The 251,075-nt window shown below is 41.3% G+C and overlaps 1 protein-coding gene, 3 long non-coding RNA genes and 4 gene segments (V, D, J or C); 2 read left to right on the top strand and 6 right to left on the bottom strand.

Moving 5' to 3' along the window:
• Window positions 1-15,233: 15,233 nt before the first annotated feature.
• On the top strand, window positions 15,234-16,973 carry LOC131516910 (T cell receptor delta variable 3-like). The segment is given in 2 exon segments: window positions 15,234-15,685; window positions 15,927-16,973. Coding segments are annotated over 2 exon segments (489 nt in total).
• Window positions 16,974-18,502: 1,529 nt separating this feature from the next.
• On the bottom strand, window positions 18,503-212,212 carry LOC131517958 (T cell receptor delta constant-like). The segment is given in 6 exon segments: window positions 18,503-19,450; window positions 20,840-20,977; window positions 21,336-21,407; window positions 22,224-22,502; window positions 211,815-211,850; window positions 212,029-212,212. Coding segments are annotated over 5 exon segments (708 nt in total).
• LOC131516932 (uncharacterized) lies at window positions 37,490-42,820 on the bottom strand. Its single transcript, XR_009264295.1, has 2 exons — window positions 42,590-42,820; window positions 37,490-38,744 (listed from the first exon to the last, which is right to left on the bottom strand). It is a non-coding gene; the product is annotated as an uncharacterized LOC131516932 (long non-coding RNA).
• LOC131516929 (uncharacterized) lies at window positions 83,499-86,227 on the bottom strand. Its single transcript, XR_009264292.1, has 2 exons — window positions 86,001-86,227; window positions 83,499-84,503 (listed from the first exon to the last, which is right to left on the bottom strand). It is a non-coding gene; the product is annotated as an uncharacterized LOC131516929 (long non-coding RNA).
• Window positions 92,197-93,939, bottom strand: LOC131516914 (T cell receptor delta variable 2-like). The segment is given in 2 exon segments: window positions 92,197-92,836; window positions 93,017-93,939. Coding segments are annotated over 2 exon segments (435 nt in total).
• On the bottom strand, window positions 103,815-105,991 carry LOC131516931 (uncharacterized). Its single transcript, XR_009264294.1, has 2 exons — window positions 104,974-105,991; window positions 103,815-104,348 (listed from the first exon to the last, which is right to left on the bottom strand). It is a non-coding gene; the product is annotated as an uncharacterized LOC131516931 (long non-coding RNA).
• On the top strand, window positions 171,730-174,111 carry LOC131515847 (large ribosomal subunit protein uL15-like). The gene is made up of 2 exons (XM_058736263.1): window positions 171,730-172,162; window positions 174,005-174,111. The coding sequence occupies exons 1-2, from the start codon at window positions 171,745-171,747 to the stop codon at window positions 174,109-174,111; spliced, it is 525 nt and encodes a 174-aa protein (XP_058592246.1). The 5' UTR covers window positions 171,730-171,744.
• Window positions 183,468-184,164, bottom strand: LOC131516909 (T cell receptor delta variable 1-like). The segment is given in 2 exon segments: window positions 183,468-183,789; window positions 183,966-184,164. Coding segments are annotated over 2 exon segments (492 nt in total).
• Window positions 212,213-251,075: the final 38,863 nt, after the last annotated feature.

The following is a 251,075-nucleotide window of genomic DNA, read 5'->3' as shown; positions in this document are numbered from 1 at the left end:
GTCAGAAGGAGACTGGGGCCCTTCAACAGGCTTCCCCCATTTCCATTTTGCCCCATTTTTATAATAAGTCAGTTTTCCCAGCAGTAAGGGCATAAGGATCACTCCTCTCAGAAGCCTACCAGAAACATAGATTTTCAAGAAGTGACAGTTCCTTACTTTCATATATAGGATTTCAAACTTTTCCAAGTACTCTCACACACATTACTACCATTATGGAAAGCTGGGTGTGTATTTGAGGGAGCGAACGTATTGCTCTATTCTCATGACTCAGAGGACAAATGAATTTTTTCCCTTCTCCTCAGCTGAACCAAGTAAAGTGGCAGCTTAATCAGTGATAGTGGTAATGGAGGGAAAAGTGGGGTTAAATGCTCTGAGTTAACCAGACAGTTCTACCCACCAAGACCTCACTTACTGGACTGGGGATTGAGAACAGCTCCTTTAAGAGAGGTAAAGTAGAGGTAAAAGAAGAAAAGAAATCTGTCTGTAGAATTTCCTGCATTTGTTAATAAAATCGCAGGGTCCCATTATTTCAGGAGATAAATTTCAGGGTTTTAGTATCTACGTCAGGAAGATTTATATTTGGTCTACTGAATTTGCATAGTCTCAATATGCCAATTTCCTCTCTGTTTTTTTGGCAAACATTTCCTGGCTTTAGCGGAATCCCTCAGGATCCTGTATTCAATTTTTCTCCCTGTACCGATAGTTTCGTTTAAGATGGATGATAGGAATGTTTTTTGGCTGAAGGTAATTTAGTCTTTGTACAATGGAGTTCTAATCTCTCTGATGGGGACTCTATCTTCCCAACACAACATGAGATGTGGAAGCTAATCTGGAATGTTTTGGTGGGGGAGGGGAGTGGTTGGGGACAAGTAATTTAAATCAGAACAAGGAAGTATTTTGAACTCCCCACCGCACCTCCTTGCTCTACCAGTCCCTTCAAACTTACTTGGATTCACAGTTAAGAGAGTTCCTTTTCCAAATATGAGTTTGTAGTTGCTGCTACCTTCTCACAGTCAGGGGAGGCTTTACAAAAACAGGAACAGGAACAGCTCTTTTGCAGAAGGGCCCTGGGGCTCAATATGGTCTTGATCCTTCAACCCTGCACTGACTATAAGCCCAGAAGTTGGCTGCTGCAGGCAGAAGCCAGGCTTCCACAGGGCAACGAGGCCCGATAAATATATGCATCGCTTATTTTTAAATTTTTTTTATTGCTTTTCTTTTTCTGTCCAAGCCACCGCCTTAGTTTGGATAATCCATTTCCTTTCCTTCTTCCTTCATTGTCTACCCCCTGGCTGGTACACTCACATAGTTTCTACTTTATTGCACTTTGGGGCTGTTTCTCTGCTTTTTATTGCAATTGCTCACATCGACTCATTAGATTCTGGTTTACTAGAAACTAATTGCCAAAGGGAAGGAGAGTCAGGGAGTTTTTATGGGGACATGTTCAAAGGTAGATATTTCAGGGCTTTTTGGTCATTCCTGGTCTGATTCCCAATGATGGGCTAAGCCAAGTGTGTGGGGCTCCCCTGTCCAGGAGAGCTCATGAGCTGTGGCCTAGGAAGGAGAGGGCCCCATGTAGCCTCATCTTTCATACTCACCGGGGTGGATGGTCAGCCTGGTTCCCTGCCCGAATACCACCTTTTGGCCGCTACTCCCCATGTCACACCACAGCAAATGGCTTTACACAAACTGCACGGAGGCCCCCCCCCCCCCCCCCCCCCCCCCCTTGAGGAGGATGCCTGATCTGCTTTCCTAGCACCCCGGCTGCTGTGGACAGTTGCCCAAATCTCACAAACTAGACAAGTTCAAGGCAGTGTCTTTTTTTTGGGCTACCTATTTGCTCCTTGACAAAGTCTCCTTCAGGCTCCTTTGTAGACATGTACCAGATTTTTAATCTCTTTGCCAGACAAATATTTAACATCTTTATTTGTGCTTCATAGACTTTTAACTTTTTTCTTTTTAACCTTTCCTTCTGCCTTTACAGAGCTCCCTGCGAAAAAACAGGTGGATTAAAAGAATTTTTAAATATACTAGGTCTCCTGAGTGAAGCTAAACTGGCTTCCTCCTTAAAATTTCTGGTTTGCATCCTAGGGCCTGCTTGCCTGGGACCTAATCCATTGGGCTGAGACGGGAAAGGTCAGGAGGCAAGACAGGAAATCCAGGGGAAATCCTGCCCGGTGAGTCCTTCTTGTCCCCCGCACACTTATTTGGACTTATTTCTCTGCTCATTCCCTTCCTCCTGACCAGGACATTGCTGGTACTTGTCATGAGCAGGGATCCCTTCTCAAGATCGGTTTTAGCAGAAACCCACCCACATGCCCTTTAATCTGACAACAGATAGGGTTTCTTTCCTCTGCTCGGGGAAGTTTGATTGAAAAACAATTTCCAATTTTGCAAAGTGAAGAGGATTAGGAGAATATCTGTTTGCCTCTGTTCTCCTCCTCCTCCTCCTCACTCCTCTTCAATGGTTTTAGGTAAACTATTTATAGAAACATCCCCTCTGGGGTTAGAGAAATGTGACAAGTTTCTAATCTCTTCATCTTTTTTTCTTGCTGTCTATTTACTGCAGTCATATATTTACAATCTAAATTTACATTTCATTTCCATTTGCAGGAGCTTCTAATGCACTTTTCCATTACTTCCAGAACACTGTGTGTAATGATAAACTCTATTGAAATAAACCAATTCACAAGGAGTTTTTAGGGCTGGAGGTTGACATTTCTCTCTCCCCAAGACAGTTATTACGACTTTTCCAAGCAAGCCTAGGAAAGGGGCAGTCCAGCCAAGCTGGGAGCAGGGAGGCTTGCAGGGTTGATGTTCTTATGACTAACATATCTACTGAGCATTGCTCTTCAGGATTAATTTGGATTTTCTTTTTAATCTAGTTCCAAAATGTCAATTTCCAATCTTTTTAGCTTTGAGAATCTCTCTGACAGGCAAAGCTTAAGGTAAATCTCATGGATGTTTTTGGAATCTCAACCAATATTTCATCTCTGTGCATGTCACAAATAAAGGAACCAAGAGTAGGATGAATATCACACCTTTGGGAGAAAATTTATAACAGTTCTCTGAGAGAGATGAGAATTATAAATAAAAATGGAATTGCATATGCTTTTTTCTGATGATCATTTCTAATATCTGGGGGGTTCTAAATATCCAAACGAGTTTGGAGATATAGCTGCTGAAACACCTGATATTTGGACTTTAGTTAGCAGCTGGACACATGGGTCAGCATGGAAATGCTTTTTTGACTTTTTTTATTTTTTTAAATCTCGTTTGTTTGATGCATAGTGGACTTCAGGAAAGTCATCTGGAGCTGACACAATGCTCACTAGGACATCCTGATTCTAGTTTTTCTAAGGTGGGTGATGATTTGGCCATGAAAGTGGAGGTTTTGTTTTACATTACTCATTGGGTAGCTGGTATCTCTTAGGAATCATAAGCAAAAGTTAAACCAATTGTCTGGAATGAGTTTCTGTTGCAAACAGAGACTCTCTCATGAAGCAAAATTTCAGCTACATTCAAGTTAATTGAAATTAGGTTTGTTTGGAGAATGGTGGGCAACACCCAAAATATCCCTGTGGGTATTGCAGGGTGGAGAGAAGGGCCATTATTACATTTGGATTAGGGAAGCCCTTCTCTCAGACTTCCAAGCGTAGCGGCCACTTTTTCCCCGAGGGGCCACAGAGATGAGTGGGTATCAAAAGGGGCTTCTCTGATGCTGAGCTCAGCCAAGGCAAGGATGAAAATGTCCCAGTCAGAAACACAGTGCTTGACAACGCCCTGAGATGTGTTTTCAGAAGTTCACGATCTTTCTGACTAATTTGAATATTGCTTTCAATCTTACCCTTTCCCTAAATATCAGCTTGTCATCAGTGTCAACACCAGGTAATCTTACATGGCTTTACCCAAATGGCTTGGCTCCAAAATTTTGAGAATTACAGGGACTATATGATTTTTTCCCCTAGTTGCATAGACAAAGAGGCCTTGGGAAGACCAGGCAGATAACATGAGAGAGGTCGTTCCTTTCGTTGTATCAGTGGGGTTTATATCAGTAGGGCTACATCTCACTGTGTCCTTTGGATCAAGTTGTGTTGTACACCCCCTGCCATTGCTAGGTATTTTAGTTTAATCTGTATCTTTCTGTCCCCTGCTCCTTTCTTTCTAGATGCTTTCTGCCCCTACACACTAAAACTTTAAGTCTCATTCCATCTGTCGGACACGCATCTCCAACAATAACAAAAACAAGCTCAACATTTCCAAGTGTTTCAAGGTATTGAAAAAATGGTCCTAAAGGGGCTCCATCAGCAGCTGTCCTCATTATCTTTTTTGCCAGAAAGACACATGTCACCAAAGCCCCCAAAGATGCTAAGAACTGGGTGAGTAATTCAGTGATCGTTCACTGAATTTTTAAGAATAGTGGCTTATGTTTAGATATAAGTCATCTTTAAAACATACCTGGTCTCACATTCAGAGTTGTTCCTTTTCCAAATGTCAACTTCTCATTGCTTTCCATATCACACAATGACGCGAGACTCTACAAAAACTCAGTTGCCCATACACCCCAAGATACCTGCTTAAATGTTTACTTGTCATCCAAGAATTCTCTGATAAAGCCAGCTCTTTAGAATGAGGGTCTCGTGGTAGAGTCCAGAGACCCCCTAGACTTTTCCTCGTGCTGTCGCCATTTTACTGGCAGTGTGTGGACATCCCCTCCCAGAATGCCTGCTTTGGTAAAACAGGAGTAGGGATTACCTCCCCCATTTTACAGAGGAAGAAAATAGAGGCTCCGGGAGTTGACTGACTTTCTCTCTGTTCCTGGAAAATTCCACCAATTCTAATAAGTTAAGCTCTCTAACAGTCTGACTCCTTACTTAGTTCAGTGACCTGCTAGTACCATTATTCTCATCTATTAGATACAACAGCACGTGATGGCAAGCAAGAGAGTCCTGCACAAGGTAGGTACACATCAGCGGTTGCTTGAATTGGAATCCATCAACGGACTGCTGTGGTTTGGACTTAGGTTACAAAACAGAATGGAAAATGTAGGAATCAGAGTTCCAGAGAGAAATTTGGAAGCATTAGTTATTCAAACTTACATGTCTTTGCTGTCAGTTTTATTTCTTTTCCGAAGAAGAGTTTTTCTGATCCGCCCGGAGGAACACCCCCACAGACTGCTTTACAAATACTGCCAAGGCCCTTCCACCAGGCGGTGGGAACCAGCCTCCCAAGGGAGGCACAAAGGCAGAAGCACAATGTGGTGCAATTATACAATTGTATGGTTATTCCTGAAAAGGGAGAGGAACTATGGAAAAATTTAATCACTCTTTACCTAACAGCCAGTTAGATTGTTCATCATTAATTAATTACTGAATCTAGCTGGTGGACAGTTGCAGTTAATTTGAAATAGCTCTGGGTTGGGGGTCAGGGCAAGTTCTTTAGCTTGCTGTGCCTTGGCTTCCCTATCTGCAAAGTGGGGAGAATAATAACCACTGGAAGATGTTGTACAGATTAGGACATGTAAGTGGGTCTGCTGATCAATCCCTGGCTTTACTTGCTGAGAGCACATTTCCTCAGGGATTATTTTAGTAATTTAGGAGACCAGATATCTGTGACTTTTCCCTCCAGACATAGTCCCAGCTGGCAAATATTTAGCTCTGGAATCTGAGTGTCAAGAATGAAATTTTAGGCCCTCTTTCTCACAGAATCAAGTTAAGCAAGCTATTAAACCTTTATGTGTTTCTAGAAAAATTTAAGATATAAAAATATAGGGGCACCTGGGTGGCTCAGTCGGTTAAGTGTCTGACTCTTGATTTCGGCTCAGGTCACGATCCCATGGTTGTGGGGTTGAGTCTTGCGTTGGGCTCTGTGCTGACGGTGTGGAGCCTGCTTGGGATTCTTTCTCTCCTTCTCTGTCTGCCCCTCTGTCTCTCTCTCTCAAAATAAATAAATAAACATCAAGAAAGATATAAAAATATAAAAAGTTCTTTTCTAGAAAGTGAGGGTAATAATAGCACCTAACCCACAGAGCTAGTATCAGGATCGAATGTGCTAATGGGTGGAAAGCATGCCGCACATCGCCTAGCACATAATAAGTAACTAATAAATCATCATTATCTTTCTCCCAAGAAGCCAAACACATGTCAACATCCTCCTTTCACAGTGACCTAAAAATGACCTGTCTTCCTCTAAGTGACAGACCAGCAGGGCTTGGAGGGCAACAATGGAGCCACCAAGCAGTTTGATGAAAGGGTTAAGCGATTTTGTGACAATTTAGTAAAAGCTGTATCCGGCTGCATAGGCGCACCTTCACGGTTGGACCATTCCAGGGGACGTGGAGAGGGCAGCCTCTAGCCAGGCAGGACTTGAATATGAGCAAAAAAGGGCCAATAAGTCACATCCTCATTAGTTGGAGTCAAAAAGATCTCAAAACACATTCAATCAAGAAGAGGATTCAATGCTCTCCTCCACTCACCAAGATTCACTGTGAGCTGGGCTCCCTTCTCAAATGTCATCTTAGAACCACTGGTTTGCTGAACACTGTGCAGAGGGGCTTTGCGAAAACCTGTGGCATCAACTTGATGACTCCAGCTTTGCAGAGTTTCCCCAGAACTAACGTCTAATTAACTTCTTCAACTTCCATGCCTCCAAGACAGGGTTGGGTGATGGTGTCTTTCTTTCTGGTAACTCAGGGCTTCTGGGCTCAGGGATATTACCAGAGATACGATTGCCACTTTAAGACACCAGAAGGTTTAGAAAACCAACTCTGTATACATATTCTGTGGCCCAAAGCAATTGTGTTGCTGGGTGCAATCTATCGTAGAATGTAAACTCCCACTGGGAAAGAAATTAGCTCTGCAGTATTTTTAGGTAGTGTTTGATGGTCATAGTCATTGTCTGAAGACAAGACCAGCATTTTCATTTTGACTTTTTCTATCCCTGCTCTAGTCTGCAGATGGCTGAGCCTTTCTCCAAATGTCAAGTTCAGCTATTGTTCCTACTTCACCTCCAACAGCCATGCAATGATTTTATCTCCCTTTGGAAACTTGGAGTTCTGTTTTATGTCCATTAAGTCTTGGATAAAGAATGTTTGGGGTGCAAACGGAGCTGCTATGGCCAAAGATCATGTTTTTTCTCTGCTGGGTCTGGCCTGGTCAGAGCTTTGAGCTGTCTTGGCTTTGCCCTGGACCAGGCTCAGCTGTGTGACCTTGAGCAAGTTTACAACCTCTCTGAGTTTCACTGTCCTCATTTGCAACATTAAAGAAGTGAGTTAGTGGTCTTTAAGGACTTTCTGAGCTAATAGTTTTTGATTTCATTCTCTGGATTTACCTAAAAATGCTGTGCAATCCCCCACCCCCACCCCAAGAGTGTCCAGTCTTCCTCTCCATTTGCTAAACAAAATAAATAAGCATGATAGGTATCTACTTATTACATAGGGAAATAGAGTTTTCCAAGCCTACCATCTGCCTTAACATTTAATCTTTTCAGAAGTTTGAAGGCAGAAGTTTGGAACCGAATCCTCAGGGGAGAAGTGTTCTTTCTTCGGAGCTTCCAGATAATTCAGAAACCAAACCAAATAAACCGACACCTTTGGTTTAAAGCTAGTACTTACTCAATTTCATGATCACTTGAGTACCTGTTCCAAATGTAAATTTCCTGTATCCTTCCTTCCCACAGGAGCTGATGCCTTTACATAAACTACAGGCTCCTGCTTACCCACAGGAAAGGTGGTTTGATCTTTACAGCCTTTTCCCACAGGATAAGGGAATTCATCATCTGGCCGAGAGTTTCAGCTCCCTGATTACCCGGTGTTGGGGACCGAGGGGTTTGATGCTAATACTGGGTCTGAAATGGAGGTACTTACCCCAGCTGACAATGAACTGAAACCCCTTCCCAAAGTGGGGCTTCTTAGTGTCTTCACACAGTGCCTAGGCCCTTAACAGAAGTTCCTCCTAGTGCTGGGATGCCACTTCCAGTTCTCAGACCCGTCTCCAGTGTAATTAGGGGCACGATACGGGCCAGCATCACTAGTGAGGTCACTGAGGACTGTCCTGTGCTACTAATGCAGCCCAGGACTCAGGCTGTGAGGACAGCAGGGCTGAGCATGTTAGGGTGGCCCAAAGTTCTTCCCTGGTTTCACAGGCAGCTGGGACCCCCCCACCCCCATCCTGAACACCCAGGAGGCTGTTCCTTGCTGCCTGCCCTGTCATCCAGATCTAGAAGAACCATAACTGCCTGGTGGTTCCCGGCTGGTTCTGGCCTGCAGCAGGGAAGGAGATCCCTGTAGGCCTCAAGAATACAAGGGATCCCTTTTTTCATTGTTGGAAAGACAAAAAAGTACCACTTCTCCTATGTTGATTTCTGGGAGCCTGATTTCAGAAATGTGTAATTCTTGAAAAGCTTTCCTCTCATAGACTTTATCGATCAGCTCAAGATAACTTAAACTGGGAAAGTGAACCTGCCTTACAAAATAATGAAATACATGCTAAAACCGATCATTAAATAACATTTTTTATTACCTTGTGTTTTAGATTTCCATGCTGTTGTGAACATTTTTTTTTTTTTTCTTCTGAAGCTCAGCTACTTACTCAGACATTTAACCATGTCTGGGTCTCAAAGGTAAATCTGTTGTTGTTGTTCACCCAGTCTCTGATCCATTGATAAAACCCCGTCCTCCATTAGGGCATTGATCACATCATCTCAGAAACTGGCCCAGATGATCCCCGGGAAAAAGTGTAGGCACTTAATAAATGTTTGTTAAATTGAATTGTATTCAGCATTCATCTTTTGTTTCTATCCCTCGAGGAACACTTGACCATCTCTCTGACAATTTCCAGATGAGAAAAAAAATTAATTCTGCCAGGTATTACTTGCTGAGTTTCACGAATCTTTTAGTCTTGGTTCTAAATGTCAGTTTCCTATTAACCCTGTTCCCACAGGAGTGAGCACCTTTACAAAAACCAAAAGCGTCAGCATAGTTGAAAGGCATGTGGCGTCAACTTTGTTCTGTTTCCCTGCTGGCCTGAGACACTCATCTGTCTCCCCCCTCCCCAGGTGCCCCATCTTCCCCAGGGAAGGTCTGCCCTCCTTCCTTCTTTCAGAGCAGAGACAGGAAGGGGCAGAGGAGATTCCAGGGATGAAGATGATAAATAAGATATCAAAATGCTATCACACAATGCAGAGCTGCCTTCTTCTTCTTCCTTTTTTTTTTTTGCCAAATTGATGTTTCTTCCAAAGGCTGTTTTCAGCACTTTCTCTCTCCCAGATGCAATAATAACTGGATTCCAAGTTGGCAACTGGGTCTGCACCTCCAGGCTCTGATGAGTCACACATATTGAATTCAGAAATTATGCTACCCCCCCCAGTGAAGAAGCATGCTTTGCTTTTTCCCCTTGCTGGGCAGCAAGGGGCTCAAGCAACTTGCACAGGGAAATGAATAATAGCTCTCCTAGGTCAGCTTTGTAGCTTCATACATTAGCATCCTAGAATGTGAGACCCGGATGGGAACTTAGCGACCGCCTGGGCCAACTGCCCTCATTTTAAAGATGAGGAAGCTGAAGCCCAGAGAGGTAAATTTGCTCAAGGTCATGTAAGTAGGTAGAAGCAAATCTAGGCTGAAACTCAGGACTCCTGAGTCCCAGTCCTGCCTCTGCTCCTCCCTTCCTGTGATTCGGGAGAATTAGGGTCTTCCCTAGGTAATCTCTGTCCCTCATGGCTCTATGACCAGCCCAGATATGGTTATCCCTGTTAAACAAGAAGGTGTTTTATTTTGGCACATAGTTTATGATTTCAAAAGAGATAGAGAATATCTTAATTCATTAATTTTTTATATTTTATTTCTTAGGCTGCAGACAACAGCAACTAATAGTGGGAGAAATGGTCCATGAGATCTCAGGGAAGCCAAAGAAAAGACAGATTTAAAAACTTGCCCTTTACCAAAAGGCTAATCCAACAGAAAGTTGGCTCTGATTACTCTTTCTCTGCAGGACTCATTACAGGAATGACATCTAGAGCAGGGTGGCAAATACAGAACCGTGTGGCGTTACCCCCTGCTCCTGTTCCCATGGCAGATATTGCTAATAGACACATCACTCTTTCGCTCTGAGTCTGCATGTGGCCTCACCATCCTGCTTAACAGTGTGCTTCAGAGAGCCACCACCAATGGCCAATGAGATAGAATTTGTCCTCCTCACCCTAGGGAGTAATTGGAGAGAAGACCCTATAGAAGGCTTGAGAATTCGGGTTGTCAAGAGTCAGGTCCCACACAGCCCATCACAAAAGGTGTCACTGACCTGGTTAGACCAAGACTGTTCTTTCCACAGGCTGCTCCAGACATGGCGATAGCAACACTATAGAGTTTCACTTCTTCTTCACACCTGGCTTCAGGCAACAAATGATGATGGGGTTCTTCATACCTGTTCTTGCCCAAAGGGCCTTCAGCAAGATCCTTCCCCAAAAAGAAGTTCTGGGGGGGGGGCTCCCCCTGCCTGGGGGTGAAAGACATCTGTAGGACCTCAGGCTCTGCTTGGCATGCTTCTTATCCATCAGACCTGGGGGTCTTGGAATGGAATGTAGCACAGGAAGAGAATGATGGAAAAACCCCTTTTTAGTCCATTCAACTCACATTACCACACATTCAGATTCTTCTAAGCTTTTCCTTTTTATCACGTTTCTATTCTTTCACAAAAAGGTACATTTGTCCATATCCACCCAAGGAAATTTCCCCATGTCCTCCACAGCTGCATTAGGCTTTTTGTTGACAGGAAAATGTCCACCTACCCTTTTAGGGTGCTAACTTACATCCTTAAAGATAGTCCTCTTTGAGTGACTGGGGAGAATAGGCCAACAGAGAAGCAGCTGCAGGTGTCAGGGTTGAAAGGGGAGTGGGAACAGAAGCGGCAACTTTGACTTAAGTTATGAACAAAGAATATTTTCCTCCCCTGACCTGTTTTCTGTCAACATCCCATATAACCTGTTTATGGAGATGGGCTAATTAGAGCAGCAGAGGGCGCTGCAAGGTCAAAAACAAAGCTGCCCACCTCAGAGGAAACTGGGAGAAAAGTCTTTTCTGAGTGATAGCAGTGACCAAGAGCCAAGCCGTGGGACAAGAATGGCCTTGTTTAGCGACCCCACCAAGTCTGAGGGCCCCTCTTGAGTGGTGGTTTCAGGCTAATGAAAGGCAGTGCAGGGTACTCAGTGCCTTGGGGAGTTACTCTGCAGGTATCAATAAGGTTTAAGGGGGATGCAAAAGAGAAATTCAAGGGCGATAAGTCTGTAATAGCTCATTAGATCTTGAGAGTCTCTTGTATCCTGAAACTTTGAGGGTCACTTGATTGTACCCGGTTGCACACTGTGGTCTCTCATGAATAAGCCTGTTGCAACTTTTGGAAACCATATGAGCAGGGTAAGGAGGCCCATTTCTCATGCTTCCACTGCTCTTAGGGATTTGGGAAGAGCACAGCTGGCTCAGGTGTCAGGAGAGTGCAGCGCTCTATGACAGGCTTGCAAAATTGACAGAAAATTACATATGTGGGTCACTTTTTGACTTTTTTGGGGGGTATTAATTGGTACAACATGTCTTTTGCCAGATTTTGCAACTGTATATTTTTATTTTTTTAAAGTTTATTTAAATATTTTGAGAGAATCAGAGAGAGTGCGAGTGGGAGAGGGGCAGAGAAAGAGAGGAGACAGAGAATCCCAAGCAGGCTCTGTGCTGCCAGTGCAGAGCCTGACCTGGGGATTGAACTCATGAAACTGTGAGATCATGACCTGAGCCAAAACCAAGTGTTGGGTGCTTAACCGACTGACCCACCCAGGTGCCCCACAACTTTATATTTTTAGATCTTTTCTCTAAATATCTGTGATGGGAATAAAACTCTCAGGACTATATTCATTAGTCTATTTAGTAAAAATTCTAAGAGCAACAGCAAACACTAATATTCCCAGATCATTTGCTTGTGTCTTGCGTATGTTATTTCATTTAATTTTCCAGCGGAGCTGTGAAAAAGTTATTATTGTTATCTCTGTTTTACAGATGGAGAAATTGAGGCTTGGGATAGTCAGGTCATGCTTAAGGTCATACAGCAAATAAATGCTAGAGCTGATATGAACCTAGGCATCTGGCTCCAGAGCCCCATTTTTCTTTTTCTCATTAAAAATGAAAAAATTTTGGGGGCTCCTAGGTGGCTCAGTCAGCTAAGTGTCTGACTTTGGCTCAGGTCATAATCTCATGGTTTGTGAGTTCAAGCCCCACATCGGGCTCTCTGCTGTCAGCGGGGAGCCTGTTTGGATTCTCTCTTTCACACACTCTCTCTCTCTCTGCCCCTCTCCTGCTCATACTCTTCCTCTCTCTCAAGAGTAAATAAACACTAATTTTTTTTCCAGCTTTGTTGAGATATAAATGACATAACATTGTGTAAGTTTCAGGTGTGCCACTTTTGATTTGGTGTGCTTATATATTGCAAAATGGTTACTACCATAGCGTTAGCTGGATACCTGTATCAGATGACATAATCACCAATTCTTTTTCTTTCTTTCTTTCTTTCTTTCTTTCTTTCTTTCTTTCTTTCTTTCTTTTTTGTGGTAAGAATATTTAGGATCTACTTCCTTAGCAACTTTGGAGTATATGATACAATATTATCAACTATAATCACTATGCTGAACATTAAATTCTCAGAACTTGTTAGTCTTCTAACTGGTTGTTTGTACCCTTCGGCCAACATCTTTCCTTTTCTGCCACCCCAGCCCCTGGTGACCACCATGCTACTCTGTTCCTATGGCAGAACCTCATTCTTTGTCATGACACTGCACTGCTGTTCTGAGAAGTGCCCTTCCTGAAGGGATGCCTTTCAAGGAATGTTGGAAGGACACCTGGTGGGGAGAGTCATGATTGTGTCACCCTGAGGAGTTCTCAGTGTCTGAACTTTCTGTGTGAAGGGGGAGGGTGTCTCCCTCTGTGTGAGGGTGTCTGAAGCCTTCTTTGTTCTTGGTGTGGTCACATGTAACTGAGGGTGTGCAGTCAGAAGAGAAGGAGCAGTTTAATTTTAAAAAAAAAATTTTTTTTTCAACGTTTTTTATTTATTTTTGGGACAGAGAGAGACAGAGCATGAACGGGGGAGGGGCAGAGAGAGAGGGAGACACAGAATCGGAAACAGGCTCCAGGCTCCAAGCCATCAGCCCAGAGCCTGACGCGGGGCTCGAACTCACGGACTGCGAGATCGTGACCTGGCTGAAGTCGGACGCTTAACCGACTGCGCCACCCAGGCGCCCCAGTTTAATTTCAAAATTACTCCCTAGGGACACCTGGGTGGCTCAATTGGTTAAGCGTCTGACTCTTGATTTTGGCTCAGGTGTTGTGAGACTGAACCCTGTATCCGGCTCAGCATGGAGCACAGAGATTGCTTGGGACTCTCTCCACCCCCCCCCCCCCACCCCTCCCCTACTCGTTCTCTCTCTCTCTGTCTCTCTCAATAAATAAAAAAAAAATTAAAAAAATTGCTACTGCCTAAATTAGGAAGGGAACACTCAGCTCTCTTATAAATATCAAGGCTGCTGACACCTTTAGAGCAGGGACAGACACCAGAAGCTGGGTGGGGACTGGCAGAGCTCCTGGATGTTGAAAATCTGGAAGCTCTGAGACAATCTTTTGCCAGCAGAGGGCTGTGTTCCTGTGAAGGGGACCCCCGCCAGCAGGCGGCAGTGCAGGCCCCCCGTAGCCTGGTCACTGAACCATCCTCTTCCAGGTCCAGGGGCCTGGGGATGCTCATGGGCCGACTTCGACGGCCTGGTGTTCACTTTTGGTATTCTCCATGCCTACAGTCGCCTACGATAAAACACAGGATTCCCAGTGAAATTTGAATTTCAGATAAACAATGTATACTTTTTTTTTTTAGTGTAAATGCACTCCAAATATTACTAAAATTTTTTTGCTGTTCTTTTGAAGTATGAACTTAACTGGGTGTCCTGTATTTTTACTTGCCAAATCCAGCAAACTTAGCCATGTCAATGGTGAGTTTTTGAGTGAAGAAAGTTGCATTCCTTTATTCCACAAATATTTATGGATTGTCAATTATGTAGCAGCCACAACCCTAGGCGCTGGGGGTATATCCATGAACAGATAAACAAGGTCTTTGCCTTCATGGAACTGGCATTATGGTGTGTGTGTGTGTGTGTGTGTGTGTGTGTGTGTGTGTGTGTCAGGGGGCTGAGGTGGGACAGGGGCTGAGGTGGGACAGGAGGCAGCTGCCAGACCATTTGCAGGGTATTACAGGCCCAGGAAAGGAGGTCCAGCTGCCATAATCTGATTTATATTACATAAAGATCTGGGGAAGGGATTGTCCAGGAACAAGAACAGAAGTAAGAAGACAGTTAGGGGGTTACTGCAGTGGTTCTGACAAGAGATAGTAGTGTTTGCAGGAGCTGCTGGTGGTGGAGATGGACAGGGTGGACATTTATTTCATGGCAGAATGAACAGGACTCACCAATGAGTTCGACGTAGGGAAGGGAAAAAAGGAACTCCTACAGACACTCCTGGGTTTGGGGGAGTGAGGTACTCAGTCTCCTCTTTCTCAGGACCATACACCCTGCTGTTGCCATGTTCCTGGCTTACACACAAAATGGTATTTGTCTTGCATGTGACTGGAAGGGCCGGTCCCAGGGACTCCAGCCACGATGGCTCCAGTGGCCACACCGAGCACTAGCCCAGCAAGCTTGTAACCCACTCAACAGCAGTATTCCCCATGGAAAGTTCTGCTGCGGGGGAGAATTTTCCAGCTGGAGCCAAGCGTGTGCTGCAAAGGGCCTACTGAGAGATGGAAAGTCACACTCTATGATATGCAGCAAGCACTCTCAAGGGCAAGGTATGCCCCGAGCATTAGAAATAGAAGATTTCTAGAATTGAAGGCTAGGAGAGATTTTATTTTTTTTCAACGTTTTGTTTTTTTTTGTTTTTTTTTTTTGTTTTGGGACAGAGAGAGACAGAGCATGAACGGGGGAGGGGCAGAGAGAGAGAGGGAGACACAGAATCGGAAACAGGCTCCAGGCTCCGAGCCATCAGCCCAGAGCCTGACGCGGGGCTCGAACTCACGGACCGCGAGATCGTGACCTGGCTGAAGTCGGACGCTTAACCGACTGCGCCACCCAGACGCCCCCAGGAGAGATTTTAGAATCCATCTTGTTCAACCCTCTTCCCTCCCTCTTTACATGGAGGAGTAAGAGACGAGTCAAGGGTACTCATTCCTTTATGCCATTTATTGAGTATGAGTGCAGCTGACCTTGGGCTGGACACCGGTCTGTGTGTGGTCCAAGGATCCGGGAATGGAGAGTAAGCCTCTTGTACAGCAATTGGGTCATTGGGCCTGCAGTTTCTATTTCTCTCTCTCTTTATTTATTTATTTTTTTTAAAGTAATTCATCTTCATTGTGTTTTACAAAAGGATTAGTTCAAGATGGATTGAGGACCAAAGTAACAATAACAACAATAATTTCTTGGCTGGAAGCATTTGCCGCCTAGAGTTACAGCTCATTCAGCCACATGACTGTCAGGGCTGCCTGCCTGCTCCAATTCCCTCCCACTTCCTCCCGTCAGAGGCCCCGAGATAGTCTTAGAGACCTCAGGAACCCCATTTTATTCTCCAGCCCTGATAGGAAGATGACTCTCCTCGTGGGCGTTAGCCTTTTGCTTCTCTGTGGGTACACTCACTCGTGTACATTCCCTTTGTCCTACCACCCCGTTTTCCTTTCTCTGACTTTAAACGCTTGGCCTGTTTCTCTCTGCGCCTGGTTTTCCAGTCATTCTCCACCTTTGACTTTCATCTCTGTGTCCTTCTCCTGCCTCTGCCCATTGAGTTCCCTCTGGGAGGGCCTGTGTGGGACCCAGTGCCTATGGGGTGTAGAACTTGACTGTTTTCTATTTTTATCTCTTCACAGACCGAGGCGTGCTGTGTGACCAAGTGACCCAGAGCCCCCCATACCAGACAGTGGCAAGCGGCAGTAAGGTGACACTGTTCTGCACTTATCACACAACATACTCAAACCCGGATTTATACTGGTACCGAATAAGGCCAGATCGTTCCTTTCAGTTTATCCTCTACAGGGATAACACTCAATCCAAAGATGCAGATTTTACTCAGGGTCGTTTTTGGGTGCGGCACAGTCAGTCCCAGAAAACCTTCCACTTGGTGATCTCGGTGGAGCCTGAAGACAGTGCCACATACTACTGCGCCATCTATCCCCACAGTGTCGCAGGTGCCCAGGAGGTCTGAACATAAACCCCCAGCACAGCCTGGTATAGCTCCCTGGGATCCTTCTTCCCGGCTATTTTGTGTTCCAGCCCGGCCTTTGGAGGTGCCCTGACATGTCTGCTGAATAATACAAGGGAAGCTCACATCCAGGAGAGCACCCTGGCTTCATATGAAGGAGAGCACCTCCCTACCTTCTGACTCAGTGGGCCGTTGCGGTGGGAGAGTGGGAGAGGTATGTCTGGGGAATTCTCATCTTCGTGTCCCCAGTGTCCAGGTCACTCACGCCTGATATGGGGGCCTGTCGCGTATGTACTCTGAGGACTATGAAGATACCAGACTGGCCAAGGTACCATTCGGGAGTGTTTTTATTTTAGTCTCCATCATTTATCCATTATTGTGAATTGGTCTGTTTTCCTTTTAAGATTCAAAGTAGACACAAAGTTACTTACTTCAAAAATTTCCCCCCAGTTCACCTTTTCCCTGCTTCTTCTTGTACAGCCACCTTATTTTTCTTGAATGCTCTTTGACACTGCCATTTCACTTACTTTATTTGGAGAACATTTTTCTTTCACGGAGGAGCATTGAGATACTCCGAAAAAGCTGTTGGTGATCCCTAGAACCCCAGCATCAAGTCCCTGGGTTTGGAGCTCATTGGTGTCTCCAAGGAAGATAATCATCTCAAGGAGAATCCAACTGTGTGATGTCAAAATAGATACACCCTGAGCCCTGGGAACTCGTCCCTCTTTCCTTTTTTTTTTTTTTTCCGTTGAATTCTTTGCCTTAAAACAACTATTCATTATGAGATGTAACCTTGAAGAGAGTAGAAGCCCAGGCTATGATTTTATATGGAAAACACTAGAGCGCAGAGAAGGGAGGGACCTTCATTCCCAAGGTCAGAGAGCTGGGTAATAATAGAGCTCACATGTGCTGCTGCGCTTTTAGGGCTCTCCCTGGCAGCTTTATCAGTAGGTGCTCTGGCAGCAGTTTATCTGGGCTTCAAAACATGTGGGTGAAGAGCAGTCACTAGAGAGAGGAATGTACAGAACACGGGTGAGGGAGCCAAAGGCTTTGGGCAAATGTCTCAGCCTCCTGGGTCTCCGTGCTGCCCACGACTGAGTGTGTGTAGCAGTCTTCTGGAGGACTCCCTCAGGGCTGTTTTGGACTTAAATGAAGTGCTGTATGCAAAAGCTCCAGAGAACTATAATCCACAATATGAGCACCCCCCCCCGCCCCCCCTGCTGAAAACGGCCACAATCCCCACCTGGCTCTTGCCATTAATTTTTTTCTGGAGGCTCCTTTTGGTAGGAGAAATTCAAGATCCTGTGATAAGCTAGGATTTTTTTTTTTTTTTTTTTTGACCACCAAAGTAGATCAGAGGGTGGCTCATTTATATGCTAACTATCGGACAATCCCGAAGTCCAGTCTAGCTGAAATCAAATCACCACCTTGTCCTTGTTTTGGGGATGCTGTATGTTCTAGAAGGAACTTTGGGCTGGTGCTCTTGATAACATGGTTCTGCTCACAGCCACATCCTGCCTCACTGAATGACTTTGAAGAAGGTACATTACCTTTTTGGAAGGGGTATTTTTTCCATCTGAAAAATGAGGATGTGATCTTTTTGTTCTTTGCCACTTATAGAAACATGCTAATGTTACCTAAGGTAACAGATGTGAATGTTTTGGAAATAGGCATTCTTTACACACACAAGGTGCAGTTGTGTGGAATCTTCTAATGGTTCTTCCCTGGATGGACCTCCTTATCCATGTAGATTGTCCTAAACCCATTGACTCAGAGGGCTACTGCCTCCTTTCTTTGCTTTGGGCTGTGAAGACAACATGGGAGTCTGCAGATGGCAATATGAGGGGGAGTTGGTGAGGGTTGCTCTTTCACTTGTGACCCCATAAGCCCCTGCTTGACACACTAGGTAGCACCCTAGGTGCCCAGGAAACCACAATAGTGGGTTGCAAGGGCTCTGCTACCTGAGTGGGTGCACCTGGGAAAATGCTGTGGCCTTGCTGACGTGGGGGTAGCAGAGCTCATCGGCCACAGAGGGGTCATTGCTGCTGTTTTGCTGTAGCAGCAGCAGCAACAGCCGGAAACCCAGGGCAGGGTCCCCGAGGCAGGAGCCTGCAGGCTTGGGGCTCAGGAAGCTGCGGTGTGACCTACAAGTTCAGTTTGGCTTTTGTCTGCCTAACAGTGAGTTCACAGCACCCACTCTCCCCCTCCCGCAGTGGTCTGTTATGAGTAAAGCCAGAGGCAAGGCACACTCGATGCACTTTAATAAATGCAACAGAGACAACACTGAGAATGGCAGAATACCATCAACAACAAGGGGCAAGCAAGAGTCAGCATCCACTGAAATCAAATTCCCTGTGCATATATTGGCAGGCAAAACCCAGTAAAGATACTCTTTTTACAGCCCAAATCCAGGAGTCTCATTCCTCTCCCTCCCTCTAAAAGTGCTTGCACAGTAAGTCGCTTGAAAGCAGGCCCACCTCTCATTCATCTTTACACCCTCAGCTCGGTGCCTGGAACTTAGAAGGAGTCAATTCATGTTTGTGAAGTCAATTGATAAAAGTAATTTTCTCTGTATTTTACCCTGATCTTTGCTAATAGCTTGGAGAGTATTTAGATGACGCTTTAGAAACCCCATTGGCTGCATGAGAAGTCAAATTTAATTTTGTTTGTAAAGTACTAAGGAAAGCAGAAAGTGCTTTTGTGGATGAGAATGCCAGCTTGAGGCAAACCTAGTGCTGGGCTGAAAAGAGCCATTCCTCTTAGGTGAAGGGCATCTTCTCTCCAACCCCCAGGGTCCGTTTTCCTCTGGGAGTATGGAGCTGGGAATCTGTTGGCTCCCACTTTCTACTTTTGAAGGCAAAGAAAGTTAAGGGAACAAAACACTATTTTCAAAGTGTATCTGTTGTAGAAATAATAATAAAAAAAAATGAGTCCTATATCCCTTTATAAAGCAACAGATAGACCAGTTAGGACCATAACACCCTACTCCCTAGGACTTGTGTCTTTCCACAAAGCTGGAAAATGAGCTGGGTTTGTTGCTTTGATGGTTTGGGTAGCAGCCACTTAAGCAAGACTGGGATCGGTCACCTTGAATCACCGAGAAGCCAGAAGTCTAAGAGACAGCTCCTCTGTAGGCTTTTGTGAAGACATAATGTGGGAGTTTCATAAGGCAGCCTTCTGAAGCCAGTCAGCCTGCAAGTGAAGGACAAGGATCAGAGTGTCATAGATCACAGATAGTCAGTGCTGGGAGGAATCGTAGTACTCACGTAGTCTGGGGATGGCCAGTACTTGCTGTGCCTGCATCATTACAGACATCACTAATCTATCATGGTATGGTTCTTTCTGCACCTGACCATAATTCAGCTACTCAGTATTAGCTTATCAATATTGGCATAAGCCATGCAACTCATTTGCTCTCCTTAGTCTTTCTTAACTCCTTTGTTTAATGGGTGAAAAACCTCAGGCCTAAAGCGGTGGACAACTAGGCTAGGGTAGCAGAGCGTTAGTGACAAGGACAGGGTGAAAACCCATGTCTTCTGTCTCCTAGTGTAGTGCTCTTTTTATATAGCCACACTGCTCTTGTCCTTGGGACTCCTGGAAACCAGTCACCCATTTGGAAATGATTGGACATGTCCTCAGGCTGGGTTGGATCAGTCCCACACTTAAAATCTAAAGTTGTCCCTAGATCAGGAGTCGGGACTGGGGAGAATTGGGGGTACTGGAAAAAGGGCAAACCTAGGCCCCGCTTTAAACTTCATGTCTAAGATTACATGAAGAAGGAATGCAAGTAGCAGGCAGATAATTAATGTCTCAACTGCAACTTTGTATGCATCTTGAATAGCTAGCAGTGTGCTGGTTACTACTAATGGGCATGTAGGTTCATCCCAAAGATGGGCTGGTCTATACACTGGGAGTCCTGTGATAAAGAGATGGGAGCTAGCATCTCCTTTGTCTAGGCAAGGCGGTTTCCGGAAATTCTTTGGGTGAAGCTTTACTGATGGCCTTGCAAATAACCATGACCCCTTGGCCAGATAAACAAAATAGCAAATAAAGAAAACTATTTCTCATTATATAGCTCCAAGGTTTTAGCTCCTGGGTTGGAGGTGGGGATTATCGGCCAGTATTACATTATACTACATAACACATTTTGAGTCTGGCTTGAAATAGGAGGATAACAGGAGATGGGGTGTTATGCTGAGTATCTGAGGTGGCCCACCTTTATTAAATCATACTATGTCTCAGGGCACCTGGGTGGCTCAGTCGGTTAAGCGTCTGACTCTTGACCTCGGCTCAGGACACGATCTCATGGTTTGTGGGTTTGAGCCCTGCATCAGGCTCTGCCCTGATATCTCAGAGCCTGCTTGGGATTCTGTCTCTCCTTCTCCCTGCCCTTCCCCCACCCGTGCACATGTGTTCACGTGCTCTCTCTCTCTCAAGATAAATTAAAAAAAAAAAAATCCTATTATGTCTCTGTGTTCTTCCCTTTCCAAGCCTTCTTAGCCCCTTACATTCCTAAACTCCTTTTCTCCATGTGCAGCAGAGTTTGGCTTGAGGTAGGCATAAGAAGCAGCTAATTCTTACCTTAAAAGAAAAATAACTTGGCAGTCAAGAGAAAATTGATGGCAAGACTCTTGGCAAACACCATCCGGAGCCCCAGCACTGTGAGGGACAGCATGTTTACATTCCCGGCTGTGAACTGTGAACTGTGATGAACTGTGGCTGAACAAGAGTAAAGATAGCGGCTTTAGCAAGAAACTAAATTCCCTTCCAGAAATTAGGCCCACAACACACAGACACCAGCCTACCCCAAATCACCATCATTCTGCCTGGGCTGCAAGCCTAGCTTGGTGGCAGATGGCCCTGAGAGACCCAAGACTGCTGCTACTCCCAGCCAGGCAAGCTTTGGAAACCCATGCTTGTAGCCAGGCAAGCTTCGCCGAGAGGCTCAGAAGGAACCAGCTGGGCTCAGGTATGGTTTTTGTTTTCTTTTGAAATCTGCTGACTTTTGGCCCTGTCTGACAATTACAGAGTTTGCTTTAACACTCAGTTCTGAAGTTGACCCTTGATTTCAACTAACCTTTGGGCTCACTGATGCTCTTTGGAGTTAGCTTTATGTTTTCAGTTTCCGTTGGTTTTGGTTTTACAGTACCTGGAACAAACAGCAGTGGTCAGGGATTTACTGGCAACCAAGAGGCTCAAAGGGTTTGAGGTTTGAAAAGTGGAGGAGACTTTAAGTAAGTAAACTGAGGATCAGGGGTATGAGTTGCTTAAGGTCAAACAGGTATTCACACAGCCAACATTCTTCCCATTCTGGAATTTTTTCATTATACTATGAGGCCCACATTCAGGTATGTTTCTAATTTGTAGGATGAACGAGGGTTCTCAATCCCGTGATAGGCTGGGCTGCCCTTTGTTTTGGCATTCACATTGGATTAGACTGTGCACAAATTTTTTTTAAAGATTTTTTTTTAAGTTTTTAAAATTTATTTAGATAGAGTGCAAGAAAGCAGGGGAGAGGCAGAGAGAGGGAGAGAGAGAATTCCACACAGGATCAGCCCTGTAAAGGCAGAGCCCCTCATGGGGTTCGATCCCACAAAATGTGAAATCATGACCTGAGCTGAAGTCAAGAGTCAGACGCTTAACCCACTGAGCCACCCAGGTGCCCCATAGTCTGTGCATGAATTTTTAACCCAGAGTCTAGTAGTAGGACAGTCATTAGTATCAAGGAGACAGTGGCTGGTGAAGAGGAGATAGGAGATGAAATAAGATGGACTTTATCTTAGATTCCAGCTCAGGGATGCAGAGTTAAGTTCAAAGTCAATGATGGGCCATAGTTGGGCTCAGTCTTATTTCTAGCATGATGCCACGTTGAGAATGATCTGTCAAGAGTTTACATCTTCAGCTTCCCTTTCCCTCAATTTTTCTTCCCTACAATTCCAGCCCCTTGAAACTAGATGTGACCTACCTGAAGAATTTGTCCTTGGTTCAAATTTAGTGGAGCTCACAACTTTACTGTTGTGTTCAACCGAACAGGTCACCGAATTTGGATCTTCATACCGACCAAGCTTGACAGCACTGTACTTCCCACTGGGGGAGACGACAATAGCAGGGTCAAATTCTTCTAGTTTTTTGGTTGATTCGAGTTTTATGTCTATATCCTTAGGATAGAAATCCTTCACCAGACAAGCAACCGTCGTCCCATTTCGCATGATGAAAACGGATGGTGTGGCAGGAGGCTGGCTTTCTGCAAATATAATAAATTTATCTTGAAAGATGATTATCCACAAGTGTGGGAGTTAAACGGTGGGGTTTACTTCAATGCCTTTGGGGCCAAATACTGCAATACAGACTTTCCTGCATCCTTTAGTGACCTGGGCTTGTTAACACCCAATGAAAGAGGTGGCTAAGGGAAGCGGAAATGAAAGGCAGTCAGTCTGACTTCTAGTTAGGAGCTGCTAAGAGACATGGCTGGAAGTGGAGATGGAAAATAACAACTACAAACAAGTTTCTGGATCATCTGAGATTCAATTATCTATATTTTGTTAATCAGTCCTCTGGATGATTGCAGTCAGGTTGAATATCTGTCTGCATCGTTGGTTTATTTTAAACGCATAAGCCCTTAGAATGAGAACAGGGTTGGTGCTCAGTTAAAGATTCAGGGTCTGAGAAGGACTACATGACTGGTTCAAATACCCTGAGGATGGCAGTAATGGAGTCACTTTAGGGTGTCTTTCTCATTTTTCGGACTGGAAGGGATAACCACTGAAGTTAAGTGGTACATCTCTCTGCCTTTAGGTAAATACTTATTTTGTTGTAAGGGACTATCCTATAGTTTCTGAGTCTTTTATCAGAGATAACAGCTATTAATCCCAGGAAGTCCTTATAGATATTAATTTTTTTAACATTTATTCATTTTTGAGAGAGAGACAGAGTGTGAGTGGGGGGGAGGGGCAGAGAGAGAGAGGGAGACACAGAATCCGAAGCAGGATCCAGGCTCTGAGCTGTCAGCACAGAGCCCGATGTGGGACTCAAACTCATGAACCATGAGATTCCGACCTGGGCCAAAGTCAAATGCTCAACCAACTGAGCCACCCAGGCGCCCCTAGATATAAAACCAGTTTAAACCCAGTTCTTATTTTATTCTAAGTGAAGCTATGGAGTGTTGGTGCTAATCATTGGATCTCCTCTTGGCCTCCTCTGCATTCATGCCTCACCTTGATCTACCATCTATCTGCTACTCTGTATATGCATCTTTTTCTTTCCTTGAAACTGAAAGTTTTAAAGCTTTGAGGGAGGCAGTATTGATTCTTTCCCATCATGCCTTATTAAGGTTTGTGAATTATGATAAATTTTGTCCATGAAGACTTGGATCCTTAGGCTATCTTCAAATAACTGTTAAAAAAGGAGGGTGCTGTGAAGATGCCTGAAATCAGGAGAGACAACCAATCTGTGGATGGTGACCTAGATATATTTCCAAACAGAAGCTTAACTGTCAATTTTCTGTAGTAATTACTTGTGTGAATGTAGCTCTTCTATTTGAAACTAGGTGATATCAAGTTAAAAATGTTGAATTCCAGCGTACTTTTATTTACTATGATCTATAATCAAGATATAAGGTAATGCTAAATGAAAAGTCTTGGTAATGGGTGAGTAAATGCAATCATTTTTCTAATACTCTGTCCTAATTTGGATTTGGGCGTTAGCTGTTGAAGCTCAGGGTAGTGGAGCTATAAACAAATAAATTGGTTATATCTGCTTGAGAGGGTTCGTTTGCTAGTCTAGAAGTTCTTTCTGATCATCATTTTGTAAATGGACAATGGCCAATCAGGGCTTTCCTAGGGAATCAGCTGTTCAGAGACTGCCCCACCCCCTCCCGCTTAACTAGCCTCCAAATATTTTTTTGAAAAAATTTGTTACCACTTTTTTCTCTGCCTGGAAGCTCAGCTGGAAGACTGGCTTCTGTTTCAGTCACTAAGGGCAGGAAACTCATTCCTAAGAATCTGGTTCCATATATTTTGGCTTCAGTTCTAGACAAGATGGGGATTGGGGATTTTTTCAGGGGGCTCTCCTGGAACCTAATTTCAACCCATGTGAGGAAACCTTCATCGTTTTGCTTTCCGGCATAGCTGAAGCCACTGATAACAGACACTGATAACTCGGCAGCAACGGCTTGAAAAACCACATGTTCATTCACCTGTCTTCAGAATTGCAACATTTCTCATTCACTATACTGACTTTGGTGACATGTACTCTGGTTGATTTTCAAGGGAGTTATGAGATACAGAGAAAGGAAACCAGTAATTAAAAAACAAAACAAACAAAACAACAAAACAAAACAATCCTATTTCCTTGGTTACTTCAGAGTATGACCCAATCCTAGACTGATTTACTTGGATAATTAAGGCTTGCTTGGGATTTTAAAATCTAAATTCAAAGGCAGTTGTCAATGATCACTTGGGGCTAGAGAGATTTGGTTTGAATAATTTGAACAATGGAACATAGCTGACAAGACAAATGTCTGAAGAAGGTCATACACTTATGATATTGAGCTCTTAATCTGTTACTATTTCAGATAAAGCATAATGCATTCATTTGGTAAAACATTTTTCTCAGACCCTTTTCTCAGTGAATACCTATCTACTGAAAACAATTGTTTGAAAATGAAGTGTTTTATCTAATCCATTCTTTGGTATCATGATAACCAAATAAAAGGTTATCTGGCTGAATTGAACCTTTTTTAAAAAAAAACAGAATGCATTTTATATGGTTGCCATATGTAAACTAGTCGATTTTGTTTTCAGTTTAAACCAAAATCCGAGTTAGATAAAATTTGCCCTACTGTAGTCCAAAATTTAAAGATCTAATTGTTCATTTTTTTGAGAATTGCTGGTCTTTCTTCTTGGCCCACAAGTGTAATTACATTTCACTATGGGCTTCAAAGTGCTATTTGTTTGGACAATTGTTATTTTATTTCAGACTTTCTCTTTCTATGAGTAACAGTCCAATGCTAAGGTTATGTGCTGGTAAACAATACCAGAAGAAGTATATACCTTTCCTGAACAGCCTTTCTTAACTTGTATACATAGAAATCATCTATGTTTTAGATTCCCACTGAGTCCTATCAGTTCCCTAAGGATTGTACCATCTGTAATAAATGTCACTCACAAATTCAAGGCTCTCTGACATCATGGGATTTAACTTTAACATTGAAATACACATTTGCTCTACCTGACTACTCTGACCTGGTTAACTGTCTCTGTCTTAAATCTTCCAAGCTACAGGGCATTTGCTTATGGTTGCAATGAGGCATGTGCACTAGTCAGGTTAGCCAAAGAGATGGGTAAGAATGGAAACAACCTTCTGGAGATTTGGGGCCAGAGTGTCCCTGCACATCCCCTCCCCCACCATGTGCCCCAGCAATTAGTATGATTTTTCTAGTTTTCCTGGCGTTTTCTGGGCTGCTCTGAAGATTTCAGAAATAAGTGGGGGATGCAGTTTGAATGTATGTTTTTTTAAAAAACAAAACTAGTTACAGAGCTGCTTCAGGGACTCAGCCCAGTGTCTTTATCTGGCCACCCCCCACATCTGGGCTACTCCATCTCCTAGTTATACTTTCCCAAGTAATGCAAAGTGGATGGCAGCCCCAGTGCCAGGACTCAATTTATCCCCAGAAATATAGTGGAAAAAAATCAACTCACGTGGTTCCACGAGGAGTTTGGTGCCGGCTCCAAAAAACATCTGTCGGGTATCCCAGGAGCACATCGCAGCACTGCCTCACAAGTAACCAGCCTGGGGCTGGCCCTGGGGCCTGGCCTAGAACATCTGTGCCCTGCCTCCCCAGCCTGGGTCCCAGCCTAGAGACCCCACAGCTCAGAGAACTACAAAGCTGCCCTCGATGAGATCAAGGGGCTGAGTGCACAGAGGCTCAGTTCCCTTTGAAGCTAATAATAGTGTATCTGCTGGATAAGGATGTGTGCATGAAATCCCAGCCAGGAAGCACGGAGACAGGGGACAGAGCTGACATAGAGGAAGAGAAGAAGGCGACAGGTGACTGGTAGCTGCCTTCAAGATGGACAATTTAACTCCCAGTTTATTGGAGGCCTTTCCAAGAAGAACACGATAGCTTGGGAATAGGGATGGGGCACGGAATAGTGACATTTCTTAGAGTGAATGTTTGGCTGAAGAGGGTTTAGACACAGGTCTGGTTCTCACATTCTGGTTCCCTTCTCTTGGGTCACAGATACTGCTTTTTGATTAGAAACCTAATTTCTTCCCCATCACTCAGACTGAGCTTCACAATAATAAGGAATCTGTCTCCTAATTCCCCGAGCCCAAGGAAAGGCTTTCTAAGGATCTGAGGCTTGAACAAGAAGTTGGTAGTGGATGGAGAGCCCAGGGTGCTGTGTGTCCATGGATGTGGGTCAGAGAAGCCGCTGCTTGCTTTGGACCGCTTGTTTTTGTTTTATAATTCCTCCCATATCTGGATCCAGATACAAGCTTCAGGAGGATATAATAATCATGTGAAATAGAATTTGAAGGCCTTATGGATTACTCGGTCTCATCACCAGAAATCTAGAGTCTAGGGCTAGAGCCAAAGGAAACGATGGTTGTATAGGGCCATTATTTGCTGTCAAAACTTTAAGGATTGAGGGCTTGACTTGAAATTCTCACTTTCCCTAACTGAGCTTCACATAATCATTTTACACTCCATCACTGCAGGAAGAGAAAACTGAAGAAGTAAATAGAGTATCACCAGAGAGCACAGGTCAGAGTCCTGGCAGAGGGGCTAAGCATCAGTTTCATCTCTTTCCTTTTTCCCTAAGATTCCCAAAGGCACAGCCTCAGAGATTTGATTGTAACACTGCAGATAATTCTGAATTTCAAGTGGAAATGATTTAAAGGGAAAATGAAATACAATACTTTTCGCTCAGATGCAATTTGCCCAACATCGATCAGACTGCAATCAGCTACAACATGATTGTTTCCCTCCTTCTTTCTAGTCTCTCTCTTCTCAAAGATAAGATAACACGCCAAATCCCACTATTGGCCTGGAAGCAACAGGCAACCAAGAACCCCTGTAAGTTTATGTTTCCTTCTGAGAGGCAGACGCCATGTTGACAGTACCAGCTGCTTTCAGGATGTCAACCTTGCCACATTCACGTACATTTCCCCACTTCTTTATTTCCTCTGAAACAAAATTTAACCACGTAAGGGGGCAATGCCTGCCCCATTGGACTTGGCATTTTGGAAAGCTTCTGAAAGACTACTGTTCTCTGGACCAGTCCCAGTGACTGACTGTTGGCAGCTACCCAAACTACCTGAATATCACCCATGGATTTCTGAGCACTGGCATGCCTTACCAGGGGACAGTATCTCTAGGAGAGCACCATGACTTCCCTGTTGTCCTGAAGTTGGTGTCTGTGATTCTACATTGGATGTAGGCTCCTGAACCCTGTGCAGAGTCTTCAGATCTAGGGCTAAACAAAGGGATGCAATTTCTGCTCTTGGAAGACCCCGACAAGGATGGGGCCTGGGGGATCATTTAGTCTGAGCCAGGCACACTGATTTAATGCAAGTTCTCAGCAAAAAGACACAAAGGCAAGATTGGCTTTTGTCATCTGAGGGAGAGAAGACTGTCTTGATCTAACTCTCTCTGCAATAATATTTTTCTTCTTTTTAACCCTTCCTCTTCCTACATTTTGGCTATGAGTCTTTTTCCTCATAAACAGTGGAGCGACTCTCACCTAGAGCTTGCCTTTTCCCTGACTAAGGAGGGGACCAAAAGCCTGACTAAGGGCTTTCTTGAGGCTTTTGTAGAAGGCTTATTGCTACAAATCTTTAGAACAGAGTTTCCATGCATACACAGACTATTTTCGTAAGAGAAACCTAATGAATTCATCCTCAAATTTTACCTTGACTCTTTGCAACAACAAAACAATGCATTTCCAATTTAGAACCTCCTGACCTCCCCCAAAGCTCCAATCCATTCAGGACTCTGCTACAACAAGCCCAAGGGACTATACGCCCTGAAGTAAATTAAAATGCATGACTTACTTGGTTCCACGACGAGTCGAGTCCCTGCTCCAAAGATAAGTGGTGCATCATGACACCACCTCAGGCACCATTACAAAAACCCCACCGCCTATTTGCCCTCCGTTTAGTCCGTCTGTTTGGAAGGGGGGTGGGTGGAGCAGAACGAGAATAGCTGGAGGCATAAAACTCTGCAACGGTTTCTGAGATCTAAGCACTGTATCTTGGCAGCTTGTTTATATGTGTTGTCCTCTGAGTGTTGGCATTTAGGGAAGTCCCTAGGTTTTCTACTATTATTTCCTCAACCTGCCATCACTTACCTGCCGATCTTGCTTCAGGATCAAATTTCACAGGGAGAAAGGAATCATTTTGGGTTGGCTGAGAATTGACAAATGGCTATTGTTAGCAGAAACATAACTATAAGTCTCTAGTCAATCATAAAGGACTATGACTCAGTTAGAGGTGGAAGAATGTGATGGTTGGTGCAAGAGCCATCGATGGAAAAGAAGTGGAGCCTACTCGAAGGGTCATAATAATCATACATGACCACCATTTGTATAAGAACTTGGCTATTTACAAATGTCTTGCGTTTATACTACCTCAGCAAACATTATAGTAACAAACTCCATGAGGTGATATCATTATTAGATCCTTCTTACAGATGAAGTCACTGAAGCTAATAATGGTTAAGATAGTGAGTGTCAGGACTGGGCCTTACTCCCAGGTTCTTCAGACTTCAGTTTCCATGCATTGAACCAGAGTAACGAGTGATAGGACTGTAAGGGGCCACAGCAGTCACTTGTCAAAACCTCTGTGGTGACACAAATGTTAACTAATGGATGCATAGGAACAGTTTTGATCTTTTCTAGTACCCTTTTTAACAATCAAATCACAGAATTCCTACTGGGTCATAAGACACTCAACACCATTGGACTTCCTTGCTTTTCCTACTAAATCATCCCTAAGAATTGGTCTAGAGGATAATTAGAATCCTAGTGTGCTAAAGCTGGAAGACCCCTTCGAAATCACTTTGCTTAGCTAGAGGGAAACTAAAGTTCGGTGAAGGAAAGTCACAGAGCTTGTCAGTCAAAGAGAAGGATTGAAACTTGGTCTGAATTCTTGGTCTGACTTGCTCATCATCACACCTCTCATTTACTAGGTGTATTTGGCGCAGTTCTGGTTATGACCTGGTTATGATCTGTAAATGGTGAGTGCACAGGTGGCAAGCTGGTTCTCTAAAGTTAGTCAGGTAGAGGGAAGACAATGAATACTCTCCAGGAAGGATAGTGGATCAAGAGGACCACTGCAGCACATACCTCATTCTGGAATTTGTCAGAAACTCAGTCCCCGTTCCTCAAACCATCCCTTGCTAAATTACATGCTGGCTAGATTTTTTTCAAGGGTTTCCAAAGCTGGTGACTTGGGAAAATACTTAAAGATAATTGCTAAACATAGTGGTCACAAGAAGGAGAAAGAAGTCACTTACGTGGTTCTACCTCCAGATAGGTTCCTTTGCCAAAGAACATTGGATACTGCACAGCTGATAGACCTAATCTAAAAAGAGCTTTGCTTTCTCTGTATGGTGACCCTGGCACCAGTTGCCAAGTCATGTGATATCTACTGGACCATATTTTCTGTCTCATCTAGAGTAACTTCTTTGCGCCTCTGTCTTGGCGGCTATCCTTCAGGACAAAGCAGGAGGTGATTCCTGAGTGAAATAGAAATCTGAGCCTTTGCCATGTTACAATCTGAATTTGTACTCTGAATGAGAGAGAATGAGTTTGTGCTCTGAATGAGAGAGATTGGAAAGGAGTTTCTTAGTTTGATCAGGAGAGAAGAAAGGTGGTATGTTGGTCATAGGCTGGCGGTTCTCAACCTCTGGGCTACACTTAGGTGGGGCAAAGATCTAGTGAGTCATGTACCCCACTCATTCCTCACTTTAGGGGACTTCCATTTCGTATCCGGTAAGAGCTTTGCATCATTGTCAAGCATTGTGCAACACACTTCTTAGTATAAAATAGAATTAGAATCTTTAGTACATTAAAAAAATTTTTAAAAATGTTTATTTATTTTTGAGAGAGAGAGAGACAGAGACAGAGGGTGAGTGAGGAAGGGGCAGAGATAGAGGGAGACAGAGAATCCCAAGCAGGCTCCAGGCTCCAAGCTGTCAGCACAGAGCCCGATGACGGGCTCGAACTCACAGAACTGTGAGATCATGACATGAGCCGAAGTCGGACGCTTAACCGACTGAGCCGCCCAGGCACCCCTAGTACATTTTAAGAACATGTTCATAAATATAAAACTTTAGCAAGCTTTAATGATACACTCACACTTAAAAATGACTGTGAAATTAGCCTCTGTCATATGTAAAAATGAGAGTCTATAAGATTGTCTGTGTCACTTATACAACCAGGGCGAGAATACATTTTCAGATCTGCTTACAGCCCGTAACGCGTTGCAGATCACTCTTTGAGAATCACTCAAATGGAAAGTGAGTCTCAGTGGTGGTGAGACAGAAAGATGTCAGAAACCCTGAAATCTGGTTCGACTCTGTTCCTCACTAAGTGTGTAATCTTAGCCAATTTCATGGAGCTACATTTGTCTCCTTTATAAAGTGAGGGTGATATCTTCTGTATTGGGGGTTCTAAAGATGAAATGAAAGGGTGTGTATAAGGCACTCTGTAAACTAGAAAGCCTTGGCTGAATGACTGGACTGTTCATTAGGGTTACACTCAGAGAAAACACATTTGACTTGAAGTAAGGGGTGTAATTTCCCTGAGCACAGAGCTTCCCAGGGCCAGGGTGGTAGGAAAAGGTCACTAAGAGGGAACAGAGTCCTATTTCTTTGTTGCAGATGAGAATGCCCACTTCTTAGGGCTGTGGGTGAGGCCTGAAATCCAAATTTCTGTCTCCCTTGGTCTCTTCTCACGGCCAGGTATGACCTCCACTCCGTTCTCCAGCCTCCCCTTCTCTGGTCTCCAAACCGAAGCCCTGACTCCTCCCGAGGCCTATTACCAACCTGACCTCATTTTCAAATTCTCTCCCCGTCACTCACTTTCTTCCAGCCACACAGGCTTCCTTACTATCCTTCACATGCTCCAGGCAGCGCTGCGTTCCCCCTGAGTGCTCTTCCTCTGGATGGATATCTGCGGGTGGCTCACTCTGTCCCACCCTCAGGTCTCTGGTCAAATGTCACCTTTCCAGTGCGGCCTTCCGTGACTCTGTTAGAAACTGCACACTGCTCCCTCCACTAGTCTTCTGCTTTCCCTTTCCTGCTTTATTTTCCCTCACAGGGCTTATTGCCGCCTAAAGTACTATATATTTTATTTATTTAGCTAGTTTACCATCTGTCTTTTGCCATTAGAGCGAAGGCACCAATAAGGCATGGGTTTTTGTCTGCTTTGTTCATGCCGATTCCCTCAGCAGCTAGAGGAGGGCCCAGCCCATGGGGACAGGGACTCGTCACAGGTTGCAGAGCGGGGACCTGGCCTTGGCTCTGAGGGGTTCCCAGTTTGCTTTTATTTCTAATTCCCTTTGCCTGACACCACAACTGACTGTCCATTCATTCATTCATTCATTCAACAGTTATTTAGGCCTTCAGTGTATTTGTGGAAACAGTGAGGAACAAGTCAGCACCCTTGCCCTCAGGGAGCAAGGAAGACACATAGTGAGTTATACGAAGTTTCAGGTGGAGGTGAGAGTATAGAAATCGAGCGGGGTAAGGGGACCGCAGAATGACAGAGGATGGTTGGGAAGGCGTCACTAGAAGTGACATTGAGTAAAGACCTGGAGGAGGAGAGGGAGAGAGCTATGTGAATCCCTGGGAGAATGTGGTTGTGGGCACAAGGAACTGCAGGCCATGGACTCTGCTCTGAAACTGATGGTTGCCAGAGGGAGTGGGTGGGGGAGGAGCAGCATCGGGGGAAGGGGAGCAGGAGACACAGGCTTCCAGTTACAGAATGAATGAAGAGGCCATGAGAGTAAAAGGCACAGCATAGGGAATATAGTCAACGGTATTGTAGTAGTGATGTACAGGGGCAGATGGTAGCTACCCTTGTGGCGAGCACAGCATAATGAATATACTTGTGGAATCACTATGTTGTACGGCTGAAACTAATGTAACATTATGTGTCAACTATACTTCGATTAATAAAAAGAAGGAAGAAAAAGAAGGCTCTGTTCTGGGAGATGCTTATCGGGAATGAGAGGGGAATGCCAGAGACAGGAACAGGAAAGTTATCTCTTGGAATTTTAGAAACACACTGATGAGCCCAGGATTTTCTGGACTCTTTTTCTTGGGGTCAAGATAATCTGTTCATTGCCTGGATCTTTCTGAGTGTAGAGACCTTTGAGTCCAGGGGTGTAGTGTGAAGAATGGGCCTTGCCTGGAGAATACCTCCTTGGGTAGCTGGTTTGGGTATGGGCGCAGGAGCACGTCCTTGGTGAAGGCGGGATGGTGGTGGGGGATGGTGGTTGGAAGGGAAACAGCCTAACTGTGGCTTCAGACCCTTCAGGCAGCTTAGAAAGGAGCCCAGTAGAGGTGGAGGGGGAGGCTGGGCCAGGCAGGAAAAGCCTCTCATGTGCCTCTATCAAACTGCAGTCCCAACAGAAAAGAAAAGTTCTCAAGTGCACAGATGGTGGAATCAGACAGATGATACAAATTTTGACTCTGTGATCTTGGAGAACCCACCTCCCATCTGCAAACAGGTGAGGAATAGTACCTACCTCCACATGACCATTGTGAGAAGTGCATAAAATGGCATTCATTAATAAAGTGCCTTGTCCAGTGGCCTGATACATAATAGACACTCAGAAAGTGGTAGTTAATATAGTGATGGCACATAATAATACATATTATTCTAAGTGTATCTCATGACCCACTTTCCTGAAGATGCTCCTGATGACTATGGCTCTTTTCTAAGCTCCTATCATTGTCATGGTCAGTAGCACATGCTTACATTGTGGTTTTTTATTCCATGCTGTTTTGTCCTGTTTTCTGGTTCTGCTTTATGAAGTTAAGCGGCATGCCCAGGTTTTCTCTATCCAGAGGGCTGAAAGGTTGATGGATTTGGGTCTGTGGGTTTGATGGATTTGGGTCTGTGGGTTTGTGTAGACCTTTTGTTACTTTTGTGCCACCCAGGAGCCCTGCAGATAAGAACACAAAAGGAGCTTCCAAGGAAAAGGAAGCTTCAAAAGGAAGTAGGCTTCTGAGAAGATAAAGTCTCTGGGTTTGCAGTGAGGCCTCCTCAATCCAATATTACTTGGCTAAAAAAGAAGGCATCATTCAAAGATATTCTGGATCCTTCTCTCTCTGGATGCCCCTTATCTTTTCATTTCAAAGGATGAAGGAATGTACCAGCTCAGTATTTCCCAGACTTCAATTAATCACATTTCTGTTTTGTCACATCCGTCATATAATTTGCTTAATAATTTTTTAAAATTTACTCTTTAAAAAATTTTTTAATGTTTATATTCTTGAGAGAGAAAGAGACAGAGTGTGAGTGGGGGAGGGGCAGAGAGAGAGAGGGAGACACAGATTCTGCAGTAGGCTCCAGGCTCTGAGCTGTCAGCACAGAGCCTGATGTGAGGCTTGAACTCACGAACTGTGAGATCATGACCTGAGTCAAAGTTGGATGCTTAACTGACTAAGCCACCCAGGCACCTCTTAAATTTACTTACCTTTTAACTTAAAATATAATTAAAAGGAAACTTTAAGTCATAGAGGTTTGACAACCTAGTTGTACTATTCTGATATCCATTAAAAGATAGCACAATGAAAATGAAAAAGTCTATGTACCATATAAAACCTCAGGCTGTGCATTCCACACTTAGGAAAACACTGGATCATAACTCAGCAAACAGAAGGACTTAATTTATTAGGAAGAGCATGGTGAACAAAGGGTGGTTAGGGAAATCAGTCACCCACTCCACTGGGAATGCGGATAAACTATTATCTTAGTGAGAAATTTTGAAGCCAATGAGGTCTAAAGGCAAGGACTTGAACTAGTTGAATTTTCAAAATGTTGCTATGATTTTTCTCTCTCTTTTTTTAAAATCTGAATTTCTCTGCCCTGGCAGTGCTAGCACAGCTTGGGATCTCTCTCTCTTTCTGGATGCAAAGCCATACCCTGTTTCTCCCCATAGTAGGTAAGCCTGGGAATGGCCAGCCTGCGTTCCTTCTTCCTTCCTTAGCCCCGAATTCTACGGTTCCCTCACATCATACATGTAGGCATTCTCTGAGAGGAGACCACCCCATCAAATTCTCCCACCCCACGTCTCTGGAGCTTTCTTTTACTTTGGAAAACACAAGCTGAATATCAAAGCATCAGGCCAGAGTGTGCTGTTAATTTTCTAGTACCTAGCTCAGCAAATTTGGGACCACTGACCCCACTGTTAGACTTCCCTAGGACCTTTGAAATGGGGTTTTGTATTTTCTTTCTTTCTTTCTTTCTTTCTTTCTTTCTTTCTTTCTTTCTTTCTTTCTTTCTTTTTTACATTAGGTGGCTTAATATTAATATCCACTATTTAACTGGAAGCTTCTGACAAATGGAGACTTTAAAAAAATTTTTTTTAGCAAGACACAGTTGAATTCAAATGTCATTTAAATGACACAAAAAGATGCCTTCTGTGTTGAGTACAATCTTTTGACAACTTCACCGTCGATTCTTTTATAGCAGTTAATTAACGAGTGGCACCATACCCTCTTCGTGAGGAAGATGAACACCATGAGTTGTTAGGGAATTTCTCCTGCCTGTGTCCTATAGACTTTAAAGCATTTCTTATTTGGAGGCATTACACATTCACTTTGTTCTGCTTGGGATCTGGTCTCGCTGGGAACCAGAATGTTCCCGCTTCCTCACTAGTAACCTAGCTTCCATTTGTAGCTCAAACAATTAGAAGCCGATGTCTGGAACTGGGTTTTTGTTTGTTTTTTTCTGAAGAGAAATGTAGCAACCCCAGTGACCACCCTCTGGCTTCACCCTCCAGGGCCAGTGAGCTGTCTCGAGAGCATGTGTTTGGCCTAAGGAAGGTCAGAAGTATTCATATTTACATTTAAAGAACTTTGATAGAATCACTTAGGCTCAGATCAACCTTTTTCCTGATGGGTTCTCTCCTTGGGGAGTTAAGCCAACGACTCTGTGGTCTCTACAGCCTGACCTGAATCCTGCAGATTGGGCAGAATTTTCTCAGTTTCTCTGGACTTGTGTGGGTTCTTCCGCAGCTCCAGAGCCTGTTTTTGTTTTTTACAGACAAACCTCCTCCCAGCTCCCATCGAGGGGACTAACCATAGTTCACATCTTCCCTAAAGTCCTCCTTGACATGGTTTTGGTGCTATTACTACCTGTTTCACATTTCCTGATATTTCCGCCACCTTCAATGGAGGAGCCCCTAAACTCAAAGAGCAGATAAATGCGTTACTTACTTGGTTCGACAGTCAGGCGAGTTCCTTTTCCAAAGACGAGTTTGTGTCAGAGCAGTTGAGGGCATTCCAAAAACCTCAACGGTTGTCCGCGGGAGCTCCTCTTCTTATTAGCTTTAGGACTGGAGGGTCTTCAGGGCTCAGCTCTTAGAAAAATGGCCCTCATTGCTTAGCCAACTGGTTCGTGATGATTTGATCAATCGCAGGTGGGGTGGGCTTGCTTTTGGGAGGCTGCCTGAGGCGTAGGTAGGGGCACTTGTTCCTATGGGGAACATTTCTAGTCTAGTACACCTCGTGATGTCCTCTGAACGATTGCTTTCTCTTGTTTTAGATTGTTCTTACTCCCAGACCCACACCTAACTCTCAGTCTTGGAAAACTGGCAATGTCAAGAAGATGGGTCTCGGGTTTGTGACTATTCTAGAGTCAAGGGCCTTTACATTCACCAGGGCTGCTTTAAGGACAGATAGCGTGTGGCATAACAAGAGGTGACACGGCAGCATGGAGCCCTGATGAGGGCCCGGTGATTTACAGTTCGGTCAGCGTTAGAATGAACAACTGTGGCTGGCGTTCCCCTAAAACCCAATCAATCTCTCTTTGAATTTGTTTTCTCTAAACTGCAAAGCAAAACACTCAGGCAAATCTCTCTAGGGATTTGGATTCAGAAATTCCATCTGAGATGGCTCATATAACCCTTATGACAGAATCAACATGAACAAAGACAGGAATAGTTTTTAAAGAAACACCTTTTGCATTCCCCACATGTGGCTGTGGGGATATGTTGAAATGCCAGTTTCATTCAAGGGAGAACAGCAGTGAGTGAGAGGCCAGCCGTGGGTGTGGGCGGGGGTCACTTTTCCTGGTCCAGTCAATTTTGTGGCGTCCTTTCCGGGTTCCTGAGCCAAGAGGGGTGGCTTCCTGCTGTGTTTGACCCTCGGGGCATGGTAGCCAGGCTGAGGTTTTCCCGGGGAAATGCCACTTTTGCTGCCTGCAGTTTTTGTACAGGTCTCTGTGGGTTTTGTAGCACTGTGAGTATCCCGCCAATCACAGTGCTACAGAGCTTTACAAAAACCTGCCCTGGGTTTCTCTATGTGGCCTCTGATAGTCTTCTCCCAGGCAAGCTCCAGCAAGTTCAAAGGGTTTTGGCAGTTAGCTCAGGGCAGGCTTGCCTAGGTGCTGCTGTCTGAGGCTTTTCTGCCCTGCCGGCTGGATCTGCCCTGGAGTTTGCGACCATGATGGACATTCAGAAGTCATCATGTCCGTTCCCATCTGTGCCTTTGGCCAGTCCACTCTCAGATGGCTTCCACAGAGGAGTCTGTCAGATTTCTGGATGTCTCGAGTGGGTTCTACGCATTGTGGGCTGGGCAGAAAATGTTTGCGGTCAGGATAATTTCCCCTGTGACCTCCTAAGCCTCTGAATCACCTCTGCCTGCCCCACTTTGCACCTCAATAGTGTTGGAGGTTTAGAAAGGGCTGTCATGTAAATTGAAAATTTCATCCTCTTCATGGACTCTCCTGGTTGCCAGTAGCCCATATGGTGCTTTGTGTGATGTTGAAAAGGCAGCCCTGTTGGGCAAATGCTGAGGCAGTCCCTTGGGTCCAAGCCTGGCGAACAGATGGCACCTTTGTGTGCTTTATAAAAGCCACCCCTTTCTCCAGCTGATGCCGCATTGCACCAGGCCTGGGCTCAGCTGGCCGAGCGCACTCTGGATTTTAGCTCCGCTCGTCCCCTCAGCTGAGTGCCCTTGTGCAAGGCATGGCCAATGTGACAAGACACAGTGGCTTTGGCCAAAGTCAATGCATGCTTTTTATTCGTATTCTTGTTTGACCTCTGATTTTGGACAAGTTATTCCCTTTTCGAAAACTCCTCTGGGGCTCTCCACACACTGGTCCTGGTTTGCCTGTGATCTCTGTGTCTGTCACTGTGAAGATAAAGTGATATGCTAGGCTCATCGAAAGTGACATTATTGAATGGTAACCATTTGAAGAGAGTGTGGATTTTGCTGTTGTTGCTATCAATAGGAAGCAAGATTAAAAAAAGGTTTATCTTCACACTCTCTTTGGGAGATCTTATCCAAATCCATGGCTTGATTAAGTACCTCAGTTCTAGTTATAATCTTTGTGACAAGTCCTTCCCACCCTACATACAACTGTGTGACTGTCGCATAAATATTGAGCAACCTCATCCCCATGTACAGAGTCTAACATTCTTTTGCTGGGAGAAAAAAACAACCAAATAAACAAACAAAAAAACAACAACCAAAAAAACAAAAACCGAAACCAAACAAACCAAAGAGTGAACAGGAAAAAAGGAAAAGAAGAAGCGTTATGGTCTCAGTAATCATGTAAAGGGTTGACTTTGGGGCAGAAAGGAAGGAAATGTGGGCCTCGTGGGGAGGGCCAGATGTGAACAAGGAATTATAACCTGGACTCTTGAGTAGAGCTGGTTTTAGGAGCTAGTGTTTGCAACAGCAGGAGGTAGTTACTGCATTTGAAAATGAATTAAGGGACTGGTTAATCTGCGTGAGACTCACTGACTCCTTCCTAGAGCTTTCCCAAGCAGCCATTAGAAATCGGTTTGATTGGAACTAGTTATAGGAAACAAACAGTTGAGGATGAAAAGCAGTGGAACTCTGGAGTAATCCCAAAACCTAAACCATACAAATGTGTGGATCTGGGACAGTGAATCTTACAATCTCATGGCTGTGGCAGAGAGTTCTGGGGTGATGAATCCTGATGAGAATGCTGCTGTTGTGGCTTCCAATTCTTCACCCCTCCCTGCAACAGAAGTATGTGTCCAGGTACTTTGCCTCATGACTTTGCAAGGCCTTCTGTGAGCAGAGTATGTATCCCACTCATTGGCTTTGGGGCTTGGCCATGCTTTGATTAATAGAATATGGGTGGAAGTGACAGTGCGCTAGTCTAGGCTGAGGCTCCAAGAGACATCCCATCATGGATTTTCACAGCACTCTTGAATCTCTTTCTTCTGAGATGAGAGGAGTCTGCTCCAAGGAGTCACTGCTGCTTCAGCCAGGGTCCTAGAATGAAGACATGTAGAACAGAACTGAATCCAACCCACATATTGAAGCCAAGTCCAGCTGGACTGCAGGCCAGTGAGCCAAAGCAATATATGTTTGTTGTTGTAAGCAGCAGACAATTTGGGATTGTTACAGGTCACAATCACAGGAGAAATAGCTAATTAATACAGATGTTAAGCCTCGGGGTGACCTCAAATATGAAATTACATGCTTGAAATTATTGGTAGCTCCCCATTATCTTCAGGATAAAATGATATGTAACATAGGCTTTTGTTTACCTATCCAGACCTACATCTTGTACCTTTTCACTTGCTCCCATAAACTCAGATGCACTGAACTACGTGCTTCCTGAAAGCTCCATGTCCTTTCGGGCCTCTTTGCCTTTGCCATGTGATTGCTTTTGCCTGAAATGCCTTCTTATTCTTTGATTCCCCAATTTGGATCTTAACCCACTTCCTTAGATCCTATTTATTTTCTGGTCTTAGCTTTGCAGTTGAATTACTTGCGGGCGGAGGGGTAAATGCTGGTGAAAGACTGAATTGGGTTAGATACCCACACTTTCCCTAAATTTTCATGAAAACCGTTTCCCCCTCTTTTTCATTAGGTAGAGACCCTTGAGAGAAGGGATTTGTCTTGTTCATCTCTGTATATTCTGTGCCGGCACAGTGCCTGATCAGTGAGTGCTCAGAAAGTGTCTTCTGAATCCGTTTTAAGGATGAGATATCTCAGGCTCAGAGAGGATAAGTTAGGAAGCAATACAGCCATGGCCAGAACGCCCTCTGCTCTCTCTCTCTGGCACCAGGCTGCCTTATGGAATACTACCTGCAGTTGTTTAGTGAAGCAGAGCAACATTACTCGTGAGCAAATTGATTTTTAACATTAGCCTGAGTTAAGCATCATCGGGAAGACAAATTTGTTGTGATTTGCTGCACACCATGAAATATATTCTACAGTCACATAGAAATGAGTTTCCCCTCGTCTATATTCAAATCACATTCTTTACCACTAACATGAGTAATCAAGGATCAGTTGTGCCTCTGGAGAGGAATCCTAGAGTGTCATGGCTGGGGGAGACCTCGAGGATCATGTACTCACTCCCTGGAATGTTCAGATGAAAGAGTCTAGAAAGATCCAGTGAGATTTTACAACTTTGCCAAAGCACCCAGTTTCAAAGAAGCATCCAAGAAATCAAGTATCCCAATTCCTAGTCCAGTGCTAGTTTTTATTTTTATTTATTTATTTAAAAAATTTTTCTAATGTTTATTTTTGAGACAGAGAGAGACAGAGCATGAATGGGGGAGGGGCAGAGAGAGAGGGAGACACAGGATCCAAAGCAGGCTCCAGGCTTTGAGCTGTCAGCACAGAGCCCGACATGGGGTTTGAACTCATGGACCATGAGATCATGACCTGAGCTGAAGTCAGACGCTTAACTGACAGAGCCACCCAGACTCCCCTACTAGTTTTTAGTACACTAGGCAAATACCCAGTCTTCTTTGGCTTTTATTCTGGCATTTATCATTTGAAAGTGTTTCTGGGTATCGTCTCTGCTGACCTCCTTGTCTGAAGTGGCCATAGGCTGGCTTGGGTAACCTGTCCTTTTCTTTCTCTATGTGGTTTTACACTGTTGTATGAGATGCTGTTCTGTGGGAACGCCGTGGAACAGGCATAGGGCAGGTGTATCCTAAAGTTCAGCACTTCCTGGAGGGAGGCTGGGCCATGTTCTCAGTCAGTCAACTTCATTCTGAGGTGGGTACAGAGGGAAGGGAAACTGTGTGAAAACTGGGCTTGCCATGGTATTGTCCATTCCCAGCTAAGACCAGGCCCCAAGCTCAGAGACTCCAAGTACTTTGAGAAAATTCATGGGATACCAAAACAAGAAATGAAGTAAGGGCTGATCAGGGACATCCTCCAGGCTTGAAATATTTGGAATTGTGGACTTTGAACTAGCTGTATTTATCACCACCGCCTGCTTCCAGTATTGACATGTACTCTTTGAGGGTTTATAAACAAACTGCGGTGTATTCAAAGGAGGATACCAGGCTGTTGAAGATACTTCATATCATGTACAGGGAGGAACATGGAGAGCAAAAAACATGGGGGAGTGTAGACACAAGGAAGGGACATAGATACTGGGGGTGTTTGATCATAGTCTTTGGTATCTGTCAGGGCAGAGCTGGCTTATTAATAGGCAGCTGGATTCTCATGTCTACTTATGCATTCCATCTACTGAAATCTGCTGGTTTGGTTTAAAAATATGAGAAAACTCTGGACTTGCACAGATCTGCAGTTTGAAAAAAGATGTTGATTGCAATGTGGAATCTGAAACCATATTAATGAACTTTTCATATTCTTTTATACTCAAATCCATTGGTCTAGCTTGCATTTTGGATGGAACCTTCGCTGGTGCATGGTTTTGTAACACTATCCATTGGTCATTTGGTAAATAATTGGTTCACTGATTTAGGCAACTTCCACATGTTGACACATTTCATTATACAGTGTCAAACTATCACAGTAGTTAATATCACCATCAACATCTTTAAATCAGAAAAGTATTTAAACACTAGAGGGGGGGGGGGAGCATTCAGCTCATGGTGGCAGATACAAGTTTTCCCAAATTCTGCTTTTTGCCTGAAAGCTTAGATTTTTTTTATCATTAGCCACAATTTTCAGTTTTTCTTGACGTGACAGGCTCAGTTCATTCATTTTCAAGGAGATGCCTGCCAAATGCCCAAGTCTGAATACCCATAGTTTATCTGTCAGTTATTCTTTCAAGCAAAAGTGACGTCTCATGAAAAAACTGGCTAGTTCAGCTTGCAATTCAGCCTATTGCACAAATGTTTTCCCTTGAGATAACTATCCTAATTTAGAATGCAGCATAAGTATTTTGTGTGTACTTCCCCTTTTGTCACACAGAACATTAAAAAAAAACATATCCAAGAGTTGAGAGTTTATGAAATTAATACTTTTTACTGCTTCGTCATTGTTATAGACTGAATTGTGTCCTCCCCAAAATTCATATGTTGAAGTCTTCTCTCCCAGTACCCTCAGAATGTGGCTGTATTTAGAGTTAGGGTGTTTTTTAAAAAAATATTTATGTATTTTTGAGAGAGAGAGAGAGAGAGAGCGAGCACACAAGTGAGGGAGGGGCAGAGAGAAAGAGAGAATGAGAGAGACATAGAATCCAAAACAGGCTCCCAACTCTGAGCTGTCAGCACAGAATCCCATGCAGGACCTGAACCCACAAACTGTGAGATGATGACCTCAGCTAAAGTCAGATGCTTAACTGACTGGGCCACCCAGGTGTCCCTAGAGTTAGAGTTTTTAAAGATATGGTTAAAATGAGGCCATCTGGATTGGAATAGCATGGATCCTAATTTAGTCTGACTGGTATCCTTATAAGAAGAGGAAATTTGGACACAAAGAAAGGAGCCCAGGGGTATGCATGCACAGAGGAAAGGCCATGTGAGGACGCAGAGAGAAGGTGGCCATCTATAAGCTAAGGAAAGAGGCCTCAGGAGGAACCAACTCTGCAGGCACCTTGATCTTGGACCATCAGCCTCAGAACTAAGAAAATAGATTCCTGTTGTTTAAACCGTATTGCATGTGGTATTTTATTATGGCAGCCCTGGCAAACTAATACAGTTAATGGTACTTTAAAATGAAACCGGCTTTTTTCCACCTGAAAATAACATGGCAGTAAAGAATACAATGACTCGTAACACAGCATTGATGCCACTGCTTTGATTCATGCTACAGGGCTGGAAATTTGACCATCAGTGTAGAAATCAACAGAATGGAAAAGGCAAGTCGTGTTTTGGTATTATTGTGAAAATAGTTCTTACCTCACGGAGTCCCTGAAAATGTCTTGGGGACCCTACAGGTCCATGGGCTCTACTTTGGGAACTACTGTTCTACATTTGTTCTTCTGCTGCCGAAGCTGCAATGGCAGCTGGCTTTCTCTACTGCTCCAGCATGCTCGACTTGCTTGCTAGTGATTAGCAGATCATTTGCATCATATGCTTTGACTGATCGATGAATAAGTGGTCAGAAGCCACGGTGCACAGCAGCATCCAGTTCTGTAAAAGTGAGAAAATTGACCCAAATACTTTGGTTGAATCTCTAGAGTCAAGGACCATGGATCTGTAAGTCATCTGCCACTGGTTTCTTCTGCGTGATGGTACTCTGGGGGGACAGACACTGGATCCAGGATGGTTGTGCTTTGGTGACAGAGGGAGGGCTCAGTGAAAGCGTAGAGTCTGACTACATTACCTTCAGTACCCATACAACATTTCTGTGGCAGTAGTTCAGACTTTCCATGAAAAATGATGTTTACTTATTTAACGGGCAGCTAGTTGGGACGGTAACTTGAATGTTTGGCAAAACTATAAAGAAGAGGAATAGAGCAAAATGCTTGCAGGTTTAATGGGTCAAATAATACCCTTAGTGACTGGATAGGAATTAAAAGAGGCCAGGCTTTTGAATAGAGCATAATATAAGGTCCCGAGTATGGATAAATCTAGTCAAGTTCCCCTCATTCAGGGGACTCCTGATATACCCCGACTTTTGTCAGAACCTTTTCTTTTCTTTTTCTTTTTAGAGAGAGAGTGGGCATGTGGGGGAGAGGCAGAGGGAGAAGGAGAGAGGGAATCTCAGGCTGGCTTCATGCCCAGCACAGAGCCCAACGTGAGGCTCGACCTCATGACCGTGAAATCATGACCTGAGCTGAAATCAAGAGTCAGATCCTCAGTTGACTGAGCCACCCAGGACCCCCTATCAAAACCTTTTCGAACCTTCTTCTAGGATACTCACCCAACTTAAGGAGACATGAGCTTGACAGTCAGTTGATTGGAGTTCATTGGTACATCTGTAGGAGTCAGGAATACTCCCCTCCCCCAAGAGGAACACTTGATTTTCAGCTATTATCATTATCTCATATCTTGAAAGTCAGTGGTTTTTAAGATACCTCACTTGTGCTTATGTCTTGAATAAGAATAATCCTAAATGTGCAACATCACTATTAGGTGGTTTTCTTATTTATTTTACCTGTGTAGTCAGCAACAGAATTCTCTGTTGTCTTAGAAATATGTCATATGAACATACCATTTTAATTTGTTCAAATGCCTTCACCTTCAGGGAGTTATTTGAGCAGAGCAGTATTCTTTAAGAAGGTATGCTAATTATTAAGAAACATATGGCATTTCACTCTTCCCCTATTTAAACTTACTGCAGACTACTTGGCCACTTAAAAATAAAAACTTTAAAAAACACTTTATTATAAAGTTTTTGAAATATTCCAAAAAAAGAGGTTAATAGAATCAATATCTATAAACTCAATTACCTAGATTTAACACTGGTTAATATTTTCTGTATTTGGTATTTATTTTGGTCAAGTATTTAGTAATAAATTATAAGCATCATGACAATTCTTAAACATTTCAGCATGAATTTTTAAATTTTTTTTTTTTTCAACGTTTTTTTATTTATTTTTGGGACAGAGAGAGACAGAGCATGAACGGGGGAGGGGCAGAGAGAGAGGGAGACACAGAATTGGAAACAGGCTCCAGGCTCCGAGCCATCAGCCCAGAGCCCGACGCGGGGCTCGAACTCACGGACCGCGAGATCGTGACCTGGCTGAAGTCGGACGCTTAACCGACTGCGCCACCCAGGCGCCCCAACATGAATTTTTAAAAAGCAAAGTATTTTCCCGCATAACTATAATACCACTTCCCACCTAATGAAGTTAACAATTCCTGAAAATCATTTAATCGCCAGTCCACAACCAAATTTTCCTAATTCATCCCAAATGTCTTTTATAGATTTTAAAAAATTTATTTATTTATTTTGAGAGAGAGAGAGAGAGAGAGAGAGAGAGAGAATGTCAGTGGGGGAGGGGCAGAAAGAGAGGGAGAGAGAGAATCCCAAGCAGGCCTTGTGTTATCGGTGTGGAGCCTGATGCGGGCCTTGAACCCACAAACAGTGAGATCATGATTTGAGCTGAAACCGAGGGCCAGATTGAGTTACCATGTGCCCCTGTTTTGTTTTGTTTTGTTTTGTTTTAATGTTTATTCATTTTTGAGAGACAGAGAGAGACAGAGCATGAGTGGGGAAGGGGCAGAGAGAAGGAGACACAGAATATGAAGCAGGCTCCAGGCTCTGAGCTGTCAGCACAGAGCCAGACACGGGGCTCGAACTCACGAACTGCGAGACCATGACCTGAGCTGAAGTCGGACACTCAACTGACTGAGCCACCCAGGCACCCCATGCTTTTTTATTTTATTTTAATTTTATTTTTTAAACTTACATCCAAATCAGTTAGCATATAGTGCAACAATGATTTAAGGAGTAGATTCCTTAATACCCCTTACCCATTTAGCCTATCCCCCCTCCCACAACCCCTCCAGTAACCCTCTGTTTGTTCTCCATATTTAAGAGGCTCTTATGTTTTGTCCCACTCCCTGTTTTTATATTATTTTTGCTTCCCTTCCCTTATGTTCATCTGTTCTTTGTCCTAAAGTCCTCATATGAGTGAAGTCATATGATGTTTGTCTTTCTCTGACTAATTTCGCTTAGCATAATACCCTTTAGTTCCATCCACATAGTTGCAAATGGCAAGATTTCATTCTTTTTGATTGCTGAGTAATACTCCGTTGTATATATATACCACATCTTCTTTATCCATTCATTATTGATGGACATTTGGTTTTCCATACTTTGGCTATTGTCGATAGTGCTGGTATAAATATTAGGGTGCATGTATCCTTTTGAAACAGCACCCCTGTATCCCTTGGATAAATACCTAGTAGTGCAATTGCTGGGTCATAGGGTAGCTCTATTTTTAATTTTTGAAGAACCTCCATACTGTTTTCCAGAGTGGCTGCACCAGCTTGCGTTCCCACCAGCAATGCAAAAGAGATCCTCTTTCTCCGCATCCTCGCCAATATCTGTTGTTGCCTGAGTTGTTAATGTTAGCCATTCTGACAGGTGTGAGGTGGTATCTCATTGTGGTTTTGATTTGTATTTCCCCAATGATGAGTGATATTGAGCATTTTTTCATGTGTCGGTTGGCCATCTGGATGTCTTCTTTGGAGAAGTGTCTATTCATGTCTTTTGCCCATTTCTTCACTGGATTATTTGATTTTTTGTGTTGAGTTTGATAAGTTTTTATAGATTTTGGATACTAACGCTTTATCTGATATGTTGTTTGCAAATATCTTCTCCCATTCTGTCAGTTGCCTTTTAGTTTTGCTGATTGTTTCCTTTGCTGTGCAGAAGGTTTTATTTTGATGAGGTCCCAATAGTTCATTTTTGCTTTTGTTTCCTTTGCTTCCGGAGATGTGTTGAGTCAGAATATGCTGTGGCCAAGATCAGAGAGGTTTTTGCCTGCTTTCTCCTCAAGGATTTTGATGGCTTCCCATCTTACATTGAGGTCTTTCATCCATTTTTAGTTTATTTTTGTGTATGGTGTAAGAAAGTGGTGCAGAAGTTTCATTCTTCTGCATGTCGCTGTCCAGTTTTCCCAGCACCACTTGCTGAAGAGACTGTCTTTTTTCCATTGGATATTCTTTCCTGCTTTGTCAAAGATGAGTTGGCCCTACATTTGTGGGTCGATTTCTGGGTTCTCTATTGTGTTCCATTGATCTGAGTGTCTGTTTTTATGCCACTACCATACTGTCTTGATGATTACAGCTTTGTAGTATAGCTTGAAGTCCGGGATTGTGATGCCTCTTGCTTTGGTTTTCTTTTTCAAGATTGCTTTGGTTATTTGGGGTCTTTTCTGGTTCCATACACATTTTAGGATTGTTTGTTCTAGCTCTGTGAAGAATGCTCGTGTTATTTTTATAGGGATTGCATTGAATATGTAGATTGCTTTGGGCAGTATTGACATTTTAACAATATTTGTTCTTCCTATCCAGGAGCATGGAATCTTTTTCCATTTTTTGGTGTCTTCTTCAATTTCTTTCGTAAGCTTTCTATCGTTTTCAGTGTATAGATTTTTCACCTCTTTGGTTAGATTTATTCCTAGGTATTTTATGGTTTTTGGGGCAATTGTAAAACGGATCGATTCCTTGATTTCTGTTTCTGTTGCTTCATTGTTGGTGTATAGGAATGCAACCGATTTCTGTGCATTGATTTTATATCCTGCCACTTTGCTGAATTCATGGATCAGTTCTAGCAGCTTTTTGGTGGAATCTTTAGGGTTTTCCATATACAGTATCATATCATCTGTGAAGATTGAAAGTTTGACCTCCTCCTGGCCGATTTGGATGCCTTTTATTTCTTTGTGTTGTCTGATTGTGGAGGCTAAGACTTCCAATACTATGTTGAATAATAGTGGTGAGAGTGGACATCCCTGTCTTGTTCCTGACCTTAGGGGGAAAACTCTCAGTTTTTCCCCATTGAGGATGATATTAGCATTGGGTCTTTTGTATATGGCTTTTATGATCTTGAGGTATGATCCTTCTATCCCTACTTTCTTGAGGGTTTTTATCAAGAAAGGATGCTGTGTTTTGTCAAATTGTTTTGCTACATCTATTAAGAGAATCATATGGTTCCTGTCCTTTCTTTTACTGATGTGATGAATCACATTGATTGTTTTGCGGATATTGAACGAGGCCTGCATCCCAGGTATAAATCCCACTTGGTCATGGTGAATAATTTTTTTAATGTATTGTTGGATCTGGGTGGCTAATATCTTGTTGAGGATTTTTGCATCCATGTTCATCAGGGAAATTGTTCTATAGTTCTCCTTTTTAGTGGGGTCTCTGTCTGGTCTTGGAATCAAGGTAATGCTGGCTTCATAGAAAGAGTTTGCAAGTTTTCCTTCCATTTCTATTTTTTGGAACAGCTTCAAGAGAATAGGTGTTAACACTTCCTTAAATGTTTGGTAGAATTTCCCTGGAAAGCCATCTGGCCCTGGACTCTTGTTTTTAGGAGATTTTTGATTACTAAGTCGATTTCTTTACTGGTTATGGGTCTGTTCAAATTTTCTATTTCTTCCTGTTTCAGTTTTGGTAGTGTATATGTTTTTGGGAATTTGTCCATTTCTTCTAGATTGCCCATTTTATTGGTGTATAATTTATCATAATATTCTCTTATTATTGTTTTTATTTCTGTTGTGTTGGTTGTGATCTCTCCTCTTTCATTCTTGATTTCATTCATCTGGGTCCCTTCCTTTTTCTTTTTGATCAAACTGGCTACTGGTTTATCAATTTTGTTCATTCTTTTAAAGAACCAGCTTCTGGTTTCATTGATCTGTCCTACTGTTTTGTTTTTGTTTTTGTTTTTGTTTTCCGATAGCATTAATTTCCGCTCTAATCTTTATTATTTCCTGTCTTCTGCTGGTTTGGAGTTTTATTTGCTGTTCTTTTTCCAGCTCTTTAAGGCGTAAGGTTAGGTTGTGTATCTGAGATCTTTCTTCCTTCTTTAGGAAGGCCTGGATTGCTATATACTTTCCTTTTATGACTGCCTTTGCTGTGTCCCAGAGGTTTTGGGTTGTGGTGTTATCATTTTCATTGGCTTCCATGTACTTTTTAATTTCCTCTTTAACTTCTTGGTTAGCCCATTCATTCTTTAGTAGGATGATGTTCTTTAGTCTCCAAGTATTTGTTACCTTTCCAAATTTTTTCTTGTGGTTGATTTTGAGTTTCATAGCATTGTGGTGTGAAAATATGCATGGTATAATCTCGATCTTTTTGTACTTGTTGAGGGCTAATTTGTGTCCCAGTATGTGGTGTATTCTGGAGAACGTTCCATGTGCACTGGAGAAGAAAGTATATTCTGCTGCTTTAGGATGACATGTTCTGAATGTATCTGTTAAGTCCATCTGGTCCAGTGTGTCATTCAGAGCCATGGTTTCCTTGCTGATTTTTTGATTAGATGATCTGTCCATTGCTGTGAGTGGGGTGTTGAAGCCTCCTACTATTATGGTGTTACTATCAATGAGTTTCTTTGTGATTAATTGATTTATATATTTGGGTGCTACCACATTTGGTGCATAAATGTTTACAATTTTTAGGTCTTCTTGGTGGATAGACCCCTTTATTATAATATAATGCCCTTCTTCATCTCTTGATACAGTCTTTATTTTAAAGTCTAGATTGTCTGATGTAAGTATGGCTACTCTGGCTTTCTTTTGTTGACCATTAACATGATAGATGGTTCTCCATCCCCTTATTTTCAATCTGAAGGTGTCTTTAGGTCTAAAGTGGGTCTCTTGTAAACAGCATATAGATAGATCCTGTTTTCTTATCCATTCTGTTACCCTATGTCTTTTGATTGGAGCATTGAGTCCATTGACGTTTAGTGTGAGTACTGAAAGATATGAATTCATTGCCATTATGTTGCTTGTAGAGTTGGAGTTTCTGGTGGTGTTCTCTGGTCCTTTCTAATCTTTGTTGCTTTTGGTATTTATTTATTTATTTATTTATTCATTCATTCATTCATTCATTCATCTTTTCTCCCCTCAGAGAGTCCCCCTCAAAATTTCTTGCAGGGCTGGTTTAGTGGTCATAAACTCCTTTAATTTTTGTTTGTCTGGGAAACTTTTTATCTCTGTTTCTATTTTGAATGACAGCCTTGCTGGATAAAGAATTCTTGGCTGCATATTTTTCTGATTCAGCACATTGTATATATCTTGCCACTCCTTTCTGGGCTGCCAAGTTTCTGTAGATAGGTCTGTTGCAAACGTGATCTGTCTTCCCTTGTAGGTTAAGGACTTTTTTTTCCCCTTGCTGCTTTCATGATTCTCTCCTTGCCTGAATATTTTGTGAATTTGACTATGATATGCCTTTTGATGGTCACTTTTCGTTGAATCTAATGGGAGTCCTCTGTGCTTCCTGAATTTTGAGGTCTGTGTCTTTCCCCAGGTTAGGAAAGTTTTCTGCTATGATTTGCTCCCATAACCCTTCTATACCTATTTCTCTCTCTTCCTCTTCTGGGACCCCCATGATTCTGATGTTGTTCCTTTTTAATGAGTCACTGATTTCTCTAATTCTTAAATTGTGCACTTTTGCCTTAATCTCCCTCTTTTTCTTCTGCTTCATTATTCTCCATAAGTTTTCCTCTGTATCACTGATTCTCTGTTCTGCCTCATCCATCCTTGCTGCTGCGGCCTCCATCTGAGAATGCAGCTCAGTTTAATATTTTTTATTTCATCCTGACTAGCTTTTATTTATTTTATCAACGCAGAAAGGGATTCTAATCTATTTTTGACTCCAGTTAGTATTCTTGTTATCGTGATTCTAAATTCTGATTCAGACATCTTGCTTGTTTCTGTGTTGGTTACATTCTTGGCTGTTGTTTCTTCCTGCTCATTCTTTTGGGGTGAATTCCTTTGTTTCATCATTTTGAAGGGAGAAAAGGAATTAATGAGGTAAAAAAATTAAAATTAAAAACAATTAAAAATTTTAAAATATTAAAATTAAAAAATTAAAAACAAACACACACACACACCAAATCAAATAAATGATGCTAGATCCTAGGTGTGTTTTGGTGTGGGTGTTGAAAGGCGCTTGATAGATTAGAGAAAAACGGGGAAAGAAAAAAAAAAAGGAAATCGTTTGAAAATTTGAAAAAATGAATACACCGAAGTAGACTAAAATGAAATGATGGAAGTAAAATAGAATTTGAAAATATTTACACAAAAGTAAAAAATATAGTGGAAAAAATTAAAGAAAAATATTTTTAATAAAAATTGGAAATAAAAATTAATTTTTTCTCTTTCTGTATTGAAGAAAAAGAAAAGAAATGAAAAAGAGAAATAAAAAGAAAATAAGAAACAAAATTGAATAGATGACCGGCAGACAGACTGAAATACTACTGAAATTACTTCGTTTTCCCCTAGAAGTCAAACTGTGAAACGCTTTATAGTCCATAAACTAAGCAGGCGGACACACTTTTGTTCCTGAAGAGAGAGGTTGGCCTAGTTGGGCGGGCCTTAGTGTAACAACTTTGTTCTCCAGTAGATGGCGCTGCTTAGCTTACTGGGGTAGATTCTTGTCGCGCTTGTAGGTGCGTATGCGCATGCGCAGGAGTGGTGAAAATGGTGTCTCCCAGCTACCCCGGAGCTCTGCTCTCCCCGAGCAGCAATCAGACACCCACCGTTTGTCTTCGGCTTCCATCCACTCTTCGCTTTTACACTGTCCGTGACCAAGCCCCAGGCAATACTTGCCTCCTGAGTTTTGTCTCAGATGCGGCTATTTTCCCCAGCCCCTTACTTCTGAGGGACTGCGGTTTTGACCTGCTCTGCGCTTCTGCGGGAGGGTCTCACCGAGAAATGGTCGGTTGCCGGCCGCACCCAGGAACATTTGCAAGACTGGGCTGCTGCTGATGCATAGAGACTGAGGCCTGGTGCCAGCCCAGCCCAGAAAAAGTTCGTGAGATGGTGTAGCAGCAGCGTTTCAGGGATTATGGAAAACCAACACGCATCTGGCACCAGGCTTCACCCTTAATGACCTTGTTCCAGCACCAGCGAATGTTGTTGTTCTCCCGGGTCCACTGGGGCCTTACCTTTGGGGGACCCACACAGCCTCTACCAGGTGTCCTCCCAGCAAGGCAACCGCCTTTCCACTTGTGGCCTGAAGAACCCTGGACTCCACTCTGCTCCTGGGGATTCACCCTTCCCACCAGAGCACCACCAGGTATTGAGCTGTGGAGTTTCAGGCTCTGCGCTCCCCCTGTTTATAGTCTTAATGGAATTTAAACCCTCTCCTTTCTCCCTTTTTAATTCAGTCCCTGCGGCTGTTTCCACTTTTCCATTTTCTCTCCAACTACTTTGGAGGGGTGCTTTTCCCATATTCCCCCCCATCTCCGTCCTCTCTCAACAAGCAAAACCACCTCCCTGCCCTCCGCGGCTTCTCCCCCAGTTCACCTCTCTGCGCCACGTACTTGCTGAATTCTGTGGTACAGGTTGTGCAGATTATTGTGTTCATCCTCAGATCAGTTTTCTAGGTGTGCAGAATAGTTTAGTGTTGGTCTGGCTGTATTTCATGGATGCAAGACACACAAAAAACTTCCACGCTGTTCCACCATCTTGGCTCCTCCCCCTGTTTTTTTTTTTTTTTGATAGAGTTTTTAAATGTTTATTTATTTAAAATGTTTATTCATTTATTTTGAGACAGAGAGAGTGTGCATGAGTATGAGTGGGGGGGGGAGGGGCAGAGAGAGAGGGAGAGAGACTCTCTCTGTCAGCGCAGAGCCCAATTGTGGGGCTCGAAATCAACCATGAGATCATGATCTGAGCTGAAACCAAGAGTCAGAAACTCAACCGACTGAGCCACCCAGACGCCCCTATAGACAATTTTTAAAAACAGATTTGGCTCAGGTCATGGTCTCATGATTCTTGAGTTCAAGCTCACCTTGGCTCTTTGCTGTCAGTACAGAATCTGCTTCAGATCCTCTGTGCCCCCCTCTCTCTGCCCCTCCTCCGCTTGCTCTCTCTCAAAAATAAATAAACATTAAAAATAAATAAATAAAAACAGCAGATTATGCTGAAAGGTTATGCATTTCATTTGGTGCTAAATTTTTTAAGTTCTTTGAATATGTAGTAGTCCTCCTTTCACTGCTTTCCCTCCACTGTACTTTGTTTTCTTCTCATGATGTTGATTATTGAAGGGATAGGGCCTGTTGTCCTGTTGATTATCTTACCTTCTGGATTTGTTTCATTGTTTCTTTGTGGAATCCTTTAACTTGTTATTCTAGCTCCCTGTCTCCTTTTAGAACTAAAAGTTGGATTAGGTTGAGTTTATTTACTGATTTGGGGCAGACGTCCTGTGTGGGGGATGCTGTGGATACTGTGTCATGTCAAGATGGACATAATGACTGAATGAGGCTAATGTCGATCCCTAGGATCAGACAGTGACAGAAAAATCTATCTTTTGTAAAGTTACATATTCCCATTGCAACCAGCAAGTAAAGTGCTTTAAAACTTTTTTTTTTTTTTTTGGCTTGGAATATTTTTTTCTGCATGATTTCTTGTGTGAAGCAGGAAGCTATTCTGTAACTGTGAATGCCTCCAGTCTGCTATACCAGAGAGAAATGTTAAAAACTCATTGCTATATGCTAAAAAATTAATATCTAAAAGGGTTTGCTCTTTTAGAAACTGAGTAATCCAAGGATGATGTGTTCCGTTTCTGTACTGAAAGTAAGAGTTTCATTTAAGTGATATCTCTGTGAATTGTTTATATTCCCTGAAAATGGGCTCTTCTGATTTTATTTTGATTGAGTTGATGTATTCTATCCTTTAAGCCATAAGCCTAGTTATTTTGCACAACCTGGGAGGAAGCCTGGGTATAGTTTTATTTCCCTATGCATTGCTTTTGCTCTTCTAGACTTAAAAAGAGCAATTTTGGTGTGCTGATGATTGTAATCCCAGGATGAAGAGATTAATCCCTGTGCTCTTGGATCAAACGTATGTAGGGTCAAGAGAAGAGTGAAGGAGAGTTCGAGACTCGTAAGCTCTCAGATCTATGGTATTAACATTGACTGATCATCTGAAGTGAACAGAAATATTGCTTCGTTCCCAGGAAATATCATTCAAAAACACACAGTTTAAGTGGGCAGGGATAAATTGTGCCTTTGCTCTGCAATGAGGAAACCGCTTGGTGGCATTCCGTCACAGAGGAAGATTCCTTGACTCTGAAATAATATTCCTGGTTATGCTAGATCTTACACTATCTTCAAAGACCAGCTCAGGATTTCTCTCCAAGAGCATTTCCCAGATAACTCTACCTGCAAAACTCCCCCTGCCACCCTCTGTTTACTTATTTGTGACTTTCTGATAACTCAGGATTTATTCATGAAGAGTCTATTCTCCATCACATAACTGGGCCATTTGTCCAGGACTGCCTAATGGCAACCTTCTTGCCTCTCTGCTCCCTCATTCCACAGTTTCCTTATTCGAACAAGACACATGAATGGTTTGGATTTGGGAATTTGGTGTCAGAGGTTTATCTTGTGGATGCACTTCTGGTTATTGAAAAAAAAAATTGAACTCTTTAAGCATGTCATATTGCAATGAGATGAAATTCATTTCACAACAACCACTTTCCAAACCCTTGTTTTGTTGTACTAGGCATCGAGCTCTTTGAGGGGAGGAATTATGTAAATTAGGCAGACCTGGGTTCACCTGGATTCATCATCTGCAAGTGTGGGACCCAGTACACAGGCTCAAGGCCATTGTTACTCCCATTCTCTTTATGCCTTCCATGATATTCTCTTTTACACTGCCCCGAGTATATTTAATAAATGCTGTTAAAATGTATGGTTGGGATTATTTATTACTGATGACATTGGTGATAGTTGCCCACATTGTGAAACAATTGCAGTAGATGATATGGAGTATATCCCTAAAGAAAGGAGTTAGGGCATCAGGGAGCAATAAAGTTCACATATTATTTTCCCCTGGACACTCAGAGGACTCCTCCTGATGCAACATACATAGGGGATCACAGCTGAGTGTTTTTGAATAAAGGTTTAATGAACTTCAACCTCTGTGATAACCCCGTCACGGTGAAACACAGCAATACAAAAACTCTCTTTTTTCCTTCTTCCCTTTCCTTGGCATTTTGCCATTACCACTCGCTGCCACCCAGAATACCTCAGAAATTTCCTTTCCCCAACGCTGTTTTTGTGGTTAATTGCTATAAAATTCAGAGGCACAAAATTATTACAGTCACAAAAATCAATAAGTAAAATACTAAGAATCTGGAAAAAATGGGCAAAGGACAAATAAAGAAAGTTAGTCACTGGTTAACAAACTTAGAAAAATGTTTTAACCATCCAGTAATAAAAGATGTAAATAAAGCATTAACAAACCATTTTTCCTCTGGCAGATATTTAAACAGTGCTTTTGTTAGAAAAGGTGATGTTCCCAATGCTGGCAAGATGTTGATAACAATATAAATGGTTGTTTTTTATTGAAAGTCAATTATTTAATATCAAGAGGGTGAAAATATTCATACTAGTTTGAGGAAATACTTCCACTTTGAGGAATTGACTGTGCAAAAATGCTATATGTTTGAATATAGAGTGAGGTTTATTATCCTCAGAGAGGAGAGAGTCCCTTATATTTGGTTCCTTATAAAAATTACAAAAAGCAGTATTACAATGCTTTTACACAGCTATTTTATTTTGTGTGGTTGAGTACAGATTAGTGAAGAGGCATTAACCTGGAATGTTCTCAATTAATGCTAGTTCATGGCTACTTATAAAAATCAGCAGATGAGATCAGTGAAAAAGATGAAGAAATTTAACGAGGATTTAGTAACTATTCTAGAGAGTATGCTTTCGCAATGACAAAAGTTCAATATTGGTTAAATGTCTATTGTTGTAGAGTCTTTTATAATTTGTTATTATTATTTTTAACATTTATTAATTTTTGAGATACAGAGCATGAGCAGGGGAGGGACAGAGAGAGAGGGAGACACAGAATCTGAACCAGGCTCCAGGCTGTGAACTGTTAGCACAGAGCGTGACGCGGGGCTCAAACCCACGGACCATAAGATCATGACCTGAGCTGAAGTCAGATGCCCAACTGACTGAGCCACCCAGGAGCCCCTTTGGGGTCTTTTAAAGTAAATGTTTTGTTGTGGAAATCAGGAATATTTGCTTATAGCGTAATTGGCAAAACAACAGTTCTAACGTTTTATGAGTAGGTATCATGGTTCAAAAATGTTTCCGTGATAGCTTCATATGTGGATTCATAACGTGCTATAATTCAAACAACTTAAACACAAGTGCGCTTGATATGCTTTGGATAAATGTTTAAAGATTAAAAGAAGCAGCTCTACTGAGGACAAATAAATTGATTTGAGATGCTTGTGAAGAATTTGAATAAAGTTTTATGAACTATGATGATGGAAAAAAGCAGTATTTCAAAATGAATATACTATTTCATATAATATGTGATTTTAAATATGTATGTATAACTAAATTAATACATTAAACGTTTTAAAGTAGAATTTGATAATTTCATCTACAACCCTAAAGGTTTATATATTCAAGTTGGCTAAAAACCTTTATTTTGAATCTTCTAAATGAGAGAAATGAGGACTACTTCAGATTTACATATAAATAAACTTTATATATATGTATTTATTCTCATATACATATATGTTAACTTTAAGTAATGAAAAGATCATATACACATATGGTCTTTACAGCAACTTTAAAAAAATGTTTATTTATTTATTTTAAGAGAGAGAGCAAGTGTGCGAGTGGAGTTGGGGCAGACAGAGAGGAACAGAGAGAATCCCAAGTAGGTTCTGTGCTGTCAGTGCAGAGCCCAATGGGGGGCTCTATCCCACGGACCACGAGATCATGACCTGAGCCAAAATCAAGACTCAGATGCTTAACCAACTGAGCCACCCAGCTGTCTCGGTCATTACAGCAATTTTAATAATAGGAAAAATGTAGAAGCCCTCTAAATTCTCAGTCATAAGGAACTGATAAAGTAAACTGTAGTCTGTTCCTAGACATAATATTAATGTAGCTTATTAAAAATGCTGGTTGGAAAAAGTATCTAATAATGTAAAGAATTGATTATGTAATGTGAACAAATATACAAATGTGCATATGGAGTAGGATTACATATACAGAGCGATAATCTATACGTTGAGAAAGAAAACTGGGAAGGAATATACCAAAACAGTTAACTGCAGTTGCTTTTTGGTGGTGGTCCTGATTTTCTTAACACATAGACTTCTGTCAGGAATTCTAGGGAGGAAAAAGAGCTCATATCATCGAGTTCTAGCCTGACCGGTGTAGACAACATTCCCAGTGTAGGCATCCACCTGAACACACTCTGACAAGGATGTTTATTTCACTGCTGAATGTAGTCAAATATCACAAAGCTATTCCTGCTATTGAAATATCTGTTTTTTCCTCTTTGCTCCAATTCTGCCTTCTTTTCTTCTTGGGCAAGATGATGTCCTCTGTGTGCTCCAGCTGGGCCTCTTCTTGGACATACTGGAAGAGAAGTGGCTGCTCTGTAAGAGTCCAGACTCTCTTGTATGATCCACACTAAGCCTCCAGACAAAGAGAGGACAAGCTTCCATCTTTCATTTTGGTCAGTGTTCCTCAAGTTTTGAAAATTTCACCATGGTTGCTTAGTCTTTAGCTTACAGCTATTGTCTCGATTAAAATACAAGGCTTCCTGCCTCTCATTGCAACCTGAGAAAAACCAAAGCCGCCATCTATTTCTGTCATTCACTAAATTAGTGTGAATTGGTTTCAAGTCATTTTTTGATATCGGGTTTTTGTGGGAATAGAATGAAAGCATATGAGGGGTGTGATGGTGAGGAGGGCCCAAGGGAAAGACACATAAAGATAAGAATGGGGAGCCATGGATGACCTGCTTTTCAGTTTGCAGAGGACTTTGGATCACCAAAGACTGGATTATTCCAGTCAGAGCTATGCGCTTTTTTTTTTTTTTTTTTGTGGATTCTTCAGGATTCAAGGAGTCTGCACTTCTCGAATTCTCATATTTTCTTTCTTTTTTAAAATTTTTAATGTTTATTCTTGAGAGAGAGAGAGAGAGAGAGAGAGAGAGAGAGAGCGCAAGCAGGGGAGGGGTAGAGAGAGAGGGAGACACAGACTCCAAAGCAGGCTCCAGGCTCTGAGCTGTCAGCATGGGGCTCGAACCCACGAACCATGAGATCATGACTGAGTCGAAGTCAGACACTTAACTGACTGAGCCACCCAGGAGCCCCATAGTCTCACATTTTCTTTCAGAGACCCTAAGAAAATACCCATCCTAATATTTACCCTTGTGTTTTGGGGAGGGGGAGATCAGGTTAATACCAATTCAAGTGATAAATACTCTGAAGTTCACAATAGTGTTTTTTCTGGTATTAATGTCTTTGTTTCTTTCCTTGGACTTTGTCCTTGTCCTTTCTATTTTTCTTAGCTTTACTAAGTAGACAGTACACAATAGGGACCATTTTACTGGAGTAAAAAAAATAGTAAGGAAATCTACAGACTTAGGGATATCCAGGGTACAATCTCTCACAGACAGAGTACAAAGAAATGACCTTGCAAGGCTTGGCATGAGCAAGTAATGGCATTCTGATCAGCAGAATCCCATTCCTATTGTCCTGCATGTGGAGTAAAGAAAGGTCCTGGTGCAAATGGCTTTGAATGTCTATATGGAAAGTGATCACCATGTGGGATTTGGAGAGTGGGATGAGCAAGGTCAATGATACAGGAAGGCATTTTGTCAGAATTTGGGGTAGATTTGCAGGTTTTCCTTAAGTACATGTAAAGTTGTAATACCTACTTTTCAATGATTCCTTTAACTCTCAGTCTTCTTAAATCTTAGTAAACTCAGTCTTCTTAATTCCCAACAGAAAGCATTAAATCGCTAAGATGCTCAGGAGAAAGTCTCCCAGTCTATCTTTGAGCAGGTGTTAGATGACTGATGGGATCACGAGTATGGGAATTTTTAAGAATCTGATTCTCATGCCCTGCCCTGGGTGGTTGGCGGTTGCGACCCACATCTGTTGCGAACTGGCCCAGAGCCAGCGGCTTTTGTTCTCTGAATTGGAAAGGAACTCAAAAGTGGGGTGTTAGGGGTACAGGGAACCACAGGATGTGGATGTTCTGGGTCTCCTGTGCCTCTTAAGGAGATGCATCTGTTGGATTAAACAGCTGGTAGAAGACTGAGTCAGCAGAGGATGTGAGCAGTTTCCCAGCAGCCAGGTCCCACCCATTCCCTTAGATCATGGGCTTTTCCAGGTTTATTAGCCAATCTGTATAGTAAGTTCTGACTACTGGGATCAGTGTGATGGCGTGGACAATGCTGAACAAAGAAATCCTTCCTCCAGATGTGATGGAGGACAGATGGTGTGGGGTGTGGAAGCCAAAAAGCCATGGCAGAACCATCCTAACCCCTCCTGGCAAACAGTCTATCCAGAGAGAAAGTCATTGTAGGAAGAAAGTTTCTCTATTGTTTTCCTCATGAAAATAGAGGTTAATAAATCTCAGTGCAAAATTGTCTCTCCATCCCCTACAGTCAATCTGCACTGATAGTTGAGTTAATTAGTATATGTCAGATAGATCTTCAATTTTCATCACTGAATTCTCTGTGCAGAAACAATGTATAGGAACTGGGAGAAATATATCCAAATGGAATTTAAGGTGATTAGCACCCTGCTTTATACATAGCCCTTGGAGTCTTTGCATTGGAGAGAGGGGAAGATTTTACTCCTGGAGTCAGATTCATTTACTTTACCTTGAGCCTCCAGACTAATGCAAGAGTATGTTGACTTTTTCCAGGTTTCTTTGGGTAGACTAGATTTGTGGTAAATTCATAGTAGAATGAGGTATGGTATTAGGAGAACCACAGAACTGGTACATTCAAGCCTTTGCCCTCTGGAGCTTCATAGGATCTATATATCCTGTAGAATTTAAGATTTAGTTCTGAGCCTTTATAGGAGTGATATGTAGATAGACCAAACTTTTTCTCTCAATGTGTATGGAAAATTACAGTGATGAAGTAGCTGGTCCTGGAGTTAGCTAGAAACTTTCAAGTCTTTCTGAGTTAGGCACCTGCAAAATTCATAATATCAATGAAGTTCGGTCTCAGTCCCCAAATGCCGCTCCAGGGACAGATCTCTGAGAAAAATGCCCACAAGTGGCGCAAGGTGGAGCTAACTTTCTAGACCTGCATGGGTTGGGGAAGGACTGAGAAACAGGAACAGGAATAGGAAGGGACCTGGTTTGCGTTCCCTATTGAGATGCAAATGATCTGGGAACAATTCTTGTGGGATATGCGGGATCCTGGAAGGAAAAACAGAGGAGTGAAAGTTTGTAGGGTATCAACACCCTGTGAGTAGATTTCAAAGAAGAAAGTATGATATTATAAATAGGAAGTCCAAGGATCAAGATTAGAGAAAGATATTTATAAATTGATGCTGCAGAAAACGTTAAGTGAATGATAGGTATGGAACAATAATACTGAGAGTATTTTTTATTAATGTTGTACTGTCCCAAGGTAGCCCAAGCTTGAACTCATTGCTTCTGATAACTGCCTGGGATAATGAAGAAATGGGAGAGGAAATCTCTCCATAGAGATTTCTGAAGAAATCCAAAATTTTAACTTGTACATTGACCTTGTAATGGAAATAAGAATGCACAGGAAAGCCCTTTGGGAATTAGCTTCACAAGGGAAATACTAGAAAATACAAATAAGCCCAGAGCATTTATAGAAAAAGAAAATTCCATGCCTAGAGAATGGTCGGATTTAACATAGTTTGGAACATAAAATTTTCCATCAGAATATTGGTAACAATATTTCAGTAAACTTGGGGTTGGATGCGTTGTGTTGAATAAAATTGGAAGCTGTTATTTCGTGTGAGTTCAATCAGGGAGACACAGGGGACAATTTGTCTGATCCCTGATTCTTTGTTTAGTAGACCCTCTTGGCCCAGAAACACGTTGAGATGTCTTGTGTTTTTCAGGCCTTTTGTTTGTGAATGCTTTTCAGTGCTGTTATACCTGAGGACCTTGTTTTTTTCATCATGTGTATATATGATGTGAGACACCCTGTATTGGAGACACAGATGATTTATTTGCAAGCCTCGCCTAAGACCAAATTAATATCAGTACCTCAAGTAGCTTGCAAGATTAGATTCTAAGCCTATATTTAGGGAATATAGACTTCTTGGTCTTTTTCTTACTGTCCCAAAATATAATCAGATAATCCTCTGTCTGGGTACTTGGGTGCCAAGTTACTTTCTTGCAGAAACATTCTCAAGAATTCCTTTAGAAAATCTAGGAAAGTGTAAGTCTAAAGACAAGCTATAGCCTGAAGCCCAGGCTGCTGACTTGAGCACAGATGGGAGAATGTTAACAGCCAAGAAATATGAGGTCTTTGGCTCCTTTCCCAGAACTGCCAGGCTAAGACCTTGGCAGAGACTCAACAGGAAACTGAACTCTATTTGCATATCCTTTTATACATGGGAGATTAAAAGCTTCAACCTTGAGTGATCACAGTTTTTGAGAATCATGATGAGGCATTAAAGAGAAGGAGTGTCTCAAGGGAGGTGAGCTGGAGGCAAAGCAAGGTAGGTGTGAGGTTAGCAATGACTTTCAATCCCCTTTGATTAACCATGAGTGTATTTCATTTAGTTCTTTTTAAAAAATTTTATCCTCATTGGGTCACATAAAGGAATCAGCTAGGCCGAAATCTGTGCTTCCCAATCTTGGGAATCTGTCAAATGTGATCTCTCTTGTCCCACGGCTTCTTCCTTGTCTCTCTTCCTGGGCAGAGACCTATAGTTTGTTGGTGGTGGTGCTGAAGGGACTGCAGAGATCATTTAATATAAACTCTTTATTGTACAGATGAGCATCTGAGGCTTGAAGAAGTTCACTGACTTTCTAAAGTTATACAAAAGGAAGTAAGAGTTCTGACTCCCATTTTTTTTTTTTTCAACAGGCTGCTAGCTCTACTTAGGAGGTGGAAGTTTCCCCAGCTCTCAGATAGCTTCTTTCCAGCATATGATTTGGCACAGGTACCCTTCACTGTCTTCTCTCTTCAGAAAATGCATTTCTGGCAAGAGAGCAGCTTCAATTTCCCTAGCTTTTCTTTCCAGTTCCCCTGGATAAGATCCTGATAGTTTTTTAAAGGAAAAGTCCAGGGCACTGAAATGGGGTTAGGGGATATTTATCGCTGGGATTTATTAAGGGGAATTGGGTTTTCTTGGCCAAGTACTATAGTCAGAACTAAACCCATGTAGGCAGCATGGTCAGCATGATGATGGACAAATGTTACCCTTCATAGGTTAGTAGCCCCACTTTATAGGTTTCTTTGGAAGGGTGGAAAAAGATCTCTCAGTTCCTAAAAAGGTGCATTAAATGTACCCTAAGACTGGGGAGGTCCTGCAGGAGAGTATCCTCAAGGCTAGATAGGAGAGAGCTTTCTGAAGATTGAGAATTCAGTGACCGGACCTCTGGAAAAGAGGAGGCACTAATAAGAACTGTAAGACACAGACCTCATACTACCTCAAAAATGGTGACTTGTGCATTACTGAAAAGGACCAGTACGAGGAAGTCCGGCCCAGGCAGGCACCACAGGCTGGACACTGAGGTGGGAAAGTGCCAACAGACATGCCATGGAAGCTGTCAGTCTTGGGTGCATAACATAAGGGTAGAATCATGGGCACCCAATCAGAAATAGTTCTGCCTTCCTTACTTGGCTTCCTCTTACAGAGTAAAGCCCACTGTGGTCAAAAAGGACTCTGGGAAGGTACAAGGCCCACTTTTTTGCCCACAGATATTATTTAAGAAATAGCTTTTAATAAACTCCAGAAAAAGAAGACTCCTGAGTTGTGTGGCAAAGTACGTTTGGAGGCAGGCTTCCTGGGCCTGTGTCCAAGCTCAGCCCTCACCAGCAGTCTGATCTTGAGCAATGCCTTGACCTCTCCTTGCTTCAGTGCCTTCATTAGTAAAATTAGGATAATAATGGCAATGGGTTGTTGTGAAGATTAAACAAATTAAAACATGCAAACTGCTTTGAGCAGTGATTTGTAGATAGAAAAGTATCCCCCATGACTGTAGGCCATCAATTATTCTTACTAGTACCTCTTTACAGTTGTTGATGATTTTCATTTCAAGGAGATTTTCATTTTTAACTTCTTTTTGCTGAAATCTCAATGTTTTCTCTTTTTCTCAGTTCCTAGGAAATGAGGACAACTGATCATAGAGTCATAGAGGGTAAGAACTGGAAAGGACTTCAGGCTGTATCAATTCTGGCCTCTTTACCTTATATAAGTGAGCTTGGGGAAGGGAGGTGAGGAGTTCAAGTTCTCACAGGGTAGAACTAAGTTTCGAACACAGCTTCCAGTCTAGTGGGTTTCTTTCCCAATGTGTAATAACTCTTCACATGCCACAGTTCAACACTTTAATTTCTCTAAGACTTACTTGGGATAACTCAGGAACATGCCAGGACTGTGACCCTGTGGAAGGAGCTGACCAGTGCTGAGTATAACATTGTTGTTCTTACAATCTCATAGCATCTCATTTGTTTTCTCTCTCTCTCTCTTTTTTTATTCTTTTATATATTATTTTCTTTTATTAAAAATTTTTTAAATGTTTTTTTAATGTTTATTTATTTTTGAGAGAGAGACACACACAGCATGAGTGGGGAAAGGGCAGAGAGAGAGGGAGACACAGAATCTGAAGCAGGGTCCAGGCTCTGAGCTGTCAGCACAGAGCCTGCTGCGGGGCTTGAACTCAAGATTGGTGACATCATGACCTGAGCTGAAGTCAGACGCCCAACTGACTGAGCCACCCAGGTGGCCCATATTTTATTAAAATTTTTTTAATGTTTATTTATTTTTGAGAGAGAGACAGAGCACAAGCAGGAAGGGGAGAGAGAGAGAGGGAGACACAGAATCCGAGTCAGGCTCCAGACTGCAGGCCTCGAACTCACAGACTGCTAGATCATGACCTGAGTTGAAGTCAGACGCTTAACTGATTGAGCCACCCAGGCGTCCCTATATTTTTTTATTTGAGAGAGAGAGAGAGAGAGAGAGAGAGAGAGAGAGAGAGAGAGAACGAGCAGAGGAGAGGAGCAGAGGGAGAAAGAGAGAGAATCTTAAGCAGACTCCATGCTCAGTGCAGAGCCTGACCCGGGGCTCGATCCCTCCACCCTGGGATCATGACCTGGGAGGAAATCAAGAGTCATTCGCTCAACCTGTTGAGCCACCCAGGCACCCCTGGTTTTCTGTTTAACAACATTTTCATATTGTTGGCTTCATTTATTTTGGGGGGAAAAAGGAGAGGGGAATTTGTATCTGAATAGAAGGCAGGCTCCAGCCATTACTCCTCAGCAGGGGCTATCAGAGGCACTGCATGGGGACAGAGGGCAGGGAGTGAGGAGCACTCCCTTAAGGGTCCCTAAGGAGTGGGGTTTACTTAGGTAGAGATGGGTGAGAGGAAGCCCAGCCTTTCTTCTTTATGCGGTACACTTGCTGTGCACTCAGTATGATGCTAGGCACCCATAGGAAGGACCCAGGGCAGGGTTTGAGATTTCAAGGAGTTTCTACAGAAAGAGGTAGAAAACAAAGGTAGAACTGTCGTCAAGCCCTTTGGAATTCTTTCAGGGGTCTTTACTCCCACAGCCCCGAAGAGACTTCCTACTCTTCCATCCGCAAGGGCACTATACAGGGCTCACCTTGGCTGGGAGGAGAAAGATATTCCAGGTGACTGGAGGGGAGAATAGCATAGCAGGGATGTGGACTGGAATACAGGAGTGGGAGGGTGCTTTCCTGTGGCAACTAGGTGTCAGAGTGTGGCGGAAAGAGTACTTGACCAGGAGTTGGGATACCGGCACTCTCTATGGCTTTGCCAGCAGCTGGTTGTGTGATGGTGGGAAATTCGGTTAATTTCTCCATTCTTCAGTTTCTAGTTCTTCACCTGAAGAGGTTGAACCAGGAGGTGGTTAAAGTTTCACACTGTTCTAACACTCTTCGTGTGTGTGTGTGTGTGTGTGTGTGTGTGTGTGTGTGTGTATGTTGTGGGGGCAGCAGTAGGGCTCTCAGGCTGAGGAGGATATCCCTCACATTAACACTTGATGGTTTGATTGCTCAGAAAGGGACAGGCTGTGAACTCAGATATTTTTAAGTTGATTTTTACTATGGAGACATGTGATTGTTGTGCCTCTGCTCTGATTTCAACTTACGGTGCCAGTTACACTGGCCTCTTTGAGGTTCTCTGTGTCTTTATTTACAAACTTGGTGCATGGAAAAACCCTCTTTCCCTTCTCTAGACCACGGAGACAGTTAATCCACTATCAATCCCTCATGACTGTAATATGTGCTATGCAAACACAGTTGAAGTCTTTATGCATGAGGAGCCTTTGATGTGACGGAACTTCTGACAACACAGACTTGGGCTGTGTTTCTTGGTGTTGTCCCTGTGGGCACTGATTTTCCTTCTTGCTGCCTCAGTGATGTTACTCACTTTTGTCAGGTGGCAAGTAAAGATGGAAACTAACTCTGGGGCCAACCCTGAGCCTTGTAGTTCTAGCACACCCAGAAGCCCTGGAGGGTAAATCCCTAAAGCTTTGTGGGAAATTGTAAAGACACTCCCGCTTTCTCCACAGTGACTCCAAATCCTCCAGGTTTATCTTGGGCTGGCTTCCTGGAGATGAGGAAAAACCAAGAACTTTGCTGAGGTGAACACATGTTTTATTTAGCTTCCCTGCCTATTGGGACTGTTTTTGGAAGGTGCCTCAATCTGCAAGCATAGATGAGGCTGCACATTCTCTCCTGGGGAAGCTGGTGTAGAGTTCTCTTGGGGACCAGCAAGAGAAATGCATCATCTGATTTGTATACTCTCCTTTCACGGTTGGGAGATACCATAGAATGTGGTCATGTTAAGTAGGAAGAGAAGGCAGACAGCTTGATGGTACATGTCCCATATGCCATTTGTCAGTAATCCAGTTCTGCCATTTTCCCTTTCAAGTTCTAAATTTTGACCTTTTCAGGATTGCTTCCTCCCCGTTTTGTGCTAATTAACGGATTCCATCACTTGGTTTCGAAAAACGAAAAGTCTGAACTATTAGTGAAAGAGCTTTTAGCAAGTAGGAATGAAAGACTGTTGCCTATTCCCCCAGGGCTACAGAAAAGCTGGTGCTATTATGGGTCCCAAACCTGGACGTGAAAATATTACTTCTAACTGAAAAGTCTGGCAAATACTTGGACTCCGAATATCACCCTCCCTGCTCTCCCCCAAGCCTTTGCTGAAATGAGACCTTCTCATTGCAGCCTTCCTTGACCACCTGATTTAAAGTGATTATCTCCCATACCTTGGCTAACAACCCCCTTTGTCTTCCTGAGAGTCTTCTTCATGACAACTGTAATCATCTAACATGTATTATCTTACTTATTTTCCTTTGTGCTTATTTTCACTAAAATAAACTGAAGAGCTTCTGAGTACTGTGCACCCTGTGTATCTAGACAAGTACCTGGTGCATAGTAGGTATTTAACAAATTGTTATTTCATAAAGAGATGAATGTTGTTACATTCTCTGAAAGTAACTTCAGTCTCCAAAGCTCTAGACTTTGAATTGGCCTTTTTTCTTAATAATTTGTTGCCCTAGCAATAAATTTATACTGACATTTCTTTCTCTGAAAGTTATAAATACTCATGAGGCTTTGCCCTTAAGCCAGAGAAAGATAATTTAAACTTCCCTAGTCTCCCACACGGATGCAGGTAAATAAAAAGCTTACGGCTATTAGATTTCTTATTTAAACAGAGTTTGAGAACTTGCCATGTTTAAGTTAGCACAAGCAACTGCATTTTGGCTTGATTCCCTTTGTCCTGTCACCAGATCCTTTTCCTGTTGAGTGCGGCATGCTGGGTGCCCCCCTGCTCCACTGGCTGACTACTGCCTTGGGAGCCCTTGAGCATCCCAGGGAGCCCTTGAACATCCACAGAACTCCTTCAGGAGTTAATACACACTACTGTACACTGTTATCTTTTCACAATGTATGTCTTTGTGTATGTGGGAATTGCTAAAAAAAAAAAAAAAAAGACCCCCAGGGATTCTCCATTCTTGAAGAATACCCAAAGCATGTGGTAGTAGTGATCATGGTGGAGATAAGGGGGATGAGGGGGTTAAGGATTGCTCTTTTGTTTGGGAAAATGTGTTAGTGTGGTTTTTGGTTACAAAATGCCAAGCCCCTGCATGGAGAGAAAGTTTATAAAACTCCTTTGTGAAGTAAAGTAGAAATGTTCAGCTTTTTCCTATTCAAGACTCAAGGCCTGGGGCCTTAGCATTAAAAGGGGGGTGGTGGCAAAAGGTGGCAAAGGAGAAAGCCTGCCATCCTCTCCTTTTATCCCTCTCATGGAGAATGTTCAAGAAACATAGAGGCATTAATGTGTGCTCTCCAAAACTAACTTATTTGGTGTTCTGGCAGACTCTTATTATCAACCCTTTAGAAAATCTTGTTACAGTTTATAGCACTTTGTTAGTGGACAGATGAGGCTTGGAGAAAGCATCTCAGAAGGCAAAGTTAGCATCAGTCCTGTGCACGATTGCATCTCCGAGCATCCAGCCCAGCACAGGGTACATAGCGCTCACTCACTAAAGACTTCACTCATTTACTCATTAATGTGTTTTTTAATTTAAAAAAATTTTTTAAAAATGTTTATTTATTTTTGAGAGAGAGGGATAGAGTGCAAGTTGGGAAGGGACAGAGAAAAAGGGAGACACAGAATCGGAAGCAGCTCCAGACTCTGACCTGTCAGCACAGAGCTCGATGTAGGGCTCGAACTTGCAAACCATGAGATCATGACCTGAGTTGAAGTCTGACACTTAACTGACTGAGCCACCCTGGTGCCCCAAATGCATTTTTTTAAGTTTATTGTCTTTATTTTGAGAGAGAGAGAGAGAGAGAGAGTGTGTGAGTGCGAGCAGGGGAGAGGCAGAGAGAGAGGGAGAATGAGGGAATCCCAAGGAGGCTCTGCACTGTCAGTGCAGAGCCCGATGCGGGGCTTCAACTCATGAACCACGAGATCATGACCTGAGCTGAAATCAAGAGTCAGACGTTCAACTGACTGAGCCATACAGGTGCCCCTCAATGCATTTGTTTAATTCCTGTTTTGTGCCAGTCTTACTCCAAGTGTTGGAGTCGGGGCATTGAGCAAAACAGACAAAATCCCTGCCATCATGGAGCTTACATTCCAGTGGAGAGCTAAAAGAGAAAGAAATAAGCAAGTAACATATACAGCACATCAAATGGTGATAAATGCTATGGAAAAAAATTAAGCAGAGAGGAGAGATGGTTTTTGCTGGAGGAGTGAATCACGTGCTCTGATGAAAAAAGTTACAGGTGTATAATCCTACCATTTCAATTAATATTTGGGGGCAATATGTTGCAATAAAGACTAGGAAAGAAGCCTCGGGTCTGGAGTTTTTCTCTTTTGTTAGCACGGGAAGAGTTATCAGCCAGCACTTCCTGTCTGAGACATCACAGCAGCTAAGACTCTGCCTAAAGCCTTAATTCACTGCAGTGCTCTCTGGTGTCAGTTTGCTCACTTTGAATGCAGAGAACTGGAAATGACAGATCTTGAGCCCTTTTGCTACCTCCGTATAAGGATAATAAGTCAATAAAAATGGAAGAGACAAACTCAGACACTTTGCCGCACAGTAGAGCTATCTATGACTGGTAAAGTTAGCCATCCTGTGGATCTGCCAGAGACCCATAGAATTTCTCACGTTCTCTTCACACTTGCCCCAGACCCCTGTAGCTGCCATTCCAGGTGGGCCCCTGAGAAGGAAAGGAGAATGCAGTGAATACATTAGCACCCCAGAAACTCTTAAGGGAGTCCAACAAGATATTACCTTTGACAAACATCAGAGGGGAGGAATATATAGGTCCGTTTCCTGGGAGAAGAGCTGCTGACCTGGGGGTGGGGCTCAGGAGTCTAAGTGGTAGGGGGTTGGGTAGCAGCTGTCTTCCTTCAGCCAGGGTTGGGGGGGGTGTGGTGGTGGGCATCTCCAGAGAACAGCCTGGAGGCTGAAATTGCAACTGGTGTTTTTAAAAATTTTTGTTTAATGTTTATTTATGAGAGAGAGAGAGAGAGAGAGAGAGAGAGAGAGAGAGAGAGAGAGAGACAGAGCACTAGCAGGGGAGGGGCAGAGAGAGAAGGAGACACAGAATCTGAGGCAGTCTCCAGGCTCTGAGCTGTCAGCACATAGCCCAATGTGGGGCTCAAACTCGTGAACCACGAGATCATGACCTCAGCCCAAGTTGGATGCCCAACCGACTGAGCCACCCAGGTGCCCTGCAACTGGTGTTTTAAAACAAGGGATGGAGAGATGGGAGATGGAAGGAGTTAGGTACCCCCGCCTCCACTCCCTTCTTCTGGGGACTGGACAGGAGTCAAAGAATGCCTGCAGCACCAGATGACTGGATGTCATACACTGGTTCCCAGCCATTCTGTAACTCAGATATTGTTACAGATGATACATCTCTTCAGTATATCCCCCAACCCCTAGCCCAGTGCCAGGACCATCAGCCTTCAACTCAGACCCAGATTCTGACTCTGCCTCTGTAACCTTAGGTTAGCCCCTCAGACTCTCTGAGGCTCAGTATCCCCATCTGTAAAACAGGATTACGTGAGCCCACCCCTGAAAAGTGGCTGCATCTTGTTGGCACTCAGTAATTGAGTTCGCTTTCTCCTTGATTATCCCATTTTATTATTTGCCCTTTTTTATAAGTAACATCTACGAATAGCTACTACGTGTAATGCAGTTTACTTTCTATTGTTACCTTTTTACAACACGGTGAAGTTGGAACTCATTATCCTTATTTCAAAGATGAAGAGATCCAGATGATTTTAGAAGACGATGTGAAGCTTATGCCAGGATCACAAAATCTCAGAAAACATTTGAGAAGTCGTGTGGGACCACTGCTGCATTGTCCTAGTTTCTTGACAGATGGTCACAGATCATCGGTTTGAATAGGTCTAGTGGTGAGAGCACAGCCCCTGCTGTTCCTTATTTCTGACACATCCTGGAGACTGCCTCCTCTATGGTACCTGCCCTGCCCTGAATCCCATTCTGTGTCCTCCAGTGCAGACTCTAGAGCCTGAAACCTGTCACCCTCCCTTACTGGATGTGGTACTTTGGACAAGTGTTTTAGCTCTTCTAAAGTGGAAGTGGACTGAGGATAATAATAGAAAATGCATTATAGGGTTGTTGAGAGGATTAAATCACATAACACATGTCAAGTGCTCAGTAGTACCTGATATATAGTAAGCACTCGACAGATGTTAGTTATTACTACAGCCAACCTGCAGTTTTATGGATTTGTCCACGTAGTTTTCCTCCTCCTTCTCCTCAAAGACATTCTTCCCAGTCTCTGTCAGAAGGACCCCTTGGATCTCTTTCTGGGACTCCATCTTGCAGGCCTTATAAAACCATGGTTCCAAAACTTTGACACCATCTGTGTAACTAGCTTCCAAATGTCATTCTTTTTCCAAAGTCATGATTTCAAACTGAGAGAAGAATCGTACCCTTTTAGTCTTAGAGATGCACTCTACCTTCCCACATATAGTTCATTTAAGCAAGAATAACTGGATACAAGTAGCAGGCTGAGGCCTTGGTGAATTGTGACAGGGCCTCTGTGGTAACCTGGACGCATGCTAGCTAGGAAGGTTGGGTTCAAACTCCTTTCCCAGAATGTGAGGCTCAGGGTGCCTAATCTAGATGGGGATTGGAGAACTTGATTTTTTTTTTTTTTTATTTTTTAAAAAAAATTTTCTTTTTTTTTTAACATTTATTTATTTTTGAGACAGAGAGAGACAGAGCATGAACGGGGGAGGGTCAGAGAGAGGGAGACACAGAATCTGAAACAGGCTCCAGGCTGTGAGCTGTCTGCACAGAGCTGGACGCGGGGCTCGAACTCACGGACGGCGAGATCTTGACCTGAGCCGAAGTCGGCCACTTAACCGACTGAGCCACCCAGGCGCCCCTGGAGAACTTGATTTTATCCAAGGGCAGAGTCAATACCCAGAGCCTTGCTGACAGTTCAGCCAAAGATGCAACCCAACAGGGTGGGCAGAGAGGTAGAAGCCAGGCCCAGGCCTGTGTTGAAATCAGGACACAGTGAGTAGGTGTGATATGGAGAGTAAAAAGTAGAGGTTCCTTGAAAGGTTGGAATGAGCTGTTTGGGGAGATAAATGATGAGAGCTCATGGGGAATCCTGAAATATATACGTATATATTTCAGGCAGGGTCATGAGAGAGAGGGGGATTGGGAAGACCCTCGGTGGAACAGGGAGCAGCCCTGACTGGAGCTGTGTGTCTGGCAAACACTTGCCAGCCTCTTTGTCCTGACACTGTGGAGGGCAGTATCTTTGACTAGTAGCATTAGTTGGAGAAAGTTTTCCCTAGACATTGCCTGAAGTAGTCGAATGAAGCTTTTAAAAAATTGTATTTTGTTTCTATTTAGTTATTTATTTTTAGAGAGAGAAAGAGTGCCAGTGGGGGAGTGGCAGAGAGAGAGGGAGACAGAGGATCTGAAGCAGGCTCTATGCTGACAGCAGAGAGCTCGATGTGGGGCTCAAACCCACAAACCGTGAAATCGTGACCTGAACCAAAGTCAGATGCTTAACCAACTGAGCCACTTAGGCACCCCTAAAGTAGAGTTTAAATTGAGCTGTTCATAGAAGGATGAGGAAGTGTCAGTGGAAGAAATCTGTCCATGTTTTGTCTCTAGCACATATAGCAGAAGTCAAGAGATAGAGATGATAGGATAGGCAAAAGACATATCCGGTGAGTGAGTAATCATGAAAACAATATAGATGCTATATTGTCCTTCATGTTGGCAAGCTGAGCATCGGTGCAAACTGTTCCTGCTGGAGGAAGGGTGGAGTCTTCCCAACCTCGTCCTATAGAGTACCTGAGTTTCTGGTGAATATAGTTAGGGAGAAACTGGACATCATCCATGATTGTACTTTGAGAAGTGTCATGCCCTAAGAACTTTGGGTGTGGGGTCAAATCATTTATTAAACTCAAAAAAACCCCAAAAAACCCCAAAACATTAAGAGTGTATAGTGAATGCCACAATTCCTGCCTTTGGCTTTGTTTCTCCTCTCTCCTGCATGCCGCCCCCCTGGCCACACCCCACTGGGAGTGGTCTGTCTGAACACCTCAGGAGTACATAGGCGGCCTGAAGGAAAGGCAAGGAATGCCAGCCTTCTCTGGCCCGCATTTCTTAAATGATTTGTTTAAGAGAAAATCCCAATCTTGTTGGAAATGCCGTTCTACATAGATCTCCATGGTTTGGAGCTGTTCAGCAGTGGACCTGCAGGAGGGTGGGGTCACTGGCACAGTAGTAAGATCCTTCCTCTCTTCTGATGCCTCAAGGATCTTAAGTAGAGTTTGGCTGTTTGAACCATCAATTTGACTTTGGAATCTGTCCTGAAAACCAGGGCCACATGGGGTCTTTCTCGGTATCTGAAAGTCATTGTGTTACCCTGGGTCTTCCTGTGCCAGTTGATAGGGTAGTCAGTGATTGTTTCTCCCTCCATGGAGCACTGGAGGGTGGCTGATCCCTCTGCGGCGGGACACGCAGAGCCACTACTAGGTCTTGCACCAGTGTAACAGCTGCCGTGACTCCTGAGAGAAAAAATAAGAGAAGACTCCAAGAGGGTGGGGCTGAGATCCCTGAGGAAGGGGCACTGACCATGAGTGTGAGGGCCTGGCAGCTCCATTTCTCATTGTTGTTGAGTCTTGCCCAGTTGAGGTTCCAGGATCTGACTCACCTGTCCAGAAGAGGGTGAGATGGATGAGGGAGCACACCTTTGGCATGGCTCCCCTCAGGGACAGCTCTGCTTCCCCTCTGCCTGGGGAATCTCCCCTTCCCCTCTTCCCCTCTGTTTGCCCTCTGCCCGGTCCTTCCTCTGAGTCCACACTCTGATATGTGTTTGTGCCTGAGGAAACCAGCCACCATGGGCAGCTGCTCTGTTCCCCAGGAGGGACTTTGCCAATCATAGGAAGCACACAGAGCCTGTTGCCTATTAATGGGATGACAAGGCCACCTTCAAGATCAGTGATGTGGTCCACATAAGTGAGAGGAGGTGAAGGGCAGCTTATTTGGTTGATAACAAGGTTTCTTCTTTCCACCCTAGAAGTTTACTATTGTTTCTCCGTTTTCATATTAGATGTACATGTTGTATGCTCTGTGGTGAGGTTAACAGTTAATACCAAGAAGAATTATTAACATCTATAGCCATAATCAAAGGAAAATGAGCAGATCAAGATAGCATGTGCACGAGGATTGCGGATGTTGCAATGACCCCTGTATTTACTGCAAACTCCCTCTCCGCAAAGTTGGGTAAGGGTGATTCACCCAAGTGTAAAAGAGAAATCCAATGAAGCATTGTCTCCAAATTTGAGCCAGAATTTCCTGATCTTTATTGAGCTCATCTATCTTCTTTTCTGAAGGGTTCTTAGGTCAAATACTGAAGCAAAATACTGTTAAAAACCACCACTACATTCCAGTTCATGACAGTCTAAATTTATATGTACTTCAAAAGAGAGGAGTGTTTGAATTGTTGGGACTATACTTTTGAATTGCAAGACCAGTAATCTATGAAATTTTGATTAAAGAGGTAATTTTTTTTAAAGTTTATTTATTTTGAGAGAGAGAGAGTGAGTGAGCAAGCAGGGGTGGGGCAGAGAAAGAGAGGGAGAGAAGGAATCCCAGAGCTTGAACCCATGAACCGTGAGCCAAAATCAAGAATTGGATGCTCAACCAACTGAGCCACCTAGGTGCCCAAAACAGGGAAATTAATAATGGCAGCTGGAGAGTGCAGCAGAAGGTGGGAAGAGGGTCATTTGGTATGTGAAGAGGTAGGAGCAAAGGTGGAATCCAATGTCTGAGGACAGGTGTAGGACATAAATTCTCATGCTAGTAGAGGAGTGACCCACATAAACTTTCTGTTTTCTCCAGTGTGACTGAGACCAGACTGGCCTGGGGAAATTCAGATAGAAGCAAGCTCAAGTTGGTTCAACCTCATGGTGATTGCTCTCCCTACCTTGACATCGTCTTGTTACCCAACTGCTTGTCTCACCCACCATTCCTAGAGGACCATTAACAAGTACTCAAACTGGTCACATTATTTGCAATGACAAATTGCACCATCAGAACCTACCTACCTACCTGTAGGTACTGATTTTCTTTGATTCTTTGAAAGTTGCCAAGGGCAACTTCTCTGAATTTCCATACTTGATTTTTTTTTTTTTAATCAGGTGGCCTCACTCTTGGCACATTCTATAAATCTAGTCATTTTTACCATGCACCAATCTCTGAGGATTCCCTGACAAATGACGAATATGGTTCTTTCTTGGAGCTTGCGTTCTAGCATGGGAGCCGGTCATCACTTCATGATTTGCCAAATGAATTCCTTCACTGCAGCTATGATAAGCACTCTGTAGATGCAGAGGGATTATGAGAGCATGTTACAGGCACCAGGACCTGGTCAGGAGATCACTTCTTCCCTGAAGAAGTGACTTTGCAGCTGAGATTCAGAAGCAGAAGTTACTCAGCCTTGCCAAATAGTGTCTGTCCCTCTGGATCTGCTTTCCTTCATATTTGAGGAGGCTGATCTTAATGGACAGCATCCACCTGGTTCCTTTGGTCTCTGGCACCCCATTTAGTTTGGCCAATGGGAGGCATCATCAGGAGATTGTAGAGAAAGAAAAGAGAGAGAGGTGGAATGGTATTACCCCAGATCCCTTCCTGCCAGGCTGTGGATTGGCAATGCCTGCCTCCCTCTGTGGGAGGCTCCAACTCCTGTTCTACAGCTGCTGGTCATAGTAAAGTCTCCTCCACTCCATGCTTTGGACCTAGGGTGGTAGTGGTTTCTCTCTTGCTAGACTCAAGGGTGTTCCATCATCTTTTTTTGGTTCCCCATAACCCAACTGTATTAGCTTCCTAGATCTGCCTTAACAAAATACCACAAACTGGATGGCTTAAAACAAGAGAAATTTATTGTCTCACAATTTTGGAGCCTCAAGATTTGAAATAAAGGTGTCAGGTGGGCCATGCTCCCTCTGAAATCTGTAGGGCAATCCTTCCTTGACTCTCCCTAGCTTCTGGTGGTTTGCTGGCCATCTCTGGTGTTCCTTGGCTTGGATTGCAGCTGCATGACTCCAGTCTCTGCCTTTGTGGTCGTGTGGTGTTCTCTCTGCGTTTCTGTCTTCTTACAAAGACATCAGTCATATTGGATCAGGGGCCCACCTTACTCCAGTATGACCTTATCTTAACTAATTACATCAATCTTAACTAATTATGTCCATTGCCATGACCCTATTTCCAAAAAAGATCCCTTTCTATGGTGCTAGGTTTAGGAATTCAACTATCTTTTTTTGAGGGATACAATTCAACCCACAACACCTGTCTACATCTTGTAAATGTCTCTTTTATTAGATATTTTTCTAATCACGCCTTCGAGAGTACCCTCTGTCTCCAGCTAGGACGATGCCTGTTACACCAGGGATAATGGCATTTGTAGGGTAAAAAAACATTCAAAATAAGAAATAAGGACATGCAAAAAAAAAAAAAAAAAAAAAGAAAGAAAAAAAAAAGAAAAAAGCCCTGAGGCAGGAGGAAGTGCTGTGGCTTAAAGCTGCACTAATATCAAAAGAACAGTTAGCAGGGCTCAAATAAGCCTGTCTTCCTAGATAATTACTGAAGAACTATCCCAAATCATGCAGGAAGTAATTCTGAAAAATTCCAAGAATGTGCTTGTGTTTATGACTGTGATTTATATCTGCCACAGGTTAGGAGTAATTTTAAGAGTTTATTGTTAGTGGACAACAACAACCCTCCTCTAGGCCTGACTAGGAGAGAGTTATTATGAATGATAAATCAAAGTCAGAGGCAGAAGGCAGCTGGGGAAGGGAACAGGTGATGGTCTGATGGAGGTTTGGGACAGAGTGTGGCTAGAAAGTATGTTGTACCCAGTCCTAAAGAGTGAGGACCTGCTCACTCCAGCATTATCTTGGGGTGCCCTGGTGGAAGGTAGAAAAGTGTGCCAGGGCCCGGCCCATGGACTCCACTTTTTCAGGCTCTGTGCAGGCTGTATTCTTTGTGCTCAGTCATTCATTCTGTGTCAAGGCTGCCAATTAGGCCACAGCTTCGCAGGCCCTGGAGGTTGTCTGTTTCTTTATGAGAGTACACTTATCATGATGGAAAAGAAAAAAGAGAGAGAGAGACAGAAAAGAAATAAAAATAAGTATACCTGAGACTTGAAGAGTTAGTAGGAGAGGCAAGAGTGCTTTGGGGGTTTTATGTATCCTTCCCCATAATCTCCACCAGTCTTTCATTCTTTGATATCTTTCCAGATTTTAGGTGGTGTGAAAATACAGCTTCAAAGCAGGTTCCTGAGGCATCTTCCAACCAGACTGCCACACCTCAGCTTCTCATGTGTAGACATTGAGGTTGTCATTGTATATTATGCTTTATGGTGTATGAGTGCTGCCTCACACTTGTTAATTGGTCTGTCTTTATCACCTGTGGAATCTCCCCAAAGCCCCTGTTGAACGCATACTCGTTCTCAAAAATACTGGTTGAAGTGAAATGATTTCTTCTGCCCACAGGCTGTCTGACATACAAGGAAAGCAAAGGAAGACCAGTGATGACCTGGTCTTCAGTGAAGACCAGCATTCCCAAGATGCTGGCTATGGGAAGGACCCCACATCTTTCAGTTGTGACTCTAAACACTGGCCATATCATTATAGGAACTTCTGCTCCCTTCAGCCTTACAGACAGGGGATGTTTGAGATAAGCACTGCTGAGCCACCATACAAAGTGCCACAGGCTCGTTCTGCCTCTCTAGTAGTGTAAGATGGCTGGAGATGGCTATAAGGCTGAGGTCATTAATATTTCATTTTCAGGGACAGGGTGTTGCTTGGAGGTCCCAGGGGTATCAACCAATGCATTACATAGCAATGGAGGAAGATATGTTTATTGGCCTCCCTGAGAACAGAAGGGTGAAGGGTTTAAGGGTGGTAGAGGCCTTTGCAAGCCTTCAGATCCATGTTTTCAGCCTTCACTCCCCCATAACCTTAAACAGAGAGCTGTTTTTCCTATTCTTCAAGTGAGTTCCATCAACCCATATTCTATTTATTTGAATTTGCAGACTGTTGAAAGCAGGCAGCTGGAGAACCCTACCTCTGTTCAGGCAAGACTCAGACAGAATATGATTTATAACACTGGGCTGGACAGGGTCCCAGAACTTGGGGGTCCTCTTTTTTGCTGCCTGCCCTAGTTCTCAAGAGGCAGCTGTGTTGTCATGGAGAGACCAGTGGATTTAGGCGTGGAAGATCTGGGTTTGTATCTGATACCACAACTTACTTGCAAGTTACTTAACCTCTCCAGGCCTTGGTTTTCTGGACAGTAAAATGGGGATAATATTGCCTCATGTGGCCATGAAATAACAAATGTGAATATGCCTTGTGATTAATCTACAGTTAGACCTGCAGTGGGGGTCAGCTGGTCAGTGTGGAAGGTCAGAGGGGCAAGCTCTGGTTTGTGACTCACCTGGAGGCAGAGGTGGGTGGTGCCGTGGGTAGGGCAGCAAAATAACCAGTCCCCTCTGCTCTTACTGGGGCTTCAAGAATCTCCAGGGAGAACTAGCATCTATTAGTAAAGTTGCTCTGGAGATCAGGGCCACAGAAGTCTCTTTGTTGGTATACAAAGTTCAGGACGCCATCTTGGTTCCTCTTATACAGTATGTAGTATAATTGTTCATTTTTCCCCCTGTGATTTTGCACTCAAAATTTTGCTTCTTCTAAAAGGAAGAAATATCTCTTGTTGCTCCAACAAGGCATCTGGCTTGATTCCTGAAAAACAAAACCAAGGGAAAAGGAAGATCAAGAAATTGAAGAACCATATCCGAATATCAAGCGTGGGATTACGGAGCCACTTTCCAACCTCAGCCTTTCCACAAACTCTCTCAGGAGTAATTTCGTCAGGGAGCCATTTATTTATTTACCCAATTATTGGGCAAATATTCGCTGGATTTTCTGGGATGCTCAGGGCTGGGCTGGGCTGGGCTGTGGGGATGATGATGTTTCAGGCTTCCTGGGGCTCACCTGATTCAGGAAGCTGCAGACCTACTATTCCAAGGCTTCAAGGCTGCTCTTGCACCTGGGCAGCAGGAAGAGAAATGGGCAGATCCACTTTGTGGCTTCCCCTGAAGACTGAAGTCCTCTGGAACCATCTCCTGCTCCCTTCTTCATCATCTCAGCACCAAGTGGCTCAGTGACACTCCTGTGTGCTCTTGGGCTTGCCTGGGGACAATGAGGAAATGAGCCTGAATTAACAGATCTTCTGCCCCCAAAGAACAGCCTCACCAGGTGTACAGACCATCTAGGGATTTCTTTCTGCTGCAAATGGAGGCAACTCCTTCCTAAGGAGAGGCCAATATTCTGGCAGGGGAGATGTTATTGAGCTTTAGACAGCTTTGAATGCTTCTTTCTCCCCTATTTGTGGATGTTCCTATTATTTTTTGTTACAATATATTTGATTTTGGATCTTTTATTTATATAGCAAGGGAGCTGCTTCCTAGGAAGGGAGATAGACTTTGCCACTGTGCCTGTCTTGTATAGGATGACAGCCCATTAACTGTAGCACAGAATTTAACAGAAAATAGTATTGCATTGGATTTAATTTTTAGTAGCAGTTGAGTGTCTTCCACAGTACTCTGCCCATATCAAGCAACCTGTAAATGTTGATACTGGACTAAAGAAAACACAAAACAGACATAATGGGAAGATGAAGTGGAGCAGGCAATGAAAATTAAATGAGAAAGAGCAGAGTTAAATCATGAAAAAAATTTAATGGAGTATTATAGAATTATCTACTGTAAGGGCAAAGTAGAACAGACTAAAACTAAAAGAGAATATAACAGTCGGGTAAGAGGAATGTGGAGGCAGAGAAAAGCTGGAGAAGTAATTAGGACAATTAACCCCCATGTAGTGGTTCTCAGTCTTGGCTGCACATTGGGATCACCAGGGATAGTTTAAAAAATAATGAAGTCTAGGTGCTACCCCCAGAGTCTGATTTAATTGAGCTGGGGTGGGGTCTGGGCATCAGGATTTTAAAAAGCTCCCCAGGCAATTCTGATGTTCATCCAGGGTTGAAAACCATTGTGTAAGAGAATCATTTAGTCAAAGAATAAAACTTGTAGTGCAGTCAAGGCTTATTACGGTGTTGTCTTCAGGAGACAAGGCAAAGCCTATGACCAGCAAGGTCTGCCAGTCCTCTCCTTGTCCCTTCCTCAGGACCAGCATGGACCCTCAAGAGCTCTCTTGCCTGGTGATTGCTTGCCACTGGCCTCTTATGAATCAGAGTCCATGAGGACCTGCTTAGGTCAGCATCAGCCATCTATCTCCCTGTTCCCCTGAGTGCCTCCAACAGTGCTGGGCACTTAATGGGCACTTAGTGAATCTTTGCTTAGCAGCCATGCTCTTTGTCCTTTCCAGGTTCTTATGCTGATTTGAAATGGGTTAAGTCTGTGGTTCTTGTTCCTCCTCTTAATCCTACCTTGACTTTCGAGATTCAAATTTTGCCCTACCCAGTTTCTTTTGAGAGGCAGGATTCAGATTCAGCCAGGGGAGCCCACTTGCTGTGATTCCTTCCATTGGACAACATATCACTCTGTGTGTGTGTGTGTGTGTGTGTGTGTGTGTGTGTGTGTGTGTGTGTGAGAGAGAGAGAGAGAGAGAGAGAGAGAGATGGAATGCATCCTAGAGTATACCAGACCCAGAGAGTAATGGGTTCTTGCTTTATTTGAACTTTGTGTTCTCTTTTTCTTCCCTCCTTCCCTTCCTTCCTTGTTTTTGTCCTGAAATTCCTAGGCTCGTAGCAGACCATAGGCATCAAAGGAGACCTGCCTTTAAGAGTGAAAGTATGTCCAGTGCCCTGAAGTGGCCCCCTGTTTTTGGAGAGGGTGAATTACCTTCTACTTTCCTAGAATTGCTGATTTCACAGTGAAGATTTGCTGCCACACAAAAAGAGCTGTGGGTAGAATGTAAAGTTATTGCTGGCTCTGGAAATCTTTCATTTCCCCTGCTTGCCAGAAGAACTGGGTGGGGGGCGGGGCTGGTTGTCCTCAGGTAGAACGGAGGGGCCAGCCAGAACACAGGTTTTCATGCTGATAAGAGACTAATCTTATGCCTTTGTTGGTAGAAGTATCTTTATAAAAACAAAACAAAAGGAAACAATGGTAATTTTGTCCTTCCATTCAACAGTATCCCCAAAGAGAGGAAAAAGCTGGAAAAACTTGGATTGGGGGCAGATAGGTTATTAGTTTAAAAGGAGCTGAATTTGGGCGCTTGGGTGGCGCAGTCAGTTAAGCGTCCGACTTCAGCCAGGTCACGATCTCGCGGTCCGTGAGTTCGAGCCCCGCGTCAGGCTCTGGGCTGATGGCTTGGAGCCTGGAGCCTGTTTCCGATTCTGTGTCTCCCTCTCTCTCTGCCCCTCCCCCGTTCATGCTCTGTCTCTCTCTGTCCCAAAAAATGAATAAAAAACGTTGAAAAAAAAATTTAAAAGGAGCTGAATTGAAGCCCCTCCTCCTTTTTAGCTTTTGTCTACACATGAGAAAAAAATACTCCCTACTTTTCTCCTGCGAAACGGAGAAAAATATTTTGCTCAAGATTCTTGGTTGGGAGTAGGATTAGGGGACAGGTCAGGGATAGAGAGAAGATAAATGCTTTTTTTCTTCCTTTGGTGATGGAAGCTTACGAAAAAGTAGAATGTAGTATTCCAGTACTTCTAGGGAGCTCAAATTCTGTAGTTCTGGAGCCCTACAGCTGTGGAATTAAGATCTTATATAGATTGAACATCTGCCATCCTGCTAATTGTCCCCTAAAGCAGAGGGTAGTGACATAACTGGGCTCTCCCAGAACCCTAGGGAAATTCCGTGCTTCTCCCAAAGGGAAGAAAATAAAGCCCCTTACCCTTCAAAGAAAGGGAGAGGAGGGGAGTGAGACCATTCCTATTCTACCTTTAAGGGGGAGAGAGTTAGATGACCCCATCCTCTGGGTTGAATCTATGCTTCCAGAGGAGAAGAAATACCAAGATGGAAAACCTTCACTTTCTTTTCCTTGAGAGAGGTGTGTGGTGGGCCCAGCTGCCAGTACAGTTTGGTCCTCCCTGCCAGTGGCTTCCACAGCCGCCACTAGTAACTGGCATCCTCCATGCTTCTTCTGGTTGGACTTCCAGCCCAGATACAGTTCTGTAGGCACCTACCTCCCAGTTCTTGGGCTCTGAGCTAATGCACTTACTACCTTGCTTAGTTTTATCCCAGTTTGGGAGGAAAAAAGAAATGAGGCTGAAAGAATGCCTAAAACATGGCATCAGCTCTAAAGATACAGAACTAACAGAAGAAAAAGGAAGAGAAACATGGTCCCATTCTTGGGTGCTCTGTGGAAGGCAGCTGTGTAGATAAAAAGAAGTGGCCATGAGGTACCTTTGGGGCTAGAAAAAGAGACTTCCCCAAACAATTAAGTGGAAAAGTATTTGGGTGGCTGGATGTTGGTACAGCAGCTTGGGTTGCCATAACCCAGTGCCCTCTTGGTGTCCAGTATCCTCTCCCACTCTGCATCTGCTGCTGCCCCATTGCCACACCCTGAGCATCTCTGACTTTCTGTTTGGTTTGTGGTGAATCGTTGGTGGAAAGTGGGGATGAGTAGAGGGGCAAAGATGGAGATAAATACAATATTACTGATCACATTCACCATGGCTTATCATAGTACAGAGTGGTTGTTCTATGATCACTGTGGTACTGATGTGTTAGAGCTGGTTTGGAATGCAGGGGCTGTTACACACATCATGGATGTGACAAATTAAAACACTGTTAACACTGAGCTACATAATGAATGCTTAGTACGAGTGAAAGAAAAGATTATTGAGTAGAAAAGCTATTCGGTTGGCAGGGCTTTAATTGCCAAGTAGTCTGAGAGTTGGCACATGGGCATGACTGAGTAGCGACTGTGTGAACTTGGGAAGTTACCAAAGGAGGGCAAAGGAAATACTATGTGCAACCTGATGAACAACCTGCATCTATCAAATGGCTATACTATTGCAAGTGAAATCATGGTACCTGACAAAGCACGCAGTATCAATCTAAACTGACGGCAGTGTCCAGGCTGTGGTGAGAAATCAGGGATGTAGGATAACAAAAGGTGCATAGGGAATGGCACATGCCAGGAAGACAGACTAGAAGAGGACAGGGGAAGAAGATTTTTTTTTGCAAGACTCAACTGATAATGATCTCTCTGTCAGAATACTTTATTTTGTAAAAGTACCAGCTCAAGTTCCAGATGGGTGACCCAGAGGCTCAGCCGAGGGTCACAGCTGCAGCATGCTAGGGAGAGAACCGTAGCCTCTATTCACAATCTGCTGTGTTTGTGTTGACTGACAACATGGTTGGGGACCAGGCTGGACAGCATTCCAAACTCTCAGTGGAAATCCTAAAGGCATTCCACCCCTTGTTAATGATAAATATTTGTTTACCTAGGGAAGTGTGATGGAGAGGGGATACCTCCAGAAAAAGAAGACAATTTGAAATGCTACGGAAAAAAAAAAGCTACAGTGATGAAAAAATGCTTATTTTTGCAGAAAAGATGTAATCTGCACAATTTTCCTCTTATTTTGATAGACTAAATCCTAAGTTTCAAGCATGTGAAGGCCAAAGACAAACTCTTATTTAGGGCCGCCAAGATGAGAAATAGCAGCCTCTCCGTACACACACAAAGGAGCTGTGCCATGGGGCCATGGGGCCGTGTCCACATTACGATTGGGGCCTCCCTGTGTGGCCATCGGGGACCCCTGACTCACTTGGGCTGATCATCAAGTCTAAAAGAGTTCTTAGCTTTTCTCTAGAGAATGCTCAGTTTCCATCGGTCTGCTTTTTTCTAATGTGTATAAAACTGGGCTGCCTTTGACTGGTAGAAGGGGCCTGGGAGAGAGAGGCTTGGAAAAAACTGGATCAACATTCAGATGAAGCCCCAGAGGTGCAGGTGCCACATGTTCTCATTAGCGCTGCTGGTGAAACACCTTTCTGCAATGAAGGGGGTCCTCCTCTTTGACCTCCTCTTTGGGTCTGACTCCTAAATTGAGGAGTCAGCGTTACACGGTGGAATCTCTGCTCTGGTTGGGTGGGAGGGTTTCAGGCTAGCCCTTGCTGTTTTCTCTTACCATTTCATGTTAAAGTAGGGAGTAGATTCAAGTGGGGGACTATTGAGAAGAGTTAGTCATCCATGGCTGTAAGATACCAGCAATGCCAGATGGGGTGCGGGAGTGCAAGCAATTTATAAAGCCTTCGCGGCAATTTCTGTGACCACAAGGGATAATACTGGCTCGATTTAGCATTTTTGAATTTAAGTATTCACCTCATGCCAATGTATGTAGCTATGTTCTCTCATCTGAGGTTGTTCATTTGGAAATACAGAAGGGTGAGGCATTATTTCTTGAAATAAAATATTCCCTTTCATTACAACTGTGTCTCAGTGATCCCTAAAGCAGAAATTCAGTTCAAACATTAAATTCAATAATCAGATATTAAACACTTACTATGCAACACACTGTGGAAACTGAAGATGAAACAGACCATGGATCCCTGTCCTCGAGGAGTATATAAATTAGGAGGAGCATAAAGGAAATATCCAAACAGTCTTGGAAAAGAGAGAGAACAATGAAATGACTCCAGACAGGTAAGTGCCAAGGTGGTTCAGCTGGGGGAGACTATGTCCTCAGAGGGGAGGTTCATATCGGAGACATAAATTTGGGAATCATAAATGTGGAATTTAATGCCACAGGCATGAATGAGATCACTGGGGGAGAGATACAGAAGGGAAGAAGGACCCAAACAAGGGCCCTGGGTGCTCTATGTTTAGAAGCTAGTCAGGGGAGAAAGAGTCAGCTAAGGAGACTGGGAAGGAGAGGCCAGTGACCCTAGAGGAAAATCAGCAAAGTGTGGTATTTCAGAAACTAAGTGTGGAAGGCATTGCAAGAAGGAATGGGTGGTACACTGCTGAGAGGTTGTATGATCATCAACTATCTATTCTCATGTGTGTTTTATGTTTGTTTCCTCTTAAACTGGCAAATCCATGAGGACAGGGCCCATGTTTATTTTGTTCACACTGTGCACTCAATGTCTGGCATTGTACTTGGGACAGAGGGGTACTCAAAATATATTTGTTGCATAAAGGAAGGAAGACATAAAAGCCAGTGTAATGTGTTTATACTTAATTCAGTAGGCAAAGAGTAGTATCCATATTAGCATTTTCAGGTTTCTCACACAGAGTTTGATCTTAGCCAAAAACACAAGCCTTCTTTAGGAGTCCTGTACAGATGTGTTGGCTTCATGCATACCTCCTCTTAACATCATTCAGTGTCCTTCAGTCTGGATGCACAGAAATGAAGAAGCAACAAGAATCCATCCGGGTGGTTCTCCTGTAATCCTTTAGGGCAATGTTAGTCACTGGAATCTCATGAGATATTAATGATTCTGCCATTCTGGAAATAAATCTATGATCCCAATCTTGGGTTAAGTAGCTATCTCTACAGCAGGCATCGTCGAGAGCATTTAATCTGATAATACAGAATTGTGAGTATTACGAGAGGGCTATTAACATAGAACATTTTCCAAACTTATCTGACCAGGGAATCCTTTTTAGTTGCTTAACGACTGTTAATATCTCAGGGCACAGTAATATTCTGAAGAATGATTTGGCAAATGTTGCACAGGGCTTAATAACAATCCTAAGAGGGCAAAAAAAAAAATCATATCACATTTCTTTTTAGTTGACATGGGGAGAAAATTCCTATACTGGATATAAGTTACATGGGTGGAGTCTAAAGGAATGGTAAGTTGTATTATTGTTCTGAAATAATTGATTCCCCCTTCTATATGAGAAGATTATCAATTCCTGCCTGTTGCTGTGTGTCTTTCAGTAGCTTCTGTGGGGGATGGGGGGTGAGTCCCTGCCCACTTGATTCTGAGGTTGACCATGGAAGGGCTTTGGGTAATGAATGTGAGTGGACATGGTGTGTGCCATGACTGAGCAGAAGCTTTAAGGAGCATCTGGAGTTTCTGTCAGCAGCTCTCTTGCTCTTTTTCCTCTGTCCTGAAAACAGTGTGTCCCAAATAGTGAATTATCTTTTACTCTGGATTCTGGAATGGGAGGACACAGGGAGCAGAGCTTAGTCGCCATCTCATAGCCACCAATCTGCAGTAAAAGCAGGAGCAAAAAGTAAATGATCGTTGTGTAAGCTACTGAGATATTGGTGCTATTTGTTACCACAGCAGAGTTGACTAATACAGAGAGGAAAGTATGTAAGGCTGTTATGAATGTGACAGCTATTTCTTTTCCAGAGCTTCCAGAAGAGAGACAACTCCAGAGGAGAAGCAGAAAACAGAATAGCTCCATTTGTAGCTGAATTTTTTATATTTTACAGAAAAGTTGAATTCTTGTTCTGCCTAAAAACAACTCCATGAATTGAAAAAACTCAATCAACCTAGATAAAGATTTATAGATTTAGTGTAGGCTCTAATGTGCTGGCATATGCAAGAAGAAATCTCAGTATTTCAAACCAAATGAAATCCATGAACACACAGAAGTGGACATTCATGGCCAGTCCTACTGGTATTATTTGCCTCCTTGTAGAGAATATTATTTTTTTAATAGTCTCCCCAGATTTCCTCACAGTTGTCATCAGTGGGACGAGGAGGAGGCCAGCTGCCCAGTAGCACCAAATTCTGGGACATCCCGGGTTTGGGAGGGCTCTTGAATAAGAACAAAAAGGTAAAGGGAGTGATCATTATCCAAGGAAACAATGTTCCTCTTCCCTGTCCCTTCCTCTTTACTCTTCTTATTTTTTTTTTTATTTAAAAATTTTTTTTATACATACTGTTACCCTTTAGCTGATCTGTTTTGTGGTGTGTACAATAGCAGCATTTTGGAAATCTCTCAGCTTTAGTAGGCAGGGAATTTGGGACATCTGTGGTTTAGGAGCCCCTGTGACATTAGCTTCCTCACACTTACGTCTGGTCCAGGTTCAATATTTTCCCATCAGCTTTCAGTTTGTTTATTTCTTTACTTAAATTGAGATGATAGATGAGGGGCTCTCTCTCTCTCTCTCTCTCTTTCTCTCTCTCTCTCTCTCTCTCTCTCCCTGTGTGTGTGTGTGTGTGTGTGTGTGTGTGTAACTGTTGAGAATGCTCATTTTTCTTCCTGGGTCATCTTAAAAAATCTCCAAGCATATGCTACCTCAGGGAAGCAAGTGTTTTTTTCTGTGATGAGCTCATATCACCTCCTCTGAGAAGCCTTTCCCAGCTTTAGGCCATCACTTTCTTCTTTACCTTCTCACAGATGTTTGCTCCTTCCTCTGTAAATAAGTCTCTATTTTCATGTCTGTTTCTCCCACTGTAAAGAGCACCTTGAGGACAGGAATTGAGCTTTGGTGGTTTTTGTAACTCAGCATGTGGCGTAGAACCAGGAACATTGTGCGTGCTCAGTACATATTTGAGGGATGAGGATATGCATGCCCATAATTATAGACTTGTGTATTTTAATAATATAGCTACTGAAAATATCCATACAAAATCCAAAACACCAGAAGGGCTTATCATAAGCCAAGCCAAGAGTCACTGAGAAAATAATAATCATATCGGCTCCTCTAATTTCCTCCTAGCTGGCCACTCTTTCTGGGTGGGTTTTGCTTACCTGTCCCAAATCCCTTCTTGGTAACTGGCTCAAAAATATGCAGGATCCTCTGACCTCTCACTTTTTCTGTGTGCCCCCAAATGCGTGGAAATCCTTGGTCTCTGAGAACCTCTGGACTCTAGCTCAGAGTAATTCTAGGGTCTCTAAGACCACTGAAAAGTGAAAATATGGTGAGACTTGGGAACTTAGCGATGAGCACCAAACTCTGGAAAATCTTAAGATCTCAGAGTCATTTATTCATACAAACACATTTCTGCAATTTGTCAGATTCAACGATAAGCAAAAGCAGATATAGTCCTTGATCTTTCAGAGCTTACAATCTAGAAAAATAGACATTAATCAAATTAATGAAATAATATTACAAACTGATATATGAAAGCATATTTTAACCCCCCCCCCCCAAATCTGAACTTGTTGGGAGATTTCAAGACATCTCTGAGGAATTGATGTGCAAATTTTGATTCAAAAGATGAATAGGAGTAAAACAGGTGATGAAGAGATAGGAGAAATGTTCCCCAAGGATGGAGTAATATAATGTGCAAAGGTGGGAGGTACCTGTGCGTTTCATCAGCTGAAAGGTCATCTGTTTGATAGGAGCAGGGAAAATGAAGAGCGAGGGTAAGAAGTATTGGAAGTGTAGGTGAGAAGGGGTCAGACTGTGCAGGGTTGTAGAGGCCAGCTTGGGGATTTTGATTGGTCTTTTACCTGTAAGCAATGGGAAGTCATTGAAGAATTTTTTAAAATATTTATTCATTTTTGAGAGAGAGAGAACTCGACTGGGGGAGTGGCAGAGAGAGGGAGGTACAGGGGATCTGAAGCAGGCTCCGCACTGACAGCAGCGAGCCCAATGTGGGGCTCGAATTCATGAACGATGAGATCATGACCTGAGCCAAAGTCAGACGCTCAACTGACTGAGCCACCTAGGTGCCCCTGTCATTGAAGGATTTTTAATCAGAGGTATAACATAATCACATTTGTATGTTGAAGAAATTACTCTGGCTGCTGTGGGGATGACATATTGGAACGTCCGAGAGACCAGCTAGCTCATTCAGACTGAGGAAATAATTCAAAGGAGAAAATGGAAGTTTGGACAAGGAGTTGGTAGTAAAGGATGGAGAGACGTGTCTGGACTGGAGATGGCAGTGTTATTCACTGAGATAGGCAACCTCAGGAAAGGACCATATTTGGAAGGAAGATCTTGATTTTAGTCTTGGAGTTGAGTTAAAGTGAGTTTGAGACTTTTACATGAACATATTGAACAGTCACTGGGCACATCATACGTTCACTCATATTTACTGACTACCCACCACATGAGAGTTACAATATTGAGAATTGTGTGGAACAGAAAAATATACTAAACTTGGAATCTACTCTTGAAGACCTTAAAACTTATGAGACAGTCATGAGGAATGGCTGAGTATTGGGTATAGAGAAATGAGGGCTTGAGAGTTTGGATATGATAGCTGTCTTCAAATATTTGAAAATATAAAGGTAGGACTTAGTCTATGTTGTTTCAGAATGCACAAAAAATACCAACATATAAAGTTATAAGGAAGGATCTCTGTGACTTAATTATTTTATAATTGGAAGTTTGTATCCTTTAATGTCCTTTATCTATTTCTCCCATCTGTCCACTCAGTCCCCTTCTGTGATGATGACTACACTTACCATGGCAAGCACTGAATAATGTATAGAGTTGTCAAATCAATATGTTGTACACCATAAACTAAGATAACATTGTATGTTAATTATATTTTAAAAAAAGTTATAGGGAAGCAGACCTCAATTTGGTATAAGAAGTGATTTTTTTTTTTTTAAAGTAGGCTCCATGCCCAACATGGGACTTGAACTCATCACCCTGAGATAAAGACCTGAGATCAAGAGTCAGACACTCCACTGACTGAGCCACCCAGGTGCCCAAAAAAGTGATTTTTTAAAATAAGAACTGTCACTGAAAATATTTTAATTGAGTTTGGATGATCATTTATTCAATTGATATTTAATGTACATATACATTTAATGGAAGGATTCTTGCTTGGCCTCTAAGATCCCTTTTGGCTTTCAAATTCAATGATTCTAATTTTCTGGTTAAAGCCATAATTATTTAGAATGAAGGTCACGACCTGGATTACCTTAGTCCATTTCCTTACTTGGACCCTACCTGGATGTTCCCTGGGCACTTGCAGGATGCTGTAATGAGTAATTTCTTCCAGGTTGTGACCCCTTCAGAAAATAAAATATATAATGTAGGAATCACATTCTCTTCCTTGGCTGGCTGTGGCCTCCTCTGACACAGAGGAAATTCCCTTGTTTTCTCTTGCCAGTTACTCCATACCATGGTTCCATGATGTTGGATGGCCTGTTTGTAAGTTCAGCCAATTGATAGCACTGTGCTACCGGATGGACACAAGCTACTGCCTTTTTGCTACCTGTGAGCAATTACATCTTCCATTTCTAGGGACAGAGGATGCCTAAGGACTCCTTTGTTTGGGAGCTTGGTGAAAGTGGCATGTCTATTACTGTGCCCTGACAGTTGAACTCAAAGATCTTTTAGAGCCTGGGCAGACACACTCTGAGATATCTCTTCATTGCTCTGAACTCTTTCAAGTGAGCACTTTTTATGATAGATAAGAGTCACAGAAAGCAGGATAATGGGGACAACAATAGTATGACTTTAGTCAACTCTCAATTGCCTTTACCAGTGCAGTAGGGAAGAACATGGACAATATAGAAATATCAATTGACATTCTTGTCACTCATTTGGCTTTGGAATTTTTGCAGAAACACTTGGTTCATGTTTATAGTATGCTAGGGCCTTTGGTGGCCCTATCTCCACCTCAGTCTGGAGCTCCAGGTAATACATAAAAGATTTTCTTTTTTTTAAAGTTTATTTATTTATTTTGAGAGAGAGAGAGAGAGAGAGAGAGAGAGAGAGAGAGAAAGCAAGCACAAGTGGGGAAGGGGCAGAGAGAGAAGAGAGAAAGAATCCGAAGCAGGCTCTGCATTGTCAACACAGATCCCAATGCGGGGCTGGAACTCATGAACCCTGAGATCATGACCTGAGCTGAAGTAGGACACTTAACCAACTGAGCCACCCAGGTGCCCCTATATGAAAGGTTTTCTCAATTACCTTCTGGTAAGCTCAGGGAATTTCTCTAGGTCTCTAATTTTAATTCATGTGGTTTCCTTTTTCCCTGTTTTGTGCCCAGCCTCTCTCAGATCATTGTTGGGCACTCTGCTTGCTTTCTTCTGCCTTGGCTCCAGGCTCTGTTTTTTATGCTCACCCAATGCCCATCTTAGGTTCTGAGTTGCCTCACCCCAACCTGAATCAGAACTTCACATTCTCATCTGTCCTGAAGGAGGAATGGACAATTAGATACACATGCTCTCACTCTTATCCCTTTTCTTCCCAGTCAGACTTAATCAGACACTAATGATTCATGTTCTTTTTTTCTGGCTTGATCTTGAATTGAAGTTATGTGGCACAAGGTTCTGGGTTACAGTGGATAATCTATGAAGGTCACATGGTGTGGTAAAAAGTACATTGACTCAATAAATATTAATTCATTTCCTAATCTGCTTGTGGATGAATGAGAAATGATCATACCTGGAATTTATATAAAGCCTTCTTCCAAGGAACATACAAGGACACGGTAGCACCTCAATGACTCAAAGAGAATATTTATTATATTGGTAACACAAATAATCTGTAACCTGGTTTGGGGATGACTGATTGCTTGTCGTGAGTCCCACACCTGGCTGCACATCAGCCTCCCTCAGGAGCTTTTTACAAATACGGATTTTTTGGGTGGCATTGGGGAAAACCAGATTTATATTTCTCCACCTCTGTGAAATTTTTCAGTGGTGATGGCTTCCCTGGACTTGTGCTTCTCGAACTTTAATATGCATATAATTTACCCAGGGAATTTTGTTAAGATGCAGATTTTGATTCACTAGTTCAAGGGCAGTGCATGAGATTCTTCATTCTGGCAACATTCCAAGTGATGCTGATGCTGTCTAGCCAGAGACCACACTTGAAATAGCAAGGTCTTAGACTGGAGAGGGGGGAGAAGGCAAGGCATGGAGGTTGAATTACCTGGGAAACCAGAGTTCCATGCCCACACCACTTCAATCAAAATCTCTGGAGATGTGTTCCAGATCTTTGTATTTTTAAAGAACTTCCCCCAGGTGATTAAAATATGCAGTTGGAATTGAGACCCATTGTTCAAGAGATGCCTTGACCACATCTAATGTCCATTTCTCTGTAGTGAGGGCAGGAGAACCTGGCCACATCTTCCCTGTACTAAACTAATAGTTTTGTTGCTTACAGCAGAGTTTCTCAAAGCATGCCCTTGAACCACTTGCATCAGAGTCACCTGGGCACTTATTATAAATGCATGTTCCCAAGCCTGCCCCCAGATAGACTGAAACATAATCTTTGTAGCTGGGACTCAAAAGTATAAATAGGAACAATCTCTCCAGGTGCTTTGCATGCACAGTGAAGTTTGAGAAATACTGGCTTATAAAATCAAATCAAATCTCTTTAGCCTTGTAGGTCAGAGGTCTCTAAACAAGTTGGTCTCAACCAGATTTTTGAAGCCCTCTCTTTCTACTGTGTTAATCTCCTGTGGTAGACAGCTTCTAAGATGGCCCCCAATGATCTCTAATCCCTGGTGTTCATATTCTTGTGTAATCACCTCCTCCCCTTGAGTGTGAGCTGCACTTATTGACTCACTTCTACAGAATAAAAAATGGCAGGGGCAATGAGATGTCACTGCTAAGATTAGGTTACAAAAAGATGATGCCTTCAATCTTGGAAGCCTTCTTTCTAAGTCCTTGCTCTAGGGAAGGAAGCTGCTATGTTATGAGGATCTGTACAGAAATGCTCACATAAGGATCACAAACATCCACTTGAGTGAGTTTGGAAGTGAATCCTTTTTCAGTCAATGCTTAATGACTGTTGCCCCAGCTGATCCCTTGACTGATGAGAGACCCTGAGCCAAAGGACCCTGCAAAGCCACACCTGGATTCTTGACTTACAGGAACTATGAGATAATAAATGTTTGAGCCTCTAAATTTTGTGGTAATTGTTATGTAACAATAAATAACTAGTACACCCACCTTGAAATATCCCTCCTCTTCCTTTCCACTTACCCAAGTCCCGCCTCTTTCAAGCCTCAGCTATTCCAAGAAACTTTGCTCATAGTGATTGTCCTTTCATGAGCTCCTAGAGCACTGCATATGAAGCCAGTGCACTCATTGTTAGATAGTATGTGCTTTCTTGTATTTTTGTATTCGTCTGTAATCTTTAATTGTAATTCTAATGCTGTCTTTAAAATAAATTGTAGACACATTAAGGAAACTAGAACTTAGGCTAGAACTTGACTTACAGCTATTTCTATTCCCATGACCTATCCTAATATCATAAGTACAATAATCGCCCTATAAATAAATGTGTGAGGAAGATGATAGTGCATTGGAAGGAATATTGAATAGAAGGTATCAGGAGAGCTGTTGTTCTCACAAACTCAATGTCTACTTTGCATCATAATGCCTGGGTTGTAATTTAATGTAGAGAGAGAATTCCATACTAGTCAGTTGAGCAGAAAAATAAACAGTTGGCTACTAGAGCCAACAGGGTGAAAGCACTCCCTAAACGATTATTAAATGTTTGTATCTGTAAGTCCTCCGGCCTGTTGGTCTACTCAGTAGGTTCCTCCAGGACTTGGCTTCCTGTAGTCTCTGACACTTTTGGCTTATCCATTTCAACTTGGGACTTGGGATTTTTTTTTTTTTTTTATTCACTTGATCCATGACCAACTCACAGATCCCACACTGCCACAAATATTAGTCTCCAAGATCTCGCTCAGCAACTAACATTGTGTTATCCCTCCCTACCCATCCCCATGCCCCCCCTCCCCCGAACTCCTCTGTGACTAAGGGATGATATAAAACATTAAATATCTGAAATAGTTAGGGAGCATTTCAGAATATGACTCTATTCATCCTTCTTCACAGAGTAAGAGTTAAAGCTATCTCTAATAGCTTTGGAAATTTTGATTAGGATGGTAATGGAAAACCATCCTTGCTTTATCTAGTTTATGCACACGAATGCTTTCACAATAAAGACTCTGGAATGAGCTACAACACTCATGATAGTAGAAATTCTGTTCATCTCAGCCTGCCCCCACAATAAGAAAACCTCAGGATTGAAGATTGGTTTTTTTTTTCAACCTTTTCTCAGAAGTCCCTGAGAGTCAGGTGCAGGGCCCCCTTGGTCGCTTTGCATAAACCCTAATGAAATTTTCTGCCCTCTTCGACTGATAACTAAGCCCCCTCTCAACCAACCACAAAGATAAGGCCCTTGCCCCAACTTAGCTCTTGTCTCTCTTATCAGATGTTACTGTTGAGATTATCAGGTGGTCTCACCTCAGTGTGGTGCACATTTTAGCTACAGGTGGTCTTCTCATTGGACCTGCCCCCTTGGTTTGACACAAGGGTTCTGAGGAGACCAGCTTGCAGGGCTGTAGCACCGTGGATATCGGACGCACAGTAGTAGGTCCCAGTGTCTTTTATTGTTGCTCTTTGAATGTCAAGTATACATTGGCCCTTTAAAGCATCGATATTTCCTTTGAAATTACTGCTTATATTGGCATTAGAACTGTTGCTTAGTCTGTATACTAAAGTCAGGGAGTTATCTTCATTCTTCTTATACCAGCTCACTTGATAATTTTTCCAGTCCCCTCCCGTTATGCTGCATCGGAAGGTGGCAGGCTCCCCAACTAGAACAGTCAGGGTTTCGGTGTCTGGTTTCAAAACGATATCCAATGAGACCCCTGAAAGGGAAAGCCCAGGTGGAGAGGCTATGGAGATCTCCCTCTTTTCCAACGGGATGGAGCCAAGCTCAGCAATGGCCCTCCCCGAAGACTGCCCCCCCTACCCCCCACCCCCTGCCCCGCACATCATTCCTGCAGCGCATTTCCCTAAGAGTGAAAGGCCCAGTGGCTTGTCCTTACCTGCACAGAAGAGGGTGAGGTAGAAGAGGGGACAGGTCCACAGCATGGCTTCATGGGGGAGGCTCTTCAGTATGCTGGTGCTCCCTGGCTGTCCCTGATCAGCCACTGCCTGCCTGGGAGAAGCTTTGTCAGTTATAAAGGTATCTGGGTGTTAGTCACTTCCTCACAGAGAGGTGTGACAGCCCTACAAGGTCACAGGTTGGGCTGTTTATCCAACAAACTCGGGTGAATTACCTGTTGCAGGCCAGATGCCATTTGGGAGAAGAGGAGGTGAACAGGACGTGGCTTCTGTCTTCAAAACACTCAGTCTTTGCGGGGAAGCAGACATAGAGCAATTACGAAGGAGTGTTAAGTGCTATGGAAGAGGTCGGCACAAAGTGCTCCAGGAGTGGGGAGGAAGGAACTGTCTCTGCCTGGGACACGAAGAAGATTCCACCCTGAACAAAGCTGCAAGAGTTGAGTAGGGTGTTGTCAGCCTCTGCCTCTGGAGGGCATTCCCAGGGGAGAGGGCATTCTGCAGGGCATGGTTATTCTCCCTCCTTGTCATTCCTTTGCCGGTCCCTTTTCCTTTGGCCTCTGCTGCCTCTGCTTCCGTCTGAGCCTTCTTCACCTGTTGCAGGCTGTTGCTATACTATTCCAAGACGTCTTCTTCCTGCTTCCAGACTCTCCCCATTTTCATCCGTTCTCCAAGCAGCCATCATACAGATTTTTCTTCAGAACAGGGGGGATCAGGTCACACCTCTGCTGAAACTCCTTCAGTAGTTTCCCTTGGCCTTTAGGGAAGTATGAAAATCCTATGTCATGGCCATAATTATCTCCTGATCTGCTTTTTTCCTCCAGTTTCACTTTTGGCCACTTGCACTCAGTATTTCAGCTGCACAAAAATACTTGCAGGTTCAAAGATGTATCATAGTCTTTATAGTACCAGTTTTTGCACTAGCTTCTCCTTCCTGGAAAAACCAGAACTTCCTCTTCCTTCCCCCACCCCAACTCGAGGGAAGCATCCCCTGGGTTCCCCAAGCTTGTTGGGTCATGGCGCTTATCACCTCTATTACAATTATCCGATAATTTGTTTTCTGCACTGGGCTTTAAGATTCATTAGAACAATGACTGTATCTTATTTATATTCGATTTCTCAGTGCCCAGCACAGAGCTTGTCAATATTAGGAGCTTAGCAGAGATTCAACGGTCTAAGTAGGATTTCTGTCTGGAGTTTCCTGACTCTCAAGGAGCATTCTGGGCTGCTCATGAAGGATGGGATTGGGAAAGGATTTGCCAGCAACCCAGGCCAAAACCTGGGGAAGCAGGTCTTCTATATATTATAGGTGTAGGGAGAGGCAGGCCCTCTGCAACAGCAGGATATCTCCCACCTGGCTAGACCTTGTTTGTAATTGTAGAAGCAAACATTCTGATATCACCCCTGGGTGTCTAGGTGGTATCACTACCCGCATCATCTGTGTGCAAAAGGGGCACTGGCTGTGCAGATCTAATGGCTCTGGGTTTTGAATCTTCTTTGCAATTTAGCAGTAGCTGGGCAAGTGTCATCCCTAAGTCTTGATTTCCTCTTTTGCACATAGGGTCATTGTGGTTACCATGCAGGGATGTTGTGAGGTTGAAATGAGAGAACACATGTGAAGTAGCACTTACCCCTGTGCCTGGCACACAGTGGAATGCCCACTAGATGTTGGTTCTTTGCCACATCTCTTTTGCTTTGCCGTGGGTGGGTTAGTGACCTAGTCATAGCTCCCTCCCTGAGCCATCATCACCAAGGGAGATACAGAACTTGCCATTTCGGGTGTGGCACAGAATGTTCTGCTGAGGGAAGGAGGTGTTGGCCCAGCTCTGTTAGGCTGTCTGTAGGACTCTGGGCCGGTGAATGATGACCTGAATGTAGCTGTGTCAGAGATGAATGGGCAATGTCACTAACTTCTACACCCTTTGGCAAAGGAGTCTCTGGCAACTAAAGATGGAGGCCCATAGGGGCTAGAGACACAGTCTTTTTTTGTCCATCTGGGATGAAGAAAGAATAGGAAGACTTGAAGAAGCAAAAAGATCCCAGGGTCAGATCAAATCAACCCACACTGGGTCCTACACACTCCAGCTCAGTGCCCTTCTCTTTGATGGCCGCTGCCACTCTGGGTCTTTAGTATCAAACATCTATCCAGAGGATCACTGGAATATTAGTGGGAGAGAGTGCCAGAATTTCTGATTTTATCTCTAATTGGAAGTTTCAGGAATCTACTTTGCCTTTGATTTGAGAACACATCCACTCTTTCCCCACTCCCTTTGAGTTCTTTGGGAGAAAAAAGAGAGAAATTTAGTGAAGGAAAGCTCTTTGCTTGCTTTATCTCATACTCATTACCCTCAAACTTCCCACATAAAGTTTTAGTGACAACAAAGTCAGACTCTGGTGTGCGCCCACGATTTATCTCTGTTCAGGCACGGCAGTTATCAGCTGTTTGCCCTGTTTCTAGTTGCCGTCTTTGCTCTTTTGTTTCTCTGCCCTGGCACCAGCTGGTTGGACAAGCAACTGAAGAACAAGAATGGAGGTGAGTAAAAAGAGAGGAAATACCATTTCTATGTCCCTTGGCCAGGACCTCAGCTGCCTGGGGTCCCAGGACGGCCTTCAGTAAGTAAGTGGTTCTTGGTCTGGCTGCTTTGGGATCAGAATGCTCAGACGGATGGGATTACTTTGTTTCTCTGATGTGTTTTCACTGAAATGTCTGAGCCCCACTGGTTGTGTTAAAGCAAACATAAGATATTTTTGGAAATTAGTGAGGAATTTCAATGGGTGTCAAGGAAAATCACAGTGTCATTTGTCTCTAAAAAGATTTTGGCTGCCACTATTCCATCTGCGACTCACTTACCCAGCTGTGTGGCACTGAATGAAGCAGCTGCCAAGCATAGCAGCGGAGAGGCAAGCTGGGACTCTTCTAAGTTATAATTCTGCTTCTGTTACTGACTTGGGACTTTGAGATGTAAATAAGTAAACTTTTCCATATTTAGTCTCAGCTCAATTCCTTTAAGAAGTTTGCCTGGCTCCCATCTCCCAACTCATCCTGAAATCTCAAGGTCCTAATCCCAATCCGTGCTTTGATCCTGGAACCCTCCTGTAATCGCTACCACCAAGTACTTCTCTTGCTCCCATGTGTGTCTGGTCTGGTTCCTCTGTTAGGCCGTAAGCCCTTGCTACAGTGTGAACTCCAAAATGGCAGAGAGCTTATATCATTTGCCTTGAAACTTGGCTCTTGGCATAGTGTCTGGCACATAGTAGACACTCAATGTATATATATTTATATTTTAATATAAATGATTGTCAAATTGGCTAACATACAGTGTGTAAAGTGTGCTCTACCTCAATATATATTTTTGAATAAAAACTGAACCATGCCAGTTCTATACTCTGAGACTTATTGACACTTATGAGCGATTTTTTTTAAGTGTACTTATTTATTTTGAGAGACAGAGACAGTATAAGTGGGGAAAAGGCAGAGAGAGAGGGAGAGAGAGAGAATCCCAAGTAGGCTCTGTACTGACATTGCATGAAATCATGACCTGAGCCGAAACTGAGAGTTGGATGCTCAACCAATTGAGCCACTTAGGCACCACTTGATGAGCATTTGTTAACCTTCCTGCTCACCTTTTCTTCTATGCCTGTCCTTCAAGGACCACATGGGGAGACTAGAGGGCTTCCAGTTAGGCCATGAGGTGGTTGGGACAGATCACCACCCAGAAACCTGCCCTTGGGAAGTACTCTCCAGTCCATACATAAATTTCTAATGACTTTGTTTTTCTTCCAGACTATCCTTTGACTTTGGTAGTAGCAGGTTTTGTAAAGGAAGAAAGATTATTTCTCTCACGGTACTCTTCGCATGGCAGAATCAGAGACCTGGAATTATGGGATAGTTTTTCCACTGGCAGAGAACACAGCAGGGTTACTAGGGTTGTAAGTGTCCTTTAGAAAACCCGCGTTCTCCAATTTAACATTCAGCAATTCTGGAGATGTGTCATCAATAACCCTGAGGTGCCCTGGAGAAAAGCAAGCCCAGGAGGAAAGTGACTTACTCACTCACCAGACACTTTCTGGGGCTGTGCCCATCCCAGTAAGGTTAAGACTTTGAAATCTGATCCCCAAAGCCAAATGGGGCAAAGGGTTTTCCTTCAGTTCTTTATCCCAAGAAAAGCCTCCAATTTTGTAAGATTCTGAGCCCTTAAAGGGCTGCTCTTGGGGGGCACCAGTGCTGATGAGCCCATATGTTGGCTGCAAATGAGAAAGCCAACAAGACAGCAGGGGATTAGGATTTCCACTGATGAATAAATGCAGTATCTGAGGCAGCAGGAGATGTGCGTCTTCAGAGGAGAAAATAGAGGAGACAGTTCTATTTACTCCTAGTTCTCAGCTCAGCGGGTCACACCAAGGAGTTTCCCTGGGTGGTTCCTTAAATAAGCAGAGGCAGAAATGGATGTGTCCTTGTAGAGCCCATGTACTTTTGGAATCTTGGGATCATCTTCATTTGATAGTTTTTTAGGATGTCATAAGGTCAGGGGTGCTTTGACTTCATTTGTCATGTTCTTGGAGGTGGGAAGTCATGTAGTACACTTGTGATGTTGATGGAACTAATTCCTTATTTATAATTATGCTTATAAACAACTTTAATTTTATAAGTGATTCCACTATCCATTTAATAAGTGGGGGGGGGTACTGTTGTATTTTAATATCTCATAAAGTCTATATTTGCTTATTTTATGAGGGTCAAGCAGAAATTACTTTCCTTTGGTTTCATTTTTTCTATGTAAGAACGCTTTTAATAATTTATCAGCAACTAGTGAAAAAGGTCCTGAAGATCTTTTGAATTGTATTTCTCTCTATTTTCATTGATATTTTGTTCTTACTAGATGGGATACTAATATATGAAAGAATGTTTAATTGCCTAAGAGATTGACTTATTTTTTAATCAAGAAGCTCCTCAAGCTCCAACCCAGCCCAGTGGTAGGTACGTGGTGAGGAATTATCATCATGATAGCATCACCATCAACAACAAGGGTGACTGGTGCTTACCGAGTGCTTCCTATGTGCCAAGCATAGCTCTAAGTGCATGACATATAATAGTTCACTTAATTCATGCTACAATTCTCTAAGGTAGATATTATTATTATCATTATTTTAAGTTTTTTGCAGTTTTTTTTATTAAGTAATCTCTATGCCTAACATAGGGTATAGAGGGCATGACCTTGAGATCAAGAGTCACGTGCTCTATAAACTGAGCCGGCCAGTGCCTCTATTACCATTATTTCCTAAACGAGGAAAGCAAGGCATAGAGTAACTTGCCCAAGGTCATATAGCTAGTAAGTCAGTAAGTGGAAGATTTGGGATTCAAACTTTAAGAAGTCTGGATTTCAAGTCTGCTTCAGTCATTCATACTATACTGTTGATTCTATATCTATCTATCTATCTATCTATCTATCTGTCATCTATCTACCAATCTATCATCTATATAATTTCCTGGATGTGTGTGTATATATATACATTATATATATAATTTTTTTCAGGTTTTTAGAAATTTTGATAAGTTTTTAAGGATCGGTGATTAAGTTGTTGATTGTTGGCTTTCAGTTTGTATGTGTGTCTGTTCATTTGTCTTTCTGGGTGTTAGGGACTGTGCCTTTTTGTGTCAGGTCAAAGGCTCAAGTAATTCAACAGGATTTAATTTTCACTTTTCATGGCTTAGCAAGATAAAAGTGAGGAGGCGCCACTTGCTGAATACATTTCATTATTTGAGAAATGATTGTTTTATATCTTTGTATCCCCATAGCACCTACTATATCCATTTGTAAGACATAAGGTCCCCTTAGTTTTGAGTGAATGAATTGAGGAATGAACGGGGGGAGGTTCAAGATGACTCTGAACACCTTCTGTCTTGTTGGATGACCCTCTGAATTTCTGGTGTTGAGTTTGCCTGAGGCTTACGGTTTTTGTTCCATGTGATACACAGTATGTATCATGGTGCCGAACAGCACAGTAGTAAATGGCTTTGTCTCTAGGCTGCACATGCTTAATGGTTAAGGTACTGGACAACAACTTTCTGTTCACAAACAACTGGTAATGTTCCAATTCCACGGTGCCTTGAGAGGTATGGCCGATATAGGTGAATCTTTGGTCAGCTCTTTGCAGATACCAGTACACAGACTCAAAATTTTTATCAGGAATATTGTACTGGCATGGAAGCTCCACATCTGTCCCAATTATGGCAGTTATGTTGGAAGATTGTATAATTTCAGTCTTGCAGGAGCCATCTGGAAAAGAAAAAGGGGTAGGAAATGAGAAATGAGAAAGAGAGGGAAATTGCACCTGTTTACCTGGGAGCCACGTACAGAGGAAGGGCAGTACAAGGCAGAGAAGCCGGGACATGGTGGGTCTGCAGTTCCTCTCAGTGCTGTTTACCAGGAAGCCTACTTGGCATGCACGATGCACTCGGGCCACCTTATCTGCAACAGCCATGTGGCTGCTTCATTGCTGCAGCAATAAAGGAAAGAGGTCCTTGGGGGTGGTTGGTGCTCACGCTATCGAAAGACACACTCAGATTTGTTCAAAGGCAGCGATCCAACAGGCCCCTTTAGAGGAGGCTCTGGCGCTCCTCTGCCACTCGGGGCCCGTGTTTTCAGCTTCTGGTGCCATTCTCTTATCAGCCCCGAGAGGCTTATTCTTTGAAAGGAAACAACCAGGGAGACAGTCTTTTGTTGAAAGACATTTGGTGGGTCATGATCTCTTGGGTCCTTGTTCCTGAGTTTAGGGGTCTAATGTGCGCAGAAGGATGAGGTAAGGTCTGAGCAGTCATTTTTTTTGGATGTAGTACTATGGCTTTTGTTGCTCACCTGGCAGTTTCTGGTTCTAGGACCCACTCCACAGAAGCCAGACAGGGAGGAAGTAATTTGTTCATTTTTAATTAATTGATGAACCAGTCAAGCACCCATTTATCAGATACTTATTGAGTGTCAATTACATGCAAACTTTCTGCTGAGTGCTGAGGACACAGTGGAAGCAAAAAACCAGTCCAAGTTGCTGATTGTGGAGTTTAAAGTCTGATGATGATGTTTCACTTCAGGCAAGAGAAGGAGGTACAGCCCATCATACAATATGTAGGAAGCTGCGGAGGGGCCCGTGAAGGGGCTTCTGCGGTCTGCCCATATCCAGACAGGGCTTTCTCCCAGTCAACACAGCTGGTTGTGAGCTCACCATGGCAGAGCAGAGATTGGAATTTCCCCTGGCAACCCCGACCCCATCTGAGAATCAGAGGGTTCCTTTTCTACCCACCTTCCCTTCTAACCATTTTCCTATCAAGAAATCATTCTATTTGTTGACAATCCAAAGTTTTGGAGTTCCTGACTTAGCACTGTTATCATTCTATTCTTGGAGCAGAATCAGCTGGGCAGCAATCATTCCCACTGTGAACATAACTGCATCTTTTGTGTGATGGCTTCCTTTTCATTGTGTACACAGTGACTGCAGAGCCAGGAAATTTTAATTTGGGATAAATAATAAGCTATCTTTAGGGCCAATCTTATTTTGAGAGTCAGGGCTGATGGAGGTCAAGAATTCGCTTTCTTTTCTCGCCTTTGTCAAGGCTTTTCCTCCCACATCAGCCTCCATCTTACTTATGTCATCTTTTTCCTAGTATCTTTTCCAAGACTGCTCATCTTTCTGCAAGATAGTCTCATGAACAGCTTTAAAGGCATAATGGGACAGTGCACAAAGAAATAAGGAGACACTCACCCCAGAATGCCTGGGCTTAGGGTTATACAGAAGAGAGCTGGGGACAGCTGAGGCCACACAGACACACAAACAGGCGTGTGGAGGTGGGGGTTGGGGGTTTGGGGGGTTGGTGACATGGCGGTGGGGGTGCCTGCACTAGAGCAGGTGGTATGATGGGGTGGTTGGGAGTCCTCCCAAGGCATGGCCATAGCAGTGTGAATGATGTCTGGGAGCGGGTTGGGAAGATATATGTGTGTTCATGGGGACTGCAGACAAATTCACCAAAGACCCCTAAGGAAGGCCATCCCTGGTGGTGGGAGAATGTCATACCCAAAGCCATTCTACTGAATAGGGGCTCTAATTTTTTAGGACGACTGACACCTCAAGACTTAATGTACTAAAACAAAAAAAAGAATTAATTTTAGATGGCAAGGCCATAGAACTTGGGAACCGGAGAGTATTCAGTATGCAACCAGGGTGCCAGGAAGAGGCCATCTCTTCCTTCTCCTTCAACCCCCCTGGTACCATTCATTTACTTTTGAAGTGTCTCCTCAATCTGTTTACTCTTTCCAGGTCCTTATTTCCAATCCTTCTCATTGTCTACCCCACTTTTTGCATTAACTTTATATCCGATCTCATGGCCACAGCAGCACGAAAAATAAAATCCACTAGTTACTTACCAGGGCTGTGTGGCCCTGGAGTTGTAAGAAAGGCCTATGGTTTCAAGGGAGACAACCTCAGACACTTCTTGCCTAGGACAAGGTGTCAGAAAGTTAAGAATTCAGGAAAGATTGTGAGATTTTCAAAATCACAAGGCAGGAGGATCTGTGACCTGCCATCAATGTCAAACCTGGTCATCAGACCTAGTACAAGGCCTCAGGCATTATCCACCCACCAGAGACCTGGAAAGGGAAATCAGAGCCCTGAGACAGGTCTGTATTGAATGCAGGAAATAACCCTGGGGACCATCCTTGCCTCTCGACTCTTGTGTATTGACTGTCAATCTCCTCTTTTACAGAAATTTCTGTACATTGTTTTTTTTCCAGGTACAGAACTGAGACATTACCCTGGAGGCCTGTCCCTTAATCACAGTGAAGGCATCTTGAGAAAGTACATAGGATAGGACACGCTTAACACAGGGGATCATCTCAGCTCCCATGCTTAACATGGGATCATCTCAGCTCCCATGGACAGTGATTGAATTGTTTTTTTTTTTTTTTTCAATTTCTGTTTGCTCTCAGGAAAGTATCCTCTGATTATAGACTTTTTATGAGAAGGATCAGGACCAGCCATGTCCTCTGAGGACCTAGATTTGAACTGTATAGTGAAATTTCAGTTAGAAATTTACAACTATACAACTTACAACTTACAAAGCGAGGGCTTTTCTTCTCTTTCCTTTTTCCTCCACTTTGGTTGGAGAACGTCTCCTCAAAGACTGTTGGGCATATTGGGGTTCTGTCGGGAGAGTAGAGACTCTTGGTAAAGTTTAGAGCACTCTTTTTTTTTTGTTGAGAAAACTGACGTAAGGTTGAGAATAAGTTTATTCACACCTAAAACAAATATCCACTCATTGCTGTCGAGATGATGAAGTTATCATAAAACTAAAGGCAGGGGCTCCTGGGCAGCTTAGTCTGTTGAGTGTCTGACTCTAGATTTCAGCTTGGGTCATGGTCCCGGGTCATGGGATCAAGTCCCACATTGGGATCCACGATGAGCATGGAAACTGCTTGAGATTCTCTCTCTCTCTCTCTCTCTCTCTCTCTCTCTCTCTCTCTGTCTCTGCCCCCTTTCCCCACTCTTGAATGCGCGAGCTCTCTCTCTCTCTCTAAAAAATAACAACCAACCAACTAAATGCAGATGTTATATACTAAGATGGTAAGTGTTTGGTTAAAAATCAGTTGGTGTCACGGTGCCTGGGTGGCTCAGTTAGTTATGCGTCCAGCTCTTGATTTTGGCTCAGGACATGATCTCATGGTTCTTGAGATTGAGCCCTGCTTCGAGTGCTCTGCACTTGGGACTCTCTTTCTCCCTCTTTCTCTGCTGCTCGTGAGCTCTCTCTCTCTCAAAATAAATAAAGTTAAAAAAATTAATTGGTGTCTTTCTAATTAGAATGAGGGGCAGGTTCTACCCCCATCCCATATGAATTTAATCAGGGCCATTGGTGTCCCATAAGTGGTGTTCTAAGACCTAAAAACACCATGTTCGCCCTGTTGGGCTGTGAAGGCCACACTCTACCTGAGACAGTGGAGGGTGTGGGGAGAGCTTCTTGGCAGGAAATGATTTTTTTCCCCTGTCCTGGTTCAGGGCAGGAAAGGAGCTAGTCTTGGGTTCTGAACTTGGAGATGTGAGGATACCTGCAGATTTTTAACGGGGGCACAGACTGGTTCCTGCTATGTGAAAGCCCGTGGGGGAGACAGGAGGGTCTCATGTTGGGTTTTGGCGTCTCAAGATGTACACTTCTTTCTCTCCTCAAGTATGTAGTTGTGTTCTAAATGATTGTGGGAGCAGGCTGTGTCCACACTGCCATGGGATCTGTCGGGGGCAGATACAGGTGAGAGTAGCCTAGACCTGAGTCTCATGAGATGGCCCAAGGTGGTGTGAATAGGAGCTCTGGCTCAGAGGAGTTGTTGAGCCCTGTGGGGTTCCAGTGTGGGATGAAATTACCACAAATCCCCCAGGGAGAGCATGGTGGCTTCATATTCCCACAAGAGAGGCTGCGGTTACCGTGGGTCGGATATTAAGGGAACAATGTCTGTGTTTTTAAATCCACAGGCTGGTGAGGTCTGAGGACACATGGGTGACATAATGAAGGACTTCCTAAAAGTAAGAGATCGAAATTCTTGAAGTGGTGTTTGAAATAACATCTGTACAATGACAGCCACTGCTGTAATTAATAACCTGACTATCCTTAGCTGTCTCCAAGACTATGAATGCTCAGCAACTAATTGATTGGTGAAACATCCGATGTTATAAGAGCTAGAAAACAGCAGCAGATCCGAAAATGGCCAATTTCCATTATGCATATATATACATGCATGCATGCATCCGTTCACTCGTTCAACAGACGTTTATTGCCAAGCACTGTATGTGCTGCCAGGAGCTTACATCCGAGAGGGTAGAAAAAGGTAGGAGTCTACAACCCCTGGTCAGAGGCACAGATTGTTCCTGCTTAATGACATGATGAGGCAAGTTTTCCTTTCAGTCTCTTTCCCAGGGGACTGTGTCACCTATGGAGCCAAATCCTCTTTCCAATGAACTGCCTTTTATTCCTACGACGCCAGGCGCAGGGAGCCATTGTAACAGTGCTGGCCGTGCTGCTGCTCTCAGGGTGCTCCCGTGGTCCTCGGTTTTGGCTCCCAACCAGAGGCTGCATGCTGCTTATGCCAGGGCAAGGTGGGGACAACGGTGGAGCAGAGCCCCTAAAGAGATTTGGCTGGTCCAGCACTGCCCTCCAGTGGTCAAATGCAGGCAGTTTGGGGAAGGATGGATTCCTAGAGTGAGGCTGAGGTGGGTGTCTGGATTCATCAGGAGCCTTAGGAACGGCTCCCCCAGATGAGGCTGGCAGAGTAGGAACTGGAAGCCCTAGTTGAGAAATGAAAGTGAGGATTAAAATTCACCAGTACCTGGACTGGTATGTATAGAGAGAACCAGAAATAAAGATCATATTGGTTTCCCAATTTGGGTTTTGTCAGGAGAAATAATGACCGGCTGACAAAATGACCAGCCTGCCTAGAGACCTAGAAAGTGTGGTGGTTGGGGCACCTGGGTGGCTCAGTCGGTTGAGCGTCCGACTTCAGCTCAGGTCATGATTTCGCGGTCCGTGAGTTCGAGCCCCGCGTCGGGCTCTGTGCTGACAGCTCAGAGCCTGGAGCCTGTTTCAGATTCTGTGTCTCCCTCTCTCTCTGACCCTCCCCCGTTCATGCTCTGTCTCTCTCTGTCTCAAAAATAAATAAACGTTAAAAAAAATTAAAAAAAGAAAGTGTGGTGGTGGTGATGGTGGGGTGGTGGCCTAGAGCTGTACCCCCTTGACTCTCAGTCCAGTCTTGTCAAGGTTCTAGGAAGACGCTGATCTCGAATAAACATCTTCAGATTGATGGTCAGTGCAGGAATGAGCATGAATCTCTGGAAATGAAATTGGATGCAAATTTGTGTGTAATGAACTCTTAAAAAAATTCAATTTGCAAAGGGATCCAGTCCATAGATTTACCTTAAGTCTGCTCTCAGCATTCTTGCTGGGATTCAAGGGGTCTTGGTCAGTCCTCCTGTATCTCACATGTAGGTGGTTCAGTAGCTTGACTTTGGAGGGAAGTTTCTCTTTCTTAATACCAAGAAGTCTTCGCCCCAACCCCTCTATTGGGTCAATGCCACTGGAAGACGCCCAGCACAGCAGGACACTGTGCTGTCTCCCAGATCATGGGAAGGTTGAAGTAGCCTTGGCAGCTAGTCCACTCTTGGCAAACTCTGCAATTAGTGCAACCTTTGCTTCCTTCTTTCTGTTACATCGTCGTGTGCAGTGTCCTTCAGATACATCATCACTTCCCTTCGGAGGTCATGGAAGCAAAGGAGTTTCACCTCACCCTGCTTTATTTCTTCTCGTTCTATCACTTGACTTCCTGAGCCTCCAAGCTTGAAATCTTCCTGGTCCCTGCCCTGTTGCTCTTCTGTCCTGCTCTTCTGAAAATACAGAGTAATGGGGTCAGAGAAACTTCTCAATCAAATTAAAAAACAATATAAAACAAACAGTGGCTAGTTCAGGAGCTTAGTAACTATAGCGTCATGCATCCGTGGTCGAATTGCTCACATTGTTGCCTGTAAAATTCAAGCATCCGAAGTTCTACTGGAAAAGACCGCAGTCTTTATGGTACACACGATGTTCACACTGGGAATCAAGGGCAGGAGTTCTGAGAGTAGTGTGACGGGTAAAGATGGGACATGGACCCCTTGGTTGTAGGAGTCTTGGAGCATACAAGTGACAGTAACTCTGTGTGTGCTGGTGAGTGGTTGAACTCAAGCTTTCTGAAGTCAAGAACCTGTCCTTCCTGTTCCTCCTCAGAATTCCAGTGCCTCCGACACATAATAAACATGTTGCCCCACAGCACGGTGGTTAAGAGATGATGCTTTAAAAATCCATCAATCCTGGATCCAAGTTCTTTTACTTTAGTTTTTCAATTTTAGGCAAGTTTCCTAGGCTTTCTGAGCCTTGGGCACCTCACCTGTAAAACCGGGATAATGATATCTGCCCTCCCCACCAGGCACCTTTGAGGCTTGGAGGCGATGGTGTGTGCAAAGCCCTGGGCATTGTGCCTGGCACATGGTCAGTGCTCAGTTAGAGTGTTTTAGTATTTCCATGTGCGCATGTGCAGACCTCTGCAGGTGTGTGAGTTTTCCAGTCAAAGCCCAACTTAACTACCAAATAAAATCAGCCCCATTTCATGAGACAGCAATGCACAGACATGGGGTTGGACAGATTCCCTCCCTAGACATGTTTGCTGCTTCCTTCTATAACTGGAAAGACTTTGCCCAAGTTTCTAGGAAGCGACATATTCTTGAACCCTGTCTAGAATGGGAAGACCCTCCTCGTATATAGAAACTTTCAGGTGAAACAGGCATGACGTGGCAGTGACTGACCCTCCCCTTTTGCTCTGGGCCTGGGCACTCACCATACAGTCGGCATGGCTGGGTCTTCTGCTCTGGACGGTGGTGACTGACCGGGTCTCAGGAGCTGCCAACACAAAAGAGACTTGGAGGCTTTGTATTCAATCATCATTGAGAGCCTATTAGGAGAACAAGGTGCCATGCGGCCACTTGAAAGCCTGAGTGTCTAGAAATGGCCATTACAGGGGAAAATCCTTCCGCTTGGCTGACTGGGGCCAGGTCTATGGCTTTAAAGCAATTGGCGCAGATGCTGAGTGAGGGGGTGCATTCATTTTGTGCTCAATAAAACCAGTTTTATTCAGGGAAGTGAATTGTTATCCCCTTGGGAAGGGTGAAGGTATAAAAACACGTTGTAATTCTTGGAGAATCTAATTCCTCTGTTGTTGGAGACAGAAAGAGAAAGAGGGAGAGAGACAGAGAGGTGGATGAAAGTGAGCTCTGTTGTCCTGGGGTAATTAGGCAGCTTGGATTTCTCCTGGAGCTTCAGGACGGTGCCAGATGTGCCCAGGCCTTCTGTGCGCCACCCCACAGAGCTAGCATCCAGAGTCCACCTCCTCCCCACTGTGGCTGCTCCTCGTGTCTGGGAATACATCAAAGGAGGTTTGATATTCATAACTGCTGTGAGTCATTTTCACATGGAGCTGTGGGGAGCTGCCTTCACCACGGCATGCTGTATTCAGCCCTTTGTAAGAGCAGCTGAGCTGAACCAATCCCCCGTTATGGGCGAGAGTCGATCCCTCCTGGGAGACCTGGATTTGCCCCCAGACCCCTGTGCAGAATAAAATGGGTCTTTTTATTGAGAAATAGTTATTAAAACATCCTCCGGTCTTGCCCGTACATCTCCACCGCCCACTGAGACAGCTCTGCGTGGTCTCTTCCACAAGAGTGTGGCCACCTCCAGGCCCTGCTGTTAGTGTCAGTAACATCTGAAACTTCCCTGTTTCTCTTGCTCTGAGGACAAAGAACATCAACAAGACTCCAACCACGACCACATTTCTTCTCAACTGGAGGAGGAAATGCTGCTTGCTCCTGTTGAGTGTGGCTATTGTTGGAAAAAGCATCATGTGTGACACTCTCTGAGGGCTGGCAGAGGCTTGTGAAATTAAAGCCACAGGATCGCAGAGCTGGAAGGGGCCTTAGTCATCATCCAGTACCAGCCCCTCAAATTACAGATGAGAAAATGAGGCACGGAGAGGGTAAGTGAGTTGTCTACGGTCACACAGACAAGTGAAGGTTTCTAGCACCTTCTAGGCTTGTTTTCCAAAACAGGGAGGGAAATGGTGGCAGGGTGAATCTTGCTATTACTTTTCCACTGGAGACCTTGGAGAGGTTTCAACTTTTTGGAAAGGGATGGGGACCGGGAGACCTGAAGCTGTATCTCAGTTTTGTGCCTCAGTTTCTCTGTATGAAGAATGGCTATATAAAACCTTCAGTTGGGAAGGTGGGAGAGTTAACTAAGGAATGGTCAGGCTGAGTGGCTGGGGGTAGGGCAAAGTGTGGGGAGTGGAAAAGTAGGTGGAATATAGAAATGAAATATAGAAGTACCTGTTTGCTCCCAGCCCTGGTAACAGTCCGTCAGGAGAAACCACTCTCCTAGTGAAAATATTTCACAGTCAGCAGGGCTAGACTCCCCACCTTTGCTTAGGGCAGCGTGGAAAAAAGTGTTCCCCTGTCTCTGTGCATTTGAGTGCATTTTCATTACACTGTGCATCTTCAATTCTGCCAGAAAAGTAAGCATGCCTCGCTCTTTAAAATGTCCAGAGCTCCCGTTCCCATTTGGGGTTTGTGGCGAAAGGTCAGACTCCAGAGCTGTCTGGTGGTAATCGGGTTCTGAATAAATGAGCCCTCAGGGACTGCCAGGGAGACCAGAAAGCTGCCAAGCTGGGCCTGGACTGAGTCTGGCAGCAGAGGCCACACAATGTCCCTTGGCAAGGTGGCCCCCGTGGGCTGGGCTGCTCGCGTTTTTGCTGGCAACCCGCCCGGCACCCCGCCGGGGCGATGCTTCGAGCCCAGAGGCCCACGTCCCTACATCAGTCTTCTCAACTGCTTTCTCCTGTTATTACCTTGTCAACAGCGGCATCCAAGACACAAAGGACAACTCTGCATGATGATGCAGTGAATGACTAGTTAGGTGCCTCCTGTTTAATAACCAGAGAAATATTGCTGTGCGGCATCTCTCCATATGCTCTGGCATCTGTGTCTGGCATGTAAGGGACTCATTTTCTTCGCATATCTCATTAAAGATGTAAAGCAAAATGGAGGGGCTGCAAGCCTCACACGCCCCCCCTCCACCCCAGCCGCCTGGAACTCACTTTTCTTACCCTCTGCTGCCATCTAGTGGCCACTTGCCTCTTCTCCGCATTGTCGTTTTCACAGTGGAGCTGAAGTTCCGGCGGCGGCGCCGGTGAAACAGAAATCCCACAGCGTTGATCTCCTTAGGTTCCCCGCTGCAGCAGAGGGTCCGGTTTCCTGACATTGGCCTGGACCACCCTGGCACTGCCTCCTGGAGCCTGGAGCCCTTTCCCCTCTGGAGAGACGGTGTCTGTTGATTTTTTACAAATCTGGCTATCTTCCAGACTCTACACGTAAATCTTGCAAATCTGGCCCACTGAACATGTCTTGCCAAAGCCGAGGTGAATTCTGCCACTTGGGCAGACGGAGTCCCACGCCCCACTCTGAAATGTCCCCTCATATCTTGAGGAATCCCCAAAGGGCGGGATGGAGAAAGTCACAGTGCACAAGGGGAATTCCGTGGGTCTTTTCAGCTGCCTGCCACCCACTTTCACACCAAGTCCTTGTAAGTGGACCCTCACTCCAGGGCCGATCCCGCCCTCTCAACTCAGGGCCCAAGTGTCCCAAGACTGACCTTGTGTGACATGAGCTCCATTGCCTGTGATGGCGTCGAAGTGTGTGTTTAGCCCTGATTCAACAGACTGGGTCTTGGGCAGGTATGCTGGGCTGTGTGGACAGCTGTGAAACACTCCCCAGGGTGGAAGACCCAGTGCAACACACTGCAGCTCACAACTGCAGCTCACAAGAGCAGTGAATAAAGTGCAGGCAGGGCACGCGCCAGCTGCGAGGTTTAGGCACTGGCTGCAGGTGCCTGTGCATCACTGTGGGCCCCCAACACAAGAGGAAGGCGACTGCATCTCTGGGCTGGGGACTGAAACACAAAGAGTGATGTTGTTTTTTGTCATCAGGCCAAGCAGTTAATGTCCTTCTCCTTAAGCCTTGGCATGTGCTCATTAATTTCATTAATTGATTCATTCTTCCGTATGTACTCAGCTTTAGAATGTGCAATGAAGTAGGCACAAAAAGCAGCATATGACGCCATCTCAACCTTTAAGGATCATATTATCTAGAGAAGGAAGGAAGAAGCACAACAGTTAAAAACAGTACTGATTAATTCTCTAAATGAGGAAAACATCTCACATGGGAAGTAGAGATTCCAAGAAGAGAGGGATCACTAGAGGCTACAACAGGTGGGGAGCATATCATGGAAGCTAATGATTTAAGCTGCCCAAGGAATTGCGGCCAACGGTGGCATGCTCGCTCGGATGTGTGTGTGTGTCATGCTAGGGATTCTGCTCCAGCTGTTGGCCACTCTCCCCGGGTCAGGAGACAAAGGGAGACAAAGGGGAATCTCCTGGGTTCCTGTTCATTGATCTGTAATAGATTTCTTCCCTTTCTCATATTGCTGTTCATTCAGTGGGTTGACGTGTCATTCATTTATTCATTCAAGAAACATGTACCATTCTAGCATGAGGGTTCTAGAAATCAATTCACATGAAGTTCTACATTTCCACACCAGCTTGAAACTGAACCAGAACTTCATAGAACAGAGACAAGCTAAAATCATTGTAACTTTTGTCTCCATCTTACATTGCCTCATTTAAGTACCTGTTGGTTCTTTATTGCTTTTAGATATCCGCCCATGTGGTCCACCCACTTTCCCTACTCCACTAGGACCACTTCAGACAGAGATGGAGCCCCAACTGTTCCTGCTGCCTTTTCTCACAATCCCATCATACTCTCATCTCTGGGGCTGACTCTGGGGGTGATGGGGCCGATTCGCAGGGCTTCCGGTTGGCAGGATGGACAGAGAGGACACTTCATTGGTTGTGTGGGAACAGAAAGTCTAAAAATAAACATAGAAAGGACCCTTTGATTTAGTCTTGGTTAAAAGTAAAATAGACTTTAGTTTGCAATGGTGTTTGATATGCCTTGTGAGGGAGAAATCCTATTATGTCAAATTTTCAAAAGTCTGTGCTTCTAAGATAAAGATATTTACATTCCGAGACCACAGAGCTCAGTGAAAAGGGGCTGTTAAGAGACCAGGCAGTTGGGGGAAAGGTTTTATGTAATTTAAATTTACACAGGTTTGGCCTCTTCTTATGTTTACTGACAAGGAGCGAGAAGCTCTGATATCAACTCTCCAGGAATACAACTTTTACAGCAAAGCATTTGATCACAAAGAGCTAAGAAAAGTATTGTATTGTTCATTTAATCCTCAGAATGTTTGTATAGGAAATATAATTTGTTGAATTGAGTTGTTAAATGAACTCAAAAAACTTTTAGTACTTTAACTTTCTCTCCCTCCCTCTTTCTCTGTGTGTGTGTGTGTCTTTTCTTTAGTCGGAAAACTTTACACATCCTTCTGTTTCCCTCTCCCCTCCCCTGGGGACTCGTTTTTCTTTTAGCAGACCACACAAATTGCAAGGCTGTAGTAGTCATATCTTGGAGCCCAGTTTCTTTGCCAGTTGTGTTGTTGGGGGTTTATATTCTGGAGACAGAGACCAGGAGAGGATGGGTAGCAGGTAATTCATTCCTCTCTGCAGGTGTGGAGCACAGAGGCTCAATGTGTCCTGGAGGTGGGCTGACCTTGGTCGTATCCACCCAGGCTGCGGGAACAAACGGCCCTCCAGATTCTATGACCTCCTGGTCCTGGAACCAAAGTAAAGCCAGTGATCAGAGTCCCTGGGCCTCAGTTCCCTCTTTTTTCATTTCTGAACAAATCACAAATAAGAAGAAAAGTTCTTTCCAACTTCATGGAGTTGTATCGTGTCACCTGAAGCCTGATGTGGATTCGTCGGAACCACAACACCTGTGCTTCCCTCCTCCCTTTATCCCCCATCACATCTTCTCCGGGATTGTATGAGTTTCATTCCAAACTTACAAGGCAAGGGAATTTAATTGTCACTGAGTGCCTACTGTGCGCCTTCAACTCTACCACAACACGGACTCATTTAACTCTTACAACCAACCGAGGTTTGTGTTCTATTCCCATTTCATGAGCAAAGGGACCTTGGGCTGTTCAATGACTTCCCCAAAGTCTTAGAGCTAATAAGTGCCAGAGACAGAACTTGAATCTAAGTGTAAAGCCCTGGTGATTTCTCTGCAGCAAAGAGGAAAGGGTTGGCCCGTTCTGCTCCTCCCTACTCTGCCCACCGCTGTCTGTCAGAGGGAGGAGTGGTTTGGAGGTGGAAGATTCCTCAGTTGGGCCTTGTGGCCTTGGAGCCCCACTCCTAAGACCCCAGGCCTCAGCTGGGCAGGCAGGATGCTGGGGACAGCACAGTCACTAACACAGTCCTCTGAGTGTCCTTAGGGCTAGAACCAACCAGTATCACAGCAGTACCCCCAAGGAGGAGGGTAGGGGGTGAAGCAGATACCTGGTCTGACTGCTGCACTCTACTCTCTGACAGGCTGGACCTGAGTGAGGAAATCAGTGGTGGAGTGACCTCCACCCAGATCCCTTCTTTTCTTCCTTTTCTCAAAGGGGGCCTGAGTGGCCCCAGCTTGCCCTGCACATCTCTCATGGGCTCCTCTGAAGCAGGTGTAGGAATCCTCATAATCACAGGGGACTATGAGGGGTTGAGGACTTCCACCCCTTTGGAGGAGGGAGGTGACAGAGTTGGTTGAGACACCAAATGCCTCAGTCTCCTCTATGTCCCAGAGGCTCAGCAGCCGGCCTGCCTAGAAGAATTCTGCTTTAGAAGAATTGGTTTTGGAACACGTTAGAAGAATTGACGTGAATGTCTGTGAGGTAGGAAGAGGCCGGAGAACTCAAACTCCAGAGCCAGGCATTACCAGGTAGAGCTGGGGCCAGGGCGAAACCACTGAGCACAGAGGTGCGGTGGACTTCTGGCTGGAAGGCAGGTTTAAGCCTTGTCCAAGGGGCCAAGCCCACTTATAGAGCAAATCAAAGTGGTTTATTCTGCTTTCTTCTGAAAGCTGGCTATAATCACTCAGCCTAATTTGATTTTCCTTGTATAGAAATATGGGGGTGGGGCGATCACAGAGAGGTTTCCTCCCAGTCTCCGAAGGCTTCTGGAATCACCTCGCTGAGAAATAAAACTTAGTCACTTAGCTGGCACTCCTAGGTTCCTTTGTGGTGGTGGTGTTTGTGATTTGGTTTTGTTTTACAAGATATGGAAGTTAGTGATTCATTGTGAGAGGGAGCTATCACTTTTGTGATATCTCTTTAATATCATGGCATCACAAGCATGTTATGGATGATTTAGCCCCTGTTCATGTGTGGTTCTCTATTGGGCATCATCCTTCGTTCGTTAAATGGCAAGAAACCCTGCCTTCTTGAAATTTCTAGTCTGAATCAATGAGACGTTTCTCAAATGCAAGGCAGACAGACATACAGACTAATGCAAAACCACAAAAAGATGATCCCTTCCTATCCAGGAAGTAGCCATATCATCGACATTGTGAACAAGCACCTTTGGACAGGTGAGCAAGAAATTAAGCATGGGACATACCTGTCCCAATTCAGAGCTAACAACGGCTCAGGAGAGACCTTCTGAGGGTCTTGGCTGGCACCACCAGCTGATTCCTCTGCCACTGGGTGTGAAAGAAGGAAAAAGATGGAGAGATTCTATAGTGGAGAATAACCGAACAGAAATTTTACAATGTGTTTTCTTTTCCATATCTGAGATCTATAGATCAGGAAACTGAGGCTCACATTGCTTAGGTGGCTTAATTAAGGTCACACGCCTTAAATGCAGTAGAGACAGAGTCAAAACCAGGTCTTTCTGCTGTGTCTATCACACACCCTGCTTACACTGAATTATGAACAGAATCTGATCCCCGGGGAATCTGTACTAATGTTCTGCTTCCGACATGGGCACGGGGGAAGTAGCTCTTCTTCTTGACATTAACCCCAAAGGTTAAACTGTAAGTTTGCGCTAATTCCTATTGATAGAATATCGAGGATCTGTCGTGAATTTGTTGATCCAAAATGATCTTGAATCTCTTTACATTTTGGTACCACTTTAATTTCATAAATTAAATATATTTTCTTATAAAACCAGTCCTCATTTGTTGCTATGTTGATTTCAACCCAAACTTCTTAGTCTGACCTTCCAGCATTACTGGGGCATTAGTAATTGAGAAAGGTTCTGGAAGATGCTTCTGCAAGGAACAGATTTGGCGTTTTAACCTGCACCTTCAGTGGCTATACTTCAAAGGGTGAAATATGTCTAATGGGTAGATTTCAGCTGTTACAGCGGGTTGGTGGGGGGTATAAATCCTGTTAGTGGAGGAATTTTGGTCTGTGTGTCAAATCCTGCTGCATAACTAACTTCTAGGTAAGGCCAGTCCTAACCTGAAGGAAGGCATTCTGGAAAATCTGAAATGCAAATCATGCTCAGGTTGTGATGTTAGAGAAAAACATCAAACTGGAACAGCAGTGTCGTCCCTCTGGCCATTTCCGGAAACTGCAGAGAAGCGGCGGAGGTGGGGGGTGTTCACCCTGCGCCGCGGGCCCAGTGGCGGCTCTACTGTCAGAGCTCGGCGGTACAGCGAAGACTCATCCCTCCGAGGAGAATTCCCTTCTGTGTAAGAAGTTCTTACAGAATTAATCCTCAAAAATCTTTGCTGGGCTTTACCAGATTGTTCTCTGGTATATATTTCAGAAGGAGCCAGAGGCCTCAGATGGAACATGATATCTGGGCACAGATGAAGAGGCCCAACACAGGAAGGTGCCCCTGAGCACTTAGGGGCATTAAGGCCCCTCCATTAGGTCGGAGATGATCCAGGGAGGTGAGGGCTCACCCCCGTCTACTGAAAGGAAATGTGCCTCTGGGCAGATTCTAAGCAGAACTGTGACATATTTCACTGGAAGTGAAATAGGAGATGTCATAAATTCGTGTGGGGGCTGTTCCTGTTTGGGGTTACTCATCACAATTAGAGAGTACATCGCTCAGAAAATGCAGCCTTCGGGGGCCTGGACTTTTGAGGAAGTTGAAGCAGGGAGGAGATCTTTGCTATTGTTGTTGGTCCTCCCTGCCATCAGTCCCCAGGCTCTAGGATGGTTATGTGTTTGCAGAATGGGTTGGTTGGGCACCTCCGGGAGCTGTGGGCATCGCTAGGACGAACGAGGCCTGGCATGTTAGAAGTCACTTATTTGGACCCTGCTCTCTCTCTGGAGGTCAGATGCACGAATAAATTCCTCCAAGTGTCCTCCGTTCATGCTTTTCAAATTTATTTCCATCTGAGATCCACTTTGGCTAGGCATATACCCACGGGCCTCTACCTCTCCAACTCTTTCTTGCTAATGTAAAATCAGCTCGTTGGAATGAATAAAGAGAATGGCACTGCTTTGGCTCAAATGCTAATGAGCACTTTCACTTTGTCATAATGTAAATATTAAAGTTTTAAGAGACAGCCCTGGGACCAACTAATTATTTTAAAGTGCTTGCAGAATGTCCACACTGAGAAGCTATGTCATTTAGTGCGGAGACTCCTGGATTCTCTAAACTTGGTCTCCACAGGCCTCCAGGGGCCAGCCAGAAGAAAGCTCCTCATAGACCCATAAGATGTTAGAGCTAGCAAATGTAGTCCTTGAGTCCCTTCCCTCATTTTAGGGATGGGAAACAGATCACAGAGTGCCAAGATCTCGTGATTAGCTTGGGAGCCTCATGGTTAGACTGCCAGTCAGGGGGTGGGTGGTGGCTTTTCTCTCTCCCTCTTGCTGGGGAAAAGGACAGTGATCCCTTGATTGTCCACACAGGAGGTGTTTTGGGGGTTGGTTTTTGTTTTGTTTTTGTGCTTTTTGTTTGTTTGTTTGATTTCATTTCCTAAAGAGGATCTTTGTACCTCTTCTTGTCCTTCCTGCTTTTAGGGAGAATGCAGTGTTTATCTATCAGATTTGTTCCAGGGAAGATTTGCTTATAGAAGCATCCGCACTTATCCCACTTAGTTCTGAAATAGGAGGTAAAGCAGTTCTTATCTTTTACAGGTTATTTTTTAGGGAGGCAGGAACCCAAGGTGAATGTTCGTGGCTTGATGACGTTTTGCTCTCTTTTACCCTCCTCATTCCAGTCTTCATGACCCAGCAGGGTGCTGGGTGCAAACTGGTGTTCAGAACGACTGAATTGATTTGGATGTTTTGAGAACAGTGATCAAACATGATTCTGTGGTCAATTTAGATTGTTCCCTCTGTCCTGAGTGTTAGGTATCCTCTCCTTCCTGGCCCTTTGTGGAGAAACAACATGTCGTTTTACTTTTGAAAAACAAAATGGCTCACCAAACAGACCATGCGTGTAGCTTGTATTGTTTAACAAAAATAATAGAGCTTTAGCTGAAGCTTGAAGCAGTTAAATTCAGGGGTGGGGGGAAGGCAGTTCTGAATTACATTGTAGGCAGTTGACTTTAGAACTCCTCTCTCCAGGGATGGAGCATATTAATCTGTGTTCTAGTGAGATCTGGACAAATTTATTTATGTTAGACCACCCACTTTAAGGGACACTAGGAATATCTTAAAAATATGCAATCTAGTATTTAAAAGGTGCTTTTATGAGATCATTTTTCTCATTATATGTGTTCATTGAAGAAAAAATTGTGATTACATGTCATTTTATTTTACTTAATTTTTTAATTTTTTAAATTTTTTATTTTTTACACACCATTTTAAAGAAGAACATCATACATGATGCTGTGACCCAGAGATAATTACTATATCATTTTGCCATATTTCTTTTTAATCTTATTCTTGGGTATATTTTCTTACATTGCTGAAGCCATATTATATATTCAATTTTCTGTTTTCCATTTATATTAGAGCAAAATATTTAGGTTATTTCCAATTCTTGGGAGTATGAATAACCTTTAATGGACCTCTTTGTTTATTAAAAAAATCTGCTCAGATAATTATTTCAAAGACAGATTACAATTATTGGGCCAAGAGGGGTGATCATTTTAAAAATTTGCATTATATATATTATATATCTATGTTATATTGTATCAGTTTGTAATCATAGCAGCAATACATATAAGAGCCCTTCATGTGCCCAATTTCGTGAGCACTGAGGTGCAATTGTTAAAAAAAAAAATCCATATTAGGCCCCGTGTCTGGCTCTGTGCTGACAGTGTGGAGCCTGCTTGGGATTCTCTCTCGCCCTCTCTCTTTGCCCCTCCCCTGATCCCCCCCACCCCTTTCTAAATAAATAAACTTTAAAAAATCCATATTATTTTATATGAATGATAGTTGTCTTCATTTTTTTTTTTAATTTTAAATGTGGTTGACTTTTTCAAATATTTATAAGCAATTTATATATAATTTTTGTAGCTAATTTCCCCCCATATATTTATCCGGCTAGTGTTTTCCTTATCCATTTGTAGGAGCTCTTTATATATTAAACATATTTTTTTAAGTTTGTTTATTTTGAGAGAGAGAGAGAGAGAGCGTGCGCACAAGCGGCGGGGGGGTGGGGGGGTGGGCAGAGAGAGGGAGAGAGAGAGAATTCCAAGCAGGCTCTGCACTGTCAGCCCAGAGTGCACTGCACTGTTAAACTCATGAACTGTGAGATCATGACCTAAGCTGAAATCAAGAGTCCAATGCTTAACTGACTGAGCCACCCAGGTGCCCCTATATTAAACATATTAATATTTGACTGTTATACAACACACACACTTTTAAAATACTAATTTAGGGGCGCCTAGGTGGTTCAGTCAGTTAAGCGCCCGACTTCAGCTCTGGTAACGATCTCGCGGTCCATGAGTTCCAGCCCCGCATCGGGCTCTGGGCTGATGGCTCAGAGCCTGGAGCCTGTTTCCGATTCTGTGTCTCCCTCTCTCTCTGCCCCTCCCCTGTTCATGCTCTGTTTCTCTCTGTCTCAAAAATAAATAAATGTTGAAAAAAATTTTTTAAAATACTAATTTATTGATCTTTTAATTAAAACACTTTGGGACACTTAGAAGTCTTTTGACTTTACGCACTCAAAATTATGTATTTATATATATCCTGTTAATTTTGTTTACTGCCTTTACACTAGAATTTCCTTTTCTATCCTTTTTCAGAGGAAGGGGACAAAATGTGGATGGAGGCAGAATAGCCTGGGCTGGGAGGAGGACTTGGTTGGGACTTGGATTAGAGGTTGATTGTATTTGTGGACCTCATAGCCAGGTGTCTCCTCACTGCTAACATACTCAGGAACTCCCTCTAGGTACGACATATGGTACCATTTTTCTCAGTGTGATAAGGCTTCTCCCAGAATTGGGAAGATAGAGAGACTGTAGGCTGATAGTCCAAGACTGTGAAAGTTTGCCTAATTAAATTAATGTATAAAGAGAGGAGACACAATGCCTGTCACTTCTGCAAGAAAAATGATTGAGGTTCCAACCTGGCTCTAGCATTATATCTCTAAGGAAATAATAATTCACAGGAGGACAGTTGTCTGTGTTAAAACTGAATGCATGTGGAATCCAGTCGCCAGAGAGATGTTTTTGTTGGGAGGTAGGTTCTTCATGGTGGTTTGTTAGAGCTTGGGTTAAGATAACATCCCCTCTTGTAAGCCATTAAACTTCTCATGTTCTCAGCAGGCACATTTATTATCAATAATTTGGTTTCCAAGGTATCATAATAAGCAAGGGAAGAAGTTGCCTTGCACAGGGACTAAAAATGCAAATTCATAGGCATTTGGGTTTAAGTCTGAATCTTGTCCCAATTTAAATAGCTTAAGTTTGCCACTGGTAGGCCAATCACCTGTTGGTTTACTAAGAACATTCACTTTCTTTTTTCTTTTTTTTAATGTTTATTTTTGAGAGAGAGAGAGAGAGAGAGACTGTGGCAGAGAGGAAGGGGAAGGGGCAGAGACAGAGAGACAGGAGGACAGGGGATAGAAGATCTGAAGTGGGTCTCTGTAGCCCCATGTGGGGCTTGAACTCACCAACTGCAAGATCATGACCTGAGCTGCTAAGCTAAAGTCTGATGCTTAACTGACTGAGCCACCCAAGCACCCCAAACTTTCTTAATCAACAGACTAAACACCAATTACTCAATGGCTGTACTGCCACAAGGAGGTTCCTCTAGCCATCAGCAGACCTTATCACTACTGCAAAGCCATTTGGAAAACAAATGGTTTTTTTGCTTTTTTAAACAAGTATGTTACATAACAAAATATGTTCATCAGTTGGGAAAAGGACTCAGTGGAATTTGCTCATTCTAATAAAGTTACCAAAAGGAACAGACATGGATGAAATGGATCTGGGTGCCAAGTTGCAGACCTATAATGTCCTGTTACTATGCAATATTCGGGGTTTGTATTATGCAAGTATTTTTATTAACATAAATGGCACCATACTCTATGTATTGTTCTGCAACTTCTTTTCCCAATAACGCATTTTGAGGCTCTTTTCTTGTTATTATGCATATAGATTCACTTCATTATTTTTAACTGTATGGAATATAGACTTATCAGAATTTATTATACCACTTTTTGCTATATGATTATGTCATTTCCAGGGTGTTATAACCCCAATCGCTGCACCAACTTTTTCCTTTTTAATCGTAAAGTTAATATATGTGTATTTTATTGTAAATTTGGAAAACACAAAAGCATAATGAGAAAACAGGTAATCACCCAATTCCCATGAGCTCAGATATTCACTACTCACTAGTGAGATACTTTCTTAGAGATTAAAAAAAATCATAATTTGGTAACGGCTAATTGACAATCAGGCTACATTATACTGTTTTGCAATAAGCAAGGTAATAAATTATGCCTTAAATATATCAAGAATTTCGATTATTTAGGTTACTGATTGAAGGATTTAGAAAACAAACGACTTATGAATTTCATGTTAGTGATGCACGGTATTCTACATTTTATTAAGTTTTTATCCCTTTTTTGAATAGAGTTCTTTTTTATAGAGACAAAGTTACCATGACTTTTAAGTCATTTCTAAGACCTATATGGAAATTATAATAGCAATAGAGGTTATTTTAAAATTGCGTTAAAAAAGTTATTTATACTTTGTATTTATCATATTTCTGGTGATGTATCATGGAATTTTTATGGGTCTTCATATTTTTATGAAAATTAAAAATGTGTTTTTAATACAGTATTGTCTAAAACATGCAGCATAAATTTTGTGAAATCTAAGTGGTGCGATATAAAAGTTAATAATCCATATATTATGAGCAAAATTTGTAATATTGGGGTTTTCACCAAACTTAAATTAAGATTTGCATAATTTCAGTTGATGAACTAAAAGAATTCTGAATTGTTTTTACTCCTGCCACATGGTGGCGACACTTCAGCTTGTAAGGGAAGCAACCAGGACATTCCTTGTTAGCCTGTTGTGTTCTACCTTGCGCTTCACGAGAATATCTGTAAGAAATATTGGTTACTTTTCTGCTATTATGTTTAACGGCCACTTAAAATTTTTCAAATTATTTTATGCATCATTATAGTAGATTTTGTTAAGGGTTGGTACCAAAGCTCATGCTGCAAAGTATGCATCTAAATACATAACTTGGGGCGCCTGGGTGGTTCAGTCGGTTAAGCCTCTGACTTCAGCTCAGGTCATGATCTCGAGGTCCGTGAGCTCGTGACCCGCGTTGGGCTCTGTGCTGACCGCTCAGAGCCTGGATGGAGCCCGTTTCAGATTCTGTGTCTCCCTCTCTCTCTGACCCTCCCCCATTCATGCTCTGTCTCTCTCTGTCTCAAAAATAAACGTTAAAAAAAATTTGAAAAAAATACATAACTTATTTTATTTGTAACTTTTAAACAGATCTTAGCTATAATTTGGTGCCATGAAGAAGGCCATACGACTGCCTTGATGTTTTATTATTAATTTAAAGAAGAGCAATTGCTAAATATTATAGATAATGCTAAGAAAATAAAGAACAGCATGAAAACAGAAATGTGCTACGAATTTGTAAATATATGGGCTCTGTAAATCAATTCTTCATTTGCTCCCACAGGGAATTTCCCACCTTGAATTATGAAAGACTACAAAGAATATATATTTCTTGTAAAATGCAACTGACTCACATTGGGGCTTATCTTAATAATGATCTTATAAGCAAATACTGCCACAAGATTCCAACACCCTCCTTTGCTTTTTAATAATGTTAGCAATAATGAAGGTCAAGTGATGTCAGGTAATTTGAATAGAAAAAAAATTGTAAGAAAATGGAATCATCACATCTGGGATGCCATACACATGTAAAACTCAATGTGTGACCAATGCTGTATTCATCATGCATGTAGCTATGCTGTGTAGAAGTCATCTTTTGGTAAGCCATTTATTTGACTACAGCTGATTAGGAATACCTCCAGTAGTAATTAGTAAAGAATGTTTCATTAAAAGTTAAAACTATTTCTTTCAATATTGCCCTGTTGGTGGATCGTAAATTAATTGGACCGCCAAGTGAACGGAATTGGACCACCAAGTGAACAGATTAACGATTCAATATGAATTTGTGTTTGAACAAAGGAAAAATAACAACAGTGAAAATTATGCACAAAATAAAAAAAATCAAGCTGATGAGTAAAATCCACTACCACATATATATTTTTCATCTCTTCAATTCAAAACTCATGATATAGTTTCAGCAAAACTTCACGTATAATATTTAATGAAAATCTTTAAAGTTTTATTGGTTTTAAATTTTTGCACGTTTCACTTGTATTTTTTAATTGTTGGTACAAGCGCAATAAGCATATAGAGTTTAAACAGCATTTTATGTTTCTACATGTTAAAATAATATTATGTTAAAAGTAGTGCAGTTAACACTGGGGTCTATGAAAATTATTTGTCCTTTAAAGGAGCTATACCTGACTCAGGTTGAGAAACATTGCTATGAGGTTGGGAATTCTGAGGTTCCTTTTGCAGATTTCCCCCCTGTTTTCTGGTTCTACCACTGTGGCCAGAGTGCCTGGTGGGGAATGTGGCTGGAGCCCACATCATAGCACTTAGTGGCAGAAGGCAGAGGCTGGGGAGCACTGTGTAACTGCTACATGGAGGTAGGTGGCCAATACTCTGAGCTGGGGAGTCCTGATGTGCAAGAAGAGGTCAGCATCTTTACTGAGTGGTTTTAAGAATCTTCCTCTCCATTTCTCTCTTTCTTTCATTTGATGAGATACTGCCTGAAACATTGACAGGCAAGCACTGCCTGTGTAAATCAGTTCAAAATAAAGTTCTCTGTATTTTAGAATTTATGGGACCCAAGGATTCTGTTCACTCTCCTTTTGGTGTTCTTCTCCCTTTGGAAGACTGAGTCTAAAACAAGAAATGAGCCTTTTGTTCCTCATACCCATAGTGTACCTTTTAGTTTCACTGTCTCTGAGAGGAATCTCAGTAGATCCAGACTGATGGTCTCATCTTTGAGAGGAAGGTTCCCTGTGTGCCTCAACTGCTGTCTCTAGGAATCTTCCAAATCACAGGTCAGCTGCATTCACAAGACCACCAGTGAGCCCCTAGGGTCTTCTCTGCTTTCCTTTCTGCCCATATTCACTGTCTTCTGAGATCTGGGATAAGGACAAGCACTTTAGAACTGCTGGACTGTGCTGGTCAGTTTGGTTAAGCAGACAGTTGTGTTTCCCAGAATCTCCTTCCACATGTAGTTCTGCAGTAAAGATGGCCAAAAGATGGAATAGCATGTGATCTGGAAGACAAAAGTGAAAGAGTTACAATTCCTCTTACAAGGTCATGGTGGTCAGATACAGAGGTACTAGGCAGGTCCCAAGTTGTCTTTGTTCTCCTACATTCTATGTCCAGCTAATCTTTCTGACTCTTGACCTCCCTGGCCAACAGTGACCCCAGGCCCATCATGAGATGCTTGGCCTTGGGTCCACATAAGAGGTAGCTACAGAATTGTAATTGATTCTATCTTGGAGTTACAGTGGTTCTGCTAACCTGTCTGACCTCTAAGTGATAACAATTTTTGGCCCTGGAACTGATTTGGAGGAACAGAACTTTAAGGATGGGAAGTTAGTATTGATTCTCTGATTTTAGTAGGATTAGTGACCCCATTGGCAATGGTAAATGGGACACTAGTAGTTCCTGACATTGGGGTCTATGGAAAAAAGGAGTTGGGTTACCAGATAGCTGTTGCCGTAGAACAATTTAGTAGAAATAAAGAGTAAGAGGTGTGGGTTTCTTCTGAGTGCCCATAGAGAAATTGGAGGAAGAAAATAATGAACTTACCTTTTCAACCTTTTCAACTCAAGGTCCAGGAAGGAACTGCAAAGTTTCTGTGACTGCTCTGATAGAAATCTTTATTTCTCATAACCGCAGGGTCAGACATTTCTGAAAACCAAACCCAAAGGCTAATCTTGTGGGTAGCTGGATTATAATACCAATTTAACTCAAGGTCTCTTATGGTTAAAATTAAGGCATTAATTGGGATTGATGTAGGCTCCTGAAAATAGCCACATGTGGGCAGATTCTGAGGAAACCAAGGTTTTGCAGCCCCTCAGTCTTCCTTTTCCAGAAGCTGACTCCCTCCCTTATTTGGGGAGTTTAGTCCCTCCTTGCTTGAAGAATCTATCCTCTGGATAAATGCTGAGACTCTTCGAGAGCCAGCCTCAACATCTTTCATTGTTCCTATATCTAAAACCAGGCCCCATGGGGACAAGTACAAAATAATGAGGTGTCATACGTGCTAAAAGAATTGTAAGATTTTTTTCTAATTTATATGGACAAAGTTTATATAATCTAAAATTTTAAGTTTATAGAATTAAAAATTTTTTTTAATTTCAAAAACATTAGAAATTTTCCTTTTTCCTTTCCCCCAAAAGACCTGCAGCCATTTGCCAAGGTAAATGCACTGGGGAAGGGAAAATACCTAGACTTTTTGGGGATTTCTGGACACTGGCTCTGAAATGATACTAAGTCTTGGAAACCCAATATGCCACTCTGTCCACTTATCAGAGTAGGGGTTTATTACGGCCAAATGAGTAATAGTATTTTGGCTCAGGTATATCTCACAGGGTATCCAGCTGGGCTCTGAACTCACCCCATGGTTATTTCCCAAGTTCTAGAGCGTCTAATTGAAAGACACACACTCAGCAAATGGCAGAATCACTGTAACTGTTGTCTGATCTATGGAATGAGGACAAGTCGAAGACATTAGAATTGCCTCTGAATTCCAAAACGGTAGATCCAGTAATAGGAGAAACTGTAGACATTAATGCCTCTATAAAGGACTTACAAGATATAGCGCTGGCAATTGACAGCTCATCTCCATTCATCTCATCTATCTGGCCTGAGTGGAAGGAAGATGACTCTTGAAGAATGGCAAAGGATTACTGTGCATGTAACGAGATGGTGAATAGAATTGCAGCTGCTGTTCCAGATGTGGCTTCATTGCTGGATTAAATCAACAAATCCTTTGACATTTGACTCAAGCATTGATATGAAAAATAATTTTGTTCTTCTGTATACCTGCTAGTAGAGACTACTGGAAGCATTTTTTTTTTTTAACCCAGTAGGTCCAGCAGTATACCTTCATTGTTTCACTTTAAATATATGTCAGCTCTGTTCACCTTGTCCTATTTTGTTCCACAGGGATTTGATTGCATTGCCATTCCACAAGACATCACATGGATCCACTACGTTGATGGACCAACTGCTTCAGACACCTTGGTAAGACACATATATGCCAAAGGGTAGGAAATACATCCAAGAAAAATTTAGGGGCTTGCTCCCTCAGTGAACATTTTTGGGTTTCCATGCTCTGGGACAAATTGAGATGCCTGTTGCAGGATGAAGGTCAAATTGCTACATCTGGTCTCTCCTACTGTTAAGAAAGAGTCATAATACCTGATGTGCCTCATTGGATTTTGGAGACAACATATGTCTTACTTGAGTGTGTTGTTATAGCCTAGACCTATTTACTGAGTGATGTGAAAGGCTTCCAGTTTTGAAAAGGGCATAGAAAAATAGAGCTGCAGGACTGGTGGTCCCAGTCCCCCAAATAGATGCACTCTTACCAGAGGACACAACAAGGTTTCCATAAACCAATAAGTCACAGCTGCTGTGTAACAAACTGCCTCAAACTTTGGTGCCTTAACACAACACTTTATTATCACCTCTTAAAGTTCTATGGGTTGAGTGGGCTCAGCTGTGTGGTTCTTGCTCAAGGTCTTTCATGTGTTCATGGTCAGTTGTTGGCTGGACTGATGTCATCTGATGTCTCAGTTGGGTATGACATCTTTACGGCTTCTTTGCTTACATGATGGAGCTTGGGATGGGGGTGCTGTTCTGAAATTGCTGAAGGCTGACTAGCCATCTTTCTCTCATTTGGCTTCCTCTTATCATGGTGGTATCAGAATAGCTCACATGATGGCTGCCTTCCCCCAGAGCAAGTATTCTAAGAAATCAAGACAAAAACTGCAAAGCTTCTCCCAACAGAGCCTCAGAAGTCATGTAACATGATTTCTACCACATTGTACTTACAGTTGAGTACAGATTTCAAGCGGGGGGCGGGGGGGGGGCGGACCACACAAGAATCTGAATACTGAGAGGTGTGGTTCGTTGGAAGACCATCTTTGGAGATCAGTTATCACAGTTGCCTTGAAAATTTCCTGAATAGACAGTTTTTTACCTTAATAACTATTCTCTTTACTAACAAATATTTATGGGGGAATACGTAGTGTGTGAGAGCCTTAGAGTAAGTAGAAGAAACAGAGAAGGCATTGCACCTATCCTCAAAGTTTGTACATTATACCGTGAAATATTCATATTAGCACTGAAGCTTAGGGCAAGCTGGGAGTCCCAGAAGTGAGAATTAATGTACTGGTACTGATGGACAATGTGTGTATTACAGCTCTCTGAGGTGAAATAAATAGATTGATAATGGCCCTCTGTACATAGTTGTATCAACAATAAAATGATGGAATACTTTCCTAGCTGAAAATTTTTACAACCCAGTGATTCTTAATCTGGTAACCAACTCATTCCTCAGAAGATCTGCTTACCTCAAAAAATTGTTTATGAGGACACACTGGAGTGTCAGAAAGGACCTTGTAAACTATGAACAGTGATACAAATGTATGAGACTGCTTTTAACTTTTCAAAAAGGACAAATGATAGAGGTGATATAAATATTTGTTGAATAAATGAATTAGAAGGTAAAATGCATTCTTGAAACAAATTTAATAAATGGTTAGCTGAACCATTGTCCCTTTTCAAGTTATAATATTATTGCTTACTCAACCTTATTATACTTGACATTTCTTGGGGTTTTGTGTCTTAATCCTTCTTTTGTCCTAGATATATGGCTTGATGAGAATAAAGCAAATGAAGGGGAAATGGAAGAGAGACAGTGTCATGTGTAGGTGATAAATAACATCATTTATTTTTTTATACATGCATCAGATCTTACTCATTTGTTGAATAATTCAGATGAAGTCCTAAGCTTCTTGATGCTATATTCTGGTGGATATACAGATAAAAAAATATGTCAACACATATATAATATGATGTCTGCTAATGATGATTGCCGTGAAAAAATGTGAGACAGGGTAAGGGGAAAGTGGGATGGGTTGGGGGAGTACTAGCTGTATAAGACTGAAGGAAAGATGTATCTGATGAGGTGGCATTTGAGCAGTGATCTGAATCATGGGATGAAGGGAAACATTTGAAGCAACAATATTCAAGTAAAAAAACCCAGAGGTGGAAGCCTGCTTGGGACACTCAAGGAACTATTCTAGGGGGTAAGAGTGATCCCAGTAGAGGAAGAAAGGTGAAGGAAAGATGGGAAATATTCAGTAAACTTGAGAGTCTTCTACTTGTCATGTTCTGTGTCATGTTGGGAATATCGAGGTGAAAGAGATATCCTTGCTCTCAAGAAATTGAGTATCCTAGAGGAAGCAGGCAACAAATATAAAAATGTACAAGGAGATAAGTGCTATTTTGGAAGTATGTACAAATTTCAAAGGGAGCCAAAGGACAGAGACTTTAAATTTGCCTAGACCTTAAATTAAGCTTTAGAGAGGAGATATCAGAGGACCATGAGGAGGAGGTGGTGATGAGGTTGGAAACTCCAAACAAAGAGAAGAGTAGAGGGAAGGATGGAGATAAGAGATGTGTTAACTCATGGCATTTCTTGAATTCAGTATTTTGGTATATGTAGGTCAACATTGGTGAGAGATGTGTCAGGAGAGGAGGTTGAATTGGTAGCTAAGGGTGAATCATGTGTGGGCTTGTGCCAGGCTAGGTCTAAAAAATTGTGAGAAGTGAAGTAAAATACGTAAATCTGCCTTTTACACAGAGCTGTGAGGTAGGATAGTATCATTAACTAATGTAAGAAATACAGAATCAGAAGAGCTTGAAGTAGAGGAGGTGAGAAGATTATAGGTTTTAGGATTATACATTTTATATTGCTCAAGGGTCATCTGACCAAAAGGAAGTGGGCTGTATACATAGGTCTGAAGCAAAATCAAGATTAGAGCCTTGATAGTCATTAGCACAGGTATTAGTTGCAATCCAAGTGTGGACAAAGAATTAGAGTAAGGTTGGAGCCAGAAAAACAGCAGCATTTAAGGCAAGAAATAGAGGAGAATTGACTCTAAGAATCCTGTAGTATCACTGACCTTATAGTGTTTGAAAATTTTATTAATAAGCCTAACTTGTCAAGTAACCATGAACTTGTAGGAAATAATTAAAACTCATCTTTTTTGGTGTATTCGTATTTCCAGCAATTGTCCCAGAGCTTTGTACATGGGATACTTAATGTATGTGTATTCAAATGAATGGATGAATAATTAATTAATGAAGGACTCTCTGGCTTGACATTTCTGCTTGGTGCTTCCATCTTTTAGTGTGACATTTCATAGCAATTGTTCTATGTGTCTTTTTATTTTTATTACTTTTTTTTATTGTACAAGGAACACACATTTATTAAAGAAAAATTAGAAAGAGGAAAGCTAAAACAATTACCCTGAATTCTACTACCAGGAATAACTATTATTAACATTTCATGTCTATCATTTTAGACCACTGCAATAAATAGAAATACAATGTGAGCCACATAAATAAATTTTTTTAGTAGCCACATGAAAAGAAACTATAAATAAATATATAAAATTAATTTAAAAATTTATTTGACCTGATAAACCTCAAATATCATTTCAACATTAGTCAATAAAAATATTAATGAGATTGTTTACATTCTTTTCTTCATACAAGTCTTTGAAACTTGGTGTATATTTTACACTCACAACACATCATAATTTGGACACATCACAATTCAGTGTTTAAGAGCCACATGTAGCTAGGGGCTATGTATGGACAGCACAGTTCAAGACTCCTTTTGATGTATAAATAATGACATGACTATATTTAAATTGTAATTCTCCCTAAACAAAATGCAGGTCACATGAAACCTACAGTTTTGTAACTTTTTAGTAAAAGGCGAAAGATTTATTCGATCTGAAGAGAAACCAGAGTGAGTTTTGTAACTTTTTATAATAACTGTTTAGTTTTAGAACAGTTTTAGATTTACAGAAAAGTTGTGAAGATAGTACACATACTTTCCATATACTGCACACCCAGTTTCCCTTACTATTAACATCTTACAATGGTACATTTGTCGCAATTAATGAACCGATACTGATATATTATTATTGACTAAGGTTCATTCTTTGGTAGATTTACTTTGATTTTACCCAATGTCCTTTATCTCCTGCAGATTCCCATGAGGAGACCACATTACGTTTAGTTTTCATGTCTTCTTAGGCTCCTCTCAGCTATGACAATTTCTCAGATTTTTCTTATTTTTTAATATGTTTTGTAAATTGAAATTTTATTATATTTCAGAGAGAGAAAGAGAGCATGAGCAGGGGAGAGGGGCCAAAGGGAGATAGAGAAAGAAACCCAAGCAGGCTGCATGCTCTGTGTGGAGCCCAATGCAGGGCTTGATCCCACAATCTGGGATCGTGACCTGAACCAAAATGAAGAGTTGGATGCTCAGCCAACTGGGCCACCCAGGCGCCCTTCAGATTTTTCTTATTTTTGATGATTTAGACAATTTTTTAGGAGTATTAGTTAAATATTTTGCAGATGTCCCTCAATTGGGATATTTCAGTGATTTCCTCATGATTAGGCTGGGGTTCTGGGTTTTTTTTGGAAGGAAGACCACAGAGGTAAAGTGCCATTTCTCATCACATCATATCAACAGGACATGCTATCAACGTGACAGCTCTGTTGATGTTGACCATGGTCAGCGAGCTAAGGTGGTGTTTGTCAGGTTTCTCCACTGTTGCTCTTTTTAAATTTTTTTTAAAATAGTTTATTCATGGGGCACCTGGGTGGCTCAGTTGGTTAAGCGTCGGACTTTGACCTAGTTCATGATCTCGCCATTCCGGAGTTCAAGCCCCGCGTCGGGCTCTGTGTTGACAGCTCAGAGCCTGGATCCTGGTTCAAATTCTGTGTCTCCCTCTCTCTCTGTCCCTCCCCCACTCATGCTCTGCACTCTCTCAAAAATAAGTAAACATTAAAAAAATTTTTTAAAAAGTAGTTTATTCATTGGGATGCCTGAATAGCTCATTCAGTTAAGCATCTGACTTCGGCTCAAGTCATGATCTTGCGGTCTGTGAGTTTAAGCCCTGTGTCAGGCCCTGTGCTGACAGCTCAGAGCCTGGAGACTGCTTTGGACTCTGTGTCTCCCTCTGTCTCTGTCCCTCCCCTGCTTGTACCCTGTCTATCTCTATCTCAAAAATAAATAAACATTAAAAAATTGAAAAAAATGAATAGTTTATACAATTTATTTTGAGAGAGAGAGGGAAAGTGATCAGGAGAGGGGCACAGAGAGATGGAGAGAGAGAGAGAATCTTAAGCAGGCTCCACACTGTCAGCACAGGGCCTGATGCAGGGCTCAATCTCACAAATTGTGAGATCATGATGTGAGCCAAAATCAAGAGTGGGATGCTTAAATGACTGAGCCATCCAGGAGTCCCAATCTACTGTTGCTCTTTTGTGACCCTTTCCATACTGTCCCTTTTGGAAGGAAGTCACTATGTGCAGTCCACACTTGAGGAGTGGGATATGTGGAGTGTCTATATCAATTATTTAGATTTATTAAGGATGGGAGATTTGTCTGTTTTGCCTCACTTATATATACAATAACTTATATATATCAGTGACTGTTGGATACTTATTTTATACCTTGAGTTATTGGGTTATTACTCAACACTACTTTATTTTGTTGCTCACATTGTTCCAACTTTGGCCACAGGGAGCTTTTTTAGTTGACTCTGATGTCCCCTTAACATAACCCCATCATAGATGGTGGTTTCTTTCTTTCTTTCTTTCTTTCTTTCTTTCTTTCTTTCTTTCTTTCTTTCTTTCTTTCTTTCTTTCTTTCTTTCTTTCTTTCCCTTCCTTCCTTCCTTCCTTCCTTCCTTCCTTTCTTTCTTTCTTTCTTTCTTTCTTTCTTTCTTTCTTTCTTTCTTTCTTTCCCTTCCTTCCTTCCTTCCTTCCTTCCTTCCTTCCTTCCTTCCTTCCTTCCTTCCTTCCTTCCTTCCTTTCTTTCTTTCTTTCTTTCTTTCTTTCTTTCTTTCTTTCTTTCTTTCTTTCTTTCTCTCTCTCTCTCTCTCTCTCTCTCTCTCTCTCTCTCTCTCTCTCTCTCTCTCTCTCTCTAAGATACTTCAGGCTTATCTGGCATATTCCCTGCCCCAGCCCTGGAATCAGCCATTTCTCCAAGGAACTCTGGTTCCTTTTATTGAAATGGTAGAAACCAACATCCGAGATCTAGGCACGCTCGTTGCTACTGGGCTATCCTCAGAAACATCAAACACACGAATTAGGTTTTGAGAGACAGTGAGTTGAAAAGGTAGAGATGGGGAGGAAACTGTTTCCGGAGACGCAGCTAGCAGAAGCAGGATTTGGGATTTTGGAAAATCACAGTCTCACAAGGAATCCAGAAGTTCTAAGCAAGCAAGATTCTTTGAAGAGACACAGTTGGGAGATTAATCTGGCAGCACTAAGCAAGGTGACCCTAAGCAGGAAGAGTCTGAAAGGGAAGAGAACAGTTAAATAAATGTTCAGTGTAATAACAGGTACAGTGTTAAATTTGTCCCTTCCCCTTATCACCCTGGATGATGTGTGAGGAAAGGGCTGAACAACTGATCTAATCTGAACAGTCTGAGGAGTCATAACCTGTCTCACCGCAGGAAGCCAGGAGTTTATGTAGGTCTCTTTTGATTGCAAGTGATAGAAAACCCATCTCAAAATAATTTATTAAAAAGAAAGAAATTAATTGTGTTGCATTTTTGGTGTCTTCCCTGTATCCCTTTGTGCTTATGACTTCAGTGCACATTGTCCCCTTCCTCTTGCCAGAATTTGGGTTTCTTTGCCTAAGGACTTTCTCTTACTGCACAGCCTGCTTGGCAGACATAAGTGCTGGGGAATCATTACTCATATTCCCGGGCGCTGAGTGACACACAGGATTTGGGGTATCAATACCTTAGCTCCTCTGGCCCTCAGGTAGGACAAATTGAGGCAAGTGTCTCATATGGGTTGTCAGATACTCCGTGGTAGGATGAAACTCTGGGTGTTCATAGTGGCAGTTGACTTGAGACTACATATGCCCAGCATTTATTTATTTGTTTGTTTGTTTTTCTCATTTTTTAAAAATTTAAGTTTTAATTAGTGAACTTACTGCATAATATTGGTTTCTGGAGTAGAATTCAGTGATTTATCACTTCCATACAACAGCCAGTGCTCATCCCAACAAGTGTCCTCCTTAATGCCCATCACCCATCAAGCCCACCCCCACCCACCTCTGTCCATCAACTCAGTTTGCTCTCTATCGTTAAGAATCTGTTATGGTTTGTTTTCCTTTCTCCTTTTTTTTCTTTACTCCTTTCCTACATGTCCATCTGTTTTCTTTCTTAAATTTCACATATGAGTGAAATCATATGGTATTTGTCTTTCTCTGACTGACTTATTTCCCTTAGCATAATACATTCTAGCTTCATCCATGTCATTGTAAGTGGCAAGATTTCATCTTTATTGATGGCATAGTAATATCCCATATATATATATGTATATATATACATATATATATGTATGTATATATATATGTGTGTATATATGGCTATTGTTGATAACACTGCTATAAACATTGGGGTGTATTCACCCCTTCAAATCTGTATTTTTGTATGTTTTGGGTAAAATACCTAGTAGTGCAATAGTGTAATTGCTGTATCATAGGGTAGTTCTATTTTTAACTTCTTGAGGAGTCTCCAAACTGCAGACTCCAAACTGCAGTTTTCCAGAGTGGCTGCATCAGTTTGCATTCCCACTAGCAGGGCAGGAGGGTTCCCCTTTCTCCAACTCTTCACCAATACCTGTTGTTTCTTGTTGTTAATTTCAGCCATTCAGACAGGTGTGAGGTGGTATCTCATTGTGGTTTTGAGTTGTATTTCCCTGATGATGAGTAATGTGGAGCATCTTTTCATGTGTTCAGCCATCTGGATGTCTTCTTTGGGAAAGTGTCTATTCATGTCTTTTTCTCATTTCTTAACTGGATTATTTGTTTTCTACGTGTTGAGTTTGATCTAGTTCTTTAAGGTTTTGGATACTAATCCTTTACCAAATATATTGTTTACAAATATCTTTTCCCATTCTCTCAGTTGCCTTTTAGTTTTGTTGATTGTTTCCTTCACTGTGTTGAAGCTTTTCATGTCAATGAAGTCCCAGTAATTCATGTCTGCTTTTGTTTCCCTGGCCTCTGGCAACATGTTTAGTAAGCTACTACAGCTGAGGTCAATGAATTTCTGCCTCTGTTCTAGGATTTTGATGGTTTCCTGTCTTACATTTTGGTCTTCCATCCATTTTGAATTTATCTTTGTGTATGGTCCAGAAAGTGGTCCAGTTTCATTGTTCTGCATATTGCTGTCCAGTTTTCTCAACACCATTTGTTGAAAGGACTATCTTTTTTTCCATTGTACTCTTTCTTGCTTCTCAAAGATTAGTTGACTATATAGTTGTGGGTCCATGTCTGGGTTTTCTATTCTGTTCCACTGATCTATGTGAATGTTTTTGTACCAGTACCATACTCTCTTGATGGCTACAGATTTGTAGGATAGCTTGAAGTCTGTAATAGTGATGCCTCCAGCTTTGCTTTTTCAGGATTCCATTGGCTATTTGGAGTCTTTTGTGGTCCAAAAAATTTTAGGATTGTTTGTTCTAGCTCTATGAAAAATGCTGGTGGTGTTTTGGTAGGGATTGCATTAATACACATGACCTTCACTGGCTGACTTCCCTTTTTGTTCATTCTTCCCACAGCCCCTGCCAGGCATCCTGGGATCATCTCCCAAGTAAATCACTTACACTCAAATCCTTGTTTTCTTCTGGAGGAACACAAGCTAAGACAGCTAGGGTGTACAACTGAAAAATCCCAGGTAAATCTCTAATCACTGTAGAGTCCAAGGGCCAAACAATGTTGAGAGAGCTCAGTTTCACTCCCTCTTTTCAGAATCATGCTCTTCCTTTGTGGTGGGAAGAGGGCTGCTGGCAACTGTAGGGTTATATCCTATCCTCTTCCATCCCCAGCAGTATTTCCAAGAGTTTCATATTAAGTTTTGGGATGTGGGCTTGGGGCAGGCACCCATCCTTGAACCAATCATTGTGGTCAGAGAGATGAATTATGTTAATTGGCCAGGGAGTCCAAGGCTAGGGTAGGAGGAATCAGGGCTTGGTTATCCAGGGAAAATCCAGGTGTGGTCATGAGAAAAGGGGGAATGGATGTTGGGTATGTCAAGGAGACAGATGGATATCTTGATCGGCAATGTGATCATCTTTAGGCACCGGATTTCTAGGTGAAAATACTGTTGAGGTTGGGATCTTGTAACCACAACTGTTTCTTTGAACCAGATGTGGGAATATTATTGCTAGAACATTCATCAGCTTCCACTCTAGACCCACCAGTGCCACCCACCCTGCCTTCAGTCTACCTTTCCCTGTGTTGTGGGTTGTTTTCTCCTAAGTTCCTGGAGCAGGTAGCTGTTTCATGCTGAGCCTAGGGAGTTTTTGTAAGGTTCTTCCTGTCACTCCTCTCACTGTGGAGTTCTCTAACAGCACAGAAATAGACACCTGAGTCTGTAGACATCAAGCCTGTGATGGTGAGCTTTAGGGCTTTGTTTCCTTTCTGATGTGACACAGAATATCGTCCTTTCCTAATGTTTGTGCTATCAGAATAAAGATTAATGATTTTAGTCATGTTTCCATTGGAAAGCTGTTGAAAGAAGCTCATCACATAGTAAGTGTAGCTGAGTGTGAAAATGCAGTCCAAGGTCACAGATTGTTTCTCCCGTTTATGCACTGAACTTGGATATTGAGTGATGCTCTGTGTTTTGCTGGAACCTGTAGAAAAGAAGAAAAAAACCAACTTAGCTTCTGACATTGCTCCCAAGAAAGCTGTCACAAATAGCAAGGGTTTCATCCAGAAAACAACGTGGAGAAAAGCACAGTCAGGTTCTCTTCTAACTTCTTTCCCAAACCCCCTCTATCAGGCGCCGACTGCAGGGGTGGTGGGCCCTTTACCAAAGTGGATGAAGGCCACCACTGTACACAAGAGAGCGGGAAGTCCGGACTTCATCCTGGGGCCCTTCCTGCTGGTGAAATGGCTCTTGTTCTGCCTGTCACCTGCCAGGCCCTTTGCAGTGTCCCTGGAACTGAGTGGCTCTGTGGCCTTGCTTCTATAGGGCTGGCAGCGGGCCTTCTGCATACGTAAGCTTAGTCACACTTCCCGCTTTCTGTGTCTGCCTCCTGCCTCTTCCTCCAGGGCTCTCTTGTCTAACTGATTGATAACATGTCGTATATAGTTTATCATGAAGAAAACTTGTCCAATGTGGACATAACCAAAAGGGAGAAGTAGACAATAAAATCCAACCATAATCTCATTACCCAGAGATAACATTTTGTTCTAGTTCTTTCAGTATTTTTTAATGCAAATATGCATACTCTAATGGAATTGGGATCAAATTAAAAATACTTTTGTGTTGAACCTTATGATATGAATATGCCACCATGTCATTCAACCGTATGTGAAAATATGATTTTTACAGCTTCATACTACTCTGCTGCGTAAGTGTACCTTAATTTGTTTGAATATCATTGTTTGACATCATTTTGGTTCCTCTTTTATCTGTTTTAAATAAGATTTGGTGGACATTGTAAATATAAGTCTTTGCATTCTGATAATTGATTTGTATATTAACTATGTTATTTCAAAGTTTTGAATAATGAAAAATTCAAATATCCACAAAAGAGTATAGTGCAATGAAAGAGCATGTACTCATTGTCCAAGTTCTACAATTATCAAGTTATGGCCAATATTGTTCATCTACATCATCATCACCTTATATATCTATACCTCTTCCAGTTCTGGTTAGATTAAAGCAAATCTCAGACATCATGGGGTTGTGTACTTTACTCAGGAGACACGTAAGGTCAAATTGTCTTTTCAGCTGTGTGTGTGTGTGTGTGTGTGTGTGTGTGTGTGTGTGTGTGTGTATGTGTGTGTGTTTGTGTGTGTGTGTGTGTGTTTTGTTAGTGATTGTTGATAAGCAGTGACTAGATCTATTGTTTGAATGGGAGCTGGTTTGCAAAATGATGATATTCTAATTATATCATCTCTACTTCTAAAAGTAGTAGTTTTCTACTGAAGTTTTAAACTGAAGTATTCCTATTAAAATAATTTTTCCTTGCCAATTATTTGATTAACTTTGAGGTTAAGTGTAGGATTCTTTCCACTCATTTATCAGTTTGTAGGATAATGAGCTGATTCGCCTCTAGGGTGACCAAACCATCCCTGCTTGCCTGAGATGGAGGCGTTTCTCAGGACAAACACCAAAATAGTCCCAAGCAAATGCCAGGCAACCAGGATAAATCCCCAAAAGTAATTAATGAGGATTGTTTTATGAACTCATGGATTATAACATACCTGATGTGTTTTAGTTGATTGGATTCATGATCTCAGTGATGTGGGAATTGTCCCCTCTTTACCAGCAGAAATCTTTTCAGGCTGGCTCCTGAGTCTTTGTGACATGGCCTCTGTAATCTGTGCTAGCTTCTAGTTTTCTGGGAGAAGATACTCTAGGCTCATTTGTACGCTTTCTCCCCCAGCAATGGAATCAGCTATCTGTGATTAATGATAGATGTGTTTTCCTTTTGCAGTTCTAATGTTCTTATTACTTTACTGCACTTGTTAAAACGTTTAATGAAAAAGGGGTGCCTGGGTGGCTCAGTCAGTTAAGCGTCTGACTTCGGCTCAGGTCATGATCTCAGGGTTCATGGGTTCGAAACCTGCATCAGGCTCTGTGTCGACAGCTCAGAGCCTAGAGCCTGCTTTGGATTCTGTGTCACCCATGTCTCTGCCCCTCCCTGGCTCATGTGCTCACTCGCCCTCTCTCTCAAAAATAAATAAAAACAAAAAATTTATTTAAAAAACACGTCTAGTTTAATGTAGAATAGAAAGAATAACACTGGAAATCTTTGTCTTTTTCAAATTTTTAAAGGAATGCTTTTAACATGTCCCTTTGAAAACAATTCAAAGATTCCCTAGGTCAGGTGAAGGAAGTTCCCTTTTCTTCCTAGTTTGTGAAGAAGTTTTAATTAGAAATACATGTTAAACTTGACCAGATCACTTTTCTGTATTTAGTGAGAGAATTTTATAGTTAATACCTTTTATGTGTGGTATGTTGCATTAATATTAAACCTTCCTCATATTCCTGACATGAACCCTAATCCATCATGGCGTATTAATATTACTTTTTAATATCCAATGCCAGTTTGATAATATTTTTAGGAGCAGTCATTGTCTTTCATAAGTAATACCAGTGTATAATTTTCATTTGTCATCTGTCTTTATTTTTGTCATTGTGGTCCTCTTGGTCTCATAAATGTGTTGAGTAGTAGTCTTCCTGTTTTTATTTTTCTCAGTAGTCAGGAATGGAAATTATTGGTCTTGGGTTTGATGTAACTTGCCTGCAAACCATCTGTTTGTTTAGAGTTTTAAATTTCTTTAATGTGCATGTAAATTCAAGTTTTCAAATTTTCTTGTCAGTTTTGCTAGGTTATAATTTTTAGAGAGTTTTACATTTTGTTCAAGTTTTCAAATTAATTTGTATGAATTTATTCCTTGCATGTTCTTAAAATTATTTAAATTTTTACCGAGTCTGTAGTTACGATCTCCCTTTACATCATATTTTTCTATGTTCTTTATTTCCTTGATAAATTTTATTAGAGAATTGTCCCATTTTGATTCTTTTCAAAGAACCGTTTTAAATGGATTCTTTCCTTTGCTTCTTTGGCTTAATTTCTTTAATTTTAGCAACGATTATTACCATTTTTGTCCTCCAACTTTTGTTGTTTACTCTTACTCTCTTTTAAAACTTTCTGATCGAATTTTTAGCTCATTCCATTAGTCTTTTTGTTCTGGTATATTTTTAGGGTATAAAAAGTTCTCTGTGTGCTGCTTAGGTTCCTTGCTCAAGTTTTTTTTTTTTTTTTTTTTTTTTTTAATTTATTTTTGGGACAGAGAGAGACAGAGCATGAACGGGGGAGGGGCAGAGAGAGAGGGAGACACAGAATCGGAAACAGGCTCCAGGCTCCGAGCCATCAGCCCAGAGCCTGACGCGGGGCTCGAACTCACCGACCGCGAGATCGTGACCTGGCTGAAGTCGGACGCTTAACCGACTGCGCCACCCAGGCACCCCCCTTGCTCAAGTTTTAAAATGTAGACCTTTCATGATTGTTCCATTGTAAATATTTTAACAATTCCATTATAACTTCTTTTCTGGTTCATAAATTGTTTTTTTTTTAAGTTCATTTATTTGTTTTGAGAGAGAGAGAGAGAGAGCTAGCCTGTGGGGAGGGGCAGAGAGAGAGAGGGAGAAAGAGAATTCCAGGCAGGTTCCTGGCTATCAGTATAGAGCCTGATGCAGAACTTGAACTCATGAACCTGAGCCAAAATTATGACCTGACATCATGACCTGAGCTGAAATCAAGAATCGGACCCTTAGCCAACTGAGCTACCCACGCGCTCCTGGTTCATAAATTATTTAGCAGTGCATTTCCTCTGATTTAAAGTTGGCTCTTTACTAATAGTATCTATGTTTATTCATTGTAGTAAAGGAACATGATATGTATGATATTTATTCTTTAATACTTATTGATATTTTCTTTTTTTGTGGTCAATATTTCTGATTATTTCTTAAAAAAATTTTTTTTAATGATTATTTATTTTTGAGAGAGACAGAGACAGAATGCTAGTGGGTTAGGGGCAGAGAGAGAGGGAGACACAGAATCGGAAGCAGGCTCCAGGCTCTGAGCTGTCAGCACAGAACCCGACCCGGGGGTCGAACTCACAAGCTGAGATCATGACCTGAGCCAAAGTTGGACACTCAAACGACTGAGCTACCCAGGCGCCCATCTGATTGTTTCTTAATGATAAATTTCTGAATGTAGACTTATTGAGTGAAATAATTTTTATATATTAACAAATTAACTTTACAATGGCTGAACAAATTGATATTTCTGTAGTGTTTTCTACAAGTTTTATTTTATGATCTCAGCATTTAATGTTTAAAAAATTATTTAATAATTTATAGAGAAGAAGTATTACTTTTTTGTTGTTTTTATGTGCATTTGTTTAGCAATGAAGTCGGATTCCTTTCATATTTGTATTTATTAGTTTTTTAATTTGGAAATTATTTGTTCATAGCCCTTGCATTTTTTTTAGAATTGGTAGAAGTTTTCTCTAATTTCTTTGCAATAATATTTTCTTTTTAAAGGAGATTAAACAAATTTGTTCATAAAAGATCATTGTCCCAGACTCCAGTGCTGATTCTTAACTAGATAGGTAGGCAGCTGAATGTTTATTTTGACAGTTCCTGAGCTCCTTGAACTAATCATGTACTTGGGCCCTCCCAACCCTCCACTTACCATCACCCTGATGTATCTTTACATGTAAACTACAAAACCTTGTGGCGTTTATCCAGGCTGTTTCTGAGAACTATTTCAGAAAACCCTGAGATGCTGGCTGCTGAAATTGTCATTCCAGAAGAGTCAAACATGACATGAGTACCAATGGGTACATGTAAAGGTTAGGGTGACCTGCTCAAGACAAGGAACAATTTCTTCTGACCAAGTTATTCTTCCGAGAGGGATTTGTTATAAAGGATGAAGCTTTATAACCACTTTCATAAAGAGTATCTTAACCCAAAGAAATGATAATAAAATGGGGAGCTTCTCCAAGTGGAGAGGTTTGCAAGCCTGGGGTTGGGTCTAAGACAGGTGTTGGGAAAAATACCCTTGCAGGTGAAGGAAAGGGTTGCTCACAGAGGTTCCTAAAGTTTAGGAGAATTTTAAAGAGATCCTGTCTTCAGTGACCTCAATATTACTCAGACTTCTAATTTTCAGCTTCTCCCTTTATTGTCCTAAGTTCAGGCCTCTCACCTGTCCACAGACAATGTCAGCTTGTTCTCAGTCCTCTGAGAGTTGTGTTAGTGGGCACGATTGCCCCCTGGAGGCCAGAGAGAGGAGCAGCCTCCTTAAAATATTCTAGGGCAGTGGTTCTCAGAGCTGGGGGCACATTAGAACAAATTGAGGAGTTGTAACAAAAAGTGCTCAGTCCTGGGCACCCAGACTACTGGGGATGTGGGGACACATTCTAGTAACACCATGTTAATGTTTACACTTGAGTGAAGAAATAAAAAGGAAATAAAAGCAACTGACCTGAAGTAGATCTAAACATAACCAGAAGCACAATTACTAATAGTAGTGAGCAGAGTAATAAAAGGTGTCAGAGGATGGAAAAAGGAAATACCTTACCTGTACGTTTACTGCTCTTGGAGGTAATTCCTTTTAGCAAATCTCACCCTGTGACTTGGAGCTTGAGTGTGACAGATTTTTGATGTGTATATGTGATGTGCCCACAAAGGTGCTCATTTTCATATATAAGTTGACTGCTGATTACCCAAGTTGGCCTCCTAATTCTTAGACCTTACTTTTCACTCAGCTTTCCCTGGGTTCTGGGTGGCTAGAATATCAATAGGGGCCAACATCACTGACTCTCAACTGAACTTCATCAAGGGCTTGGCCTCAGTGCCTAGACTAGCTTTTTGAGAGTTATTCTTCAACACTAGCACTAATTTAAATTTTACCTTTTCAAGTCATAGAATCACAAAATAAAAGTAGAATTAAAGGGCCTTTAGAGGCTCCCCAGGCAAACTTCTTTATTTTCAAGATCTGGAAAAAGCCATGAGAGCATTTTGTTTTGGCAAACAAACAAGCAAACATAAAATATAGCTACCATATTTAGTACCTCCTTCTTGATATCCTCGCCTGACTCTCTCATACTCTGAACTCATGGGATACAAAAACTCCAGGAATTCTCACCCTGCACTCCCTGGGAATTCTGTATATTTCTAGTCATGTACATAGAATTTTCCTCCCACTGTCTCTACCCAAAAGAAGCAAAACACTGCTAGGGGTTCTACTGACTTCCTCTAAGTTGTTTCTGGGTGTTTCTAATTCTGGATGTAGAAACATACTGGATGTAGAACGGTTGGGAATATATGGAGGGAGGAGAGACACAGCCCATGAAATACCTCTTAGGTCTGTGCCTGAAGGCCAGACTTTTAAGTTATGAAGTGATTTTCTGCATGGCCCTGGTGTCCTGGTGTGCATCAGGGAGGGAAATCTGGCAATGTGTTTCTCGATACATTTCTATCTGCCCTATATTAAGGGTTAGCAGAAATCTGGAGTTTAAGGATACTGCTAGTGACTTAGAAGGAAGTAAAGAATATGTTATTGGGAACTGGAGGAGGGAAATCCATATCAGGTGGTGATAGAATGCTTTTTGAAATTGCCTCCTATAGTTATGTGGAAGGTTGAAGTTGTTGTAGATCTGGGTAGATTTCAAATCAACATATGAAGGTTCCACCTGGTTTCTTCTTGCTGCTTTTAAAGAAATGAAGAGATGTGAGGTAAAGGGAGGAAAGAATTGTTAAACAAATAGTAACCAGGACTGGATGAATCCGGAAATTCGCAATCTCTTCGAATGGAAAAAGATGCTAAAATTAAGATAGTGTGGCATGAAGGAAAAATCTGACAGCATGACTACATAACCTTTCATCAAAACCTCAGAAGGATTGAGGGGTGGGAGTATTCAGTCACACAAGAGCTCTTTCAAGAGTTTTGGATGTGACCTCCAAAAACGATTGATTTCAGGTTTTGAGAGATCGAAAAGTAGAGATGGGGAGGAAACATATTTCTGGAGAAGCAGCTAGCAAGAGCAGGAATTGAGATTTGGGAAAAGCACAGTCTCATAAGGAATCCAGAAGTCTTAAGCAAACAAAATTCTTTGGAGGGACACAGTAGAGAGGTTAATCTGGCAGCACTAAGCAGGGTGACCCTGAGCAGAGAGAGTCTGAAAGGGGAGAGAACAGTTAAATGTTCAGTGTAATAACAGGTACAGTGTTAAATTTGTCCCTCCCCCTTATCACCCTGGATGATGTGGGAGGAAAGGGCTGAACAACTGATCTAATCTGAACAGTCTAAGGAGTTGTAGCCTGTCTGCCCTACAGCAAGCCAGGAGTTTTAAAAAGTAGTATTGAACCATTTTGTTTGGTTAATTTGTTTCACCCAATGTTGTCTATATTAGTGTTTCTAGTTAGGTCTCTTTTGATTGCAGTGAGAGAAAACCCATCTCAAAATAATTTATCGATAAGAAAGAAATTAATTGTGTTGCGTTTTTGGTGTCTTCCCTGTATCGTTTTGTGCTTATGACTTCAGTGCACACTGTCCCCTTCCCCTTGCCAGAACTTGGGTTTCTTTGCCTAAGGGCTTTCTCTTACTGCACAGCCTGCTTGGCAGACATAATTGCTGGGGAATCATCACTCATATCCCTTTCGCTGTCCTCTATGAGTGACACACAGGATTTGGGATATCAATACCTTAGCTCCTCTGGCCCTCAGGTAGGGGGAGTTGAGGCAAGTGTCTCACATGGGCTGTCAGATACTCTGTGGTAGGATGAAACTCTGGGTGCTCATAATGGCGCTGGGCTTGACAATACACATGCCCTGATTGAATGATTGATTGATGATTGATTTTTCCCATTTTTTAAAATTTAAATTTTAGTTAGTGAATTACCATGCATTATTACTTTCTGGAGTAGAATTCAGTGATTTATCATTTCCATACAACACCCAGTGCTCATCCCAACAAGTGCCCTCCTTAATGCCCATCACCCATCTAACTCATCTTCTACTCACCTCCCTCCATCAACCCTCATTTTGCTCTGCGTCATTAACAGTGTATTATGGTTTGTTTCCCTTTCTCCTTTTTTTTGCCTTTACCCCCTTCCCATATATTCATCTGTTTTCATTCTCAAATTCCACATATGAGTGAGATCATATGGTATTTGTCTTTCTCTGATTGACTTATTTCACCTAGCATAATACATTTTAGCTCCGTCCACATCTTTGCAAAGGGCAATATTCTTTTTCTTTTTCTTTTTCTTTTTCTTTTTCTTTTTCTTTTTCTTTTTCTTTTTCTTTTTTTTTTTTTTTGATGGCTGAAAGAAAATACTACTCTTCTTTGTTCATTCATCAGTCGATGGACATTTGGGCTCTCTCCATAGTTTGGCTATTGTTCATAATGCTGCTATAAACATTGGGGTGCACGGACCCCTTCAAATCTGTATTTCTGTATGCTTTGGATAAATACCTAGTAGTGTAGTTGTTAGATCATAGGGTATTTTAATTTTTAACTTTGAGAAATCTCTATAATGTTCTCCAGAGTGGCTGCTCATGTTTCTATTCCCACCAGTGGTACCAGGGGGTTCCTCTTTCTCCTCATCTTTTCCAAAACCTGTTGTATCTTGTGTTGTTAATTATAGCCCTCAGACAGGTGTTAGGTGGTATCTTATCATGGTTTTGGTTTATATTTCCCTGATGGTGAGTGATGTGGAGCATCTTTTAATGTGTCTGTTAGCCAGCTTGATGTCCTCATTGGAAAAGTGCCTATTCATGTCTTCTGCTCATTTCTTAGCTGGATTATTTGTTTTTTGGGTGTTGAGTTTAATTAAGTTCTTTATATTTTTGGATACTAACCCTTTATTAGATATGTTGTTTGCAAATATCTTCTTCATTCCATAGGCTGCTTTTTAGTTTTGTTGATTGTTTCTTGTGCTGTGCAGAAGGTTTTTATCTTGATGAAGTCCCAGTAGTTCATGTTTGCTTTTGTTTCCCTTGACTCTGGCAATGTATCTAGTAAGAAGTGCTATGGTCTAGGTCAAAAAGTTTTCTGCCTGTGTTCTTTTCTAGGATTTTGATAGTTTTCTGTCTCACATTTAGGTTTTTCATCCATTTTGAAGTTATTTTTGTGTTTGGTCCAGAATGTGGTCAAGCTTCATTGCTCTGCATGTTGCTATCCAGTTTTCTCAACATCATTTGTTGAAGAGACTCTTTTTTCCATTGAATATTCTTTCCTGCTTTGTCAAAAGTTAGTTGACCTTATAGTTGTGGGCCCATTTCTGGGTTTTCTATTCTGTTCCTTTGATCTTTGTGAATATTTTTGTCCCAGTACCATATTGTCCTGATGAATACAGCTTTGTAAGATAGATTGAAGTCAGGGATAGTGATGCCTTCAGCTTTGCTTTCCTGTTTCAGGATATTTTTTTTTTTTTTTTTTTGGCTATTCAAGGTTTTATGTGCTCCATACAAATTTTGGATTGTTTGTTCTAGCTCTATGAAAAATGCTGGTGGTATGTGATAGGGATTACATTAACACACATGCCCTTCCCTGGCTGACTTCCCTTCCTTTCTGTCTTCCCACTGCCACTGCCCTGTATCTTGGGATCACCTCCCAAGTAAATCACTTGCACTTGAATCCTTATCTTCTTCTGGAGGAACACAAGCTAAGACAGTGTGGGTGTACAATGGAAAAATCCTAGTACATCTCTAATACTGCAGGATCCAGGGCCTCAAACAATGTTAAGGGACCTCAGTTACATTCCTCTTTTCAGGATCATGCTATTCTTTTGTGGTGGGAAGAGGGCTGTTGGCAGCTGTAGGGTTATATGCTAGCCTCTTCCATCTCCAGAAGTATTCCCAAGAGTTTCATATTAAGTTCCGGGGCTTGGAGCAGGTACCTGTTCTTGTACCAGTCATTGTGGTCAGAGAGATGAATTAGGTTAATTGGCAAGGGCATCTGAGGCTTTGCTTCGTCTAAACCCAAACATGGGGTAGGAGGAGGCATGGCTTGTTTATCCAGGGAAAATCCAGGTGTGGTGACTAGCAACGGAGGGATGGATATTGGGCAGCAGCAGAGACCGATGCATATCTTGATTGGCTATGTGGTTCCAAGGTGAAAATGCTTTTGAGACTGGGATCTTGTAACCATAACTCTTTCTTTGATCCCAAATGTGGCAAAATTGTCGTTAGAACATTCATCAGCTTCCTCTCTAGACCCAACAGTGCCTCTCTAGACTCACCATGCTTTCTCTCTACCCTTTTCCTGTTCTGTGGGTTGTTTTCTCCTAAGCTCCTGGAGCGGGTGGCTGTTGCATGCTCAGCCCAGGGGTTTTTGTAAGACTCTCCCTGTCACTCCTCTCATTGTGGAGCTTCTCCAACAGCACAGAAATAGATGCCTGAGTCTGTAGGCATCAAGCCTGTGATGGTGAGCCTTACAGCTTTGTTTCCTTTCTGATATGACACGGAATATCGTCCTGTTCTAGTGTTCGTGCTAGCAGAATAAAGATAAATGATTTCAGTCATCTTTCCATTGGAAAGCTGTTGATACCACTTCATCACATAGTAAGTATAGCTGAGTGTGAAACGGCAGTTCAAGGTCACAGATTCTCCCTCTTTTTCCTGCACTAAACTTGGAGATTGAGTGATGCCCTGCGTGTTGCTGGAACCTGTAGAGAAGAAGAAAAAAACCAACTTAGCTTCTGACATTGCTCCCAAGAAAGCTGTCACAAACAGCCAGATTTTCACCCAGAAAACAAAGTGAAGAAAGGCACAGTCAAGTTCTCTTCTAACTTCTTTCCCAAACCCCCTCCCTCGGGCCCCCGCTGGAAGGGTGGTGGGCTCCTCACCAAAGAAGAGGAAAACGACCACTGTGCACAAGAGAGCGGGCATTCTGGACTGCATCCTGGGGACCCTTCCCACTGGTAAAATAGCTCTCGTTCTGCCTGCTACCTGCCAGGCCCTTTGCAGTGTCTCTGGAACTGGGTGGCTCCGTGGCCTTGCTTCTATAGAGCTGGCAGTGTGGTTTCTGCATACGTCAGCTTAGTCACACTTCCTGCTGTCTGTGTCTGAATCGTGCATCTTCCTCCAGGCTACTCTTGTCTAATTGATCGATAACACGTTGTGTATGGTTTATCATGAAAGAAAACTTGTCCAATGTAGACATAACCAAAAGGGAGATAGTAGACAATAAAATCCAACCATAATCTCATTACCCAGAGGTAATGCTGTTAACATTTCGTTGCATTTCTTTCAGTATTTTTAATGCAAATATGCATACTGTAGTGGAATTGGGATCAAATAAAAAATCTTTTTTGTGTTGAACATCATGTATATGAATATGCCACCATGTTATTCAACTGTATGTGAAAATATGATTTTTACAGCTTCATACTACTCTGCTGTAAGTGTAATTTAATTTGAACATTATTGTTCAACATATTGTTCTCTTTTGACTGTTTTAAATAAGATTTGGTGGGTATGGTACATATGTCTTTGCATTTCTGGTAATTTGTTTGTTAATTATGTTATTTCAAAGTTTTTAATTATGAAAAATTCAAATATCCACAAAAGAGAGTATAGTGTGATGAAAGAGGACATACTTATTTCCAGGTTTCACAATTATTAAGTCATAGCCAATGTTGTTCATCTACATTGTCATTACCTTACACATCTGTACCTCTTCCAGTTCTGTCTCGATTAAAGCAAATCCCAGACATCATGGAGTTGAGTACTTTACTCAGGAGACACGTAAGGTCAGATTGTCTTTTCGGCTGTGTGTGTGTGTGTGTGTGTGTGTGTGTGTGTGTGTGTTTTGTTAGTGATTGTTGATAAGCAATGACTAGATCTGGTGTTTGATTAGGAGTTGGTTTGCAAATTGATGATATTCTAATTATATCATTTCTACTTCATTTATTAACTGAAGTACTTCTGTTAAGATAATTTTTCCTTGTCAATTATTTGATTATTCTTTGACGTTAAGTGTAGGATTCTTTCCATTCATTTATCAGTTTGTAGGATAGTGAGCTGTTTCCCCTCTAGGGTGACCAAACCATCCCTGCTTGCCTGAGATGGAGGCATTTCTCAGGACAAACACCAAAATAGTCTCAAGCAGATCTCAGGCAACCAAGATAAACTCCCAAAAGTGATTAAGGAGGTTTGTTTTATGAACTCATGGATTTAAACATACCTGATGTATTTTAGTTGATTGGATTCATGGTCTTATTGATGTGGGAATTGTCCCATCTTTACCAGCAGAAATCTTTTCAGGCTGGCTCCTGAGCCTTTGTGGCATGGCTTCTGTAATCTGTGATAGCTTCCAAATTTTCTGGGAGGAGAAGACATTCTAGGCTCATTTGTACACTTTCTCCCCCAGCAATGGAATCAGCAATCTGTGATTAATGATAGATATGTTTTCTCCTTCCAGTTCTAATGTTTTTAGTATTTTATTGTGGTTGTTAAGATGTTTGGTGAAATATAGAATAGAAAGAATAATATTGGAAATATTTGTCTTTTTCAAATTTTTAAGGCAATGCTTTTAATATTTCCCTTTGAAAACAAATTCAAAGATTCCCTTGTTCAGGATAAGGAAGTTCCCTTTTCTTTGTAGTTTGTAAAGAGGTTTCAATTAGAAATACATGTTAAACTTGACCAAATCACTTTTCTGTATTTAGTGAGAGAATTTGATAGTAACTATCTTTACGTGTAGTATGTTGCACTAATATTTAACCTTCTTCATATTCCTGAGATGAATCCTAAATGATCATGGCATATTAGTATTACTTTTTAATATTCAATGCTGGTTTGATAATATTTTAGGAGCAGTCATTGCTTTTCAAAGGTAATATTGGTGCATAATTGTCCTTTGGCATCTATCTTTGTTCATTTTTGTCATTGTGGTCCTCTTGGTCTCATAAAATGTGTTAAGTAGTAGTTTTCCTGTTTTTATTTTTCTCAGTAGTCAGGAATGGAAATTATTGGTCTTGGGTTTGATGTAACTTGCCTGTGAAACCATAGTTTTTGCTTAGAGTTTTAAATTTCTTTAATGTGCATGTAAATTTAAGTTTTCAATTTTTCTTGTCAGTTTTGCTGGCTGATAATATTTAGAGAGTTTTACATTTTGTTCAAGTTTTCAAGTTAATTTGTATGGAATTATTCCTTGCATGTTCTTATAATTATTTAAATTTTTACTGTGTCTGTAGTTATAATCTTCCTTTACATCATATTTTTCTGTGTTCTTTTATTTCCTTGATAAATTTTAGTGGAGAATTTTCCCATATCTAATTCTTTTCAAAGTATCATTTAAAATGGATTCTTTCCTTTGATTCTTTGGCTTTATAGCCTCAATTTTAGCACTGATTATTACTATTTTTGTCCTCCTACTTTTTTTTTTTAATTTTTTTTAACGTTTATTTATTTTTGAGACAGAGAGAGACAGAGCATGAACAGGGGAGGAGCAGACAGAGAGGGAGACACAGAATCTGAAACAGGCTCCAGGCTCTGAGCTGTCAGCACAGAGCCCGACGCAGGGCTCGAACTCACGGACCGTGAGATCATGATCTGAGCCGAAGTCAGACGCTTAACCAACCAAGCCACCCAGGCGCCCCTGTCCTCCTACTTTTGTTGTTTACTCTTATTCTTGTATAAAGCTTTCTGATTGAATGTTTAGCTCGTTACCTTCAGTATTTTTGTCCTGGTTTATGTTTAGGGTATAAAAAGTTCTCTGTGTGCTGCTTAGGTTCATTGCTCAAGTTTTAAAATGTAGACCTTTCACGATTGTTCCACTGTAAGTAGTTTAACAATTTAATTATAATTTATTTTCTGGTTCATAAATTATTTTATTGTTTTTTAAAGTTTATTTATTTATTTTGTGTGAGAGAGAGAAAGCAGGGGAGTGGCAGAGAAGCAGGGAGAGAATCCCAAGCAGACTCCTCGCTGTCAGCTAGACCCTGACACTGGGCTGCAATGCATGAACCACTAGATCATGACGTGGGCTGAAATCAAGCAAAAGACACTTAGCTGATGGAGCCACCCAAGTGCCCTGGGTTCATTAATTGTTTAGGAGTGCATTTCTTTTTGTTTAAAGTTGACTTTTTACTAATAGTGTCTAACTGTATTCATTACAGTAAAAGAACATGATTTGTATGATATTGATTCTTTAATATTTATTGAGATTTGGTTTTTTGTGGTCTATTTCTCTAATTATTTCTTAAGGATAAATTTCTGAATACAGAATTGTTGAGTGAAATAATTTTTTTATCTATGAACAAATTACCTTTACAATGACTGTACAAATTGACATTTCTATAGCATTTTTCTAAGAGTCTTGTTTCATGACATCAACATCTAAAGATTTAAAAATTATTTAACAATTTGTAGAGAAAAAATATTATTTCCTCATTGTTTTCTTGTGAATTTATCAATGAGGTTGGAATCTTTTTATTTGAATTTGCTATTTTTGTAATTTGGAAATTATTTGTCCTTATCCATTGCTTTTAGTAAAATTGTTACAAATTTTCTCTAATTTCTTCATAATAAAATATTTTATTTTTTAAGGAGATTAAACAAGTGTGTTCATGAAAGATCATTGTCCTAGAGTGCACTATGATTCTTAACCAGATAGGTAGGCAGCTGAATGTTTACTTTGACAGTTCCTGAGCTCCTTGAACTAATCATGTGCCTGGGCCACCCCAACCCCACTAACCCCACAACTCACCATCACTCTGATAAATCTTTACAAATATCACAAACCTCTGTGGCCTTTATCCAGGTTGTTTCTGAGAACTATTTCAGAAAACCCTGAGATGCTGGCTGCTGAAATTATCATTCCGGAGGAGTCAAACATGACATGATTACCAATGGGTACATGTAAAGGTTAGGGTGACCTGCTCAAGGCAAGGAACAACTTCCGACCAAGTTATACTTCTGAGAGGGCTTGGTTATAAAGGATAAACCTCCACAACCACCGTTTAACGTGAATTTTATCCAAAGAAATGGTAATAAAATGGGGAGCTTCTCCCAATGAGTAGGTTTACATGCCTGGGGTTGGGTCTAAGACAGACATTGGGAAAACTGTGCTTGCAGGTGAAGGAAAGTTTGCTCACAGAGGTTCCTAAAGTTTAGGAGAATTTTATTTTGTTTTATTTTATTTTTTATTTTTGAATTTATTTATTTAATATAATTTATTGTCAAGAATGTTCCTATGAGCTCACTACTGAGCCCGAGGCTGGCTCCCCTCCTTCCCAGGTATGCAAACAGGGCAGCTGGCCCCAGTCCAGAAAAAGCCCCGCAGTTGGAAATTGGTTCTTTCTCCGTTTTTTCCACTCCCCACTCAGTAGTTTTTCTCTTGTCCAAATACAATCTTACACTTTCACAGCCTCTCTTTCTCTTCCCTTTGTCTCTCCATAGAAGGGGATCCCTCCCCTCCATTCCTATGGTGCCCCTTTTATCTCTCCCACTTTGCAATCATGCACCTATGGCCTGCCAGGTTGTCCCCAGAGATGTCTCTGTCACTCTGCAGCCCTGACTCTGGGAATTCCAAGACCTCTGGCCTTAACACTGCTGTTTTTGAGGGATAAGGGGCTTCGGGTCCTCCTGCTTTTCTGCCATGTTGACCAGCAGCTCTTATTTTTATTTTTTAATGCTTAGTTTTGAGAGAGAGAGAGAAAGAGAGAGAGCATGAACGGGTAGGGGCAGAGAGAGAGAGAGACAGAGAATCTGAAGCAGGCTCCAGGCTCTAGGCTGTCCTCACAGAGCCTGACATGGAGCTCAAATTCACAAACTGTGAGATCATGACCTGAGCCAAAGTCAGACACTTAACCAGCTGAGCCACCCAAGTGCCCCATACGAGAATTTTAAAGAGATTCTGCTTTAAATGACCTCAATAGTATTCAGACTTCTATTTTTCAGCCTTATCCTTTTTTTGTCCTAAGTTCAGGCCTCTCACCCACCCCCAGAGAGTGTCAGCATCTTCTCATTGTTCTGAGAGTTGTGTTAGTGGCACGATTGCCCCCTGGAGGCCAGACAGAGGAGCAGCCTCCTTAAAGTATTCTAGGTCTTGGCTCTCCAGGCTGGCGGCACATTAGAAGAAATTGAGGAGTTGTAATAAAGAGGCTCAGTCCTGAGCACCTAGACCACTGGAGATGTGGGGACACATTCTAGTATCACCTTATTAACGTTTATACTTGGGTGAAAAAATAAAAAGAAAATGAAAACAACTGCTCTGAAATAAATCTAAACATACCCAGAAGCAGAATTACTCATAGTAAGTAGCAGGGTAAATAAAAGATGTCAGGAGATGGAAAAAGGAGATATTTTACCCATAGGTTTACCAGTCTTGGAGGTAATCCATTTTAGCAAATCTCACCCTGGGAGTTAGAGTTTGAGCATGACACTGTTTTGGTGTATATTTGTGATGTGCCCATGAAGGTGCTCGTTTTCATTGACAGCTGATTACCCAAGTTGGACTCCTAATTCCTAGACTCCATTTTTAACTCGGCTTTCCCTGAATTCTGGGTGGCTATATTAATAGGGGCCAATATCACTGAGCTCTCAACTGAAACTTCATCAAGGGCTTGGTCTCAGTGCCAAGACTGGCTTTTTGAGAGTTATACTTCAACACCAGCATTAATTTATATTTTGTCTTTTCAAATCAGAGAACCACAAAAATAAAATTAGAGTTAAAGGGGCTTTTAAGGCTCCCCAGCCTAACTTCCTTATTTTCAAGATCTGAAAAAGCCATAAGAGCATTTTAGTTTTGGCAAACAAACAAATAAACATAAAGTACAGCTACCCTACTTTAGTACCTTCTTCTCTATATCATTGCCTGGCCCTGTCATACTCTGATCTTATGGGGTACAAGAAGTCCAAGAATTCTCAGCTAGCACTACTTGGGAATTCTTTCTATTACTCATAGACCTAGAAATTCCCTACCACTGTCTCTATTTAAAAGAAACAAAACACTGTTAGTAGTCCTAGTGACTTCCTCTTAGTTGTTTCTGAGAGTTTCTATTTCTGGATGTAGAAACATGGTGGATGTAGAATGGTCAGGAAGAGATGGAAGGAGGAGAGAAACACCTTGAAATACCTGTCAAGTTTGTGCCCGATGGCCAGACTAAGTTTTGAAGTGACTTTCTGCATGGTCCTGACTTCCTGGTGTGCATCAGGGAGGGAAAATTGGCAATGTGTTTCTTAAAAAATGCTCTATCTGCCCTATATTAAGTGCTAGCAAAAATCTGGAGTATAAGGATACTGCTAGTAAAGTCTTAGCAAGAAGTAAGAATATGTTATTGAGAAATGGAGGAGAGGAATCCATGTCAGGTAGTGGTAGAAAACTTTCTGAAATTGCCTTCTGTAGTGTTGTGGAAGGCTGAACTTGGTTGTAGAGCTGGGGAGATTTCAAACAAATGAAGGTACCACTGGGTTTCTTCTTGCTGCTTTTAATGAAATGAAGAGAAGAGAGATGAATGAAGGAAAGTATTGTTAAACAAATAGGAACCAGGACTGGATGAATCTGAAAATTCTCAATCTCTTCAAATGGAAAAAGGTGCTAAAATTAAGAGCGAAAAAACTGACAGTGCGACTACATAACTTTTCATCAAAACCTCAGAAGGATTGAGGGGTGAGAGTATTCAGTCACACAAGGAACTCTTTCAAGAGGTTTGGATGTGACTCCCAAGCAAACGATAGGACTTCTGAGAAGCTTAAGAGATTGGTCCCTCAGCCATCAGAGCATGGGCCACAGGTGCAGTTTTTCTGGAAAGGATCTGTGGGTGGTAGCTTTTTTCTAAAGGAGTAAACTTCATTTAAATCCATGGGAGACCCAGGAGGTGTTTGAGAAAATGATTTCAGCAGAAACACTACCAGCTTGGTTTGAAAGGGACAGAATACAGAATAAAAGGAGGAGGTCAGACCCCTAAAGCTCTACTGGCAGGAAGCAGTTTTATAAAACTACTCAACTGCAAATATGTGTTACCTTTTGTGAAGGAAGAGAGACGACTCTGAAAGCAAAAATAAAAGCCAAGGGGTCACAGTTGAGATTTATTTCCAGGCCTTAAGTGTAATCAAAGAACTCCTAAGTTTTGCCCAGCTGGATTTCTCCAAGTGTTTCTACACTTGGTTTTCCACTCTTTGGACCCAAATGTCTTTAGCTATTAACCCGTGCCTTCCTGGTCGTGTCTGATCTAACACTGTAATCTGGATGTGTGGGAGAAGGTCGCTTGTTTTGCAGCTTGACAGATGGAGAGGAATTGTGCCCCAGGAGCTGTACTTAACAGATGACACCCAGGAGCTGCATTTGGACTTGGACACCATTTAGATGATGTGATTTTGTCTATGAGCTGACGCTATATGATAGGAGACTCTTGGGGTCTTTGGGAGTGTGTGTGAATGTATTTTGCAAGTAGGAGGAATATGAATCTTCGGGGGTCAGATGGTGGACTCTGGTAGAGAGAGAAGTCCCTGCCTCCTGGTGTCCATGCCTTTGGATAATCCCTTCTTTTGAGTGTAGAAGGAACCTGTGACTTGCTTTAACCAATACACTATGCAAAGGTGATGGGGCTAGGCCTCTGTTTTTTGTTTGTTTGTTTGTTTTTGTTTTTGTTTTTTGTTTTTTGTTTGTTGTTGTTGTTACATTATGAAAGGTTTCTGTCTTAGCTAAGATGAGAGATTCTCCTTGCTGGCTTGTGATGTAAGCAGCCGTGTTGAAAAAGCCTAAAGAAAGTGCAGGAGACCACTAGGAGCTCTGGGCAGCCTCTAGGAAAAGAACTGTTTATGAGGGTACATTGGAGTGTCAGAGAGGAACTTGTAAACTATGAACAGTGATACAAATGCATAAAGCAGCTTTTAACTTTTCAAAAGGAACAAATGATAGGTGTGGTATAAATATTTGTTGAATAAATGAATTAGAAGGTAAAGTGCATTCTGAAAACAAAATTAATAGCTGGTTAGCTGAACCATTGCCCCTTTTTAAGTTATATTATTCCTTACTGAGTCTTACTATCCTTGACAATTCTGGGAGTTTTGTGTTTTAATCCTTCTTTTGTCCTAGATATATGTCTTGTTGAGAATAAAAGCAGATGAAGAGGAAATGGAAGAGAGACAGTGTCATGTTTATGTGGTAAATAACATCATTAATTTTTTTATACATGCATCAGACCTTTATTCATTTGTTGAATAATTCAAAGTCCTACGCTTCTTGATGCTTTTATTCTGGTGGATAGACAGATAAGAATATACCAACAAATATATAAAGTGATGTCTGCTGATGATGACTGCCATGAAAAAATGTGAGACAGGGTAAGGGTAAAGAGGGATGGGTTGGGTGAATAGTAGCTATATATGGTTGAAGGAAAGACATCTATGATGAGGTAGCATTTGAGCAGTGATCTGAATGATGGGTGAAGGCAACCATTTGAAGCAAGACTACTCTAGTAAAAATATCCAGAGATGGAAGCCTGCTTGGGGCACTCAAGGAACTATTCTAGGGGGTAAGAGTGATCCCAGTAGAGGAAGAAAGGTGGAGGAAGTGGGAAATATTCAGTAAACTTGAGAGTCTTCTACTTGTCATGTTCTGTGTCATGTTGGGAATATTGAGGTGAAAGAGACATAATCCTTGCTCTCAAGAAATTGAGTACCCTAGAGGAAGCAAGCAATAAATATAAAAATGTATAAGGAGATAAGTGTTATTTTGGAAGTATGTACAAATTTCAAAGGGAGCCAAAGGATAGAGACCTTAAATTTGCGTAGACCTTAAATTAAGCTTTAGAGAGGAGATATCAGAGGACCATGAGGAGGAGGTGGTGATGAGGTTGGAAATTCCAAACAGAGAAGGGTAGAGGGAAGGATGGAGACGAGAGGTGTGTTAACTCATGATATTTCCTGAATTTAGTATTTTGGTAATTCCAGGTCTACATTGGTGACAGATATGTCAGGAGATGAGGCAGCTAAATGCGAGTCGTATGTGGGCTTGTGCCAGGCTAAGTCTAAAGAGCTGTGAGAAGTGAAGTAAAATACCTAAATCTGCCTTTTACACAGAGCTGTAAGGTAAGACAGTATCACTAATTAAGACAAGAAATATGGAGGCAGAAGAGTTTGAAGTAGGGAAGGTGAAAAGATTATGGGTTTTAGGCTTACACATTTTATATTGCTCAAGGGTCACCTGACTGAAAGGCTGTGGGCTGCATACATAGGTCTGGAGCAAAATCAAGGTTAGAGGCACAGTCATTAGCACACAGGTATTAGTTTCAATCCAGGTGTGGACAGAGAATTAGACTAAGGTTGGAGCCAGAGAAACAGTAACATTTAAGGCAGGAAATAGAGGAGAATTGACTACAGGAATTCCGTAGTATCACTCACCCTACAGTGTTTTAAAATTTTATTTATAAGCCTAACTGGCCAAGTGGAAAGTGAACTTGTAGGAAATAATTATAATTCAACTTTTTTTGTGTGTATTTGTATTCCCAGCAACTGTCCCAGTGCCTTCTACATGGGATACTTAATGTATGTATATTCAAATGAATGGATGAATAATTAATTAATGGACTCTCTGGCTTGACGTTTCTGCTTGGTGCTTCCATCTTTCAGGGTGACATTTCATAGCAATAGTTCTTTGTGTCTTTTTATTTTTATTTCTTTTTTTTTATTGTACAGGAACACACATTTATTGAAGAAAAATTAGAAAAAGGAAAGCTAAAACAATTACCCTGAATTCTACTGCTGGAATAGCTATTATTAACATTTCATGTCTACCTTTTAGTCCACTGCTATGAAGAGAATTTAATGTGAGCCACATAACTAATTTAAAATTTTTAGTAGCCACATTAAATGAAACTATATATAAGTATACAAAACTAATTTTAAAAATATATTTTGTTTAACCTGGTAATCCCCAAATATCATTTCAACATTGGTTCATAAAAATATTAATAGGATTGTTTACATTCTTTTCTTTATACTAAGTCTTTGAAACTTTGTGTTTATTTTAAATTCACAGCACATCTTTATTTGGACTCATCACAATCCAAGTGTTTAGGAGCCTTGTTAGCTAGTGGCTATGTATGGATAACACAGTTCAAAATTCCTTTTGAGGTATACATAATGACATATTTAAATTGTAATTCTCCCTCCACAAAGTGCAGGTCATGAGAAACCTATAGTTTTGTAAGCTTTTTGTATTAAATGTTCACTTTGAGAACAGTTTTGGATTTATAGAAAAGTTGTGAAGATAGTACACATACTTTCCATACTGCACACCCAGTTTCCCTTACGATGAACATCTTAAAATGGTACATTTGCCACAGTTAAGAAATGGATGCTGATGTATTATTATTGGCTAAAGTTCATACTTCTGTAGTTTTACTTTGATTTACCTAAAGTTCTTTATCTCCTGCAGTCCCACAAGGAGACCACATTACATTTAGTTTTCATGTCTCCTCAAGCTCCTGTTGGCTATGGCAATTTCTCAGATTTTTCTTGTTTTTTAAATGTTTCTTTAAATTTCATTTTATTTAATTTATTTCTTGTAAACTTAAAATTTTTTTTATTGTTTATTTTTGAGAGAGAGAGACAGAGACAGAGATTGAGCACAAGCGGGGAGGGACAGAGAGAGAGGGAGACACAGAATCTGAAGCAGGCTCCAGGCTGTGAGCTGTCAGCACAGAGTTTGATGCAGGGCTCAAACCCATGAAAGGTGAGATCATGACCTGAGCTGAAGTTGGACGCTTAACTGACTGAACCACATAGGCAACCTAAAGTTTATTTTATTTTAGAGAGAAAAAGAGCATAAGCAGGGGAAGGAGGCTGAGAGATAGAGAGAGAGAAAGAGAGAGAGAAAATCCCAGCAGGCTCCATGCTCTGTGTCGAGCCCAATGCAGTCTCCTTCCCACAAGTCTGGGATCATAACCAGAGACAAAATCAAGAGTTGGATGCTCAACTGACAGAGCCACCCAGGCGCTCCTCAGATTTTTCTTATTTTTGATGACCTTGACAATCTTTAGGAGTATTAGTTAGATGCTTCACAGAATGTCCCTAAATTGGGATTTTTCTGATGATTTCCTCATGATTAGACTGAGGTTATGGGTTTTGGGGAGGAAGATCACAGAGGTAACGTGCCATTTCTCTTCACATCATATCAAGGGGACATGCTATCAACATCCCTGGTGATTTTGACCATGATCAGCGAGCTAAACTGGTGTTTGGTAGGTTTCTCCACTTTGCCCTTTTTAATTTTTTTAAAAATAATCTATTCATTCATTTTTAGAGAGAGAGAGGGATAGTGAGCAGGGGAGGTGCAGAGAGGTAGGGAGAGAGAGAATCCCAAGCAGACAGTCCAGAGCTCAGTCTCACAAGCTGTGAGATTATGACCTGAGCCAAAATCAAGAGTCAGAGGCTTAATGGATTGAGTGACCCAGGTGCCCCAATCCACTGTTGCTCTTTTGTCACACTTACCACACTGTCCCTTTTGGAAGGAAGTCACTATGAGCAGCACACATTTGAGGAGTCAGAAATGTGGAGTATCGAAATAAATTATTTAGAGTTCTAAAGCATGGGAAGTTTGTTCTGCCTCACACTTATTCAATGATTTATTTATATCAGTGATTCATGGATATTTATTTTATACTTTATTTTATTGCTTAAATTGTTCTAGTTTCAGCCACAGGGAGCTTTTTTAGTTGACTCTGATGTCTCCTTAACATAGCCCCATCGTAGGTGGTGGTGGTTCTTTTTTTTTTTTTTTTTTTAACATTTTAAGATACTGCAGATTTATCTGGAATATTCCCTGTGCCAGCCCTAGAATCAGCCATTTCTCCAAGGAGCCCTGGTTCCTTGTACTGAAAAATTGTATTAGAAACCAAGATACGAGATCTAGGTATGCTCATTGCTTCCGAGCTATCCTCAGAAATATCAAAGCGTGACCTAGATTTTGAGAGACAGTGAGTTCAAAAGGTAGAGATGGGGAGGAAACTGTTTCTGGAGAAGCAGCTAGCAGGAGCAGGAGCAGGAATTGAGATTTGGGAAAAGCACAGTCTCACAAGGAATCCAGAAGTCTTAAGCAAACAAAATTCTTTGGAGGGACACAGTAGAGAGGTTAATCTGGCAGCACTAAGCAGGGTGACCCTGAGCAGAGAGAGTCTGAAAGGGGAGAGAACAGTTAAATGTTCAGTGTAATAACAGGTACAGTGTTAAATTTGTCCCTCCCCCTTATCACCCTGGATGATGTGGGAGGAAAGGGCTGAACAACTGATCTAATCTGAACAGTCTAAGGAGTTGTAGCCTGTCTGCCCTACAGCAAGCCAGGAGTTTTAAAAAGTAGTATTGAACCATTTTGTTTGGTTAATTTGTTTCACCCAATGTTGTCTATATTAGTGTTTCTAGTTAGGTCTCTTTTGATTGCAGTGAGAGAAAACCCATCTCAAAATAATTTATCGATAAGAAAGAAATTAATTGTGTTGCGTTTTTGGTGTCTTCCCTGTATCGTTTTGTGCTTATGACTTCAGTGCACACTGTCCCCTTCCCCTTGCCAGAACTTGGGTTTCTTTGCCTAAGGGCTTTCTCTTACTGCACAGCCTGCTTGGCAGTCATAATTGCTGGGGAATCATCACTCATATCCCTTTCGCTGTCCTCTATGAGTGACACACAGGATTTGGGATATCAATACCTTAGCTCCTCTGGCCCTCAAATGGGACAAGTTGAAGCAAGTGTCTCCCATGGGTTGTCAGAAATTCCCTGGTATGATGAAAGTCTTGCTGCTCATAGTGGCAGTTGGCAGGAGAATACACAGGTCCTGATCGATGGATTGATTTTTCTCATTTTTTAAAATTTCAATTGTATTTAGTGAATTACAGTGCAATATTGGTTTCTAGCGTAGAATTCAATGATTCATCAATTCCATGAAACACCCAGTGCTCATCCAAATGAGTGCTCTCATTAATGCCCATCACACTTCTAGCCCACACCCATCCACCTCTCTCCATCAGGCTCTTTCCATAGATTGACTATTGTGATAATGCTGCTATAAACATCGGGGTCCAGTTATCGCTTCAAACCTGTATTTTTGTATCCTTTGGGTAAATACCTAGTAATGCAATTGCTGGATCATAGGGTAGTTCTATTTTTAACTTTTGGGGAACCTCCATATTGTTCTCCAGAGTGGCTGCACCAGTTTGCATCTCCACCAAAAGTGCAAGAGGGCTCCCCTTCCCTCACATCCTTGCCAACACCTGTTGTTTCTTGTGTTATTAATTTTAGCCATTCAGACAGGTGTGAAGTGGTATCTCATTGTGGTTTGATTTGTATTTCCCTGATGATGAGTGATGTTGAGCATATTTTCATGTGTCTGTTAGCCATCTGGATATCCTCATTGGAAAAGTGCCTATTCATGTCTTCTGCTCATTTCTTAACTAGATTATTTGTTTTTTGGGTGTTGAGTTGATTAAGTTCTTTTTTTTTTTTTTTTTTTTTTTTTTTTTTTTTTTACATTTATTTATTATTGATAGAGACAGAGCACAAGTGGGGGAGGGGCAGAGAGAGAAGGAGACACAGAATCCGAAGCAGGCTCCAGGTTCCCAGCTGTCAGCACAGAGCCTGATGCGGGGCTCAAACTCACAAACCACGATATCATGACCTAAGCCAAAGTTGGATGCTTAACAGACTGAGCCACTCAGGCGCCCCGATTAAATTCTTTATAGATTTTGGACACTAACCCTTTACAAGATGTGTCATTTGCAAATATCTTCTTCCATTTCATAGATTTTGCTGATTGTTTCCTGTACTGTGCAGAAGCTTTTTTATCTTGATGAAGTCTCAAACGTTCATGTTTGGTTTTGTTGCCCTCGGTCTGGCAATGTGTCCAGTAAGAAGTTGCCACAGCCGATGTCACAGAGGTTTCTGCCTGTGTTCTCCTGTTGGATTTGATGGTATCCTATCTCATGTTCAGGTCTTTCATCCATTTTGAATTTATTTTGTGTATGGTCCAGAAAGTGGTCCAATTTCATTCTTCTGCATGTTGTGTCCAGTTTTCCCAACACCATTTGCTGAAGATTTTCATTGAATATTCTTTCCTGCTTTGTCAAAGGGGTTGACCATATAGTTGTGGGTTCTTTTCTAGATTCTTTATTCTGTTCCATTGATTTGTGTTTTATGCCAGTACCATACTGTACTGACTGACTATAGCTTTGTAATATACCTTGAAGTCCAGAATAGCGATGCCTCTACTTTGCTTTACTATTTTCAGGATTGCATGGCTATTTGGGGTCTTTTGTGAACAACATAAATTTTAGGATTGTTTGTTCTAGCTCTATGAAAAATTCTGGTGGTATTGTGATAGGGATTGCATTAACACACATGCCCTTCACTGGCTGAATTCCCTTCCTGTCACTGTTCCCACTGCCCCTGCCAGGCATCCTGGGATCACCTCCCAACTAAAGCACTTGCACTAGAATCCTTGTCTTCTTCTGGGGGAACACAAGCAAAGACAGCTGGGGTGCACAACTGAAAAATCCCAAGTAGATCTCTAATCATTGCAGAGTCTGTACCTCAAACAAGGTTAAGGGATCTCAGTTTCATTCTCTTTTCAGGATCATGCGCTTCCTTTTTGGTGGGCAGAGGGGTGCTGGCAACTGTAGGGGTATATCCTAGCTTCCTACATCCCCAGCCATATTTCTAAGAGTTTCATATTAAGTTTTGGGATGTAGACTTGGGGCAGGTACCCATCCGTGAAACAATCATTGTGGTCAGAGATGAATTATGTTAATTAGCCAGGGTGTCCAAGGCTGGGCTCAGTCTCATCTAAACCCAAACATGGGGTAGGAAGAGGCATGGCTTGTTTATCCAGGGAAAATCCAGGTGTGGTCACCAGACAAGGAGGGATGGATGTTGGGCAGCAGAAAAGATGGATGCATATCCTGATTGGCTATGTGGTTCTGAGGTGAAAATGCTCTTGAGGCTGGGATCTTGTAACCACAACTCTTCATTGGATACCAGATGTGGGAAGATTATTGCTAGAACATTCATCAGCTTCCTCTCTACACCCACCAGTGCCACCCACCCTACCTTCTGTTTACCTTTTCCTGTTCTGTGGGTTGTTTTCTCCTAAGCTCCTGGAGCAGGTGGCTGTTTCATGCTGAGCCCAGGGGGTTTTTGTAAGACTCTCCCTGTCACTCCTCTCACTGTGCAGTTTCTCCAACAGCACAGAAATAGACACCTGAGTCTGTAGGCATCAAGCCTGTGATGGTGAGACTTAGTGCTTTGTTTCCTTTCTGATGTGACACAGAATATCGTCCTTTCCTAGTGTTCCTGTTACTAGAATAAAGATTAATGATTTCAGTCATCTTTCCATTGGGCAGCTGTTGAAACCAGCTCATCACATAGTGAGTATAGCTGAGTGTGAAACTACAGTGCAAGCTCACAGATTCTCCCTCTTGTTTATTCACTGGACCTGGAGTTTGAGTGATACTCTGTGTATTGCTGGAACCTGTAGAGAAGAAGAAAAAAGTAGCTTAGCTGTTGACATTGCTCCCAAGAAAGTTGTCACAAATAGCCACTTTTCACCCAGAAAACAAAGTGAAAAAGGCACAGTCAAGTTCTCTTCCAACATCTTTCTCAAACCCCTCCCTCAGTCCCGGGCTGCAGGGGTGGTGGGCTCCTTACCAAAGTGGATGAAGGCCACCACTGTGCACCAGAAAGCACTCAATCCGGACTGCATCCTGGGACCTTCCAGCTAGTGAAATGGCTCTTGTTCTGTCTGCCACCTGCAGGCCCTTTGCAGTGTCACTGGAACTAGGTGGCTCCGTGGCCTTGCTTCTATAGAGCTGGCAGTGGGCCTTCTGCATACGTCAGCTTAGTCATACTTCCTGCTGTCTGTGTCTGCCTCCTGCCTCTCTTTCTCCAGGCCCCTGTTGTCTGATTGATGGATAACATGTTGTGTATGGTTTATCATGAAAGAAAACTTGTTCAGTGTGGACATAACCAAAAGGGAGAAGTAGACAATAAAATCCAACCACAATCTCATTACCCAGAGGTAAATGCTGTTAACATCTCGTTGCATTTCTTTCAGTAGTTTTTATTGCAAATATGCATCCTCTAATGGAATTGGGATCAAATTAAAAAACTTTTTTGTGTTGAACATAATGTGTATGAATATGCCATCATGTCATTCAACTGCATGTGAAAATGTGATTTTTATAGCTCCATACTCTTCTGTGTAAGTGTAACTTAATTTGTTTAAACATCCTTGTTTGAAATTGTTTTGTTTCCTCTTTAGATTGTTTTAAATAAAAATCAATGGACATTGTAAATATAAGTCTGTGCATTTCTGGAAATTTATTTGTATGTTAACTATGTTATTTCAAACTTTTTAATTACGGAAAACTTAAACATCTACCAAAGAGAGAATAGTGCAATGAAAAAGCTTGTACTCATTGTGTAGGCTGCACAATTATCAAGTCTTAGCCAGTCTTGTTCGTCTGCACCTGCATCACCCTACACATCTATACCTCTTTGAGTTCTGATTAGATTAAAGCAAATCCCAGACATCATGGGGTTGTGTACTTTACTCAGGAGACAAGTAAGGTCAGATTGTCTTTTCAGGTGTGTGTGTGTTAGTGACTGTTGATAAACAATGATTAGATCTGTTTTTTGATTAGGAGTTGGTTTGCAAATTGATGATATTCTAATTATATCATTTCTACTTCATTTTTTAACTGAAGCATTTCTATTAAGATGATTTTCCTTGTCAAATAATTGATTAACTTTAAGGTTAAGTGTAAGATACTTTCCATTCATTTATCAGTTTGTACGATAATGAGCTGATTCCCCTCTATGGTGACTATACCATCCCTGCTTGCCTGACATGGAGGCGTTTCTCAGGACAAACACCAAAATAGTCCCAAGCAAATCTCTGGCAACCAGGATAAACCCCAAAAGTAATTAAGGAGGATTGTTTTATGAACTCATGGATTTAAACATACTTGATGTGTTTCAGTTGATTGGATTCATGGTCTTATTGATGTGGGAAATGTCCCATCTTAGAACAAATCTTTTCAGTCTGGCTCCTGAGCCTTTGTGACATGGCCTCTGTAATCTGTGATAGCTTCCTAGTTTTCTGGGAGGAGAAGACATTCTAGGCTCATTTGTACACTTTCTCCCCCAGATATGGAATCAGGTAACTGCGATTAATGATAGGTGTTTTCTCCTTCCAGTTCTAATGTTTTTATTATTTTACTGTAGTCGTTAGGACATTGATTGAAATATAGAATAGAAAGAATAACATTGGAAATCTTTCTCTTTTTCAAATTTTTAAGGGAATGCTTTTAACATCTCCCTTTGAAAACAAATTCAAAGATTCCCTTGTTCAGGTTAAGAAAGTTCCTTTTCTTCCTAGTTTGTGAAGAGACTTTAATTAGAAATACATGTTAAACTTGACCCAACTCACTTTTCTGCATTTAGTGAGATAATTTTATACTTACTATTTTTATGTGTGGTATGTTGCATGCACTAATATTTAATCTTCCTCATACTCCTGAGATGAATCCTAAATGATCACGGTGTATTAGTATTACTTTTTAAAATCCAATGCTGGTTTGATAATATTTTATGTGCAGTCATTGCTTTTCATAAGTAATATTGGTCTATAATTGTTATTTGTCATCTCTTTGTTTATTTTTGTAATTGTGGTTCTCTTGGTCTCATAAAATGTATTGAGTAGTAGCCTTGCTGTTTTAATTTTTCTTAGCACAGGTATGGAAATTATTGGTCTTGGGTTTGATGTAACTTGCCTGTGAAACCATATGTATGTATAAAGATTTAAATTTCAGTTTAAATTCCGGTACATTTAATTCCAGTTTTCAACTTTTCTTTTCAGTTTTGCTGGGTGATAATTTTTAGACAGTTTTACATTTTGTTCAAGTTTTCTGATTAATTTGTATGGATTTATTCCTTGCATGTTCTTATAATTATTTAAATTTTTGCTGTGTCTGTGTATTCCTTTACATCGTATTTTTCTATCTTCTTAATTTCCTTGAGATTTCCTATCAGAGAATTGTCCATTTTCTAATTCTTTCCAAAGAACCAGATTATTTATTTATTTATTTATTTATTTAATTTTATTTTAAAATTTTTTAAAAAACTTACATCCAAATTAGTTAGCATATAGTGCAACAATGATTTCAGGAGTAGATTTCTTTGTGTCCCTTACCCATTTAGCCCATCCCTCCCTCCCAGAACCCCTCCAGTAACCCTCAGTTTGTTCTCCATATTTATGAGTCTCTTCTGTTTTGTCCTCCTCTCTGTTTTTATATTTCATTTTTGTTTCCTTCCCTTATGTTCATCTGTTTTGTCTCTTAAAGTCCTCATATGAGAGAAGTCATAGGATGTTTGTCTTTCTCTGACTAATTTCACTTAACATAATACCCTCCAGTTCCATCCATGTAGTTGCAAATGGCAAGATTTCATTCTTTTTGATTGCTGAGTAATACTCCATTATATATTTATATACCACATCTTCTGTAACCATTCCTTCATCGATGGACATTTGGGCTCTTTCCATACTTTGGCTATTGTTGATAGTGCTGCTATAAACATTGGGGTGCATGTGTCCCTTCAAAACAGCACACCTGTATCCCGTGGCTAAATGCCTAGTAGTGCAATTGCTGGGTCGTAGGGTAGTTCTATTTTTAGTTTTTCGAGGAGCCTCCATAGTGTTTTCCAGAGTGGCTGCACTAGCTTGCATTCCCACCAGCAATGCAAAAGAGATCCTCTTTCTCCGTATCCTTGCCAACATCTGTTGTTGCCTGAGTTGTTAATGTTAGCCATTCTGACAGGTGTGAGGTGGTATCTCATTGTGGTTTTGAGTTGTGTTTCTTTATAATGAGTGATATTGAGCATTTTTTCATGTGTCGGTTGGCCATCTGGATGTCTTCTTTGGAGAAGTGTCTATTCATGTCTTTTGCCCATTTCTTCACTGGATTCTTTGTTTTTTGGGTGTTGAGTTTGATCAGTTCTTTATAGATTTTGGATACTAACCCTTTACCACATATGTCATTTGCAAATATCTTCTCCCATTCTGCCAGTTTCCTTTTAGTTTTGCTGATTGTTTCATTTGCTGTGCATAAGATTTTTATTTTGATGAGGTCCCAGTGGTTCATTTTTGCTTTTGTTTCCGTTGCCTCCAGAGACGTGTTGAATAAGAAGTTGCCGCAGCCAAGATCCAAGAGGTTTTTGCCTGCTTTCTCCTCAAGGATTTTGATGGCTTCCTGTCTTACATTGAGGTCTTTCATCCATTTTGAGTTTATTTTTGTGTCTGGTGTAAGAAAGTGGTCCAGGTTCATTTTTTTGCATGTCGCTGTCCAGTTTTCCCAGCACCAGTTGCTGAAGAGACTGTATGTATTCCACTGAATATTCTTTCCTACTTTGTCAAAGATGAGTTGGCCATATGTTTGTGGGTCCATTTCTGGGTTCTCTATTCTGTTCCACTGATCTGAGTGTTCTTGTGCCAGTACCATACTGTCTTGATGATGACAGCTTTGTAGTATAGCTTGAAGTCTGGGATTGTGATGCCTCCTGCTTTGGTTTTCTTTTTCAAGATTGCTTTGGCTATTTGGGGTCTTTTCTGGATCCATATACATTTTAGGATTATTTGTTGTAGCTCTATGAGGAATGCTGGTGTTCTTTTGATAGGGATTGCATTGGATATGTAGATTGCTTCGGGTAGTATTGACATTTTAACAATATTTGTTCTTCCTATCCAGGAGCATGGAATCTTTTTCCATTTTTTGGTGTCTTCTTCAATTTCTTTCATAAGCTTTCTATCATTTTCAGTGTATAGATTTTTCACCTCTTTGGTTAGATTTATTCCTAGGTATTTTATGGGTTTTGGTGCAATGGTAAATGGGATAGATTCCTTGATTTCTCTTTCTGTAGCTTCACTGTTGGTGTATAGGAATGCAACTGATTTCTGTGCGTTGATTTTATATCTTGCAACTTTGCTGAATTCATGAATCAGTTCTAGCAGTTTTTTGGTGGAATCTTTAAGGTCTTCCATATAGAGTATCATGTCATCTGTGAAGAGTGAAAGTTTGACCTCCTCCTGGCTGATTTGGATGCCTTTTATTTCTTTGTGTTGTCCGATTGCAGAGGCTAAGTCTTCCAATATTATGTTGAATCACAGTGGCGAAAGTGGACATCCCTGTCTTGTTTCTGACCTTGGGGGGGAAGCTCTCAGTTTTTCCCCATTGGGGATGATATTAGCATTGGGTCGTTCATATATGGCTTTTATGATCTTGAGGTATGCTCCTTCTATCCCTACTTTCTTGAGGGTTTTTATCAAGAAACGGAGCTGTATTTTGTCAAATGCTTTCTCTGCATCTATTGAGAGGATCATATGGTTCTTGTCCTTTCTTTTATTGATGTGATGAATCACATTGATTGTTTTGTGGATATTGAACGAGCCCTGCATCCTAGGTATAAATCCCACTTGGTCATGGTGAATAATTTTTTTAATGTATTGTTGGAACTGGTTAGCTAATATCTTGTTGAGGATTTTTGTATCCATGTTCTTCAGGGAAATTGTTCTATAGTTCTCCTTTTTAGTGGGGTCTCTGTGTGGTCTTGGAATCAGGGTAATGCTGGCTTCATAGAAAGAGTTTGGAAGTTTTCCTTCCATTTCTATTTTTTGGAACAGCTTCAAGAGAATAGGTGTTAACTCTTCCTTAAATGTTTGGTAGAATTCCCCTGGAAAGCCATCTGGCCCTGGACTCTTGTTTTTTTGGAGATTTTGGTTACTAATTCGATTTCCTTACTGGTTATGGGTCTGTTCAAGTTTTCTGTTTCTTCCTGTTTCAGTTTTGATAGTGTATATGTTTCTAGGAATTTGTGCATTTCTTCCAGATTGACCATTTTATTGACATATAATTGCTCATAATATTCTCTTATTATTGTTTTTATTTCTGTTGTGTTGGTTGTGATCTCTCCTCTTTCATTCTTGATTTTATTTATTTGGGTCCTTTCCTTTTCCTTTTTGATCCAACTGGCTAGTGGTTTATCAATTTTATTAATTCTTTCAAAGAACCAGCTTCTGGTTTCATTGATCTGTTCTACTGTTTTTTTTTTTTTTTTGGTTTTGATAGCATTAATTTATACTCTAATTTTTATTATTTCCTGTCTTCTGCTGATTTGGGGTTTCACTTGCTGTTCTTTTTCCAGCTCTTTAAGGTAAGGTTAGGTTGTGTATTTTAGATCTTTCTTCCTTCTTTAGGAAGGCCTGGATTGCTATATACTTTCCTTTTATGACAGCCTTTGCTGTGTCCCAGAGGTTTTGGGTTGAATTCCATATACTTTTTAATTTCCTCTTTAACTTCTGGTTAGCCCATTCATTCTTTAGTAGGATGTTCTTCAGTCTCCAAGTATTTGTTACCTTTCCAAATTTTTTCTTGTGGTTGATTTCGAGTTTCATAGCACTGTGGTCTGAAAATATGCATGGCATAATCTCAACCTTTTTGTACTTGTTGAGGGCTGATTTGTGTCCCAGTATGTGGTCTATTCTGGAGAACGTTCCATGTGCATGGAGAAGAATGTATATTCTGCTGCTTCAGGATGAAATGTTCTGAATATATCTGTTAAGTCCATCTGGTCCAGTGTGTCATTCAGAGCCATTGTTTCCTTGTTGATTTTTTGATTAGATGATCTGTCCATTGCTGTGAGTGGGGTGTTGAAGACTCCTACTATTATGGTATTACTATCAATGAGTTTCTTTATGTTAGTGATTATTTGATTCATATATTTGGCATGATATTTATATACTTAGCATGATAGATGGTTCTCCATCCCCTTATTTTCAGCCTGAAGGTGTCTTTAGGTCTAAAGTGGGTCCCTTGTAAACAGCATATAGATGGATCTTGTTTTCTTATCCATTCTGTTACCCTATGTCTTTTGATTGGAGCATTGAGTTCATTGAGTTTTAGAGTGAGTACTGAAAGATATAAATTCATTGCCATTATGTTGCTTGTAGAGTTGGAGTTTCTGGTGGTGTTCTCTGGTCCTTTCTAATCTTTGTTGCTTTTGGTATTTATTTATTTATTTTTTCATCTTTTTTCCCCTCAGAGAGTCCCCCTCAAAATTTCTTGCAGGGCTGGTTTAGTGGTCACAAACTCCTTTAATTTTTGTTTGTCTGGGAAACTTTTTATCTCTGTTTCTATTTTGAATGGCAGCTTTGCCAGATAAAGAATTCTTGGCTGCATATTTTTCTGATTCAGCACATTATATATATCCTGCCACCTCTTTCTGGCTGCCAAGTTTCTGTAGATAGGTCTGCTGCAATCCTGATCTGTCTTCCCTTGTAGGTTAAGGACTTTTTTTTCCCTTGTTGCTCTCATGATTCTCTCCTTACCTGAGTATTTTGTGAATTTGACTATAATATGCCTTGTTGATGGTCACTTTTTGTTCAATCTAATGGGGGTCCTCTGTGCTTCCTGGAGTTTTATGTCTGTGTCTTTCCCCAGGTTAGGAAAGTTTTCTGCTATGATTTCCTCACATAAGACTTCTACCGCTATTTCTCTCTCTTCCTCTTCTGGGACCCCTATGATTCTGATGTTGTTCCTTTTTAATGAGTCACTGATTTCTCTAATTCTTAAATCGTGCTCTTTTGTCTTCATCTGACTCTTGTTTTCTGCTTCATTATTCTCTATAAGTTTGTCCTCTATATCACCGATTTTATGTTCTACCTTGTCCATCCTTGCACCGCTGCATCCATCCATGATTGCAGTTCAGTTATAGCATTTTTAATTTCATCCTGGCTATTTTTTACTTCTTTTATCTCTGCAAAAAGGGATTAGGATCTGTGTTGGTTAAATCCCTGGCTGTCTTTTCTTTGTGTTCTTTTTTTTGGGGTGAATTCCTTCGTTTTGTCATTTTGAAGGGAGACAATTAATTAATGAGGTAGAAAAATTAAAATTAAAAACATTAAAATTAAAAAATATTAAAATTTAAAAATTAAACACACACACACACACACACACACACACACACAAATCGAATAAATGATGCTAGATCCTAGGTGTGTTTTGGTCAGGGTGTTGAAAGTGGTTTGACAGATTAGAGAAAAAAAGGTGGAAAGAAAAAAAAAGAAAATAGTTGGAGAATATGAAAAAATGAATACACTGAAGTAGGCTAAAATGAGATGATGGGAGTAAAATAGAATTTGAAAAAAATTACACACAAGTAAAGAATATAGTAGAAAAAATTAAAAAAAATTTGTAATATTAAATAAAAATAAAAAATTAATTTTTCTTTCTGTATCCAAGAAAAAGAAAAGAAAAAAGAAAAGAGAGAAAAAGAAGAAAATCGTTTGAAAATTTGAAAAAAGTGAATACACTGACATAGACTAAAATAAAATGATGGAAGTAAAATAGAATTTGAAAAAGTTTACATAAAAGTGAAAAATGTAGTCAAATAAATTAAAGAAAAATATTTTTAACAGAAATTGAAAGTAAAAATGAAGTTTTCTCTTTCTGCATTCAAGAAAAAGAAAAGAAATGAAAAAGAAAAAAGAAAAAGAAAAAAAGGAAATCGTTTGAAAATTTGAAAAAGTGAATATACTGATGTAGACTAAAATAAAATGATGGCAGTGAAATGGAATTTGAAAAAACTCACATAAAAGTAAAAAATATAGTAAAAAATTAAAGAAAAATATTTTTAATAAAAATTGAACAAAAAAATGAATTTTTTCTCTTCCCATATTCAAGAAAAAAGTGGAAAAGAGAAAAAAAAAAGAAAAAAAATTGAATTGATGATGGACCTACTAACAGATTGAAATAGGACTGAAATTACTTTGTTTTCCCCTAGAAGTCAGACTATGAAGCGCTTCATAGTCCATAAATTAAGCAGGCAGTAAGACTTGTGTTCTTGAAGAGCAAGGTTGGCCCAGTTGGGCGGGTATCAGTGTAATGGCTCCATTCTCCACTAGATGACACTGCTAGCCTACTGGGTTGGAGTGCTGTGGCGCCCGTAGGTGCGTATGCGCATGCACGGGAGTGGTGAAAATGGTGTCACCCAGCTACCCAGTTCTAGTATTGGAACTCTGTTCTCCCCGATCAGCAATCACGCACCTGTCCTCTGTCTTCAGCTTTCGTCCACTCCCCGCTTTTTCACTGTCTGTGACCAAGCCCCAGGCAGTACCTCTCTCCTGAGTTTTGTCTCAGTTGCAGCTGTGTTTCCCGGCCCTTTACCTCTGAAGGAACTGAGGCTTTGACCTATTGCGCCCCTCTGCAAGCAGTGGCCGAATGAGCAATGGCCAAATGTCAGCTGCACCCAGGAATGCTTGCTGGACCCTGCTGCTGCTGATGCCTGGAGGCTGTGGCCAGGTGTCAGCCCACCCCAGAAAAAGTTCGTGAGATAGTGTAGCAGCAGCTTTTCAGGGATTATGGAAAATCACAACACACATCTGGCACCAGGCTTCACCCTTAACGACCTTGTTCCAGCACCAGCGAATGTGGCCGTTCTCTGGGTCTGCTGGGACCAGGTGGCTTCAACAGTCTCTACCAAATCTCCTTCCAGCAGTGGAACTGCTTTTCCCCTTGTGGCCCAAGAACCTCCCAGACCCCACTCTGCTCCTGGGGATTCGCCCTTCCCACCAGAGCACTGCCAAGTATCAAGCTGAAGAGTTGCAGACTTTGTGCTCCCCTTGTTTACAGTCTTAATGGAATTTAAACCCTCTCTTTCTCCTTTCTCCCTTTTTAGTTTAGTCCCTGCAGCTGTTTTCCACTTTCTCTCCAGCTGCTTTTTGGGAGGGAGGGGTGCTTTTCCCATGTTCTCCCCGCCCCGTCCTGCCCTGTCTCCGTCCCCTCTCCACCCACAAAAGTACCTCCCTGCCCACCATGGCCTCTTGCTCCCCAAGTTCACCTCTCCGCACTGTGTACCTGCTGAATTCTGTGGTTCGGGTTGTGCAAATTGTTGTGTTAATCCTCAGATCAGTTTTCTAGGTGTGCAGGATTGTTTAGTGTTGGTCTGGCTGTATTTCTTGGATGCAAGACACACAAAAAACTTCCATGCTGTTCCGCCATCTTGGCTCCCTCCAAAGAACCATTTTAAATGGATTCTTTCCTTTGTTTCTTTGTCTTTATTACCTTAATTTTAGCGCTGATTATGACTATTTTTGTCCTCCTACTTTTGTTTACTCTTACTCCCTTTTAAAACTTTCTGGGGCGCCTGGGTGGCACAGTCGGTTAAGCGTCCGACTTCAGCCAGGTCACGATCTCGCGGTCCATGAGTTCGAGCCCCGCGTCAGGCTCTGGGCTGATGGCTCGGAGCCTGGAGCCTGTTTCTGATTCTGTGTCTCCCTCTCTCTGCCCCTCCCCCATTCATGCTCTGTCTCTCTCTGTCCCAAAAATAAATAATAAACGTTGAAAAAAAAATAAAACTTTCTGGTTGAATGTTTAGCTCATTATGTTAAGTCTTTTAATTTACATATTTGTAAGGTATAAAAAGTTCTCTGTGTGCTGCTTAGGTTCATTGCTCAAGTTTTAAAATTTATACCTTTCATGATTGTTCAGTTGGAAATATTTTAACAATTCCGTTATAATTTCTTTTCTGGTTCATAAATAATTTTATTTTTTTAAGTTTATGAATTTATTTTTTTTTTCCAACTTTTTTTTTTTTTTTTTAATTTATTTTTGGGACAGAGAGAGACAGAGCATGAACGGGGGAGGGGCAGAGAGAGAGGGAGACACAGAACCAGAAGCAGGCTCCAGGCTCCGAGCCATCAGCCCAGAGCCTGACGCGGGGCTCGAACTCACGGATCGTGAGATCGTGACCTGGCTGAAGTCGGACGCTTAACTGACTGCGCCACCCAGGCGCCCCAGTTTATGAATTTATTTTGAGTGAGAGAGCGAAAGCAGGGGAGAAGTAGAGAGAGAGGGAGAGAGAGAATCCCAAGAAGACTCCTTGCTGTCAGTGCAGAACCTGATGCAGGGCTTGAACTCATGAACCTGAGCCAAAATTGTGACCTGAGATTATGACCTGATGAAATCCAGAGTCAGACATTTCGCTGACTGACCTGCTCAGGTGCCCCTTGTTCATAAATTATTTAGGAGTGCATTTCTTTTTATTTAAAGTTGGCTTTTTTATGAATAGTATCTAACTTTATTAATTGTAATAAAAACACATGATATCACTATATGATATTGATTCTTGAATACTTATTGAGATTTACTTTTTTGTGGTAAATATTACTGATTATTTCTTATTTTAAACATTATTTTTAACATTTATTTATTTTTGAGAGACAGAGACAAAGTGAAAGTGGGGAAGAGGCAGAGAGAGAAGGAGACAGATCCAAAGCAGGCACCAGGCCCTGAGCTGTCAGCATAGAGTCCGATGTGGGGCTCGAACCTACACACCATGAGATCATGACCTGAACCTAAGTCTGACACTGAATTGACTGAGCCATCCAGGCACCTCTATTTCTGACTCACTCTTTCTTTCTTCCTTCCTTTCTTTCTTTCTTTCTTTTTCTTTCTTTCTTTCTTTCTTTCTTTCTTTCTTTCTTTCTTTCTTTCTTTCTTTCTTTCTTTCATTTTTAATGTTTATTTATTTTGAGAGAGAGACAGACAGCATGAATTGGGGAGGGTCGGAGAGAGAGAGAGACAGAAAACGTGAAACAATTCCAGGCTCTGAGCATAGAGCTCAACATGGGGCTCGAACCCACGAACGGTGAGATCATGACCTGAGCTGAAGTCTGGTGATTAACCAAATGAGCCACCCATGCATCCCTTTTTCTGATTATTTATTAAGGATAAATTTCCTAATATAGAGCTTTCTTCTGGGCCACTGACATGCCATCCAGACTGAGGAAGACCCGGAAACTTCGGGGCCACGTGAGCCATGGCCACGGCCGCATTGGCAAGCACCGGAAGCACCCAGGAGGCCGGGGTAATGCTGGTGGTATGCATCACCACAGGATCAACTTTGACAAATATCATCCAGGTTACTTTGGAAAAGTTGGTATGAGGCATTACCACTTAAAAAGGAACCAGAGCTTCTGCCCAACTGTTAACCTTGATAAACTGTGGACCTTGGTCAGTGAGCAGACACGGGTAAATGCTGCCAAAAACAAGACTGGAGCTGCTCCTATCATTGATGTGGTGCGATCGGGCTACTACAAAGTATTGGGAAAGGGAAAGCTCCCCAAACAGCCTGTCATTGTGAAGGCCAAACTCTTCAGTAAAAGAGCTGAGGAAAAGGGGCGCCTGGGTGGCGCAGTCGGTTAAGCGTCCGACTTCAGCCAGGTCACGATCTCGCGGTCCGTGAGTTCGAGCCCCGCGTCGGGCTCCGGGCCGATGGCTCGGAGCCTGGAGCCTGTTTCCGATTCTGTGTCTCCCTCTCTCTCTGCCCCTCCCCCGTTCATGCTCTGTCTCTCTCTGTCCCAAAAAAAAAAAAAAAAAAAAAAAAGTTGAAAAAAAAATTAAAAAAAAAAAAAAAAGAGCTGAGGAAAAGATTAAGGGTGTGAGGGAGCCTGTGTCTTAGTAGCCTGAAGCCACATGGAGAGAGGTTCATTAAATACTAACAACTGCTTTTCTTTTCTGGTCTGGGTGTAAGTTCTTTAGCACCCCTACCTCTCTATCTGTACATTGGAAAGTCACCTAACAGATCCAGGAGTAAGGGTATGAGGGCCCGAGCTCCTTTTGCCAACTCCCCTCAGAAAATGTGCAAGAGAGAGCACCAGTACTTAAAGGACTTGGCCCTACCTTGAACATTTATAAAGTGAGAATATTTGTCGATAGCATATTTGTGTATCTTAGAGTTGAAAGGCCTGTTTTGCATTGTATACTCTGAAAATACAATGAGTGGGAGAATATAAAAAAAAATTTCCTAATATAGAATTGTTGGGTGAAATAATTTTATACATATTAATAAATTACCCTTCCAATGACTGTACAAATTGACATTTTTATAGCATTTTCTAAGAGTTTCGTTTCATGACATCAGCATCTAATGATTTAAAACAAAGTACTTAACAATTTGTAGAGAAAAAAATATTTGCTTATTGTTTTATAATGCATTTGTTCACCATGACATTGGACTCTTTTCGTATTTGTGCTTGTTTTTTTTTAATTGTTTAATTTTTTACATTTATTTATTTTTGAGAGATAGAGTGAGACAGAGTGTGAGCTGGGGAGGGGTAGAGGGAGAAAGAGACAGAGAATCTGAAGCAGTCTCCAGGCTCTGAGCAAGCTGTCAGCACAGAACCTGACATGGGGCTCGAACCCATATCATGACCGGAACTGAGGTTAGACGTTCAACCGACTGAGCCACTCAGGCGCCCCTGTGCTTGTTTTTTTGTTTTTTTTAATTTGGAAATTATTTGTTCATATCCATTGCATTTTTAAAAATTGGTATAATTTTTCTCGAGTTTCTTTGTAAAAATGTTTTATTTTTTAAGGATATTAAATAACTTTGTTCATAAACGATCATTATTCCAGAGTCCATTAGGATTCTTAGCCAGATAGCTAGGCAGCTAGATGTTTATTTTGACAGTTCCTGAGCTCCTTGAACTAATCATGTACCTGGGCCCTCCCAACCCCACAACTCGCCATTACCCTGATGTATCTTAACATACAAAACACGGAAGATCCATGGCCTTTATCCAGGTTGTTTCTGAGAACTATTTCAGAAAACTCTGAGATCCTGGCTGCTGAAATTGTCATTCCAGAAGAGTCAAAGATGACATGAGTGCCAACGGGTACACGTAAAGCTTAGGGTGACCCGCTCAAGATAAGTAACAAGTTCTCCTGACCAAGTTATTCTTCTGACAGGGGTTTGTTATAAAGGATGAATCTTCATAACCATTGTTATAAAGTGCATCTTGCCCAAAGGCATGATAATGAAATGGGGAGCTTCTCCCAATGGAGAGGTTTACAAGCCTGGGATTGGGTAGAAGATAGGCCTTGGGAAAATTGTGCTTGCAGGAGAAGGAAAGAGTTGCTCACAGTTTCCTAAGGTTTCGGAGAATTTTAAAGAGATTCGGCCTCAATTACCTCAATATTATTCAGGCTTCTAATTTTCATCCTTATTCCTTTTTTGTCCTGAGTTCAGGCCTCTCACCCACCCCCAGAGAGTGTCAGCATCTTCTCATTGTTCTGAGAGTTGTGTTAGTGGCACGATTGCCCCCTGGAGGCCAGACAGAGGAGCAGCCTCCTTAAAGTATTCTAGGTCTTGGATCTCCAGGCTGGCTGCACATTAGAAGAAATTGAGGAGTTGTAACAAAGAGGCTCAGTCCTGAGCACCTAGACCACTGGAGATGTGGGGACACATTCCAGTATCACCACATTAAGGTTTAACTTTGAGTGAAACATTAATATGGAAATAAAAGCAACTGCTCTGAAATAAATCTAAACATACCCAGAAGCAGAATCACTCATAGAAAGCAGTAGGGTAAATAAAAGATGTCAGGGGGATGGAAAAAGGAGATATTTTACCTCTAGGTTTACCTGTATGTTTACCAGTCTGGGAGGTTAATCCGTTTTAGCAAATCTCCCCCTGGGACTTGGAGTTTGAGCGTGACAGATTTTTGGTGTGTATTTGTGACGTGCCCACGAAGGTGCTCATTTTCATATATAAGTTGACTGCTGATTACCCAAGTTGGCCTCCTAATTCTTAGACCTTACTTTTCACTCACCTTTCCCTGGGTTCTGGGTGGCTGGAATATTAGTAGGGGCCAACATCACTGAGCTCTCAACTGAAACTGGATCAAGGGCTTGGTTTCAGTGCCAAGACTAGCATTTTTGATAGTTCTACTTCAACACCAGCACTAATTTAAATTTTATCTTTTCAAATCATAAAATCACAAAAATTAGAATTAAAGGGCCTTTTGAGGTTCCCCAGGCAAACTTCCTTATTTTAAAGATCTGAAAAAAAGACATAAGAGCATTTTATATTTGGCAAACAAATAAACATAAATTATAGCTACCCTACTTTCGTACCTTCTTCTCTGTCCTCATTCTCTAAGTTGTTTCTGGGAGTTTCTATTTCTGGATGTAGAAACTTCATGGATGTAGAAGGTTGTGGATAGATGGAGGGAGGAGAGAAACACCTTGAAATACCTCTCAGGCCTGTGCCTGAGGGACAGACTTCAAGTTATGAAGTGACTTTCTGCATGGTCCTAACTTCCTGGTGTGCATCAGGGAGGGAAATCTGGCAATGTGTTTCTAGATCCAGCTCTATCTGCCCTATATTAAGGGCTAACAGAAATCTGGACTTTAAGGATACTGCTAATGAAGTCTTAGAAGGAAGTAAAGACTATGTTATTGGGAACTGGAGGAGGGGAATCCAGTTTAAGAGTTGCAGAAAAATTTTGAAATTACCTCCTATAGTTATGCAGAAAGCTGAACTCTGTTGTAGAGCTGGGGAGATTTCAAAGCAACGTAAGAAGGTTTCACCTGGTTTCTTCTTGCTGCTTTTAATGAAATGAAGACAAGAGAGATAAATGGAGGAAAGAATTGTGAAACAAAAAGGAACCAGGACTGGATGAATCTGTAAATTCTCAATTTATTCTAACAGAAAAAGATGCAAAAATTAAGATAGTGTGGCACAAAGAAAAAATGTGACAGTGTGACTATATAGTCTTTGATCAAAACTTCAGAAGGATTGAGGGATGGGAGTATTCAGTCGCACAAGGAGCTCTTTCAAGCGGTTTGGATGTGACTTCCAACCACATGATAGTACTTCTAGGAAGCTTAAGAGAAATGTTCCTCAGCTATCTGAGCAGGGGCCACAGGTACAGGTTATCTGGAAAGGATCTGTAGGTGTGGCTTTTTTCTAAAGGAGTAAACTTCATTGAAATCCATGGTGGACTCAGGAAGTGTTTGAGACAATTATTTCAGCAGAAACACTACCAGATTGGATTGAAAGTGACAGTGAACAGAATAAAAGTAGGAGTTCAGTGTCGCCTGGGTGGCTCAGTTGGCTAAGCAGCCTACTTCAGCTCAGGTCACAATCTCACGGTTTGTGGGTTCGAGCCCCGCATCTGGCTCTGTGCTGACAGCTTGAAGCCTGGAGCCTGCTTCAGATTCTGTGTCTCCCTCTCTCTCTGCCTCTCTCCAGCTCATGATCTGTCTCTCAAAAATAAATAAACGTTAAAAACAATTAAAAAAAAAGTTAGCTGAACCATTGCCCATTTTCATCTTATAATATTATTGCTTACTCAGTCTTATTATACTTGACAATTCTTGGAAATTTGTGTCTTAATCTTTCTTTTGTCCTAGATATATGGCTTGATGAGAATAAAGCAAATGAATGGGAAATGGAAGAGAGACAGTGTCATATGTAGGTGATAAATACCATCATTTATATTTTTATAGATGCACCAGATCTTTGTTCATTTGTTGAATAATTCAAAGTCCCAAGCTTTGATGCTTATCTTGTGGTGGAGATACATGTAAAAATATATTCCAACAACATATAATATATTTGCTAGTGATGATTGCAATGAAAAATGTGAGACAGGGTAAAGGGGAAGAGAGAATGTGTTAGGTAGGTACTATCTATATTGGAGTAAAGATGTCTCTAATGGGGTGGCATTTGAGCAGGGATCTGAATGATGGGATTAAGGAGACTATTTGAAGCAAGAATAGTCTAGTAAGAAAAACCCAGATGTGGAAGCCTGCTTGGGGCACTCAAGGGTAAGAGTGACCCCAGTAGAGTAAGAAAGGTGAAGGATGATGGGAAATATTCAATAAACTTGAGAGTCTTCTATTTGTTATGATCTGTGTAATGTTGGGAATATCGATGTGAAAGAGACATAATCTCTGGTGTCAAGAAATTGAGTATCCTAGAGGAAGAAGGCAATAAATATAAAAATATACAAGGAGATAAGTGCTGTTCTCATAGATAAGTACAAATTTCAAAGGGAGCCAGATGAGAGAGACTTTAAACTTGCCTAGAAGATCAAGGAAGGCTTCAGAGAGAAGAAGTCAGAGGACAATGAGGAGGAGGTAGTGATGAGGTTGGAAACTCCAAACAAAGAGTAGGGTAGAGGGAAGGATGGAGACAAGAGATGTATTAACTCATGATATTTCCTGAATTCAGTATTTTGGTAATTCCAGGTCTACGTTGGTGACAGATGTGTCAGGAGATGAGGCAGCTAAATGAGAATCTTATGTGGGCTTGTGCCAGGCTTAGTCTAAAAAGCTGTGAGAAGTGAAGTAAAATACCTAAATTTGCCTTTTACACAGAGCTGTAAGGTAAGACAGTATCATCAATTAAAACAAGAAATGTGGAGGCAGAAGATCTTGAAGTAGGGGAGGTGAAAGGTTATGGGTTTTAGGTTTATACATTTTATATTGCTCAAGGGTCACCTGACCCAAAGGCTGTGGGCTGTATACATAGGTCTGGTGCAAAATCAAGGTTAGAGGAATAGTCATTAGCATATATGTATTAGCTGCAATCTAGGTGTGGACAAGAATTAAACTAAGGTGGGAGTCAGGAAAAAAGCAGCATTAAAAGCAGGAAATAGAGGAGAATTGACAACAGGAATCCCATAGTATCACTGACCTTACAGTGTTTTAAAATTTTATTTACAAGCCTATTTGGCCATGTGGACTGTGACCTTGTAGGAAATAATTTTTTGTGTATTTGTAGTCCCAGGAACTGTCCTTGTGCCTTGCACATGGGATACTTAATATATGTATATTCAAATGAGTGGATGAATAATTAATTAATGAAGGACTCTATGACTTAACATTTTTGCTTGATGCTCCATCTTTTAGTATGACATTTCATAGCAGTAGTTCTTTGTGTCTATATTTTTATTACTTTTTTTATTGTACAAGGAACACACATTTATTGAAGAAAAATTAGAAAAAGGAAAGCTATGGCACAAAAACAGACACTCAGATCAATGGAACAGAATAGAGAACCAAGAAATGGACCCACAAACATATGGCCAACTAATCTTTGACAAAGTAGGAAAGAATATTCAGTGGAATATATACAGTCTCTTCAGCAACTGGTGCTGGGAAAACTGGACAGCGACATGCAGAAGAATGAACCTGGACCATTTTCTTACACCAGACACAAAAATAAACTCAAAATGGATGAAAGGCCTCAATGTAAGACAGGAAGCCATCAAAATCCTTGAGGAGAAAGCAGGCAAAAACCTCTTTGATCTTGGCTGCAGCAACTTCTTACTCAACACGTCTCTGGAGGTAAAGGAAACAAAAGCAAAAATGAACCACTGGGACCTCATCAAATAAAAAGCTTCTGCACAGTGAAGGAAACAATCAGCAAAGCTAAAAAGCAACTGACAGAATGGGAGAAGATATTTGCAAACGACATATTAGATAAAGGGTTAGTATCCAAAATCTATAAAGAACTTATCAAACTCAACACCTGAAAAAAAAATAATCCAATGAAGAAATGGGCAAAAGACACGAATAGACGCTTCTCCAAAGAAGACATCCAGATGGCCAACTGACACATGAAAAAATGCTCAACAGCACTCATCATCAGGGAAATACAACTCAAAACCACAATGAGATAACCACCTTGCACCTGTCTGAATGGCTAACATTAACAACTCAGACAACAACAGATGTTGGTGAGGATGTGGAGAAAGAAGATCTCTTTTGCACTGCTGGTGGGAATGCAAGCTGGTGCAGCCACTCTGGAAAACAGTGGGGAAGTTCCTCAAAAAACTAAAAATAGAACTGCCCTATGACCCAGCAATTGCACTACTAGGCATTTATCCACAGGATACAGGGGTGCTGTTTCAAAGGAACACATGCACCCCCGTGTTTATAGCAGTACTATCAACAATAGCCAAAGTATGGAAAGAGCCCAAATGTCCATTGATGGAGGAACGGCTAAAGAAGATTTGGTATATGTATACAATGGAGTATTACTCAGCAATCAAATGAATGAAATCTTGCCATTTGCAACTATATGGATGCAACGGGAGGGTATTATGCTAAGTGAAATTAGTCAGAGAAAGACATATCATATGACTTCGCTCATGAGGACTTTAAGAGACATAACAGATGAACATAAGGGAAGGGAAGCACAAATAATATAAAAACAGGGAGGGGGACAAAACATAAGAGACTCTTAAATATGGAGAACAGAGAGTTACTGGAGGGGTTGTGGGAGGGGGGATGGGCTAAATGGGTAAGGGGCATTAAGGAATCTACTCCTGAAATCATTGTTGCACTATATGGTAACTAATTTGGATGTAAATTAAAAAAAATAAAATTAAAAAAAATACCCAGAAATTTCAAAAAAATATCTACTAGATTAGATTTAAAAAAAAAAAAACCAAAAAAACAAAAACAAGCAAAAAACAAAAAACAACAACAAAAAAAAACAAACAAAAAAAGAATATTCTTTTCCCCAGGGGCACCTGGCGGGCTCATTCGGGAAAGCATGTGACTCTTGATCTCAGGGTTGTGAGTTCAAGCCCCAGGTTGGGCGTGGAGCCTACTTAAAAAAAAAAAAAAAAAGAATATCCTTAAAAATATTCTTTTCCCCAACCAGCTGAATTGGATCCTTTATCCAAGTTATGTAAATACTTGCTACCATTATTATTATGGGTCCAAGTATCTCATCTACATGGGGTTTTGGGCTCCCACACATGGGACACTGGCAAGTGACAATTCACTCAAAACAAAAGCTTGGCATAACACAGTAAAAAGGAAAAGAAAAACCCAAAGTTTTATGTGTGTCTCTGCACATGTGTTTGTGAGAAAACACACCCACACATAATGTTAAAAGGCCACACTACCCTGATTACATCCTAAGCCTAGGCATATCCCTGTAGTTCTGACCACATTCAAATGTCTTAATTCAATGCGATTTTGGATACCCACAATTCCTTTCTTTCAGCTGGACAAAAATAGCCAGGTTGCTCTGCAAAAAGAATACAACTTATCATCATGCTTCTGTGTTGGGAGACATTCTCGGTAAAATTTGAGCCCAGCCTCAAAACTTGCGGATTTATCTGTCTATTCTTTATTCATTTATCTACCTACCCACCCACCTATGTTATCTATCTATCTATCTATCTATCTATCTATCTATCTATCTATCTATCTATCACCTATTATCTAATCATCCATCCATCCATGCATCCAACAAACACTAAGTCATTTCTTTGGAGCTCATGAGTTTTTTTGGAACTCATTTCAGTTCACTAGCCTCTCTTCCTTACCCAAGAGAGAAGCACTTTCATGATGCTAAGCCTTCACTTTTCACAGGGAATGACTTACCTCCTGTCCATTTTGTAAAATCCCACTGATCCTTAAAATTCAGGTTCAATTCTTTTTATTTTAAGTAATCTCTACCCACAACGTGGGGCCCTAACTCATGACCCCAAGATCAAGAGTTGCATGCCCTACCGACTGAGCCAGCCAGGCCCCCTGGTTCAATTCTTTTTTGGAAAATGGTTCACAGACTCCTACTGCAAGCCCACACTGTTATCTTCCATCTTAATTGTATGGTACTAAGGTTGTGTATCCCTCTTTTATTATGTAATAAATTGCTTCCTTCAAGATCTCTCAAAAAAAAAAAAAAAAAGAAAAGAAAAAAAAACTAAGCTAAAAAGTTACCCTGGATTCCACTATCAGGAATAACAATTGCTAACATTTCATGTCTATCCTTTTAGACCACTGCTATCAATAGAAATACAATCTGAACCACATAAATAATTTAAATTTTTTAGGAGTCACATTAAAAGAAACTATAAATAAATATATAAAATTAATTTTAAAAATATGTTATTTAACCTGATAAACCCCAAATATCATTTCAACATTAGTTAATAAATAAATATTAATGCGAATGTTTATATTTTTTTCTTCATGGAAGTCTTTGAAAGCTGGTGTATATTTGACACTCACAGCACATCTTAATTTGGATTAGTCACAATCCACGTGTCCCATAACCACTGTACCCTCTGGCTATGTTTGCACAGCACAGTTCAAGACTCCTTTTGATGTATAAATAATGATATGACTATACATAAAATTGTAATTCTCCCTCCACAAAGTGCAGGTCATATAAAACCTATAGTTTTGTAAGTTTTTATAATAAGTTTAATTTTAGAACAGTTATAGATTTATAGAAAAGTCATGAAAATAGTACACATAGATTCCATACACTGCACACCCAGTTTCCCTTACTATTAACATCTTACAATGGTACATTTGCCACAATTAATAAAACAATACTGATACATTATTAACTGAAGTTCATACTTTACTAGATTTACTTTGATTTTACCTAATGTCCTTTATCTACTACAGAATCCCACTAAGAGACCACATTACATTTAGTTTTCATGTCTCCTTAGGCTCCTCTTGGCTATGACTAATTCTCAGGTTTTTCTTATTTTTCTTAAACTTTCTTTTTAATTTAAATTTTATTTTATATTAGAGAAGGGGGGGGAGGGAAAGAGGGAGGGAGACAGCCTGAGCTGGGGAGAGGGGCAGAGGGAGAGAGAGAGAAAACCAAATTGTTTCCTTATTTCCTTATTCCTTTTTTTGATGCCTGAATAATATTCCATTGTATATATATATCACCTCTTCTTTATCCATTCATTAGTTGATGGACATATGGGCTTTATTCATAGTTTGACTATTGTTGAAAATGCTGCTATAAATATTGGGGTTCATGTACCTCTCAAATCTGAATTTTTGTGTCCTTTGGGTAAACACTAGTGCAATTGCTGGACCATAGGGTAGTTCTATTTTTAACTTTTTAAGGAACCTCCATGCAGTTCTCCAGAATGGCTGCACCGGTTTGCAGTCCCACCAATAGTGCAAGAGGGCTCCCCTTTCTCCACACCCTCGCCAATACCTGTTGTTTCTTATGTTGTTAATTTTAGCCATTCAAACAGGTGTGAGGTGGTATCTCATTGTGATTTTGATTTGTATTTCCCTGATGATGAGTGATGTGGAGCATCTTTTTATGTGTCTATTTGTCTCTGGATGTCTTCTTTGGAAAAGTGCCTATTCATGTCTTCTGCTCATTTCTTAACTGGATTATTTGTTTTTGGGGGTGTTGAGTTTGATTAGGTTCTTTAGAGATTTTGGATTCTAACCCTTATTCAGATATGTTGTTTGCAAATATCTTCTTCCATTCTGTAAGTTTTGTTGATTGTTTCCTTCACTGTGTGGAAGGTTTTTATCTTGATGAGGTCCCAATAGTTCATGTTTGCTCTTGGGTCCCTTGCCTCAAGCAATGTGTCTAGTAAGAAGTTGCTGTAGCCACAGCCAAAGAGGTTTCTGCCTGTGTTCTTTTCTAGAATTTTGATGGTTTCCTGTCTCACAATTAGGTCTTTCACCCATTTTGAATTTATTTTTGTGTGTAGTCCAAATAGTGGTCCAGTTTCATTCTTCTGCATGTTGCTGTCCAGTTTTCCCAACACCATTTGTTGAAGAGACAGTCTTTTTTCCATTGGTTACTCTTTCCTGCTTTCAAAGGTACTTGAACATATACTTATGGCTCCACTTCTGGATTCTCTATTCTGTTCCATTGATTTTGGTGTCTGTTTTTGTGCCATTACCATACTGTCCTGATGATTACAGCTTTGTGTTATAGCTTGAAGTCCAGATTAGTGATGCCTCCAGCTTTGCATTTCTTTTTAAGATCGCATTGGCTATTTAGGGTCTTTTGGAGTTTCATACAAATTTTAGGATTGTTTATTCTAGCTCTGTGAAAAATGCTAGTGGTATGTGATAGGGATTGCATTAAAACACATGAATTTCACTGGCTGACATCCTTTCCTTTCACTCTTCCCACTGCCACTGCCCTGCATCTTGGGATCACCTCCCAACTAAATCACTTGCACTTGAATCCTTATCTTCTTCTGGAGGAACAGAAGTGAAGACAGTGTGGGTATACAACTGAAAAATCCAAGTACATTTCTGATCACTAAGGGTCCGGACCTCAAACAATGTTAAGGGAGCTCAGTTTCACTCTCTCTCTTTCAGGATCATACTCTTCCTTTGTGGTGGGAAGAGGGCTGCTGGCAGCTGAATGGTTGTATCCTAGCCTCTTACATTCCCAGCAGTATTCCCAAGAGTTTCATATTAAGTTTTGGGATGTAGACTTGGGGCAGGTACCCATCCTTGAAACAATTAACTATGGTCAGAGAGAGAAGTATGTTAATTGGCCAGGGAGTCCAAGGCTGGCGTCGGCCTCATCTAAACCCAAACATGGGGTAGGAGGATGCATGGCTTGGTTATCCAGGGAAAATCCAGGTGTGGTCACCAGAAACAGAGGGATGGATGTTGGGCAGCAGAAGAGATAGATGCGTATCCTGATTGGTTATGGGATTTTGCGATGAAAATACTCTTGAGACTGGGATCTTGTAACCACAACTCTTCATCTGATACCAGATGTGGGAAGATTATTGCTAGAACATTCATCAGCTTCTTCTCTAGACCCACCAGTGCCACCCACCCTACCTTCTGTTTACCTTTTCCTGTTCTGTGGTTGTTTTCTCCTAAGCTCCTGGAGCAGGTGGCTGTTTCATGCTGAGCCCAGGGGGTTTTTGTATGGCTCTCCCTGTCATTCCTCTCACCGTGCAGCTTCTCCAACAGCACAGAAATAGACGCCTGAGTCTGTAGGCATCAAGCCTGTGATGGTGAGCCTTAGAGCTTTGTCTCTTGCCTGATATGACACAGAATATCGTCCTTTCTTAGTGTTTGTGCTACCAGAATAAAGATAAATGATTTCAGTCATCTTTCCATTGGAAGGCTGTTGAAACCAGCTCATCACATAGTAAGTATAGCTGAGTGTGAAACGGCAGAACAAATTCGCAGATTCTCCCTCTTGTTTATGCACTGAACTTGGATATTGAGTGACGCTCTGTGTATTGCTGGAACCTGTAGAAAAGAAGGAAAAATAACTTAGCTGCTGACATAGCTTTCAAGAAAGCTATCAAATAGCCAGGTTTTCACCCAGAAAACAAAATGGAGAAAGGCACAGCTAAGTTCTCTTCTAACTTCTTTCCCAGGCCTCCTCCCTTGGGCCCTGGCTGCAGGGGTGGTGGGCTCCTTACCAAAGCTGATGAAGGCCACCACTGTGCACAATAGAGTGGGGAGTCTGGACTGCATCCTGGGGGATCTTCCTGTTAGTGAAATGGCTCTTGTTTGGTCTCCACCTGCCAGGCCCTTTGCAGTGTCATTGGAACTGGGTGGCTCTGTGGCCTTGCTTCTATAGAGCTGGCAGTGGGGTTTCTGCATACGTCAGCTTAGTCACACTTCCTGCTGTGTGTGCCTGCCTCCTGCCTCTTCCTCCAGGCCTCTGTTGTCTAACTGATAGATAACATGTCATGTATGGTTATCATGAAAGAAAACTTGCCCAATGTGGACATAACCAAGGGGGAGAAGTAGACATAAAATCCAACCAGGAGGTTGGTAATAATCTCATTACCCAGAGGTAATGCTGTTAACATTTTGTTGCATTTTTTTTCAGTATTTTTAAATGCAAATGTGCACATTTTAATGGAATTGGGATCAAATTAAAAGTATTTTTTGTGTTGAACATTATGTATATGAATGTGCCACCATGTCGTTCAACCGTACGTGAAATGTGATTTTTACAGCTTCAAGGTACTCTGCTGTGTGTCACTTAATTTGTTTACATATTATCGTTTGACATTGTTTTGTTTCCTTTTTTGACAGTTTTAAATAGGATTCAGTGGGCATTGTAAATATATCTTTGCATTTCTGATAATTTGTTTGCATGTTAATTATGTTGGTTTAAAGTGTTTAATTGTGGAAAATTCAAACATGTACCAAAGAGAGAATAGTACAATGAAAGAGCATGTACTCATTTCCAGGTTCCACAATTATCAAGTCATGGGCAATCTTGTTCGTCTACACCCGCATCACCCTACACATCTATACCTCTTTCAGTTCTGGTTAGATTAAAGCAAATCCCAGACATCATAGGGTTGTGTCCTTTACACAGGAGGCATGTAACGTCAGGTTGTCTTTTGGTGTGTGTGTGTCTCTGTGTGTTGATCTATTGTTTGAATAGGAGTTGGTTTGCAAAATGATATTCTAATTATATCATTTCTACTTCATTTTTTAACTGAAGCATTTCTGTTAAGATAATTTTTCCTTGTCAATTATTTGATTACCTTTGAGGTTAAGTGTAGGATTCTTTCCATTCATTTGTCAGTTTGTAGGATAATGAGCTGATTCGCCTCTAGGGTGACCCAACCATCCCTGCTTGCCTGAGATGGAGGCGTTTCTCAGGACAAACACCAAAATAGTCCCAAGCAAATCTCAGGCAACCAGGATAAACCCCTAAAAGTAAATAAGGAGGATTGTTTTAGGAACTCATGGATTTAAACATACTTGATGTGTTTTAGTTGATTGGATTCATGGTCTTATTGATGTGGGAATTTTCCCCTCTTTACTAGCAGAAATCTTTTCAGTCTGGCTCCTGAACCTTTGTGACATGGCCTCTGTAATCTGTGATAGCTTCTAGTTTTCTGGGAGAAGATATTCTAGGCTCATTTATACACTTTCTTCCCCAGCGATGGAATCAACTATCTGTGATTAATGATAGATGTATTTTCTTTTTCCAGTTCTAATGTTTTAGTAATTTTACTGCAGTCATTAAGACATTTATTGCAATATAGAATAGAAAGAATAATATTGGAAATCTTTGACTGTTTCAAAATTTTAAGGGAATGTTTTTAATATCTCACTTTGAAAACAAATTCAAAGATTACTTTCATCAGATTAAAGAAGTTCCCTTTTCTTCTGAATTTGTGAAGAGACTTTAATTAGAAATAAATGTTAGTGGGGCGCCTGGGTGGCTCAGTCGGTTGGGCATCTGACTTCGGCTCAGGTCATGATCTCGCGGTCCATGAGTTCGAGCCCCGCATCGGGCTCTGTGCTGACAGCTCAGAGCCTGGAACCTGTTTCAGATTCTGTGTCTCCCTCTCTCTCTGACCTTCCCCCAATCATGCTCTGTCTCTCTCTGTCTCAAAAATGAATAAACGTTAAAAAAAATTAAAAAAAAAGAAATAAATGTTAGACTTGACCAAATCACTTTTCTGCATTTAGTGACATAATTTTATAGTTAATATCATTTATGTGTGATATGTTGTACTATTATTAAACCTTCCTCATATTCCTGAGATGAATCCTAATCGATCATGGCGTATTAGTATTATCCAATGCTTGTTTAATATTATGTTTAGGAGCAATCATTGCTTTTAATAGGTGATATTGGTCTATAATTGTCCTTTGTCATCTATCTTTGTTTATTTTCATCATTGTGGTTCTCCTGGTCTCATAAAATGTGTTGAGTAGTAGTCTTCCTGTTTTTATTTTTCTCAGTAGTCAGGAATGGAAATTATTGGTCTTGGGTTTGATGTAACTTGCCTGTGAAACCATATTTTTGCATAGAGTTTTAAATTTATTTAATGTGCATTATAATTCAACTTTTCCAATTTTCTTGTCAGTTTTGCTAGACAATAATTTTTAGAAAGTTTTACATTTTGTTCAAGTTTTCAAATTAATTTGTATGGATTTATTCCTTGCACGTTCTTAAAATCATTTAAATTTTCATTGTGTCTGTAGTTACAATCTTCCTTTACACCATGTTTTTATATATTCTTAATTTCCTGATAAATCTTATCACAGAATTGTCCATTTTCTAATTCTTTTCAAAGAACCAACTTAAATGGATTCTTTCCTTTGGTTCTTTCTCTTTATTATCTTAATTGTAGCACTGATTATTACTATTTTTGTTCTCTTTTGTTGTTTACTCTTACTCTCTTTTAAAACTTTCTGATTGAATGTTTAGTTCGTTATGCTCAGTCTTTTTGTTTTGATATATTTTAAGGGTATAAAAACTCTCTGTGTGCTGCTTAGCTACATTGCTCAAGTTTTAAAATGTAGACCTTTCATGATTGTTCCATTGTAAATATTTTAACAATTCCATTATAATTTCTTTTCTGGTTCATAAATTATTTTATTTTTTTAAAGGTTATTTATTTAGAGAAAGAGAGTTGGGGAGGGGCATAGAGAGAGGGAGAGAGAGAATCCCGAGTGGGCTCTGTCAGCCCAGAGCTTGACCTGGGGCTTGAACTTATGACCTGACCTGAAATCATGACCTGAGATCATGACCTGAGCTGAAATCAAGAGTCAGACCCTTAGCTGACTGAGCCATTCAGGTACCACTGGTTCCTAATTATTTATGAGTCTATTTCTTTTTATTTATAGTTGTATTTTTACTAATAGTATCTAACTTTATTCATTGGAGTAAAAGAACATGATCTGTATGATATTGATTCTTTAATACTTATCTGATTTGCTTTTTTGTGGTCTATTTTTCTGATTATTTCTTAGGGGTAAATTTCTGGGTGTAGATTTATGGAATGAAATAATTGTATATCTATTAACAAATTACCCTTACCATGAATGTACAAATTGACCTTTCTATAGTGTTTTCTAAGAGTTTAGTTTTATGACATCATCATCTAATGCTTTAAAAAACTTGTCAATTTGTAGAGAAAAAATATTATTTCCTTGTTGTTTTATTGTGCCTTTGTTTATCAATGAGGTTGGATTCTTTTCATCTTTGTATTTGTTATTTTTTAATTTGGAAATTATTTTTTCATAGCCATTGTGTTTTTTGAAGTTGGCACAATTTTTCTCTAATTTCTTTGTAATAATATTTTATTTTATAAGGAGCTTGAACAAGGTTGTTCATAAAAGATCATTGTCCCAGACTCCACTGCTGATTCTTACCCAGATAGGTAGGCAGCTGAATGTTTATTTTGACAGTTCCTGAGCTCCTTGAACTAACCATGTGCCTGGGCCATCCCAACCCTCAACTCACCGTCACCCTGATAAATCTTTACAAAGAAATCACAAACCTCTGTGACCTTTATCCAGGTTGTTTCTGAGAACTATTTCAGAAAACCCTGAGATGCTGGATGCTGAAATTGTCATTCCAGAGGAGTCAAACATGACATGAGTACCAATGGGTACATGTGGAGGTTAGGGTGACCTGCTCAAGACAAGGAACAACTTCTTCTGACCAAGTTGTTCTTGCAGGAGGAAGAAAGGATGGGAAAGAAAGGAAAGGATGAATCTTTATAACCACCATTATGAGTGAATTTTATCCAAAGAACTATTAATGAAACGTGGAGCCTCTCCCAATGGAGAAGTTTACAAGCCTGAAGACTGGGTCTAAGACAGGTGTTGGGAAAACTATGCTTGTGGATGAAGGAAAGAGTTGCTCACAGAGCTTCCTTAAGTTTAGGAGAATTTTAAAGAGATTCTGCATTCAATAACCTGATTTTATTCAGGCCTCTAATTTTCAGCTTATCCTTTTTTTTTTTTTTTTTTGTCCTAAGGTCAGGCCTCTCACCCACCCCCAGAGAGTGTCAGTATCTTCTCATTGTTCTGAGAGTTGTGTTAGTGGCACGATTGCCCCCTGGAGGCCAGACAGAGGAGCAGCCTCCTTAAAGTATTCTAGGCCAGTGGTTCTCAGGGCTGGGGGTACATTAGAATGGATTGAGGAGTTGTAACAAAAAGTGCTTTGTCCTTAACACCTAGACCACTGGGGATGTGGGACACATTCTAGTATCACTTTATTAACATTTACACTTGAGTGAAAAACTAAAAATAAAATGAAAGCAACTGCTCTGAAATAAACCTAAACATACTCAGAAGCAGAATTACTCATAGTAAGTAGCAGGGTAAATAAAAGATGTCAGGGGATGGAAAAAGGAGATATTTTACCTGTAGGTTTACAAGTCTGGGAGGTAATCCATTTTAGCAAATCTCCCCCTGGGACTTGGAGTTTGAATGTGACAGATTTTTGGTGTATATTTGTGATGTGCCCGCAAAGGTGCTCATTTTCATATATATAAGTTGACTGCTTATTACCCAATTGGTCTCCTAATTCTTAGACCTTACTTTTCACTCAGCTTTCCCTGGGTTCTGGGTGCCTGGAATATTAACAGGTACCAACATCACTGACTCTCAACTGAACTTCATCAAGGGCTTGGCCTCAGTGCCAAGACTCGCATTATGAGAGTTCTACTTCACACAAGCACTAATTTAACTTTTATCTTTTCAAATCATAGAATCACAAAAATTAGAATTAAAGGGCCTTTTGAGTGTCCCTAGACAAACTTCCTTATTTTAAATATCTGAAAAAGCCATGAAAGCATTTGAGTTTTGGCAAACAAACAAATACACAAAGTACAACTACCCTAATTTAGTACCTTCTCTATCCTTATTACCTGGCTGTCTCATACTCTGAACTCATGGGATACAAAAAATCAAAAATTCTCAGGTTGTACTACCTAGGAATTCTTTCCATTTGTAGTCATATCCATAGAAAAATTTCCCCACTGTCTCTACCTAAAAGAAGCAAACAAAGCACTGCCAGTAGTCCTACTGATTTTCCCTAAGTTGTTTCTGGGAGTTTCTATTTTGGATGTAGAAACATGGTGGATGTAGAACGATTGGGAATACATGGAGGGAGGAGAGACACAGTCCTTCAAATACCTTTCAGGTCTGGGCCTGAAGGCCAGACTTTAAGTTATGGAGTGACTTTCTGCATGGTCCTGGCGTCCTGGTGTGCATCAGGGAGGGAAATCCGGCAATGTGTTTCTAGATCCAGCTCTATCTGCCCTATATTAAGGGTTATAAGAATCTGTCTTTAAGGATACTGCTAGTGAAGTCTCAAAAGGAAGTAAGGAATATGTTATTGGGAACTGGAGGAGGGGAATCCATGTCAAGTAGTTGCAGAAAAAATTTGAAATTGTCTCCTGTAGTTATGTGGAAAGCTGAACTTGGTTGTAGAAGTAGGGAGATTTCAAAGCAAAATATGAAGGTTCCACTGGGTTTCTTCTTGCTGCTTTTAATGAAATGAAGAGAAGAGAGATAAATAGAGGAAAGTATTGTTAAAAAAAAAAAAAAAAAAAAAAAGGAGCCAGGACTGGATGAATCTGAAAGTTCTCAAGATCTTCAAATGGAAAAAGATGCTAAACTTAAGATAGCGTGGCACAAAGAAAAAAAGTGACAGTGTGACTATTTAACTTTTCATCAAAACCTCAGAAAGATTGAGGAGTGGGAGTATTCAGTTACACAAGGAGCTCTTTCAAGAGATTTGGATGAGACTTCCAACCAAACAGTAGGGCTTCTAGGAAGCTTAAGAGAATGGTCCCTCAGAATTCTGAGTAAGGGTCACAGGTACAGGTTGTTTGGAAAGAATTTGTGGATGTGCCTTTGTTTTAAGGAGTAACATTCATTGAAATCCATCAGAGACCCAGGAGGTGTTTGAGAAAATGATTTCAGCAGAAACACTACCAGCTTGGATTGAAAGGGACAGAATACAGAATAAAAGGAGGAGGTCAGACCCCCAAAACTCTACTGGCAGGAAGCAGGTTTATAATACTACTCAACTGCAAATGTGTGTTGCTTTTTTTTGAAAGAAGAGAGATGACTCTGAGAGCAGAAGTAAAAGCCAAGGAGTCACAGTTGAGAATTATTTCCAGGCCTTAAATCTAATTAAGAAACTCCTAAAGTTTGCCCAGCTGGATTTCAGTGAGTCTTTTCTACCTTTCATCCCCCCCCCCACCCTTTTGGACCCAAATGTCTATATCTATTAACCTGTGCCTTCCTGGTCATGTGTGATCTAACATAGTGATCTGGATGTGTTGGGGCAGATGGCTTGTTTCACAGCTTGAAAAATGGAGAGAAATTGTGTCCTAGGAGCTGTACATAACAGATGACATCCAGGAGCTGCATTTGAACTTGGACCTCATTTAGATGATGTGATTTTTCTAAGTGAGCTGATGCTGTACAGGATGAGACTGTTGGGGTCTTTAGGAGTGTGTGTGAATGTATTTTGCAAGTAGGAGGGATATGAATTTTGGGGGGTCAGATGGCGGACTAAGGTAGAGAGATAAATCCTTTCCTCCTGGTGTCCATGCCTTTGGATAATCCCTTCTCTTGAGTGTAGGAGGGACCTGTGATTTGCTTCTAACCAACACAATATGCAAGGGTGATGGGCTATTCCTCTGTTACTGTTACATTAGGAAAGGTTGTGTCTTAGAAGAGTAGAATGAGAGAATCTCCTTGTTGGCTTGATGATGTAAGCAGCTATGTTGAAAAGCCCAAAGAAAGTGCAAGACACCACTAGGAACTCTGGGCAGCCTCTAGGAAAATAATTGTTTTTGAGGATACATTGGAGTGTCAGAAAGGACCTTGTAAACTGTGAACAGTGATACAAATGTATGAGGCAGCTTTTAACTGTTCAAAAGGAACAAATGATAGATGTGGTATAAATATTTGTTGAATAAATAAATTAGAAGGTAAAACGCATTCTCGAAACAAATTTAATAAGTGGTTAGCTGAACCGTTGCCCTGGATTCCATTACCAGGAATAATACTGATATATTATTATTGACTAAAGTTCATACTTCAGTAGATTTACTTTGATTTTACCTGAAGTCCTTGATCTGCAGAATCCCACCAGGAGACCACATTACATTTAGCTTTCATGTCTCCTTAGGCTCCTCTTGGCTATGATAATCACCCAGATTAAAAAAAAATTTTTTAATGTTTTTTTAAATTTAAGTTTTATTTGATTTTAGAGAGAGAGAGCATGAGCAAGGGAAAAGGGCAGAGGGACAGAGACAGAGAGAGAGACAGACAGACAGATAGACAGAGAGAATCCTATCAGGCTACATGCTCTGTGTGGAAGCCAACACAGGGCTCAATTTCACAACCCTGGGATAATGACCCAAGCTGAAATCAAGAGTTGGACACTCAACTGACTAGCCACCCAGATGCATCCTCCGATTTTTCTTATTTTTGGTGACCTTGACAATTTTAGGATTATTAGTTAGATATTTTGCAGAATGTCCCTCAATTGGGATATTTCTGATGATTTCCTCATGATTACTTGGGGTTATGGGATTTGGGGAGGAAGACCACAGAGGTAAAGTGCTATTTCTCTTCACATCATATCAAGGGGACGTGCTACCAACATGACTTATCTCTGGTGATGTTGACCATAATCCTCGAACTAAGCTGGTGTTTATCAGGTTTCTCCACTGTTGCTTTTTCTTTTTTTAAAGATTATTAATTTATTTTGAGAGAGAGAGAGAAAGAGCAAGAGAGCAGGGAGAGAGGGGCTGAGAGGTAGGGAGAGAGACAATCTCAAGCAACCTCTGCACTGTCAGAGTCCGATGCAGGACTCAATCTCACAAGCTGTGAGATCGTGACCTGAGCCAAAATGAAGAGTCAGATGCTTAACCAACTGAACCACCCAGGCACCCCAATCCACTGTTGCTCTTTTGTCACCCTTTCCATACTGTCCCTTTTGGAAGGAACTCACTATGTGCAGCCAGACTTGAGGAGTGGGAAATGTGGAGTATCTAAATAAATTATTTAGAATTCTAAAGCATGGGAAGTTTGTCTGTTCTGCCTCACTTATTTATTCAATAATACATTTATATCAGTGACTCTTGGGTACTTATTTTATACCTTGGGCTATTACTCAACATGACTTTATTTTGTTGCTCAAATTGTTCCAGCTTTGGCCACAGGGAGCTTTCTCCTGTGTCCCCTTAGGGACATAGGGGACTCCTATGTCCCCTTAACATAGCCCCATCATTGGTGGCACTGGTTGTTTTTTGAACACTTTAAGATGCTTTGGACTTATCTTGCATATTCAGTGCCCCAGCCCTAGAGTCAGCCATTTTTCCAAGGAACCCTGGTTACTAGTATTGAAAAATGGTATTAGAAACAAAGATATGAGTTCTAGGCATGCTCATTGCTTCTGGGTTATCCTCAGAAACATCAAAGATGTGACCTAGATTTTGAGAAACAGTGAGTTCAAAAGGTAGAAATGGGGAGGAAACCTATTTCCAGAGAAGCAGCTGGCAGGAGCAGGACTTTGGATTTAGGAAAAGCACAGTCTCACAAGGAATCCAGAAGTCTTAAGCAAGCGAGATTCTTTGGAGGGACACAGTAGGGAGATTAATCTGGCAGCAGTAAGCAAGGTGACCCTGAGCAGAAGAGTCTCAAGGGGAGAGAACAGTTAAATGGTCAGTGTAATAACAGGTACAGTGTTAAATTTGTCCCTCCCCCTTACCACCCTGGATGATGTGGGAGGAAAGGGCTGAACAACTGATCTAATCTGAACAGTCTGAGGAGTTGTAACCTGTCTCCCCTGCAGCAAGCCAGGAGTTTTAAAAAGTAGTATTGAACTATTTTGGTTGGTTAATTTGTTTCACCCAATGTTGTCTATATTAGTGTTTCTAGTTAGGTCTCTTTTGATTGCAAATGATAGAAAACCTGACTCAAAATAATTTATTAAAAAAAAGGAAATTAATTGTGTTGCATTTTTGGTGTCTTCCCTGTATCCGTTTGTGGTTAAGACTTCAGTGCACGCTGTCCCCTTCCTCCTGCCAGAACTTGGGCTTTTTCTTACTGCACAGCTGCTTGGCAGACATAAGTACTGGGGAATCATCACTCATATCCCTGGGCCCTGTCCTCCACCAGTGACATGCAGGATTAGGAGTATCCATCTCCTAGCTTCTCTGTCCCTCAAGCAGGATAAGTTGAGGCAAGTGTCTCCCATGGGTTGTCAAAAATTCCCTGGTATGATGAAAGTCTTGGTGCTCACAGTGACGGTTGGCTTGAGAATACACAGGCCCTGAATGATGGATTGATTTTTCTAATTTTTTTTTAAATTTAAATTTTAGTTAGTGAGTTACAGTGCAATATTGGTTTCTGGAGTAGAATTCAGTGATTCATCACTTCCATACAACACCCAGTGCTTATCCAAACAAGTGTTCTCATTAATGCCCATCACCCATCTAGCCCATCTCCCACCCCCCTCCCTCCATCAACCCTCAGTATGCTCCCTATCATTAAGAGTCCATTACAGTTTGTGTTCCTCTCTCCTTTTTTTCTTTACCCCCTTCCCATATGTTCATCTGTTTACTTTCTTAAATTCCACATATGAGTGAGGTCATATGGTATTTGTCTTCCTCTGACTGAGTTCGCTTAGCATAATACATTCTAGCTCTGTCCACATTGTTGCAAATGGCAAGATTTCATTTTTTGATGGCTGAATAATATTCCATTGTATATGTATAGAACGTCTTCCTTGCCCATTCATCATTCGGTGGACATTTGGGCTCTCTCCATAATTTGGCTACTGTTGATAATGCTGCTATAAACATCAGGGTACATGGACCCCTTCAAATCTGTATTTTTGTACTCTTTGGGTAAATACCTAGTATTGCAATTGCTGGATCATAGTGTAGTTCTATTTTTAACTTTGAAAAACCTCCATACTGTTCTCTAGAGTGCTGCACGTGTTTCTATACCCAACAACAGTGCTAGAGGGTTCCTCTTCTCCACATCCTTGCCAAAATCTGTTGTTTATTGTGTTGTCAATTTCAGGCATCAGACAGGTGTGAGGTGGTGTCTCATTGTGGTTTTGAATTGTATTTCCCTGATGATGAGTGATGTGGAGCATCTTTTCATGTGACTTAGCCATCTGAATGTCTTTTTTGAAAAAGTATCCTTTCGTGTCTTCTGCCCACTTTTTAACTGTATTATTTCTTTTTTGGGTGTTGAGTTTGGTTAAGTTCTTTATAGATTTTGGATTCTAACCCTTATTCAGATATGTTGTTTCCAAATATCTTCTTTTATTCTGTAGGTTTTGTTGATTGTTTCCTTCACTGTGCAGAAGCTTTTTATCTTGATGAAGTTCCAATAGTTCATGATTGCTTTTGTTTCCCTTGATCTGGTAATGTGTCTAGTAAGAAGTTGCTGTGGCCTGTGTCAAAGAGGTTTCTGCCTGTGTTCTTTTCTAAGATTTTGATAGCTTCCTATCTTACATTTAGGTCTTTCATCAATTTTGAAGTTATCTTTGTGTATGGTCCAGAAAGTGGTCCAGTTACATTGTTCTGCATGTTGCTATCCAGTTTTCCCAACACCATTTGTTGAAGAGACTGTCTTTTTCCACTGGTTGTTCTTTCCTGCTTTCTCAAGGATTAATTGACCATATAGTTGTGAGTCCATTTCTAGCTTTTCTATTCGTTCCATTGATCTATGTGTCAGTTTTTGTGCCAGTACCATACGGTCCTGATGACTATAGCTTGAAGTCAGGATAGTGATGCCTCCAGATTTGCTTTTCTTTTTCAGGATTGTTTTGGCTATTTAGGGTCTTTTGTGGTCCATACAAATTTTAGGATTGTTTGTTCTAGCTCTGTGAAAAATGCTGGTGGTATTTTGATAGGGATTGAATTAAAACATATGCTTTTCACTGGCTGACTTCCCTTCATTTCTCTCTTCCCACTGCCTCTGCCATGGATCCTGGGATCACCTCCCAACTAAATCACTTGCACTTGAATCCTTGTCTTCTTCTAGAGGAACACAAGCTAAGACAGCTGGGATCTACAACAGAAAAATCCCAAGTACATTTCTAATCACTGCAGGGTCTAGGGCTTCAAACAATGTTAAGGGAGCTTAGTTTCCTTCTCTCTTTTCAGGATCATGTTCTTCCATTGTGGTGGGAAGAGGGCTGCTGGCAGCTGAATGGTTATATCCTAGCCTCTTCCATCCCCAGCCGTATTCATAAGAGTTTCATATTAAGTTTTGGGATGTGGGCTTGGCTCAGGTGCCCATCCTTAAACCAATCACTGTGGTCAGAGAGATGGACTATGTTAATTGGTCAGGGAGTCCAAGGCTGGCATCAGCCTCATCTAAAACCAAATATGGAGTAAAAGGAGGTGTGATTTGTTTATCCAGGGAAAACCAGGGTCTTGTCAACCAGAAAAGGAGGGATGGATATTGGGTAGGCAGAAGAGACAGATGCATATCTTGATTGGCTATGTGATCATCCTTAGGCACCAGATTCGAGGTGAAAATGCTCTTGAGGCTGGGATCTTGTAACCACAACTCTTCCTTTGATACCAGATGTGGGAAGAATGTTGCTAGAACATTCATCAGCTTCCTCTCTAGACCCACCAGTGTCGCCTACCATGCCTTCTGTATACCTTTTTTTTGGTCCTGTGGTTGTTTCCTCCTGAGCTCCTGGAGCAAGTGTTGAGCCCAGGGGGTTTTTGTAAGGCTCTCCCTGTCACTCCTCTCACCGTGGAGCTTCTCTAACAGCACAGAAATAGATGCCTGAGTCTGTAGGCATCAAGCCTGTGATGGTGAGCCTTAGGGTTTTGTCTCTTGCCCAATGTGACACAGAATATCGTCCTTTCCTAGTGTTTGTGCTAGTAGATACAAGATAAATGATTTCAGTCATTTTTCCATTGGAAAGCTGTTGATACCAACTCATCACGTAGTAATCAAAGTTGAGTGTGAAACGGCAGTCCAAGGTCACAGATTCTCCCTCTTTTTCCTGCACTGAACTTGGAGATTGAATGATGCTCTGCGTATTGCTGGAACCTGTAGAAAAGAAGAAAAAAATAACTTAGCTTCTGACATTGCTCCCAAGAAAGCTGTCACAAATAGCCAGGTTTTCACCCAGAAAACAACGTGGAGAAAGGCACAGTCAAGTTCTCTTCTAACTTCTTTCCCAAACTCCCTCCCTCAGGCTCTGGCTGCTGGGGTGGTGGGCTCCTTACCAAAGAGGATGAAGGCCAACACTGTGCACAAAATAATGGGCAGTCTGGACTGCATCCTGGGGCCCTTCCCACTGGTTAAATGGTTCTTGTTCTGCCTGCCCCCTGCCAGGCCGTTTGCAGTGTCACTGGAGCTGGGTGGCTCTGTGGCCTTGCTTCTATAGAGCTGGCAGTGGGGTTTCTGCATACGTCAGCTTAGTCACACTTCCTGCTGTGTGTGCCTGCCTCCTGCCCTCTTCCTCCAGGCCTCTCTTGTCTAATTGATTGGTAACATGTTGTGTATGATTTATGATGAAGGAAAACTTGTCCAGTGTGGACATAACCAAAAGGGAGAAAATAGGCAATAAAACGAACCATAAACTCATTACCCAGAGATAACTTTTTGTTGTATTTCTTTCAGTATTTTTAATGTATTTCTTTCAGTATTAGGTATGCATACCCTAATGAAATTGGGATCCAATTAAAAATCTTCTTTGTGTTGAACACTATGTATATAAATATGCCACCATGTCATTCAAATGTATGTGAAATATGATTTTTACAGCTTCATACTACTCTGTTGTGTAAGCAGACCTTAATTTGTTTAAACATCATTGTTTGATATTGTTTTGATTCCTCTTTGACTGTTTTAAATAAGATTTGGTCGGAATTGTAAGTATAAGTCTTTGCATTTCTGACAATTTATTTGTATGTTAACTATGTTATTTTAAAGTTTTTAATTATGGAAAATTCAAACATGTACCAAAGAGAGAATAGTACAATGAAAGAGCACGTACTCATTTCCAGGTTCCACAATTATCAAGTCATGGGTAATCTTGTTCGTCTACACCCGCATCACCCTACACATCTATACCTCTTTCAGTTCTGGTTAGATTAAAGCAAATCCCAGACATCATAGGGTTGTGTCCTTTACACAGGAGGCATGTAACGTCAGGTTGTCTTTTGGTGTGTGTGTGTCTCTGTGTGTTGATCTATTGTTTGAATAGGAGTTGGTTTGCAAAATGATATTCTAATTATATCATTTCTACTTCATTTTTTAACTGAAGCATTTCTGTTAAGATAATTTTTCCTTGTCAATTATTTGATTACCTTTGAGGTTAAGTGTAGGATTCTTTCCATTCATTTGTCAGTTTGTAGGATAATGAGCTGATTCGCCTCTAGGGTGACCCAACCATCCCTGCTTGCCTGAGATGGAGGCGTTTCTCAGGACAAACACCAAAATAGTCCCAAGCAAATCTCAGGCAACCAGGATAAACCCCTAAAAGTAAATAAGGAGGATTGTTTTAGGAACTCATGGATTTAAACATACTTGATGTGTTTTAGTTGATTGGATTCATGGTCTTATTGATGTGGGAATTTTCCCCTCTTTACTAGCAGAAATCTTTTCAGGGTTGGCTCCTGAGCCTTTGTGACATGGCCTCTGTAACCTGTGATGGTTTCCTAGTTTTCTGGGAGGAGAAGATATTCTAGGCTCATTTATACACTTTCTTCTCCAGCCATGGAATCAACTATCTGTGATTAATGATAGATGTATTTTCTCCTTCCAGTTCTAATGTTCTTCTTATTTTACTGCAGTCATTAAGACATTTAGTGAAATGTAGAATAGAAAGAATAATATTGGAAATCTTTCTCTTTTTCAAGTTTCTAAGGGAATGTTTTTAATATCTCACTTTGAAAACAAATTCAAAGATTCCCTTGTTCAGGGTAAGGAAGTTCCCTTTTCTTTGTAGTTTGTGAAGAGGTTTTAATTAGACATACATGTTAAACTTGACCAAATCACTTTTCTGCATTTAGTGAGATAATTTTATAGTTACTGTCTTTATGTGTGGTATGTTGCACTTATATTTAACCTTCCTCATACTCCTGGGGTGAATCTTAAATGATCATGGTGTATTAGTGTTACTTTTCAATATTCAGTGCTGGTTTGATAATATTTTTAGGAGCAGTCATTGTTTTTAATAGGTGATATTGGTCTATAATTGTACTTTGTCATCTACCTTTGTTTATTATTGTCATTGTGGTCCTCTTGGTCTCATAAAATGTGTTGAGTAGTAGTCTTCCTGTTTTTATTTTTTTCAGTAGTCAGGAATGGAAATTATTGGTCTTGGGTTTGATGTAACTTGCCTGTGAAACACCATGTTTTTTTTAGAGTTTTAAATTTCTTTAATTTGCCTGTAAATTCAAGTTTTCAATTTTTCTTTCCAGTTTTGTTGGATGACAAATTTTAGAAAGTCTTACTTTTTGTTTAAGTTTTTAATTAATTTGTATGGATTTATTCCTGCCTTCTTATGATTATTTAAATTTTTACTGTGTCTGTAGCTACAGTCTTCCTTTACACAATATTTTTCTATGTTCTTTATTTCCTTGATAAATTTTATTAGAGAATGGTCCATTTTCTAATTATTTTCAAAGAACCATTTTAAATGGATTCTTTCCTTTGCTTCTTTGTCTCTACTGCCTTAATTCTAGCACTGATTATTACTATTTTTATCCTCCTACTTTTGTTGTCTACTCTTACTCTCTTTTAAAACATTAAAAAAATCTTTTTTTATTTTTATTTATTTTTGAGACAGAGAGAAAGACAGAGACAGAGTGTGAGTGAGGTAAGGCCAGAAAAAAGGGAGACACAGAATCCGAAGCAGGCTCCAGGCTGTGAACTGCCAGCACAGAGCCCGACAGGAGGCTCGAACTCACAAACGACGAGATCATGACCTGAGCCCAAGTGGGACACTTAACTGAGTGAGCCACCCAGGTGCCCTGAGGATTCTTTTTATTTGTATTTGTTATTTTTGTAATTTGGAAATTATTTGTTCATATCCATTGCATTTATTAAGATTGGTACAATTTTTCTCTAATTTCTTTGTAATATTTTTTTTAACGTTTATTCATTTTTGACACAGAGAGAGATAGAACATGAATGGGGGAGGGTCAGAGAGAGAGGGAGACACAGAATCCGAAACAGGCTCCAGGCTTTGAGCTGTCAGCACAGAGCCCGATGCGGGGCTCGAACTCACAGACCGCGAGATCATGACCTGAGCCGAAGTCGGATGCTTAACCGACTGAGCCACTCAGGCGCCCCTGTAATATTTTTTAAAGGAGATTAAAAAGTTTGTTCGTAAAAGATCATTGTCCCAGACTCCACTACTGATTCTTAACCAGATAGGTAGGCAGCTGAATGTTTATTTTGGCAGCTTCTAAACTCCTTGAACTAATCATGTATCTGGGCTCTCACAACCCACCTCACTATCTCACTATCACCCTGATATATCTTTAAAAAGAAACCATAAACCTCTGTGGCTTTTTTCCAGGATGTTTCTGAGAAGTATTTCAGAAAACCCTGAAATCCTGGCGGCTGAAATTGTCACTCGGGAGAGTCACACATGGCATGAGTATCAAAGGATGAACCTTTATAACCACCGTTATAGAGGGAATCGTATCCAAAGGAATGAAAATGAAGTGGGGACCCTCTAATAAAGAGGTTTACAAGCCTGGGATTGGGTCTAAGGCAGGCATTGGGACAATTGCGCTTGCAGAAGAAGGAAAAGATTTGCTCACAGACTTCCCTAAACTTTAGGAGAATTTTAAAGAGATTCGGCCTCAACTACCTCAATATTATTCAGGCTTCTAATTTTCATCCTTATTCCTTTTTTGTCCTAAGTTCAGGCCTCTCACGCACCCCCAGAGAGTGTCAGCATCTTCTCATTGTTCTGAGAGTTGTGTTAGTGGCACGATTGCCCCCTGGAGGCCAGACAGAGGAGCAGCCTCCTTAAAGTATTCTAGGCCAGTGGTTCTCAGGGCTGAGGGTACGTTAGAATGGATTGAGGAGTTGTAACAAAAAGTGCTAGGTCCTGAACACCTAGACCACTGGGGATGTGGGACACATTCTAGTATCACTTTATTAACATTTACACTTGAGTGAAAAACTAAAAATAAAATGAAAGCAACTGCTCTGAAATAAATCTAAACATATCCAGAAGCAAAATTACTCATAGTAAGTAGCAGGGTAAATAAAAGGTGTCAGGGGATACAAAAAAGGAGATATTTTACCTGTAGGTTTACCTGTATGTTTACCAGTCTGGGAGGTAATCCGTTTTAGCAAATCTCCCCCTGGGACTTAGAGTTTGAGTGTGACAGATTTTTGGTGTATATTTGTGATATGCCCACGAAGGTACTCATTTTCATATATAAGTTGATTGCTGATTATCCAAGTTGGCCTCCTAATTCTTAGACCTTACTTTTCACTGTTTTCCCTGGGTTCTGGTTGGCTGGAATATTAATAGGGGCCAACATCACTGAGCTCTCAACTGAAACTTGATCAAGAGCTTGACCTCAGTGCCAAGACTAGCATTATGAGAGTTCTACTTCAACACCAGCACTAATTTAAATTTTATATTTTCAAATCATAGCATCACAAAAATTAGAATTAAGGGCCTCATGAGGCCCTCTAGCCAAACTTCCTTATTTTCAACATCTGAAAAGTCATAAGAGCCTTTCAGTTTTGGTGAACAAACAAGCAAGCAAGCAAGCAAACAAACAAACAAACAAATATAAAGTACAGCTACTCTACTTTAGTACCTTCTTCTCTATCTTTATTGCCTGGCCCTCTCATACTCTGATCTCATGGGATACAAAAACTCCAAGAATTCTCAGTTTGCATTACCTGGGAATTCTTTCTATTTCTAATCATATACATAGAATTTTCCTTGCACTGTCTCTATCTAAAAGAAGCAAAACACTGTTAGTAGTCCTACTGACTTTGTCTAAGTTTTTTTCTGGGAGTTTTTATTTACGGATGTAGAAACATAGTGGATGTAGAACAGTTGGGAACAGGTGGAAGGAAGAGAGAAACACCTTGAAATACCTGTCAGGTCTGTGCCCGATGGCGAGACTTTAAGTTATAAAGTGACTTTCTGCATGATCCTGACTTCCTGGTGTGCATCAGGGAGGGAAAGCTGGCAGTGTTTCTAGATACAGCTCTATCTGCTCTATATTAAGGGTTAACAGAAATCCGGACTTTAAGGATACTGCTAGTGAAGTCTTAGAAAGAAGCAAAGAATATGTCATTGGGAACTGGAGGAAGGGAATCCATGTCAAGAGTTGCAGAAAAATTTTGAAATTGCCTCCTATAGTTACACGGAAGCTGAACTCGGTTGTAGAGCTGGGGAGATTTCAAGCAACGTATGAAGGTTCCACCTGGTTTCTTCTTGCTGCTGAAATGAAGAGAAGAGAGATAAATGGAGGAAAGAATTGTTAAACAAAATGGAACCAGGACAGGATGAATCTGAAAGTTCTCAGTCTCTTCAAATGGAAAAAGGTACTAAAATTAAGATAGAGTGAAAAAACTGACAGTGTGACTACATAACTTTTCATCAAAACCTCAGAAGGATTGAGGGGTGGGAGTATTCAGTCACACAAGGAGCTCTTTCAAGAGGTTTGGATGTGACTCCCAAGCAAACGATAGGACTTCTGAGAAGCTTAAGAGATTGGTCCCTCAGCCATCAGAGCATGGGCCACAGGTGCAGTTTTTCTGGAAAGGACCTGTGGGTGGTGGCTTTTTTCGAAAAGAGTAAATTTCATTAAAACCACGGGAGACCCAGGAGGACCCAGGAGGTGTTTGAGAAAATGATTTCAGCAGAAACACTACCAGCTTGGATTGAAAGGGACAGAATACAGAATAAAAGGAGGAGGTCAGACCCCTAAAACTCTACTGGCAGGAAGCAGGTTTATAAAACTACTCAACTGCATCCATGTGTTACCTTTCGTGAAAGAAAAGAAATGACTCTGAGGGCAGACGTAAAAGCCAACGGATCACCGTTGAGAATTATTTCCAGGCCTTAAATCGAATCAAGGAACTCCTACGGTTTGCCCAGCTTTATTTCTGCCTTTCATTTCCCCCTCTTTTGGACCCAAATGTCTATAGCTATTAACCTGTGCCTTCCTGGTCATGTGTGATCTAACACTGTAATCTAGACGTGTTGGGGCAGGTCGCTTGTTTTGCAGCTTGACAGATGGAGAGGAATTGTGCCCCAGGAGCTGTACTTAACAGATGACACCCAGGAGCTGCATTTGGACTTGGACATCATTTATGATGTGATTTTGTAAGAGATCTGACTATATGAGATGAGACTCTTGGGTTCATTGGGAGTGTTTGTGAATGAATGTATTTTGCAAGTAGAAGGAATGTTAATTAATCTTTGGGAGTCAGATGGTGAACTAAGGTAGAGAGATAAATTCCTGCCTCCTGGTGTCCATGCCTTTGGCTAGTCCCTTCTTTTGAGTGTAGGAGGGACCTGTGACTTGCTTCTAACCAATACAATATGCAAAGGTGACGGGCTAGGCCTCTGCTTTTTTGTTACATTAGGAAAGTTTTCTGAATTAGCTAAGATGAGAGATTCTCCTTGCTGTCTTGGGGACATAGGCAGCATGTTGAAAAGGCCCAAAGAAAGTGCAGAAGACCACTAGGAACTCTGGGCAACCTCTAGGAAAAGAATTGTTTATGAGGATACATTGGAATGTGAGAAAGGACCTTGTAAACTATGAACAGTGATACAAATGTATTAGGCAGCTTTTAAGTTTTCAAAAGGAACAAATGATAGGTGTGGTATAAATATTTGTTGAATAAATGGATTAGAGGGTAAAATGCATTCTCAAAACAAAATTAATAAAAACAATGGTTAGCTGAACCATTGCCCCCTTTTAAAGTTATAATATTATTCCTTACTGAGTCTTTTTTTTTTTTTTAATTTTTTTTTTTTTCAACGTTTTTAATTTATTTTTGGGACAGAGAGACATAGCATGAACGGGGGAGGGGCAGAGAGAGAGGGAGACACAGAATCGGAAGCAGGCTCCGGGCTCTGAGCCATCAGCACAGAGCCTGACGCGGGGCTCGAACTCGCGGACCGCAAGATCGTTACCTGGCTGAAGTCGGACGCTTAACCGACTGCGCCACCCAGGCGCCCCCTTTTTTTTTTTTTTTTTAATTTTTTTTTTTTTTTTTTTCTGAGTCTTATTATCTTTCACAAATCTGGGAGTTTTGTGTCTTAATTCTTCTTTTGTCCTAGATACATGTCTTGTTGAGAATAAAATCAGATGGAGAGTAAATGGAAGAGACACAGTGTCATGTGTAGGTGATAAATAACATCACTTACTTTTTTCATACATGCATCAGATCTTTATTCATTTGTTGAATAATTCAGACAAAGTCCTATGCTTCTTGATGATTTTATTCTGGTGGATAGACAGATAAAAAATATGCCATCAAATATATAATGATGTCTGCTAATGATGACTGCCATGAAAAAAATGTGAGACAGGGTAAGGGGAAAGAGGGATGTGTTGCTTGAGTACTGACTATATAGGGTTGAAAGAAAGACGTCTATGATGAGGTAGCATTTGAGCAGTGATCTGAATGATGGGTGAAGGCAACATTTGAAGCAAGACTACTCTTGTAAAAATATCCAGAGGTGGAAGCCTGCTTGGGGCACTCAAGGAACTATTCTAGGGGGTAAGAGTGATCCCAGTAGAGGAAGAAAGGTAGAGGAAGATGGGAAATATTCAGTAAACTTGAGAGTCTTCTACTTGTCATGTTCTGTGTCATGTTGGGAATATTGAGGTAAAAGAGACATAATCCTTGCTCTCAAGAAATTGAGTATCCTAGAGGAAGCAGGCAATAAATACAAAATTATGTAAGGAGATAAGTGCTATTCTTATAGATAAGTACAAATTTCATAGGGGGCCAGAGGAGAGAGACTTTAAATTTGCCCAGAAGATCAAGGAAGGCTTGAGAGAGAACAAGTCAGAGGGCAATGAGGAGGAGGTGGTTATGAGGTTGGAAACTCCAAACAAAGAGAAGGGTAGAGGGAAGGATAGAGACAAGAGGTGTGTTAACTCATGATATTTCCTGAATTCAGTATTTTGGTAATTCCAGGTCTAAGTTGGTGACAGATGTGTCAGGAGATGAGGCAGCTAAATGCGAGTCGTATGTGGGCTTGTGCCAGGCTAAGTCTAAAGAGCTGTGAGAAGTGAAGTAAAATACCTAAATCTGCCTTTTACGCAGAGCTGTAAGGTAAGACAGTATCACTAATTAAAACAAGAAAATATGGAGGCAGAAGAGCATGAAGTAGGGGAGGTGAAAAGATTATGGGTTTTAGACTTACACATTTTATATTGCTCAAGGGTCATCTGACCCAAAGGCTGTGGGCTGCATACATAGGTCTGGAGCAAAATCAAGGTTAGAGGCATAGTCACTGGCACACAGGTATTAGTTTCTCTGTCCAGGTGTGGACAGAGAATTAGACTAAGGTTGGAGCCAGAAAAACAGCAACATTTAAGGCAGGAAACAGAGGAGAATTGTCAACAGGAATCCCATAGGAATCATTGACCTTACAGTGTTTTAAAGTTTTATTTATAAGCCTAACTGGCCAAGTGGAAAGTGAACTTATAGGAAATAATTATAGCTCATCTTTTTTTGTGTGTTTGTATTCCCAGAAACTGTCCCGGTGCTTTGTACATGGGATACTTAATGTATGTGTATTCAAATGAATGCATGAATAATTAATTAATGAAGGACTCTCTGGCTTGACGTTTCTGTTTGGTGCTTCCATCTTTTAGTGTGACATTTCATAGCAATTGTTCTATGTGTCTTTTTATTTTCATTACTTTTTTTATTGTACAAGGAACCCACATTTATTGAAGAAAAATTAGAAAAAGGAAAGCTAAAACAATTACCCTGAATTCCACTGCTGGGAATAACTATTATTAACATTTCATGTCTATCTTTTGGATCACTACTATCAATAGAAGTACAATGTGAGCCACATAAATATATTACATTTTTTAGTAGCCACATTGAAAGAAACTATAAATAAATATATAAAATTAATTTTAAAAATATATTTTATTTAACCTGGTAATCTCCAAATATCATTTCAACATTGGTTCATAAAACTATTAATAGGATTGTTTACATTCTTTTCTTTATACTAAGCCTTTGAAACTTTGTGTGTATTTTACACTCACAGCACATCTTAATTTGGATTCATCACAATCCCAGTGTTTAAGAGCCATGTTAGCTAGTGGGCCATGTATGGATAACACAGTTCAAAGTTCCTTTTGATGTATACATAATGATATGACTATACATAAAATTGTAATTCTCCCTCCACAACATGCAGGTCATAAGAAATCTATAGTTTTATAAGCATTTTATAATAAATGTTTAATTTTCAGTTTTGGATTTACAGAAAAGTTTTGAAGATAGTACACATAATTTCCGTACTGCATACCCAGTTTCCCTTACGATGAACATCTTAAGATAGTACATTTGCCACAATTAATAAATAATACTGATATATTATTATTGGCTACAGTTCATACTTCAGTAGTATGAACTAAAGTACTACTACTAAAGTAGTAAAGAACTAAAGTTCTTCATCTCCTGTGGAGTCCCCCAAGGAAACTACATTTCATTTAGTTTTCATATCTCTTTAGGCTCCAGTTGGCTATGACAATATCTCAGATTTTTCTTCTTTTTTAAAATTTTTTTTCAAATTTAAGTTTAAATTTTATTTTATTTCTTGTAAACTTTTTTTTTCATGTTTGTTATTTATTTTTGAGAGACAGAGACTGACAGAGCACAAGCGGGAGAGTGTCAGAGAGAGAGGGAGACCCGAATCAGAATCCAAAGTAGGCTTTGACTCTGAGCTGTCAGCACAGAACCAGCACAGTTGAAGCTACAAAGTGTGAGACCATGACCTGAGCCGAAGTCAGGTGCTAAACCGACTGAGCCATGCAGGTGTCCTAAAGTTTATTTTATTTTAGAGAGAAAAAGAGCAATGAGCAGAGGACAGAGGCTGAGAGAGAGAGAGAGAGAGAGAGAGAGAGAAAGAGAATTGCAAGCAGGCTCCATGCTCAGTGTTGAGCCCAATGCAGGCTCATTCCCATAATTCTGAGATCATGACCATAGTCAAAATCAGGGGTTGGATGCTCTGGGAATGCATGCTGGTGCAGCCACTCTGGAAAACAGTATGGAGGGTTCCTCAAAAATCTAAAAATAGAACTACCCTATGACCCAGCAATTGCACTACTAGGCATTTATCCACGGGATACAGGTGTGCTGTTTTGAAGGGACACATGCACCCCCATGTTTATAGCAGCACTATTGACAATAGCCCAAGTATGGAAAGAGCCCAAATGTCCATCGATGGAGGAATGGATAAAGAAAATGTGGTATATACATACAATGAAGTATTACTCGGCAATCAAAAAGAATGAAATCTTGCCAGTTGCAACTACGTGGATGGAAGTGGAGGGTATTATGCTAAGTGAAATTAGTCAGAGAAAGACAATAATCATATGACATCACTCATATGAGGACTTTAAGAGAAAAAACAGATGAGCATAAGGGAAGGGAAACAAAAATAATATAAAAACAGGGAGGGGGACAAAACAGAAGAGACTCATAAATATGGAGAACAAACTGAGGGTTACTGGAGGGTTTGTGGGAGGGGGGGTGGGCTAAATGCATAAGGGGCACTAAGGGAGCTACTCCTGAAATCATCATTGCACTATATGCTAACTAATTTGGATGTAAATTAAAAAAAATAAAAAAGAGTTGGATGCTAAACCAACTGAGGTACCCAGGCACTCCTCATTTTTCTTATTTTTGATGATCTTGACAATTTTTAGGAGCATTGGTTAGACGCTTTGCAGAATGTCCCTCAATTAGGATTTTTCTGATGATTTCCTCATGATTAGACTGGGGTTATGGGTTTTGGGGAGGAAGATCACAGAGGTAACATGACATTTCTCTTCACGTCATATCAAGGTGACATGCTATCAACATCTCTGGTGATGTTGACCATGATCAGCAAGCTAGGCTGGTATTTGACAGGTTTCTCCACCGTTGCTCTTTTTCATTTGTAAAAAAACAATCTATTCATTCATTTTGAGAGAGAGAGAGAGAGAGAGAGAGAGAGAGAGATAGTGAGCAGAGGAGGTACAGAAAGGTAGGGAGAGAGAGAATCCTAAGGAGGCTCTACACTGACAGTCCAGAGCTCAGTCTCACAAGCTGTGAGATTGTGACCTGAGCCAAAATCAAGAGTCAGATGCTTAATGGATTGAGTGACCCAGGTGCCCCAATCCACTGTTGCTCTTTTGTCACCCTTTCCATACTGTCCCTTTTGGAAGGAACTCACTACGTGCAGCCCACACTTGAGGAGTTGGAAATGTGGAGTATCTAAATAAATTATTTAGAATTCTAAAGCATGGGAAGTTTGTTCTGCCTCACTTATTTATTCAATAATTTATTTATATCAGTGACTCATGGATATTTATTTTATACTTTGGGTTATTACTCAACATGACTTTATTTTGTTGCTTCAATTGTTCCAGCTTTGGCCACAGAGAGCTTTTTTAGTTGACTCTGATGTCCCCTAACATAGCCCCATCATAGGTGGTAGTGGTTCTTTTCTTTTCTTCCTTCCTTCCTTCCTTCCTTCCTTCCTTCCTTCCTTCCTTCCTTCCTTCCTTCCTTCCTTCCTTCCTTCCTTCCTTCCCTTTTCTTTCTTTCTTTCTTTCTTTCTTTCTTTCTTTCTTTCTTTCTTTCTTTCTTTCTTTCTTTCTTTCTCTTTCTTTCTTTCTTTCTTTCTTTCTTTCTTTCTCTCTCTCTCTCTCTCTCTCTCTCTCTCTCTCTCTCTTTCTTTCTTTCTTTCTTTCTTTCTTTCTTTCTTTCTTTCTTTCTTTCTTTCTTTCTTTCTTTCTTTCTTTCTTTCTTTCTCTTTTAACACTTCAAAATACTTCAGATTCATCTGGCATATTCCCTGTCCCAGCCCTAGAATCAGCCATTTCTCCAAGGAACCCTGGTTCCTGGTATTGAAAACTGGTATTAGAACCCAAGATACGAGATCTAGGCATGCTCATTGCTTCTGGGCTATCCTCAGAAACATCAAAGTGTGACCTGGATTTTGAGAGACAGTGAGTTCAAAAGGTAGAAATGGGGAGGAAACATATTTCTGGAGAAGCAACTAGCAGGAGCAGGATTTGAGATTTGGGAAAAGGACAGTCTCACAAGGAATCCAGAAGTCTTAAGCAAGCAAGATTCTTTGGAGGGACACAGTAGGGAGATTAATCTGGCAGCAGTAAGCAAGGTGACCCTGAACAGAAGAGTCTGAAAGGGGAGAGAACAGTTAAATGGTCAGTGTAATAACAGGTACAGTGTTAAATTTGTCCCTCTCCCTTAACCCTGGATGATGTGGGAGGAAAGGGCTGAGCAACTGATCTAATCTGGACAGTCTGAGGAGTTGTAACCTCTCTCCCCTGCAGCAAGCCAGGAGTTTTAAAAAGTAGTGTTGAACTATTTTGTTTGGTTGATTTGTTTCACCCAATGTTGTCTATATTAGTGTTTCTAGTTAGGTCTCTTTTGATTGCAAGTGATAGAAAGCCCTTTAGGTTGTTCTCTATCATTTAGAGTCTGTTATGATTTGTTCCCCTCTCTCCTTTTTTTCCTTTATCCCCTTCCTATATGTTCACCTGTTTTCTTTCTTAAATTCCACATATGAGTGAGGTAATATGGTATTTGTCTTTTTCTGAGTGACTTTTTTCACTTAGCGTAATACATTCTAGCTCCATCCACATCGTCACAAATGGCAAGATTTCTTTTTTCTTTTTTCTTTTTTTTTTTTTGATGTCTGAATAATATTCAATTGTATATGTCTGCCATCTCTCCTTTACCCATTCTTCAGTCAATGGACATTTGGGCTCTTTCCATAGATTGACTATTGTGATAATGCTGCTATAAACATCAGTGTCCAGGTATCCCTTCAAATCTGTATTTTTGTATCCTTTGGGTAAATTTACCTAGTAATAAATTGCTGGATCATAGGGTAGTTCTAGTTTTAACTTTTGGGGAACCTCCATATTGTTCTCCAGAGTGGCTGCACCAGTTTGCATCCCCACCAAAAGTGCAAGAGGGCTCCCCTTCCCTCACATCCTTGCCAACACCTGTTGTTTCTTGTGTTATTAATTTTAGCCATTCAGACAGGTGTGAAGTGGTATCTCATTGTGGTTTGATTTGTATTTCCCTGATGATGAGTGATGTTGAGCCTCTTTTCATGTGTCTGTTAGCCATCTGGACATCTTCATTGGGAAAGTGCCTGTTCGTGTCTTCTGCTCATTTCTTAACTGGATTATTTGTTTTTTGGGGTGTTGAATTGATTAAGTTCTTTATAGATTTTGGATACTAACCCTTTACCAGATATGTCATTTGCAAATATCTTCTTCCATTTCATAGATTTTGTTGATTGTTTCCTGTGCTGTGCAGAAGCTTTTTATCTTGATGAAGTCTCGAAGGTTCATGTTTCATTTTGTTGCCCTGGATCTGGCAATGTGTCCACTAAGAGGTTGCCACAGCTGATGTCACAGAGGTTTCTGCCTGTATTCTCCTGTTGGATTTTGATGGTTTCCTATCTCACATTTAGGTCTTACATCCGTTTTGAATTTATTTTGTGTGTGGTCCAGAAAGTGGTCCAATTTCGTTCTGCAGGTTGCATCAGTCTTCCCAACACCATTTGTTGAAGAGACTATCTTTTTCATTGGACATTCTTTCCTACTTTGTCACAGGAGTTGACCATATAGTGGTGGGTTCATTTCTGGATTATTTATTCTGTTCCACTGATCTATGTTTTTGTGCCAGTGCCATACTGTCCTGATGACTATAGCTTTGTAATATACCTTGAAGTCCAGAATAGTGATGCCTCTACTTTGCTTTTCTATTTTCAGGATTGCTTGGCTATTTGGGTTCTTCTGTGATCCACACAAATTTTAGAATTGATTGTTCCAGCTCTGTGAAAAATGCTGGGGTATTTTGATAGGGATTGCATTAACACACATGCCCTTCACTGGCAGACTTCCCTTCCTTGTCATTGTTCCCACTGCCCTTGCTTTGCATCCTGGGATCACCTCCCAACTAAACGACTTGTACTTGAATCCTTATCATCTTCTGGAGGAACACAAGTGAAGACAGATGGGGTGCACAACTGAAAAATCCCAAGTAGCTCTCTAATCACTGCAGAGTCCAGACCTCAAACAATGTTAAGGGATCTCGGTTTCATTCTCTCTCTTTGCAGGATCATGCTCTTCCTTTGTGGTGGGAAGAGGGCTGCTAACAGCTGTAGGGTTATATCCTAGCCTCTTCCATCCCCAGCCGTATTCCCAAGAGTTTCATATTAAGTTTTGGGATGTAGACTTGGGGCAGGTACCCATTCTTTTTTTTTTTTTTTTAATTTTTTTTTCAACGTTTTTTATTTATTTTTGGGACAGAGAGAGACAGAGCATGAACGGGGAAGGGGCAGAGAGAGAGGGAGACACACAGAATTGGAAACAGGCTCCAGGCTCCGAGCCATCAGCCCAGAGCCTGACGCGGGGCTCGAACTCACAGATCGCAAGATCGTGACCTGGCTGAAGTCGGACGCTTAACCGACTGCGCCACCCAGGCGCCCCTTTTTTTTTTTTTTTTTTTTTTTAATTTTTTGGGGCAGGTACCCATTCTTGAAACAATCATTGTGGTCAGAGAGATGAATTATGTTAATTGGTCAGGGAGTCCAAGGCTGGGGTCAGCCCATCTAAACCTCAACATGGGGTAGGAGGATGCGTGGCTTGGTTATCCAGGGAAAATCCAGGTGTGGTCACCAGACAAGGAGGGATGGATGTTGGGTAGCAGAAGAGACAGATGCATATCCTGATTGGTTATGGGATTATGCGATGAAAATACTCGTGAGACTGGGATTTTGTAACCACATCTCTTCTTTTGATACCAGATGTGGAAAGATTGTTGCTAGAACATTCATCAACTTCCTCTCTACACCCACCAGTGCCACCCACCCTACCTTCTGTTTACCTTTTCCTGTTCTGTGGGTTGTTTTCTCCTAAGCTCCTGGAGCAGGTGGCTGTTTCATGCTGAGCCCAGGGGGTTTTTGTAAGGCTCTCCCCGTCACTCCTCTCACCGTGCAGCTTCTCCAACAGCACAGAAATAGACGCCTGAGTCTGTAGGCATCAAGCCTGTGATGGTGAGACTTAGGGCTTTGTTTCCTTTCTGATGAGATACAGAATATCGTCCTTTCTTGGTGTTTGTGCTAGTAGAATAAAGATTAATGATTTCAGTCATCTTTCCATTGGGAAGCTGTCGAAACCAGCTCATCACATAGTAAGTATAGCTGAGTGTGAAACTACAGTGCAAGCTCACAGATTCTCCCTCTTGTTTATTCACTGGACCTGGAGTTTGAGTGACACTCTGTGTATTGCTGGAACCTGTAGAAAAGAAGAAAAAATAAGTTAGTTGTTGACATTGCTCCCAAGAAAGCTGTCACAAACAGCCCAGTTTTCACCCAGAAAACAAAGTGGAGAAAGGCACAGTCAAGTTATCTTCTAACTTCTTGCCCAAACCTCCTCCCTTGGGCCCCGGCTGCAGGGGTGGTGGGCTCCTTACCGAAGAGGATGAAGGCCACCACTGTGCACAAGAGAGCAGGCAGTCCAGACTGCATGTTGGGGCCCTTCCTGCTGGTGAAATGGCTCTTGTTCTGCCTGCCACCTGTCAGGCCCTTTGCAGTGTCCCTGGAGCTGTGTGGCTCTGTGGTCTTTCTTCTATAAAGCTGGCAGCGGGCCTCCTGCATACGTAAGTTTAGTCACACTTCCTGCTGTCTGTGTCTGCTTCCTGCCTCTCTTCCTCCAGGCCTCTCTTGTCTAATTGATTGACAACATGTCATGTGTGATTTATCATGAAATTTGTCCAATGTGGACATAACCAAAAGGGAGAAGTAGACATAAAATCCAATCATAATCTCATTACCCAGGGGTAAATGCTGTTAACATTTTGTTGCATTTCTTTCAGTATTTTTAATGCAAATACGAATACTCTCGTGGAATTGGGATCAAGTTAAAAAAACTTTTTTGTGTTGAACATAATGTGTATGAATATGCCACCATGTCATTCAATTGTACGTGAAAATGTGATTTTTACAGCTTCACACTACTCTGCTGTGTAAGTGCAATTTGTTTCAACATCATTGTTTGACATTGTATTGTTTACTTTTCGGACTATTTTAAATAACAATCGGTGGGCATTGTAAATATAAGTCTTTGCATTTCTGAAAATTTATATTTATGTTAACCTTGCTATTTCAAAGCTTTTAATTACGGAAAACTCAAACATCTACCAGAGAGAAGAGTGCAATAAAAGAGCACGTATTCATTGTGTAGGTTGCACAATTATCAAGTCTTGGCCAATCTTGCTCATCTACACTAGTATCACCCTGAACATCTATACCTCTTCCAGTTCTGGTTCAATTAAAGCAAATCCCAGACATCATGTGGTTGTGTACTTTACTCAGAGACATGTAATGTCAGATTGTCTTTTCGGGTGTGTGTGTGTATGTGTGTTGTTAGTGACAGTTGATAAGCAATGTCTAGATTTGCAAAATAATGACATTCTAATTATATTATTTCTACTTCATTTATTTATTTTATTTATTTTTTAACGTTTACTTATTTTTAAGAGACAGAGAGAGACAGAGAACGAGCAGGGAAGGGCAGAGAGAGAGAGGGAGACACAGAATCTGAAGCAGGCTACAGGCTCTGAACTGTCAGCACAGAGCCTGACACAGGGCTCAAACCCACGAACCCTGAGATCATGACCTGAGCCGAAATCGGATGCTTAACTGACTGAGCCACCCAGGCGCCCCTCTACCTCATTTATTAACTGAAGTATTTCTATGAAGATAATGTTTTCTTGTCAAATAATTGATTAGCTTTGAGGTTAAGTGTAAGATACTTTCCATTCATTTATCAGTTTGTAGGATAATGAGCTGATTCCCCTCAAGGGTGACCAAACCATCCCTGCTTGCCTGAGATGGAGCCATTTCTCAGGACAAACACCAAAATAGTCCCAAGAAAATCTCAGGCAACCAGGATAAATCCCCAAAAGTAATCAAAGAGGACTCTTTTCGGAACTCATGGATTATAACATACTTGATGTGTTTTAGTTGGTTGGATTCATGGTCTCAGTGATGTGGGAATTGTCCCATCTTTCCCAGCAGAAATCTTTTCAGGCTGGCTCCTGAGCCTTTGTGACATGGCCTCTGTAATCTATGATAGCTTCCTAGTTTTCTGGGAGGAGAACACATTCTAGGCTCACTTGTACACTTTTCCTCTTCCAGAAACGGAATCAGCTATCTGTGATTAATGATAGATATGTTTTCTCCTTCCAGTTCTAATGTGTTTATTATTTTACTGTAGTTGTTAAGACATTTATTGAAATACAGAATAGAAAGAATAATATTGGAAGTCTTTGTATTTTTCAAATTTTTAAGGGAATGCTTTTAACATGTCCCTTTGAAAACAAATTCAAAGATTACCTAGGTCAGGTTAAGGAAGTTCCCTTTTATTCCTAGTTTGTGAAGAGATGTTAATGAGAAATAATGTTAGACTTGACCAAATCACTTTTCTGCATTTAGTGAGAGAATTTTATAGTGAATACCATTGATGTGCGGTATGTTGTACTAATATTAAAACTTCCTCATAGTCCTGAGATGAATCCCAAATGATCTTAGTGTATTAGTATTACTTTTTAATATCCAATGCTGGTTTGATAATATTTTTAGGAGCAGTCATTGCTTTCATAAGTAACATTCATCTATAATTGTTCTTTGACATCCATCTTTGTTTATTTATGTCATTGTGGTTCTCTTGGTCTCACACAATGTGTTCAGTAGTAGTCTTGCTATTTTTGTTTTTCTCAGTACTCAGGTATAGGAATTATTGGTCTTGGGTTTGATGTAACTTGCCTGTGAAAACATATGTATGTATAGAGATTTAAATTTCTAAAAAAAAAAAAAAATTCTTTAATGTGCATTTAATTCAACTTTTCATTTTTTTTCAGTTTTGCTAGACAATAATTTTTAGAAAGTTTTACATTTTGTTCAAGTTTTCAAATTAATTTGTGTGGACTTATTCCTTGCTTGTTCTTATAATTATTTAAATTTTTACTGTGTCTGTAGTTACAATTTTCCTTTACATCATGTTTTTCTATCTTCTTAATTTTCTTGATAAATCTATCAGAGATTTGCCCATTTTTTAATTCTTTCAAAAGAACCATTTTAAATGGATTCTTTCCTTTGCTTCTTTGGCTTTATTGCCTTCATCTTAGCACTGATTATGACTATTTTTGTCCTCCTACTTTTGCTTACTCTTACTCTCTCTTAAAACTTTCTGGTTCAATGCTTAGCTCATTACTTTCAGTCTTTTAGTTTTTATATATTTTCAAGTTATAAAAAGTTCTCTGTGTGCTGCTTAGGTTCATTGCTCAAGTTTTGTTTTTTTTTTTTATAAATTTTTTTTTTTTTAACGTTTATTTATTTTTGAGACAGAGAGAGACACAGCATGAACGGGGGAGGGGCAGAGAGAGAGGGAGACACAGAATCGGAAGCAAGCTCCAGGCTCTGAGCCATCAGCCCAGAGCCCGACGCGGGGCTCGAACTCGCGGACCGCGAGATCGTGACCTGAGCTGAAGTCGGACGCTCAACCGACTGAGCCACCCAGGCGCCCCTCATTGCTCAAGTTTAAAATTTACACTTTTCATGACAGTTTTGTTGTAAATATTTTAACAATTCTGTTATAATTATTTTCTTGTTCATAAATAATTTTTTTTAAGTTTATTTATTTTGAGTGAGATAGAGAAAGCTGGGGAGGGGTAGCGAGAAAGGGAGAGAGAGAATCCCAAGCAGACTCCTCGCTGTCAGTGCAGAGCCTGACACAGGGCTCAAACTCATGAAGCTGAGCTGAAGTCATGACCTGAGATTATGACCTGAGTTGAAATCCAGACTTGGACACTAAGCCAACTGAGCCACTCAGGTGCCCCTTGTTCGTAAATTACTTAGGAGTGCATTTCTTTTTATTTAAAGTTGACTTTTTATGGATAATATCTAACTTTATTCATTATAGTAAAAACACATGACCTATATGATATTGATTCTTGAATACTTATTGAGATTTGTTTTCTTGTGGTCAATATTTCTGATTATTTCTTCTTTAAAATTTTTTTACATTTATTTATTTTTGAGACACAGAGAATGAAAGCAGAGACAAGACAGAAAGAGAAGGAGACACAGATCTGAAGCAGGTGCCAGGCACTGAGCTCTCAGCACAGAGCCCAAAGTGGGGCTCAAACCCACACATAGTGATCATGACCTGAACCAAAGTCTAGCACTTAACGGACTGAGCCACCCAGGTGCCACTATTTCTGATTCTTTCTTTCTTTCTTCTTAAAAATTTTAAAAAATGTTTATTTATCTTGACAGAGAGAGACAGAGCATGAATGGGGGAGGAGTAGAGAGGGAGAAGGAGACACAAAATCTGAAGCAGGCTCCAAGCTCCAGGCTCTGAGCTGTCAGCATAGAGCCCAGTGCAGGGTTTGAACCCACAAACGGTGAGATCATGACCTGAGCTGAAGTCAGACGCTTAACCAACTGAGCCACCCAGGCGCCCCTATCTCTGATTATTTCTTAAGGATAAATTTCTGAATAAGAATTGTTGAGTGCAGTAACTTTATATATAGTAACAAATTACCCTTCCAATGATTGTACAAATTGACATTTCTATAGTATTTTCTAAGAGTTTTGTTTCATGACATCAGCATCTAATGATTTAAAAATATTATTTAACAATTTGTAGAGAAAAAAATATTATATCCTTGTTTTATAATGCATTTTTTCATCATGAGGTTGGATTCTTTTCATATTTGTGCTTTTTTTTTTTAATTTGGAAATTATTTGTTCATATCCATTGCATTTTTAAAAAATTGGTATAATTTTTCTTGAGTTTCTTTGTAAAAATGTTCTATTTTTTAAGGATATTAAACAGCTTTGTTCATAAATGATCATTATCCCAGAGTCCATTAGGATTCTTAGCCAGATAGGTAAGCAGCTGAATGTTTATTTTGACAGTTCCTGAGCTCCTTGAACTAATCATGTTCCTGGGCCCTCCCAACCCCACAACTCGCCATTACCCTGATGTATCTTAACATACAAACCACAGAAGATCCGTGGCCTTTATCCAGGTCGTTTCTGAGAACTATTTCAGAAAACTCTGAGATCCTGGCTGCTGAAATTGTCATTCCATTAGAGTCAAAGATGACATGAGTACCAACGGGTACACGTAAAGCTTAGGGTGACCCACTCAAGATAAGTAACAAGTTCTCCTGACCAAGTTATTCTGACAGGGGTTTGTTATGTTATTCATAAAGGATGAATCTTTATAACCATTGTTATAAAGTGCATCTTACCCAAAGGCATGATAATGAAATGGGGAGCTTCTCCCAATGGAGAGGTTTACAAGCCTGGGATTGGGTAGAAGACCGGCTTTGGGAAAATTGTGCTTGCAGGAGAAGGAAAGAGTTGCTCACAGAGTTTCCTAAGGTTTCAGAGAATTTTAAAGAGATTCGGCCTCAATTACCTCAATATTATTCAGGCTTCTAATTTTCATCCTTATTCCTTTTTTGTCCTAAGTTCAGGCCTCTCACCCACCCCCAGAGAGTGTCAGCATCTTCTCATTGTTCTGAGAGTTGTGTTAGTGGCAGGATTGCCCCCTGGAGGCCAGAGAGAGGAGCAGCCGCCTTAAAATATTCTAGGCCTGTGTTTCTCAGGGCTGGGGGCACGTTAGAAGAAACTGAGGGGTTGTAACAAAGAGTGCTCAGTCCTGAGCACCTAGACCACTGGGGAGGTGGGGACACATTCCAGTATCACCACATTAAGGTTTAACCTTGAGTAAAACAATAAGATGGAAATGAAAGCAACTGCTCTGAAATAAATCTAAACATACCCAGAAGCAGAATTACTAGTTGTAAGTAGCAGGGTGAATAAAAGATGTCGGGGGATGGGAAAAGGAGATCTTTTACCTGTAGGTTTACCTGTATGTTTACCAGTCTGGGAAGTAATCCATTTTAGCAAATCTCCCCCTGGGACTTGGAGTTTGAGTGTGACAGATTTTTGGTGTGTATTTGTGATGTGCCCATGAAGGTGCTCATTTTCATATATAAGTTGACAGCTGATTACCCAATTGGCCTCCTAATCCTTAGACCTTACTTTTCACTCAGTTCTGGGTGGCTGGAATATTAGTAGGGGCCAAAATCACTGAGCTCTCAACTGAAAGTTGATGAAGAGCTTGACCTCAGTGCCAAGACTAGCATTTTGAGAGTTCTGCTTCAACACCAGCACTAATTTAAACTTTATCTTTTCAAATCAGAGAACCACAGAATAAAATTTTAAGGTTTGCCTGGGTGCATTTCAGCGAGTCCTTTCTACCTTTCATCTCCCCCTCTTTTGAAGCCAAATGTCTATAGCGATTAACCTGTGCCTTCCTGGTCATGTCTGATCTAACACTGTAATCTGGATGTGTGGGGGGTGGTCGCTTGTTTCACAGCTTGACAGATGGAGAGGAATTGTGCCCCAGGAGCTGTACTTAACAGATGACACCCAGGAGCTGCATTTGGACTTGGACATCATTTAGATGATGTGATTTTGTCTTTGAGTTGATGCTGTATGAGATGAGACTCGTGGGGTCTTTGCGATATGAATCATGGGGGGTCAAATGGTGGACTGTTGTAGAAAGATAAATCCCTGCTGCCTGGTGTCCATGCCCTTGGATAATCCCTTCTTTTGAGTTTTGGAGGGACCTGTGTCTTGCTTCTAACCAATACAATATGCAAAGGTGATGGGCTGTCCATCTGTTTTTATGTTACATTAGAAAAGATTCTGTCTTAGCTGACTGAAATGAGAGATTCTTCTTGCTGGCTTGATGACATAAGCAGCCATGTTGAAGAAGCCCAAAGAAAGTGCAGGAAACCGCCTGGAATTCAGGGCAACCTTAGGAAATAGTGGAGACCTCCAGGCGACAGTTGGTAAAAAGGCTGGGTCCTCAGTCATGTAGCTGCAAGGAAATGAATTGTGTCTGAAACCTGAATGAGCATGACAGTGGATTCTTTCATAGTCAGGCTTTTAGATGAAATATGCGGCCCAACTGACAACTTGATTGTAGCCTTGTGACACCCTGAGCAGATAACCAGCTAAGCTGGGCCCAAACTCTTGACCCATGGGATTGTGAGATAATAAATGTGTTTTGTTTTAAGCTACTAAATTTGTGATGATTTGTTACATAGCTATAGAGTACTAGTATGGCATGTGTCATTTATTCCAAAAAAATTTTAAAGATGTATAATTGTATATGTGTCCCATGCCAGCCAAAATGGGACCTAATGGCTGACCTATTGGTTTTGAGAAGTTTTCTCCTAGGTAATTTTTTTAATGTTTACTTATTTTTGAGAGAGAGTGAGAGCAAGCATGGGAGGGGCAGAGAGAGAGGGAGAGAGAGAATCCCAAGCAGACTCTGCACTGTCAGCTCAGAGCCCGATGTGGGGCTCAAACTCATAAACTATGAGATCATGATCTGAGCTGAAATCAAGAGTCAGACGCTTAACCAACTGAGCCACCCAGGAACCCCTCTCAGGTACTTTTTTGAAAAAGCTACAACAGGGATTGCCCACCAGCCACCATTTTATTTTATTTTATTTTATTTTATTTTATTTTATTTTATTTTATTTTATTTTAATTTTTTGATCAGTCACCATTTTAAAGTGTGATTGGTAACGGGGAGGTGTTTGAGTATAGGAGGAATATGATGAGTCACGTGAACACAAAGATTAATAATTTAAAAAAATTTAAACGTTTATTTTGGAGAGACAGGGAGAGACAGAGTGTGAGTGGGGGAGGGGCAAAGAGAGAGAGACACAGAATCCAAAGCAGGCTCTAGGCTCTGAGCTGTCAGCACAGAGCCCGACCCGGGGCTCGGGCCCACAAACCACAAGACCATGACTTGAGCTGAAGTCAGATGTTTAACTGACTGAGCCACCCAGGCGCCTCAAGATTAAGTAATGATTTTTAAAGAGAGGCAAGTGTAGTAGGAGAGATGAGAGCTCTGATTTTTAACCTGTTTGTTGGAGAGGGACCTTTGTGAATGACTGATAACAGTTATGAACCCATTCCCACTTATAGGCATGAGACAAGTTGTACAAAATATAGGAGAGAAGGGTTATAGATCTCCCAGTTACTTGGTTTCCATAACAGGAGCTCCTAAACTAGAGACATGAAGAATAGTTAGGTGGCTTCTATAGTGATCTTCATGAAAAGTAGTAAGAGCTGAACCAGGTTACTGATGGATATATGAATAGTCAAGACGGTACTTGTACCGAGATGAAAAATCTATGATTCCATGTGGAGGAAAGAGAGGGGGAGCAGTCAGAGGTGACATGAAGGTTTCATTTTTGTTTTCTGGAAAATAATGGTGTCATAACAGAAATAATGTATTAACACAGAATAGGAGAAAGACTTGGAAAACCTGTGATTAAATCTCTATCACTTTTGGATATGAGACTGTAGGATTCAAAAAAATTTTTTTTAATGTTTATTTTTTGAGAGAATGAGAGAGACACAGAGCTCAAGCAGGGAAGGGGCAGAGAGAGAGGGAGACACAGAATTGAAAGCAGGCTCCAGGCTCCGAGCTGTCAGCACAGAGCCCAACATGAGGCTTGAACTCATGAACCACGAGATCATGCCTGAGCCGAAGTCAGATGCTTAACTGACTGAGCCATCCAGGAACCCCTCAGGGATTTTTTTTTTAAGTTTATTTCTCTCTCATTTACTGTATGTAGTAACTCCAGGGCCCCTGGACTTTCAGTAAGAGACTGGGACTTTGTTTTTCTCTCTGTGAATGGCCCTAAGGGAGGACTGTCTTTGGAAGAGAGTGACCCTCTCCCTACCTATTATGGATAGAAATGTGTCCCCTCAAATTCATATATTGAAGCTGCAACTTCCAATGACTATATCTGGAGCCAGGGCTTTTAAAGAGGAAATTAAGGTTAAATAAGATCCTAAGGAAGAGGTCCTAATCCAAAAGGACATCAGTTCCCTTATAAAAAGAGAAGACATCACTGATGTGCACAGAGTTTCCCAGGTTTGATGTTCAGTTTCCAAACCCTCTGAGAATGAGTATATCTGAACCTGTGGTCACAGATGATGGGTGATCTCAGGCTCAGATTGGTCTCTTTGGCCTTAGGGACTACTGCGATACTGAGCCTGGTAGGTTTTGTATGGCATATCTACTTTAGGAAATATCTATTACCTACATGGAAGTGAAAGAATCACTGTGTGTTTCCTTAGTTCCTCTCATCTGCTTGCTGGTGACTGTGCCTTGACTTCTAATCTGAGTTATTCAATATAAGGAGATAGGAGGGATACGTATCATGTATTTGTTGCAATTGAAGATATTTTAAGAGGCTTAAGTGATCACTCAGCATTTTTGAGCCTCTAACTTCATGATGTTCATTGTTTGAAGGATATTTTTTCTCATCCATGGTGAAAATGTACTGCAAGACCCACTATCTCTGGGGAGGGCCAATAATCCCTAAATGAACAAGGCAGCCCCCTTTATGGTGCTTTATAATGCTCACCCATGGTTTCTCTCACACACATTTTATTATATTTTATTTTTGTGCTTGGCATGTCAAGAAGACTGTGACTACTAGGGTGCCTGGGTGGCTGAGTCGGTTAAGTGTCCAACTTCAGCTCAGGTCATGATCTCCTGGTTCGTGGGTTGGAGCCCCACGTCGGGCCCTGTGCTGACAGCTCAGAGCCTGGAGCCTGCTTTGGGTTCTGTGTCTCCCTCTCTCTGCTTCTCCCCCACTTGCTCTCTCTCTCTCTCTCAAAAATAAGTAAACATTAAGAAGACTGTGACTACCTTGAGGGCAGGGACTATGTCTTACTCAAGTTTGTAACACTGGAGCTGACCATAGTGTTTGTCACATGGTAGACAGTCAATAAATGTATTTTGAAAGAGTAGCTAAAGGGTTCCCTTAGCCCTGTGTCCACATTGCAGCTCAGTTGTACTGTAGATCAACCTGTATTGGGCATTCGATGATAGAGCTCTTTTGGTTTAGATGTGGTAAATCTGTGGAAATCACACAGATTTCCAAAAAAATTGCGTAAGAAAAACAAGGTTGCTTAACGTTGTATCATGTCACACTACATTAGTGGCTGTCCTCAGATTCGCTTCTATCAGCCATCCTGGAAAAATTAAAGGAAATGCCCTGGAATTTTCAGATTTATACTCTCAAAGTCCATGTGGGTTTCGCTAAAAAAGTGGCAATTATAGGTGGCAATGATATCCTTTATGTTGGAGTTCTAACTCCAGGCACAAAATAATGAGATGCTGAGCTGAACAGAAATTTAGAACCTGGTTGGTCGTGAAGCTTCAATTGTGAACTAGACATCCACCCATATGTAGTCTGAGCTCTGGCCAGTTAGCACAGCTCTCTAGAGTACCATTATAAAGAGAACCTTGGTGGTCACAAAATCAATGAATTGTGCTCTATTCTTCTGAGAATACAATTTTCCTAGGCAGATATGGTGCAAACGCCCACCGTCTTATCTCAGGAAGAGTGACATTGGAGGTGTGGTGGATTGGAGTAAATCCAAGTTACCTTCCCTATGGAGCAGTGTCAGCTCTTCCGGGAGCAAGTCTCACCTTTTCTGGGCCACGTGACTGATGTGTTCATAGACGTCTGTTGGGTGGAAACTCCTTTCTCCTTGTTCTGTGTTTCCCAGTGGTAGAATGTTCATTAGTGTAACAATTCTGGCTTCTCTCCACCCCCTTACCCGCTGCTTCCCCAGGAGGGAAAGGCATTTCCTGATTACCCTATTTAAATTGCACCCTTCAATCTCCTCTCAGCCTCCTGTTTATTGCTTTCATAACACTCATCCCAATTTGCATATATATTTGTTTATGTATCTGTTTATCCTATCTTTCCCGTTAGACAATAAGGAACCAATTGTCGGGTGTATTTTTTCGCTAGCTTTGTATCCTTGGCATCTAACACAGTGCCTGCGACCTATCCACAAATAAATGCAGTCTAAAGCACCATGATTGTTCTAAGGTTTTAGAGTTGGCAAGGATGGGGAAGACTGTCTTCAGATAGGTGTGCATCAGGGCTAGGTTTTTTTGTACTAAAACACGGGGAGTAGAGAGTCTTTGAGGCAAGTGGAATGGGCTGAGTGTGGAAGCGGGAAAGTGTTTTCAGGGAAAGCCTAGTCTCAGGAGGGATCCTGGGACAGTTCTGAGGAGGAGAGAGACAGTCTGGAAGACTGGTCTGGCTGCACTGGGCAGAATGGTTTACAGTAAGTGGGCAGAACCTAAGGGTTCCGTGGGCTTGCGTGTGTGAGGAGCCTGGATGCCTGCAGTAAAGCCAGCTGTGGGAACGGCTGTCTTAACTGCTTGTCAGAGCCCACTCTCCTTCCTGTGTGATGGGGGAGAGGCGGGCATGAAGTCAGAAATATTCCTTTTGAGACATGTAGCCAGTGTGTATGGCCAGAGGACTTGGCTTTGTTTCTGAGTTCCACAGGGAGACAAAGCTCAGACAGCAGGCCATTTTTTTTAAAACAAAGATTTGCTTTGTTTTGAGCGAATACCATTTTCATCTGCTGCCCAATTACCTCAGGTACTAGATTCAGGGAGGAGAATGTCGCCAAGAAGGAGGTCTAGACATCATTAATGTCTCTATTTTCTGGGCCCAGGGGTGGAAATGCTTTCCAAATATCATCAGCAGTTTCCTCCCCAGACCCCACAGGAAACCACTCACAATTCTTCTTTCCCAGTGTCTTCGTGTGTGTGTGTGTGTGTGTGTGTGTGTGTGTGTGTGTGTGTGTGTTGGGGTCTCCAGGCTCCTGCAGCCTGGGGCATTTTTGGCCACTGCTCTGCTGTCTGCCCTCTCTGGAAGCACAGTGATATGGGTCCTTAGCTGGAACTGTGAGCTGCTGGGATTGATGAATTTAGCCTCGCTTTGAAAGTTCATTGAAAACCATCCATTTGTCGAATAATCATTCTAATTACACAGAAGAAAAAGATAAATCTTCCCCCTACCGGGAAGCTGTTTGTAACACTCGAATTTTAATCAATAACACAGATAGTGTTCTTTCAGACTAGAATCACAGCTCCTCTACTGCACAGACATTGTTGTTGGAGCTGATGGTCCCCGGAGTCTTTCTGGGACCCATGGGTCAGAGAAGAGAGCAGAGGGCTCTCCTGATGGGCTCCCTAGGGACTCCAGGTAGGTGTCAGGTACCATTGGTTCAATTTCCCGTGCTTCCCTGCAATGAATTCTCATACCAACTACTTGGTGGTAGGGCAGGCTTCCCAGGGTAAGGGCATAGGCCTCTGCAAGACTGCCCTCGCCCCAGACACCAGTTGCTGGTTCGGGGACTCCAGGCCACCCTCATTTCTGACCAGCTGGCTACAAATTTGGAGAGTCCCATAGTCCCTCAGGTTTGGGAGTCCTAGGGGATGACTCATGGAATTCAGAAAAGTGCTATACTTACAATTAGTTTTATTATAGCAAAAGATTAGAATCAGAATCAGCAGGGCATCTGGGTGGCTCAGTTGGTTAAGCATCTGACTTTGGCTCAGGACAGGATCTCCTGGTTCATGAGTTTGACCCCCATGTCGGGCTCTCTGCTGTCAGCACAGAGCCTGCTTCAGATCTTCTGTCCCCTTTTCTCTCTGCCCCTCCCCTGCTTGTAATCTGTCTCTCTCAAAAATAGATAAACATTAAAGCACACACACAAAAAGAATCAGAATCAGCCAAGGGAGAGACGCATAGGGTGACATCTGGGAAGGTTCTAAAAATGAAACTTCTGATCATCTTCCCCATGTGAAGACCTGGATTGTGTTATTTCCTCCCGTCAATGATATGTGACAGTATGCACAGGGATGCCCACTTGAGCCTTCAGTGCTCAGAGATTCAGAATTTTTTATTAGGCTTGATCATACATATTGCTTATGTGGCTGACCTTTAGCCTTGCAGCCCCTCCAGAAGGTTCTGGATAATACTTTTAGTCTTTGGTTCCTCTGGAGGTGGAAACTCAAAAGGCATTGTTCCAAAGCCCCCATCATAAATCACACTGTGAAACTGATGGTGGCCAAAGGCCCCAGATAGACAAAGATATTTCTGTGAGGCAGGACATTCCAGGGCCTTGAGATCACCTCCCAGTAGCTGACGATAAAGGCCAGATTTCTCTTTGGGAAAGTTAATTCTTCATTATAGAGGCCCCAAACCACTGGCAAATATAACCTCCCGGCATGCTCAGAGCCTGAGACGTGACACAGTCCCAGCTTGGGGTTGTCCCTGACTAGGAAGATGACTGGCATCACAGTCCAGACTGGAGCAACCAGGTGGGCCTTCCACTCTTGACAGTGTCCCCTCCACTTTGGATCCTGACCAGTCATATTCAGAGTCCCTGGAGCATTTGGCACTACAGTCCCAGAAGAGGAAATGGGATTTCTAGAAGGACCAGCTAAGAGCACTTCCTGTCACATCCTTGCCTGCTGATCTTTTTTCCTTGCTTCTGTCTTTGAACCTTCAGGCCTGTCTCTAAAATGACAGGTGCTGGGCACCTGGGTAGCTCAGTTGGTTAAGCGTTGGACTCTTGGTTTGGCTCAGGTCATGATCTCATGGGTTCATGAGTTAGAGCCCTGAGTTGGGCCCCTCACTGTCAGTGTGGAGCCTGCTTGGGGTTCTCTCTCTCCACCCCTCACAGTCTATCTGTCCCTCCCCTACTCACTTGAGTGGGCACGCATGCTGCACACTCTCTCCCTCAAAATAAATAAATAAACAAAAAAAACCCATTATTTAAAAAAATAAATTAATTAAGTAAAATGACAAGTGCACATTTTCCAGGCCAAAGCTTGATTGTGTTGCAGGCTTATTGGGAATTGAGCATCACGGACTCAACAAGTACTTTTGGGGTTTCCACTATGTGCAGATACTGTACTAAGTGCTGGAGGTACTATAAATAAGAGACACATGTGATTGCTGATCTCACACAGCATAGATCTGGTATGGTACGTAGAGAGCCTCATAAGAGGATCCCCACCAGAAGAGGCTTCCCAGAAAAGTGCTGTCTAAGTTAAGATCTGATGGATGGTTAGGAGCCAATGAAGTGTGTGTGGTTGGTGGGAGGCAGGGAGGGGCGGCTGCTGGTTAGAGAGAGAAGGTCCCAGGAAGAGGAGATAAATGTGAGAAGGGTCAGGGGTCATTTATGGGCTCCTGGACTTAACTGTGCTGTTGAGCTGTCTAAGCACGGGTTTTGCCAACCCTTCCTAACAGGGGCTTCCTAGAGGAAGCCCTTGAAGCGTGACCTGGTTCTTTCCTCACAGGCTGACCCAGGCTACTCTCTGTTTCTAGATACGGGCATCACTCCATTATCCTTCATTTAACTTCCTGTACCTTGGCTCTGAATTTGCACCCACTCTGACTTTAATTCTTTACCTACATAAATCCCTCTTATTTTTTAATGTTTATTTACTTATTTTGAGAAAGAGAGAGAGAGTGAGAGCATGTGCATGGGTCAGGTAGGGGCAGAGAGAGGGGGAGAGGGAGAGAGAGAGAGAGAGAGAGAGAGAGAGAAAGAATCCCAAGCAGACTCTGCACTGTCAGCACAGAGCTCGACATGGGGCCCAGACCCATGAACCATGAGATCATAACCTGAGCCGAAATCAACGGTCAGACACTCAGCTGACTGAGCCACCCAGGTGCCCCTCATAAACCCCTCTTCTCTCAGCTCATTTAGAGATTCTCCCACACTGGCTTTCAGAAGGATAACTATAGACAATAGAAATATGTCCACTACTTTAGGATACTATCATTGGTATTGTAAATGGTGCATCATTTTTATTTAGTGAGTCTCTTGACTGAAAACCATTTTCTTGTCCACTGAATTATTCCCTTATTATCTCTTACGTGTTTTATTTCATCCACAAACGGTCGGAAAGCTTGTTCTACAACCCCATTTCTTCTCTTCTTAAAAAAAAAAAAAACAAAAACGACATATAACCATTAAGAGTGCTTAGAAAATGTTTCTTGAATGTGGCATTTTCTGCTACACTGCAAATGGAGGTGAGAAAGAGGAAAACCAGGCAGCACCTGGACTCTCGCGCACCTCCTTTCCCACTCTTCAGACTCAACTAATAATCTCACTTCTCGGTTCATAAGAGAATAGAAGCAAATGGAGCACAACTTCTTCACCTGCTCACCCCAAATCCGCCAACCCTGCCGCACGTGAAGTCGTGTTCTCTGCCTTTCCATCCATTTAATGGGTGAATCATCCATGCTTATCTTAAGTCTCATGCCTCTGTTTGTGCGCTGGACCCTGTCCTCCATTTTTGCCAACTCAAGGACTTTATAGTATTAGCTTCTCCCTCAACATTATCAATTTCTCCCTGATGGATCATTCCAGTCGGTATATGTGAACATTCGATACTATCATCGATGTTGTCTCATACCCTCTGAAAAATGTCTCTTGGTTGGCAGTTTTTGATTCGCTATCACTTGGATGTAAAAACAAAATGTGGGGTTTCTCACCTATTTGTCTGTTATACCCCTCTTCTCCCTCTCTTAGGATTCTTTAAAAAATATTTATGTTTTTTTTTTATTCTGCCTTCAAAGGAATGCATATTCATTATATATATTGGGAAAGCACAGGAAAAAATATGAAGAAAATAAAAGCAGCTTTTAAATCAAATGTGCAGAGATAAGCTTTGTTAACTTGTGCATTAGCTTTATATATGTGCATTTACAGAATTGTAACAATGTGGTATATTCAGTTTGTATTTATTGTATTTTTTTCTTAACAGCTAGAGTATTTTCAGATTATTAATATGGCTTTAATGGCCGCTTTTGAAGAAAAATTGCCAGGATTTATTTAACCATTCTACAACTGGTAGATATTTATATTTTTCCAATTTTTGACATAATAAAAAGTACACAATGAAATACTTCTGTATAATTATTTATGCACATTTAGATTAATTCCTATGAATTAAATTTGTAAGAGTAGAATTAATGAGACAAGCACATAAACTAACTCTCTCTCCCTCTCTTTCTTTCTCTTCCTGGCAGCAAAGCTCAGAATCCAAAGTACATGTTCTTTCCACCACTGGACCTTTGTGTCTTCAATCAGAAGGCTTCAGGTTTTCCAAAGCACTGCTTAGCTCTTCACTTCAGCATTGGCCATTATAAATTTTCCTAAAAATCCAGATCCCTAGGGGTGCCTGGGGGGCTCAGTCAGTTAAGCGTCCGATTTCGGCTCAGGTCATGATCTTGCAGTCCGTGAGTTCTAGTCCCGCGTCGGGTTCCATGCTGACAGCTTAGAGCCTGGAGCCTGCTTCGGATTCTGTGTCTCCCTCTCTCTCTGCTCCTCCCCCACTCTCTCTCTCTCTCTCTTTCTCTCTCTATCTCTCTCTGAAAAATAAATAAACATTAAAAAAAAATCTAAATCCCTAAATTGCGAAAATGATTCATGCTGGCTGTTACCATCATATAAAACAGAGATGGGTGAAGAAGTCAACCTCTTCTGCTCCTCTGCTTCCTCTCCCGCCCCACGCTCCTTCTCTTCTGCCAAGCCCTTCCTCTTAAGGCAACCAGTGGTTCATGTCTACACATGTCTCACTATATAGGCTTTTATGTTTATAGGTTTTATTTTGTTTTGCTCTTGCAGAAAATTGAATCTTACCATAAGCAATATTTTTTAGCTTTGCTTCTCCAATAAATATATCATAAACATCCTTCAAGGCTAATGTATATGGTAATAATATATCCTTTCTGATGGCTACATAATAATCATGATATTCTAGATTAGTTGCTACTTCTGGGGCAGCAATTTAAGTGACACTCAACTGGATATTTCTTCTAGTCTTAGTTAGACTCCCTCAGGATCTGAAGTCCACTGTGATCAGCTGCCGGTCTTCTTTGCTGATCTTGGCTGGGCTCTCTCACCTGTCCAGGGCCTAAGCTGGGACTGGGCTGATGTGGCGATGGTCCACATGGTCTCTCATCCTCTAGGAGGTTAGCCTGGGCTTATTCACAGAGTAAAAGCAGAGGTCTCAAGAAAGCAGGCAGGAAAGTGTCACGCAGGCAAGGTCTCATGAGGTGTTGGCTCAGAACTTGCCCACTGTCACTTCTGCTACACTCTGTTGGCCAAAGCAACTCATAAGTCCAGTTTAGATTCAAGGGGTGGGGAAAAGGAGTCGACCTCTTCATGGAAGAGCCACCAAGTTGCAAAGGGCATGGATTCAGGGAGGCACGTGCAACTGTGCCCATTTTTGCAAACTACCACACAGGCATATTCCATTATTTAGCAAGCCAGTCTACTACTGATGAGTATTCATGTTATTAATATGAATCTTCTTGAGGGTTTTAGTAAATATTAGCATCTAAGAAGTTTGCACTAGTTTTCATGTTAATCAGCAGTGTATGGCAGTGTGTTTCACCACACCCTCAATATTCTAGGAAGGATCTGTACCCCCAAACCTCCATCAACTTGTGGTAAAAATATGCCACACCTTGTTACTTGATTTTGTATTTTGTTAATTATTGGTGAGGTTGAGTTCATTTTCAAATGCTTATTAACCATTCTTCTTTTTTCTTTTATGAATTTCCTTTTCATGGCACTTGTCCACTTTCCCATTGAGGTATTAAATTTTCTTATTTGTTTATAAATACTTTTCCTTTTTAAGGACATAAACCAATCTGTTACAAAAGGACAGGAACTCAGATTATTCAAGAGGCCATCAGATCAATTTTGTTTGTTACCAATTTTAGGGTAACCAGAAGCTGAGTCCTTCTTAGACAGCACCCTGGCTTTTCAAGTAAATTTATGCTCAGTTTATGCTGAGAACAAACTCTGGCAGGGCACTGCCATACCTTTTTTTTTTTTTCCAAGAAGACTTTCCTTTTGCTTTTATGAATAACATTAGGAGCTGTTTCCTCCTTCTTGGTCTTCTTCCTCCTCCTCTTCCTCTTCCTCCTCCCCTTCCACTTCCTCCTCCTCCTCCTTCTTTAGGAAGCAGAAACCTAGGAGAAGTTTAAAAATGCCAAAGAGAAAAGCCAAGATACTTCATGACATTTGAGGGAAGTAGATTGAATTCAATTAATTTATCAAGAATTGTCTATAAGCAAGATACGGTGCTCAGTGCTGCTGGTGTTGAAGTATGAATCAGACAGAGTTACCGCTCCGGAAAATTTGGAGACTAGTATATAACTCATATGTTACTGAGGAACTGTAAGGACTCTGAGATTCCACCTGTGCACCAGGCATTACCCATGGATTGAATAAACTTCGACAACAGCTGTCATTAGTAGTTACTCTTTATTGAGTGCTTTCACTGTGTCAGACCCTGTAATAAGTTTGTTTTATACATATTTGTCCTTTTGGGTTAAAAATACACATGGATGAGGCGCCTGGGTGGCTCAGTCAATGAAGTGTCAGACTCTTGATTTCGGCACAGGTCATGATCCCAGAGTCATGGGATCATCCCAGAGTCATGGGGTCAGCCCTCTGAGTTGGGCTGAGAGTGGAGCCTGCTTAAGATTTTCTCTCTCTCTCCCTCCCTCAGCCCCTCTCCCCTGCTTCTACTCTATGTCAAATAAAAAATTAAAAAAAAATTAAAAAGCAAAAAATTGGCATTAAAAAACACATGGATGTATTGTGATTAGTAAAAAAAACCCATATTGGGGCACCTGGGTGGCGCAGTCGGTTAAGCGTCCGACTTCAGCCAGGTCACGATCTCGCGGTCAGTGAGTTCGAGCCCCGCGTCAGGCTCTGGGCCGATGGCTCGGAGCCTGGAGCCTGTTTCCGATTCTGTGTCTCCCTCTCTCTCTGCCCCTGCCCCGTTCATGCTTTGTCTCTCTCTGTCCCAAAAATAAATAAAAAACGTTGAAAAAAATTAAAAAAAACCCCCATATTATTAAAAGTATTACTATATTCATAATCCTATTTTTCAATCAGTGAATATTAAAAATCTATTACTATTTGCAAAATTTTTGGATTTAAAAAGGTCTCCATGTTTAAAAAGGTGGAGATCCGCCCAGCAATGAATGGGACTTGGGACAGAACCTCTTTCAGTGAGGATTGACACCAGATTAAAAGTGTGATCGATGGCTGGGTAAGTTTCAGGAATTCAGATATTTAAACATCAAGCTTGATCTCTGTTTCTGGCCTATAACCTGAACCTATCTCATAGTCCTCATTTTTGTGCCCATTTTTATTTTTATTTTATTTATTTTTTGAAGTTTATTCATTTTTGAGAGAGACAGAGACAGCATGAGTGGGGGAGGGGCAGAGAGAGTGGGAGAGAGAATCCCAAGCAAGCTCCAAGTTGTCAGCACAGGGCCCGATGCGGGGCTCTAACTCGCGAACCGTGAGATCGTGACATGAGCCGAAACCAAGAGTCGGAGGCTTAACCGACTGAGCCACCCAGATGCCCCTGTACCCATTTTTAGTTCCCAGGCCTGGTAGGAGAAGCAGGTTTCCTGTTGGGGGACCATGGGTCTTCTCTGGAGGCTGTTTTGTGGTATCTGGTGACTCACTCAGCCTGGGTGGCCTCTTTTGGACATTATCAGGGTTTCATGAGGGTTGGGTAGGAGTTAAGAGCCAAGCCAAAAGTGAGTGTGAGGAAGAAGGAGCACATCTGGATGTCTGCTAATCACCTATTCCCAGTGGGACAAAGGCCTGGTAATCAACATTGGCGCTTCCTCTTTTTCCTCCTTCCTTTTTGCCCTTCCGACCTGGATTCCAGGCCACAGGAAACCAGCCAAACTGCCCCCAGGGCCGAGGAGCTCCTGATCCCTTAGTCCTCAGCCACATCCTCCACATCTCCTCACCCTGGTGGAGTCAGAGAGTTTAGGGAAAGGACACATTGCATTGTTCCACACAGCGAAAGACAGGAAGGGAACAGCATTGATTTTTATGCCTCATCACTATCATACTCTTAGTACTTGTCAGAGTTCCCTGTTGAAGACACGATAAATCGGACTTTTGCAAAGTATCCTTAATGTAACTATTGAAAATGAAAAAAGATATTTTTTCTCTCCCTTATGGATTTTCAAGTACTTTTGAAGTTTAGAAAAACACTGAATAAATCTGAAAGCAAGTTGAATGCTGTCAGACAGAAGATATTGTTGTCATCTCAAACAGAGAAATTGCATTGTGATTTAAAGTAAATCTGTTAGAATCATTTTATTTTTTTTTAAATTTATTTTTACAAGGAGAAATGCCTTCAGCTGTGTTACAAAATTTAGGTGAATCTGCTCAGTCCTTCTATATTGATTGAATGAATTAGACCTACATCAGCAATACCACATCTAGCCTTTTATTAATCACAGGTCAGTGAGTCAGAACAGCCTCTCACGGCAAACATAGTTTACTATTACAATAATCAGCGTTTTCTTACATAGAACAAGTGAGGTTTCTGTAACACACTTTCCTACTTAACGGTTCTTGGAGCCATTAGGATAATATTTTCAATATTATGGGAAAGCTCTTTGCTTTTTTTGGTGAACAGATAAGTAAAAAACTTTGTTATCAATATAAAATACAACTTTGTTACGTTTTATAGTCGCTGGCATATAACTAATCATTAACTGCTGCTTTTATTTACCTATATGCAAATAATAATTAGCATTAACCAAACACTTATGTGTCAAGCTCTAGCAACCCTCTGAGGTATCTATTATTTACTCTCCCAATTTTTCAAAAACACCGAAGCACAGAGAAGTGGAATGATTTGTTCAAGGTCACAGGACTGAAATACGAAAGATCTGAATGCAGACTGTCTGTACCTGAAGCCTGTGCTCTTTATCTCTCTCCTTATACCATAAATTTCTTGCACTAAAAAAAAAAAAAAAGGCTTATTGTTAACCCAGCGTTTTTCAGTCTCAAATGTCCTTGTGTCAATAACTTCTTGACATTTCGGTCAAATTTCTCTCTTTTTCTAAGAAGTTTTTCATTTTATTTTCATTTCATTTTAACTTAACTTTTATTCGGGGTCGAATCAAGGATGTTTGGGGCTCATAAAAATTCATTTCCACAAAGAGCTGCTGGGAGAAAGTATACATCTGTTCACTGAGACATTATTTCAAAACTTCCAGAATATGTGCAGGCTGGGTCTTTTCAACACTTCACTAAAACATAACTCAGTGTGATGAGATCAACAAGGAACTTACATTTTAGTAGGTGACAAGAGGGAATAAAAAAAGACTCCACTTTCCTATTAAGCCATTCTGTACTTGTGCTTGGTGACACCGGCTGATTGATGATCTTCTGCTGGCATGGCCAATTCAACAAAAGGACCGACACAGATGTGTGCCAACAACGTGGGGAATGGGGGCGTCCATTCTCTTTTTGGAGTGATGCAGTTTTGGGGTTAGATTTATGATGTTTTTAATTGGCAACGGTGGCTCCTATGAGGTTTCTAAGAAGGTGGAGAATGAGTGTTTGCTAGGCCTTGAAAGTCAATTGTTCAGAAATTCTAAAACATATGCCCGGTCAATGGGTTTGCTGTCAAAACAGAGAAGATTGATAGAGAGGAGGACATTTCTTTAGAAAGCAGCTTGCGATCCTAGCCTCGAGTGCCCTTAAGGGAGACCCATTTGCAAGGCTGGTATTTACTCTTTCATTTGGCTTAGTTGTGGTATTTACATAGTAATGGTTTCAGTTTAACTTGGGAATGTTATTTTAAATCCTAGCCAAGCTGCATATAAAAGTGTCCGAATGAATTATCTTATGTGTTTACTGTTTCTCCATGTTTGTTTCTGTGCCTTTTTGAAACTGCTGTCTGCCAGTCACCACCTCCATTCTTTTCACTGTCAGCAGGGTCCCCTAACAGGGAATATGTATTCCTCCGGTGCCTCTCATAACAGATTCCCATATTTGAGGGTTATACCAAATTCCATACCAACCCAAACTATTTCTCTTAGTAAGTATCCAGGTGAGTGGTTTTTAGTCGTAGTGTTTTCATTTCTCTGGTCTTAGAAAGAGCACAGAAGCTTTGATAAGCCCCGGGGCGGGGGGGGGGGCGGGTGTGTGTGTAATACACTTGAAAGCCATCCATTTGTCATTTGTGTAGGAGCAGAAAAGCTATTGAATATGGCTGATCTGATAAATATAGATGTAGTGGGTAAACCATTTGCAGTTGACTCAGAGATACAAACCAGGACTGCTTTATCTTCTCTAACAACTGAGTGTCTAGTTCCGGCAACAATTTGCCTGGTATCAGAAAACTTACTTTAAGCAAATACAGGGTTTTCATAATTAAATCATGATTTTTGAAATCTGTGCAGGATTTTCCCCACCAATTCAAGTCATCCCCCCACCCCACCTTCTTGGAATGACATCTAAGTTCTAGAGTGCTGAAGTGTTCCTGACATCGCTTGGGGACACCTGGCCCACACTGGCATGTGCTAGGATGAAGTTCTGGGTCTGATCTGTAGCATTACTGTTTCTGTCTGTCCAGATGTGTGAGTCCCTGAAGGTTTCTGGTTGTTGATCTACATGTTCTGTGTCCTTCTTATCATAAAATTAAGGCCACTCCAGATTCACTTAAGGCTCTCTTGGTTAATTTCCATGCTTTTTGTGTACGTGTGAAAAGTCACCTGCTCTAAACTCAGTCTGGCAGAACCAGGCTATCTTGGGCTCTGTGAGCCCATTGGCACTACAGCACAGCCATCTCTGGAAACTTGCAAGAATATTGTCACCAGGGCTTTCTGACAGGAATTAGTTGTAAGTCCTTTACGCTCAGATTCCTTCACACTGCTTTGGGGCTTCATTATTGCCCTTTCTACCCCATTGGTGGGAGACGGGTAAGGAGGTAGGACACAGGGATCTTCACCAATGTCTTACTTCCTTGTTTTTGTCTTCATCACCCCTAGGGATTCCCATAGACCAAAAGTCTGCATTACATCTAGGGCTGCATTCATTGCTCTTTGTATCAACTTACATTCTCAGGGATCTTTTTAAGGCATAGATTTCTTTTAAACTCCAAAGACATAACCCAGACTCAGACTCCTTTATTTCATTGTACTGTTTCTAGAGAAAGTTTCCAAATTTTATTTTGAAGTTTGAAAGCAAAGCATTTACTTATTCCTTTTTCTTTTGTGCTCATTATGCTTTCTCTCCTCCAGTACAAGAAGTCAGGACTTTCTGCCTAACATGAGAAGGATCACAGGGTGCAAGGGGATTGTCAGAAATAAAATACACATCTGCTCATAGAAAAATCTTACTCTGTCACAAAGATTAAGATTGGGAATTAAGATAACCAGTTTACTAACACCTTTCTATAAGATCAAAGAAAATATAAGTGATTACTTTCTGAGAAGCCATATGGAGCACTGATTAAGAGCAGAATTAAAGAGTCAGATGGTTTGGATTCAAATCCTGGGAGTACATAACCTAAGACAAATTATTTAGTCTCCTTGGGCCTCATTTTTCTATAAACTGGGCTGATAACTGGGATTGTTCTGAGAATTAAATTAGTTAATATATGTAGAACTTTCAGAACAGACACTTTCAATAGTAAGCATTTAACAAATACTAATTATTATTAGATGTTGCCAGCACATGTGTTGAGAACATTTAAAAGTAATTATCTCATATACACATGTGTTCCAAATGACACGTGTAGACATTCACTTCCCTTTTCAGTTGCTTTGCCCATATTGTCAACTTTTAACTTTTTTTCACTTTCTTGATGTAATTGATTAGTTGTTCAGGCATCAACACAGACACTTTATTTTATCCACATGGGATTGCTCAATACAAAATGAAGCCGCCAAGATTTGGTCACACTGTGAGGTTGAGGTTTAGACCTCTGGACTGACAGGTCTACCCAGAACTTGTGACCCCAATTGCATGGAGTTAGGAACCAACTATAAAGTTAAAGGAAAACATGTACACAAGACTATTCTTACTTTTGACAGCTACAGGTTTAGGAGTTTACAAAAACCACCTTAGGTTCCATCATTCTCTAGAAAGACCGACAGAACTCTTTGAAACCTATCATATTCATGGTTACTTATATTACCAAAAAAAAAAAAAAAGAATACATTGAAACATCCAAAGTAAAAGGTGAATAGGAAAGTCTGGGAGATTTCCATACTCGGAAGTTTCCATTGTTCTCAGAGATGGGCTACCCTCTCAACATCACTATGTGACAAATATTCACGGAATATTGCCAACTCAGGAAACTCACTTGACCTTGGTGTCCCAAATTTTTATTGGGCCTCATTATGTAGGCATGATTGATTGATTGCCCACATGGTTGAGCTCAGTCTCAGGGTTAATTGATATCATTAACCCAAAGCCTCCACCACAAATTATATGGTTGTTATTTTTGGCAGAGTCAACTCCCTACCCTGAGACTATAGGGTGTGGCCAGCCCCCTGCTGAATCATCTTGTTAGCAGAAACTATCAGGTGTGATCCAAGAGGCCCACCATCTATAATGAAGGTAGTCCTATGATTCAGGAAAATCCAAGGATTTATAAGTTACTTCCCAGGAGCTGGAACAAAGTCCCACCTTTAGGCAAAGCTAACTTCCTTCCTATCCTTTAGTGGAACAGTAAGCAAATCCCATTGTAAGTAATCCAAGGTTTCCCACTGTCTTTCAGGGCCTGGTCCACTATGATCTCTTACCTTAGCCTGGTTCAAGTTTGGAGATGATTAGTATGTTGATACTGTGTCCACTTTCCATATAAACATATTCTCTGTGGTTTTTCACATTTACATTAAACCTGGGTTTGAGAGCATAAGTCATTCCAGAAACATGCTTGTAATCCAAAGCACTTGGATATCAAAGAGAATTTCCCCATAAGAAATAATGGAAATTCAGATGATTCTTTCCATAACCCAAAAATATTCATATAAAAATGATTACAATATTTTAATATAATACAACATAATAAATAAAACACAAAATATAAAAGAAAATACAAATTAACTTGCATTTACCTTTGAAAACCTTTGTGGCTCTTGTGAGGGAGACGAGAGAGAGGAGGGTTAGTGTATAGGATGACTTTCACTATCACTAATGTAATCACTGCTATTGACTCAATGGAATCTTTCTTTTTGTGTATCTTTAACAAGGAATCTATCCAATGACCCTTGTTTTTGCCTCCTTTTGAGGATTTTGCAGAAATATGACATTGCATTGACGATCACCCACAATCCAGAGAGAGAGAGAGAGAGAGAGAGAGAGAGAACCATGGCTCAGTTGTGATCATGTGATATTCAGCATCACATATGACTTGTGTTACAAGACATCACTTGTTTATCAAGTTAAAATTTTTTAGAAATGTGTGCTCATCTTGCGGAACACTCATAGAACAAGTTACTCGCAATCCAAGGTTTTACTGTGCTTTTATGTGAATTCTCTTTAAAGCCTTTGTTTTTTGTCTTCACTCATATTGAACTACAGCTACACTCCCAGAAACACTGCATCATGTGTCTCCAATCCTCTTTGGGCATTTGAGAGTTTGAGTTAATGGATGTGTCACTGAGAGCATCCCCACTTACAGAACAGTCCAGTGTAGAGTAAGAGAGATGCCTGATGGCTCAGATTCATTCATTCATCAGCTATCACATTCCTTTGTGCCAGGCACTAGTCTGAACACAGGGCATTTAGTGGAACTTAGAGGCTGATAGGAAAGACAACTATTCATTATAGAGATAATCACACAGAAATATATAGGAATTGTGATAAGGCCAATAAAGTAAAACCTGTTTCACTCTTTTGTAGAAATTACAGGGTTCTTTGAAACAATAAAACAAAGGGAACAAATTGAGATTGGGGGCAGGAAAGTACTCATTGAGGAAGTGACATTTAATTCAAGATTACAAGAATGGGTAAGGATTAGCTAAATGACTGGAAACTGATTTGATATGAGCTGGTAAGAAAGGCATGATGTAAGCTTTAAATTTAGTCTTTGAGTTGCCTCCCCACTTCCACTAAATGAGGAAACTGTTCCCTGATTAAACTTGAAATTCAAAGGTCCTTTGTATCCAAGGTCCTAACTGACTCTGGGGGTCAAAAAGAAATCTAGTGAAGATATTTAGTGAGGTTGTGAAGAAACACTCCAAGAAGAGAAGGCTTTGGAAAGCTTTCAGTTCATCTCATTCCCATGTCTGTGGCAATTGAAGGCTCTCTCTAGCATTCAGAAGGTTGGTGTCTGTTAGAATCAAGCTTAAGAGGGCCATTCTGCTTTCATTACATGACATTTCCTGCACCAGCCATCAAAATCGACTTTGTTCCTTTGCATAGTCACAGTCCTGCCAGGCAAAGGAACCAGAAATCACTGTAAAGCATTATGAACTGTTCCTTGTTAAGACGAACTGAATGTGCCCCAGTGAGATGGTTAAGCAGCTATAATACTCAGTCTGAAGTATATCGGAATGAAAGCCACAGATTGAACACTGTGAGATGTCTGTGTGATAGATGACGAGAAAGAGAGAGTCATGGGCTTTACCTTGTCTAAGAAGATAGGGATTTGGGGAGGGATATTAGATAGCTCACAGAATCATCAAGCAAGCTGGGGGAATACTCTGGCCCTGACTTCTAGGAGCAATGACTGGAGTCATTTGTACAACTAGCCCCATAACGAGGTCACTGCCTCTGTCCCAATCACAGGACCACTTGATGGTGATGCTAAATGTCCAGATCAGGAAGCTGCCTTCAGTGCCACTGGCCACAGAACATGCAGCCAAACTGGCCCAACCAGGAAGCTGTGTTCCTGGCCAAATCAAAAAGATATCATTCCTGCCAATCCCAGAACCATGCAGCCTCTACTGTCCCCAACTAAGAAAAGGATGTCCCTGCCTAGACTGTTCTTCACATGGCTCATTTCCCAAGTAAAGGCTTAGGTCCACACCCCAGCTGCAAGGGACCCTGGGAAATCCAGTTATTAAAAATAACTGACTTGACAAGGCAGAATTCATAGCATATGGAACTGTCAATGTGGGGATCATGTCTGAGTCCTTTTTGGAAGCCATCAATGGTAGTTGCTCTTTAAAGTAAAAAAGAATGCCCGAAGAGATAAAACAACAAAGATGATTACAGGAATAAAAGAAAGATTCCGAAGAATTAGAAATTCTCAGTTTAACATGAGAAAATGAGAGAAATGATGGAAAGTACTTTATAATTTAGTAATGTTACAATAGATAGTATAATGAACTTGATCATTAAAAGCTGAGTAAAACTGAGGTTTGAAGCTATTTAAGGGCTTATATCCTACAAAACCATATTATTACAAGTGTCAGTATAGTTTGAATTTATCCTAACTTGACATGAATTATGGGTAAATGAATTCAGGGATGAGAAATAAGAACTAGTTTTTAAAGGCAGGTGTATTATTGATATCAGAAAAAAACCCAAATGCGTTTACTAGTAACTATTTTTGCCAATGCCATCCATAGGTATCATTTATTTTTGTTTTTATTCTTTATCTCAAGTTGAGGGGGCTGTTTTGTAAATATTTATGTAAATGATTTTTTTGTTTGAAATGGCCAACAATTACTAGTGACTAGAGCCAGAGAAAATGAAATGTATGAAATTATTAACTAAAGAATTAAGAGGGAGGCTCCTGGGTGGCTCAGTTGGCTAAGCATCTGACTTTGGCTCAGGTCATGATCTCACAGCTTATGAGTTTGAGCCCCGCATTGGGCTCTCTACTGTTAGTGTGGAGCCTGCTTTGGTTCCTGTCCTCCCCTCTCTCTGCCCTCCCCACCTTGTGCTTTCTCTCTGTCTCAAAAATAAATAAAACGATCAAAAAAAAATTTTAAGTAAATCTATTTAAAAAAAGACTTAAGAGGTATATGGTCAAACAATAAGCTCCCTTCTAAATTCTAGATATACTTGAAGAGGCATTGTTCCCTCTAGTGCTTTTGGATGGCTTTTTCTCTGGCCTCAGGTATTTTCCACATGCCTGATGAGCATTCTGCTGAATACTTGAGGTGATTCTCTGCACACCTTCCGGGACCTCTCTCTACACAGCTCTCTTTTCTCTGGTATCCTGTCCTATGAACTGTAGCTCCTCCAATCTCAGCTCTGTCTCCTCAACTCAGGGAAGCCACCAGGTTCTGCCTCAATTTCTCCTCCCTGTGCGCTGATCTGGAAACTCTCTTAAAGGCAATAATCTTGGGCAATATTAGGGCTTACCTCATTTGTTCTCACCTCTCAGAGATCATTGTCATTCATTGCCTGGTAGACAGTGTCTTAAAAACTGTTGCTTCATGTAATTTGTCACGGGCTTTCTGTTGGTTGTTTCAGATGGAAGGGGCAAATCTGGTCTGTGTCCTTCCATCTTGGCTAGAAGCAGAAATCCAAATAAGATGACTTCTAGTGGTTGTATCCATTATACATATGTGCCAAAAATTAAATAATTCTTCTATCCTTAGACATTTAGGTTTTTCCCCCTTCTCTTTTCTTTTAAATAAAGTTCTCATGATTGTTTTTAAAAAATAAATATTTATATATCATCTAACTTATTCAGCTAATATCTTTTGATAAAGGTAAGGTTTTTATTATTATCCTGGTTTTCCAGGTGATGAATGAAGCTGGAAGTGGTGATATGCTTTCTCTAAGGTCATTGGGATCAAGAGTCCAGGATTTTGCCCTCTAAACACTGCAAAGAAGTTTTTTTCAACAGAATCCTAGAAACTATTCTGTTCACTTCACTTATTCCTGAAAACACTTATTGGATTTCTTCTAGATATCAGTTACTGAGCTGGTTGCAGGGGAAATACCAGTGAGCAAGACACACAAGGCTCTGAGCTCACTTACATTCTCTGAGCCAAAAAGACAATCCACGAGTGAACAAAAAGGCAAAATAGGGAGGCATAGAAAGAAAATCAGAAGGAACAAATAACTTCCAATGAAAAAGATGAATGCAAAGTAACGTAATTCCACATTTTTTTTCCTGTTTCTACATTTGGCAAAGTAATATGCTAATAAGTCTGTGGATGTGAAAATGAACAAAATATCCCCCTGCCATGAAGAAACATTCATTATCAAAACAGGTGACAAAACTGGGTAGATCAATGAGAACCTTCCTCACTCCAGGCACTGCGCTAAGCACTAGGCACACAGTCATGACCAAGACATGTGGTATCTGGCCTCATGGACCTTGTAGTTGTTCAATTTCAGGAACAGTCTGCTTCATGGAAGTGAGGCTTGAGGTAAGACATATTGGGCCAGACTGAGTTTCTCTGAAGAGGGTTCTAATAGTTCCCTTGCAGTTGTTGCACCAGCCTGATGCTGATGCCTGGTAAGTGCTCTATGAGTACCTCCTGATTTAGTGACAGAGGACAAGATACAAGAGAGGAAAAGCTGACCAAGCCATGTTTCTCGATGGACCAGTTTCCACCACTTCATTCATTTGGCCACAAAAGGGTATTGATTTCTATTCAGAGTAAAGGATACAAATGAACTGTAAGCTTTGGCACCTTTACACCAGAGAATATTTCTGCGCTCAAATCTTCCACACGGCAATAATCACTGAAGATACTTAGAAAAATTGAGACCCAGAAGTCTGTCTTTGTGAATGATCTTGTCAACCCAACGAAGCAGCTTTTATCCTTGTTTGTGTCTTCTCTTTATTTTTACCTGTGGGTTTATCAGATGGAAAAAATCTTTTGGTTCTTGGGAAGGACCAGTGGATCTTCAGGCAGATAAGATATTTTATACAAGAATAGATTTTTGCCTTTCCTCTCTGCTAGTGTCAGCGTATCCTGGGTCTCTCTTCTGTCTCACTGTGTAATTTCACTCAGATCCTGGCTTCAGCACTTGATTTCAGTAAAGTGATGTAGGTGTGTCCCATCCGTAAAGCTAGGAACACATATCACGACAAGGAGAATGTTGTTGGTAGTCACTGAGACAGTTGCATGGGCCAGCATCTATGGCTTTTGAAGAGGAAGAGATACTCCTGAGAGCAGATTGGAAGGGGTTGCATGTCTTCCTGTTCTGTGTTCTGTCTCTTCAGTGGGAGAGAAAGCAGTGTCTTAGCCTTAGTTTCCTTAAAAGCAGAACTAGAGAGAAAGGCATCTATTTGGGAAGTGAGCCCCGGGAGCAGGAGTGAAGGATAAAGGAAGCAGAACTGGACAGTGGGGAAAAACCACACTTTCAGTGGTGCATGATGGAGCTGGGACCATTGTTACACCATTGCTTGATCCTGCTGGGACCTTCTGAACAGCCTTATGGAATGTGCTGCAGACTTTGCCTTCTGTGGAGGGTGGGGTTGGTGTGAAGGTGAAACCATTTATTTGGTGGGTTTTTACCCCATTGTTCAAAAGTAGTCCCAAGAGTATTCATTTCTCCTGCACTTCTTGGTTGTGTGATAAGTGTCCAGCAGGTTCCTAAGGTATCCCACACCTTGAGGTCAGAGAAGTCCCCAGTTGGGAAACAAGAGGTACACCTCTCTGGCCAGTTGAGGTGAGGCACTGACATGTTGCGCATGCATCTGGCCAGAAGAAGCCTGCAGAAACCTGGTTGTCACAAGAGTGACAACAGGAAAGGTGGGGCTGATGCACTATGAAGTTATGTCCAGGAGGCATCTGATATAAGCCATTTGGCACTTGCCGTCTTTTTTCCCTTTTCGCAAAGTATTTGCTCCTGTTTGGCTCCAAACCATAGGTCCTAGCTGTTTCGTATTTTCTAGTAGCCTGGGTCTAGGAATATTTTTGGTTCTTCAACTTCAGCTTCAATTATCCACTCACCAAGAAATCATTGACTAAATCTCACTGCTTCTGCTTTCTACTGTTTCAACTGTCAATAAAACAAAAGGTGTTCTAGAAGTTCGTTTACACCTCATGGAATTTCAACATTGGCTCCTCACCAGGAAATGGGTACTTGAAATTAGGATTGACTTGATATGGCTATATAATAAGACTTTGGAAATGGAGCCATGTCTGAGGCTAGGAGAGATTGTTAGGCTTTTGGAGAACTCTGTTGAGTCTCAAGGACAAATAGAAGAGAAGGAAAGAGGGAAGACAAAAGAAAAAAGAAGAGAGAAAAAGTGATTGGGGTATGGTGGTGGGTGGTGAATGGTCTTTGATGGATTCCTCCCGGCTGTCATTGATACTCTCACTCCTACTGGGATCCTATTTTGAAAGTTTCATGCTTGTTTAAAGTTGATCCTCTTTTGTTTTTTCCCCAGTTGTCATCCATGGAGCACGGTCTCAGGGCCAGCTTTGTGCCTTTGTCTGAACAACTTGCTTATAAAACCCTCTTTCTCAGCAGAAATCTGTGTAAGATTCATTACCTTAAGACTTCACTAAAGAGATTTACACATGTTATTGGTAGTTGAAATAGTGGGAGATTTAAACAAATGAAATGAACATATGTCTGATGGATGACTGATGAATATCTGTCCTTGACTTGGAAATGGGGTTTAGAAGATGAGTCTGGCATCTTTCTTTAAATGGAGGAGGGAGCAATGTTCAGAATTCAAGAAGACCTGCCAAGTTTAAAAAGGAAGTGGAGAGTCAACTAATGTTAATCAATGTGCCAGGGCGGAATAAGAGAGAGAGAGCTAAAACAGGTCGTAGAGGCAAAAAAATAATATTGCACCTGGAAGCCATATGGCCTCTCTGAGTGTGAGGCAGGATAAGAAACCTTTAGAGCTGAACATCTAACCTTATTCCCATTGACTAGTTTGCGCCCATGGATGGAGTTGTGTGGCTGTCAATGGACTTTAATTTCTAATTCTTCCAGCTTCCAGCCCCTTGAAATATAAAGGTTTCTTGCTCTCATGACTCAGTTCAGAGCAACCAAGGGAGAATCAGGGACACCTGGAGTCATGTAGTTGCTAGGATTGGTGGATGGGAGGGTCTTTTTTCTGATCCTTCTGACCTTGGCTGTCTGTCCCTTTTCTCCCTCACAGATCCGTATGCTCCTTCTGGGACAGATCAGCTAGGTTAATAAGAGTGCCATAAACAAAGGACCACAAGACTACGAAAATACATACTGTCCTTCCCCAAAGCAGAAAATGTCCATGATCTCCAGGATGCTTGTATGGAATAGTGTCCTGTGACTTTTTTCCAATATCGTAAGCCTCTTTAGAAGATGCTTTTATTTATTGCCTGACAGGACCCATTTATCGGAGGCATAGTCTGAATAAATGGAGTTTCAATATTTGTTCATTCCTTCTCCTTGTCTCCTCGAGCAAATAACTTCTTCTTTTACCTTGAAGTTAACTATGCTATCTATATGCTTTCACAAACTCCACAACAATGCTGCCTAAATGAAAAACATTGCTTGTTCATTTGTACTTTGAGTTTTATTATAAGTCCCGGTGATCACCAGAGTCTTTGGTCTCATCCTTAAAGGATTTATTTTTAGGTGCTTCACACCTGAGGCCAAATGTAGATCTCTCAGGCTGGGAGAGGTTGTTAGGGATCATCTAGAATTTCCCTCCATATCACAGACTGTGGTGTTGGGGTGTGTGTAATGTATGAAGTCTCTGACTCATGACTAACAGACAAATTTAAGGGTCATCCTGTCCTTTCTGTAGCTTCCAAGCAGTGATGTTCCTAAACTTTATAGTAAGACCATCTTACATAAGTGAATTTTTATATCTTCTGATATCCTGATCTTTCTACATGAGAGCACATTGTGACTTCTAGGAGAGGGACAAAATAAAGATACTTCATTCATAAAACTTATTTCCTGATCCAAACCTATTTTTGTGTAAATCAGAATAAAATAGGAATTTGATTGTCATAAAATATCATCAAGTCTCACATACACAGGTGTACAAACATGCTTCAAGTCACCACAAATTTGTTTTTATTTATTTATTTATTTATTTATTTATTTATTTATTTATTTATTTATTTATTTTGAGTGAGACAGAGACAGCACAAGCAGGGGAGGGACAGAGAGAGAGGGAGAGAGAGAATCCCAAGCTACACTAACTCACGAAACTGTGAGATCCTGACCTAAGCTGAAACTAAGTGTTGGATGCTCAACTGACTGAGCCTCCCATGTGCCCCACAAACTTCTGTTTTGAAAGAATACTAAAAAAAAGAACACAAGCATCCAATTTAACAGGAATCTATTCCAAACCTGGATAGGAATCAGTGGAAAGGAAAACACAAGCTGAAATTCATGGGTACACACCCATGCTATAGATTTTCAGGATCTTCTTGGGGCTTGCGGGCTATGTTCTTAAGGTAAACAGTGTCTGGCTGACTTGGCCTTTGTATTGTAAAATTCTAGAAGGTACTGTCACATAGAATAAAGTAAGAAGGGTGCCCTCCAGAGTGGTGCCATGGAAAAGTACTGCTGGTAGAGTCTTGGGGATCTGGGATTTTTGTGTCACCTGTGTGACAGATGCTGAGGTAGCTGTCATTGCTTAGGTCATGATTGCTTTACGGATCTTTCCTTCCAACTGCAGTGATTGCAAAGAGGCTAAATTTAGTTCTGAAGTGCTATCTTGAATTTAGTTAGACAAAGAGAGGAATGTCATGAGATTTTGGGGAAATGATTAAAAATTCTCCTTTCCCCTCAGAGCTTCACTTTGGCTGACACAATATTGGTGTTTCCGCAGTCATCATTTAGTTTTTCAGACATTTGTTACCCAACTAGAGATTCAGGTACTGCCTTAATAAGGAGTGTAACCAGGCCATATGCTAATTCAACTCAAAGGTCTTAAACCTGAGTTGCTCAAACCTCAGGGCTGATGCAGGAAAATACATTTAAATTGGAAGTAAGAATGTTAGGCAATCCCCAGAGGTCACTTTCCTGCAAGTGAATCACTTGTATTTATTTAGTGACTTCATCCTGAATATCTACAGTTTTATAAATTCGAGATGAGTTTCTATCACTCGTAACAATAAAGTAGCACCTTCAGATAGCTTTGTCTTCTGAACACATACTCTGTTGTTGCCTATTTTTAAAATCAACCAACCAACCAAACAACAAACCAACAGAATAACAAACTGCTCTCTCACCTCCGGTTCTTGCTCAGTTAGTATTCTATTTCTCTGCTCCCTTCCGAACAAAGCTTCTCAAATGAATTATTTTTCCTGCTTCTATTTCTTTGCTTCCCATTAGCTCCTCAACCAATTTCAATTCATCTCCCATTCCCACCACTCACTGAAACTGTTCTTGTCAAATGCACTAGAATCTCCTTGCAGCCAGTTGTCAATTCTCCATTCTTGTCTTACTCAACCTCTTGGCAGACCAGTACCCTCTCACAGTTAGACATTCCCCTCTCCTGACTCTCCTGGCCTTCCCCTACCTTATGGCCACTCCTTCTAGGTCCCTGTGCTGCTCTCTCTCTCTCTTCTCTGCTCACCTTCTCCTGGAGTGCTCCAGCCTGACCCAAGCTCTTATCCCTTCACTATATTTTCTCCCTAGCAAATCTATCTCAACTGGCCTTAAATACCACCCACATGTCAATGACACCTGAGGGTTTATCTCGATCCCTGACCTCTCTGTTAAGCTCAAAAATAATTTATCTAATTTCTTTAGGACATCTTTACTTGGGTTTCTAATGGGCATCATAAAACCACCATGGCTAGAACACAAATCTTGGGACACCTGGGTGGCTCTGTTGCTGGAGCATCTGACTCTTGATTTCACCTCAGGTCATGATTTCACAAGTTATAAGATGGAGCCTGAGTTGGGCTCTGAGCTGGGCATGGAGCCTGCTTAAGATTCTCTCTCTCTCTCTCTCTCTCTCTCTCTCTCTCTCTCTCTCTCTCTCTCCCCTTCTCCCTCTGCTCTCTCCTGCACACACTCCCTTTCTTTCTGTTTCAAAAAAATAAAAATAAAATGAAACACAAATCTTGATTTCTCTTCAGTATCCCAGTCTTTTCTACGTCAAGAACTCATACTGAGATGTACTCAGTTGCTTAGGCCACATAGCAAGAAGTCATTCTTGGTTCTGTTCCTTTTCCTCTGCCCTGCCCCTCATTTAAATCCTGAGCAAATCCTGTTAATTTCACTGTCAACTATATCTTATATTTGAATATTTCTCTTCGTCGCCTTTGTTCCCGTTCTAGTCTAAGCCACCATCATTTTTGCATGGATTATTTCAACAGTCTACTAAATGTTCTTGTTTCTTTGTTTTTTGCTTTTCCTCCACTCTTCTCTCCTTATCTACTTTCCACACTGGAGCCAAATAATGTTTAAAAAAAAGTAAATCATACCATGTCACTGGCCTGTTTATAATTCTCGAGCAGCTTCTCATTACACTTGGTATAAATCCCAAATCCAACTCACTGTGGTTTTTGTAAGGCTCTACAAGACACCTCTAGGAGCCACCTAATTCACTTGGCTCCTTCACTGCACTTTGGTTTCTCCCTTCTTATTCTTGTTCCTGGAATACACTGGGCTTTCCCTCATTTCAAGGCTTTTGTATTTGTTTTCCCTGTGCCTCGAATGCTTTCTGCCCATGACCTGGTCTTTATTCTGCTTTGAGTTTTAGCCCAAATATCATCTCACAGAATTTTTTCCCTCACCACTTGATGAAAGTGTTGTCCACTCTTATTCCATCATAACAGCCTCTTTTATCTTCTTTGAATATTTATAATATCTGGTTTACCTTATTCACTTATTCACTAGAATATTGATTCCATGGGAGTAGATTCTTTTGTTTATTTTGTTCACTGCTATGTCCTCAGGGCTTAGAACATATCTGGTAAATAGTAGGTGCTCAATAAATATTTGTGGAATTATTGAACGTATTTATTTCTGTATTTTTATGTCTCTCTCTGTACCTTGATTGATATAAGTTTCATGGTCAGAAGAACTTTGCTTGTCTTGTTCATTGGTGTATACCCAAAGTCTTGAATAATGCCTGGCCCTTAATAGTCCTTTCAACAAATACTTATTAAATTAACAAGTGAATAGAACAATACGATTTATGTATCCAGCATCTTTGAAAAAAAAGTGTTTTCCTACTCCCATTCAGGGAAGATGGTTCAACATCACTTTACTTGGCTTTTTAATGAAGAGAACTCTCTTTTAATGTTGAGGAAATATTTTATTCTTATCAATTTTTTTATAGGTGTGGTAGACTCAGAAAAGCAAGTTGTGCCTGCCTACTTCCCTGGATGATAGTCACATCCAGGGCAAGGAATGTGGACATGTATGAAGTGAACATAATTACAGGAGGAGTAGTAGATACTATTAGGTTATAGGCTCCTCTGAGACACCAGAGAGTCTCAGGAATATTATATGCATGGAGCCTAGAAATGCTTTCTACTTAGTTACTCACGTATATTTGCTGAATTGAAATTTTAGAGTATTAGGAAGAAAAGACAGAATCCTAAACCTGCTCAGAGAGAAAAAAAAGTCATAAAAGAGAATGATTCAAAATGGCATTACCTTTCTTAACAGCAATCCTGGATATTAGGACATCAGGGAATGATATCCTCAAAATACCAAGGGAGAATGGAGTGCTTGTCACACTTTTTCTCCAAAAAAAAAAAAAAAAAAAAAAAAAAGAAGTCAGTGAAAATACTTTTTCTACTCAAATACTGGAAATGCTGAGGGGATTTCAACCTATAATTTTCTAATTTTATATTCAGTCAAAATAGCAATAAAGTATGAGGGTAGAATAAAGATATTTTCAGACATGTGAAGACTGAAAAAAAATCTTATGTGTGCTTTATTACAGAAGTTTTGGAGAACGTGTTTTAGCAAAAGAAAGGATTAAACCGAGAGATGAAGATATTTGAGATTCAAGATGCAAGATGGCAAAAATGGTCAGTGATACAAAAACGTCCTAGAATGACATTTATGCCCCAGGTCCAAAGAGCAATCAGTTCACACAAGCCAAGGGTAGATGTCTAGGGAGAGGGAATCTCTAGGGAAAAAAGAAAAAAATAGATAATCAACTGGATGTGCATTTGGGGGAAATTATTAACAAGCGTTCTTTTTATTATTATTTTTTAATTTTAGAGAGACAGAGCACACCCAAGGTGGGGGGAGAGGGACAGAGGGAGAGAGTGAGAGAATCTTAAGCAGGCTCCATGCTTAGTGCGGAACCCAATGTAGGGCTCATCATTGGGCTCAGTGCAGGGCTTGACCTGAGGCTCAATACGGGACTTGATCCCACGACCCTGGGGTTGCCCCTGGATCATGATGTGAGCCAAAATCCAGAGTCAGATGTTCAACTGACTGAGCCACCTAGGTGCCCCCATTAACAAGTATTTTTAGAACTCTACTGAAGAACTTAGAAAAAAACCAGGAAACTGATATAGAATAAATGAAAAAAAAATGAAGTAATGATTAGCTAAACACAAATGGTACCAGAAAGGAAATGTAATCATAATACTCAGGTTGGTAGGAAAGTGTAAATATTTACATAGTCATAATCATATCTGTACTGACTACTGATTTAACTCCGTATTGTGATATAACTGTGTTAAGAAGGTGAGAGTGGTAGTGTGTTACCATAAAAGGAGGTAAGTAGATCATGCCTAATATTGATCAATCAAGAGAAAAACATATAATTTAGAAATTGTTAAAGTGGACTTGGTTTGGAAAGTGGGAGTAGAGCATGGTTTTGCTGTTTTTTTGGGTGGAGGAATAGGGGAACAGACATTTGTAGCACTAATGACTTTTTAGATATGCGCAGGTAGTAGTTTGATTTAAAAAAAAAACTTTAAAAGAAAAAGACTTAGTTGTATGTTAATATATGCAATTAATTTTGTAAGTTACAAGAACAATGATAACAATAGTATGTTTCAGCATAAGAATTCCAGTGGATGGGAAAGAATGATGTAAGGAATCCTTGGTGAAAGAAAGGTGGAGAACCAGTGATTGAGACCCACTGGTTGATATTTCATTTCATGAATTTTTGGGTTTTTTTTTTTTTTTAAAGAGAGAGAGAGGAGAGGGACAGAGGGGAAAAGAGAGAGAGAATCTTAAGTTTCATGCCCAGCACAGGGCCCAACACAGGGTTCAATCCCATGACCATAAGATCATTACCTGAGCCAAAATCAAGAGTCAGATGCTCAACCGACTGAGCCACCCAGGTGCCCCTCCTTCATGAATTTTTATAAACGCCAGTTTCCATTAGGGATTTCCAGGTGAGAAAATTAGAACCTGCGTTTTCTCCAAAGGAAGGCACTGAACTTCCCCATGACTGCTCTTACCTGTGTCTATCTCCATACAGAAACCAAACCGTAGTGTCATCCTTCTACTAGATTTTCTAAAACCACTCTATGTTTTTCCTAATACAATTTTTAAAGTCTGATGACTACTGGGCATTATTAGTAAATAACTTGGAAACTCTAAGTATTATTAGGTGCTTGTTATTTATCTTCCATTTATCTCTCCAAAGATTTAAGGTATTAACCCATCAGTGAGTATTGGCAAACTCATGGTACATCTAAACCTAATACTAATGATAGTTACCACTTACATAATACTAACTATGTGCTGGGGATTGTTTTAAGCACATTACATGTATTGCATGTATTACCTTGTATAATTCCCACACGTAGGAGTTAGATACACTGTTTTCTCTTTTTTATAGCTGAGGAAAAACTGAGAAAGAGTAACTTGGCCAAGATCATCCCAGTGAGTTAAGTGGCAGAATCAGTATTTTTGTACCTTGGCTATTTAGCTCCAGAGTCTGTATATTCTACTTCCAATATAATAGATCACGTGTTGTTTTGGTTAAAATACTTGGTGATGATGCTTTGCATTTTAGAGGTGGTTTAGAAAATATTACATTTAAAAAAAACTTAAAAAAACTGACATCATCTGCCCAAGGAGAGAGACAGACAAGTTTAGAAAGACAAGAATGAGGGGAAATGATGCCTTTGAACTTCAGAGTTTGGGTACAGGCTCCAGATGACAGTGCAGCACTGTGTCTCCACAGCACAGAGGTAGATGGCAGAGTCTCTGGGCTGGGAGGCTGTGATGTACAGAGAGCTGTGAAGTTCCTCTGTGTTTATGGTGGCTTTTATTCTTCCTTTCTTCTTCATCTCGAGGCTCAGTATAAACAAGGAGACAATACCTCCTCCAGGATTCTGTTGCAACCAGTGCAAAGCGGTCATTCCTACTGAGAAACTGCAGTTGATTGTGACAAAATTACCTTCCTGGGCAGTCAGGGACTGGGGACTCTGTTCCACTCCATTTTTGCCACTTGCCCCTATTCTCAAAGACATGGTCAAACACAGAATATTACTATTATTGTAATATTTCTCCAAAACGTTTTCCTTTATACATTTCCCAGAGGGTCCTCTGGGTTAGCCACTCACAGTTCCCTTATCTCCCCTCCTCAGAATCTTGAAAAAATATCCACTTAGGCTTCCTCTTCCCATATGCCCAAACTCCCCAACTTACAGATGAACTGAAACCACAGAGTAGCCAACAAAACTTGCTGGGTCTTCACCATTATTACTGCAGCTAAGGCTCACACGGTCTCTGCTATAGGATTTGGAATATATGTTAGTTGGTCAAGGAATCTTTTATTATTATGACTTCTGCACAGTTACTTTAGAAATCAAATGGGGTCCCCAGCCCATCAGAGACAGCACAAATGTACATGTTTGCACTATTTATAGGGCTACCTGTACAATGAGCCGTTCACGGT

This window comes from Neofelis nebulosa, chromosome 7, assembly GCF_028018385.1.
Source record: "Neofelis nebulosa isolate mNeoNeb1 chromosome 7, mNeoNeb1.pri, whole genome shotgun sequence".
Classification (NCBI taxonomy): Eukaryota; Metazoa; Chordata; class Mammalia; order Carnivora; family Felidae; genus Neofelis; species Neofelis nebulosa.
Note: the sequence above shows the minus strand (reverse complement) of the source record. Positions and strands in the feature narration are given on the sequence as shown.

Excerpts from the sequence above, each read along its gene's own strand:
- LOC131515847 (XM_058736263.1), top strand. The coding sequence starts at position 171,745 with ATGCCATCCAGACTGAGGAAGACCCGGAAACTTCGGGGCCACGTGAGC. Across the intron at positions 172,163-174,004 it reads TGAGGAAAAGGGGCGCCTGG|GCCTCTCACCCACCCCCAGA; the intron begins GTGGCGCAGTCG and ends TCCTGAGTTCAG.